The sequence below is a fragment of the Carassius auratus genome, chromosome 13 (genome assembly GCF_003368295.1).
Source record: "Carassius auratus strain Wakin chromosome 13, ASM336829v1, whole genome shotgun sequence".
NCBI classification, from domain to species: Eukaryota; Metazoa; Chordata; class Actinopteri; order Cypriniformes; family Cyprinidae; genus Carassius; species Carassius auratus.
The window spans coordinates 15,084,317-15,372,674 of NC_039255.1; the positions used below are offsets into that span (position 1 = coordinate 15,084,317).

A 288,358-nucleotide genomic window follows, 5' to 3' on the forward strand; every position below is an offset into this window, starting at 1 on the left:
AGTGTAAGTGTATCTAAAAGTGCTCTAACCCTAATCAAACACACTTCAAAAACTAAATCATTGTGTTCAAAATTAATGGCAAATTACAAATGACAAACCTGAGCTACCCAAAGAGATTCTGAACATGGAGGGCAGAAACATGCATCTGGAGTCAGATCCACAGAAAATAAAGGAGTGAACACAGATGATAGGGGGAAAAAAATGGAAGAGATGTGAGGTGTGCCCATCCAAGCGCGACAGCAAAACCAGCACCATTTGTGTGAATTGCAAGAAATGAAAATGCCAAAAGCACACATTTGCTGTGTGCTCATCATGTCAAAAGTAACTTCATGACTTTATGAAATGAGTTTACAAAACAGCCAACTGAAGAAAATAAATATTTTCAGTATACAGCTACATTTAATTGTTCAGTTATGATGTTCTAAGAAAAAAGCAGCAAAAAAAATGTATATGCAAAACAAGTCAGCATACTGTTTATTTTCACATTTTGTCAAAACAAAATATCTTTAAAAAATGGTTAAAAAACATTTTCATTAAATCATACCTTCAAATATATATATTTTTTTTGTTTTCAGTTTGTACCTGAATCTTTGTTGTTTTTCATAGTGTGATTTTTGAGGAATTGTATTGAATCCAATTAGGGTCAATTTGACCCACTCCATAAAGGGTGTACACAGAAATCGAACAGTGCACAAGGGTTAAAGGCCAGTGTATCAAATGTCACTGTCCCTAAACAGGCATTGATTTGTAAATGGCTGAACTGGCCTTGTATTAGGGCTGCATGATGTGTTGTTCAAGCATCGATTTCGCGATGTACGAATCCACGATAGTCACATCGCAGGATGTGCGATGTAGGCTGTCATAGTTGATCCGTTATTCATTAACTGTACGGGCCAGCTGCTCCCCGGCCCATGACGAATGTGATTCGAGGAATAATTGCACAGCTTAACCATCATAGAGTGAAAGTTTATCATTGACAGGACTGAAAACCACATGCAAGTTTAACAGGGCAGAGAGAGAGAGAGCATGAGAGAGACAGAGAGAGAGAGCGAACGCGAGAGAGACAGAGAGAGTGTGCGCGAGAGAGACCGAGAGAGAGAGCGCGCGACAGAGAGAGAGAGAGAGAGAGCGAGCCGTCTTCAAACAACACATGCGCTGTATTGCTCCCTCTCCCTCGCGCATATTAATCAATTGACACGATGGTGTCGATGTTTAAATCATTTAAAATGAGAATGTAAGTGTGCTCACCCCATTTTTGTTTGTAAGAAAAAATATTGCAATATATATCGCAGAAAAAGAAAATATCTCAATGTCATTTTTTCCCCAATATCGTGCAGCCCTACCTTGTATTGTCTTGTTTATGGAGTCCTAAGGACAAACAAACTTATAACATCAATACAAGAGCAGCTGCATCATTAGTGCTTGGTTCACAGCCGAGAAAAAGTGTATTCTGGATGTATTTTAAGGGTATAATCACACCTGTCTTGTTTGGTTCGATTGAAACCAACATAAAGGGTTCATTTCCCCCTTTGGTGCGGATTTTTTAGGCAGTTGTAAATACAGCAATAGCACTCTGGTGCACACCAATCAACCAAACCAAGACCCAGCTGAAGACCCAGTTTTCTCAATTCAGTTCCAAACGAACTCTGGTATAGTTTAAGGTTTGAATATGATCATACCTCGATCCGATCCAATCGCAGAAAGCACTGCAACTTTTGAGTTAACAGGCTCCCGTTGTTGGAGTTGCTTTACCGGAAAGTGTTGTGTTAGCTACATTTGCTAACTTAGCCATTGAAAAATCTGACATTTGGGAAGATTGCTATATAGATCATAGCTACTGGGGAAGACACGTTAAAAATCATGTTGAGAGGGGTGGTTTTTACAGGCGATCACGCAGTTAGCTGACAACAGCAATCGCTTTCCTATGCGCGCTGTTTTTCACTTTCTTTATACCTAATCTGTAAAAAAAAAAAAACTGTACCGAAACTGTGACTCTAAAACCATGAAACAAACCGAACCGTGAAAAGTTGAACCACCCCTAAAAAAAATAAAAATAAAAAATTACACACACACACAGACATATTGAATGTATACTCTCACACTTTATTTGCTTCTATTTTAGAAAACCTAATGATAAACTTATTAAAAAAAACACAGTATAGCAGTCACACAATGGGAAAAAGCACAGCAACATGACGCATCTGGGACAATTAACAGGTATTACACACACCTGATCGAGTTTAATTCAAGCAGCATTACAAAACAGATTTAAAATCAGTAAATGGGCAAAAGTTTACTTCAAGAATGAACAAAAAGGCATAGATAAGTTTGAAGTTCGCGGTAGGGCTGAAACGATTCCTCGAGTAACTCGATTACAAAAAATGATCGAGGCAAATTCCTCTGCCTCGAAGTCGCTCTTATTTTATTTTAAATCTCACGTCAGGACACAACGCGATTACATCACCCACAAAGTAGAAGGAGACAAGCGCTGTGGCCAAAATCTCATACTGCAAGGAGTCATTAGTGTTTTGATTTGATGGCGCGGGCAAACGTAAAAGAGAACGTCATGGCATGTGTCCATTGCAAGATAGAGCTGGCATACCACAACTAGGGCCCTATGATTTCAGCGATGCAGAAAACGCGGAGGGCACAGCAAATTCCAGTCATAAAAATTGAATTTACAATTTAACGTGGAATGGCAGGGAATTTGCCAAATTTTGAATTCATTAATCAAAAATAGGTCATTGCACTTAAATCAAATCACTAAATGGACTAATAGCTGTAAATATTAAGGCGGAACAGTCTATTTAAATATGAAACCTGCATGTTCTGCGTGTCTGTGTTAATGAATGGTGCAGAAGCGCATCTTCCTTTATCACACACACTGAAGTGCACGTGACGCTCGCGGTAATTTCAGCATCTGCTGTCTCACTAAATAAGGACATGAACACATGAACAACATCTCCAGCACTACTCTGACAGTATCTTCATGAACATTTGACTGTTTACTTTTAGTACAATTAGCGTCACATCACATACACAGAACTGTAAAGGTACGTCAACCCGTCGAAATAAAAGTCTGACTAAAGACTATTGTTCAGCAGAATGTACATAGCCTACTACTACTACAAAAAAAAAAAAAAAAAAACATTATTATTTTTTTTTTTAATCACACATTTCTTCCATGTTTAATAGTAAAAACCCCTTTGTTTACGAAAAAGTTAAGTTAATGTTTAATTATTAAAATATCTTTCTTTCTTTCTTTCTTTTCTTTTAAACGCCATACCAGCTTCTAAGGCTATATTCATGGCGAGAATAAGATACAACCAATCAAAGGAAGGCTATAAAAGATGTTTTACATTTATTTCCTCTAGAAATCTTAGGACCATATTCGGATTCACTTGATTAAAAATTTTTCCAAAAGTATCAACGGAATAAAAAAGGTTTCTCACAGGGGCAGATGTAATACAATCTAGAAGGATATGTTTAATGGACAATGAATTCTGACAAAATGAACATTTTGGAGGATTTTCTCCTAAGAGTAAAAATTTATGTGTAATTTTTGAATGTCCTATTCTACATCGTGTATAGATGACTTGATTCCAACGATTCTCAAAACAGAGGTTAAGTTTTCTCTTCACATCAGGATTTATTTCATGCAACTTATTATTTAGACATTGATCCCATTCTGATTGCCATTTATTTCTGATGTATTCATTTATCGTTTGTTTTAAGTCTGTAAAAGGTATAAAACTATTTACTAATTCTGCGGATAGTGCTTCTTTTGCTGCACTGTCTGCTTTCTCATTTCCAGCAATTCCTGAGTGTCCAGGTACCCAGCAAAAGTAGATGCTAAAAGCCTTTGATTTGAGCATTGATAATTTAACGAAGATCTTGACTACTGTTGGATGATCAGTTTTCAAACTTTCCAGTGAATCCAGGCATGATTTTGAGTCAGTCATTATTAAGAATTTCTTTTGTGAAGAAGTTTCAATAAATTTTAATGCCAGCAATAAAGCATTTGCTTCTGCAGTGAAGATTGAACTTTGATCTGGAATACGTATACCTTGATGTACTTCATTCGTTGCAAAAGCTGCCGCTACCTGGTTTCCAGATTTGGATCCATCTGTGTATATTAGAGTATACTGAGGATACATATCTCTTATTTCTAAAAATTGTAGCTGATAATCATTTGGATGTGTTTCCGATTTTTGATTCTTTGATAAATCCAACAAAATAAAGGGTTTTTTGATATCCCAAGGGGGAATTTTGCAAAAGTGGGTTTGTTCCAAGATGTTTAAATCTACTTTGAGATTTTCCAGATGAGGTTTTATACGTAGACCAAATGGACGAATATGATTTGGTTTTCTTTCATACATTATTGAATACTGGACTGTAAAAACTGCCGGATGTGCTGGATTTCCTTTATTTGTTTTTAATTTGATTGCATATTGTAAGGCCAACTTTAATCGTCTGTTTTCCAAGGAAGGTTCATTGGCTTCTACATATAAACTTTGAATTGGTGATGTTCTATATGCTCCCAAAGCTAATCGTATGCCTTGATGATGTATAGTATCCAATGCTTGTATATATGATTTCCTGGCAGATCCATAAACAATACTCCCATAGTCCAGCTTCGATCGGATCAAAGTTCTATATAAGTTCATAAGTGATGTCATATCTGCTCCCCATTTAGTTTTGGACAAAACCTTTAAGATGTTCAGGTCTTTAGAACACTTCTTTTTAAGCATTTTGATATGTGGAATAAATGACAGCTTATTGTCAAAGATTATGCCAAGGAATTTAGTCTCCTTTGCGACTTCAATGGGAATACCATCCAAAAATAATTCTGGTTCATTATGCAATGAACGAAGTTGACAAAAATGCATACAGACAGTTTTTGTTTGTGAAAATTTAAAGCCATTCTGTACTGACCATGAGAGCATTTTATTTATTTTTAGTTGGATTTTTCGTTCAATAGTGTTTATATGCTTGCTTCTATAACAAATGCAGATGTCATCTACATATAAACTGCAAAGAACATCTGAACCAATAACCTGAGCAATACTGTCTATTTTTATACTAAAAAGAGTAACTGATAAAATACTTCCTTGAGGTACTCCAAGTTCTTGTTTATGCGGGTCGGACACAGTATTGTCAACCTTGACTCTAAAGATTCTATTCGAAAGAAATCTTTCAATAAAAATTGGCAAACGACCTCTAAAATTTAGTCGATACAGATCCTTTAAGATTCCATACTTCCAAGTGGTATCATAAGCTTTTTCCAAGTCGAAAAAAACAGCCACAGCATGTTCTTTCTTAATAAACGCATCACGGATATAACTTTCAAGATTGACAAGGTGATCTGTTGTACTTCGACCTTTCCTAAAACCACATTGAGCCTTACTTATAAGATGTTTGGATTCCAGGCACCAGACTAGACGATCATTTACCATCCTCTCCATAGTTTTACATAGACAACTGGTTAAAGCTATAGGTCGATAATTTATAGGATCACTATGGTCTTTTCCTGGTTTTGGGATAGGAATAATTTCAGCTTCAAGCCAAGAAGATGGGATATTTCCTGATATCCAAATAGAGTTAAAAGTTCCCAGAAGCTTCTTCAGAAAGAGGTGAGGTAAGTTCTTTATAAACTGATAATGAATTTTATCTGGTCCAACCGCTGTATCATGGGATTTCCTAATGGCTCGTTGTAGCTCTTCCATGGAAAAATTCTGATTGTATGGCTCCAAATTATTTGAAATAAAATTTATTTTCTCTTTCTCTTGTTGAATTTGGAATGTTCTAAAAGCAGGAGAACAGTTCTCAAAAGATGAATTCTTTTCAAAAGTTCTTGCTAGAATATTTGCAATATCTTGTTTTGAAGTCAAGAGTAAACCATGTTGCTTGATGTGTTGTATTTGCGAACCAATGGTTTCACCCTTCATTTTCCGTATCAAGTTCCAGATTTTGGTTGAAGGAGTATTAGGTGATATACTGGCAACAAAATTTCTCCAGCTTTCCTTCTTAACTTCATTGATAGTTCTTCTTGCTTTTGCTCTAGCAATTTTGAGTTTAATAAGATTTTCAGTTGATGGACGTTTGTAGAAATATCTTTCAGCTTTTTTCCTTTCTTTAATAACTTCTTTACATTTATCATCAAACCATGGGAGTTGTTTAGATTTTTTGTTTAATGATGTTTTTGGGACTGTATCATTTGCAATAGACATTAGTGTATCTGTAAAATTTTCCAAGGCATCTGGCCTGTTCTCCACAAAATGTGTAAATCTCTCATAACATAGAGCTTGAAATTGATACCAGTTAGCTTTTTTGATTTTCCATCTTTGTGTTTTTGCTTCTTCTTCTTTTCCTTTAAAAGTAATGATTATTGGAAAATGGTCACTTCCACAAAGGTCATCCAATACTTTCCATGATAAATCTAAAAAAACTTCTGGTTGACATATTGTTAGATCAATTGCAGAATAAGTTCCATGCCCTGGATGTAAATAAGTATTTGACCCATTATTTAAAAGACATAAGGTGTTATTATTTATAAAGTCTTCAATCTTCTTTCCTTTTGTATTGCAATGATCACTGCCCCACAGCAAATTATGACTATTAAAATCTCCCATGAGTATAAAAGGAGATGGAAGTTGATTTACCAGATCATCCAAGTCTGTGCGCATCAAGTTTAAGTCTGGAGGAATATAAATGGAGCATATAGTAACGGTTTTATGCAAAGTTAATCGTACTGCTGTCACTTGTAGACTGCTATTAATACTGATAGGACTATGAATTACATTGTTTCTTACTAGTATTGCCGTACCACCAGAAGCTCGCTTGTCATTGGGACCAAAGGTGGCAAATACTGTAAAATTTTTAAAAGAAAAGTTATAATCAGTTGAGAGTTGTATCTCCTGAAGACATATTGCAAGGGGGTCAACAGTTGTAGTTAAACGCTGTAATTCTGTGAAGTTCGCTCTGATCCCACGACAATTCCATTGAATGATAGACTCTTTCATTACCTATTAGGAAGAATAGGAACATTTGTCCTAACTTTTCCTTTTGGAGATGGGCTTCTACTATGATGCTCACTCTCTTTCATTTCCACATCTTTTATTTGTCTTGTCTTTGATGTTTCTTCTTGAGATACTTTGGATTGAGAGTTTGATTTCCTGTTGCTTTTACTTGTCCTCTGATTTTCTGTTTCTGAAATTTGGCTGAGGTTCGTGTCATTTGAGGGGACTTCGTTTTGTTTTTCTGTAGTTTTTGCCCTTGAGGGAGTATTACTTAGGTTAACTGTTTGAGGTTTATCTTTGCACATCCAAGTGATGTCTGTCTGGCAATCTACTGATCTCACAGATTTTCTTGCAGCAGAAGCAAATGTTTTATTCAGAGTGAAAATAGGTGTTATAGTCACTTGTTTCTTTGCTTCAATGTAACTGATCCTTTTTGTACATCTGATTTTTTGTATTTCCTTTTCTTTGATCCACATGGGACATTGTTTTGATGCAGCTGAATGATCACCTGTGCAGTTACAACATTTAGTTGGTTTTTCACAACTATCCTTGTCATGGCCTTCTTCTCCACAGTTACAACAGATGTGCTTGTTTTTACAACTATTAAATCCGTGTCCATATTTTTGACAATTGAAACACCTCAAAGGATTGGGTATATATAGGTCTACCGGAACACTTAGATACCCAATCTGAATTCTTTCTGGTAGGAGTGGTTTATTAAAAATGATGATGTATGTATTGGTTTTAATCATTCTTTCTTCTCTTTTGATTATAATTCGTTTCACATTTGTTACTCCTTGAGTTTTAAGCTCATTTGTTATTTCTTCTTCATCTACATCATCCAGTTCTCTAGTACGAATTATTCCTTTACTATAGTTCAAAGTTGGGTGAGGGTATGTCTTTATCTGAACTCCTGCCAGCATATTAGCATGTAACAGGTTTTCAGCATTTGCCTTTTTACAACATTCAACAAGAATTTGTCCCGAACGTAATTTTTTCACTTCTTTAACAGTTCCTGCTATTCCTGCAATACCCTTTTGTATGGCAAAAGGGGAGAGCTTGATAATTGGGATATCTGAAGAAATAGATTCAATAGTAATAAACTTTGGCCAATCATCATTACTCGACAGAGAAAAGCCTCTGTTTGGTGCACTGTTATCCGTATCTGGTTCCAAGAAACGTTTTTTTGAGTTGTGTTTTGTAGCCATATTTAAATGTTTAAATTTCATCATCTTTACTCCCCACCCACCTCGGAGCCCCAAAAAAAGGGGATGCACAGCGCCGCGGATCTCCAGCAGATTATGCATCAGGGATATAAAAATGGTATACTCAAGCAAAGTAAGCTATCATTTGCTCAAATCACTTGATTGACCCTAAGCCAACGCCTTCTGGGGATATACATAACGAAAAGTCTTTCCCAGGGCATGCCTTGACCAGCCGATTGATTGGATCGAGCCATTCCAACCTCCCGTCTAGGTGAAGTAGGAGCCAAAGTACCGTGTTGAAATAATGGAAACCTCAGTAAACCACATTTCTCAGGGACCAGGATCTCTTCCTCCACCAACACGGGTCGCAACTCACGGCAAACGAGTTGTCCCATTTGGGATATTTAGGATCTGTTTACTTACAACTTCTTTCAGCGTGATAATAGAAAAGATCCACACAATAATATAATTATAATTAAAAATAACTGTAACCCTAGTAAGGGGGGCTAAAGGGTTGTTCTCTCTTGCCCAAGGAGAAGACCCTAGCACTACGGAGGGAAGGAGCGTGCCACTGTTCCTTTCACGGGCTACCAAAAAAAAATGGGTCCCGTGCCGTACCCGGAATTATTAAAATATCAATTAAATTAATGTTTTATGTGTTTTATGTTTAATGCGCATCTCAGAAAATGCTTTATTTACAACCCCAACTGAATGGCACTTAAATGCACTTAATTCATCGGTCAACTTTATTATCATCAGAGAAACAATGGGTACTAATTAAATGTTTATTTTTGATGTATACATTGCATTCTATGCATTTAAAAATTAAGAATATTTTTTTCTAAAAAAGGAAACTTAGTTGTTCATTTTAAGAGACCAAGGAGTCTTATTTTCACTTGCATAATTAATATTGCACTTTAAGCAAAAACACATTTTATCCGATTACTCGATAAATCAATGGAATTTTTGGTAGAATATAGGGATGGGCATTTTGGGAAATTTCTAATTTTGATCGTCGATAGGTTTCAAAAATGATTAATCGATTAATCGGGGGTGGGGCTTATGCGAGGGGGCGGGGCATGGCCATAATGTGTATATAATGAAAAAAAAAAAAAATCTGAAGCTTGTTATGAAAAAAAAAAAAATCTGACATGAAAATCTGTCTATGAAAACAAGAACACATGATTAGGACAGGTTAGATTATGATTATGATGAAGCAATGTTGTTAATAAAGGAGCAAGAAATATCTGCATGAGGTGAAGAGTATACCAATAAACGGAAGCTAATTCTATGACACATCCTATGATAAATCAGATAACTGAGATACAGACGTAACATTACAACTTGTATCAGCACAATAGAATAAGTTATGCTTTAGAGAGAGAGAGAGAGAGAGCGCGTGTGCGCGCAAGCTCCCTCTGATGCGTTTTCATGACAGCGCGCTGAAAGATGGGCAAGGACAGATTTTACTATAGATCCCTATAAAGTTCTCATTATAAATGTATGGCAGATTTGTGCTATATTTTCATCTACGTTATTAAGTGTAATAGTTGTAAATAAGTTTCATTTTTAAGTTAAGTTTTATTTTCCACAAACCACCTGCGCGTTTTCGAAGCCATATGAAATGCATTATGCCCACAAATATGACGGGAAAAAAAGCTTGGCTGCATTATTATAACATCAATAATAAAATAATAACAATAATAATAGAAAAATAAAACATTTAAGAACAATTTCATTATCGGGCATTGCTTATATGAGCATGAAACGAATCGCTGATATGCAGCGATTTCAGCATAATTGTTCATGTTACTTAATCAGACACTAGCTCTTGCAACTTTTATCTGAAAAAAATTTGCCGATGCAGATGTGAACTTGACCGAAAGTGTAACTCGGATTGCGCTTTACATTATTGTTTAACAGCATGGAAATCACTGATTATTGCTAAATAATTGAATACGATTTAAAATATAGATAAAAACTATGACAAACAAATAATTTTGATTTCGTCATATCTACGAATATGTTTAATGTAATTAGGCTACAAATATATCCAGTGCATTTTTATTTTATAAAGACCATTTCATTATTTGATTTAAAAATTAACACAGAAAGATACTTTTTCTTGTTTTAGCTACTTTACTCAACTGCATTTTTTCTTAACAAAACATTGTCTTCCAGTATAACTTTAGAAGCATATTTTGATCCAGCGGTGAAACATAGTTTTTAAAAATTAAAGAAAAAAGTTCAAGTTTAACCAGAAAACTATTATAAGGTACAAAACAGAGACCAAATACCCTAGATATTTTAACTATGGCTAAAACTCAAAACTAAAATAATAAATTATTTTTAAAAAAATGGATATTATATTTACCACGACCGGTGAAACATTCAAATGTCTATTCAAAAAGATAAGGCGGACCACGTGCTCAGATGAGAGCCGTGTGCGCAGCCTGTACACATTTAGAGGAATAAATTCGCTCCGCTGGAACAGATGTTGCAGGAACAGCCAGGTACCACTGGACAAGTAAACATTCTCTGTCCCTGAAACTAATGGGCAGCAAATCTTTCACCACCATTTCAGCGAATAGCTTTGTCGTCTTCTCGGTTCTGCCTGCGTTGCATTTAGGTCTTATGGCAAGTGATTCAATGCTCGTCTGAGTTGCCGCTCTGTTATCGTCAGATATTTTTATGTACACATTTTAGATGATAGCGCATTGTTTTTTTTTTTGTAGATTTGTGTGACAGCTTGGCGCTACACAGCCTACCCTGAACTGTATTTTCATAGTTCTTCTCAAAGGGAAGCCAGCCATCACTAAGTGACTTTGAGGCCATGATTATCTGTCTTCTTACGTCTTTTGAGGCATCAAGCGGGAAGCTAACCAATCAGGGCGCCGCCCAACGTGCTGCCATAACCAATAAAAAAAATAAAATAAATAATAATAATTTCGATCATCGTTTACGTGATCGATCATCGCTGTCGCAGAGTGCAGATTAATCTACAAAAGCATTCAATCAGTTGACACCTAGAACAGGCTAGGCCTGGGACGGTATTGAATTTTTGAAAAGCAATAAATTCCCGCGGTATTGCGGTAAACCACAACCCGCAACCCCTCGCCCCCCACCACACCACCGTGATCGATGGACTTTCACTTTCGCACACACACGGGAGGCAAACGAATATAAGGAACAGGTCTATTTCACTTTTTTTTTTTACATTTAGAACATGAACATTTAGAACAGAAATGTAATGATGGAAATGGAAATAAAAATTCTGCAAAACGAAATAATAGGCGAGGTTACCCTAGCCTTCATATTTTTGGGGGGGCGATATCAGATCTGATCGCAATTCACAACAGAGATCTGAAGATAGAGCATCATAAAGACAAACACATTTTTATTTATCGTATTGATCAGTAATAGATATTAATTTGCATGTTTATTTTCCACATTTACCTTCAGATTAGGCTACAGTCGTCGTCATCAAAAAATCACTTAAATTATAACGACTTTTGCTGATTTTGATATGTAAAAAAAAACAACAACAACAAAAAAAAGAGACAAATATTGACATTTATAGTGCAAAAAAAAACAAAAAAACAACCACACTAATTTCTAAGCTTACCTGACAGTAGCTGGCTGGCTGCAAACTAGATAATTTTCAAATCTTAAGTGATTTTTAGTTTCATAATTCTCTGAACGCACACACTAGACGATTCAACCAGACCACACACTTGATGATTGTAGGAACGATTTCACAGTGACACATGATCTCACAGACACTTGCGAGATCAAACGGGACTAGAAAAGAAAAACAATCATTCAAGGTAGCAAATCAGGCTTAAAATTGGCCTTAAAATTATCTAAAGTGCAGACTTGTTGTGATCCTACACTTAATAGAGTTTTAAGGTAAGGAATTAAAATTGATTAAGCAGCTCAGTTGCCTACTGCCTTGGTTTCATCAGATTATTCTACAGCAGTGGTTCTCAACCTTTTTTTCCAGCACGCATATATTTTACATATTACGTCACCACCAACCTGATTTATAGTATTATAGGCTAAATATTATGATATCTAATCTATTACATTCATTGAAATAAATAAATAATTCTACTCCCCATAAATAAAACACCTGATGCTGTCGGGAGCTAATCAAATATGTGAGATTCAGCTCAAAAGGAGTAACAGCACAACGAAGTTGCCATTGTAAAGCCTGTGTTACTTTACGCATGAGCAATCCGTGGACGCGGACTTCTTCAATTTATACTTCCGAAAGCGCACGCTGATGGTCCGCTCTGCAACAAACATGTTAAACAATTTTCCAGAATTATTGCGAAAATTTTATTAATTGTACAGCCCTACTGCTAGCTCACACTGCAGTTTTTCAATGCATCAACATAGAGACACGTTATATAATTTGGCCAATCAGCACATTAAAGGACACCCAGAAAAACGAATTGTAAGAAAACCTCATCGTGTTTTGTAGGGCTGAATGAGGTGTCGTTTAAGCATCAATATTGCAATGTACGAATCCACGATAGTCACATCGCAGGATGTGCGGTGTAGGCTGTCGTAGTTGATCCGTTATTCATTAACTGTACGGGCCAGCTGCTCCCCGGCCCTTGATGAATGTGATTCGCGGATTAATTGCACAGCTTAACCATCATAGAGTGAAAGTTTATCATTTGCATGTGTTTTTAGCTCCTGTCAGTTTAACAGGGCAGAGAGAGAGAGAGAGAGAGCGAGAGAGAGAGAGCACGCGAGAGAGAGCATATTAATCAATTGACACGATGGTGTCGATATTTAAATAATTTAAAATGAGAATGTAAGTGTGCTCACCCCATTTTTGTTTGTAATAAAAAATGATTATATTTCATATCGCAAAATATAATCGCAGAAACAAATATCGCAATGTCATTTTTTTCCCAATATTGTGCAGCCCTAGTGTGTTGAGTAAATCATCCCTACGGTTTTAACTTTATTTTTTACCAAATAAATGCAGCCTTGGTAATGTTTGACCGGTAATGTAGTGTACAATGCACTCCTGGGATAAGGCTTCAGTGTGGGGGAAAACATATCCAGGTTAACATCTTACGGTTAGTAATGTTCATACCAATTTCAATATACAAAACAGACCAAGGAAAGCCTAGCATCTACCAGCAAACCACTCATAAACCATCCCTATTATCAGTGGCCAAGCACTCTACAAACTTTCTGGGTTATTTTAGGTTCTAACATCATCTGTGCCCTTGCCAATGTCTGTGTAAGGTGTCATTAGGGAATGAAGCAGGAGAAGACATTTGCGTGATACATGGGTGTTAAGCTGCATTGCCTATAAACTAATGTGGAATACAAAGACCCTAAAAGCCTTTTTGATGAAATCAGTACACAGCAGGCAAAAGTCCAAGATCCCAGTGAAAAACAAACTTTAGAGCTTGGGCAAACATGAAAAGAATTTTACTTTGACAAACATGGAGCAGCACTCATCAGTGGAAGTTTTATTCTTCTGCAGTCACATGAAAAGATGACTGGCTAGAATCATACAAGCAATTGCAGATTCACCTGTATTTTTCACATTTTTTTCAAACGGATAAAATTAAGTGAGAATGAATTCACAATCAAACCAGAAATGGTGTCTGCAGGTTTCTGTTTTGAGGCTGTACATTCTTGATGACATCAGCTCTGGCTAGAAGCTTGACAGTATTGTGCAATTATTCAAATATTAACCAGGTGTTGCATATTTCTTTAATATGCTTGAAGCCAAATGAAACACTGGCAATATTTAAAAGTCATACTAATTTAATAGATCTAAAATAGACTATAGCAATCAATATTTATATTACATTATACATGCCTCTGCAACAAAGCTCCACTTTTCAGCAAATTTATCTTCATCTATGTAATTAATCGCATAAATCAAACTACAATGTTAGATTTGTTTACCAGATGCAGTCTGCGTAGTGACTTAACTGTCAGGGAAAAAATCACATAAAATTAATAATTAATTACATGCAACAACTTAAGCTATTTTTGGTGCTATAGCCTCTTGACCTATCCAGCTTTTCCTATTATTTTGGTTATAAAATAATATTCTGGTATATATATACACTCCTCTTTTTGCTGACGTATACTCCCAAACCACCAGATACATTTATATCAGTTTTCATTTGTTTTTGTTTTTTAATTCTACAGACTCTCATCCAGTAGTTCTCTGATCCTATGACTGACAGACAAAAAATATATATATATACTTTATCATCACGCTGTCACTGATGTTATTAGATCAGTCTCTGGAAGTCTATGTACAGCAGCTTCTGAATGAAATTCACATCTCCGCACTTGTATAAATAAAATAAATAAATAACCCTCCATCATAACAAGTGAAATTCAATGCTACAAGCACACGGCACAGAACAAGTGGTTGGCTGGTTACTGTGGAAGTCTTATTAAATTGTGTTTCTTAATTTATTTGTACAGTAAATCACAAGCTTCCTTCGTCATCATAGTGACATAAGAGTTTGATTTTATTATTATTTTTATTATTTAATTTGTGCTATAATGTTTTCATCAGCTAATTTCAATCACACTTACAACCGCTTGGGTGAGAAATGAACCAGGGTTTGAAGAACAAAATCCTACCAGCAATAAAAGTGCCATCAAAATCCAAAGTTTCAGAGGCAAATAATAATAATGAAATTCATGTAATATCTGATAATATCTCACATATATAATACATTAAAAGTGGATGTTCATTCAGTTAATAGTAACGTTGACTAAATATTTGACACAAAATGGTGTTTAATTTAAGATAAGGTCTTCAAGTAAAAAGTTTAGTTTACTCTGATAACCTGCTAACATGGCTTGTTTTATGCACTGATGGGGGGGGGGGGTGACATATGGGCCTGTATTTACATTTGATACAAATAAAAACAACCAATATTACACCAGAAGAATTAAATGCCAGGACTCTTGTTGTCTTTGGAAAGAGTGTCTACTGCAGGAATTAATGTGATTGTTGTCAAAATCAATTTAGCTACCAACGTAAACAGCATCAGAGACATTATAGACACACTAAACCGTTAAATTCCAAATAACGTTACCTAGGATACTCAAAATGGTACATGGACTGGAAACTCGTTAGGTCTGTTTGCTAGAGGAGGCAGCAATACAGGTTAATTGACTGGCTCTGAGAGCAGTAGTTACAAAACACGACCAGCCCGGCAGATAACGCTAGCCTGCTAGTTTGTCTGACAAATATGGTGTAACGTTAACTTACATTTCTTAAGTCGAATTTCCCCTTCCAGTAGACGCCACGGTCCAGGCGGCCGTCAAGTGTGACTTTCTGACGAGAACCCTATCTCTAAACATCTAAGTATTTGGACCGTTGGTGATATTAGCTCGTTTCGACTAGCGCAGCTAAAGGTAAACCCAGCTAGCTGACTAGCTAATGCGGTTCAATTCACACGGTCAGGTCTGCCCTCAACGGCTCTCGTCTGGGAATACGAGCTGGAACGAACATATTTAACATGCTGTTTCACATCGGCTCAACAACAAAATGAGTGCGACCAGACTTTTGGTTATCTGAGTTGAATTTCGAGCCGTGTTAGAGTTCCCAGCTGCATGTTAAAGACAGGTTACGTGCACTACTCAGTGCCATTGACGGCCGCGCGCTTGCCTTGGGTTCCGTGTGATGGGAGGAGCCATCTCCTCATGATTGATGATGACATCATTGGCCGAGCGGCTGAGAATAAAACTCATTTATTTTGGGTCATATTTACATACTTACTTACCTATGTATAAATCTATTTTTATCTTGGTTTATAATATTGAAATTAAGCCTCAAATAAAAGTCTCAAATCAAAGTCCCCCTTCCCTGTTGAAAAAGAAGTAACGTTAGGCCTACACTTTAGCATGCTCTTGAAAAGACTACTTATTATGAAAACAATATACTTTGGAAGAATATACTTAAGTGTGAACAGAATGTGATGTTTTCAGACACTTAACTGCATGTTACTGCAGTTAAATTATATATATATATATATATATATATATATATATATATATATATATATATATATATATATATATATATATATATATATATATATATATATAGTAGTTCAAATTTATATTAAATGCAGTCAGCTAAACAGTCCTTTATTGGCCCATTTAAATATGAGTTAAATACATAATGTAATTCTTAATATACTGACCACCGTTTATGGTAAACTAAAATACGCTTAAATGTTTTTTTTTTTCATTGTTTGTTTTTTTACTTGTATGAGTTATAATTTAGTAAAAAGGTTAAAAGGATAGTATTTTACATGTCAACAGATCAAAATACGTGTACTTATTTAAAGCATGACAACAGATTATTAAAGCATAATCATTTAAAATGTACTTAACCCTTTGACATTTATAGACTGATATTTATGCATGTTATTGGTTTAATGTTGTTACTTCATAAGATACTTATTCAAAGACATTAAAAACTATATATAAATTATTATTCCAGATAATATATATATTTTTTTTTTTTTAAACTCAAGAGTTTACTTATAGCTGCAAAGTTGATCTTTCCGATTTGACCTGTGGTTTGCTTCACATTTCTACATCCTGCAGATTTTCTCCAGCCCCTCCTGTGAATAATCACTGTATCTCTTGTGTGAGCTTGTCAATTACTTCAGAGGCATCTTCATCAATTATTGATTAGTATTTGTAACAGAATCTGGTTCCCATGGGGAATCTTACCCAACAGATAGCTGGATACCTCTGTGACAACTTTAGAATAGATTAATCTGCATTTACATTATTAATTCCTGGTGCGTTTTTTGTTTTTTAATGGATCACACTAATACTTTGTGGTTCAAACTTAGCCTAAATCAGTTCTTCACAAGGTTTAGTTTGTGGATTTTTATTACAGTAGCTAAACCTGTTTTTGGTACACTTCCTGTCAACTTGAAGTTAAGTGACATCTTTCTGTCATGATAAAGATTTATTGTGTGCTGGGTAATTCCTCATCAGTGCACATACTTTTTGCTCTTTGATGACATCACTGATTAGATCATAGCAGGACCAGACTGATTAGATTATAGGAGAGTCATGATGAACTCCACAGAGATCACATAAATGATCTCATCATGTGTTTATATATAGGAGGATAAGGATAGGCATGTTGTCAGGTGGGCCTAACCCATCAACTTAACTACTGTAAACAGTAGGCCAAGTACCAAACCTGCACCTAATAAGTGCTGATGAAGCATCACTATGGAGACTGCAGAGTGGTTTTTATCACCATGGAGACTAGGATTGTCTGAACATTACAATCTTGTTATTCATAAATATTATAGCCTGAGGAATAGGGTATGAACACATATTACTATAAGTTACTGTAACAGTTTTAGTTGGTTATTTTAAAATAATTAAAAATAAATATATTATACATAAACAAAAATTATTAATAATATATAATAATAACTTCTCACATTTGATAACTTTTGCTCATAAAGAATATTGCATTCATGCCACAGGATAACACATCAAGACATCATCTTAATTATTGTCATTATCATTGCTGTTGTTGTTTTATATTTCAACAATTTGTAAATTTTACATTTCGAAATGTGACTAATGTGTTGGAATGATTTGATAAAGGAATAGTTCACCCAAAAAGAAATATTTGTTGAGAGTTTACTCTCCCTCAGGCCATCCGAGATGGAGAAAATTAGCATTACAGCACTTTGCTCACCATTGGATCATCTGCAGTGAATGGGTGCCATCAAAATGAGAGTCCAAACAGCTGATAAAAACATCACAATAATCCATCAAGTTTTCCACATGACTCCAGTCCATCAGTTAAAGTTTTGTGTAGCTAAAATTTGTGAGTTTGTAATAAACAAGTTTATCATTAAGACGTTTTTAACTTTTTGTAAAATTAGCAATCTATCAATAATATCACTTTATCCGGCAAATAAGCCATTCTGTCTGAAACAGGAGAGAAATATGCACCATTTGCAAGCAACAACAGTACAAAGCACTTCTAAAAAAGTGTGTAGGTGGATTTTGATGTCTTGAGGGTGGATTTGTTGGTCACAAGCACAGATTTTTGATTTACAAGATGTTGTGAAACAAATTGATGGACTGGAGTTGTGTGGATTACTTGTGTATATCATTGTAACATTTCTATCAGCTGTCTGGACAGCACCCAATCACCTCAGAGGATCCATTGGTGAGCAAGTGATAAACTGCAAATTTTCTTCAAATATGTTCCAGTAATGAAACAAACTCATAGGGTGAGTATTTCAGCAAAATTTCATTATTTGGTGAACTATGACAGTTCACCCAAATAATAAAAAATTACCCCATGATTTACTCATCCTCAAGCCATTCTAGATGTATGTGACAACATCAACATCATTACATTTGAAAATGTTCTGGCTCTTCCAAGCTTTATATGGTAGTGAATGGGTGGTTTTATTCAATAGTCCAAAAGAAGCCCAATAAACTGCGTCCATCCATTATAAAAAGTGCCCCATGGCTCTGTGGGGTTAAAAAAAGGCCTCCTGAAGCGAATCAATGCGTTTTTGTAAAAAAAAAAAAAAATCTATATTTAAACTTTATAGACAGCAGTCTCTCAGCAGCTTTCGCTAACTATGAAATGTAGCATTCTATAAAAGGTGGTCGTTGCGTTGTGGCTTGTGAACTGTGGAAACATGTGTCAGTGGAAAAGATGGGAAACTTCTTAGAGGCATACAAAATCTGAAAAGTGTTTATCACACTCATGGCCTCTCGAGATGTATCCAGTTACAAAGGTTTTTATTTTACAAGTCTTGTAAACTATATCAAGTTCAATGGTATATGTGTGGGAAAAAAAGAATAAATACAATTTAATTAAAAAAAATTATGAAACAAACTTTAAAAAGTATGCCATCTCTTAGGTCAAACACAAGAATAAGGCCAATTCTGTCTGGACATCCATTTCTAATACATTAACAGACTACAAAACTAATTAAGCACACGTTTTTCTCTGTGCACCCATATGCAAATGCAGAACATGTCACTCAGTAATTCTTGGTGATACTCTCATTAAACACTGTCTGTCTGAGGCCTATTTTTCCCTAATTGTCATTTTATGTCAACTTTTGATCTGTTGAAACAGCACAGGATAAGAGTCAGCTGGTAGAAAGATAGTGAGAACCACCCCAGCCGCAGAGATACTCCCTGTCTGATCAAGACTAGCCCACATCCGGCCCTTCAAAACTCCATTAAAAAGAATGGCTTATTATCATTTTTAAAGACATCTACATTTTCATAATAATTTTCTGTATAAAAAAAAATATAATATTTATTTCATCATTATATTGATATCAACCAAAATTATAGGAAATCATCTATAACATCTTAAAACATTGTTTTTCATACAGTAGATGTTAACGTCCTGAATATTTAGCCACTTGACTAAAACTGTTCTGCTCACTCAAAGTGGCTAAACAGACTGGCTTATCTTACCCCACTCTCTCCTGCCAAAATGACTTAATGACTGAAGATGGGGACTAGGTGCAAGTGTTGCTGTTGTTTTATTTCAGATTAGAATCTTATAGCACCATCTAGTGGTTTTTAGTAATCCTACCGGTATGAGACTCAAGTACCTGCACTACACTTTGTCTCAAATACATTATTTTGGTTCTGAAAACTATTACACAACTGAGATACACTATTTTCTAACATAAAATTTGCCAAGATGAAAAATGACAAATTTTAAAAACATCAAATGTCTCACACCAAATTCCACAATTCAATTGATATAACAATGTTTTATTAGTATTTAACAAATTGTAATTTTATAACTAGTTTATTAACAAATAACCATATGATTACCATATGATGTAACCCGCTATAAAAACAGTAAAATCCCTTCTATTTTATCTTCTTTTAAAAAATAAAAAATAAAAATTTTTAAGCTTTTTAAGAATTTTTCCTTTCTATTCTATTACTTTATATATATATATATATATATATATATGTTTTTTTTTTCATCCAATAATATAGTTTTTCAACCTTTTCCCTATAACCTGTTTTAATTCACATGTACATTTTGTCTTTTCCATATATTTATTTATTTATTTAAACCGTTTTAGACATGTCCCAGTTATTGTTGACAAGGTAAATGGAAAACCTTTAATTTAAACATTAAGAAAATAAAACAGTACAATAAACAAAATGCAACCCTCAATATTTAACCGTATTTTGTATCTAAAGTGCCACTCAAATGTTCTTGTGGCATCTTTTTGTCTTCATAGAATTTCTAAGAGAAAGGTTAAACCAGCATTCTTCAGAAATAACATTCCATGTGCGCAGTGAGTTCCTGTTGTTGGCTGGGAACAAAAGTTTAGCAGTACAGTATTCACTACAGTGAATTATGGTATGCTGCTACTTTCAAATCTCAAAACAAATGTAAGTGTGCACCCTAAAATAACATCATGAACCCTTCATCGTTGTATCACATTCCTCAGAGTGTTTCTCGGAAGCAGTTCATCCAGAAGAAATCATTTAATGACTGAATGCTGGCTCTTTCAGGAGCATCCACCAGACTACGTCTGCCATTTAATGTTTATCGATTTCCAAAGGAGAACAAGCCAGATTTGTTTACTGAATGAACACAGTTTTATTTGGAACTGCAGTGGGAAGTGTTGAGACTGGAATTTTTATTTGTCAGAGCAGTGGACATGAAGTGTGGTTTGTGTTCAAGAAGATTTTTCCTAGCCTTATATTATAGTTATTATAGCTGGCAATTATTTAGAGCAGAAATAAATGTAAATGTTGATAGTTGATCATATTTTAGCTTTACTTGAGGAAACAATATCATGCTAATCCCCAGCTACTTTGCATAGAATAAAATGTATATAATAAGCATTTCGCTAATGAGGCAAACTAGGTTATCGAAGTTTGTCTGCAAATTAGTGATGCAAATCACAGACTGACCTGCAAAATATGTGTTTGAGCCTACAGTATATCAGCGTAACATGGAATATAGTTAAGATGTTCCCTCCTGTCCATGCAGAGTGGTCACTGATATTTATTATTGATTGATGTTGTCATTTAAATATGTAGCAAGACAAAAGAAGCTACCAGTATCATAAGAAGAGTGTCAATTTATTTTATTATTATTATTGTTTCATTATAAAATTCTAGCATTAAAGTAACTAGATAGTTTGTACAGTATAAAAACCATTACGCCTATGGAGAGTCCCCGTAAACCACCAATATCAACAAAGAGTGTTTGGGTTAGTGTGTGTGCACGCTGTCTCAGTCTGTGACCATGGATGTGTGATCTAACAGTAGCTGACAGGGAGGTCGGAGGGCACTCTCTAGGGTCCTCAGTCTGGGAGCACTCTTAAACCGCATATGCCAGAACTATTCCCTGTCCCACTGAGCTAACAATTAGCACACATGCCATAATGCAGGACCCGAGTGAGCAAGTGTTTTATACAACTTATATTTTTGCATCCATTTAAATGTGTATGATGTCTTTGTCCTTGATGCATTTTGATGAGTGTTTAAGAGAATTTGGTCAAATATATTGTGTATTTTAAACTGTGCCTCTAACAGTGTGTACACACACTTAAACGGCTCAACCAGAGGCAGACTGGTGAACTAGTGGCTCAATCTTTTAGTCCTTTTACATTTAACATGAGGCCAGTCTGCTTCTTCTTGACTTATTAATCTAGTTAGGAGCTCACTAACATGAGTGAACAGCTATGCGTCTGGTGAAGACCTCTCCATCTTCCCTCAGTCTCAGAGTAATCCACCCGAGAATTCACAGCTTCCAACCCAAATGCTTCACAACATGATCCTCAAGCCTTTGCAAGTGTAAGTATGCTTGTGAAGAACTGGCCATTTAAATAGCATATTACTGAGCACATTATAACGCAACACTTGATGGTGTCTGTGAAGATTGAGGGGGGCAGAGGGAAGGTACGCAGGAGGTAGAGTGTGTGTTTTTTAAGCCAAGGTCAAAGGGTGGTTGAGCTGGATCGATGCCATGATTGCTGGTGTGTGAGATGGATATTCACCAGTGACCCTCTGTCCCCAGAAGCCTCATACAAGGAAGATGTCCGTCCCCTGAGACACTCAGAATGTCTGTATTGTGAGCGGTACATGCAGTCACTGTCTCTCTCTCTGTGTATGTGTGTGTGTGTTTTTAAGTGTTGTTTTAGTCAAAGCAGGTGAAAGATACTTCTGCAAACTAATTTTTGCTTTGCAGCAATGCAGCAAAGCTGAATAAAGTTAAAAGTAAGTTGACCTTTTAAGCATTCATAATGTATACATTCTGAGTGTCATATAATTTAACAACAGTGAAATAATATTTGCACTGTTAAATATTTAAATTTTTTGAAGCTCACAAAAACAAACGTACATAGTTTGTGTGCTAATAAGGTTAATTATCTGAACCTGCTCCTGAACTTTGTTAATAAAACATTATTTAGAGTGATCTCTGTTGGTCAACCACCCATGGGGAGGATAACGGTGGTCTTAAATTTCCTTCATTTTTACACAATGTGTCTGACTATGGATTTGTAGTCCAAACTCTTTAGAGATGTTTTTTTTTTAATGTTCTTCTTGATGAGCAACAACAACTCTTTTTCTGAGGTCCTCAGAGATCTTCTTTGTTTGTGCTATGATACACTTCCACAATATTGTTCAAACTTTGATAGATCCCTGTTCTCTAAATAAAACAGAGCAGGCAATGACACCTGATAGTCATCTCAGTGATTGAAAACACCTCTGAACAGATAAACGCTCCAGTTACTAACATAATCTTGGTTCCTTGAGATAAGGTAATGAGACATTTATGGGGGAACTCCTGTTTACTCTGACACTGAAGCATGATTTGTTTACATTCTTATAACTGCACTAGCTAATAGTGCTCCAACCTGCCAAAAAGGGAGGAGCCGAACGCTATATAAGTCGACTCTGAGTGCCATTTCATCATAATCTTTCAACTGAAGTGACAGTCACGATTTGCATGCAGTCTGATAGCACAGCAGCCAACGCAGCACTCATTCCCTTATCTCAGGGAACTAATTTTATGTCAGTAAATGGAGCATTCCCTTTTAAATGGTCTCTACTATTGCATCGCCATCGCTTATGGGGAACAAATCCAATAGCACCATGCTATAAGCCAGTGCAGAACTAAGCCGCTATGTAAGCACAGCCCCGGAGCTCCTGTACTGAGGGCCCCAACAAACATGAGCTAATATGAGCCCCAAGTCGCTTAGGCTACATAACATAACCCTCTCCACTTACAAAGGGATTAGGTAGAATTAAGTGGTCAAGATTCATGCCTGCAAGGCAGGGAGGTCCAAGTTTTAAAATCTAGTGAATGTAGATGGCAAAGACCAGCCAGAGGCCACACAAATGTATCACCGATAGAAATCTTGCTGGACCACGCCCAGGAGGAGGTCATTCCTCTGGTGGAGTGGGCCCTCACACTTACAGGACACTGCAAGCCTGCTGATGCATAAGCCCGGGCTTTAGCGTAGACTATTCAGTGAGACTATCCAAAAGAGGGTGATCATAAGTGTCAGGGGCCGCAAGTCAGCTGACTGGAGAGGCTCAAAGGGAGGATCTTGCAGAGCCCTGAGGACTACAGATAAGTCTCAAGGTGGCACAGAATGAGGGTAAAGCAGATTCAATCTCCAAGCTCCCCTCAGAAACTCAACAACTAGGTAATTTCTGTTGACTGACTGGCCAGGCACGAGAGAATGATTTGCCATGATATCTGCCACATATAATTTGAGCATGAAAGGAGTGTGCCCCTTATCCAGCAGCTCTTGTAGAAAGTTTACCACACAGGACACGTCACACGATGAAGGCTCCACAGTTCTGCCTGGGGATGCCAAGTCATACCCTTCCGATCAAAGGTCCATTAGCAATTAAGGAAACCACATCTAATTCCTCCAGGGTGGTTCCATCAAGGAGACTGAGCATCTGACTTCCCTGATCCATTTGTTGACCTGAGGATGCAGGGGATGTACTGTAGTCTCCCGGAGCTATATTGTCCCTGGACAGCACAAGAACTGCTGTCAGTGAGAGGAAATTGCCTTGTGTCCATAAATGGAGGCCTCGAGCAAACCTGTGAAGGGAGTGTGACCTGATAGCACCTTGGTGATTGATAAAGACTACCACCGTCATGTTGTCTGAACGGACCAGGACGTGGTGCCCCCTTAAAGCCAGTAGAAAGGTATTTAGGGCTAGAAAAAACACCATCATCTTGAAGAAGTTGATGTATAAGCATTACTCCTTGTTTGACCAGGAGCAGAACACCGGTCTGCCCTTGTACAGAGCTCCCCAACCCGAGTTGGAGGCTGACTGAAACAGGCAAGACGTTTTCCAAGAAGCCACAGCTCTAATGCAGTTGTGGGTCACCCTGAAATGAAAACGTTTGGGTTTGAAACAATACTGAAGAGGCTGCATATGAAGCAGGCTCTGAGGAATCACACAGAAAGTGGCTGAGATGAGACCAAGCATCCTCTGGAAATCCTCTGAGGTCCCCAGTTTGAAAGAAGCCACAAGCCGCTGAATAGTCAAGGAGTGTTCCCTAGGGAGTGTGACTGTCCCCAGAAAGACCACTCGATGGCGGGAGACAAAGAGTTCTTGGCTAAATTGATTCTCAACCCAAGGTGGCTGATCTAGCGTTCTGATCCAGCTAAGACCTTCCAATCGTCGAGGTAATTCAGAATGCAGATTCCCATCTGTCTCAGAGGTAAAAGTGTGTGAGGCCAGAGACAGTTTGAAAGGCAGGACTGTATATTGGCAGGCCCCTGCTTTAAATGCAAATCAGCCTATGATGGGGGGCTGACCAAGCCAGGCCAAGATCCTCCACAGCCTTGGTAAGAATGCAGATCAGCTCGCTGGCCACACTGGGGTGTGTTTTCTGCATCAGAGGCCAGGTGTCAGGCTCTTAACTTGAACACACCCACTCTTCAGCATCTGAATCCATCAATGACAAAGAGACATCAGTGACAGCCTTCTCAGATCCGCCAAAGGAAATTAAGCTGCTCACAGCTGATGAAGGGTGCGGATCCTCACATGTGAAGGTGGATTGAGGCATTGGGGAGAGTGAAGCACACGAGAGGTGCTCTAGCATGAGTTCACTCGAGCCCCATGTTTGAGCCATGCTTCTCTGTTGTTTCTTCCTCCTAGGGGAGACAGGAAATGGGAGAGCAGAGCAGGGAGGACTGCCTTCAAGGTTATCCATGAGCGGAGAAGGGCGAGACTCATTCCATCCTAGCGAGCATAGAGAACTGCACAGACAGGTGATGCACTCACGGTGCCCATCTGCATCATGCAGGGTTTCCCTGTACAAGCCAAAATGGCAGCCCGACACTTCCTGCAGGGGAAGGCTTCTGGCTTCTGGTTTCTTCCTCTGCTGGGGTTCCTTCTCATAGCGAAAAGCAGCAAACTTAGCTTCTTTTTTGCAGAGCCATCAAGAAGATCATCTTTGTCAATGAAGGAGAAAAATTCAGAAGAAATGGAAGACCACTTACAGTATATATAAGTCGGCTGCTACCCTTTTGGAAGGTTAAAGCCACATTGGTTTGTGAACATGAACATATCGGGGTTCAGTATCAGAGTGAACAGGAGTTTCCCCATAAGAGTCAGCAACGCAATGGGAAAGAATGTTCAAAAGGGAACTCTAATTTCAACTTTCAATTAACAGCTAGTCCTATAGATTCACATATACTTTTGCTACTCACAGATTTGTACTATTGGATAATTTTCCTTATTTGTTTGATTAGGTTCTCTCGGTCTACTTTCAGGACTTTTGGGACATATTTATCCATAAATAAAGAACATTCTAAAGGGTTCACAAACTTTCAAGGAGCACTGTGTGTGTATATATATATATATATATATATATATATATATATATATATATATATATATATATATATATATATATATATATATAGCAAAATATGCATATACAAATAAATGTATATAAAGAAAATGTCCCTACATTGCTACACTACTGAAAATAGATGATGGTACAGAGCATCCCTGAGGCATTGGTCTCAAACTCAATTCCTGGAGGGCCACAGCTCTACACAGTTTAGCTCCAACCCTAATCAAACACATCTGATCCAGCTGATAAAGCTCTTCAGGATTACTAGAAACTTTCAAGCAGGAAGCTGGAGCTGGTTGGAGCTGTGGCCCTCCAGGAATTGAGTTTGAGACCACTGCCCTAAGGACAAAATATAATATTCCAGTGCTTTTACATTTTCTTGCAAAAGTATTGTGTTCTCTCGTTCTTATGTATTATTTATTTATCGTTTTATTTTGTGTAATAACAATTAAATCAGCAAATGTTTCTATTTATTTCCTATGAAAACACATTGGCTGATGCATCATCATCCTGCACATGCTAAACATATACCTAAATATTTCAAAGTAAATCCAAATTTTTGTTATGGCCGCATCTTCCCCTAGCTATGTCAAGGATATTATCTGTATGTTTTTGTTCCATGAAAGAACAATGGTCACAAGTCATCACTCAAACTAGAGAATGAAACGTTTTTTCATGTGGCCTCAGTCTGTAAAACCTTGATTTCAGCTGGAACATTGAAACGTGTCTATGAGTGGAATGAGAGTTAAATCTCCCAAGATCCCTGACAGAGCTGAAGATGCTCTTTAAACAGTATTTGTATATTTGGGAGCGTGTGACTGAAGGTTTTGCGTTGCTAGAGGACAGCGAGAAGGTGACACCCAGCATATGATCCTGAAAGCCTGTGACGGCTTCCGCATCACCCCCTCCATCCCCTGACTGACAACTGCCCCACTGCTGCAAGTAGCCAGGGGCTACACAAATAGAGAAGTCCTGCGATGGATGGATGGATGGATGAGTGAACGGATGAACTGGAGGCTAGTGCACAGACAGAAACAGAGACAGACAGAGCACCAAAGGGCAGGTGGCTTAGCAGACAGCTGTCCACTGTCGTGGCCAAGTCACACAACTCAGGGGTCAAGAGATCTTTGTGACAAATATAAGAGTACGGATGGAAGGAATGAAAAAGATGAGGGCTGATAAGGTTTGAGACCTCCCTTAGGAGAGGTTGATGGAGTGAGAAGAGGCCGTGACAGATGAGTGAGGCAGTATGGATCAACAAAGCTAGTCCAGGCCCTCTATCTAATGCAATTCTTGCCACAAGAGCGATATGAGGATGCGGAAATGAAGGGCTGAGAGAGAGATATAGTAGAGAGAGAGATGGGTACAAAATGGAAGAGATGAGAATCTGAAGATGAGTACATGACTTCTGAAATACAGGAGCAGACAGTCACAGGAGTCAAGATGCCTAAATGAAGGCAACAGGAGAAACAACCATGACCTTGTTCACATTACACACAATTTGTTTTTTAAAAACCATATTTTGGACTGATTCATTTTGCAAGTGATGAAATCAGATCCATTTGTTTTAACAGCATAATCAATATCTTCTATACCTACTGTACATTTATAGCTGAAATAATGAGTAAGATGTGCTTTATGGGATATCACTGAATTATGTTTTCTGAAATATCAAGCCTATCTTTATGACTAATTTCTGCAAGGTTTTTATGTTTAGCCAATCAGAAAACTTGCTACTTTCTGTCTGTCAATCGTATTGTGATCTCACAGTGGAATCTGTGTATGGAAGAGTTATCTAAAGTGTAAATTAAAATACAAAATATAAATAAAACTATTTAAATATTAATAAAATGACTTGTATCTCGATACTAAAATGCATGACATATCACATATATTCTATTTTATAAAAATCATTGTTTCTTCTTATTTATGTTAACAATAATATACATAAGGGTGTTCTGTTACATTTCTGTAATTAAGTCAATGTTTATTTAAATATTTTATTGTCGTGTGTGATACCTTAATAGTGTTTTGGAAGGCATCAAGGGACGTTCGAATCCAAATTCTGTTTTACTCCCCGTCTCTGGAAGTACCTTCTTCTGATCTATTTTTGAAGGCAGCATAGATGTATCCTTCACTGCCTTTGATATCCCACAATCCTGTGCCTTCCATTCCGTGATGGTTGAGCTAAAAAAAAGATGGCGTCTGAAAGTTGCATTTGGTGGTCAGTTTGTGTGTAAATGTATATTTCGGACAAAATGTTTGCACATTTGATGTTACTTCTAACGAGAAATCAGTATTGTAGTAATTCAATATTTGTTTAGTTATCACAAAAACTCATTCTATTTTGTTGTACATCATTAAACCGTTACACTGCCTCAGAATTCTGCCTGAAATCAGTTTAATGAGGTGCCTTCATGCAAAAACACTGCGTAGAGTCATTGCCTGATATGGCAGCGAGGTAGCAAGTCAGCTGCCTAAGTTTTCAGATGCAGCCGAGATGAACTATTCAATTCTCTTTCCAGCTCAAGACTGCATTGACTGAAATGGTTGAACTACTAGACTATTCCAGTACAGAACCTATAGAATTTTGCTCATGCGCGACTAAACTAATCACTCCCTGAGACGACTCATTCTTCCCTAGTCACATTAAAGGTTCGTTCAAAATGAATTAATCATTCAAAAATTGGCCCATCACTACTCCGGAGCAGATGTAGATAAGAATGTCTCCTAGCGATTGAGGTGTTTTGTTGTTGGATGTAATAATGAACATAACAGTTATCATTTACTCTCGACATCTGAGCCGTTGAAGACGCAGTCGATTACATTTGTTTCTAAAAGGAATGCACCCCAGATCTTAATATCTAGACATAATGCATCTATTTTCAAGCATGTGGTCCAGCTTCACCTACAGGAAAACTGAGTATAATGTTTTTGAATGAAACTTTGAAAATCGCCTTTCCTAAAAATGTGCTTAATAGCAAGTTTCATGAAAATATGGCTAGAGTAAACACTGAAAGCGGTTTGGAAGAGGGGGCGGGGTTAGCAGAGCTCATTAACATTTAAAGGAAAATGCTACAAAATGGCTTTCTCTGAAAAGAACTGTAGGGTAAAAATAGGTGTTTTACATTACCATGGAGGAATTTGAACCAGACTGCAACAGACTTTCATTAAGACCCTAAAGAATCATATCAGCTTGTTGAAAATGGATATCTGATGATCCCTTAAAAACAAGTGTATAGTTGTTGGCATATTTTTTATACAAACAATATATATATGTGTGTGTGTGTGTGTGTGTGTGTGTGTGTAGCATATACTAGCAAATGCTATGTAATTATCATTACAAAAAATTGTGATTAACAAACTTTAATACTTAATTTAAATATTAATTTCAAAATATGATCAGAAAATTCAGTCTGAATAACACTTTTAAAACTGATTTTTTTTATTTTTACTATAAAGTATCAGTTAGATACCATGACTCCATTAACCCCTGTTGTTAGATGCCATAACTACACCCTCTCAATATATTTCTCCATTCTCCAATACATGTACTATATTATGACATTTCCTTCACCATATCCTTCACTAATATTTCACTTTTGATGGCTTTTAAAAACATAGTTTATTATATTTCATGTTTAATTCCTGTCAGAGTTCATGATAGCTGAAGGACAAAAGACATCTTGTGATGCTGACATCAGCCAAGCAGTGTTGTCATGATATCATTGAAATGAATAACAAAAACTAAAGTTATAATAATTTTCCTGTTTAATAAAAAAGGTCTGTGGCACATGGACACATTTGAGGCAAACAATACACACAACCTCATTCTCTGATTTTCCATCTGACTATCACTCAAAGTTAAAATACCATTAAAAATACAAGTAAAGAAATATGATCCTCTCACACCCCAGTCAAAAGGCCCAGGGGCTCGTGTTGGTGATGTGAAGGAAGGTAGCAGCATCATGACAGTAATCTGTCGCCCTCGGGACACACAGACTCTAACTGATAAGTGCCAGGGAGCAGGGGGAACATATTCCGTTAGGGGTGTCTTCAGCATCCCCTCAGAGCTCAGCCCGGTAATCTGACTCGACACGGTTGACATTACACACTGACGCCAGTGATGGAGAGCATCTCAAACTAACTGCAAGATAGGATTAGTGCTTTTAGGTGCCCTGGCATCCTGTGACGAATTATTGTGTTGGGATAATTAAACTGAGATCAGAAATGTTTCAATAACTTAAGCAGACAGTAAGAAACATTAAACGTAGAATAGTAATCGCATTAACATTAACTCACAATGAGCAATTATTTTTTTCACAGTGTTGGACATGTCAGTGATTCACAACAACATTAATTCCAGTGCATGCATATATATCTTTGCAGTGTCAGATAAAAAAATTAAAAATTAAAAATTAAGTTTGCTCCTTAGGCCAAATGGTGGAAAATAGTCAAACAAATAAATAAATTATTGCTGTTTGCTTTACCATTGCGGTAACAATCAATAATAATAAAATAAATGTGAAAATAAAATAAAGGGTGCACAGGGGTTAAATAATAATATGAACATCTTTTGATTTTTATAATATAGTAAATAAATTATTATTACCAAAGATTAATAGATGCTTCAAATTTAGTTAGTTCATGTTAATTAATGTTAACAAATGGAGCCTTTTTATAATCAAAAAAGCAGCATCAAAGATATTTATTTATTTATAATGTGCACAAAAATCTATAATATCTCTTAATCTATCCCTTCAGTTTGTGTGAAATTAATTGCACTCCAGTAAAATGTAAATGACTGATCTGTGTAACCTGCATTTATCTCATGCCAGCCGTGGACAGCAGACGAGGAAGTAATGAAATTGGAAAGGTCATCATTTTAAATGATTGAGGACAGAAGACATGTTACTTCAGGCTGTAAAGTAGAGAGGAAAAGGTCAGGTCAGATTGAAGTCTCCGCACCTACTCCTTGTGTTATTACTGAGACGAAAGCAAGATGGATTTTCCAAGACCCCCTCTAAACACCATGCATTAAAAAAAGAGAGAGAGAGGAAATACAACTAGACATTTCCAAAATGTCATGTGGCTTAAGGCTTCTTGGGTCGAAGGGCAGAAGATTTGGACTAAACCTCTCAGAAACGGGCTTTGACAAGGTGGACAAGGAAAGAATCAAAGGTGATGAAGACCACGCAGCCAAAGGAAGAAGGTCAGCACGTCTGTCTCAGTTTTCAGCACCTGGTGTCTAATTCTTGGCACCCAATGTCATCAGTGTGTAAGTCCAGTAACACCACAGGGCACATGAGTGATTCAGGACCGCCTCTTTCAAAGCACGTCAACAAAAACAATTTATATTCAATATCTTGAAACGTAACTTCTTTGGCTTCAAAAGCTGATACCCCTCTTGAGGTTTTGCAGGTTGAGATGTCAATGTGACAATCGCATGTGACTCCATGAAGATACGCTAAAGGGCAGCCGTACGTTTTGGGCAAGCGTCTCCCTTCTCTCTGTTTCATGTCGCTCTCAGGGTTTGTCTGGCTGTTGACATGCTGTTGCATATGCTTGAGTAAGCACTTGCATCCTCCAATGCCTCGCTCATGCTTGTTTCTTAGTAATCAACTCCGTTACAGCATTATGTTAATGCAGGGTGTGAAATGTGAGGTGCTGTGAGGAGTACTGAGTGATGTGATGGAGCTGAATGTTTGATAAACTGCGTGGTGATCAGGGATTTGCCTCGCCATTGCATAAGATGATGGGGTAAGATTTGTCACATGGCAAGCTGTGTTTCTCCTTCGGTCAGGAAAATTGTGCATAATCGTTCTTACATTACATTTACAGCCAGATTCTATTCCCCGATTAAAGGTACTGTACTCACTTATTAAACAAATTTAAACAACCCTACACTAAATATCAAATCTTTGACAAACCTGGAAATGCAATAACCTGGAAATGATTTATGTTGTTGCTAGATGTGATTTGACTAAGAATAGATCTGATTTTAAAGATACCATCTCTCACGAACTTGTAACATGCCAACGAGTAGCAATTCAGCTTTTTTTTCATCTGTTTCTCACAGAAAATTTTTATTGTAGGACTTCAGAAAACCAGAAATATAGAACACATGCTCATATTGACTACATTAATGGTATATTTATGTTTATTTATATTTAACGTTTCCATGTGTATTTTTGTTTTTCTAAAGTTATTGTTAGTTTTCTTAATTTTGTTGTGTATTTTTTATTCTATTCATATTTATATGAATATATTATTTAAACCTATAGTTTTATTTCAATGTTAATTTTTGTTATTTTAGTACATCAAGTTAAAATAAATGAAAATTAGATGTTTCCAAATTAAATTTAAATGTTATTTAAAGTGTATTATTCAAGTTAATTGTTTTTTAAAGTTAAATAATATAATAATAAATTAAAGGTAAAAATAATATATTTATATTTTATTACTTGACGGGGGAAAAAAAATGTTGTGTACATAACAAAATTAATAGAATAGCCACACATAAGAATAGCTGTCTGACAGAGACACAAATAAAATAAAATAAAAAAAATATTTTTTCACAAATAAAATAGACAAAAACAACAGCAACAACAACAACAAAAACACTTATATGTAACACAGCAAGGTTCATTTATTATTTGACAATCTGCTTTTCTAAAGTCATGTGCTTCTCCATTAAAGTAACAACCTGGAGTAAGTAAGGTCTGCACACTTCAAGTCAACACATTGACTAGAGGTAAACACTAGGTGTATGCGCGTCTGTGTGTATTCGCTGTCTGGCCCCCTACAAAATCAGAGCCCAAACACAACAGCAAGTGCAGCAGAAACAGTGATCACAGAGGCATGTATAATTCACAGGTGATTATTCTTTGTCCCAAGGCATAATTAGAGTAGTGTATGACATCATTCCCCTCCTGGCTCAATCATAGTTCTCCAACACCAAAGTCACGGGATCCCGGCCTGTCATGAGATCAGCCAGCCAGCCTCATGTGAGAGTGTGCAAATATATGATTTCTTCTTTACTATCACGCTTGAACAGGTCGGTGGAGGGATGGAGCTGAAATGGAAACGGAATCGGACAGGACTGGAGTCATGAGGAGTGGAGAGGGAAGTGATGATGCATGAAAGGCCCTGGATGACAATAACAACGTGATGATACAAGTAATGCCACAATGCAGTCTTCTCAGACAGATTACTATCACTGTTTTGCACACAGACTTGCACACAGAAAATAAAGGAGGATGGCAAGGAGGTGGCAACAGGGGATTTTATATGTATGTATGTATGTATATATATATATTGCATTTCATTTATTTAACTGACACATTTTTAAAGAAATTGTATTCCTGAAGGAGGCATTAAAAAGCTTTAAGTTTAAAGTGGCATATTAAAGTAATTTCTGAAGAACCGTGTGACACTGAAGACTGTTTTTTACATGTTATAGGACTTCAGTAGCATTCTTTTTATTGGAACGGGAATGACTAAAAGCCACGGCTGAGATTTTGGGTCAGCACTTACAATGTGAGAAGATCTGTGAGGCTGTGTGCACATGTTCTGCTGCCTGTACGTCTCTCAGCCCCTCGAGATTCCCATGTGTTTGTGGTGTCGTTTCCTGCCCACGGTTCTGCCTTCTATATCCTCATGTGTGACATTCAAGTCACAGGGATCTCAGAGAAACAACACTCTTCACACCGGACAGCCCTGCAACTGCCATCACATTCACACTCTCTGATCCACACAGAAATGGACAATTCCTCAGGGACGGCCTGTTTTCTCTTTTTCCTCAACACTTCAGCTCTCTCTCTGTTCTCTGTAGCTCAGCACAGTAGCACAGTTGAGTCTCCGAGGCTTAGATTTGCTGATCATTTACATTATTTTCACTATATTTTTTCAAAATAATGTGTCCTGAGATAGCTAGTGTCCACAGTAGCTCTACAATCTACAATTTATGCTGTCATAAATAAAAACATAAGTCTAAAGACTGCAAACCATTCTGAATTAAGGATAGAGATATGAATTTTTAAGGCAAAACCCCATTAAAATGTGCCATTTTCATAAATCATAATCTCGGGCTGGATAATAGGAAAGTCAAGCAATGTGAAGTTATCTACAGTACATTCCCTTTGACTACGTGTCTTTCTGTCATATTAAGAAATAAGAAAAGGCATAGGCCTCTGGACATAACCTATCGTATAGGTGCTTGTGCCCTACATTGTTGGGCAACCTGACAGACATTATTAAGTCATAAACAATCCAAAATTCCATATTCCATGGTAGAAACTTTTCTAGATGGATCTAGAAGGATTTTGAATAAGAAAATTAGAACAATATGTGGGGCATTGTATTCAGTTATGAGTAGGAAGAAGAAAGATCAGCAAAAATCTTTTGTAAAAGAGGGGAAATAATCAGTTAATAATTGATAGTTTTGATGAATAATAAATCACTAACATAGATGCATTCAAGCCTGCAGAAAAACAGAAAAGACACTTCTTGAGTTCATTCAGCAAACAGAAAGGGGGGAAAGGAGCAGGCCTTTCCTCTCAGCTCACCTCAGCTCTCCTCGTCTATAATTCAGTGACCTTGAGATATTTCTTCCCCTGAGCTCACCACTTTTACCTCTCATACCAACGAAAAAACAAGAGCTCCCTTCTGAATAAGAAGTAAACTGACGGAAGGAGTCTAGGAGCGACACGTGCTTGCTGACATTGCAGATGAGGGTCTGACTCTGCAGTTTTTTTTTTTTTTAATAGCTCAGTGACACATACAAACTTTAAAATACATGCTCTGTGTGTTGCTATGTTGCTTACTAGCTCAATAAAAGAGTTAATATTTATTAACACAACACTGACAGTTATTTTGAGTGTGTTTGAGTCAAAATGGAAATGAATCCAAAAGCAGGATTGACTGAGTTGCGCATTTCAGAGTGACCCACAGTTTAGTTCCTGAAACGATCTGTGTTTTAGAAGAAAATCATTTGATTGAATGATTCAATGACTCACTCATAAGTCTGAGTGAATCAGTGGCTGTGTCTCAAAGCTTCGGCTGCTAACTTGTTGCCCTGCTGTCTTTGCCGTTTGTGCACGAAGGTACTTCGGCAAACTGATTTTGGGAGAGACTTTTTTGGCTGGATGATGGATTAATGGTCAATAACAAAATAGAGTGAGTTAATGACATAGCCAAATATTTAATTATCGCAACAGTCATCTCTAGAAAAACATCAAAAGTGGAAAACACATTTTAGAAACAGACCATCAATCACAACTTTCAGATGCCATATTTAGTTATTTTTATCTCAGCTGTCACAAAATGGAACGCACATGATTGTGGGATACCATAAAGGATACATCTATGCTGCCTTCAACAATCAGTCAGATGAAGGTATCTCAAGAGACACAAAGTAAAGCTAATGTTGGATTCAAACATGCGTTGATGCCTTCCTACCTTCTGAATATATTCCTGAAGACAGCATTTTTCAATTTTTGGAAGCAGCCACTGTTTTTGGATGAATAGCTTGCTTGAGCGAATAATTCAGTGACTTGCTCACTTGTTTTGTTACTGAATGAATCAGTTAAGTGAAAGATTTAATGGCTTACTCATAAATCACTTGGTTTGTTCCTAAATTAATCTATTGGATGAATGATTAAGTGGCCTCACTCATATCGTTCCTGAATGAATTAGTCTCCAAGAAAACTTCAGTTGAGTGAATGAATCATTGACTCCTGAATTGTTCCTGAATTAATCAGGGTTTTTTTCCCCCCAGAATGAATCAGTGACTCATTGACTCATACATTGATCGATGACAGCCACTTGCCACCAACTACTGGTATAAATGTGGAATCCATCCCCACCACTGCACAGACTGAACGTGCAATCACAGAAGAGTGGAGTGATAAAAAAGTCCCAGTGTTGTGGACTGCGTATTACCAGGCTCATATAATATATGATAAACACTATTCAGTTTTGAAATATTCTTATTTTAGTGGAAAAGTGTGTGTGTGTGTGTGTGTGTGTGTGTGTGTGTGTGTGTGTGTGTGTGTGTGTGTGTGTGTGTGTGTGTGTGTGTGTGTGTGTGCTGAAAACCACACTGAAAAGTATGGTGAGGTTCAGAGTTACAGATAAATTCCTGCTGTGTCTACGTTTTACATTTAAAGCATTTGCGTTAGCCGTTTATTTAATAAGCAAGCTCTGCTCTTGAGTTTGTAATAGACATTAATGCTATACCTGCTGCTCACTATGTCTTGCCAAAGCAGTTAAGCATCCTCCTTACTCCAACATCACCCCATTGTGGGGGACTCTGCAGACAGGGGTGGACTCTCAAACGGGTGAAACAACATGCCTGGCAGGCAATGCCTGTTTACTGTCACCTGTCAGCTGTGTAGTGTGTACTGCTGTGCGGGTGGCTTTACAGTGTGTGTCAGCCATGGAAATGAGTTTGGCATGCCACATGTCTGACAAATTTGGGCCCCCTGGCCCTGATGCCTGGCACGAGACAGAGTGGCCCAGTGGGCATTAGTCTGTGCTTGACAACACCCCACCTAGCTGACCTTTCCCAAAACTGACCTCAAGCTGCCACCAATCAGCTTCCAGCTCCAGTATGCTGGTAAACAATGTGTCTCTCATCAAGCTAAAAACACATGGCAAGATGAAAGGGTTAGTTCACCCAATAATCAAAATTATGTTATTAATAACTCACCCTCATGTTGGTCCTAACCAGTAAGACCTCGATTTATCTTTGGAACACAGTTTAAGATATTTTAGATTTAGTCCGAGAGCTCTCAGTCCCTCCATTGAAGCTGTGTGTACGGTACACTGTCCATGTCCAGAAAGGTAAGAAAAACATCAAAGTAGTCCATGTGACATCAGAGGGTCAGTTAGAATTTTTTGAAGCATCCAAAAAAAAAAAAATTGGGGTCCAAAAATAGCAAAAACTCATCTGCAGTGGCTTTGTTTATATTTTTGTATTTTTTATTTTTATTTTGCATTTTAAATGCATTCTAATAGGCTATGCCACTGAGAATGTATGGTCTTTCAATGTGTGCTTTTGTTTGACTTTTGCAAAGTGAGAGACACAATCGATAATGTTTATCATGCACATTATTAAAACAATTGTGATATTATCTTAGCTGATACTTAAACAATAACCCCTACCTGTACATGAAACATGGACACGATTTTATCTTTTTGTCAAGGAGGTTATAATTGGCTTTGTAGTGAGCCTCTTCATTTCTTGCAGTGCCATTGATGCGGACTGATTTGTATACACTTTTGTTTTGCAGTCTGTCCTCATACACATCGGCCCTGCCCTGTGTGAGCTGTCGTCAGTATGGTGTTGTCCCATAGCAGAGGGGGTTGGTGAAAGATGAGCCCAGTGTGGTGGTCCGCTCATCTCAATTCAGAAATCACTTCCAATAGGATGTCCAAGTGGAAATCAAGCCCTGTTGATGCTGAGAAGCTGTGGCTCTCTGCTTCCTGAGGTTCCCCTAGCTGAGCGCATAGAGCTGTCACAACGGATCTGGGATAAGATTCAAGAACTTGGTATGCATTGAGACCATTGAACAGTTATTTCTGGTACTTCTAAAACTGGTTTTAACTTATATATTGCTGTTGTTCACTTCAGGCGCCACCTATGATGTGAGCCATTACTATGCCCTGCTCAGGACATACTTGCAGAATGAGTTCAGATTCTCTCCAACTGACTTCCTTGCTAAAACGGAAGCTGCTAATGTTCAGCCAAACAGGGTGAGTATAATTAAATAATGTTTAATCCACATTTATTTTAGGTAACAAGAAATGTTGGTAGTAGAATATATTTCACATATACCCATTATCTGACACACATTGTATTTTCTGACAACTCTTTATCTTTTCTGACCCTCTTCGGTAGAGCTGTAATCGGGCCTTAAAAGTTAGGCCCGACAGGATCCGAGCCCGACAGGTTTCGGCCCGAGCCCGACTGGTACAGTTTGATTGACAGCTTTTTTAAAGCCCGAACCCGTTTACAGCCCGACATTATTCAAATGTGCGCACACACACAGCTCTTTTGCCTTTTATCAACAATGAGTAATTTATTCATGTTTTAACATAATTTACTCATAACTAACGTAGACTAGACCACTTGGAAGTTGGAATAAAGTAATAAAATAAGTCCTCTGTGACATCCTAACATCTCAGCATTCTAGACATAGGCTCATTTAACCTATAAATAGACCAACGCACCAATAAAAACAAGTCATTCAAAAAAAATTAAATTAAGATAAATTTTAAATTAAGATGGGTATTTGGCAATAACGAAATTAAGATAAAGCCTCCACCGGATTTGCTTTATGTAATAAAAGAATAATGCCAACATTAGCGTAAACACTCTGTCAACATTATGCATTTAAGACTCAATGAATATTTAGTTATCATTTGGAAAACCTTTACTCACAGAGATTAGGCTAGGTCTACATGTTTTTGTGGAGGAAAATGATTGAATCCACTGTAGATGTCTTCAGCGCGTTCCTGCGCTCACTGATGGTGAGTCATTATTCACTTATTATTCTCATTATAAACATGGTCAAAACTTTTCCACACCACAGAGTTTGCTTTAGTTGCTCGTTTACCTCGCAAACTGGAGCACAAGCCTGAGCCCGGCCCGAGCCCGCATAAGATGATAGAAATTAAGCCCGAACCCGACCGAACCCGTCGGGTCCCGACGGGTCCCATCGGGTTCGGGCAAAGATCTTCAGCTCTGCTCTTCGGCTCTTAAAATTTCTACTAATGAGCAAAATTAGTAGTACAAAAAAAATCTATTAACATGGCTTTAGACTGTGTGAGTGTGACCAAGATGCAAAAAACAATGGTGCTATATATAGATATATTGTCTTATCACTGATGATAGCTAGGAAATTTAATTGGATACAATGTTTATGCACATTTATAATATATGGTGACTGTCTAGGTGACCTATCAGAGACTCATTGCAGCCTTCTGTTGAAGTTGGGGACATTGAAGGTGCAAGGTGAGTTTTGATTCACATTTTCTTTAAATTAGTTTAGCCTTGTTAGTTTAAACTCCCTGGTGTGAATTATGTATTAAATTCTTGGCTGTCACAAGAAGAGAGGAACCATGCCTTAATCACAACTTCTTGCAGTACAATCCTGGGCTTTATGAAGAGCAAAGACCTGCCCATCACAGAAGCTGTGTTCAACTTCAACTCAATGCTTTTGATTTAGTGCTTCTTCTGTGTGATTGGTACCTGTGTGTTTAGTGACTTGTGTTTGTGCAGGGATATGAACAGTGCTGAAGGCATCCTGTCAGTCGTGAAAGGTGCAGGGGTTGAGCCGGGCCCAGACACATACCTGTCTCTCCTCTCCTCATAGCTGAGAAAGGCGATATTGCCAAAATTAAACGGGTCAGATTATGGGGGATGAAATGGACTGATTAAGTTAATGCTGTGTATAATGTACATTTTTCTATGGCTGCATTGATTTTTATTAAATGTAAAACTAAAACTGATTTTATTTAAATGAAAACGAAATGAAATGTTGTTAGCTCTTAAAATATGATGATTTGAAATCCTGTCATGTGATGGCAAAGCTGAATTTTCAGCAGCCATTGCTCCAGACTTCAGTGTCACATGCTCCTTCAGAAATCATTCTAATATACTGATTTGGTGCTGAAGATTTTTTCCTATCAACCACTTTAAAATAGTTGTTCTGCATAATAATTGTGTGTAAACTGAGATCAAATATTTTTTACTCTATGATGAATAGAAAGTAATAAAAACAGCATTTATTTGAAATGGAAATCTTTTGTAAAATTATAAATATCTTTACGGTCACTTTTAATTATTCTAATGCGTCCTTGCTTGAATAAAAGTATAAATTTCTTTAAAAAATAAAAATAAAAAAGTGAACAGTTGTGTGTGCATTTACATTTTTATGTTTAAGAACCAGAACATAAATAAGAGCTAAAATACAGAAATTGATTTCCTTGTTATTTGTTTTTAGCCAATAATATAGCTCTTTCATATCTTATATTTTGTCTCCTCTAGACTTTAGAAACGGTGGAGAATGCAGATATCCACCTGATGGACAGAGATCTGATGCAGGTTGTTTTTAGTCTGACCAAGGATGGCCATCAGCAGTATGTGCCAGAGATTGTGGAGCACATGCGTCATGAGAGGGGATATGTGCCAGGTGCGTCTGCTGACAGCAGTGTCATGTCATGGAAGAGGAAGGAATATGGAACCACTAGCTTTGAATTTTGCCCTAAGCACTTCCCATAGTGGTCCATAGTGAGCCATAATGGATCCGTATGTATTTATAACAGTATTCCATTTTAAGTGTTTTAAATATGAACCCAGGGCAATTAGAGAAATGTGATGCATATAGTATTGTTTCAGTGAGAAGTTATGAGATTTTGAGAATGTTATCAATAACTGATATAGTTTTGATTACTGACCCATCCTTTTGTTTTTATTTCCTCAGATGCTATGAACCTCTGCTTGAGTTTGATTACCCAAGGACATGAAGAGACTGCGTTTTCTGTACTGAAGAGCTTCACCAGCCTGCTGTTAGAGTCGCAGACCAGTGACTCCCCAGACTTGGGAAACTTCTTTCTTTGCCACTGCGTCAATATGGACAAGGTACACATTTTTATAAGTGCAATTTTTTTTTTTGTGAGAATTTTTGGCTTAATGTTATTAGTGCCCTGTTAAATTGGGTGTTTGTGTGCTTCTAGTCTGTGGAGAACATAGTTGGGTTTTGCAAAGATCTAAAAGATTCAGGTCTGCACTCATCGCCACTGCGGTTCACCCTTCAGTGCGCCCTCGAAGCCAAAAAGACTGGTGAGTACAATGATGATTAAAAGTTCAAAAGGAATACTTAATCCTCAATAATTGTCTTTTAAAGATTAGTCTATTCAGGCTTATCTGTCTATTTTTTTTCTTCTTTTTTTTGAATACATCAAAGATATTAACCTAATAAGAAAGATAACACAGGGTTTTAAAATTTGTAAACATTATAACTTATAATAATCATGTTAAAAATTTCTGGCTCTGTTTTAAGATATCTGTCTCTACATTTTAGTTAAGTTGATGATTGCTCAATTTGTGAAATATGCTTCTTCATTTTAAGGTATGGCTGTTGAGCTCATGAGAAGGATGAAGGAGGAGGGCTTGCCTCTCAGACCTCATTACTTCTGGCCCCTGTTTACTCATTATCAGAAAGAGAAGAACATTTCTGGTGAGTCCTGAGCTTCCAGCCTCGTTCTAAACACTCTTCTGCACTTTTAGACCCATAATCAGAGAACAAGGAGAAATTGTCAAGGATTTGGTATTATCCATCTGGAATGAATTGGAATGTGAAAAGTTAGAGTAGACTATATATTTATTTAGCTGTGGAATAGGAAAAAATGTCTCTTTGACACCTTAATAAAAAAAAAGTAAATTTAAATGTTAATAATTTTCTCCTTAGTTCTGTCAGTTTATCTGTTCCAGACTTACAAAGAAATGTTCTGACAAAATCTTTTTTTTTTTAAACCGATAACCTTCATGAAACATGCAGGATTGCTCTCACCTTTTTGTTCCTGTACAGCTTTTTTAGTTTGCTCAGTGTTGAAGTCTGCACTACGTGAAGGTTACATGACAGAATTTGTAGTGACTGGGTTTCATGTAAATGCGAGCGCTCTGAGGGAATTCACTTTCAATTACGTGCTCCGCTGTGCACGGCCATGAAATATTTAGCGCCATGTCACATTCTGTCCACAGGTGTCACCAGCGGGCAGAAGTCCATTCCCCTTTCCACCCACCGGTTTTCCGTCCACCCGTTCACCAGTGCGGAGAGGGGAAAAGTTTGCATTTAGATGAGCTGTGGATTTGGGCAGGCGAGTTTGAAAAAGCATATGCTAGCTTTGTCTCGGCAGTGGCGAGTAAGCGGTGCTTGTCAGATTGAAGAAGCAGTGCAGCTCATTGCTGGTGACATGGTGCGCGAAGAATGCCTTAGTCCTTCACATAGCACACAACAGGCTTTTACAACATCATCTTAAACGTTCTTTGCACTACTCACATTTTGAAAAAAAAAAATCTCCTTTTTTGTCATCCACTTGCATTGGATGCTGGGTTCTTTTAAATCTCAGTAACTGCAGAAAGCCACCTTTAGGGCTTGCATTAACTTTAATATCCTTCTGAGAGAAAGCATCTCAAAGGCTAGAGGTGGGAAGTGATCTTGCCATTTAGTTCCTCTCTATTACTTCATATCATCTTTTTTTTTGAGCTTACATTTTTCCTTATGGATTACATGAAAAGCCTATGTTCACCATGTTCTTGAACATTCTGTTTTCAGATAATGTATAGTAATAACACTATAGTTGTGTTTCAAAACCTAATTGTCTTCTGATCATGTATGCATCTGACTCTTGAGCATTCATTGAGCCAGATTTGTTCCATATTAAGCCCTCTCACACATTTTCTGAATTGAGATAAATCTTGAATCGCCGGGTTATGTAACTGGATGTCCATTTTCTATCCCTATTCACATACTGCCTATCGGACAGCGCTGTCTGAGCCAACTTTTATGGCTGACAAATGGATCAATGGATTATTTAACAGCAAAACAGGTGAATAGACAGATGGTTCTCAGGCTCCATTGAGAAGAGAGTGTCTGGACGACTTTTTACGTTTACTTGAAAGTAAACAGCTACTGAGTTGCAAGAAAGGATGAATGGAGAAAGATGCACAGATGAGAATGAACTGGAGAGATGGAATGGATGGAGCCTCCAGGTGCTTTACCTGGCTAATGCTCTCACACACTGGTTGCCAGCCGCTCCTGGTGCCAGATGCAGGTTTTAATGGCAGATAAAAGCAGCTCTTATCTTTTATTCAGGTACGTAGGTGTCCTCTGAGCTTTGCGATACAGAGTGCTCAGGACCAAGGTGAAGAGTGAACAGAACACAAATCGCTGGTTCATGTGTTCCCATACACACACACAAACATTTTCCCGAGAGACTATTCCATATACATGTGGTGCTTTAGGCAGGAGTGAAGGGCCCTGCTGGAGAGCCGGGTACAGGCCTCGATCCTCTGCCTGAAGGAGGTGTTCCTCCAGGCCATGCCACTGGACGACTGAAGTGATCATTTTCATTATCTGAGTATTTTATTTCATTTGTTTGTTAATGCTTTCAATTTAAGACCTGGTTTCATTGAATTGTAAACAGCCTTGGGCTTCAAATCATGTTGCTGGTAGTGTAGCATTATTCTTGGGTTCATGAAAAGATGTTTTTGCTTATTTCTTTTCCACATAAAAGGAAGGAATCTTTTTTTTTTTTTGAAACCAGAAATCATGGTTCAAATATTTAACGATGAGTCACTGCATGAATTGGATGGACTGAATGAACAAGGCTGAGGGAGGGATGTTTATTTATTTTTTTATTTTTGCGTCTGTATTGTCCAAGTTGAGAAGTATGACCCACATGAATTGCATAAATTCAAGGGAAAAAAATGCAGAATTTGCTGAAGCTCTAAGTTTTTCTTGCTTGTTTTAATTTTATATTGATTAAAAAAAAAACTAATTTTACGAGTACTACTAATTATTATTTTTATTATAAATATTTTATTCTAAATCTACTATTATAGATGTGCTATTTTTATTATATATTCATATTGGAGGTAGTTAAAAGCAGGCTTTCTCTTTTTGTACTTTGATTATCACATGTATGACAAGGCCATATTTGTCCATTAAGGTTTCATGAGAACTTTAGGGCCCTATTTGGCTCTATTTACATCCAGTCATCTTTGAACTTTGGTGTAGACGCAACTTTTGTACATCAAGAATTACATTTTAAGGTACACACATTTTAATAAATCACTTTTTTTTTCTTTCAGGTACTCTGCAAGCTCTGAGGGCCATGCAAGAACTGGGCGTTGCATCAGACATTGAAACTTTTAGTATGTATATCCTGCCATCCTTTCCCATCAGTGGACAGTGCCCGCACTTCTCTTAAGGTAATTGTACTGCATATGTGTGCTTTCTTGTTGTTTTATATGACTGTTCCTGAAACCCTTTCTGACTTGGGTTGATAATTGCAGGAGGCAGGTATTGATGTGGACGCTGATATTTTGATTGCGGCAGAATTACGAACGGAAGCGTCATGTGGAAACCTCGCTGGGCTGTTCTCTCTGAGTAAGCATTAGCTTTCATGAAAATTGACCTCATTTCCTTTCTCTCAATCACTCTCTGCCTGTCATTCTCATGTCTGTATATTATATATTTTCATGTTCTCTCATAGACACAACTCTGTGGAGAGATGTCTCTTTAGATGTACCCTGTATGATAGTGCTCATCACTTGGAGACTAATTGCCGTCCATCAGAACTTCACATACATAGCCAATCAAATGCACTCTACCAAGCAGCTACATGCCCACTAGGCCTTTTAACTGATTAGAGAGTGAAAAAAGTGAGATATATATATATATATATATATATATATATATATATATATATATATATATATATATATATGCAAAATGAAGCAAGGGACTAAAGCTCCTCATCTGACCAAAGTGAAGAGGGACAGATAATGTTGAATTATGGATGATTTACCCTTCACAGTTGTGTCCCCTGCTGATTAGATTCAATTATTGTTTAATTTGAATTCGAAAGGGATTTAAGTACTGGAAATACCCTTTTTAATGCAGAAAGTGTCTAAATCCATAGTAAGTCAACATACAGCTCACTAAGAAAGATCTTTAGTTAAGATGTTAAAAAAAATATGATAATAATAAAAGAGTTTAAATGTTTTAAATGTTTCTGTTGTCATGACGTTCATCACATTCACACTCTTGCAGTGTCTTCACCTGCTCTTCCAAACATCGACCTCAGCGCTTTCAGAGCCAGTCTGATCTCTGGATTCAGAGGGTGAGTAATGAAACAAACTCTGTGTGTGTGTGTGTGCACGCATGCTAGTGGAATTTTCTGCCTTTTGGCTAGACAGCCACTCATTCGGCATCTCATGCATAAGGACACAGTCATCTCTAGCATAATTACAGCATGGGGAGAATGCAAATAGTGTTTATCCTCTTTGTTGCTTTGCTTCTGATGCCCCTCTCTGTCCGATGCTGAAAGACTGTTAACTTTCCCGTCTGCCACTGATGGTGACATGCAAGGACCCACATGGGCATTTTAGCCAGATGCATGGCTGGCAGTATTTGTTTTTGGCCTAATTCCCCCGAGATGATCACCTCATTCCTCACACATATTCATAAACCTGTCATGGTATTTCATTTATCACATCATTTTCTTATGGTATCACTTAGTGCAGTCACTCAGCTTAGATCTAAAATCAATCCCATCATGCACAATAGTTTAGAACCAGCTCTGTTTTTAACTCTGATTTCAGCACAGAAGCCATAGGGCAGCAGATGCTGCTGTCCTCTGTATTTAGCAAAGCATTTAGATGTGAAAGCGGTGCAGGGAGGTTGCTGGCAGCGATGGATGTCAGGTTTGTAATTGGGGTTGTCAGAAGGTAGAAGGGGGTTGTCAGGTTCCTGTCTCCTTAGTGAACTGCTCTTGTAATAATCAAGGTCAGGAGATAATTTAATCATTAAACAATGGTGAATCTTTTTTTCCTTCCTCGCCTCCCTGCTGTCCGCCGTCAACACTCCCTACCAGCACCGCATCTTGATTTCTTAGTGTGCCGTTGGACTGTATGTGTATGTGCATTTGTGAATATGTGGGACCACTGAGGCTCCTTCTATACTGTTCAAAAGTTTGTGTATTTTTATTCAGCTAGGATCTATTAAATCGAAAGTGACAGTAAAGACATTTAAAATGTTGCAAAATATTCAATTTCAAATAAATGTTCTTTTAAACTTTCTATCAAAGAATATCAAAGAATCCTGTAGAAAATGTATTTTGGTAAAAAAAAAAAAAATGTTGCACAATTGTTTTTAACATTGATAATAATAATAAGAAATGTTGCTGAAAATACAGATCTACCATCACAGGAAAAAAAATTACAATCAGTTAGATTTACATTTATTCATATAGTGATCGATAGATACATATATTTTCAAAGCGGTTCTAAAATTCTAAATATTAAATTTAATTTTAAATAGTAGTAATTCAATATTGAATTACTACTATTTAAAATTAAATGTAATATTTAGAATTTTGACTATATATATACAAATTATATATATTTATATAATTTTATTTTTTTATTTTTACTTTGATCATATATATGCATCCTTGGTGAGAATAAGCGACTTGTTTTAAAATGATCACTCAACCCAGTCTTTTGGATTGTGCTGTATGCTGAATAAAATTATTGTATTATATATTTTTATATATTTCATATAATTATTTTCCAGTTATTCTCAGCCATAAGATATATTATTCGCTCTTTGAGTGCAGTCTGTATGTAATTATTTAAAATATATATATTATTATTATTATTTATTACATTATCAGTAATAATGGGTGACTGGAAAAAAATCATGGAAAGAAATCATTGAGATTCATTGGCCAAAAAGTGTGAGAAACCTGCCATGTTCCAACTGGTCAAATGAAGCCCTGTCACACCAGTTATGTACTTGATATTGAAATTACTCTTTGGCTGAAATATTTGGTTTGAAAGTTGCGCTAGAAATGTTTTTGTCCTAATCTGAATGCTTGTCATCTCTGATCCTCTACTGCCCCCTACAGGTTTCACAACGTGGAGCTAATGGCAAAGGTAAGAGCGAAACCAAGATATTTTAAGTGCTGACCCTGAAACTTCTGGTATGTTGCTTGTTTGCACTGTTTTTCCCGCCCTCTAACATTCTGTATTTGCCTGTGTCTGTATTTAACTTTTTTTTTTTTTATGAAAATATGTGGAAAGGGGAACCCCCCTTCATAAAATAATATTACTTAGAATTATTTTTAGAAATATATTGTTAAAAATAGGTCTTAATAACTTAACTAAAAATCTATGCTGCTTAAATTCACTTTTTTTATTTTGATGTATTTTCTTTTTTTAATTTACATAATATTCATGATAATCCTAGCTGATAGCCTGTATAATACCAGCTCACAGTATCATTGTGTGTGTGTGATGTCTGTAGGGCCACTGGCAGTGATGAAGTGTATCCTGACAGCTGTACTTTGCATTGAGTGTGTGTGTCTGATGCAGTCTGAATAGTAGCTGTGTGCATGTTTATGTGAGAGCTGTCTGCTTGCTGACTCTGCGCTGAGTTAACAGAGCTTCTGCAAGTGTTTGTCATCTCGCTGCACTGGAGCTGGCCTCTGCGCTGGTGTCCGAGCAAGTGGGAGCGATGAAGATGGTCTCTCTGTCTCATCCCATCACCATCCACAACACACATGTGTGTGTGAGGCTGCCAGCTGCCAGCCACTTGTTACAACATACTTCAGTCAAGTCTGCAGCAAAGCTGGCCGTGTCAGCAACACACACAAAATGGTTTAAGAGCTTATTCGCTGGATTGCAATATTTTTGTTGTTCTGTTCCAACAGAAGCTTACCTTGTGGTTTTATATTAGACTCTATTAGTGTATTTATAGAAAGCAGGAAGTTTCAAATTGGTTCTTCTGTCCTTTTTGGCAGAAAATTTTGCCTACTTCCTTTACAACCTGATTGATTCCATGAACGAGACGGAGGTGCACTCCAAAGAAGAGCAGCTTAGGGAGTACTTTAGCCTGCTCAAGAACATGGGATGTTTGCAAACACTCAAGTAAAGTGTCATCAACAGTTCAATCTGCCTGTTAAATCCAGTCTGTCTAGGACTCCAATAGGTGGCTGTTCGTAGTGCTTTAGGATCAAACAAAAACATCTGTACACTGGGGTTTGTTTGTTGTTGTTTTTTTTATTATTTTTTTTGAAGGAAATTTATACTTTTATTCAGCGAGTAAGCATTAAATTGATCATAAGTGACAGTAGTTCTAAAATATGTCTGTTTGACATGAATGCTATTCTTTTGAACATCAATAAATCCAGTGAAAAAATGTAGCAAAAAAATAAACAAGCATATTAGAAAGATTTCTGAGGATCATGTGACAAAGAAAACTGGAGTAATTATGCTGAAAATTCAGCTTTTTTCTATCACAGGAATAAATTACGTTTTAAAATAAATTCAAATAGATAACTCAACAGTAATATTTCAACAGCTACTGTTTTACTGTGTTTCTGATCAAATATACGTATGCTAAGCTAGTACGCAGAACATTTAGAAAAACTGAAGTAAAAACTACCTAAAAAGAACACACAGAACAAGAAATATTTAACTCTGCATCCACAGTTATTTGCTATCAAATGTAACATTCAAAATACATTAGTGATTAAAATATAAACATACATGCATGCATACAGAAGCTCTGAAGCAAAGCTAAAGATCATTTTGAAACTACTTCATGAACATGAAAATAGTCCAGGTAAATCTTTATTTTTCTTGTTGAGTAGTTACTTCGTGTTAATTTCTTTGGTTTCAGAATATTAGCATCTCTCTGAACATCTTCAGAGGAATCAGGAACATTCTGGAGTCCTACCAAGTTCCAGAGCTTGTCAAGGTATTTTGTAATTAGCGGTGTTTGCAGAGGCAATTATTATTTTACTATACTTGTGGAAATTATTTTGACACTATTCCCATTCTATTCAGCTTTTGGCCATGAATGATACCAAAATTTAACTTTAGAGGTGTGTTGTTACTTTTATACGTGAAAAGACTTTATTTGCAAGCAATAAAATGACCAAAGTAAAAAATATACAGCTTCCTAGAAACTACACCCTAGTAAATGCATAGCAACACCCTGGCATCAAATAGATTTCCACATGGGCAAACACCACTAATATTTACAAATCTATTTTCAGTCGTTTTATTCAGATCTGTAATAGTACAGTTAATAGAGAAGGTCATATTTTATCTTTCAGGATGTCCTTGCTCTCGTGGATAAAAAGGATAATGGGTTGGAGAGTGAAGCAAGAATGAAGAAGAGTAAGAGTTGTGTGTATATATATATATATATATATATATATATATAAAGGGATAATGTACATCCAGTCATTTGTTATAACAGAATGACCAGTGTGTGTGTGTGTATATATATATATATATATATATATATATATATATATATATATATATATATATGCGCGTATTCGTATTGAACCGTTCGGTACGAGGCTTTCGGTTCGGTACGCGGTACGCATGATGTACCGAACGGTTCGTTGGACTAATTTATTATATTTGAAAAAAAAAAAAAAACAAGTGAAATATAATGATATGAGTTCAACAAGGTAGCCCAATAACCCAAACGACGTAACAGGCAACGCCCCTGACACCCCCGAAGAAGAAAAAAACACCAACTTATATGTTTATGTTAGGCGCTCGCTCACTCAGCACGCGCTGAAGTCTCGTTGCAAAATATCCAATGCGTTTAACAGACCAGAAATAGAAGATCCTCCAATAACCAACAGGTCTGGTGTTTGGGTGCACTTTGGATTCCCTGTAAGCTATAATGGTGATGGCAAGAGAGTGGTGGATAAAAAAATAACAGTCGCAGATCTGCTACATGACAATAGGGTACACCAGCGGGTATACAAAAAAAAAAAAAAAAAAAACACCAGCGGGAATAGGCTACTTGAAACATGTTTACTCATTTACGCCGACAGTGTGTCAGTATCTGGGAAAAGACTAAAAAAAGGAGAAACATACACGCAACAAACTATCCCCGCAGCATTTAGGCAAACATTTCCAATGGATTCAAACAGGGCAAAAGACATCACCACTGCGATTGGCTTCAGTTACGTTATAGCCGCGGATATGAGACCTTACTATTTACCATTCATTCTTTCATCACCATTATAATTACAGGGAATCCAAAGTGCACCCAAACACCAGACCTGTTGTTTATCGGAGGATCTTCTATTTCTGGTCTGTAAAATGAATTAGAAATTTTGCATCGAGCCTTCAGCGCGTGCTGAGTGAGCGAGCCCGGTAGGGGCCGTTCACATATCGCGCCTAAAAACGCGTGGAAAACTAGGCGCGTCTTTCTTCTCCTTTCCAAAGCGCTCGGGCAGTTGCGCCCCTGAGGCGTCTGCCTTTGCTAAGCAACAATGACCTGCTCTCTCCATGAAGACGCGGAAATTTCAGCAAAGGATAAATGGATTTGCAGCTCTAAAAATCGCTTGCAGTAGCTCTTCTACTAAATTTATTTCAAAATTGCAATCCATATACAACTATGATCAGCTGTTCCTTCATCTTGGCTGAGCTTTCAACGTTGTTACGGGAAAGGATGAAGCTGATTGGTTAGTTCTTGTCACATGACCCGCGGTGCGCTTGCGACATTCTGAAAAGTTGAGATGTTTTTACATTTTGCTGTATCTAAAACGTACCGAACCGAACCGTGACATCAGTGTATCATATCGAACCGAACCGTGAATTTTGTGAACCGTTACACCCCTAATATATATATATATATATATATATATATATATATATATATATATATATATATATATATATATATATATATATTAGTAATAGCTATACAAAATGGTCTGTTTTGCAGTTAGTTTGTTACCTATAGTAGCTAATGTATATCAAGTCTCACACATTTGCAGGAAATAGCTTGCGACCAAAATAAGGTGGTTGGCGGTCTGTCACTAGTCACCATTTAAATCCAGTAGTCAGTATTTGTGTATGCATGCGTGTAGTTGACTTTTTCCATAACTTTGTCTGTCTCATCAGAAACTAGAACGAGCTCTGGAGCTTAAAACTCAGTATGAAGCAGATATGTCTCCTGCTGCATATGCCATGCTCATCAACCTGTGCTATCGGCATGACAATGCTGAAATAGCCCTCAAGCTAAAGACGTAATTGTAAGTTAGAAGTACACATCATCATCGTCATACAAACATCGATTGTGACAGTTAAAGGAACAGTTTAAGTCAATGGTTCCTAACTTTTTTCAACTTGATTAAATTGATAGTTTTAAAGCTGAGCACAAGCCTCTGTTACTAATTTAAAAAAGTGTCAATTTAGAACTAGTAAAGAAATAAAAGCTTGCTGTATTATGTGCTGTAGAGTTTTATGAGAGAGAGATGGACTCTGAGAGATGGAGATGGTGATTTACCTGTATCTGATACAGCACTCATTCTTCAGCTCTATCTCATATTCACAATATATAAATAGTTTAAATGTCCGCTGAGGAAAGAGCGATATCTTTGTCGGACTCTCCTTTAATCTGTTAAGGATGATTTCTGATGACAGCGCCGCTCAGTGCATTTGTTGGCTGCATCTTACAAGCTGTTGTTGAAAGTAAAAATTACTTCCTTGTATACAACTATGTTTCAGTCTTCCAATATAAAAGTCTTTACTGCTGACTGGAGTCTCTTGTCGACATCTAATGGTGGAATAGTGTAACTAATCACCATCATGAACACACTTTCTCAACACTAAATAATATTATATACTACTATTATTTATAAAAAAATATTTAAGAAACAATAACAACAGCTATCATAAAGTTACTAGTCAATTTTTTTAAGGCAGCGCTCAACGGCCACTGATGCCTTGATTCTCACATCTCCGAAACGTCTAATCAGATTTTTAAAGAAGACATTATCTTTATTAACAAACCACAAATTTGAAGTCTAAACAAGTACATTCTCACATAAAGACTCTTAAAACTAAATTGCCTGACACAAAAACAGTATTTATTTATTAAAATATAGTTCATTTGGGCATCCACCATGACATTTCCTCTTAGAAATACGTGTGAAATAAAAGTGGAGTGATTCAAATGGTGAAAGAGATGGAATTCTGATTTCACTTGAATATCGCACTCCTCTCAGCCAAATCAGATTCGAGAACCAGAAGGAACTGAACCAATCAGGCATAACATTATGACCCCTTCCTAATATTGTGTTGCACATTATCCTGCTGAAAGGGGTCACAGCCACCAGGGATTACCGTTGTCATAAAAGGGTATGCATGTTCTGAAACAATGTTTAGATAGATGGTACGTATCGAAGTACTTGCCTCTGCGGGCTTGCCTTCTTCCCGTAGTGCATCCTGGTGGATTGTGTTCCCCAGGTAAGCAACGCACATGCACCCCGGCCATCCACATGATGAAAAAGAAAATGGGATTTACACATCTTTATTTCTCTCACAAGTGCTCATTAACGTGCGAAAGTGAAGAAGAGTGAATATTAAAATGAATAATGACTTGTTTGTTTTTTGGTCAGAAAATCACTATCCTATATGAGTTATATGGTAATTTTGGCACTTGACAGTCCTTATGTTGGAGCTTAAAAGTCTTCGTTTTTAAAGTGGCTAGGATAGTTGTAAAAAAAAAACCCACCTTTTTTCTTCCATAAATTAAATAAATTCAGAAGGATTTGTAATAACATGAGGGGGTGAGCAGTTAATGACAGTTTAATTTTCAAGTGAACTATCCCTTTGAAATGTTAAACATTTGTAGCACGAAGAATGTGACTTAAAAATGAATTTGTCAGCCTGTGTTTACTCTTTCTTATTGCCGTTTCAGGGCTCACAAGGACTCTGAGGTAGCGCTGGATGCTCATAAGTATGTGGCCTTGGTCCGAGTGCTTTCCAAACATGGCAAGCTGGAAGGTTAGTGGTCCCATCTGTGCCCAAGTGAAAGCTTCAGGCCCAGCTGAAATAATGATAGATGCCCTCTTATTTTCACCATACCGGATTAATGAATTCAATAAGTTTAGTTTGTCACAAATAATGTCGGCCGTCACATTACCTGTGCCTTACTTTTTGAACCACTTAGGATGTCAATGAGCATTTGTATTACTTATCATGGCATTATGAAAAGGTGGTCACTCACTTAATTAGTTTCATGAAGGTTGCGTTCAGTTAGCGGCCGTGTGCGCATGTCTGTGTGCGAGAGTGAGGTCCGAGACACCTGTCTATCTGCATGGGGACATTAATCAGCCATTATCTGAATTCCACGGTGGATTTCTCCATGCTCATGTAAGACGCAATTACAATAAAAGTGTTTCCTCTTTGCTTTGTGCACACAGTCATGGTGAAAATACACGCTCCGTCTCTCTTTTCACAATGCGTGTCACTCTTTAGCTGCCCCCTCCCTCTTGCTCGGACTCATCCTGTCACCGAGCGAGGGAAAATTACAGGACCGGCTGCAATTTAACAGAATTACTGAAATCTGTCCTGATACTAATGGCATATCATGGTGGGGAAAGTGCTTGAGTATTTCACACGCACATTTGCATGTGAATTCAGGCGAAAGTGTGTGATGAGGGAAGTGTGTGTGTATGTATATGTGTGTCCATCAGAGCGCGTCTGTGGCCATTACCCCGCCGGTGTGCGCTTGGAGCTTGTCATTCACCATAACACACCTCAGTGCCCCAGCCTGCCCGCATCACCGCCACAACCCAATCCGCTTGAAGATCGTGACTCAAGGCACCTTAGTGCACCGGCTGGCCTGGCTTTTAATGGCCTTGTATTTGTTTGAAACCCTTTCCTCGTCTCTTGTTCCTTCCTCCGTCTGTTGTTTTTTTTATTGTTTTTTTTTTTCTTATGTCCTTTTGTTACAGAGTTCGCAAAATGCCATTGCCGGTTCACAGGCTGGCAGAAGGCCAGGGAATGAGCTTGAGGATTAATGGGCTGTGTGATATTTGTTTACCTCAGTGTGTGTGGTATCAGACAGTGGGCCGAGATGCTTCACCGCTAGCCGTCCGTCGGGGCCCATTTACCTCCAGCAGCTGATTGGGTGTGATTAGTGGTTCTGTCAGAAGGGAAGAATTTGAGCTGTCTGCCATCACAGAGCTTTCTTAAATGGCTGAAGTTCAGCTCGGTTGCTGTTTGTGGTCCAGCCATGTGTGAACCGTGCTCTGTATGACCAGAGAGTGTTCTCTGAGGGGCTTCATTTGGGACTCTGATGTCGGTCTTCGTTTGTTCATCCGCAACCTGCGAACAAGCTCATCAGGAAGTCCTAGTATTTTGCAAAAGTTGAGAGTCAGAGTCATGGCCTAGTGCATGTGCACCGACACCATTGAGCTGTGATATTTCAGACCTACTTTACTCATGATTTTTATACTATTTCTTAGGGTCTATTCTAATGCATACAGTACACATCTTTATGATTTCTAAAACATTAGGGCTGCATGATAAATCGTGCCGTTGTTCACTGAAAAGCTGCGCGAAGCCATGTTCATATTCTGTGCATGTTTTGCGCAGCTTGTCAGTGAACAAATTCTCTGTGTACTTAATGCTGCACCATGCGAAAGCGCGTAGGTGATGGAGATTTACCGCTGATTACAGAACCGGCTTTACTGACAAGATGCACATAAAATATTGCATGTGATTTATTGTGCAGCCCTATAAAACAGCATAAGTTACATTTCTCTACAAAGAAAGTGAATAGGAGATCTAAGCACTATAGTTTTTTTTTGTTTGTTTTTTTAGATGGCATTAATTACATGCATACATTAAAGCAATTGCTGCCCTTTCTGCTTTTGCTACAGATTTAGCACATAACCTCCTTTTATATGGCTGAAATGTACATCAATATGCTCTGTACAACAATGCTTGTAAAGCCCTGGGCCATAAGAAAAGTACATGGTTGAGTACTTAGACCGACAGCCTAAGAATCAAGAGGTTGTTAGTTCTAATCCCCTCGTGGGTATCGCTGTCACGACGCCCTCCGGCGATCCACTTAACCTCCATTGCTTCAATTCATATCCAGCTGTTAACACATAACATGTGGCACTTTTAAGACGAGTGCTTATTAAATGACAAGCCTCTATTTAAATGGGCTGACTGCTGGGATCTTGATAAAACAATCCTTAAAATTAAAAAAATCAGTAAAGGATGAGATCTGTGCCCGAATAACAGCATGACTGAGTAGATAAGTGAACAGAGCCTTATCATACAAAAGCAGCCTCTTAAAAACTCAGCATGACCCTGCTGAACCTCCTGTTCCCTGGTTCACTGTTCCTTTTGGCTCATCACTTTTCCTGACAGTACGGAGTGCTGCGCTGGATTTGCATAACAACAGGACAAAAATTGCAGGGTGATAAAGTGACGGATTGGAATTAGTGAGCTAAAACAAGCTGGTTGTCTCTGTTTGGTGTATGTGTGTGTGTGTGTGTGTGTGTGTCAGGAATCACTCGACAGAATCCAGTAGCGAGTAGAAATAAGGTTTATTTAAACAGTCAGTAGACCAAACAGAATTGCTTGCAGACAACGGGCACCAAGCAGGTCCTAGGGAACACAACAGCTGTAGAGTAGACTCCAAGCAGGGCAGACCAGAAATGTGATGTGCTGAGACGATCCTCAAACATAAGCAGACCACAGATCAAGCAGACATATAAGCTGGATCTCCGAGCAATCCAAGAGCGTGACCAGAACTGCACAGAACAGAGATCAGAACACAGACAGCAACCCAAACGATCTGACACTGAACCTGACTGACACAGCCCTACATATAGGACTAGTAAACGAGACACACCTGCGACTGATCTGATTGCTCGTCAGCGCAGCTGGCGCTGATAGGCAATCAGATCAGTGCAGTACACACAAAATGAGCAAGCAAACCTGTGAACCGTGACATTACCCCACCCCCTAGGAGCGTCACCTGACGCTCTCAGAGGGTCCTACCTGGCGATTGTAAGCATCAATAAGGGAATGATCCAATATGTCCCGGGCAGGTACCCAACTCCTCTCCTCCGGACCGTAACCCTCCCAGTCCACCAAGTACTGGAATCCACGTCCCCTCCGCCTTGAATCCAGGATACGATTAACCGAATAGGCTGGTTCCCCATCTACGATTCGCGGCGGTGGGGGAACCGGGACAGGCGGATTTATAGTTGAACGAAAAACGGGCTTGATTTTAGATACGTGGAAGGCGGGGTGAATCCTCCGGTATGCCGGAGGGAGTTTGAGGCGGACCGTCACCGGACTAAGAATTTTGGTGATGGTAAACGGGCCGATGAATTTAGGAGCTAATTTTCTACAAACGGAGCGGAGAGGAATATCAGCAGATGAAAGCCACACTTTTTGACCAGCGACGTAGACGGGAGGTTTCGACCGGTGGCGATCGGCCTGGACCTTAGTGCGCAAACCCACCTGGAGAAGGGTCTCCCTGGCCGTTCTCCAGATGTCTCTGCACCCCTGGACGAATTCGTGAGCAGAGGGGACCGCGACTTCAGATGCCAGACTAGGAAAAATTGGTGGCTGGTACCCTAAACTACACTCAAACGGAGAAAGGCCCGTGGACGACACTGGTAATGAGTTATGCGCATACTCAACCCATGAGATATGCTGACTCCAAGAGGACGGATTCTGTGACGCTAAACATCGTAACCCTCGTTCCAAATCTTGGTTAGCCCGCTCCGTCTGACCATTGCTCTGGGGATGAAACCCAGAAGAAAGACTGACATTCGCCCCCAGCAACCGACAAAACTCTCTCCAAAATTTGGATATAAACTGGGGACCCCTGTCAGAGACCACGTCTGTCGGGAGGCCATGGATACGAAACACGTGGTCTATGACAGCAACTGCTGTCTCTCTGGCTGATGGTAATTTGGGCAGAGGGATAAAATGCGCAGCCCTCGAGAACCTGTCCACCACAGTTAAAACCACTGTGTTACCCTGTGAGGCAGGGAGACCTGTAACGAAATCTAGCGCAATATGTGACCAGGGTCTCGAAGGAACTGACAACGGTTGAAGGAGCCCAGCAGGAGGGCGAGTGGAAGACTTACAACTAGCACAGACCGAGCAGGCCAATACAAAACGACGAGTGTCACGAGCCATAGTTTGCCACCAGAACCGTTGCTTAATGAGAAAAATGGTGCGATTTACTCCTGGATGACACGCCAGCTTGGAACAATGACCCCACCGAATGACGTTGGACCTCAATTTCTCTGGCACAAATAAACGACCCGGTGGACATCCGGGCGGAGGCACTACCCCATCTAAGGCCATGCGGACCTTCGACTCGATCTCCCAGGTCAACATTGAAACCACACAATTATGTGGAACGATGGACTCGGGAGAAACCGGGCGTTCAGATTGGTCAAAAATACGGGACAAAGCATCAGGTTTGATGTTCTTGGAACCTGGACGATAGGAAATGGAAAAATCGAACCGACCGAAAAAAAGTGCCCACCGAGCCTGCCTAGAGTTAAGTCGTTTGGCGGATCTGATGTATTCAAGGTTCTTGTGGTCGGTCCAAACAATGAAAGGTACCCCCGAACCCTCCAACCAATGACGCCATTCCTCCAAGGCTAACTTGACTGCCAACAACTCTCTATTACCAATGTCGTAATTACGTTCAGCGGAAGACAAACGATGAGAATAATAAGCGCACGGATGAACCTTGCCGTCCATAGAGGAGCGCTGGGAGAGAACCGCACCTACCCCCACCTCTGACGCATCGACCTCCACCACAAACTGACGAGAGGGATCAGGAGCAACGAGAATGGGGGCTGAAACAAAGCAGTTCTTGAGTTTAGAGAATGCAACATCAGCTGCACTAGACCACCTGAAAGTCGTCATGGTGGAGGTCAAGGCTGTTAGAGGCGCGGCTAGTTGGCTATAGTTGCGAATAAAACGCCGGTAAAAATTGGCAAAGCCCAGAAACCTCTGCAGGGCCTTGCGGGAATCTGGAGTTGGCCAATTAACCACTGCCTGAATCTTGTCGGGATCCATGCGCACCCCCTCAGACGACACGATATATCCTAAAAAAGGAACAGACTGTGCATGAAAAGCGCATTTCTCCGCCTTGACAAAAAGTCCATTCTCCAACAGCCTCTGAAGCACTCGTCTGACGTGCTGAACGTGTTCCTGGAGAGACGAAGAAAATATCAATATGTCATCCAGGTAAACATATATGAACTGATCAACCATGTCTCTCAGCACATCGTTAACGAGTGCCTGGAAAACCGCGGGGGAGTTGGAAAGACCGAAAGGCATAACCAAGTATTCAAAGTGCCCCCTGGGGGTATTAAATGCGGTTTTCCACTCATCCCCCTTCCTGATGCGGACCAAATGATAGGCGTTACGTAGATCTAACTTGGTGAACCAAGAAGCACCCTGCAGCCTCTCGAAAGCTGAAGACATCAGCGGCAAAGGATAAGTATTCTTTACCGTGATGCTGTTCAACCCTCGGTAATCAATACAAGGACGCAGGGAACCGTCCTTCTTGCCCACAAAGAAGAATCCCGCCCCTGCAGGAGAAGAGGAAGGACGGATGAGTTTGGCTGCCAGAGAATCAGAAATATATTTCTCCATGGCCTCCCTCTCCGGAGTGGAAAGAGAGTATAATCTGCCCTTAGGCGGAGACGTACCTGGCAATAAGTCTATAGCACAGTCATAAGGACGGTGCGGAGGAAGAGAAGCAGCTCGGGACTTACTGAACACCTCCTTCAGGTCGAGGTACTCCCCGGGCACGTTAGACAGATCCACCTGCTCATCCTGCAACACAGAACAAGACACAGAAGAACACGCAGACACCAAACAAGATGCATGACAGTTATCACTCCAAGACATGACAGAGTTCTGACGCCAATTTATGTGAGGGTTGTGCAGTGTGAGCCAAGGGTGTCCTAACACCACAGGAGCCAATGCGGAGTCAATAAGGAGAAAGTGAATCTCCTCAACGTGGTTACCCGACGTGATCAGACTCACCGGTCCGGTGGAGTGGGTGACCGATGACAGGAGTTGTCCACCCAGGGCATTAACTGAGATGGGGTGAGTGACGGGAATTATAGGTACTCCCAGACGAAGTGCCAGGTCACGGTCCATAAAACTCCCCTCAGCCCCGGAGTCCACCAGAGCCTCACATCGATGATAAGAGGAGCCCCACTGCAGTCTTACTGGAAGGAGTGTCGCTTCACGAGAGGATTCATCCCAGGATATGCCACCCGTCAGTAACCTCCGTTCTACTGACGGGTGTTGGCTTTTACCGGGCACTTAGACGCAAAGTGACCCCCGGCTCCACAGTATAGGCACAGTCCTTGCGCTCTTCTGCGCTCCTTCTCCTCCCTGGAGAGACGAGCTCTGCCCACCTGCATGGGTTCCGGATTGAACGAGTCACCAACCACATCACCTGAAGGAAAGACCGGATGGACCTCCATATCTGGAACTCGACCTCGCTGCACCAGAAGACTTCGACGTTGTAACCTTGTGTCTACTCGGATAGCTAGATCAATCAACCCATCCAAAGTTGCAGGTAGCTCCAGGGTGTATATCTCATTTTGGATGCGGTCGGCCAACCCATGCAAAAACATGTCCCACTGCGCCTCGCTGTTCCACTTACACTCTGCAGCTAGTGTCCGGAATTCAATGGAATAGTCAGTAACCGATCTGTGGTCCTGACGTAAATCCGCCAACACTCGGGCTGCTTCCCTGCCTGCAACTGCCCGATCAAAAACTTTCTTGAGCTCAGTGCTGAAAGTCTGGAAAGACTCTAAACAGTCATGTCCCTGTTCCCAAACAGTGGTTCCCCATAGCGCCGCTCTTCCAGATAGAAGGGTAATGACAAAAGCCACTTTAGATTCCTCAGTGGGAAATGATGAGCTCTGAAGAGAAAAAAACAAAGAGCATTTTGTCAAAAATGATCGACATAGATGTGGCTCACCAGCATAGGCAGCAGGAGGAGGCAGACGGGGCTCCGTATTGTAGGTGCGATGATCCGTGGGGGGAACAGCGGGTGGTGGAATGGGCGCAGTGGGCACGTGGGCAGGCTCGACTCTAAGATGCTGTAACTGCTTGGTTAACTCCGATACTTGTCCCACCAAGGCCTGTATTGCTCGACCAGAAGCCATGATCTGTTCGTCTTGTCGATCAAATCGTGCATTATTATTGTGGAGGGCTTCTCTCAGTTCGTTTACACTCGCTGGATCCATAACGTGGTCAGATCGTTATGTCAGGAATCACTCGACAGAATCCAGTAGCGAGTAGAAATAAGGTTTATTTAAACAGTCAGTAGACCAAACAGAATTGCTTGCAGACAACGGGCACCAAGCAGGTCCTAGGGAACACAACAGCTGTAGAGTAGACTCCAAGCAGGGCAGACCAGAAATGTGATGTGCTGAGACGATCCTCAAACATAAGCAGACCACAGATCAAGCAGACATATAAGCTGGATCTCCGAGCAATCCAAGAGCGTGACCAGAACTGCACAGAACAGAGATCAGAACACAGACAGCAACCCAAACGATCTGACACTGAACCTGACTGACACAGCCCTACATATAGGACTAGTAAACGAGACACACCTGCGACTGATCTGATTGCTCGTCAGCGCAGCTGGCGCTGATAGGCAATCAGATCAGTGCAGTACACACAAAATGAGCAAGCAAACCTGTGAACCGTGACAGTGTGTGTGTGTGTGGAGACTGAAGTGAACTGTGTTGCTGTAGGTCAGCCTACATTGTATATTTCCATACACATACCGTTACTCTCCATACTCAAGGTCTTTGTTATCGTCAAACACTGTAGGAATACTCTTTGAGTAAAGGTGAGGGATTTTTTCCCTACTGAAATTCACAGTTTAATATGCAACTATAAGTGCGTATTTGTAGGTTGATTTCCCTCTGTACAGTCTCTGTGGGTTTGTAGGATTTTTAATGTCTCCTATTCTCACCGAGGCTGCATTTAATAGATAAAAATACGGTATAAAAAAAATATTGTGAAATGTTACAATTTAAAATAAATGTTCAGGGCTCCAAACTGTGACTAAAACGGTCGTATTTGCGACCATAAATATTTAAAATACGAGTGAAGCTTTTGCTGAGGTTTTTGCGAGAGAAAGAAATTATGGAAACTTGAAGAAGAAGTGCAGAAAAACAGCATTTTATTTCATGCACTGCTTGAACAAACTACAACTGGTAAAGCTGTAAGCTGTGTGGATATTGGCAATTTTTTTTTTACATTTCTCATTTATAATCATCACTAATATGGCTTCTTCTTAACTTGGACTTCATTATTTAAATGCTCTTGCCACCAAGTAATCGCAAAAAGCTTTGTGCTCTGTTACTTTTTAATTAACAAATTATCAGCTTTAAAATTATTCTAAATTCGTAATGAAATTCAAACAATAAATACAGTTTTAGCGCTCTTTAATGCGGCAGGTGGGATCGCGAGTTAGTGCCTCCATTCAAGCAGCACGTGAACCTATCATACCTTTCTCTTTACTACTGAAGTACATAATGAACATGAAAATAACATCAAAAGGTAGACTCTTTTATAAGAGAGCCTACAGTACAACAGCTTCAAATGGTGGAAAACGTGTAAAGATTGTTATTAACTTTTCAGTGTCCATAAGCTCATCAGTCAGCTAGAAAAATAACTATAACTATATTTCTATACATTTATGCGCTATTAAATTTTAATATTTTTACTTAATCTGTTGTCTACATAATTCAACTCCTCATATAAAATTGCAGTCTGAAAGGGTTAAAGACCTATACGCTCTTAAAGGGCCCGTTTTTTGTGGTTTTTTGAAGCTTTGTGTTTACAGTGTGCAATATAACATGTGTTCATGTAAAAAAACACAGTATTTTTCACACAATTTACTGATCTGTATACCACTGTTTTAACTGTCATAAAAACGGGCTGATGACTTACTTGTTCTATGCAGTCCCTCCTTCAGAAATATGTAACGAGTTCTGATTGGGTCAGCGGTTCCTGTGTTGTGATTCGACAGCAGCTTAGCGCACACGGCCCTCCTGGAAACGCGATTGGGCTAGTTTTTGACAAATTTTGAGAAGCAAGTGGGCAGGATTTTTTTTGAAAACCTGGCAACCTTGATCTGAACGCATGTGCTGGAGATGTACTTCTAATCACAGAACGCCTTTACTGACGAGATGCGCATGAAAATTGCATTCGATTTTTTCCACAGCCCTACCATCTAGTTAACAAAGCTAAACAGTGTTGCCCTTTGTGTAATAAGTTACAGAAACTGTTAAATGCACCAACTTAAATAATAATATACACTTACCGGTTCTGGTCCATAAACAACACCTTCTCCAGACAAAGAGGGAACTGCTCCACCGTTCAGGATAATCTTTGTGCGAATCCAACATTAAACTGATTGAGACTGAGAAAGCTGTCCTCAGCCAAATGTGCTGCACATAGTTTTACATGTGGATTATCATTTTTGGAAACCGAGTTAAACATAAATTGTAACCTTTAATCTCCAAGTACAGTGTCCCTGGGAAGGCCAAATAAAGATGATTGGACTCAGAGATGAAAATACTGTAACAGCGTTTTGACGACATGGCGACAAACACAAACGCAACTAGTCCTCTTCTCCATCGGAGCGCAACAAGACCACGCCCCCTTTTTGTTTATTCCTGTGGGTGGAGGTTAGCCAAAGAAAAAAAAACTGTTTTAGTGACGTCATTACTGCAGGAACTAGAGGAATGTAGTCCAAACGGGTCGTTTTTTGTAGGCGAATTCTGCCATTCTGGCGAATTTGTAGGCGAAGTCATTTTCTCCTGATAACCCCGAAAAGAACTTAAATTACACTTTCAGTTTTAATCGTACAGATAAGAGCAATACTTCAGTCGAATCTGTAAAGGGTCTACTTTTTTTTTGGATGCAGACATAATAACAACAAAACTTTTGCACTTATAAAATAAAGATAGCAAACAAGGTGTGCTGTCTGCAGCCTTTGTCTGCGCTGATCTTCATTTACAAACACATCATTAAAATGAACTGTAACTCTGTGAATACTCAACGAAGAGACATGAGAGAAACAGAATCTATAGAAAGCTTGACATGTCTGCTTTTAAACTAAACAAGTGCATGGGATCACGAAGAACGGGACATTTAAACTATGATATAATTAATACTTTCCAGGGAAAGTGTAAATATTTTTGTATTATCGAAACATTGCTTTTGTAAGTATCCTGAAACAGCAATAATTACTCAACCAATAAAGTTTTGAGTGGGACTGTTTATCAACCAATGGAAGACAATAAGTGATCAAGAAATGGTAATTTTTCCAAGTGGCTAATTGATCTACTTTATCTAAGTACTATGAAGAAATGGAGATGAACCACAGTACTGCTGTGAGTTCTGGGAATTTGGGAGTTTGCCTGACTTCCTTTGGCCAGAGCTTACTCCCACATGCACACAGCTGCGATGATGGTATCCTCATTCTCTCTCTGTGTCACTCTCTCTCGGTTCTAGATGATTAGTATCGCCAGTGCAAACAGGCCCTATCGGTATCAGCCCATTAGCTAGCCTCTAAACAGCGCGTAAACACATCTTAATTATCTGGCTTGGTGACAGAGCAGCTGTGGAGGTGGACCCTCTCCCCTTTGCCAGATGGGAGCATCGCCCAGTAAAAAGCCTCCATTACGGTAGCGAAGCTGCGGTGTATCCACGACCAGAGCCCACTGAGTTCATGCCGGGCACTCGCCGCACACCTATAATTTCCTGGCATGCTTTCGCAGGGAATTGTGAAAAAAAAAGCCTACTATTGTGGGGGCCTCTGTAATTGTAGTCTCGTTTAGAAATGCAAGTAGTAATTAGCGGCGAATTGGCATTATACGGCAGCATTTGCATCCCCGCTGGGTGTAAAATGTTGTTTTAATAGCGGTTTGTTTTCCCCACATGAAATTATCTAAGGGGGTTTTTATCACCTCTTCCCCTCTCTCGCTCTTTCTCTCGCACTCTCTCATCTGGTGCATGCCCATCTGGGAACGGCTAAGCATACAGATATACAAATAAACTACTCTTGCGATTTATGAAACTGTGCCTTGAGTACCACTTCATACATTTGTTGCATACCACGTAACTCGTTGCATGTAGAGGGTTCAAGCATTAAATTTGTAAAATTTCGTCCTTTAAAACTGATTAGGATTGTCAACCCACTTCAAAAATCTTCATAATTGAGTTGACTTGAGACATACTCAAGTTGAAGTCATGAGTTGGTTGTTGAATGACTAGTCAAAATGTCAGACCACCTCTAAGCCATCACTGATATTTTGTCTAATCTATGTTTCTCTCTTTCTCTCGTTCTGATGTCATGCAGAGGCGATTGATATGCTGAAGGAAATGAAGGAGAAGGATGTGCAGTTAAGGGACAGCACAATCAGTTTGCTCACCCTCACGATGAATACCGCTGCGATGAAAGGAGATGCCAACACTATTTGGCGCCTCCAGGAGACAATCTTCACTTTGGGTCTGGCCAAACCATCCAGTAACCTCTGCTCACCCCTCATTACTTGCTATCTGGAGAGGTGAGTCGGTAAAACTTTAAATACTTGCTAAACTTTGCACTGTTCCTGTGTAGCACCTTCAACTCTGTACACCCTTCTGAAGGATGCCAGCTTTAGACAAGAATGCCTGACATTTATTTTTAACAGTGTTGCTGTTTAGGTAAAAGGTAGAAGATGAAGGGTGTATGCAGATTTTAAATCCATTGGGAAGGTTAAGCTTAACGTCTACAGTTTGTGCAGCACATTCCAGTGCAGATTGTTTTGTTAACCTGGCACATTGTAATGCAGACTTACCAAAGAGTCTGTTATTGAAAAAATGGTGCTACACTATTATGTGAAAAGTGCCAGAGGTTGCAAATTGATTGTGTACAGTATAACTTAATTACTACTGTTTTGGTGTAAGAAACCTTGAATAGCATTATACAGTAGGATGACCTCTTAAAAAAACTTAATAATAAAATATATATATATATATATATATATATATATATATATATATATATATATATATATATATATATATATATACACACACATGTAGTGTGTGACCCCCATTAAGTATTGAGTTTGGAAATGACATGAATATAACCTGAAAAAAACTAACATTAGTAACAATGTCAAGATTGTAAAGGGCAGAGTTCCACTCCCCCTTAAAGGGGGGGGGGGGTGAAATGCTCGTTTTCACTCAATATCCTGTTAATCTTGAGTACCTATAGAGTAGTACTGCATCCTTCATAACTCCAAAAAGTCTTTAGTTTTATTATATTCATAAGAGAAAGATTTTTCCCGGAAAAACACGAGCGTCTGTAGGCGTGACGTGTGGGCGGAGCTAAAGAAACACGAGCGCCAGTAGGCTTTTGCGTTGACAGCGTTTGGAAGCTGTGACATTACGTGAGGACAAAACCAACCAAAACAAACAGTCAGATTCAGCGTATATTTATGATCCAGAATCAGATCCAGAGGCTGAAATTTAACGAGAGCAGCAGCAACAACAGCGTCTCTATGTGGTATGTACTGAAACTGTATATATATTTGCTTAGCGGTTTTGGAAAATGACTAAGTTCCACTTTGTCGTCTTTTTTTTTTTAAGCTGTACATGTGGAAAGTGCAGTTTGATAACAACATCGCATGTTGTTTACTTGATGTGCTTACGCGCCGATAGCTAAGTTAACAACACAGAGATATTTGAAGCAGTTTTACTCGTGCAGTTTGATGACAACATCACATGTTGTTTACTTGATGTGCTTACGCGCCGATAGCTAAGTTAACAACACAGAGATATTTGAAGCAGTTTTACTCGTGCAGTTTGATGACAACATCACATGTTGTTTACTTGATGTGCTTACGCGCCGACAGCTAAGTTAACAACACAGAGATATTTGAAGCCGTTTTACTCACCGCCTGCGGTTCCAACACACGATCGTGACCCTTTTTCGTTGTGACTGCATTATCTTTAAGAAATAAACAATGTGCAAATCCGTCGTCAAACTGGGCCTTGTTTGTAAAACAAGCATCTTCGAAATGCAGGGTAACAAACACAAACACTTGCACAACTCCGTGGATGCTCTGTAAAAATAAACTCCATCCACTGGTCCCTTAATGCTGTTTCTCTTTAGATAATCTGTGCAGGGTTGTCTTGCCCTGGCAACCAAAAACACACTCCTTTTGTGACATTTCGCGATGCTCTCGCTCTGATCAGTGAAGTCTGTTGTGCTCTCAGTGCTCTGCTATACCGGAGCGTGCGCTCTTCCGGGAGAAGTGCCTTAGGACCCATATAAGGAAATTCCGCTCCATCTAACGTCACACAAAGCCATACTCGAAAAAAAGTTTCCGAAACTTGTGACAAACCGGAAGGAGTATTTTTGGAACAGAAATACTCCTTCAAATGTACAACTTAATTTTTGAAACTTTGTCCATGTTTAGCATGGGAATCCAACTCTTTAACAGTGTAAAAAACTCAGTATGCATGAAATAGCATTTCACCCCACCTTTAAGCTTGTTGTCTTACTGTTCACTTCATATAATTTGTCATTACCTTAGCAAAATGCAGCATGGTGGGAAAAGGAATTAACTTCCACAAGTTTGGCCCCTCTTCCCCCAATCCCTCCCCCATCCGTTCAGGTCTATTTGTAAGAGCGGCTTTTAAGCAGATCAACTAATTTGCATGTTAATTATGCACCCTGTGCTAATTACTGGATTTGCCTGGGCCATGTGGTGCACTGCGTAAGTGCCTATCCCCCTCCCCGCTGTGGGATATTGAGGTTGGCAATACACCTTCACTGATAGCGTTAGAGTCAACACACACATACACATTTGGGATTCCTGGGTGCCCCTCCCAGACTGTTTGTTTTTCTGTCACTCGTGTGCCACTACCACACTGGCACATGCAAGCGTTAATTGCTGCCTTGTGTGCGATAAGGTTTCCAATTTAGCTCAGCTTTATTAAGGAGCAGATACGGAGAGATCAGAGCGACTCTCAGCGGAGACTCTGATAAATCGTGAACGTTTACATCACGTCACACACACACGCACTGTGACTGGCAGCCACACATTCCATTGGAGGAGAGCCTCAAAGCTCACATCAGCCAGGCCTGCTTGAATACTTTTTTTTTTTTTCTGTGACTTTTTGGGAGAAAATTCCATTTATTCACGTTTGTGAAGTGGAAAGTGGTTGAGTTCTACAGATTGGATATAAACAAGGTAAAATGTTACTCTGTGTTCAGTGTATCTGAAAGCGAAGTTAGTGACAGACAGTGAAATTAGCAAAAATATACAGTTAACATGCAGTTTATTTTATTTTATTTTTTTATAAATTTTACCAATTTGATTTTATTATCGTCAGTTTACATTTTAGTTTAAGTAATTGTATATTCTTTTGTCAGTTATTTTTATTTATTTAAAAATATTTCTATTGAGGTTTAATCCGTTTTTATTTTAAGGCAACATTTCTACTGTTATTTTTAAAGTTGTTTTCGGATATTTATATTTTGTGATTTTCATTGCCGAAAAAACTTTTTTTAGTATGAACTTTTCGTTTACTTTTAACAGTAACTTCACTAGACTGTATTCATTATATTTTGAATAATTCTTGGCAGATAAACATCAGATATACATTCATACTAATTTAGCACTCTTGGAAGCAAAACTCTAATCAAAGTGATTATATTTTTTATTATTATTCTCTGTGTTGAAATATAAACTCCAGACTAGTTATAAGTTAGTTAGCAGTTTTTTTTTTTGTTTGTTTGTTTTTTTGTATAATTGTCAGTAATTTTGTACTTGGATGTAGTCAAAGGATATTAGTAAATTATATTACTATTACATTCCTTTGGTCAAAGCAGCAAAAAGTTGAAACAGGATTTGTGGTGCACATTTGTTATGTGTACACACACCATCAATACACCAACAAATCAACCCATGTGTGTTAATGATTTGTCCAATCCGGCCTTCCACCTAAAATGAGTTTGGCACCCCTGCTGTAGACAACTCTTATTTTCTCCAGCGTTCTCTCCATTCTGCCCTCTTCCATCTCTCTGCACCCGTCTCTGTCTCCTCTATGGTCTGTGCTGCGCTAAAGAGGACAAAGCGCTGTGTGTCAGTGTCTCGTCAGCATGTCAGTTGTAATGACTTAATGAACACTTCTCAATGGGATTAACTCTGACAGCCATCAGCGCGTCTCCACGACATCCCCATCCGTATCCTCTGGCTCTAATCATCCTAACAAATTGAATTGCCAGAACTTTTTTTTGGAAGGTTTTTTTTTTAGGCCTTAAAAGAGGGATGGGACGTCGCAGGCTGTCAGATGTTTGTTTTAAACTACATCACTTACATGTATATAACGAAGGACGGATTCCGGAAAGTTTAAATCAGGACCGTTCGCATTTAAAAATCATTGCCATTTGTAGTTTTGTGTTTGATAGATGTGTTCGATTCCAAGTCAAACCATTGAGCTTTAACCCTCCCTAACTACCGACACACACTCTCTCTGTAATGTAAAGGGGAAAATAAATATTAAAAAGCAGTCATTCTCTTTAAAAGTGGAAAGGGTGATAACGCGGGTGCCAGTCTCAGTAACAAAAGAGATGGGAGTCAGGGATGTAGGGAGAGTGTCACAAGAAGAGGAGGTTCAGAAGAGGGGTGGATGAAATTAGCTTTCTTGTCTAATCCTTCAGGTTCCTCGTGCAAAGCACTCGCATTCGCTTTTTTATTCTCCTTCAACTTAATTGGCTGGAAAGTGCTTGACATGCAAAGTTAGTGACATTAAGAGGAACATGTTGCAGTAAGCCGGAGCGCCACTGACAGCTAAATTGTATCCGGGGAAATTATGAAGCCTTCAGCATGGTTAATTCTTTTTTGGGGGGTTTAGTTAGGCGAGGGTGGAGAAGGGGGGTTGGGTTTTGAAGGAGGGGGTGGGGTAATTGCCGTTGTGGACGACTCATCTCATATTGATGGGAATTGTGAAGAAGTCTTCTGGTTTTATGCTGGTTATCCTTTGAGGGGCTGGGAAGCATAACATCTGTGTCGCATCATATTCAAATGATGTTCTGAATAAATGTAGTTCAAGGAATTTCTGCTTCCATCAAGCCTCGTCAGTAAATACATTGTACAGTAGTTCTGTTGAGGTTAGGGTTTGTTTTCGGTATGAGTTGTTCCGATTCCGATACTAGTATCGGAAATATCACCTATACCACAACAAATTCTGGCATCGGCGAGTACATGAACCCATATACTGATCCGATACCAGTTTCTTAAACAAGACCTAGTGATGGCCGCTAGCTTTGCCTAACCGCTGCACGGTTCTTCTTCGCTGCTCAGAATGTATTTCAAACACAGGAAGTTGTTCTAACTGTGATTAGCACAACTTCAGCGAAGCAGCGAAGAAGAAATGAAAACGTGTTAGCAGCACTGATCTATATATGACTGGATCGCTCATCGCGTTCTAAACTGCCAACAGACAGTGAAGCCGCTTCTGTATTATAGATGGTTAGCAGTATGTCCACTGTTTAGCAGTATTTCAGACTGGACCAACCAGACAGCAAAACGGCAATTAGGGATCCCACAAGTACTGGCACTTCACTACCAAGTCGGTGCTGAAAATTAAAAAATGTGATGATACCGGTGTCTCTGTAGTACAGGTAGTAAGTTACCGACTCCTGAGTATATTCGGTATCCTCAGCTGCGTTCAAGGACATGAACGCATATACCATCACTTCATGAGAATTTACCGTTTCATTTGAGAAAACTCATATCATAAACACAGACACTCAAAGATCTTCATGGCAACCCATCAAAATAAATGTTCGGTTTAACGTGAGTAAATTGACAATATATCAAGCTACTGTTGTAGCCTACAGTAGATTTAGCTATGTCTCTATGTAGTAATAATAATACGTCTCTATTAATAATAATAGTTATGCCTAGACGGTTTCTTGTTTTTTACTTGTTTTGTTGTAAAGCGATTATCTGATTAATATATAATTTTTTATATTGCTAGACTTATTTGTTGCAGTTTTTTATACAGTTACATTGTAAAACCAAAATTCCTTTTTTTAGTTTGCGGTGTTAGATTTTTGGCTGCATTTGAAGTTCTTTTTCGCTTAAGAAAATAAATATTACTGTCAGATTCATGTCAGATAATAAAAATACTGTAATAAACACAGTAGTTCACCATATATTTGTTCATGTTTTATTAAGGGATAAGTCTGAAGCACACCATAAAATAATTCTAGCAATTTACACAGTGCTAGTAGTATATACAGCTGTACATACAGATTCACACCCAGGTATCGGATCAGTACTCGGTATCGGCCGATACCCTGTATCGGGAAGAGAAAAAGGGTATCGGAACATCTCTAGTTTTCAGTTCTGGCTTCTGTGATTATAATCTGAGAACACTCCAGTGTCAGGTGAAAATAAGGTCAAACATTTCCTGCCTTCTGTTGCCTAGGTTTTACTAACCTTATTAAAGTTCAAAATTCATCAAGGTATTTTTTTGGAGTCAGCAAGGTATAAAAAAATAAATAAACATTAATTAGATGCAGTCTAATTTTGTTGCCATATTCTGCCAAATGGCCCGGTTGGGGGTGAGGGCACTGGGGGCTGTAGAGGAAGTAATTTTATCTCAAATGTATATTTTATGTATTTTTTTTATTTCATGTTTATTTCATAAACTGGATAAATACATGAAATAATGTACGGTTAGCTAGTCAATATGGAAAAATAAACTAGCTTTGCATCAGTGCTTATTTTGCCATAAAGACAAACATTATCCCTAAATATTCCCTGTTTGCAACATTTTATGAGTGTCTTTGGTATTTAACAAAATGTTGAAACTAAGGGACATTTGTTTTTAAAGCACAAGCAGACTTTAGAAGCAAAACTTTTCCCAGAAAAGTTGATCAGATAGTAAAGCCATACATTTATTGTCAGTCTTGATTAAGGCTCAGAAAAGTGAAGTTCATTCTGAGAAATTCTCTAGCATCATTTGTTCACAGACGTCACTTGGTTTTTTTTCTCATACAGTGAAATTCATTCATTCATTAAGTTACTTTTTGAGACCTGTCTTTATTATGTTTTGAATAAGAAATGCTGTTAAGTCCTGTGATTCACATTCAGTAATTTGTGACAAAAAATGGCAAAACAAATTTGAAATAATAAAGTTGACTGACGGATGTCTATGTTTCTCTGTCAGTGCCTCTCCTATTGTTTTTTTTTTTTTTTTTACATGGGCCTTAATCAAATGAAACACTGTCCAAATCCTCTCTTGCTCAAGTGCATTGCGCAATCATCCAGCGTGTGTTTGAATTGGCTCTTGACTCCCGCTTGATGAATAATATTGTCGCTCTTCATTCCAATTAAGTGCGATTGCCTAAGAGCTGGCGTCACGTTCCGGCTCAATCACTGTCCTGTTTTTCGTCCCTCCTCCCATTCAACCCATCTTCCAAGGTCACCTCTCTCTAAAGCCCATATCCATTCTCTGACTGTATAATCTCTCAGGTTGAAAACACTAGTGAAATTACACCTGTTAAAACCCTGGCGGTTCACTTTCCCTCCACACCCGCCCCTCCTGCCGGTGCCCTATCTGCTGTGACCTCTGTGTGATTGACATGGTAATTACCCAATCACTCGATGGCTGCCACTGCAGTCACAATAGAATGATTGGAGTGGTGTTTTTCTCGTCTATTCCTTTGCTTTATTCCTCTGTCAGGCCTCTGTCAGCCCCGGCACTGAGCTCTTTGTTAGAAAGGGGTAAAGAGAGGGAAGATGATGTGAGAGATGGGTGGAAGCAGATCTAATTTTGTTGCCATATTCTGCCAAACGGCCCGGTTGGGGGTGAGGGCACTGGGGGCTGTAGAGGAAGGCAGGAGCCACAGGAAGTTGCAAGAAGCTAAAGACCTTTGTCTCACATTGCCCTGAAGTGTTTATTTAGAAATGTATAGATATTATTTCATGCATTTCTTTATTTTGTATATTTATTTAAATGTTCTTTTAGTTACTTAACTATGCATGGTTGTTTTCAAAATTATCTGTGATCTTTTATTTTTTTTAAAGTAGTGTTATTGTTTTAAAAAACTACTTACAACTTGACATCAAGAACTTCTAAGTAGTTTGTGACAGTGCTTTTTTTATATTTTTGCTTAAGACATTGACCATTTAACTTTATTTTTAGTTAAAAAAAATTTCCATGTTTATATACAGTGGGGCTCGAAAGTTTGGGCACCCCTTGCAGAATCTGTGAAAATATGAGTAATTTTCAAAAAATAAGAGAGATCATACTAAATGCATGTTATTTTTTATTTAGTACTGTCCTGAGTAAGATATTGTACATAAAAGATATTAACATTTAGTCCACAAGACAAAAAAATTGGTTCAAACATTCACTGATGCTCCAGAAGGAAACAAGATGCATAAAGAGCAGAGGGGTGAAAACTTTTGGAATTTGAAGATCAAGGTAAATTGTACTTAATTTGTGTACCGGGAAACATACAAGTATCTTCTGTTGCTTACGAAGGGCAGAACTAAATGGAAAAAAAATTATATTTCAACAAAATAAGACCAATTTGGCCATCTTCATCGTGTTCAAAAGTTTTCACCCCTCTGCTCTTTATGCATCTTGTTTCCTTCTGGAGCATCAGTGAATGTTTGAACCTTTTTTAATAGTTGTGTTTGAGTCCCTCAATTGTCCTTAGTGTGAAAAGATGTATCTCAAAATCATAAAGTCACTGCTGGAAAGGGTTCAAATATGCAAAGATGCTGGAAAACTGAAGAATCTGCAGGACCTTAAAGATTTTTCTGAAGAACGCTGCTCAGTTTAACTGTTCAGAACAAACAAGGGACTCATGCACAACCATCACAAAACAGAAAGACAGTCGAGGATCATCAGGTAACAGAACACAGTATTAAGAACCAAGGGTTCCCAAACTTTTGAATGGGGTTATTTTAATAATTTCAGCATTTTTTTTGTCTTGTGGACTAAATGTTAATATCTTTTATGTACAATATCTTACTCAGGACAGTACTAAATAAAATATAACATGCATTTAATGTGATCTCTCTTATTTTTTGAAAATTACTCGTATTTTCACAGATTCTGGAAGGGGTGCCCAAACTTTCGAGCCCCACTGTATATATATGAAACACAGTACCATGATAAAAGCTTCAGCAGTAATCACAATATGAAGATACTGGCACATGTGTAGTGCTGTTTTGGTGTAATTTGTCATGTTTTTCTAGTGTGGACTTTGCGGGTGCATTCGATGCCACTGTGGAGGTCCATAAACAATATAACCAGATGCCCAAAATCCACGACCTCATCTGCGGCCTGGTGGAAAAAGGAGATGGCGAGATATTACAGAAAGGTGTGTAACGCTCACACACACGTACAGCACATTAATCACATCTCTGTGTGTCACCTGTTAGTCAAAAGTAGTTTTTCTGTGTGTGTTCTGATCTGCTGTCTGTTGAGATGGTCATATGTAGAAAGTGTTTGTTCGGTGTTTTCAAGAGTGCCACCCACTAAAGGGCAGGTTGGACAACCTATATGCTGGTGGTTTCAATAGTTTCTGTCTTTGTCAGGGTTAGTGAAGGGGTTAAGTGCGCTGTGTTTTGGGGGTGAGTGGATTTGAAGTGTCAAGGCAGTGAGACCTCTACGATGGAGGGCCACTTTATGCCCCCGATGACCCGGCACTCTGAGAAACATGCTGTATGTGCCACGGAAAACCCATTGATAGATGTAAATGTACATATACCTGCATGACTTCACCCTCTTTGTGTTGCTGTGGCTTCTCTGGATTGCTCTGAAGTGGCAAGCAAAGAGTCCAGATCTGTGTGCCATTGAGTGCCAATGGAGGCAATTTTCACAAGGCATCCGTTAAATCTGATCACATTTAAGCAATCAAGTCAAATGAAGAGATGTGGGTGTATCACTGGTAGCTGAATGATTGTTACTTATATAATATTTTACAAAGCTGTACTACCAGAGATTAAATTTAAACAATATGTTTCCAAAATATTGTCATTAATTCATGTATTGATTCATTCATTGTTTTTGCTATATATGTAGCAGAATAATATATAAAAAAAAAATGTTTGCATAATTTTTAATTGTACAAATGTCCAGGTATGTTTCCAAATCAAAGGAAAAAATCAAAATTTTTCATTGTGGTATCAGCAGACTTCTGGGACTATGTGGAGAACAAAAGAAATACAAAATGTACAATTTATGGGTGAAAAAAAAACAAAGAATTAAACTAAACTTTCCATGCACTTGTACAAAAGAACTAAAAAAGACTAGATACTTGTAACTCACCTGCACTGAATGTGGGAAGCTTCTATTTTTCATATACACTTACACTTGATTGAAGTTTGATTAATGAAATACCGGGCTGCTTAAAGACATTTTGAAGACATTTACTCTGCATGAGATTGATAGAGTAGCTTAAAATAAAGAGACCATGTACATCGAGTACACAAAAGTGACTGTTTCTTCACTTTCTTATCTCTCTTTCATTTAACAGTCATGGAGTTTTTGAGTCAGGAGCGAGGTGAGATGATGATGCTCTACGACCTTTACTTTGCGTTCCCGCAAACGGGCCGCTACAAGGAGGCACGCTAAATCATTGAGGTGGGACTGTTGTTATTGTGTTCAAACCACACAGCTATTTAGCAGCTTTAATTGCTGCCACACTAATATTTCCACTTTTAAATTAGATTGGCTCCAAAGCCACACTAATGCCATTCATGCAAGACAATAGGTACAATGATTTTTTCAAAGGATAAAAGAGTGTGTGCGAGTGTGAAAGAGAAAATGACGACTACAAAGACAGCTCATTAAGCTTACTTGGAAAATTTAAGTATTGTGATTTTGTTTGGCACTCATTCCGAATTCTTTTTTTAGTAATTGTCATTACAAGGCTTTGGCTTGATAAAACCATTTTCATTTGAAACTAAAAATGTAAGAAGAGTAGAACTGAATGCCTCTTCCATTATAATCATATATATATATATATATATATATATATATATATATATATATATATATATATATATATATATATATATATAATATATACATACATGTGTGTGTGTGTATATATATATATATATATATATATATATATATATATATATATGAATGAATTGGAATTAATTTATGTAGTTTATAATTTTACATTTCTATTTTTAAATGTGTAGTTTTATTTATTTGTAAATATGTAATTTGTATATTTTTTTCACACATGTTTTTAGGAAATTTACAGGTGCATCTCAAAGAATTAGAATATCATGGAAAATGTCTCTATTTTTTGTAATTTAATTAAAAAAGCAAACTTTCTCATATAAACTAACTTACAGCTTAGGAAATTTTTTAAATCATTATCTAAAAAAAAAGAACATTCCATTTTGAGCTTGATTAGTTTGATTAATTTTGAGTATAAATACTGAGTACCTCTTGAACTAGTTTAGAAACTTGTAACCACAATTATGGGAAAGTCTACTGACTTGACAGTTGTCCAGAAGACAGTAATCCACACCATCAACAAGGAAGACCGGAGAGGCTAGAATCCAAGGCCCAGTGTGAAGTTTCTGAAGTCAAAGATGACAAGGTCTGCTGGTTCATTGTATTTTATTAAGTCCAAAGTCAATGCAGCCTTCTACCAGGGGATTTTGGAGCACTTTATGCTTCCATCTGTTGACAAGCTTTATGAAGATGCTGATTTCATTTTGCAGCAGGACTTTAGCACCTGTCCACAGTGGCACCTCCATGCACCTCCTTGCCACTTACAAGTGGTTTGATGACCATGATATTACTGTGCATGATTGGCCAGCCAACTCACCTGACCTGATCCTCACAGAGAATCTATGGGCTATTGTGAAGAGGAAGATAAGTAACATCTGACAAACAATACAGAGGAGCTATAAGCTGCTATCAAAGCATCCTGGGCTTCAGTAACACCTCAGCAGTGCCACAGGGTGATCGCCTCCATGCCACGTCACATTGAAGCAGTCATTTCTGCAAAAGGAGCCCCAACCAAGTATTGAGTGCACAATTAAACTTGCTTTGGAGATCTTGAACATTTCTGTTTTGTAAATTCTTTTTTTTATTAACCTTTGAGAAAATATTCAATTTTTTTGAGATACAGAATTTTTCCTAAACTCTAAGTCATAACCACCAGAATTAAAGCAAAAACTCTTGTAATATTTCAGTTTGTGTGCAATGAATCTAGAATATAAGAAAGTTTGCATTTTTTAAATTAAATTATAAAAAATAAAGAACTTTTCCATGATATTCAGATTTTCTGAGATGCCCCTGTATTAACTGAGATAGGAATATCATATATAGCTATATGAATTATAGTTACTGGTATTTATAGAATATTTTACTAAGCTGGACTACCAAATATTAAATCTTAAAAATAATATTGCCTAAAATATTGTCAGCTGTTTGTAGGATTTGTTTATTTAAATAGATTTTTTAATAGATTTTGCTTTTGCATCATCATTTTTATTTTGGTCATAGTATTTGTTTTGAAGTTTGCATATGTTTCAAGAAATATTATATTTTATTTACAGATCAATTTTTGCAAGAATGGAAAATTTAAGATGGAAAATGATGGAATATGTGGCTAAGCATTACTAACTGGTTTATAAATTTCAACCAGTTCTTTTTGATGTTACCAAGACTATCACAAGATGTTCTTGCCATCAAAACTGAATCAGTGCTAGATAAGCAGCTAGATCATTTTATTACAGATGAAGAAATGAGAAATTGTGAAAGGCAAAAAGTTCTAGCGATCTCACACTATCCTCTTTATCGTATGAGATGAGCATCTGGTTGAAATAGAACTGACAGCAGAACTTCTCATCCCGTCTGAAAGTCAAAAAACTGTGACGTTTTCAGACATTTCAGATGGATTTTTGATGCATGTGTCTGGAGAGACTGAGTTTGTCTCTGTTCTCACATCAGGCCCTTCAGTGAGCGTTCTGTCCGCATGACATGTTTTGAGCGCTCCGTCCCGATTGGGTCTTTCGGGGGTATCCCTAGGGCTGTGTTCTGTCTTGTTCTTTCAGAAAGCAGTATCTCACGAGTCTACACTTCCTCTGCGAAACAGCTCTGACAAAGCCATTTAGATGTTCAATTAGCCAGCTGCTTTAATACAACACCACTCAACTCCCTCAGTGCTGCCATGTGGGAGTACGGCGAGATGTCAGCGCCAGTCAAGCCACTTCATCATGCATAGTCTTTGCCTGAGGTTGTTTTACCTCTGTGCAATTTTATTTTTCCAAGCTTCTGCAGCTTTCTCTCTTTTTTTTTTATTGTCTCTCTGTGTTTCTCCATCATAAAGCCTCATCTCTGCCAATACTGTTGTATCGTTGTCAGAATGGATGAAAAATAAGCCTAAGCTTGGATATTACAGATGCATCAGTCAGGGGCTTTTAACCAAGAAAATATCCAGTGTCCGCAGATCTAGAGCATGCAATTTGGCTCCATTTTTCATATATACACCAGATCATAGCAATTCCTCTGGGACAGTAGTTTAGCCGATAAGCTATGAGTGGTCACCTCAGGATACTGCGATCTCAAGCAGCTTTCACTTTCATTGTTTTGAGAGGTTAATTTGGGATGCAAGTTAAAATCCCTCTTAAAGCATTTGCTTGATTTTTCTAAAACTTTTCTCATCCTCTACTGCTCTTATACCATCTTAGGACATCCTCCAGTGTCATATGAGTTTAAAATCATTCATGCTGCATGACTAACACGCAGTATAGTTTATATATCTGTTCAACTCGTGAGTACATCATAGGTAACTATTGTCTCTTGTTTTGAACCAATACACACATTAAAAGAAAGGTCACTTTCCTTGTGGGCAATACTAATATTTATTCATGTTGTTAACTGTTAACTGATTTGTCGAATTGATAAACCAGTGTATTGTCCAGGTGACACATTAGCTGCTGTTTGAGAGTGTTATTTTGGTATTATTTATATATAGTATAGTTTTTTTTTTTTTTAATTAGCTGTGTTTTTATATTTTCAGTATTCATTTTGATTTTGTTATTTTTTATATAGTTTTTTTTGGGCATTTCAACAAACATTTCTTTTAGTTACTAAGGCAACATTTTTTTATTTTATACTTGTATGTTTTTTTGCAGCTTTATTTCAATTATCATAAACAATTATTCATCGTTTTAGTTTACAATTTGGTAATTTTGACATTGACATACCATTGTAGCTTGGCATTTCTTCCATGCATATATATTATAACTAGTGGTGGGCCGTTATCGCCGTTAACGTGCTGCATTAACGCGAGACTCTTATCGGACGATAAAAAAAATATCGCCGTTAAATCTATTCTCAAAGTTGGGTTGGGAGCTAGGTCTATACTAAGCAAGCTATGATGACTTTCACCTTGATATTTTATATAACTGACTCGCTGAGGCCAGCCTAAAAAGATGCTCAGGACAGTTGACGGGCCACTGCTGCGCATCGTCACGAAAGCGTATCTTTTTCACGTGTTGTTAAGCCTTACCGCTTGTCGATTTAAACATTAAAGCATCCAAAAACTAGATGCAGAAAAGCTGAACAGACTCAGTAGCGCGTGCCGTTAGGTGCGCACGAGAGAGAGAGCCGCGTATCACGGACAGCGACACTGAACCGAGCTCTCTTCTGTGTAGTTCACCTCGAAGTTCCTCCTGCACCCGAATGAACAAATGCAATCGCAGTTTGAACAAACAAAAAGATGTGAAAGAGCCCAATTCAACACCACGGTGTTCTGGTGTCCAGGGCTCGCGCAGAGAAAGGCGTCTCAACACTTGAACATCGAATTTGCTTATTTTTGCTCTTGTGCCGACAAATACATACAAAATATGTCAAAATATCCACCTTGGGAATTATGCTCGAAAAAAATGCCAGTTATTTCTTATGTGAAAGTAAACAGTTGAGGAAAAAAATGGGATGTGTATTATATTGGATGCGTTCATGGTCTCTTAAAGTGACCGCGCCTAATTTAGCTACTGCCTGCTGTTAATCCAAGTAAATGAAAATTAAAATCACTCACTGCTCTTGACTGAATTACTTTGTAGTTTTAACAGTCAAACCAAAAATTATTCAGAAACCAGATATAATTTTTGATATATATAGCAAAACTGTAATAATGTGAGAAATGTTGAAGGTGTCTGAATAAATGCAGGTTTGATTGTATATTTCATTTTAACATTGAAGACTATCCAGTGTTATTATTTGGTTTCTGTACCTTGACACCTACAAACTTGAAAAAAAAACTTAAACATTGGTGTGAAACAGGAGTAATGTTGTTTGCACCTTGTGCAATGTGGAATTAGTTTACAGCTTTTTCAAGCACTTTGTGATACATTTTGGAAACAAGAGATGAGCCCCTTTTCTAATGCACCATCTAGCTTGATAAACCCCTTCTCAAAGACTAACTGTTTGTCAATTTTATTTGGGTAACACATATTCTGAATGCCTTAGACAGAATTCGAATGAGCCATTTTAATCTAGATTAATCTAGATTAATTTCAAGATCACAGTGAGATTAATCTAGATTAAAAAAAATTAATCTATGCCCACCTCTAATTAAAAACTGTGTCAAGATGACTTGTACCTCATTGCTTGTCAGCAGCTTAGTTTCTATTACTGAATGCCAGCCTCATGCAACTATATGAAACAAAATATTTTCTCTGATTGGCTGCTATTGTGCCACGTTTTGCAGTATTGTTAGAAAATGATTAGACACTGCTTGAAATATATCAAATTATTGTTGATCTGTGCTTGTGCACACTATTAGCTCAATTGTGTCCATTTTAAAATCTATTCTGTATTTTTTTTTTTTTTTTAATTAAGTCTTGATTGGAAGGTGTATAGAGTTGAATAGGCCTGCTCTAGATAAATGCTATTAGTCTTTGAAAACAAAGCGTCATATCTTTCTACTTCTGGTAATTGCAGTAGTTTTATACTGTACCTCTGAATTCCCCCGACTATAAACTCTCTAAAAGTTGATTTTTAATGGTGGCTCGTCGAGCATCCTTGTGCTTGACCGGTCAAAAGCCCCACTCATTCCCTGGAGCATTTTCCACACATCCTCTCTTGCGTCCAGAGCTGGATAATTAAAAACACTGATATCTAAGTAGCATTAGCAGACACAGAGCTTTACTCCACTCTCTAATAGAAACTTTAAGTGCAGTGATGGAGTGCTGGTCAGGTGATTGTGCTGTCTATAATTGTCAGATTATTAATAATGGTGGTAATTAAGTGAAATGCTGGTTAAGGTTTTGATGTAATTAAAATGGTTGTCACACTGTGTGTGAGTGTTTCTGAGTGTGTGACCTGTGTTTGAGAGAATGATGGCATCTTCAGCGTAATGATGGATGTTTTTGCTCAAAGGTCTGAATCAATGGGGAGTTTTTGTTTACTGTAACTTTGTGAAGGCCATGGATATGGTACACTTTGGATTCCATTTTTTTAATTTTTATGAAGCATTAGACTCACAAACCCCAAGTTTTTATTTTTTCTGGTGAGAACGTGTTTTTTTTTTTTTTTGTATTTTTTTTTTTTACTGTTACCCAACATTAAAAATTAAGCTAGCATGAAAAATAGTTGTAAGTGTCTCAAATATTTGCCAGAGGTTTTTTTCTCTAAAGTTTACATAGATGTATATCCTAAATGTTAATACCAGTGATGCAAACCACACAGAAAAAAAAAACAATCTCTTTGATATTCTCTTTATTTTTGTAAGATTTTTTGAGACAAATTTTCTGTTCTCTTAGAAACTTCTGATTACAGGATGTAGAAAATGAACTTTGTGCTTAATAAAATGCTTAATAAGCAGGTCATTAGTTTCTATTTTTTAGTATTTTTATTGACTATGTAAGGCTAAAATCTTGATAAAGAATTTACAAATTTATTATTTAGTGTCCATGTGTCAAAAAAAAAAACAAGTCTGTCTCTGTCTTTGCAGACTCCAGGTTTTCGGGTTTTGGCTGTGTAGTGAGTGTGTGTGTTTGGGTCAAATGAATGTGAGTGTATGTTGATTTGCTTTCAAATATAGGAAGATTGGAGGAGTGGGGGTGCTTATCATCCTGGATTTACTTAAGGAAAGATTTTCCCCTCAGGACTTTGTGCATCAGGTCCAGGGCTGCTCTTACATTTATAGCGACACACAAAAAGACTGTGTAGCGGTTCAATTTTGGTCTTATTTGCTAAGCAGATTAGGCTTGAGGAAAGCTGGAGTGATTTTTACATTTGGCCTGGAGGCTGATTTGCAGCAAAGTAATTCTGTTTGGATACTGCGGGTGCAAGCGGAGAGACAATGTGAATTTAGATGTGTGTGTGTGTGTGTGTGTGTGTGTGCGTGTGTGTGTGTGTGTGTGTGTGCGTGTGCATGTCTGTGTGTGTGTGCGCGCGCCTGCCTGCGTGCGTGTGTGTGTTTGCACGTTTCTGTGTGTTCTCTGTTTGCAGAGAAATGTATTGCAGCAACAACAGTGTTTCTCTGTTATTCTGTCTGAAAATCTGATTTGCTATAGATCAATAGAGTGTGTATCAGTGTTTGAATCTCTCTTTCCCCAGATGGAGCCCCTTGAGAACATGGTGGACACGACTGTCAAGCTGTTCGAGTGTGTCAGAGATGACATGTACCACTATTTGTTACGCCTCTGCAGTATGTCTTGTGTGTTGGAGCTGGGATTGCAAACAGTGGATCAGTATAACTTAGTTTTTATTTCTTGTCAAAGGAGACCAACGACTGGCAAAAGGCTGAGGCAACTTGAATGAAAATGCAAGAGGACAATTTGGCTCCAAGATAGAAGACCCTGCGTTTGCTTGCTGATATCCTGAAAAACAATGACAAAGAGGTGCCTTTTGAGGTGCCTGAAGTAAAAGGACCCACTCAATGTCAATATAAAATCTGTTCATCACAAAGGCTGTCTAAAACCTCCACTTTTCAGTATTTGAACCATTTTCTTTGGTCAGATACATTTAGTCCTTATTGTTGTCGTCCTCCTAAGATAATCTCTGTTTACCATGATTCAATTAAGCTTAAATTATCCAGACTTTAAAAAAGCTTTACAGTATATTGATATGGCCATTTCATGTGTAGGTGTGGTTTGAGGAGGTCAAAGGTCAGCCTGAGACTTAAAGTCCTGTCTCTTTGCAAGAAGGGCAAAGCTCAAGGTTAGTTCTCTATGCAGCTTTTTATTTTGAAGTCAAATCATGAGCAAGTACACCATGAAACCATCTTCCCTTTAAATCACTATGGTATGCCATCAAGCTTCTCCAGATGTATTTCCCAAGATATTTTTATTGTCAGTTCTTCCACATGTACAGCACATACATTCAGATTATTGAAATGACTGTGGAAACTATGTTGTCAACTTAGATTAAGTCAAGTCAGGTTTATTTATATAGTTGAATTGGTATGAAATTGCTTCTCAGTAGCTTTATAGTAGGGCTGCATGATTAATCGCATGTGATTGTCATGCTTGTCTCGTCAGTAAAGCTGGTTCTGTGATTCGATATAACATTTAGTACTAATCACAGAACCAGCTTTACTGACGAGACATGCATGACAGTCGCATGCATTTAATTGTGCAGCCCTACTTTATAATAAAAGTTAGTATGACTGTCTCAAGATTAATTTTCAGGATGGTTAAATGATGGTCATATGCATTATTATCTGTAGTGGTCTGAGTAGATTATGTGTAGTCTTGGACCCTGTTGTTTCTTATTCTCAGAGGGCTATGACATGCTGAAGGAAGCAGGTAGCATGGGCATGGTCCTCGGCCCTGCTCCATATGACACGCTCATCAAAGCCCTCCAAGCCAAAGGCAACATTGAGGATGCCATGGCTGTCAAGAGCATGTGAGTCTGTCTGTGGGGGTCGCACTACATCATCTAATTTCTCTACATTTGCATGATCATCTTCAAATTGCAGGTTGCTAAATTACAGGTTTTAAGCTCATGGACCTTAGCCATTGTACCCGATTTTGCAATATCAGAAAATCTTCTTGAATTGAAACAGATGAATGCTGATAAGCTCCTTGTAGCTGAACACACGCACAAACACACTTCTTATGGTTTAAGCCCTTTCAGAGTTGCTAGATAATCTCTGAGTTCTCTGGAGAGCTTGACAAGATGCAAAAATGACAGTCCTTTTCCGATAAGTAATAGATCTTTGTGATGTTTTAGCGTTTTTGCTGATCTTTGATATGTCCATAAAGCTCTGATGTTTTACCAGGTCGTATTATATGTCTGATTATATATCCTGATCAAAGAAAGCCATCGCCACTTTAATCTTATGAATGCTTTCAGGAAGCATTCAGAAATGTCTGTTCACCAGGCTATCACGCAAAAACATTGTGGGGGGTGTTAAATGACCTTATTCATGGGCTTTCAGTGAATGTTGTTGCAAATGTACTTTAAACCTCAAGACTTTACAAGCTTTTGAGTGGTACATCAAATCTGTACATGTAAACTCCATTGTTTGCAAACATTGACGAGCGAACAATAAAAGTTTGAAAATACATAGAAAACTCAACTTCTGAAAAAAAAAAGTTAATCTCTCTCACTCTATAGTTAAGTATTTTCACACTCACATTCAATTCAAACTACTCATATGTTTCCTTAGTGCTGTGGCACTGAATGTCAGTAAGGAAAGCTACAGTGCTATACTTTACTGTTAATTATAATGGCCAGTATATTAAAAAAACATATCCAGTGTGTTTATTGCATAGAAGGTATATGTGTGTGTGTGTGTGTGTGGTGGACTTCAGGCAGATGTTTGGCCGGATGTTGGTCTTGGCTAGCAGGATGCTTTAAGGACAGATTAAGGGGATTGGGAATGGAAGAGAGAAGTGAGGGATGGGATTGTCCAGCGCTTAGAGGAATAGATGAGAGTAAGAAGGACACAAGGATTTTCTTAGGATTGATAAGAGTAACTCTGACTGAATCTGCCGTGTGAGCAGCTGTTGGCCAGTCGCCGCTGAGATAAGGAGCAGCGACTGATGCTCAATTGGGCGGCCGGATTAATCTGGTCAGTGAGGGTAATAAAAAAAAAGAAGACTTTGATTGAGGTTTAAGTGGTGAATAAGGGGAGAGAGGATCCAGATTTGCTGGATTTGTTCAGTCTCACACACATTCATGCGCACAATTTAAAGACGACCGCTGAAGAAATGACTCTCAGCATCTACACACATACACAACATCATGTACGTTATACATAAAAACACCTGATCCTACAACACACTTTGCTTTATCACAATCTACAGTTGTGTTCAATCAATACCCATCTTCCTGTTGTCTTTTCAGTGCCACTGATCATGTTCCTGAATTCAGTTTAAGTGACAATGCCAACAACCTCCTCATCATCTCTCAGGTGAACGCCTGAGGTTTTTTATTAAACCTGACCGCATGGTCTCTCCCTGCTCACAGATGCCTTGGGGACTCTTAAGGGCATGTTACAGGCTGACCAGGTGCCCAGTCAGTTAGCCAGCCATCACTCGACTGGTCCAAGGTCTCGCTAGTGAAGCAAACACACAGGACATCCAGGAAGTGGAGGCCTTGGTGAAGACTTTAGGCTCCATCAAGCTGTCCAGCATGTTATTTGTCAACAATACTGCTCTCTCTCATATTAAAAAGTAAGGTTTTTATTTTTATTTTTTAAGCAAGCTTTGTTATTATTGCTTATGAACTCTTTCTCTCAAGAGGTCATATAAGTGCAATGTTTGTTTTACTTTTTCTCTGATCTGATTCACAATGTATGCTTGAAAGTAAATAAAATGGAGAGACAAAGTTTGGGGTCGTTAACATTGGTTTAATGTTTTTTTTATTTTTAAGTCTCTACAAGACTCTCATTGGCTCATATACTACAGCGGCTCACAATACTTGAGATGAGCAGTCATTCAGATGTTTTTTAAGTTAGATTGGCAGCACGTCCCTGGCAGCTGGAGGGAAGCAGATGACACTGAGGTTAAGACTGTGATTGACTGTGACAAAGACTTGATTATAGATGTATTGTTATCTCAGAAACTCTGAACCACACGCCCAGGGTTTCTAACAATGGCAGCATTAGCAGACTCTCTGTTCAGCGAGATTAGATTCAACCCACGCAAACTTTTCCTGGTTATTTTTGTGAAAAAAAAAAAAAAAAAAAAAAAAAAATGAAGCACCCTTGATTCTGTAAATAAAATTAAATGTGGCCTTTCTGTGGTTTGACCTTGATTTACAATTTGGTGTCATCAGAGGTTTATTGTGCTAAAAAGGACCATCTGCTAATGTGGCCTTTTCTCACACCTCAATTTCATCTTCTGTTCTTTCATCTTACCTTTCCTCCATCCCCTTCACCGCTCTCCACCCATTATTATTAAAGGCTCAAATATGCTGTGATGGCTATGACTATGTAGTCTGAATAATTCACAATGGGTCGCACTAATGTGGTGGCCGGGTTCCGGAGCCCCATCTCTCCTCTTAACCAGTCAGTTTGGCTCAGGCGTACACAGCACATGTGTCACTGTTGTTTAGGTCCGCCCTGGGGTCAGAGTTCACTCCTACAGGATGAAGCTGTGCTAACAGGAAGCCGCCCAATCAGCCGTGAGATCAGAACGCTTTGCTCTTCCGCTGTCCTGCACTGTCTCAAGACTTTGGAAATGGTGGGGAATGACAATCTTTGGCTGGGCTAGGAATATTAATGTGGCCGATTAAAGTTTTATGCACTTACTGTTCTGTAAATGAAGGTCGGGGATGGTAGGGACACAGAAATGTAATGGAAATTTTCAAGTGGTTTGGTTTTTTTTTCCTCCTTGCCTTTCTTTAGTTATGCTCTTTGGACTAAAGTTATCGTTTTTGGATGCAAAAAAGGGCTTCTTTTGAATCTATATATATATATAAAAAATTTTTTTTATTTTTTTAACCTTTTTTTTATTTTGTAAACCAGGTGAAAATCATTAGAGTGGTCACTTGGAAAATTGTCACACCAGCCACTGGAATGATTAATCATTCATGTGTGTAGCACAGATGTGTGGTTGGAGTTCAGTACTTGAGATTAAGGCATGGGTTTTCATCCAGGCCTCATTTTGAAAGTACTGTAGAGAACACATGGAGAAAATCATAGCAAATAATTTTTTGAAAAAAAAAAGCCCTTTGCAACAGTGGCTTTTGCGATTTTTAAAGGTGCTGCAAAATATGATTAAAATATTTAAGAAATTACCTAAAATACGTAGTTTGCAAGCAACTCCCAACCCCCTTTGTCTGACATATTAGAGTTAAATGGCTATACAATGAGGAAAAATAAATATAACGACCTGATTTTGTCCCTTAATTATATTGGAACATAGAACATTAATGGTGCAGACTAAATGGACGATTATTTCATGTAAGTCAAGTGGGTGGGTGTTTGATTACAAGGGGTTCTATTTAAAAATAAATAGGACATTGAAATAGTGCTTAAGTGGCAGAGGAGTCTTCAAACAGGCTTCTTGAAGTCAAAAAGGTTGAGAGCCACTGCTACACAGTTGTGTTCTCTGTGTACTTCTGAATGGACTTCTAGTCCTTGTTTTTGAGTTTGTGGAAAGGATAAATATTACAGCACCCACTGATGTGTTGTAACGTAGTAATCACTGTCAAAGCATGTGATTGATTGACATCTCTCTCTACGTTCAGTGAGTGCCATGGTGGAAAGGCTCTGCAATCACTTTGCCTCCAACAGAGCCGCTACAGACCTCTTCCTGATTTACTTGGACACGGGCAGGACAGAAGAGGCCAAGTTCCTCCTGGAGGTTCTGTCTCTCACAAACCAAGATATGCATGAGGGCTCAGTGACCTTGCTAAATTGCTGAATCTAATTCGAGGAACTAGTTGAGCCTGTCACTAACTACAATTCCATCTCAAGTCATCGCTGCTCTTTGTGACCTCTCCCTGTCTCATATTTTAACCATTCAGTCGTTTTTGCACGCTTAGATACTCTTAAGTAAGATCTTTCCTCTCCCTCTTTCAAAAAGCACTTTAGCGAGTTGAGGAACAAAATGGCTGCATTAAGGTACCACTAAACCCAAGAATGAGTAAAATCCGTTGAGATTGTCGAAATAACAAGCTTTGCGTCACAGCATCCCTGAGATGGAATGCTTAATATCAAAAGACGATTTTACATAAAGTCTTAGGTCAGCATATTCGTTTAGGCCGTGTTGTAGGGGTCGTGAATCGCATCAGAGAGGAACTCTCATGAGTGAAGCTGCTGCGCTGTAGTTTTAATTGCTCTGATTGTAGTGAAGGCACTCTGCCCACCTCAGTCTCCGTTCATGTAATATACTGTAGCACCTTGTTAAAAGCCTCCCTGACCCCTCCGCTTTTAATTCAGCAGACGCAAGAGAAACACACTGCTTTCACAACTGGCTTGTAATGTGACCTCATTGCCGCTGAACCCAGAGAAAACACAGGAAAGTCCTGATGTTTTAAAAGACCAACATATTACTAACACACACGAGACAGAATGATGCTTTCCTTCCAAATACATTTGGACTTTTTCACAACAACTTGGGCATTTTTTGGGGGGGGGGGGGGGGGGGGGGGGGGGGTTGATGGGGTGTTCCATTACAAATTAAGCTGTTCTGTATCAGCAGTAGTTGTGGCATAGTGGCAAGCACAACATGAAAAATGTTTTTTTTTAGAGCAAGGCACCTGCAATGGGAATATTCGAGATTGTTTAAAGGTTAAACCATGAAACTACACACTAACTACAAGACTGATTCAACTTTGAGGCACGATGAAACCAGAGAGAAAGTGAAAAACCTGGAAAGTAAAATGAATATACTTTAATATGACAAGAATATTCATGGACTGCCTGATTTCTTCATACCTGCTAATATCTTCTTTCTGACGAAGCTGCTCAAGGTTGTTGAAACTTCCAATGGTCTACAGTTTCTATACGGCACATGCCGTAATTTAACATGTGTTATATAGTCCTGATTAAAGAGTGCGTAAATTGCACACTGGCGCTTGAAAGCTCAGGAGCACGTTGATGCAATTCAAAGCCTTTATACGGCTAAGTGTAGATAATTGTACTTTAAATTGGGCGGACACTGTACATTTTAATTTTCATAAAGAAATAAGTGGTTATTTGCCTGACTCCCTTATTACCGGTATAATTAACCCTTAACTATAGAGCGCTGCACTGAGTGCTAAAGGATGTAATGGAAGATGGATACGTTCAAAAACACACGCTTCTATCATGCTGTTACACACACCTCCATACGCTCCCCTTTTCTTTGAACTGCCTGCTGTGTGGATCCAGGAAATACAAGTAATTGTTTTTATAGCAAGGGGTTATGTTTAGCTCAAGGGCAGACACACACACACACACACACACACACACTCATTTTATATGCAGTAAATGTTTGTGTTGAGAGTTTTAAGGTCACTTGTGCTTCTTTGATTGCTTTAGCGCTGTGCGGCTGTCAGCGAGCAGAAGGATGTAATGTTCACATACATGTTACGAGCGGCTCAGCATCCAGGGCAGGTAAACAAACCCAGTTTGTTCTAGTCTTCATGCTCTGAACTTTCATCAGATGAATTCACATACTTCAGTATTCACAAGATCAAGTGCAGTACACTCCTGCAGTATTTGACAAAAGGCGCTGTACTTTCCTTCCTGTGCAGGCTGCTAAAATCAAGGTTCTGTCTGAGCAGATTCCTGACTTCACAGAGAAGGAGAATATCTGTTTGGTGAAATGCTATGGTAAGACCACTCTTTGCATCAACCCTAATTAGGGTTAGATGTTTAAAAGTTTGGGCTCAGTAAGATTATTATTATTATTATTATTATTATTATTATTATTATTATTTGTATAAAATGTTTTATATTCAGCATGGATGTATTAAATTGATCAAAAGTGACATTTGTAATATTTCAGAAGATTTCCATTTCAAATAAATGCTGTTCTTTTGAACTTTCAATTCATCAAGGAATCCTTTAAAAAATAGTTTTCACGATAATATTAAGCAGCTCGGCTGTTTTCATAAATAATTATACTAAGAGATATTTCGGTAACACTTTAGAATAAGGTTCCATTAGTTAATGTTAGTTAACTACTTTCGTTAACATGACCTAAGCAAGAACAATACTTCTACAGCATTTATAAGTCTTAGTTGATGTTAATTTCAACATGTACTAATGCATTATTTAAATCAAAAGTTGTGCTTGTTAACATTAGTTAATGCACTGTGAATTACCATGAACTAATAATGAATAACTGTATTTTCATTAATTAACATTAACGAAGATGAATAAATACAGTAATAAATGTATTATTCATTGTTTGTTAATGTTAATTAATACATTAACTAACATTAACCGAATTGAATTGAATTGAACCGTTATTTCTTGAGCGGCATATTAGCATATTAAATGATTTCTGAAGAATCATGTGACACTAAAGACTGCTGGAAATTCAGCTTTGCCATCACAGGAATACATTACTTTTTAAAATATCTAAAAATAGAAAAAAAAGTATAATATATATAATAATTAGCTATATTGTTGATTGACTGTATTATTGATCATGAGTCTTTTTAAAAACATCCTAAGAAAGATTCATCTCACTGGCCTGTTCGAGTCACCCACTGTTTATTCACATAGCAAAACTAGTCAGTTAATAGTCTGCCAATTAAAAATGCAACAAGCAGAACGCATTGACTGACTCACAGGAGGCACGTTTGCTAATACAAACACGTGTTCTAATGAGGGGTGACTTTAGCCAGCGTACCGTGAGAACTTCAACACGTTTCAGTACTTAGAGACCTCTACAGCATCATTATTTCATGAGGCCTGATACGTGCAGAATGAAATGCTGCATGTTTTTCTCCTTCGCTCCCAACAGGTTTAGACAAGGACTTCTGGTACGAATGCATGCAGGCTGAGGGGGTGAAGGCTGATGAGTTGACCCTCAAGAGACTGGCGCTTATATACAAGGAACCCGGAGAACTTGTTCCCTTTGAAGAGCCTCCGGTAATCATCAATGATCTTTACCATTTAATGCATACTGAATATTTGTGAGGAATCATTTGTTTATTCTGGAAACTCGATGGCCAAATTGTAAGCGCATTCGGATTTTTTGTGATATTCATGATTTCATCTCCAGCAGAATCATCACAAATGTTGTGAATAATTTATATATTGTTATATTGTGAATATATTATATATCATACTGACCTCATACTTTTGAACGGTAATGTAAATGTGTTTACTTGACGTATTATGCATCAAATTGCCCACTTCCAAACACTTTATGAATCACAAGTGCTGTGTACACATTGTGTGGGCATTGTGATTTTTCGGGGCTTCTTTATTTAATAACCATTTTTGAAGTTTGTCAAGCACTAACTGATTAGTCCAGTTTTGTCTCATATTGCTCACCTGAAATTCTCCTAATTTTACACTACCCTAAGAGTCCACCTCACGCTCTTGTGTATTATTGACAGTCTGTCAGATCCCCGCTTCGGTGTTGTTCACCAGCCATCTACAAACCCTTCCCTCTCATGCAAGCTCTCGGCGCACCATTGAAGTTCTCCCAAAGCAATCTCAGGTAGCGCTTCATTCGACTCCGCCTCTTCCTCCTGGTCCCACGGCCGCTGCTGATACCACAGCACAAAGAGTCTCCGGAGAGAGGCGATAAGGAGAGATTTGGGGTGCCGCTCACATCTGGCCTCATTTCTTGTACACAGCAGCTGTTATTTATCAACTTTAATTACACCATTAATAAGGGAATTTACATTGTTGGAGAAATGGTAATCTTCTAAAAGCACTCGCCTTCCAAAAATAGAGGTGCCTGTGCTTAATTACGGGAGGGGGAACGAGTAAATATGTTATTTGTGAATTAATATGGTTTGTAAGATGAAAGGTGAGCGTAGGATTTGTTTGGACCGTTTGGTTATTAGTTTGCCCCAGAGGGCAGGAATCACACAACTACACACAGCACCCACTGATTCTGACAGAAACAACACAACACAACCTCGAGGTGCAGTTATATTGGAGAAGTTTGTCTAGTTTAGCCTTTTACTGACTAAAAATGCATTCTTTGTTGTCCCGCAGGAGTCATTTCGTTTCTGCGCAGACAAACTGAAGAAGCAGCGCTCTGAGTCCATGGAGCTGTCCGACAGCTAATGACAACATACGTCATTCATTCTTTGTTTTTTTTTGTTTTTTACATTCAACGGATGTGCACAGCTTGTGTGTTATATTGTGATTGTTCTTTTTGTTTTTGTTTTTTTGCCCTTCATAATATCATGATATGGTTAATTTGTACATAGATATTTATGCAAATAAATGTAAACCCAAAACTTTAGAGGCTCTTTTATAATTTCTGTCTCACTTTTTTTTTGTTTTGTTCCTAAAGTGAGGTGTTTCCTCCTAATGCAAGTTTCTAAAAATGGAAATATGTTCATATGAGATGCATTATATTACAAATGGATGATTTGTGATATGCCCAAAATTATGAGTTATGTAGTAATATATACTGTATAATAAACATCTCGTTGGGACAATCATGGAAGCGGTCATGCATCCTTGTTTTTCTTCTAAACATACATCATGTTTAGCACAAGTGAATTACAGTATCTAGGTTTTAAAACACAAATGCTTTTTTTTTGACTTGTAAAACCTTTCAAAAGATTTTGGCACATACTTTTAGCAGTACAGTCCTCTGCATATTTAAATAAATAAACATTTAGACTACTACAGAGAGAAGCTGTTTAAAGCTATTTACTAAAGAAGAGCTGTAATCTCTTGCCAAATTGAACTAAAGTGTGTAAGGAAATGAACAGAACATTGCTGCCATCCAGTGCCAGTCAGATGAACTCTGGAGCACCAGCTTTTCTTTTCTGGTTTTCTTTTTCAAAGACATTTTTTTTTCTTTGCAGAAATGTATTTTAGTCTTATACAAGCATGTCCTTCATTTGAAAGAGCATTGTTATTTATACTTTTCCCTGTCAGATATTCTAAGACCACTCGACTGCCATATGTTTGACCATCAGAGAGGCAAAGCAATGCTGATGAAAACAAAACAAAGGAACATAAGAAAAAAAAGAAAAAACGCTGATCTCTAGATCTGATCCATATCAAGTCACACATAATATTTCTATAGATCTCAAGTTAGCGCAAATCTAACATTCTCATACATTTGTAAAGACTTCATGAAATGAAGCTTTTTCATGTGAATGTGTGAGACCTCTGAATAATTAGCCATTATAGGTAAATAACTAGAAGAAGAAGAGTGTGGTAATCTAAAATTATTTGATTGTGGATCAGTCATAATAAAATAAAAAATAAAAGTGTCTAAATTTGCAAACAAGTATGAGATAACTCTGAGATAAACTGTTAATTATGAGATCTAAATCTTGACAAAAGCCTATTATTTTAACTACTTTTTATCTCATAATTTTTACATTTTATCTCATGATTTCGATTTATGATCATTCTCATAATTTTTATATTAAATATCACAGTTATGTCATAATGTCATTATTATGACTTTTGTCATTCTTGTTTTTTAGACTTCATCTTATTTCATAATTATGACTTAGATTCATTCTTTCAACTTATGTCATAATTATTATTTGTATTTCTTAATTAGGATTTACCAGAGCATTTTTTTCTTACATAGCAGGCATGGACTGAAATAAGAAAATTAAAAAGTATCTCACTCTCATTTTTCCAGAAACAGTTGACACCAAATGTGAGACTGGGAATATTTCCAGTATAAATGTATTCCTGTGACACTGACACTGGGTTATTTATTTAATTGCTCAATACAAGTAATGTTAATATATATATATATATATATATATATATATATATATATATATATATATATATATATATAAAACAAGCATTTGAGTTTCTAAATCTTTAATAAAGCTTTCAAAGCTTCTGTAGTAGTACAAGGTTCAATAATAATACTATGCATACAAAACGATTCTGATTTACAAAAAGAAAATAAATGTTAATACATGAATGAAATCGACACTGTGACATGCTACAGTAAATTTGGTAAAACATGAGCCCCAAAACAAGTAATTAAGTCAACTTAAAAGAGTGCAGAAACATAGTCCATTACTGCCATCCAGCGGCAGTTAATAATAGTACAGTCTTATCAGGATGATATATTTTCGTAAAGAGCCATATTTGGACTTGACAACTACAGCTTATAAACCAAGTTCTGTACTGTGGATGAATTTTTAAAATGTTGGTTTCTTTGCAAGAACAAGCTTTAGTGTGGACCAGACTTTACACTGATTTGTCCTTCTCACCAATCCTGACTGGACTTCTGTTTGATGAATTTGAGTGACAGATAATAGAGCAGGATGAAAACAAAAACAACAGCAAGAAGCACCAGGTAGCAGGAATACAGTGGATACTGGTTCATCTTCATCATCTCCACAACCTGAAAATAAAGTTGAACATTGCATTGAATGGTGTCCATGAACAGAAACCATATATGTGAAAAATATAAAAATTTTACATGTCAGCGTTCCTCACCTTAATCCCATCGAATTCTACAGTGAGGTTTCCAATAGTGATTGGGATTCTGGTCCCACGAAACTGAACCTGCAGCATTCCCTCAAAACCCCAGCGCATGAAAGATATGTAGGAAAACCAAGACGCCACTGTAGGTAATGAAAATCTGTGTTAATTTAAGGAATACTTGCAGATTTGAATCTAGTATTCATTTGCAATAAAATGCTCAATGATGTTTTTACCCAGCCACATGTTTTCCAGACTTATGACAAAGCCAGCAGTCAGGTAGAAGACTGTGAAGAGTGCGTTGCCCATGAAAGATGAAGTCTGCAATGTTGGCAAGGCTGCGGCCACAAATAGGGCCATGCAGCGACTACAATACACCGTCAGCCACACCAAGAGGAAGTTGAGCAGGAAGCGTTCGGGAGCAATGTTGAGCCCAGCCAACCAGTAGATGGGCACACCGTATACCAGCGTAAAGGCACAGTGCTCTGGCAGCTCACCAAGGACCTGAAAGAGACACTGGAGCTTGAAGTATCTCAATGTCAGGAGCTGATAAAGTCCAAACAGGAGCTAATATTCAACTCATGGCCTTTCCCTGTCATGTCACTCACCCCTGACTGAACTCTTGTGAAAATCAAATCTGACTGCTGTTCAAAAGTTTATATTTCTAAGACTTACTATAAACATTAATTTACTAATAAATAGAATAGTTCAAGTATCTTTGAATAAATTAATTAAAGAAATTATTCAATTAATCATAAAGACAGCCATTTGTCTTCTTTTAGTTCCATTATTATGTTTTTTATTAATTATTATTTATTAATATATTTGTATTTTCTATTCATGTTTTAATATTATATTTATTAATATCTGGGATTAACAATTTTTTATTTTATTTCTAGTTGTTATTTTAACTTTAGTTTTAGTGATCTAGTTATTTTTTATTTATTTATCTTTATTTCATTTCAATTTTAGCAATTTTTCATTTCAGCTTATTTCAGTTAGTTGTCCAGGAAACATTTCTAATTTCCATTAGAAAGCACTTTTTAAGTTTAAACTAATCTTAAAATTGTTTCATCTGATATTTATATTTTACTTCAACTTTATCTCACTTACCAAAAACAGTTTCTAATAGTTTTATATTTAGTTAACAATAACAACCCTGTTGTTTAGTCCCTGAATTAATCAGTGTGTTTGAACAGAATGGTTGAGTGAATGATTCAAATGACTCACTCATAAGGACTTTCACTTATCGCCACCTACTGGCATTATGATGTAACTCGAAGAAAGAGTCACTGAAAAATCCACACTAGTCTAGTGACAGTCTAATGATACAAACAATGAGCACCAATGAGAATCAAATCCGAGGACCAGACTAGCTGTTATATATTGCTAATAACATTGCACATTGGTCAGTCATGCATCTAATGTAATGCATTTTACAAAACCCAAGTTATTAAAAACTGATCAACACTCTTGTCTCTGTAACTACACGTTCATGAAAAAAGCAATTCGTTGTGAAGCTATGTTCCAAAGGTCTACATATCGACAACACAGTCAATCCTGAAGCTCTTACATAATGCAGTTCATTACCTTGGCAAAAAAGTATGAGGTGACTGAGTACATGCCATCTTCCAGTTCATGATAAAGCATGGCTCTCTCTGAATGACCTGTGAAAAACAACATCAGACTCCAAAAGAAGACACCAAAAACATACATCTTCTGTAATTCACTCACACTTTGCAATGACGTCCAGCACCACAGCAAAGGGTGTCAGAGCTCCTATCATGTAGAGCAAAGCCACCGTATCTTGGATGGAAAGACCCTCATCCCCAGCTCCAAAATAAAGGAAACCGACGAGAAGTGACATTAGCAAGGCTTCCAAACCATGAACCACCAACATCACCAGGTCCCGGTAGTCATTAAATACCTGCCGTCTAAAAAAATGACAGGAATGTCATGGAAACAGCTTTCAGGAGACACTCTTTGAGCTACAACATTTTATAATAAATATGTGTTTTCCAGTTTATTTACTTGATTAGGATCGTGAACTGCTGCAGTTTCCCTGGCAGGTGATCCTTCTGTTTGGAAACCGTGATCACTGATTCCTTCTTCGAGATGGGAGGAACACTGCTGGTGTAGAAACTTTATCATCAGCTCTTGTGCTACTAATTTTCATTTATACAGTATATAAGGTTATAAATGATGTAAGAGAAAGCTTCAGTGTAAAAGAATAAATACCATGATTATTAAAATGTACCTTTGAGGGGCATCCAGTTCCAGAGAACCGCGATCTTCTGATTTCCACATGAAATCCTCTGTGTTCTTCACCTTCTCTACAAACTGGGATGCTAACATCTTGGCTTTCTCCAAACATTGTGCTTCTTTTTCAGGACTACGCCGATCAATGCTTATCAAGTCCACTGCATGAGAAATTCACAGTTCAGACACAACAGCTGGACAACATGCTCAACTATAGCCATCAGATGTCTGTCCTACTCACCGTAGTAGTCGGAGGGGTTACAGTATCGTGGACATGGGTACCCAAGAGAAGTAAAGTAAGATACCATGTCTTTGGCCTGACCGCAGTACACGGCTGAACCAGAAGACAAGAGCACTACCAGGTCAAAGAGCTGAAAGATATCTGAACGAGGCTGATGGACTGACAATAACACCAGGCGGTTCCCTCGAGCCAAACGGTACAATGTAATGACCAAATTATGGGCTGTGAAGCTGTCCAGACCTGAAGTAGGCTCATCTAGGATGAGAATACCTGAAAACACGAATAAAAGATAAGAAAAATTATGCTTTTGACCAGACTATTTTAGTATGATTGAGATGTTATTACAGCTTTGTTAATATTTTTTGTTTTTATTATTAATTTTAGTTAAAAAAAAATTGTAATTTCACCATTTTTGTTGTGTTTACTTTATTTTGGTTATTTTATTTTAGCTCACTTAATGAATTTTTTTTTTTAAGGTTTAAGAAATCTGCACACAGTGAGGTTTGCCAACTCATAACCATAATGTTGCCCTCATAATCAATTTCATTGTGAAATAGAGTAGTCTATTCGGAGGTTTGTAGTATAAAACAGTAAATAAGTGGATTGTAAAAAAAAGTGAGGTCAGCTTAAAAGAAAGTCAGTATATTTACATTATAATTGTGTTATTTTAATAGGATTTTAATTTTATTTTCCATATGTTTTATTTAGCTCCTTAGTCTTTTATTATGATCTTTGATCCTATAGACTTTATTATTATTTGACTTTAGAGTCAAATTAATTCTTACCGATTCGTTCGAAAGAGAGTCAGTTGAATCATTTAATGAATCGATTCGTTCAAACACACTGATTCACTTAGGAACGCCATTGCAGTCGTGAGTTGCTTGGAGATGCCACAGACTGTATTGCGGTCGAATATAGACAAAACAACAGGTATATTACGTCTAAAATGTAAGTTAGGACTACTTTAATTTTACTTTTTGTTAATTTGAAATGTTCTGAAAAATAATAAAATCACACATGCTCATAATTGCTGCCTATGTCCAAACAGACCTGAGAATATGCAGAACAGGAGCACTTGTGATACTGCCTAATTACGAAGACAAATGGTTTTTATTTACAATAATTTACATGACTCAGGATGTTTTTTAGTAAGTAATAGCATCCTTTATCACATCGACTTTAAGCATTAGTCATCATTTCATACCTGTGTTGATGTGTTACAGTATAGGGCTGCACAATTAATCGAATTTCTAATCGCGATTACATTTATGGATGCCACAATTACATAATCGTTCAAAGACCACTTATGTTATGTTGTGCTTAAGATGCATTTCTTTCTTTCTACATGTGATCTTAAGGGTTTTTCTCATTCTTTGTAATTTTAGTTTTAGTATAACATTATAATACCATTCATATTTTTACTTTTTATAGGCCTAATTTAAAGAAGAAACCAATCCGATGTAGCATAGGCTTAATACTATAGAAAAGCACTAAAAGTTTTTCAGTTAGAGTGTTTTCAGCGTGTTTATTTTCATATCAAAATACCGCATGCAGTTGCATCAAACAATGGTATAAACATTATTCAATGTAAATTGTGATAATCATAATTAATAATCACGATTACAATTTCAAATGAATAATCGACAATTATGATTTTTGTCATATTCGTGGAGGCCTATCCTCACCTGGGTTCCAGAGCAGCTGAACAGCGATGCTGACCCTCCTCCTCTCACCACCGGACACCCCCCTGACGTAGTCGTTCCCGACGCGTGTGTGTGCGCATTGCCTCAGACGCAGCTCCGCGATGACATCGTCCACCTGAGAAGGTCAAACAAACACAATAGTCAAACTCGCATTACCTTTCACTAGTTCATTTTGTAAGCATACATGATCTGAGTTGCTCACCCTCTGATCTCTCTGTTGCTGGCTGAAGTGCGCAGGCAGCCGTAGTTTGGCCACAAAAGCCAGCGTCTCTCGTACCGTGAGGTGCGGTAACAGACGGTCATCCTGCCGCACGTGAGCGATACATTTCTTCACCAGGGAACGTGTGGATGGTTTCCCGTTGATCAGAATCTCTCCTGAATTTATGGTGCCACCCTCATCCCGACATGTTATGATGTCCAGTAAGGAGGTCTTCCCACAGCCTGGAACCAAAACTTATTTTCTCTCTGGATTTCTTGATGCCTTTATTCACTTGCAGTACTCTGTTCAGATTTCTAAAGTGTGACGTACCTGAGCTGCCGATGACAGCAAGCATCTGGCCACTGTGCACACATAGGTTCAGGTCCTTAATGACCGTTTGCTTGTTGCCGTGCATCTCCCAGGGCATCTTAAGCTCGGACAGCCTCTCGTACCAGGGTATCTGTGCTGCCATATCCACCTGTGAGCAAATATCAGTGGATTTCAAATTCAACGAGTTCGGGCACTTGAAAATGTTTGAATCTCATTGCATGAGATGTGAGGCATTCAGACTTTTTCAGATCACTTGATTGACAGGGACACCTGTTATTTACTGTATAAAACTTGAAACCTGGCATATAATTAATAAACTCAACAGATTTGTGAGGGACAGTTTTGTTGGACGTTATATGCTTATTATTAGCTTTGGTTGTATTTGGTGGAAGAAAGAACTTAATATTGTATATTTGATTAGCACATATGTGACATTTTACACTAAAATAAATTTTAGATCAAACAATAATTGCAAGACCACCTGTTACCACAAAATATCAAAGTTGCAAATTAGTTTGGAGCTTTTCTTAGAAATATTCACTTGCTTAGCCATCCTTCACCTATTCATAAAACAACTTCTAACTATTTTTTTTTATTTTTTTTGTATGACATCTAGAAAATACTAACTCGGAACACTATGCAATAATATTGCTTTACACGGACTTTAAATAAAGTTTGATATTTATGAAATTACATGTATTTAACTCTCTTATCCACATTTAAGGCCTGATGCATATGTTTTTTGTTTTGCTTCCTTGTAAAATTTCTAAATGAATGAATCTAAAAAGTACTTCAGCGGAAGAAAATTGTATTTTGTGGAGTAATTTATTGAAAACGGAAAAGGAATACAGTCTGAAAAGACTGACCTCATAGTTGAGATTGCGGACTTCCACTTCATTGCGACCTCCACTGTAAGTAAAATACAGACTGCTGTCCTCCTCTGGAGATGAGAAAAGAATGTCTTGACCCTGTGTTTGTCGAGACATAACGTGCAAATGTCACAGATTAATACCCATATGTTTGACAACATTATTATTTACATGTAAATACAATCTATGCAGTTACTATTAGCATTTTAGTCAGTACTTTTTGTTAAAGGTTTATCAGCCTTAATTAAGATTATGCTGCTCATAAACTGATTACAGTTACATTTTATTTATCGAATCTAATCAAATGTTAACAGATAAGAGAACTGGAGTCTTCTTTGTGGTTCAGGGTCCATTTATGCAACAGAGCATTTTGTAGAGCGTCACCCTGAATGAACTCAACTATAATCAATAAGAAATAAATAATCCTATACTCTTGTTATAAATGTGAAAATGAAGACAATAGTAATACAATGGAAACAAAATAAACATGCTTTGAATGTAGTTCACATGTTTGTGTCAGTTGCTTGTGTAGTCTGAGATCTTGGTGAACTCACCCTGTTCTGTTTGTCACTTGTAGAGCCAAAGCTGTCTTCTGAATGGAAACCACTCTGGTCTGACATGGTGGATGTTGTAGAAAGGGGTCCTGTGCCCCTCTGTTCAGGTGTCCCGTTTAGAGAAGTACCTGCTCCTCTTGTTGTCCTGGAAAACACTGAGGAGATGTGGCAGAGAGAAGCCACTCTTTATAGCAAATGGAGCAAAGTTCCACTGATAAGAGTCAGGGTTTATGGTTCCAGCCTCATCGGTGCAATATGAGCCGTAGTGTTTAAACAGCTGAAGACGAGGATCTATCACACTCAGAATATTACAGTTTGTTTGACCATCGATGAGAGACAATGAGTCAGTCACATTCATATTCATTACAGGAAGTTTTCCAGAATAATGGGTTAAATGGAACTTTCAAGCAGGTGTCAGAGACGGGAACGTCCCAACCAAAGCCGGATTACGTCGGTTCGTCGTGCAGCCTGAGCGTCAAAAATGTGTCCTATACTGTGAGGTGAGAATACAACATTGACATGACATGAAAGCAGTGAAATGGATGATTGTCTTAATTCACAGTCTGTGACAGTTATGAAAAATTTAGCACATGGTTATTGGTAAACCATTAAGGTTTTAATTAACTGACACTCTCTTCAAACACATATATTTATTTATTTATTTTTATTTCCAGCACACTCTAAATGTGCTCATGGGCTTCTTGGGTTTATTCTGCTAACAGACAACTGCACCTGATACATGTATATGACCAGACAGCTGTTGTACTTCAGCACAAATGTCAATATTTTGTTTAGTTTTCTAATGCACATACTTTTAATATACAACTTGACATGCAGTTAAATTTAGTTTTAAAACAGCCTTTTTGGACCCCTCCAGTACAACTTGAAACTTTGAAAAGATCACAATTTAGAAAATTAAAATGTATTAATCTGAACAGAATGTATAAAAATGCTTTTATTGGCTGAATTGCTATATATATATATATATATATATATATATATATATATATATATATATATATATATATATATATATATATATAAAAAAAATCTAGCAAATCAAAGGCCAGATTTATCAAAGTTATCAGCATATTATAATCCTTAAATATGCAATTGACATGAAACAATCAGCGAATACATTTTCAAATTCCATAAGCAATCTGACATTTTCTCATCAGCTGACTTTATCTTTGGCAATAATTGTTGGGTTATAATTTTTTTTTTTATTAATCTTTGTTATTTCATTGAAGTTTCAAACAAACTACTGGCAAACTGAAAACCTCTTCTTGTGGCCATTTCATATACATTTCTTGTTTGCTTGTGTGTGTTACAGTGAACATGTAGGACCCTGGTGGGACCTTTCATCTTTCAGAAAAAAATGGACAAGACAAATATTGAATCAAGTGTCATTTCATGTGGACAGTGGGCAGATAATGGGAATTCTGGGGAATTCAGGTAAGTGACTCAAAAGGCAGAATAACTATTATTATATGAGTTATAACACATTTAATATCGGACCCCACAGCATGCCATAGTGATGCAGTCTAAATATTTAGCTACAGTATGAGTTCATTTGTGTATTTCACAATGATATATTGGAATAGTGAATGGGGAGATTTTTTTCTGTTTATTTTTGAGAGCTTGACCACCTACAAAAGAAGCAGTAAAAATAGGCTATTTAAAAAAGCATATTCTCACAGATCTTTCCATTGTTGTTCACTGTACATTCATTATTAAGACTGTAAAAAATTTCTTTAAATGTCAATGTTGTATATCAAAAGGGTAACCTAATGATCAATAAATCTTTCTCAAGGTTCAGGAGGGACCACTTCATTCTTTTCGGACAGAGAGTAAATTTTACTTGAGTAAAAGTAGAAAAGTATTGAAAAATTAAGCACATTAAATCTGATCTGATTTAGCAATAATTCCAGCCAGCACTAATCAATAAGAGTGCCGACATTTAATATTCATCTTCTAATACATTTTGTTATATTACCAAAACTTATTATACTATAATTAAAACATTAAACTTCAGGATACTAAAATAACAGTCTAAGTTACTGATAATTTAAGCATGCAAACAAGTGAACTAAAATTAAATGATTAATAAAATGAAATAATGAATAAAAATGATTATAAAGTATTTTCTCACAGATCTTTCCACTATTGTATTGTTATGACACTGAAATTAATAAGCAGTGAGCAATAAAATGAGCCATGGTTATTATAGTTAACTCAGACTAAAATTAAAACAATTTTAAAGAAGTAAAAAAATAAACAATTTTACTTTTACCACTGACATAGAATATATATATATATATATATATATAAACATTTTATTTTAACTATTTGCCAATGCAACATTTCTCATTTTAATTTAATTTAACTCAATTTACTAAAATAAATAAAACTAAAACTGAAATAAAAATGAATAAAAACTATATATACATAACAGAAACTACAAACAATGACAAAAACACTGTGAAATTAGCAAAACTTTAACTGATTCAACATATAAATTAAAAACTACATTGTCTCAGTGACTATAACACTGTAATGAATAAGGGAATTTATTATGTAAAGCGGATTACATTACGTAAGGCTGAAAATATCATTTCTTTAAATGTCAGTGTCATATTATATGATATCATATCAAAAGGTTAATAAGCTTGCTGATGTCTTTCTCAAGGTTCAGAAAAGACCACTCTGTTTTTGGATGACGTTCTCTTCAGTTTTATTGGAGTAAAAGTACAAAAGTACTTACTGTTGTTCACTACACATGCATTATTAAGACACTGAAATTAATAAGCAGTAAGCATCAGAATGAACAAGGCAATGTATTATATAAAGCAACTTACATTACGTAAGAAATGAAAATATAATTTCTTTAAATGTCAATGTCATACGATATATCTAAAGGTTAATAAGATTACTAACTACAGATGATGGGAGTTCTGGGGAAGTGTGATAAGAACTTGTGAGGCAGAAAAACTATGTGACTATGAGTTATAACACATTTAATATCGGACCCCACTGTCACGGTTTTCGCTGCCTGAAGGAACACGGAGCCGAGGATAAACGAAATAAGGCTTTTATCATATCCAACACAGGAGATATCCAACATGGAGCACAGAGGTAGGCACACGTTAGTAGCAAATGAAGTGAGGAGACCCGACAAAACAGAACTGAAAGGACAAGGCTTATGTACAGCGGATAATGGGGAAACACAGGTGGATGGAATCACTAAATTAACACACATGAGGAAGAGAATAGACACACCTGGGAACTAATCAAACCAAAACACGGAAAGACAGAAACTGGGTCACGGGCAAAAACACATTAAATGAGTCCAGGTGTGACAGTACTCCCCCTCCCGGTAGGTGCGTCCTCGCACCGTAGAAACAACCGAGGGAGGCGTGGGTGGGAACTTGGGAGGAGGTTCCGGTGGAGGACGGACTCCCAGGAGGGGGCCAGCAAACAGGGACCACGGAGGAAGGAGCCAGGGAGGAGACGACGGAGGGAGGAGCCAGGGAGGAGACAGGAGCAGGAGGAGCCAGATGGTCCACCAGAGACCAGCCAGGACGGAGATCCAAGGTGGAGTCGACGGCGGGAGGAGCCATGGTGAAGGAAGGGTCGACGACACCAGGGGGCCGACAGGCGGAGACTGCACCGGTGGGTGAGAAGCCCAAGATGGAGCAGCACAGCCGCAGAGCCAGGGTGACGACGAGGATCCGGAGGGCCTAGGTGGAGCTGAAGGCTCAGGCTACCAAGGTGGAGGCGGGGTCCTGGCAGACCGCTGTGGAGCCGGAGTGACCGGGGATGGAGGTGGAACCGGAGGGAAGGAGGAGCCTGACAGAGCCGGAGGGATGGAGTGACGAGGTGGAACCAGAGGAGTGGAGTCCCGAGGCGGCGGATGGTCAAAGACTGACCAAGGTGGAGCCGGAGGGACGAGGGAGCCCGGTGGAGCAGGTGGGATGACAGGCCACGGTGGAGACGAGGGAGCTAAGAGCCAAGGCGGAGCCGCTGGGTCGAAGGACCGAGGAGGAGTCCAGGGCTCGGAGGCTGGAGGCGGAGACAGGGCCTTAACGTGCCAAGGCGGAGCTGGAGACTGGCAGTCCAGCGGCGAACCATCGCACCCCGATGGCGCGGACTGAGGGTGAGCTGCGGGACTGACTGGCACCAGCAGGGATGGCGAGGAACTGGCTGGTCTAGGAGGAGGAGAGAGGAGAAGGATGGGAGGAAGGACAGGAGGATCAGGACTGGACGGAACCAGCGAAAGTGGAGCAGAGGGACCAGCAGGTCCTGGAGGAGGTGGGAGAGGGAGGCCGGGAGGGAACACAGGAGATACAGAAGATTCAGAGCTGGGCGGAACCAGCGGACACACAGAAGATTCAGGGCTGGGCGGAACCAGCGGAGAGACAGAAGATTCAGGGCTGGGCGGAACCAGCGGAGACACAGAAGATTCAGGGCTGGGCGGAACCAGCGGAGACACAGAAGATTCAGAGCTGGGCGGAACCAGCGGAGACACAGAAGATTCAGGGCTGGGCGGAACCAGCGGAGATACAGGAAACTCAGGGCTGGGCGGAACCAGCGGAGATACAGGACACTCAGGGCTGGGCGGAACCAGCGGAGAAACAGAAAACTCAGGGCTGGGCGGAACCAGCGGAGAAACAGAAAACTCAGGGCTGGGCGGAACCAGCGGAGAAACAGAAAACTCAGGGCTGGGCGGAACCAGCGGAAATGGAGCAGAGGAAATGACTGGAGGAGGTAGGAGTGGGAGACTGAGAGGGTATACAGGGGAATCAGGGCTGGACGGAACCAGCGGGGAAACAGGAAAATTAGGGTTTACCTCCATAGACCAGTCCATCAGATCCAGAACTTGCTCCATATGATCTTCAGAGACTGCATACAGCTCACCCTCAGTCGCAGGAGTGTGGGCAGGGCTTTCCTCCACGCCCTCGATCTCCACGAGGACTCCCACGATGCACGGTGTTGCCGGCTCACACACCTGGTCAGTCGCGCTCTCGAGATCCTGTTCCCTGTCAGTGGGTGGCTCGGGCTCTGCGGCTGCGGTGGGCTCTGGGTCCTTGCGGCGTGATGGTGGCTGGCTGGTCTCTGGGTCGGGAGTGGGGCTGGCGAGGTCCTCTATGGGGCAGACGGTGAGAGGTGAACCATTTCTCGCCAGAGTCCACTCCACGTATGCGGCGAAATCCTCCCGAGGACCATCTTCGGGCGACAACGCTCTGCACTTGGAGTTCAGGCTGGTGTTGTAGAAGGTGCAGAGCGCGTCGTCCGGGTAGCTGGTGGCATTAGCTAATAGCAGAAACCGTCTGGTGTGGTCCTCGAGAGAGCGTCCTTCCTGCTCCAGCATGAGGAGGAGGAATCCGGGGCTAGAGAGGGGATCCATCAAACACTACAAAACAAAAAGACTGAGAAAAAACGAAAGCAAAACGGAGGGAAAGACGCAGTTTTAAACTTTCTTTTTTATGGTCGGGTCTTCTGTCACGGTTTTCGCTGCCTGAAGGAACACGGAGCCGAGGATAAACGAAATAAGGCTTTTATCATATCCAACACAGGAGATATCCAACATGGAGCACAGAGGTAGGCACACGTTAGTAGCAAATGAAGTGAGGAGACCCAACAAAACAGAACTGAAAGGACAAGGCTTATGTACAGCGGATAATGGGGAAACACAGGTGGATGGAATCACTAAATTAACACACATGAGGAAGAGAATAGACACACCTGGGAACTAATCAAACCAAAACACGGAAAGACAGAAACTGGGTCACGGGCAAAAACACATTAAATGAGTCCAGGTGTGACACCCACAGCATGCCATAGTGATGCAGTCTAAATATTTAGCTACAGTATGAGTTCATTTGTGTATTTCACAATGATATATTGGAATAGTGAATGGGGAGATTTTTTTCTGTTTATTTTTGAGAGCTTGACCACCTACAAAAGAAGCAGTAAAAATAGGCTATTTAAAAAATCATATTCTCACAGATCTTTCCATTGTTGTTCACTGTACATTCATTATTAAGTCTGTAAAAAATGTATACGCAGCATAAGAATGAACAAAGCAATGTAATATGTAAAGCAATTTACATTATGTAATCCTGAAAATATAATTTCTTTAAATGTCAATGTTGTATATCAAAAGGGTAACCTAATGATCAATAAATCTTTCTCAAGGTTCAGGAGGGACCACTTCATTCTTTTCAGACAGAGAGTTAATTTTACTTGAGTAAAAGTAGAAAAGTATTGAAGAATTAAGCACATTAAATCTGATCTGATTTAGCAATAATTCCAGCCAGCACTAATCAATAAGAGTGCCGACATTTAATATTCATCTTCTAATACATTTTGTTATATTACCAAAACTTATTATACTATAATTAAAACATTAAACTTCAGGCTACTAAAATAACAGTCTAAGTTACTGATAATTTAAGCATGCAAACAAGTGAACTAAAATTAAATGATTAATAAAATGAAATAATGAATAAAAATGATTATAATGTATTTTCTCACAGATCTTTCCACTATTGTATTATGACACTGAAATGAATAAGGAGTGAGCAATAAAATGAGCCATGGTTATTATAGTTAACTCAGTCTAAAATTAAAACAATTTTAAAGAAGTAAAAAAAAAAAATATTTTTACTTTTACCACTGACATAGAATATATATATATATATATATATATATATATATATATATATATATATATATATATATATATATATATATATATATATATATATATACATATATATATATATATATATATATATATACATATATATATATATGAACATTTTATTTTAACTATTTGCCAATGCAACTTTTCTCCTTTTAATTTAATTTAACTCGATTTACTAAAATAACTAAAACTAAAACTGAAATAAAAATAAACAAAAACTATATAGACATAACAGAAACTACAAACAATGACAAAAACACAGTGAAACTAGTAAAACTTTAACTATGGTAAAATTAAAATATAAAGATGAAAACTGATTCAACATATAAATAAAAACTACATTATTGTCTCAGTGACTATAAAACTGTAGTGAATAAGGGAATTTATTATGTAAAGCGGATTACATGTAATTTCTTTAAATGTCAGTGTCATATTATATGATATCATATCAAAAGGTTAATAAGCTTGATGATGTCTTTCTCAAGGTTCAGAAAAGACCACTCTGTTTTTGGATGACGTTCTCTTCAGTTTTATTGGAGTAAAAGTACAAAAGTACTTACTGTTGTTCACTACACATGCATTATTAAGACACTGAAATTAATAAGCAGTAAGCATCAGAATGAACAAGGCAATGTATTATATAAAGCAACTTACATTACGTAAGAAATGAAAATATAATTTCTTTAAATGTCAATGTCATACGATATATCTAAAGGTTAATAAGATTACTAACTACAGATGATGGGAGTTCTGGGGAAGTGTGATAAGAACTTGTGAGGCAGAAAAACTATGTGACTATGAGTTATAACACATTTAATATCGGACCCCACAGCATGCCATAGTGATGCAGTCTAAATATTTAGCTACAGTATGAGTTCATTTGTGTATTTCACAATGATATATTGGAATAGTGAATGGGGAGATTTTTTTCTGTTTATTTTTGAGAGCTTGACCACCTACAAAAGAAGCAGTAAAAATAGGCTATTTAAAAAATCATATTCTCACAGATCTTTCCATTGTTGTTCACTGTACATTCATTATTAAGACTGTAAAAAATTTCTTTAAATGTCAATGTTGTATATCAAAAGGGTAACCTAATGATCAATAAATCTTTCTCAAGGTTCAGGAGGGACCACTTCATTCTTTTCGGACAGAGAGTAAATTTTACTTGAGTAAAAGTAGAAAAGTATTGAAGAATTAAGCACATTAAATCTGATCTGATTTAGCAATAATTCCAGCCAGCACTAATCAATAAGAGTGCCGACATTTAATATTCATCTTCTAATACATTTTGTTATATTACCAAAACTTATTATACTATAATTAAAACATTAAACTTCAGGATACTAAAATAACAGTCTAAGTTACTGATAATTTAAGTGTGCAAACAAGTGAAATAAAATTAAATGATTAATAAAATGAAATAATGAATAAAAATGATTATAAAGTATTTTCTCACAGATCTTTCCACTATTGTATTGTTATGACACTGAAATTAATAAGCAGTGAGCAATAAAATGAGCCATGGTTATTATAGTTAACTCAGACTAAAATTAAAACAATTTTAAAGAAGTAAAAAAATAAAAAATGTTACTTTTACCACTGACATAGAATATATATATATATATATATATATATATATATATATATATGTATATATATATATATATATATATATATATATATATATATATATAAACATTTTATTTTAACTATTTGCCAATGCAACATTTCTCATTTTAATTTAATTTAACTCAATTTACTAAAATAACTAAAACTAAAACTGAAATAAAAATGAATAAAAACTATATATACATAACAGAAACTACAAACAATGACAAAAACACTGTGAAATTAGCAAAACTTTAACTGATTCAACATATAAATTAAAAACTACATTGTCTCAGTGACTATAACACTGTAATGAATAAGGGAATTTATTATGTAAAGCGGATTACATTACGTAAGGCTGAAAATATAATTTCTTTAAATGTCAGTGTCATATTATATGATATCATATCAAAAGGTTAATAAGCTTGCTGATGTCTTTCTCAAGGTTCAGAAAAGACCACTCTGTTTTTGGATGACGTTCTCTTCAGTTTTATTGGAGTAAAAGTACAAAAGTACTTACTGTTGTTCACTACACATGCATTATTAAGACACTGAAATTAATAAGCAGTAAGCATCAGAATGAACAAGGCAATGTATTATATAAAGCAGCTTACATTACATAAGAAATGAAAATATAATTTCTTTAAATGTCAATGTCATACGATATATCTAAAGGTTAATAAGATTACTAACTACAGATGATGGGAGTTCTGGGGAAGTGTGATAAGAACTTGTGAGGCAGAAAAACTATGTGACTATGAGTTATAACACATTTAATATCGGACCCCACAGCATGCCATAGTGATGCAGTCTAAATATTTAGCTACAGTATGAGTTAATTTGTGTATTTCACAATGATATATTGGAATAGTGAATGGGGAGATTTTTTTCTGTTTATTTTTGAGAGCTTGACCACCTACAAAAGAAGCAGTAAAAATAGGCTATTTAAAAAATCATATTCTCACAGATCTTTCCATTGTTGTTCACTGTACATTCATTATTAAGTCTGTAAAAAATGTATACGCAGCATAAGAATGAACAAAGCAATGTAATATGTAAAGCAACTTACATTATGTAATCCTGAAAATATAATTTCTTTAAATGTCAATGTTGTATATCAAAAGGGTAACCTAATGATCAACAAATCTTTGTCAAGGTTCAGGAGGGACCACTTCATTCTTTTCAGACAGAGAGTTAATTTTACTTGAGTAAAAGTAGAAAAGTATTGAAGAATTAAGCACATTAAATCTGATCTGATTTAGCAATAATTCCAGCCAGCACTAATCAATAAGAGTGCCGACATTTAATATTCATCTTCTAATACATTTTGTTATATTACCAAAACTTATTATACTATAATTAAAACATTAAACTTCAGGATACTAAAATAACAGTCTAAGTTACTGATAATTTAAGCATGCAAACAAGTGAACTAATATTAAATGATTAATAAAATGAAATAATGAATAAAAATGATTATAATGTATTTTCTCACAGATCTTTCCACTATTGTATTATGACACTGAAATGAATAAGGAGTGAGCAATAAAATGAGCCATGGTTATTATAGTTAACTCAGTCTAAAATTAAAACAATTTTAAAGAAGTAAAAAAAAAATAATATTTTTACTTTTACCACTGACATAGAATATATATATATATATATATATATATATATATATATATATATATATATATATATATATATATATATATATATATATATATATATGAACATTTTATTTTAACTATTTGCCAATGCAACTTTTCTCCTTTTAATTTAATTTAACTCGATTTACTAAAATAACTAAAACTAAAACTGAAATGAAAATAAACAAAAACTATATAGACATAACAGAAACTACAAACAATGACAAAAACGCAGTGAAACTAGTAAAACTTTAACTATGGTAAAATTAAAATATAAAGATGAAAACTGATTCAACATATAAATAAAAACTACATTATTGTCTCAGTGACTATAAAACTGTAATGAATAAGGGAATTTATTATGTAAAGCGGATTACATGTTATTTCTTTAAATGTCAGTGTCATATTATATGATATCATATCAAAAGGTTAATAAGCTTGCTGATGTCTTTCTCAAGGTTCAGAAAAGACCACTCTGTTTTTGGATGACGTTCTCTTCAGTTTTATTGGAGTAAAAGTACAAAAGTACTTACTGTTGTTCACTACACATGCATTATTAAGACACTGAAATGTACTATATAAAGCTACTTATATTACGTAAGAAATGAAAATATAATTTCTTTAAATGTCAATGTCATACAATATATCTAAAGGTTAATAAGATTACTAACTACAGATAATGGGAGTTCTGGGGAAGTGTGATAAGAACTTGTGAGGCAGAAAAACTATGTGTCTATGAGTTATAACACATTTAATATCGGACCCCACAGCATGCCATAGTGATGCAGTCTAAATATTTAGCTACAGTATGATTTCATTTTTGTATTTCACAACAATATTGTAATAGTGCATGGCGAAATTGTAAGGAATGTTTTTTTTTCTATTTACTTAGAGTTTGAGAGCATGACTACTAACAAAACAAGCAGATTTTTTTTTTCATAAATCATGTTCTCACAGATGACTATTATTCTTTGTCACATGCATTATTAAGGAACTGAATAAGCAGTATTCAAATGAACAAGCAATGTACTATATAAACCAACTTATATTGCAGTTAAAAAAATAAAGTTGAAAATATAATTTCTTTAAATGTAAGTGGCATATGATAATATATCAAAAGTTTAATAAGCTTACTGATGTCTTTCTCGAGGTTCTGGCAAAACCACTCTGTTAGATGCTATAGCAGGACGAATCGGGAATTCTGGAAAACTCCTTGGAGAGGTTTTTGTGAATGGAAGAAAGCTGAAAACAGAGCAGTTTCAAGACTGTTTCTCTTATGTGCTCCAGGTGAGTTGTTTTTTTGTTTATTTGTTTTTTCACTATGAACATAACAAGAATATAAATATCAAAATATAAAATTATGTGACAACTTAAGATTAGTGCAGCTTTTTAATTTGTACTGATCTACAAATAAGCAAACATTTTATTATATTACAAAAACCTATTATACCTACTAGCAAAAGTTTGGTCACAAAAAGTATTAAAATACAATGTTTTCAAACTTAAACTCTGTCCCCTTTAGAAATTAATTTCCTAGAATCAGTCATCCATCCCAGCCTTGATTTTAAGTGATTTTAACAGAAAATATCACAATGGACAAAATTATACAGTAGAATGTATAATACATTTACATCCACAGTGCACTGTAAATGTGCATGTCAATCTAAATCTCACAGGCAACATGTGACTGTAAAAATTGTAGAAAGTATATATTGATGAAAAGCAATGGTTTAGTTCACTAAAGGTCAAGTCTGCCACAACCAAACTTAAACAAATACAGTAAAGTTTGCAAAAGAAAAGTTCATTTGTAGAGTTAACTCTGAAATTAGCCGTTACACATGAGCTCATTACATTATTCTTCTGAGCTATTCATGTGCATCTTCTGGAAAATTAAATAAGTATGGAGAGACGGCCATTATTGCATTTTTACAGATTTAATTTAGATGCAAAGAAGCTATATATCTAGTCCAGTAATTAAAAATGGTCTTTAACTCTGTGAACTTTTTTTTTTTTTTTTTTTTTGCACAATAGTAGGGTTATTGTATCATTGCTTCTAGTCCAATTTCAGCAGCGTGAACTTCACAACAATTACAGATACAAACAGACACGCCGCACAAACCCCACAACCTTCTGACTCATCTTAAAAGGCATAGATAAACATAATACCTAAACTGAAGATACAGATAAGAATTTAAACTTAGGAGCAAAGTTTACAAATTGTGAAGTGTTGTAAGTGTCGATAATGTGCACCATCATGCATTTACGGCTAAATTAAAGCACATGTCCTCTATCCATTGATACATGCACACTTCACATAACAACAGTTTGAATGCTTATATCGATTTTTTATTCTCTCAGAGTGACAGTCTCTTGAGCTATCTGACTGTGGAGGAGACTCTGACATACACTGCTCAGCTTGCTTTGAGAAAACACTCTTCTAAGGCCATACGCAAGAAGGTGAGCTCGTTCCCTTCACAGATAGTTGTCACATCACCACAGATATGGAAATATGGACAACAAAAATCGATTAATCGACAGATATCTCAAATACCTACAGATACCTTAACTTTCCTGAAGTTATGATGGAGACATGATTCATATTTTAATAAGCTGATCCCTGTTTGATCCATGTTAGGTAGCTGCAGTCATGGTAGAGCTGAGTTTGGGACACGTGGCTCACAGCGTGATTGGAGGCCGCATTTTCCCTGGCATTTCTGGTGGAGAGAGAAGGAGGGTCTCCATTGCCAGCCAGCTGCTTCAGGACCCAAGTGAGCTGCCCTCTGACCTGCCCGAGACTCGTTAATAATAACCCATAACAGTATAATAGTTTGTTTATGTTTATGGTACAAACACAGTGTAGTGTGTGTTCATGTCCTTGCTTGAACGTAATAGAGACTCAATTTTATTTAAATCCAGTGACCAGCACAGCGACCCAAAGCCCTTCAAAGGATTATTTAGGAATGAACAAATGAGTGAAAGGGACTGAAGTAGAATATTAAAAGTGGCTGACATGGTTATCACATTATTAATATTAAGCCGAGGTCTATGAGGGTCCCTTTGGATCCTTTATCTGGGTCTCGTGGGACCGTGGACTATGGATTAGTCGAGCCCACTCCAAACTGAACACAAACCAGCAATTATAAGTGGCTTTCATCTGCCTTCTCCAATCAACCAGTAAATGAATTCATCAGCCAATTAATTTGGCTCTAACTTTAGACAAAGGAGAATTCAATTAATCGCTTTAATTACTTGAATTAAGAAGACACTCAAAGTTTTCTCTCATAGGACACAAAGTGGGCTTTGTTAAAAGTTTCTCATTTGGTTTCTTTCTTCTACTGTTTTTCCTGTTTCCGGTATGTCCTGGCAGAGGTGATTCTCCTGGATGAGCCGACCACAGGACTGGACAGCATGACGGCTAATCAGATCGTGGTGCTGCTGGCTGAACTGGCCAGAAGAGATCGAATCGTCATAGTGACCATCCACCAGCCCCGTTCAGAACTTTTCAGGGTGAGCAGACACAGTGGAAGCCTGTAAAACTCATTCTGCTGAAGCACTTAACTGTAAAGATGGCCATTGCAGTAGCTGATGCTCAGGGCTGGTAACCTGAAGGCCTATTATGCTAGAATTATCTTAAATCACTGGGGTATATTTTTTAACAATAGATAAAAAAACATTGTAGGGGTAAAAATTATCAATTTAACTTTTATGCCAAAAATCATTAGGATATTGAGGAAAGATCATGTTCCATTAAAATATTTTGTACATTTCCTACTGTAAATATATAAAAACATAATTTTTGATTAGTAATATGCATTGCTAAGAACTTCATTTGGACAACTTTAAAGGCGATTTTCTCAATATTTTGATTTTTTTGCACCCTCAGAATCCAGATTTTCAAATAGTTTTATCTCGGCCACATATTGTCCTATCCTAAAAAAGTCAGCTTTCAGATGATGTATAAATCTCAATATCGAAACAAATTGATGCCTAAGACTGGTTTTGTGGTCCAGGGTTACATATTTTACTTATTCTTGAGTCTCTTCTGGAGAAATGGACCAAAAATGTTGATGATGATAAAAATGTTGGTTCATATAAAATTACATGTGTGTATGTATATATATATATATATATATATATATATATATATATATATATATATATATATATATATAAAATAATAATAATGAAAAAAAATTACTTGTCAAAATTGATGAAAAAAAAGGACAAAAACACAAAAGCAACAATAACAACATAACAGCAAAAAATTAAGAAAAATAATAATAATTCAATACGAACTGAATAATGTGGGTTCACATCTTTTTCACATGCTTTTTAAAATAAATAGTCTAGAAAAATAACAATAAATAAAAATAAATAAAAAATTAAAGCAAAAAAATAAATTAAGAAAATCAGCAACAATAGTAATTAGTAATTTAATACAATTATTTAAGAGGCTTTAAAAATACTTTACTCAAAAGCTATATATATATATATATATATATATATATATATATATATATATATGATGAGGATTTTAAACAAGAAGCTAAATAATTAATAATAATAATAATAATAATAATAAAGCATGCATGTCTATCTGGTTTTTGCCTGTATTTAAAAAATAAATAAAGAAAACTATAAAACGGTAACAAGAACAATTATTTTTATTCACTACTTCAAACAGATCAATAAATACTACACATACAACAAACATATTGCTTATGGTCAGTTAATGTTAGTTAACACAATAACTAGCATTAACTATTGGGTCCTTTTTGTAATGTATTACCCTAACAATAATTCAATAATACAATGATGTAAAAGACTTTAAAAAATATTTTAGTCAAAAACTAACTTGTAAAACACTTTCACTATTGTGCATATGAAAACAGTGATATCAAATTAGCATATTTTACATTAGGTGCAGTGAATTGTGCATGAAATATAACATGAGTTGTGATAGCCCACTTGATACAAAGTCAGATGACTGAAAGCTATATAAATATCTGCAGATCTTTAACAGAATAGCAATCATGAGCCGAGGGGAACTGGTGTTCTGTGGGGAGCCTGAAGAGATGGTGGATTTCTTCAGCAGTTCTGGATATGAGTGTCCTGATTACTGCAACCCCTTTGATTTTTATGGTACGACTTTTGAAGTTGCCTCAACACCCATCTTAATGCTTGTATATAAATATATATATATATATATATATATATATATATATATATATCATAAATTGTCCTTTTTTATTTGATAGTTGATCTGACCTCTGTGGACACACGCTGCAGCGAGAGAGAAGCCGCCACCTACAGCCGCATGCATGACATCACGTCAGCCTACCAGAACTCAGAGATCTATAAAAACATGCTTGGAAGGATCGAGCAAAGCTGCCAGAGAGCAGACAAACCCATCATCCCATTCAAAAGCAAGGAGTCTCCCAACTGCATGTCCAAACTGAATGTCCTCCTCAGGTAAAACTGTAGCTATGACCCTGACTGTCACAATCACCAGCTCTCCACTCCATTGCCACTCCATCCTGGACTCCATTTCCCACAATTCTTTGCCTGTTCTCATCTGCTGTTTGTCCCTCTGCCTTGTTTGTTGTCATGACACTGACTTTGAATCCTTAAACCTTATTTCCAGAAGTTTTAATGAAATGACACTGTAAAGAGTGAAAATATGCCTTAAAAGAGCTTTTTCTACCGGACCTGACCTTTAAAATGTGTTTGGTCTGTGGTTCATTTAGTCATTTAAATAAAATGTATTTATTTAGAGGTTACCGCATGAAGCACCTTTGATGCATTTCCTTTTCTCTTACACACACACAGACGGACAGTGCGAAATATGTCTCGTGACAGGATGGGCATTCTCATGCGCCTCTCTCAGAATCTCATTTATGGCCTCTTCATTGCATTTTTTGTCATGAAACTGGATAAGGATGTGACTAAAGGTGCCGTGCAGGACCGAATTGGGATCATCTACCAATGTATGGGTGCTTCACCTTATACTGGGATGCTGAATGCAGTGGCTTTATGTGAGTATCTCATCCACAGTTAACATAACTCAAAAATATCTCTGGAGCCAGAGGACATATTCATTGTTGAGTACTTTCCTTCTTTTAAATGAAATATGACTAATTGCAGGCATGTGCTTTTGGACACAGGTATTGGAACAGACAAAGGAGAAAAAATACTACTAAAAAATGCAAACATATTTGTAAAATAATACAATGAAATGAAATGATAAATTATATGAATAAAAAGCTAATTCAGAATATTAGTAAATTCTATAATAATATATTTGCGATATAAGTCAGATACGTATTTAAGTCAGTTGTTTAGAGGAATAATTCCAGTCAGTTATATATCAGTTCCTGGCTGATAAGAGATCACATCTCACAAATGGCTCCAGCATGCCCATGATTATTGCTTAACCTTGAACTTAGAGGACTTGTGATAACACATAATTGTTAACACAAGACATGTCTGCTACTGTATTTTCACTTTCATGCAGTTTCAATTATATATATTATACAGTATATATACATTTTTTTAAACAGTTCCTGCTTTAAGAGCCATCGCTGACCAGGAGAGTAAGGATGGCTTGTACCAAAAGTGGCAGATGTTTCTGGCTTACATCATCCATATCCTGCCCTTCAGTATTATCAGTGTGTTCATCTTCACCTCTTTCTTGTACTGGTGAGTGTGGGTGTGTTCGTGTGAGCTACTTGAGGTCATCAGAGCTCGGGTCAGGGTAACTACAGTTCAGATCTAAAGGGGAATGTCCTCAAAATCTTGTCCTCATGCTGTTTCTCTGTGTGTGGTTTGGTGTTTCAGGACTGTTGGCATGAACCCAGATCCTATGCGCTTCGTGTGTTTTTCTGCCGTGGTCATGGTTCCTCACATCATAGGTGAACTTTTAACACTGGTCTTGTTGGGGGTTGTTCAGGACCCCAATATGGTCAACAGCGGGGTCGCTCTTCTCAATATAGCTGGAATCATGGTGGGATCTGGATTTCTAAGGTGAAGAAATGACTTTGATTTATTCAACATTGCCATAGTGTGCACTGAAGGCATTATGTTCTGCATTATAGATTGGATAATATTTCCATCAGTTACATACAGTAACATAGTATTTCTATTTTTAAATCAATGCACAATGTCAGTATATTAAAGGGATGGTTCACCCTAAAATGAAAAATAGCTGAAAATGTACTCACTCTCAGGTCACCCAAGATGTAGATGAGTTTGTCTCATCATCAGAATAGATTTGGAGAAGTGTAACATTACATCACTTACTCACCATTTGATCCCCTGCAGTAAATGGGTGCCGTCATAATGTTCAAACAGCTGACAAAAACTTCACAATAATCTACAATTTTGCTTTAATCCATCGGTTAATGTCTTGGGAAGCAAAAAGCTGCGGGTTTACAATAAACAAAACCATAAAGAAGTTTTTAACGTAAAACTGTTGCTTCTGGCCAAAATAATTCTCCAGTTGAAGTCTCATATGAATCAGGAGAGAAATATGCACATATCAAGTCAAGCACAAACAGTCCAAAACAGTTCTAACAAATATGTTTTGACAACGGATGATGGATTTTTTCTTTTCACAAATGTCTTAGAATTTGAACTTTTGTGGTGTTTTGGCCAGAAGTGACGGTTTGAAGTTAAAAATGTCTTGATGGATTTGTTTATTACAAACATGACGCTTTTCACTTCACAAGACCTTAATTGATGGACTGGAGTCGTGTGGATTTTGATTTGTATGTTTTTATCAACTCTTATTCTGAAGGCACCCATTCAATGCAGAGGATCCATTTGTGAGCAAGTCATGTACTGCTAAAAGTCACCAAATACTTTCTGATGAAGAAACAAATTTAGATTTTTTTATTAGTTTTTTTTTTTTTTACGATAAACTTCATATGTTTTCTCCTTTTAGGAGTTTTAAACAAATGCCTGTGGTGTTCCAGTGGTTGAGTTATCTAACCTTCCAGAAGTACGGCTGTGAGCTCCTGATCGTCACGGAGTTCTATGGCTTGAACTTCACCTGCAGTAAGAACAATCATCTTCTTCCTCAATCTATTGCATACTTCTAATGGAACCCATGACATGACTCGACAAGCACAGTTTCTGTATTAATGTCTTTCTTGTTAAATTAAGAACTTGACGAGAGACATATTGATGTTGCCAGTAGTTTCTAGTTTACATCTTTACCCACAGCATGTCTGATATCATCAATATTATTGGACTGTTTTACCAAATGAAATGTGCACATTTCAAAGGCATTTATCGGCTATTAGTCAAAACTAATAGACAAGGAATTTACTTTTGATTTTATGTTATATAATGCATAAGCTGTCCTCACAGATGTCCTCTGACTAACCATTCCTCTCACTCAGCACCTATAGCGGGCTTGCCAGGATCCTGTCTGGTGGACAGTGGGGATATGATCATAGATCAGGGTTATCCTGGAGCCCTCTCGCGTTACACACAAGACTTCCTCCTGCTCTACGCCTTTCTGCCTGCACTTGTGATACTAGGCATCATCAGCTTCAAGATACGTGACCACCTCATCAGACGCTAAGCTTCTGAGTGTGTGCATGTGTTGGTGTGCCTGAGAATGTTATGTTAGGTTCTTTATTTTGTATATAGAATATCTCTAAATCATAGTAGACGATATCCAGAAAACCTCAACATGAAAGCTGAATCCATCAACCTTTTCCATAGTTGTTGATCAAATTTCTCCAAAATGCAATGTACCATTACTGTTTGTGGTATACATCATAATTTCTAATGTGACTGTAAATACTATATTATATGCAATAAATGTTTAATAAAACATGTACCTGTTGTTTTTAGAATGAAATGCCATTTACAGCATTTAAAGAAAAAGGCCACTTCATACCAATGATTGTTCTGCGTATTTTCATCCACATGTGAATGTTTCATATGAATGCTTGTATTAATGTTTAGATCATATTTTCATTTAACAAATGTGCATGTTCTGTCACTGCAGCATGACAGACTACATTTTCATGTGAGGAAAGCTAAAGTTATTATTTTTGGTTATTTGTATAACAAGATAATTATGAAGATATACCCTGGTTTTACTAAAAATAAACCCATAACCATAGTTTGAGACTGTGGTTATACAAATGGTAATTAATCTGTCAAAAAAAAAAAAAAACATTACTATACTTTTACTATTTTTCAAAAGGGCTCTTTACCGAATACTATTGAAACATTTTCAATCCAAATCTATGTAGATAAAAATAAATACTGTTTCAAAATATCTATATTTGTCCTTGTAAACTTCGCGTGGAAAGAGAGAACACTTCGGGGAAAAAATGGGAATAGAAAAGAAAGTTGAAGAAATGAGGAAAAACTCAATTCCCCATAATGCACTAGATGTCTTACATCATCAAACAGTGACGTTACCCTTCGCAACGGTAATCAAGCGTCTCCTTCATTCGACAAGCGTCAGTACAGGACTAAAACAAAACAAAACTCGTATCTCCGATGAAACCAGACGTAAATTATTTGGGCTTTTTTTAAACAAAGAGTTATAATGCCTAAAATAAGGTAAGCGACTGTTTAAGCTACACAACATTGTTTTATTCCCATTTCGATGATAGTTAGCTTACAAGCTAATGTACCCAGAGATATAGAGATAGAGATTCGAGCTATTGCTTTAGTAAACATGCAGATGTTGCTATTAAGATCATGTTGTCTTGTAGCTCGGATACTTTATGGGACATTGCTGCAGCGGAAGTGCGCAGCAGGGAGAGCAGGACTGATGAAGAGGAGGAGGATGAAGATGACGCGCACTTTCCCACACAGAGAACAGTCTTCTTCATGGGCAGTAAAGCAGGGGTCAGTTATGCGTATCCCTGCAACATATCACTCCAAACACACAGGCCTAACGTTACCCGAAATCTTTAGAATTTGACAGTGGTTTAAAATGTATGTGCTAATCCCAATGTAACATTTTACATTGCATCTCTGTTTTAGGGCAAGACAACAATATTACTGCGGTTTCTTGATCGGTGGGTTTAAGAGCCTGTCATACTGTACATCTGAAGTTCTTAAGGGTTTTGCTGTCACCTCACATCATGTTTCTGTTTTACCCTTTAAACCAGAGATGAGACAGCTAAACCTACTCTTGCACTGGAGTACACTTTTGGTAGACGTGCAAGAGGGCATAACACGGTATGAATATTGTCCTCCTCAGTTTGTTATATGAATAAAAAATGAATTTCCTTTTTAATTTATATATAAGAGTATATTTTCCTCCTCTCTACAGCCTAAAGACATCGCTCACCTGTGGGAACTGGGAGGAGGAATGTCCTTATCAGACCTAGTGCAGATTCCCATCACGGCTGACAATGTCAGGTTAGATCCGCAAACACTGCACTCACTTAAATTGTATTCAAATTGAACTGAGGTCGTATACATGAAGTTTATAAAAAAGAATTAAATAAATATTGTAAATTTATATCTCACTATTCACACTTTTCTTTTCAGAATTGCAAAGTTTTTTTTTTCTTCTCACAATTCTGGTTACATTTAAAAACATATATGTAATTTTCACAACCTAAAAAATACTTAAAAACTAAATTAAAAAACTAAGAATTGTGAAATGTAAACTCAGAATTCTGAGAAGAAAAGCCTAAAATGTTAGATATAAACTTGCAATTGTGTGACAAAAAAACCTGAATAAAAGTCACAATTACGTTTTTCTCACAATTCACAGTTATTTTAATTTAATATTTTTATTCTGTGGTGGAAACTTTCATAAATGTTGCAAATGCACCAAATACAAATAATTTGTGCTTGTTTTCACAGCTCTTTGTCTGTAGTTCTTGTTTTGGATCTGTCTAAACCTAATGTTCTTTGGGAGACCATGGAGAAGCTGCTTGATTCAGCTCGAAGTCATGTGGAGAAAGTGTGTGCCTCACATCAGAAGACAGGAGAATCCAGATCCGGCAAACAACGAGTCCCACGGGTCCTCCACAAGGACTATCCGGTGTGAGAGAGTAACAGAATTGCTAAAAAATGAAGCTTGAAATTGAATGCGTCAGTCTATTACATGAAACAGTCTCTTTCCAACAGGACAGAGAGCTCATAAGCCCTTTCCCCGTTCCTCTTCTCATAGTTGGAAGCAAGTTTGACATCTTTCAGGTAAAATCTAACTATTTCCAAAGCATTACTTTTTTTTTTTCTGCAGTAGTCAACTCTTGGCTGTCCGAATCAAACATCGAATGATGTCATTCAAGTCCTTCAAAATTGCATAATATTATATTCATCAATAACAGTCTATCTACATTCTATAGGACTTTGATTCAGAGAAGAGAAAGGTGATTTGTAAGACTCTACGCTTCATAGCCCACTTCTACGGAGCCTCATTAATCGTAAGATCGACTTCATACTACAGAATTTCAGAATGCAGTTTGAAAATGATCATGGATTATAACCTACAGAAATTTGTAGTTTCAAAAAAACCATAACTGAGGAACATTAAACTGACATCAGCCTTCTGTGGCATAACCAAGCTTTATAAAATCACTCATTTAGCATTTCTGTTTCTCTCTAGTTAGTGTTATAATTGTATGCTGTCCTTCTCTCCATAGTTCACCAGCAGCAAGTCTGAAGCTACAATGTCTAAAAGCAGAAGTTTTGTAAATCAGCTGGCATTTGGGACTGAAAGACCGTATGAACCCTTCATTATCTTCTTGTACTTCTGATGTGGGATATTCTTCATTACTAAATAATAAAGTCTTGTTGTTTTATTCTTCCATTCTGTTAGAAAGTCGATCTCTACTGACCCCAGCAAACCTCTGGCAGTACCAGCTGGCTTTGACTCCCTCAGTCAGATTGGTAAGATATGCATTGTGGTTTTTTAATTGTTAATAATGTAAAAATTAGTTTGTTGCATATAGTTATTATTATTGATATATTGCTATACATTCAGTTTTTATTTCCTCTAAAATGCACAATTATAAACACAATTATAAGCCTAAGTATAATGAACTATATATACAATTTGTATGTACTCCTATATGTAGGTGTTCAAAATATTTTGAATGCATTCATCTTCTAGGCCCGCCTGTAACCTCCGATGTTGATATCGGGACTCTTCATGCCAGAAACCCCATAGACCTTTGGAAAAAGGTTTTTGAGAGGGTTTTCCCACCTGAGGTACAGTTTCCTGCTGTGTAAACAATGATAATGGTTAAATAATGTCTGCCTGACCCCTGACCTTTTTGTCTTCAGAACATCAAGGAACGTAAGGAGCTGAAAGATCCTGCCAAAGACCCCCAGTACAGTGAGCCCCTTATAGACTCTATCAGAGCTCAGAAAGACCAGGTAAAAGAATTATTGTCACTGTAAAATCACCCTTCAGCAAATGTTTGTCTTCTAGTAACCTCTAGTCATGCGTGTGTATATAACCCTGCAGTAAAACTCACTCATTACTGTAGCCATTAACTGATCCTCCAGAGTACAGTATGTGACTGAAAGTTACCCTGTACCTCGCTCTCACTGCCCTTCAGTAGTTTCTCAGTTACTCTGATTCAGGCTGTTGTTGCTGAGGGCTTAGTGATTGCAGTTATCAGGAAATATGTGGCAAAGGGTCACTATTGCAGTTTAATCGCTCTGATTGCAGTATAGCATGTTCAACTATGCTATTATTGAAGATTAAAAAAATATATAATCTTATTTATATGATAAATTATTCATATAAATATAATTTTAAATAAGAATATGATAAATTATATATATCTACACAGTGAACAACTTTTAACAAGTTTACAGCATGTTTATAGTTTTTAGAAAATGTAGAAATCTGATTGACTGCGCTTTAGTTAAACTATGAGGTGCACAAATGCATTTAATGTATTAGAGAAGAAACATTGCATTTTTTTGTTTTGTTTTTCTCAGGAGCTGGAGCAGTACAAGAGAGAACAAGCAAAGTCATGGAAAAGTTTGGCTCTGGATCCATAGACTTCATTCAAAACCCTTTAGAAGACCTACATCTATATTAATGCATTGTACTGGACTTCATCCACTTTCAATTGTGTACCATTAAGAATGAAATGTCTTCATGTATGAATATTGCTATTATGTATAATGGTAATATGGCTGTCCTGTAGTGTGGCTAACCTTTGTAGCTCATATTGCTTTTTTGTAGTTGAATACAATTTGGAGAATGCATTTTATGAATGAATTATTAAATGCATTATTTTGAATATTGCCCTATCAAAGCATCCCTTGAGAAATATCAAATTATTTCAGCTGGATACAATACACAGCTCAACTCTGAAATTAAACAAAAACTTGTTTTAATATGCTGTTCCCCCCTTTATTGAGAATATGCAAAATTATGTAAAAAAGAAAAAAGTGCCGTAACAATTAAATGAATTGAAACAAAAATAAATAAAACATACATTAAAAACAACAAAGAAAAAAAAAACACTGATATGATACACAATGTGTAAACCACAGGGGAAATCAATGTACCAAGCACTTCATCAGGTTGTTTTGTCAGAGGGGAGTCCCACTGGAAAGGCATCTTGTAGTGAGTACAGCGGGATTTAGTGGTGTCCCAATCTTTTAAGTGCCCTGAATTGACTACTTCATTTCACATTATTCCTCTGATGTGCAAAATGAAACCATATTACAATGAATCAAGTCTTTGTCATCCTCAAAGACCGAAAGACTAAGCTGAGAATACTGGGCACTTAGTGACATCATACATGTAGAAAACAAAGAAAAGCCCACTGAATGTATTCTGTCAGGTACCAGTCTGCACTATAGTCTAAGTTTACAGTTACACAATTTTCTTTCAGAAATATTCTTCCTACAGGGCTCCTAAAGAAAGGCCAGTTAAGTGGTTCAGGTTTACACCAACAGACAAGAAACAGAAGGAACAGGTAACAGTAATGAGAAGGTGGCTAGAATGGTCTCAGAGTATCATGAAGACAGACGTCTGTCTATGCAGAAATGTTAGTACACACACGCTTGTAGTCATAAGCCTGATTCAGCTGTGCTGATCGAAGTAGCATAATGGCAAAAATCGATTTAGCCAGGGTGCAGTTTACCAGTCCATTAGTGCATGCCATGTATTTGTCTGCAAGTTCCCTCTCTTAATATTGTAGTAATTGAAAACTACAAAATTGCAGTATGCAAAGAATCGCAGTGGACATTTCAGTTTCCAATGATACAAATTCAATACATGAAAAAAAAAAACCTTATTAAGCTAATTCAAAACAGCTTGAATGCACAAAATGTAACATTTTCCAAAAATTACAGTTATCTAAATAGACACATTTCAAAATACAATTGCTGAGTTTGCGCATAGCTGTGTTCAGTTTGGTAAACTGCAGAACGTTTTGGTGAGCTCAGAGGAGAGCAGACAGGCACTAGAGTTGTTTTCTTAAGTTCATGAGGGATACGTCTGCCAGTTCATTGGGCTTGGATGGCCACTTGCTTCCGGTCACATGCAGCTGTCTGTGTTTTGGTGCGGTTTTGCTTAGTTGAGCTAAGCAGTCAGTCCAGATACACCGTTGTAATGCTAAAGGTTACAAAACGGGATAAAACAACAAACAGACCTCATACAGAATCCTGTAGAAGGGCACAGTACATTATATCTACACATTAAAAGATCCATTCGGGAACAAGCTACAGTATTTAGTTTTATTAATCCAGTTTACTAACAGAAAGTCTTTTATTTGCTAGCGATGGCACTCTCCTCTCTTGTGGGGTGTGAGCGGCTGAAGTTGGGTCCTACACTGGGTCTCTCTGGGCTGGTTCTGATCGTTGTTGGCGGCTGAGGGGCTCCGTTACTGGGCAGAGGTCCCCATGTGCTCTGAGACCCAGGACTGCTTCTGGGTTTGGTGGTGGTTGGACTTGTCAGGCCGAGGCTGGTCAGAGCGTCAAGGGTTCCATCAGGGTCCACCATCACATTTATAACTGCAGGGATAGAGATACGCATCAGAAAATGTGAATGTGTATGTATTTTGTTTTGCTAATCCTGCATACTTATTTAAATTAGACCAAAAACATCACAAGTTGACAATGATGTTACAGTCAGAAAATAATGAATTATATTATCAAATAAAAAAATAAAATAAAAAAAAGTATAGTACAGTATATCGAAAATAGAAATGTGCTGCATCAAATGCTTGTGGACAGTTTAGAAGATGATCAAGGCAAGCTAAATTTAGCTGCATCGTGCTGCGGTTTCATTTAGTGCAGACGTGGTGTAAGTCTTACCCTGAAGCTGTTTTTCTACCCTCTTCAGCTCTGTCAGTATAGATGAAATTTCCTGAATGGCATAAAGAATAATTAGCAGAAGTACAGATCAATATCTGTTACTGTAAGACATTCAGCATTTAAAGGGATAGTTCACCCAAAAATGAAAATGACCCTATGATTTACTCATGCTCAAGCCATCCGAAGTGTATATGACTTTCTTTTTTCGGACAATTCCAATTGGAGTTTTATAAAAAAAAATATCCTGGCTCTTCCAAGCTTTATAATGGCAGTGAATGGGTGTTATTTTTCAATAGTTTAAAAGAAGTCCAATTAGGTTCATCCATCCATTATAAAATGTGCCCCACAGCTCCGGGGGGTGAATAAGGGCCTCCTGAAGTGAATCCATGTGTTTTTGTAATACATGCATACATGAGAGAGTGGCGTTCCAGCGGATGACGCAGGATGTAGGCATAGCCTAAATCTGATGAGAGTATACTAGTCTCGCGAGAGGATGTTGTATACAAGAGCAATGGAAGCACAGTTTCCTTTGTTTAGCAAAATTACTATATTAAAAATTATTTGTTTAATATAACTCTGATTGGATTTGTCTGAAAGAAGAAAGTCATACATTTAGGGTGGCTTGAGGGTGAACTTTTCCTTTAGAGAACTTACCTTGTTTGTAGTTTTGGGAAGTGGAACTTCATTGTCCTCACAGAGTTTCCTCTCAATATCATCCCAGTTCCTGTCTTTGTCTTTGAACAATATCCTTTAAATAGTGAATAAGAATCAATATTAAAAATTTGTCTTTTAAATGTTACAAATAGTTAAACACACACACACACACACACACACACAGATTACATTTATCCAAGATATTTGATCTATTAGCAGTTACAGTTTACATCAAAAATAAAACAAATGTAAAACTGTAATATAATCTGTGAGTTCCTATAGAAAACCATGTAAAGTGCATTTCAAAATTCACTGAAATGGAGGAACCACTAAATAAAATTCACTGAAATTAATGGTTCCACAACTTTCAAGAACAGTATGTTCTTAAAAAGATTTTAAAGGTCAAAAATAATTTTGATTTCAGTCCTTATATTGATTTTGTATTTTATTTAAAGCATTTGGATTTGTGTATAAAAGTAATGGATATATTAATTAATGAATTATAAAATGACCGTTTATGTCATTTGGTTTAATGCTCAACACAGAACACATCTATGACTGACCTGATTTTGCCAGCTGTTTTATCTACAGACTGTCGGATTTTAGAAGACAGTTGTGAAACCGATGTCAGCAATAAACTGTCCAGCACCGCCTGCAAAAGAACAACCAGCAGTCTATAACAACCGTGTCATTCAATAATTAACCAAACAAACAACAGTGGGGCAATTAAACTGAATTACATCACATCAATACTCACACACCAGGCTACACTGAACAAGACATTCTCATCTGGAGCCACTGAAGTCCGCTGAATCATTCACTTAACATACATTCATAAAGACCTGAAAGATCAGGTACATTTCATGAAGTTAAGTGGTTGTTCATACCGGTCTCACCTCATCCCGGTTCCAGGTACGTCTGCGCAGGGCCGCCTGAGGGTCCACGCTGTCCGGGGCCCGGGGACGAAGCTCCACTGGTCTGCCATTGATCTCTGAGGCTTTGGTATGAACCACAGGGGGAATCTTCTTGAAGTTTAGACTTTCATCAAAAACTCTCTCAACCAGCTGCAGAAAAGGAAAATTAACAACAAAGTTATTGAGAACAATCACCTTGTAAACTAATAAACATCTTGAAAGTAAGGCAGCGAGGTGTACCTCCTCTTTGGTGTCGATGGCGGAGCCCGGTGTGGTCGCGGCTGTGCTGACCGTGGTGCTGGGCGCCGTGCCGGAGGAACTGACCGAGTCGATCTCACCTGCCACGTCATGAATCTCTCGTGCCAGGATGGCCAGGTCCTTGGCCAGGTCCTGACTGATTCTGCGCACACAGGGAAATAACCTGTAAACATTGAGATGGGTGTCTAGACTAGGGGTGCACAATAACACAAACATCATGCAAATGACATCACAGACTCACATTAGGTAGTCCCTACTCTAAGCATGCACATGCTTATATATGCAATCCCATAGCAAATTGTATGGATGACATGCATCACGTGCATTATTTATAAAAAAAAAAAAAAACTAATTGATTTTTTTTTTTCTTAAGAAATCAATACTTTTATGAAGCAATGACACATTAAATTGATGAAAAGTAACAGAGACGTTTACATTGTTACAAATATTCCTTGATTAAAAAAAAATACTTTCCCTTTGAATTTTTTATTTAGTCCTGAAGAAAATGCATCAATATTTCCTCAAAAATATTAAGCAGCTGTTTTCAACACTGATAATAATAAGAAATATTTCTTGAGCACCAAATCAGTATATTAGAATGATTTCTGAAAGATCATGTGACACTGAAGACGGGAGTAATGATGCTGAAATCTCAGCTTTAACGTCACGGAAATAAATTACAATTTAAAATATATTTTACCCTGTAATAGTAAATATATTGTAAATATATTTATTTTACACTGTAAAAGTATTTCACAAGTATTCTGTTGAATGAATGCAGCCTTTGTGACAATAATAGAATCCCTTTCAAAAACAATAAAACAAATCTCACTGAACCTAAACTTATCATTAGTGTATATAATATTAGAACATGGCAAATACATAAAAATGGCTCATTACATATGAATCACACATTTGTTATAGGTTTTGATTAATGGTTAATTATTACGGTGTTGTAATATTGAGAGAGTTTTTAGAATAACCACAAGGTGGCAGCATTGCTACACAAATTTAACAACAAATACTGTATATGTGGCATTTATGTTGCTATTGCTAAAGATGCAAAGTCACTTTTGTGTGGAAAAATGCGGAAAATTCACTGTATATTATTCTTCATTAATAACTTATATTACACATACAACATAAAAGTATGATATGATTAATGTTTCTGAAATGTATATTTAGCATAATTAAGATAAAGACCCCAGTTATAAAAGTAGACAAATAAAATCAGATTTTACATTGAGTGGGCTGCCATATGAGAGCTGCCATGCTGAGATCTCGTGAGTAACTGAATTAAACTTCAATGGTAACCCCACAATTACTGGACAGTCATTTACAGAGTAAAGTATACACAGCTAACTGCAAACAATGCATTTATAAGGGCACTGGTAACTAAAAACATTAGCTTTTTGCAGTTTGAAAATTAAGTAGATAAACGAGAACATGAAAGCAGGAGTTCATGAGTGATAAAGACAATAAAATGTCAAAAAAACGTATATTAGTGTTTGCCCATCAGCAGCGGATTGTTGCTCTCTGTTCAGCTGTGACTAATGCTACATGAGAACATCTCCAGATATAATAGACTATATTTCTGCATGTAACACCAACACTGAGTGCCCACTTTTACAGCGGCCTTGCAGTTCTCAATAGTTTTTATCCATTCATTTTCTCCAAAAGGATTTCAAAAGATTTTTCATTAAAGAGATCTAAACCTTGAACCACACCAAACATTACCGAGATGAACCAAAGACTATGTTTTTTTCCGATCTTCACCAAATGTTTACTTTAAATCTAAGGAATATCTCATGAGATAAGACTGGAAGAACAGTAAAGCATAATGTAAAGATAACTATATCATATGCTTTGTGTGTCCGGTAACTGTGGGGCATTTTAATGATACAGTATAATGTGTCTGTGCGTATAGAGTTGATGAGTACCTGGCGATCTCTTCACTGTGAGCTGTCCAATCCCGTATGTACTCCTCCTGTTCTCTCATCCTGTTTTTGAGGAGGAGACCCCCGGGGCTGGTCGTGACCGGAGCGGGACCACTCAGCCTGCTGGTGCGAAGAGTGGTGCCCGGCCGCAGGCGAATGTGTTTGGGAGGGTTCCGGTTAGAGCCAAACTCATCCTCAGAGGTAGAGGCATATTCAGGAGGCAGCCGTCTCCACCGGTTAGTGGCTGAAGAGAAAGACAGGTTTGATTGAAATGCAATAAATAATCAAACTATTGGAACTGACAGGGGGGTTACAGGCATGTATATTTCAAAAAAGGATTTGAATAACTTTTAATGTAATGAGTAGTTTTGTCAGTATTACACACAGTCTCCAAACTCCTTGCATCTCTGTTACAAGATGCAAAAATCTTCTTCCCCATTGGCTCAAGGTATTATTGTACAAAAATGTTGCTATTTTTTAAAAAATTTGCATTTGTACTTTATATTACTGTACACACTATAACAGTTCCCATAAAGCCTTGTTTCAAATGGGGATGGAGCGATTGTAGTTTTCAAAATTATGTATTAAGGGTTTATAACAAACCAAAGAAGTTAAACATTTCAGTTACCTCTGCAGAAATCAAACCGCAAAGCTCTTCTGACCAACTATCTCTAAAATAAGACACTAGCAAGTGATGAAAAGGACATTTGAGATGGGGGATTTGATAGTGATTTGGTGGTTATGATCTAGGATGGCAATGTAAAGGCTGTGGGTTTTAGTCAGAATAAGTATCCTTCATAAATTCCAGGATGTTTGAATCTGAAAAGAATGTTTTCTTCGCGCCTGCAAAGCTGTTTCACTGTCATGTTGTTTTAACTTTGTGCAACCAGAGGAAATGTGTTTAACATCCACTGACCCTCATTTCTTATATTTCTCAGCGCTTGCATCAGCATATGAGACACAACTTTGCTTTGATTCCGACTGTGTGGTATTAAAGAAGTCATCATTTCAATATTAACATAATTCATTAATTACTCTGTGATCCCTAGAGCACTGAATCTGCAAATATATCTTTACTCTTTTAAGCACTTAAATATTAAAAGGCCAATGTGATGTTTAAAGACCAAATATCACTCTTTAAATATTTATTTACAGGGAAAGCAAATAAACTGAGATCCTTTTCATCACTGAGTTTGATTATAAAAGCATGAATTAAAAAATGAAATCACACATAGACAGTAATAACATTTAAAAGCATGCTGAGTTTGAGTTTCTACACACACACACACACAGCCCAGAGATGTTACAGTACCCATGGGCTCCTCCTCTGCGACAACACTTTCAGGCTCAAGTTGAGTTTCTGTGTAAAACGGGATCTTTATAAATATCACACAAGCATGCAGACAGAAAATTACAGACAAACATAACTAATGACAGTGATCCAGTCCTTAAAAAACATCACAAAAATGCACTGCAAAATTTTGCTGAATGCCAAATGTCTCAATATAAACTCATTTAAAACAACAACCAACTGTGCTGTTTTTATTAACTGCAGAACTCTCATACGGCTGTTATTTTGATGACTTGGAATGGAAATGCATTATATTTATTTTCTAAATGGATCTTAATTTTTAGTTTTAATTGTTTATTTGTGCATGTTTTTGTTTCTGTTTTGTTTTTTAAACAGAATATCATAACTCAATCTTCCAAACAGCTGATGGTAGTTCAGGTGTGTTTGATTAGGGTTGAGATTAGGGTTGGAGCTGAACTGTGCAGGAAAGTGGACCTCGAGGGCCAGAGTTGGGAACCCCTGGACTAGTCAGTTAGATTACATAAACACAATACTTTGACCTGTTTCTTTATCTCAAATTAGCATTAAAACAAATCACCTCACGTCTGCTCTTGGCATCTGCTAAGTAACATTTCCAGTCATGCAGCAGCCAAAAGGGTATACTAATATCACTATTATACTCCTCCTCACCTGATGGGGTGCTGTTGGCAGGTGTTGTCTTCGGCTTGGGGTCCGCTAGCTTGGAGACACTATTAGCCCTCATCCGTGCAGTTAGCTTGCTGTCTGGTGCTTGCTGATTTGTGCTTCTCAGTCCCAGACGTAGCGCTGTCTCTGCAGAAACACGTGTCGCCGTGGTCCTACTGACCGTGGCCTCCGAATCGCTCCTTGCTGAAATCGAGCCGAGTCTGGTGCGGCGAGGTTGTGCGAGCATGTCGATGCGTGACTGCGTCTTCCTCCCCTGCGGAGGTTTGGAAGTGGAACTGGTGGTGGACACCTCAGACGCCACTGAGACCCTGTCCGCGTCCGCCAGATCTGTGTCCGACGTGTCTCCAAGCCGAGCCCGGCGCAACAGGGATGCCCTCGTGGGTCGGGGCTGGGGAAGACCAGCCACCTTGGCGCTAGTTTCCAAAGTCTTGCTGGGCTTTGAGGACCTTGCAGATTTGCTGGTGTCAAGTTTGGACTGCAAAAGGTCATCAGTGGAGGTGAAGTGACCTTTGGTGTGTGAGCGACTGGAATACATCTCCTGGTCCGAGGACAGGATGTCTGAGATGGGTAACGAGGATGTCTGATCGTCGTCAGTGAGATCTTGGGATGGTTGGCGGCCACGGGAAGCTGTCTGTACTGAACGGCGAGTATCCGAGCGGCTTTCTGTGGTCTTGGTCTTTGTCTTCCTCTCAAGACGCTCCCTTGCGCTGGTTGTGGTTTTCGATGCTGTGCTCACATTGCTCTTCTCTCTGTAAAGGCTGCTGAGGGATCGACGCTTCTGAAGCGCCTTGCGATCCCCCTCAGCTGCCGCCTGGCTGACTGTGCTGGCCGTGTCGATATCAGATTCGGGGGATAAAGGACAGGCTGGGGGTGTTATAGGGTCCAACTTCTTTTCATCGCGGAGTTTCGCCTCAAGGAAAGCCATGACAGCTTCAGTGTCCTTGAGAAGAGTTGCCGTGTCCATGCTTCCCACCGAGTCGCTTCGCTCCCTTCCTCCATTCTGCCGGTTGATGCGAGGGATCAGTTCTATTGGGACATTACCACTGGGCTTCTCAATTGTAAAACTCCCCTGCCTCACCAGTGGCTTCCCAGACCTCTCCCCGTCACTTTCTTTACTCTTGTCCTCTGAACGCCTCCTGCGACTCTCTTCTGATGCTTTCCTCTCTCCACTTCCCAGGGGGCGCACAGACGAATGTTTTCCTGTCTTTCCGTCCTGCTGGATGCTCTTGGATTGGCTAGACACAACATCCTTGTTGTTTGGAGTGCCGATGCACTCGCCATCACCTTTATGGTCCTCGTGGCTTTCTTTTTCCTGGGGTTCTGTGTCCTGTTTCTCACCGATCTCCGAGCGCTTGATCTTTTCCTCTGTGGGACGCTGCGGAAGAGTCCTTCTTTTGTGCTCAGCTTGGCTGGAAGTGGTGGAGCCGGTGCTCTTGATAGAGATGCCAGCTTCAAATGCATCACCATCTGAAGTGAGAAAAGAAAATACATATTATAGAAATCTACAGTATACAGTATATACACTTAGGTAGTAACTTAATCATTTGGTACAATGCAGTTATTGTGTACCTACATGTTTTTACATTGTACTTGCATGGTAGCACTTTATTTTACAGTCCTGTTCCTCATGTACATACTATATACTTATTATAGTAATTATAATAACTATGTAATAACTAGGTACTAACCCTGAACCTACCCCGAAACCTAACCCTACCCCATGTAGTTACCTTGTATTACCAGAACTTTCTTAGATAAATACACTGTAAGTACACTATAAGTACCTGTTAGTACACGTACTGTAAAATAAAGTGCAACCAAAATACCTGCATGTAAATAGATCTGTAATTAATTTCTGTAAATACATTTATAAATGTACTTATTTTTTGATGTGAATACATAGTAGTTGAGGCCACTTAATACCTTTATTCAGCAAGGATGTCTTAAATTGAACAAAATAAAAAAACATTTATAATGTCATATAAAAACATTCTATGACACTGAAGACTGGAGTAATATCAGGGGAAAACTCTGCTTTACCATCACAGGAATAAATTATAATTTTAAATACATTCAAATAGAAAACAGTTTTTTATATTTTTTTCTTGTAGTAATATAAGACAATATTACCATTTTAAAGAGACTTCTTTCAAAAACAGTACAAAAAATCTTACGGACCCCAAACATTTGAATGGTAGTGTACATAAACATTAAGAATACATAATAAAGAAAGCAGGTTGGTTCACAAAATTGTGATATAATGTCAATGCTGAATTGAATTTAAATAAAATGCAAAGATAGAATCAATTAAATTAGGAATGGTACCATCACAAGTTAACTGGGCAATATTATTTAGCGGCACCAATTATGTGTTCATACAATTCAGTAAATTACCTCGCTCTTTATGGACAAAAGCTGGTGGTTCTGCCCCAGAGCCCTCTGGGTCTGTCCGCGTTTGATTAGCAGCTAAACTGGCCCACTGTGAAACCCAGAGAGGGCTGCCGACTGCAACAGAATCCTCCACAAGTCTCTATAAATAAAGCAAACATGTTTCTCTAGTCAGTACTAATCACTTGAATCGTTGCCTGTGGTCCAGTCCTGCACATTGACTTTTTGCTATGACGCGGAGTCTTTATTATATTCAGAATGTCTTTTCCAAACAAACTACACTTATTTGATTATGTTAGCCTTAGCAAGCACCACTTAAACAGCCAAACAACAATAATCAGAAAACTCTGAGTCTATGCTTATGCAAGAGTGAAGACTGGGTGTAAACATAGCACGGATCCACAATGAGGATTTAATACAAGGACTCTTTTATAGTCTTATTCTTGTGTGTGTGTGTGTGCGTGTGGATATTGCCTCAAGGAACTAGACTACTACTTCTCATCCCCAAACTGGGTCAGTGAGCAAATGGCCAGTTTTCAGCCTAACAAGGAAGTGGTCAGTGGGGGAGTGACTGACAAAGCACTGTGTCAGTATTCCCGAAAGTCCTTTCTATGTAACATTAAACTCCACCATTCAAACTAATGTGAAATGCAGTTTCAACTGGTGTAGTTACAGTCCAAAACACATTAGAAACACATTAGAAACAACCTGTTTTCTGTTGCATGTGAAATTGCTGATGATATCAAAAAACATTGTCACAAATAATGAAAACCTGTCATTGTTACTTTAACAAAAGACAGATGTAAATGACATAAACTACCATTTATTTGATCATTTATTATCTTATCATTATGTGTTTATCACGCAGAATAGCTCATGCAAGACCATTAATCTAAAAGACACTCAAAATGACAACATGATGCAGACATGTGTTATAGCAGCACTAAAGTCTTCACCTCAGACAAAGTGGAGCTGAGCTTCTTGCCATCCTTTGCTTTTCCACCTGCTTCTTGTTGCTCAGGGCAAACAGGATCCTGAGAGTCCTCCACCCCAAACACCTACGTATGACAAACACAACAACACATGCAGGAGAATCAAGAGCTGCTGTTCTTAACGGTGAGCTCTGACACAATGACGGCACCTATGTGGCAAAAAGAGTTCAAATAAACACAGCTGCACAGACTCCATAGCAACAGAGCCAGAACAACATCTCAGGAAGGAACAAACAGAAACTATTAATGTCAGTTCAATAAAGACACCTGCACAATGGTGTTAAAAAGTAAACTTACGTCTGCTTTATTGACAGTCTATATAAAACTAATATTTCTGTCTATCCACCCGACTATTTACTGATCCATCCATCGGGTACATTTTTAATTATTTTGAGATTAATTTAACCTGCTTTTAATTTGGTTGTTCATTCCTCTTTTATGTTTCTTAAAAACTTACACTACCTGTTCAAAAGTTTGGGGTCTGTAAGATTTTATTTAGCAAGTACCCATTAAATTCATCAAAAGTGTCAGTAAAGGGATTTAAAATGATAAAGAATCAAAGAATCCTGAACAAATCATGTTTTCCATAAAAAATATTAAGCAGCACAACATTGTAAAAATGTAGAAATGTTGGTAACCCTTTATTTTACGGTTACGTCTATTAGTTGCTTATTAGCATGTTTATTGCTAGAATATTAGCCAGGCATTAGTGCTAATTAAGCACATATTAATGCCTTATTTTACATGACCTTTTCCTACCCAATACCTAAACTTAAACTACCTTACTCACTATTAATTAGCAGAAAATTAAGAATTTATTGAGAAAAAGTCATAGTTATTAGTATTAAGCAACTAATAGATGTAACCATTAAATAAAGTGTTACCGAAATGTTTCTTGAACAACAAATTATCATATTAGATTGATTTCTAAAGAACCATGCGACACTGAATCCTGGAGTAATGAATGCATGAGTTAATTCAGCTTCAATCACAGGAATAAATTACATTTAAAAAAATATTCAAAGAGCAAACAGTTATCTTCAATTGTTATAATACTTCAAAATATAACTGTTTACTGTATTTTGAACATATAAATGTAATCTTGATGAGCACAAACATCTTTGAAAAAAAGAACATTTAAAAAAATCTTACTAACCCTAAACTTTTGAACAGTAGTGTGAATATCGAGATATATACTCAAAATCACCAGCAGGCTGAAATTTTAAGCAATTTTAATTCACCTATCATGTGCAATATGTGCAATATTCTTAAGTTTTGAATTGTATTTTAGAAACAAATGCATGAACATTCATAAACACCTCATAAGTAATGGCACACAGACGTGCATTAAACAGCAAAGCTTAAGAACTCCCTGAAGATGAAAAGAATAAAGGATTTGCTGATTGGTTGGCCACATGAGAGCCGTTATAAAGCCATTAGACAGAGAGCTTCACAGCAAGATGCATTGAAACTGCTTGATGTTCAGAGACACATTTCCAGGACAAATACAACTCAAGAGAACATGTTGAGGATCATTACAGCGCTTGTAAGCCTGCATTGACATTCCTTAAACATTCTGACATCTAATTTATAACCCAGAGTATTAAACGTATGCATTTAATAAAGCCAGACTCGATTCAAACATTGTTTGCACACAATTTCAGCCATAGTGTGATCTTTTTTTCTTTTTCTTCTACTGCTCACAAAGGGAAGTGACTCCCACGTTAATCTGAGTCTTGTGTGAGTGATGAGTTTTGATGACAGTGAAACACCATCCTCCACAAACCAAGCCAGCTGGGTAAGAAACATGTCCCTATACATATCAGTCAAACAATATTTAAACACAACTGCAAAACAGCCCATTAAACTGATAGTTCACCCAAAATGTTACTTCTGTCATCATTTACTAACCCTCAAGTTGTTCCAAACCTGTATGAATTTCTTTCTTCTGCTGAACACAACAGAAGATACTTTGAAGAATGCTGGTAACCAAACAGTTGTCGGCCCGCATTGACTTCCACAGTATGGAAAAACAATACGATGTAATCAGTGGGGACTCAAAAGGAGAGAATTTTCATTTTTGGGTGAACTATCCCTTTGAGACACAAATCATTTCCATCTCCTGCCTAATAATATCACCAGAACATTAATTCATAAATAAAGCATCTTTTTTAATTCAGTATTGCTAATAATAATGTAAGTGGTTCAGACGCAATGGTGGCAGATCATAGTTTGGCTTTACCCATTATACAAAACCATAATGACAATATTTCACATTCATCATGATTATCAACCAGGGCTATGGGTAGTTTTCATACCTTATCGATCATTCGGCGTGCCTCCTCTTCCTCAGCGTTGCTTTTTTCCAGTTCAATGGTGTATGTTCCCTTGTCGCTCTGGTCGTCGTCTTGTTTCTGAGCCTCATCTGTGGGACTGGGTTGACCGGTAGCGGCAGGGCTCTGCGCCCCTTTTGGCTCCTCCGATCTCTGCTTGAGCAGGAGTCGAGCAGCGGTTGGGGCGACCGCCGCTAGGGACGATGACATGCCCTTGCTGCCGTCCGCTGCCGTGGAGACGACCTTAGGATGCGAGGGTGGTGCAGGGCAAAGTCCCTCCCCTGCCAAGCCCCCGAGCAGTGGTGCGGTCTGTGAAAATGAGTAGGAGCGCCGTTTGCGAGGGTTATCCTCGTCATAGAACTCGATCATGAAGGATGTGCGACTCACAGAAGACGACCCCTCTGTTTTGACCCGGCCCACTCCTGCGGCTCTCAGGCGCTCCTCCAGTGCTGCATGCCGTTTGCTGCCAAATCGTAATCCAAAGCCATTTTCGGAATCGCTTTGCGTGCCATCCTCGTGTTTACTGCCTGTAACGGAAGATTGTTTTGATGGGTCATGGCAAAATTGAACACAGAACAGGGCAGTGCTTTCAACCAAGCGTGCAACTTCAGATGCAAACCTAACCAGGGCTAACACAAATCCCCCATACGATTCACCCTGATGCATTACAGTGGACTACAAAACCGGTTAAGTCTCTAGACGCTAACTAAGAGCACAGGAAAGAAAAGGCAAGGAAATAAGCCGTGGAGGAGGGGGTCGTCTATTCTTCAGCTTGGTCGGCTGAGGAAGTAGCATGCAGTCAGAAGTGACAGTCTCTGCTCTGTGAGACTGGGAGAAGCAACTACATCACTCCAACAGTGCAAACTGTGAAACAAAGCAGCTCTTCTGCATCGCACAGCATGTTCTTTGAATGAGGAGAGCTGGCCCCACCAGACCTCTATGAGTCAGACTGCATTTAGTCGAACTAGTCCGATAACACCAAGTAAACAGGCATATTCAATTATACAAATACTGGAATCAACTTTTAGTATTGTTTCACTGCCTCTAGTTCAAGCTCTGTAAAAAGGTTTGGAGTCACTTTTATCCAGCATGGACACATTAACTAGGTGAAAGTAAATACTTTTATAATGTTACAAAAATAATTCTAATTGGAACAAATGCTATTCTTCCAAACTTTGCATTCATCAAAGAAACCTAAAAATGCAGCAAAACAGTTTTCAGCATTGATAACAATAATAAGAAATGGTTCCTGAGCGCCAAATTAGCATGTTAGAATGATTTCTGAAGGATCATGTGACACTGAAGACGGGAGTAGTGATGCTGAAAATCAAAGGGATAAATTACATTTTAAATTGAAATAGAAGTAGACAAAACCTAAAGAGACTAAAGATTTAAAGATTAAACCTAAAGATTTTCATATTCTCATAGTTTTAATATCAATTTAATATCAATACTGGATGGTCTGATTTAATTAACCTCCCAATCCTGACTTCAGTCTGTGTATTTAATTAGACAGGAAGGGTCATCTGATCTATAAACAGCATAACAATAGGTTAAGTGACGTTTAAGGGCAGGTAAATCTAAAATCAATTAATTACACCACAATAATTTACTAGAATGCAGGGATTAGTTCTGCAGATGGCCTCAAACTAAATTGATTTTTAAATATAAATAACTTTCAATCTTAAAATGTATACCTTTGATCAAATGCAAAACGCTGAGAATGGTGCAATGGAAATGTTACTTTAAAAAAAAAATTAATGTCAAAAACTGAATGAAAACAATTTCAACAACACCATTAAAAATAACTCAACTGAAATAAAAATAAATCAATAAATGAAAAACTATAATAACTCTGCTGAGAGAACATTTTTATGTCGCAGTGTCTCTTTCTAGTTCCCCAAATTCCAATACGCTATTTTCCCACCTTACACAAGAAACAAGCCCTCAAATCAACATAACAAAAATCCAACTCACCAGTGGACAATCGAAACAACAATCAAACTCACCATTACTCAGATCTCGCCCAACAAAACAAACAGCACTAACATTGTTTCCAAAAGACAACTGCAAACACAAGAACTAAAAAAAAAGAACAATGCCTGAGACTGGACAGACCTACCAGGCAGTCTACCAGCCTTCACAAAATAATCAATCCTGCTTAGAGCTCACATGTGGATATGCTGTCAGTGCCCTTTGCCTGCAAACCACACGCTCCTCATAAATGAACACACATTTCATTACAGAACCACACGATGGCGAGCAGAGTGGGCTTTCCTCTTCCAAAATACTCCTACGAGAGGAAAGCAACCCAGGTGATCCATAGAAGGAGATCATTTTGTTTATGGAATCAGATCTTGTGCAAACGTAGATCTCAAAGCCTGGCTAAACCACCAGGCAGACTAATCAATAAAACAGATGAATAGAATCGAAGCAGTTCTGCTACAGTTAGAGAAATGGCACCTTAAGGAAAGCGTAAGGAAAAAATGAAGCGTTAACGGCATTCTTTGTAAAGCTCTGTCAGTGGGTGCAAGGAAAAAGGGTTTTAAAAGTGCTTGGTGGCAGCTAATCCTCTGGAATGGGAAATTCAGCTGATGCTATACAACCCATTTAAACTGGATGGTTGCAGACTTCAGTACAATCTGATGTCATCGCTATAGAATCCCTTTAACAGCTGTGAGAAATTCAGAGAAATCTTTTTTTTTTTCTTGCTCCTTATTTTGGACATTGACATTCCTCGGTCATTATGAACTACTGCTTTTTTTTTCAAAAAGAAAAAAAAGAAATTCATAATTTTGTGTTCCATGGAAAAATATGGGTTTGAAATGACACAAGGGCGAAAAAAAAAAAAAAAAAAATCATCTTTTAAGTGCACTGCTCCATTAAACCAGGAACAAACGATCTTTTTTGCACTTACACTTCAGCTCTAGATGAATTTACTATAAAATTTGCTAATTTGCTACGGTAGTACTACATTTACATCTGCATTCTCCCTTGGGTTTATTGCTTCGCTTTGTATTATTCGTCTTTAATAAGTTGATTTCATAAAAGCACCTACTTAATGAATAAATGTATGTGTAATGGCCTACCTTTAAGTCTCTTGAGGTGAATAGGCACATCACTCTTGATGCTCTTACTGTCCTCTTCTGTGGACTCACGCCTCACAAGAGGAGGGTCATTCTGGGCAAGCCAGTCAGCCACCTTGCTCTCAGAGGCCATGATGGCCGCCTGCAGGGTGCTGAGGTCTTTACCGCCAATGTGAGGTGACTTTTTAGGTCGTGAACGTGACACATGATCTTTAATGGTGACTTTGCCTGGGGAAGTATCGTCAAACTCAATGGTAAATGAGGTGTTGGCCTGTGCTCCAGCACTGTCCGTAGCTGATTTTGCAGCCCCAGTGCCCTCAGTGTCCTTTGTTGGGATCTCATGGATGCTGTTCTGTGCCATTTGTCCCTCCTTGCTGGGGATCTCAAAGTATCTAGGCTCAGCGCCTACAGGACCCAGACCATTTTCTTTTGATTTATCACCTCGCTTGGTCTCTTTGCTCTCTGTGGGGCCACAAAAAAATAAGAAGAATCAAGGCACAAAATCAGATCAGCTTCATATAAATCAAGACTGTGAACTTGAATCATTGTCAAGACAAAGCCAATCTTTAATACCTGTCACATGACAAGAATTAATGGGATGGCTAATGGCATCTTAACAAATTAATGGTCTGAGGACAGATGCAAACTGTCTGACTAATGCCATCCTGAATTACCAGCTTTCATTCCATTAGTCTGAATAAGAAGAAATGACATGACTGAAATGACTGTATACTAGAAATGTCTAGTATATAGATCAGAGGCTCTCAACCTTGGGGGAGACAGAGATAGAAATGTCTATGAATTGTATCTTATTTCATTTAAAAATATAGTTTGAGTTGTAGTTTAGAGATATTAGATAGAGCCTTTGATTAAAATATCAACATGCAAAAATATTAAAATATTAGATGCAAACTACTGCTCAAAAGTCAGATTTGATCAATCTGATGCATTCTTGCAGAATAAAAGCATTTATTTTGAAAAATTGTAGAATGGAAGTGTAGGTTATAAAAGTAAACACAGAAAATCCTTTTAACTGAAAACCTTTAAACTGCATTTAATGTCTGCTTGCACTTATTTGTTCAGCTCAGGATTTAGTACTTTTGTCTACATTAAGACCAAACAAATATCTCATAAACAGACAATAACGTTAATGCATACACACACACACAAAAAAAAAAAAGAATTAATAATGAAATGTACTAAACAGTATTTTAATCCCATAATGAGGGTATAGAGGGTGTTTCAAAGAATTATCGAACCTAAAAAACGAGTCACGGAGCAAAAAGTTCGAGAACCACTGATTTTGATTCTCCACTTACACTAATTAACTATATTTATAGCACAACATTTCATTCATTTCACTGAGGCGTGATTTCAAACCTTAATTTAAAAAAATATTAGTAATTTAGTACATTCTCTATTGTTAGCAACCTGTGCAAGTGCCATTTAGGGGCACAGCAACAATTTCTAAATATGATGTCATCGTGACATCATCAGTAATGCATCTGAATCAGACTAAGTTCTACTGAAATTTCCACAATTAATTTTTAAATTTAATGCACCAAAAGTCATGTCAAGTTAATCCCCTGCACAACACAACCTATCAGAGCGCAACTGAAACTTCCTATTTTTAAAAATACTTTTGCACTTCCTCTTCTAAGCCGTTATATAAAGAGATACTTATAAGACCTTAAAAATCTTACAATATTATTAACAGTCAGCAACAAAATACAACAGAAAAGCACTAACTACTATTAGAATTCCACTTAACTCCTGTTGTTTTTTTGTTTTTTTACTATTAAACAGATATCACATCTGCTTAGCAGAACTTTTGACAACACATCTCAAGTAAGTTCATGTAAGGCACAGTATGTAAATCTGCACCTCTACTAAAAAGTTAACATAAGACTAATTGTTTAATGAAGTACAAGAACCTAAATACTGAAAATACTTACAAATCTAGCATGTGTGGCTGCCTCTGTGATGAGCGGCGCTGGTGTCACAGAAGAGAAAGCAAACACGTCTCTGTGACTCTGACAATGGAGATGGAGGGGGCTGGGCCTGTCTACAAATCAACCTACTCTATTCACTTCTTAAGGGAGACGGCTCTCTTTACATTCTCTTCTTCCTTCTGTCCTATGCTGGCTTGTGAGTCCCTGCCATTGAAAAACTAGCCTTGCCTGGCGCCTAAAATAGCCCTGGGAGGTGTTGGCACTTTGATGTGGTGGACTTTGTATGACTGATTGTCTCTCACTCTGTGGCAGCGCTGAGGTTTATCAAGCCTGAAACAATAATGCTGATTCATTTTGAGCTTCTGCCAACTCTGCCGTCTTTTGAACCAGAGTCTGTACTCTTTTTTATAGTGAGTAACACTATAAAGTTTTGTTAGACAGTGCCACTAAGTGTGCCAGCACTATCCCTCAGAGATATATTTACCCAACATTCCCTCAGAAAGAAACAAGGCAGCAGATTTTGCTTCTCTGAACAGAGACAGTGCTGTTTTGAGTGAATTAAATCAAGAGGGCTCAAGGGCACGAGTAAGATCTCTGGGATTTGATGCTCTGTTCTGGAGTCAACTGTAAAAGCGACACATATTATAAAGAAAGAAACCTAAAAGCCTCATGTTTATAGTTGTTTTTGTCTAACAGCTGTTGTTATGTACATATACATGTTCATAATCCAGAAAATGTAGAATTGATTCAGTCCATTTACATGTGCAGTTTTAATCATACTACAGTGGGTTACAGTGCGTAAACCCCAATATACATGACTCAATAATAGAATATTTGAAAGATAAAACACACCACACATTATGAGGTGAATTTCATGATCTACGCCTGATCATCACAAAAAGCAAACTGGTATTTATCATAAAATCCTGCTGTGGCAAAACTTCGGTAATCTACAATCCCATTACTCCAATACGGAGCAAGTTAATGAGATTCCAGACTGCTAGATCAAAGTACACTGAACATGTCAGCTTCAATCAGAGGCACATTTCAAACCATTTTTTTCTGGATTATACAGCAAACAATTCAAATTTTTCATTCTCTTCACAACTGTCCTCTATTTGGTTCAGATCTGCTCAAAATGAATCTCCATGTGACTATATAATCAAGCAGTTTGTGTTGGTTCAGATCTGCTCAAAATGAATCTCCATGTGACTATATAATCAAGCAGTTTGTGTTGGTTCAGATCTGCTCAAAATGAATCTCCATGTGACTATATAATCAAGCAGTTTGTGTTGGTTCAGATCTGCTCAAAATGAATCTCCATGTGACTATATAATCAAGCAGTTTGTGTTGGTTCAGATCTGCTCAAAATGAATCTCCATGGGTCTATATAATCAAGCAGTTTGTGTTGGTTCAGATCTGCTCAAAATGAATCTCCATGTGACTATATAATCAAGCAGTTTGTGTTGGTTCAGATCTGCTCAAAATGAATCTCCATGTGACTATATAATCAAGCAGTTTGTGTTGGTTCAGATCTGCTCAAAATGAATCTCCATGTGACTATATAATCAAGCAGTTTGTGTTGGTTCAGATCTGCTCAAAATGAATCTCCATGTGACTATATAATCAAGCAGTTTGTGTTGGTTCAGATCTGCTCAAAATGAATCTCCATGTGACTATATAATCAAGCAGTTTGTGTTGGTTCAGATCTGCTCAAAATGAATCTCCATGTGACTATATAATCAAGCAGTTTGTGTTGGTTCAGATCTGCTCAAAATGAATCTCCATGTGACTATATAATCAAGCAGTTTGTGTTGGTTCAGATCTGCTCAAAATGAATCTCCATGGGTCTATATAATCAAGCAGTTTGTGTTGGTTCAGATCTGCTCAAAATGAATCTCCATGTGACTATATAATCAAGCAGTTTGTGTTGGTTCAGATCTGCTCAAAATGAATCTCCATGTGACTATATAATCAAGCAGTTTGTGTTGGTTCAGATCTGCTCAAAATGAATCTCCATGTGACTATATAATCAAGCAGTTTGTGTTGGTTCAGATCTGCTCAAAATGAATCTCCATGTGACTATATAATCAAGCAGTTTGTGTTGGTTCAGATCTGCTCAAAATGAATCTCCATGTGACTATATAATCAAGCAGTTTGTGTTGGTTCAGATCTGCTCAAAATGAATCTCCATGTGACTATATAATCAAGCAGTTTGTGTTGGTTCAGATCTGCTCAAAATGAATCTCCATGTGACTATATAATCAAGCAGTTTGTGTAAAAAAAAAAAACATACTTTTGTGTACACATAATGTTAAAAAGAATCTTACCTGTCCCGCTGTTCTCCTGCTTCTTTCCAGATGTTTTATTCTCTTGTTTAAAGGAATTCTCATCATCTGCATCCCCATCACCCCACCAAGAGGGCTGTCCATACAGCGGGGTTCCCCTGTGCAAGGCAGCTATGTCACCTGTTTTAGAAAAACATAAAGAAATCATTTTGCTATTGAGAACATGAGACTTTATGTACATGAGGTATAAACACTATACAGTATGTAGCTATCTATGTATTTTACTGTCTTATCCTCTGATATTATGTGATGTTTCCTCTCCGAATTTAAAGGAACAACATACAGCTTTTATTTTGGGGTGAACTATACCTTTAACAGATTATCAGACTTATCTGTGTACATGATGCAATTGCCAAAGGGTTAATTTCACAGAGTAGAAACTAACAGGTCTCACTGTATGCATGATAAGCCAGTTTCTTTCTGAAATACTTGCCATTTGTTCTGTCCTAATTTAAGTAAATTGTGGGGTACTGCTTACGATGTTCATAATACTGATTGAGGTTGGTGTGATTCTCTACAGAAATCAGTAGTTTGTTCATGGGCTGCACACAGATGCATCATGTAACTTTACCAGCCGGGGTCAGGGGAATTATGAACAAGCCTGACAATTAGCAGGATGAAATAACCAGGTGGCAGTGAGATAAGAGTGAATGTTAAAAGTTACCCACCCTTGACACGCTGATGGCTGGAAAACAGAGGCATGGGCATCGGGCTGTTCCCTTCCCTATTATTAAATACCCAGCACTTCACTACCAGGCTGAACCATAGTTCTAATCATGTAGCGTAACACAAAAATACATGTGTTAAGATGCATTAAAGTCTCAAATAAAGCAATAAGCCCCATGAATCTGTGGTTTATAGTGATTTTAGAACAGCTAACAAGGGGCGTGGAGGGCATGGCATTACATATTACAACATATACCTGGCAAGGTTTGATAAAAAAAACTAAAAACACACAGCAACAAAAATGTAATAATTTATTGATAACAAACACTAATTATTTCACCAAGCAATAGAGATCTTCATTAAGTTTTAGCAGAGAGAGTGCTCCCTCCTGATGTAACGAGGTCACGTGTGTTTATAGAGTATTTTACAACAGCATGAACGCAACTCAGCCAATCCATTTTATAATACATCTTTTCATACTCTTTAAGAAAAATGAGTGTTGCCTAACTGAGATGTCACCATCATAATTGTGGGAGGTTACTAGGGTGTTGCAGTGGGGTTGCTAAGGTGTTTTCAGTGGTTTTTAGGATGTTGCTAGGAGTGTAAACAGAGGGTCGTTTTTCTCACAGTGTGAGGAGAGTTAATGGTTTCTGAATCCTGCCCATGTGTTTGACATCAGATGTAGATGACACAAGGCCACTTACACATGTTACTAGTCAGTGCTTTGATAAAAATAAACCATGATTATTTATGTCACCTTCCTCTGCTGAAAAGGGAAAATGAATTAGTCAGGTGAGGCACAGCAATGGTATTACTTACCAGTATTACTCACATTATTTAAAGATGACACATTGGTTTGCATCATCTACAAAGTTGTTCGAAATCTTCAGACACAAATACAATTATGCAGTACTTCTACCCTGACATCATCAAGGGGCTTTTTTTTTACCTGGGATCTTGTCATCTCCTTTGTTAGGCTCTGCTGGTTTGACTGCTGGTACGGCAATAGGCTCTGTGGGTTTGCTCACTTTGGCTTTATTTGGAGAAGACTTGGGGGTTTTTAAGGGCTCTGCGCAGGTGGGCTTCTTGCCCAGTTGAAGTTGGCTGGTGAACTTCTCATGCTGACAGAAAGGAGGGAGAAGGACACAGTAAGTGCCAGAAACCTGTCATCAAGCATTACTTCAGGCAGATAAAAAAATTAATAAATACATAATTAAGATCAGCAAGAGCAACCCTGATAATATAAGCACATCTTGATAAATCAGTATATTATAGCAGTTGTTTTACCTTTAGAGCCTCCTCTGGCACATGTAGCTGTCCTCGCACCACAGTGAACAGGTTGGTATGTGAGTCAGGTCAAGGAAGAAAGTCTCAGAAACAGCTAAAACATATTGAATGCTTATACATATTCACACAAAGGGCACAAAATATGAAACCATATGACTAGTTCTACTTCTACTTTTCTTTGTCATGCACATACACACAAATCTTCCAATATTATGAGTGTTAACAAATTCAGTTCCAACAAATTACATACAGATACACATAAGGTCTTTGAAATACTAAATTAACACTAAATCTTAAAGGCTCTCAGAAGAATATCTGAAGACAAGTGCATTCAAGGATATCATATCCAAACCGCAGTTTGTCATCAATCTTTAAAGTGATGTACATCTGTTCCTGGATCCTGACATCATTCACAAATGTCTGAAAAAAGAAAATAAACTCACATGTTTTTCAACTTTCACTGGTCCAAATACTGTAGGTCCATAAAATGTTAAAATATAAATTTAAAATCACAGACAAAGTAGTTAATTTCTAATTCACCATATTGTTTTTTGTGGAATGGATGGATATGAAGGTACTGTTTTATATACAAAATTTAGACCCTGTAAATTAGCTTAACAAATTAAAGTTCATCAAATATCATTCCCCTTTTTTTCCAAACTAACCAGCTAATTATTTACAGTTTTGATCAATGATTTGCTATTTGCCAGGCAGAGGTAGACTGAATTAAATGGAGGAATATTTTCGAGAATATTTGATTAGACAAGATTGTACATTTTAAATCTAGCATAGCTAGCATAAGAGATGCATTAACTAAAAGCCACAAAACTACTAAATTTGATTTAATGAGATATTTAATACAGGAACAACAAAGTTTGGAATGTTTTCAGAGAATAAAAAAAATCTACAAGCAGTGATTTTCGGGGTTCAAGTTCAAGGCATTTTGATTGACAGCAGTAGTTCTTCAATATGGACCCCAATGGGTGATTTCTTTCAAATTTCTTACAGACCTTTAGGGCCATGGGTCAAAAAGGCCCACTTAGTTTCCTCCATTAACCTGCTCAAAATTCATTAGCCAATGGCGGCCATGTTTTTTTAGATATGCAAATGTCCTTATAGACACCTGTGGCACTCTGGACAAAGACAACGCTTACCCATTTTTAATGTTGATCGTACAAATGGTTGTGTTGTTATAGCCATTCTTTAGTCATTCGTTTTTTTCTCTTAAACATCACCAAGTGGCTAAGCTCTGTGATTTTTTCATGCGACCTCGGATTGAGCTCCTACATGTGAGTGTTCTGAGTCTGGCGAAGATATCTTATTCTTTTCAAAAGTTACAGCCGTTTTAGTAAAAGCGGACCTGGCCCTTTCAAACATTTTGTATTCCTTTGCGATTAAGGAAAGTTAAACTTCCAAGTTTTAAAAAAAAAATTTGATATTCACTCTGCAGAGAATTTTTCTGCACTGGTTTGGTTCAGATCGGGCAAAAACCTAGGACTGGTTTGCAAAAGTAGGCTTTTCAAAAAATAAAAAAAATAAAAAAATTTCAGGTGACAAATCAAATCCATTTTGTCGTTTTGATCAGCATGCTTTTTGTCCATCATGAGCCAAAAAACTATAGTGTTTCAGTGCTATGGGCTTAAACCCCTAATAATTATAATACATGAAAAAACAGACACACAAAACAAAAGGCTTTTCTCTACAGAAGTATCAAAAGATTACACAGCTCATCCATCAAGTCAATATCCCTTAAATCTGGGATTTTTTAAAAATCCACTTAATGGTCTTAGAAATTGAGAGTTATAACAAGATGCTTATGGTTTATTCTCCAAATCTCCTTGATCTGATAATCTCCATCAGACTGTACCTATACCTGAGGAGCACCATACACACACAGACTCCATTAGGCTGCCATTCATTAAGGTAGCAAAATATTTCCATGTTTATTGAGTTCATCTTCAAAAGTTCAGTGCATAAATGGTTTACAGATCCCTCTAAACAAATCACTACAGGGAGAGCCACATCACACAGTCTGAAAACATTGAGGGTAATAATAATGTGCAGTTAATTCTGCTCGGTCTCAAATATCAGCCACTTCCTTGCAATGCTCAACAAAGAAAGGGAGCAAATCGTACTGACAATGCACTTTCTAGGACATTCAAGTTTAAAATTTCCTTTGAAAAGCTGACTCAATCTCCTCCCTCTGTCCTTACTACAGTTTCCAAAGACCTTAATATATTGTGCTGCTATGTGGGGTCACCGCTGGGGAATTTGTGCAGGCCTTCAGTGGCTTACTGCAAGTTATTTCCTTTTATTCAACATGTGCCAACTTTAACTGCAGGAATATTGTAGTTTCATACAATGTCTGAACTTGTTGTGTGGAGTTTTGCTGCACATGCTATAATAGTAATTTGCAGCCAAAGCACGACAGGAAGAGGAATTCTCAAGAATAACTCAACAGGAAGAGGTTGTAATTTGTGAGTGGCCCCATGAGTTCTCATTTAGTCATAGAGTTTCTACTGACCACAAACAGATGGACATAATCTAACACATGATACAGAGTACAGCTGCACCTCAATATATTACAACTGTAAGGTTTAGAATTACCACATTGTAAATTAACCAAGTATGAAAATGGATATTTGCATTTAAAATAAACAAGTGCAATAAGAGGCTGGATATACATAAAAAAGAAATGAAAAATAAAATGTTAAAGAACATAGTATTTGTTTTTTACAGGAATAACTGACTGACCATACATTATCTTGCATATTACACACTAACAGACTATATAAGTAAATTGACATGATTGAATTGAATGGGAAAAATTGTAATATGTAAGAAAGACTGTAAAGTGATTACACTTTACTTTATTAAGTTAAAGACTATTATGTAGAAAAATGGTGGCCTGGTCACTGGTAAAACTTCATCTACTATGTAGAATTGATTATTGCTATAAATAAGCAGTATAAATGCACTGCTCGCAAAAATATAGATATTGTGTCTTATGAACAATTTTCTTTAGAATTTGTTGTTTTAAAAATGAGAGCCATTCATTTATCAGAAATGCACCAGTATATTATTTTCCCTCTTACTCACCCCATTCAGGCTTCCCAGATCCTTCACTTTGTGCTCGTCACTGCTGGACTCATAGTTGATGACAGCGTGCTGCTTGTCTACACTGCGAGACTGCAATCACACACAGATGAAAGCCAAAGTTACCAACCAGAGACAGTTTTTGCTGGGCATTATCACTTCATGGATTGGTTCTTTTTGGAAGCTGTCGTAGCAGTGACAGAATTCGAAGGTGACATATCTTACATGCAACATACCTAAACTGACAAACATCTGATGACAAACAATCTCACATTCAAGTATCGAAGATGTGATCTCAAGCTGAAGTCACATTAGTGAAAATTTGTGAACAAAAAAGGTCCATCGTCTACTGTCTACTGTCAAAAGCCTAGCCATGTATGAAGCACAGCTCACACAGAATTAACTTTAAAACCAAACAGCTTTGCGCTGGACAACGCAGTGAAATATGAATTAACCAACTGAAGACATTGTGAAATCTGTGTGGGGAAATCTTCCTCCAATCGAGTGGATCCCTATTGAAATTATTTGATTTTGCTAAAGAAAATACAACAAACAATTGAAAATGTTTAATGCTAAATGTTAAAATTAACTTTTTAATCAATTTTCGGTACTGTATCTTCATTTAAATAATGCGTTGATGGCAGAGGAAAGGCCAACTTCCAACATCAATTGCAGACATTTTAATGACAAGTTGCTCAGGAAATAAACATTCAAATTAACAAATGAATGCAAATGCAGAAGTTTAAGGTGTAAAACTTGCATGTGCTTATGATTAAATCACCTACAATGAGCGCGAGCATGTGTGTGAGCATGGTGGCTCTACTTTAAAAGTCACCTCATCCTCAGTTCAGTGATAAGGAATCTAATACATTACCAATCTATTTTGAGACAACCATGTGACCACTGAACGTATTGTGACACAATCACATGACCAGACTGAGTTTGATATATGCCCGACCCAAACATGCAGGGGTCAAAGAGGGAAATGGGGGTTTCCTAACTAAACAAAGCCTATGTTTATGTCTACCAGAGACTAGTATTTGAAGACTTGAAACAGATCCATATATTCACCATTTTAAATGCTGGTCTATGAGCATAGTACTGCTATCCTGTACGTGTTATCTACTGGTAACTGGATTTAAGAAAAGGCTTTTTTGTTAATGCTTTGAGGTGAGAAGATTTCATTTCCATTTAAGACTTCTGAACTAAATGTTTCCATTTAGAAGGCCATTTCAACTTAAACTTGCTAAAGTATGTAGGTACTTAGGTGTTGTGAGAGGCTTAAGCATGTTGTTATGTAGTTGCTAGGGTTTTTTGTGCATTTGCTAATGATTCTATGAGATATACTATATACAGCCTTCCTTCAAGTGGCTGATATTACATCTGCGTTTGTGTTGTGATATGTCAAGTTTGTTTTGGGGTTGGATTCAATTCTCTAATGACATGACTTGCACTCTTTCCATCAGTGTTTGGCATTAGTCTATGCTCCAATAGTTCATCTATAAGTACCCCATGAGCTGTTTGTCCCACTTTCTATTAATAAAGTTGCATGACTAACACGTGTATACTGATGCTGTGGTCGAAAGTAACAGTCATGCCACTTAGCTGGAACACAACTTTCCTCCTGGGCATGGATTTTTCTTTCTCCATCCTTCCTAAGATCATAACAGAAAACTTGTGAAATAAACTACAGTTTGGGGTTGCTAGATTTTTTTTTGTAAGTCTTTTATGCTTACTAAGGCTGCATAATTTTTTTTATTCAAAACAAAAATATGTTAAATATGTTTAAAATGAATGTATTTTATTGTTTACAAAAACAATATTTATTAAGAAACATTTCTTATTATTATTATCAGTGTTGAAAACAGTATACATTTTGTGGAAATCATAATAAATATTTTAAGTTATAGACAGGACTACATGTTTGAAAAAAGTCATTATTCTGGGTCATAATTATGTTACAAAAATTATTAATTTCACTTAAACAGAGACTTTAGATTTAACAGCGTTTTCATAAAAGTAACAGAGTAGTATTGCAGTATAAATATTCATATTATTCAGAATTAGTTTTTTATTGTTTCCGTTTTTGTTTCTGTTATTGTTTTCCAATTTAATAATTGCTTGTGGCGATCATTTTATAGTTTTTTTATATATATTTCTATTTATCTTTCATATATTTTTAATTCAGTTTTAGTTTTAGTAATTTTAGTACTTGTGTTATTTCAGCAAGCTGACATGGCAACACTTCCAATTTAGTTTTTGATCTAATATTTATACTTATATTTGATTTATTTCAGCTTTATATCAAATGATAAATACTATTTTTAATATGTTAAGATTTCAAACAAAATTGAGAAACACCCTTTCTGACCTGTAGCATCAGCTCGCAGTCGTCACGGCCCACAAAGATCATCTCACGGGGCAGTCGGTGTCGTGTACCCCCGCTGCTCACGAGGAACCAGGACGTGAGGCTCATCTCTGCACTCTCCTCCAGCCTCAGTCCCTACGTCATCCTGATGGACAGATAAAGACAAGAAACAATTCCTATCAGTGACATCCCATTTCTCACTCAAAATTAACTTTTATTCAACTTTTACAAAACGTACATGTTTAATTAAAGAAAAAGGAAAAGTGGACCTTTATAAAGAAATCAAGTCCATCCCACTGAGATGTTTACATTTGAAGCGACAGTGGAATGTGGGTGGAGAGAGGCAGAGAGGGAGATCCGTTAGACCGGGCTGAGATCTGCTGCATGCTGACTACAGAGGCCTGGGACACTTCCCTCCTCCCTCTCAGCCTGTGATCATTGCCAGATGCGGCAGGAAGTGATGTAGGCAATTTGGCTGCACACCCAACTGGGCTGTGGGATTTTTTTCCCCCTTTTTATGAAAAGGAGGTCACATTCAGCTGCTCTGAGCTACAGCTGCAAATGCTCTGGGAAGAGGAATTGAATGTATCCTCCTGAAATACACACCATGCCTCTTCTAGTTGACCCTGTGCAACTCCTCAACCTCTTATTTTTTTTTATTTGATATTTTTTACAAAACATGGTTGTGGGTTGTGTAGTTTGTAAATTATTCACAGCAATGTACAACCTCAACCCCGGATACAGATTGATAAATGAACAAACAAAAAACCCAACCTACAATAATACGTCTCTATATAACTGTAATTATTGTAGAGCACTTGACTGTTTCTTCTGGAAGACCCTCAAGCTAGGGCTACTTCACTTTGGATATTGTGAAAGCCCTTTTTATTTCCACATCGCTATCTTGACCGATAATGGGTGCTGTTTTGATATATGGGCCCCATATTTGCTGAGAGTGCACTTTGATTATGCTGCTCGAGGAACTGGAACATAATATCCACTCAATAAAATAAAATATAGCTGACCTCCACTTACAAATTCTTAAGGTCCACTTATGGTTTCAAAGTAGACTGAGAAATCAAGATGCATGAAATGCATTATAGTAATATGACACTATTAATTTACATAATTTAAGACACTTATAAGACATTTATATATAAAATCTAAATAATAATAATAATAAATAACAGCATAGGTTTTTTGTATGTTTGTAATCTTGTATAATAATAATAATAATAATAATAATAATAAAGGGGAAACAATTTATTTAAATATATATGTAATGTAATAATTTATATATACAGTATATATATATAAATACATATATTAATTATTTATATGTAACTCAATTTAACTACAGAACTACATTAACTACGAACTGTTCTCATGTATACTGCATATTATTTAAGAAAAAATAAAGTAAAATAAAAAACAAAATAAACTATAGAGCCAGTATTTCTATTATTTATAGAAAGTTTTACAATGTTTTCCTGTGAGAACTTTTATTTAGCAACATAGTTGTGATATTGCCTGTAGGTTTGGGACAACAATGTGTCTGACAGGAAAAAGTTCTGAGAAGTCCTTTACAACCCAGATAGATTACATCTTGGGAGCAGCTTGCAAGAAATGGGTTTTCTGAAATACAGGCATTAGTTGATCAAACACAACAAAACCTTTATACCCAACAACTACCCAAGGAGTTGAGGAATAAGCACGGTGTGGCAGAGGCTGTTATGTGGTGTGATATAAACCTCTCTCTTAATAAGACATGAAAGAATGTTGGTCGTCAGTACCTATTAATAAACACATGCATTTCTGACAGACACAGACGTCCATCTTCAAACCCATCACGATCCCTGTACGGCTGCCAAGACAATCTTGAGAAAAGAAATACTTTAAGACTCCATTTAAAAGCTTAAAGCGAGACGTCAAAATCTGCCGACTTTACTCTTGGATTGAGCTTTACATTCTTGTTGGCACAAGCATGCATAAGATATCAAGAATAGACACATCTATTTCTACAGAAGCAGTTTTGTGGCCCTAAAAGCCCCCCCCCCCCTTCTTCTTCCAAACTAAGTGACATATGGTGTTTTTAGTGGGTGAAAGGGTGATTTAACCAAGCTGGCTGTGAGTGCATCCTCCTGCTTCAGTGTCTGAAGAGATAGATTGTTTTGGGTTGACAGAGTTTTTGCAAGGAACAGGAAGTGTGGCTAACGCTTTTTCCTGCTTCCTCCGGATAATTTCTGAATCTCTGTCATCTGTCTTATTCATCTCTGAGTGAAATAAGGCACTGATTCACTCTGAAATAGATAAACAGATAAGCAGAAAAGCAGGAAAACCTCATTTTTGATAAGCTTTAATCTTTATGCTATGTTGCAATAGGAACATCTGGAACAACTAACATTTCTGTACTACACATAATAGTAAAACTTGTTCATTTCAGACTGGTGTTGCTCATATATGAAACTCTGGCTTGACTTTCTGGATGAAGTCTACACCCATCTAATGAGATCTCCAGCCAGATAATGACACAACCGTATAAGTGTCCTCCCTAATCCACATGACCTCATATCATGACCCATGAGTACTAGCCTGACCCATCTCCACTGTCTGAAACCCAGTCTAGTGAAGAGACACTCTTAAAGGAACAGTCAATCTCAAAATTACAATTCTGCTATTTATTGACCTTCGTGTCATTCCAAACATGTATGTCTTCTGAAATTAAAGACTTAAAAACCTTTGCTCATCTTTGGAACACAAATTAAGATATTTTTGATGAAATCCGGGAGCTTTCTGCCCCTGTATAGACAGCAACACGCTCCACGTTCAAGGCCCAGAAGGGTAGAAGTCCCAGTTGAACCACTGATGTCACATGGACTATTTTAACGTTGTTCATACTACCTTTCTGGACCTTGGAATATAGTGCACAAGTTGACCAGTTATATGCCATTTCTGGAGCTTGAAAGCACACATCATCCCCATTCACTTTTTTTACCATATTTTCCAGAATGCAAATCACATTTTTTGTTACCTGAAACACAACGTATATTACAAAATGACTTCTACACGTTCAGAAAAAAATAAACCGTCACTCATGAGGTGCCCTCTCAAAAAGTACTAACATGTACCACTTAGGTATGTATACGATAGGTACTAATATGTATATTTAAGGTACTAATGTACACCTTTTAGGGGTAAATATGGTACAAAGGAATATATTTTGAAAATATACCATGCCAGTGACAGTAGATGGACATTTCTTTTTTATCTGAGAGTGATAACACAATTAACATTAAAAACATGCAAAATACACATTTATTTTCATCCTGAATCAGAGAGGGAGCCAACATTGGTCAAAGTTTATTTGCTTAGGTTGCACCAATAGTTTCAGTTTCATTTTAAATACATTTGTTTATGCTTGGCATTTGATCTGGTGTGACAAGCATTACTTATTTTTCCAGAAAATATGGTACATAGATAAAGTGCATATGAATATTTTGCACCTTTAGTGTTCCACAATATGAAGAAAGTGACACTGATTTGGAACTACACGAGGGTGAGTAAATGATTACACCAGTTTTCATTTTGGGGTGAACTATCCCTTTCAGATGAACACTTTATGACAGACAGGGTTTAGGTACAGCAGATGCAGTGTAACATATATGTTGCTCTTTGAAAAAATACAGTTTTCCACAATACAGTGAAGTCCTCAGGTACCAAGTGAAGGTCCTTGAAGGTAGCATGATGTTGTGAGGCAAATAAACACTGTTAAACAGTGAGTGATAAAGTCAGTGTCCTCACTGCTATCGGCAGTATCTCTTGAGAAAGGTAAAATCACTGAGGCATCACAAACTCTTAAAGGGGGGGTGAAATGCTATTTCATGCATACTGAGTTTTTTACACTGTTAAAGAGTTGGATTCCCATGCTAAACATGGACAAAGTTTCAAAAATTAAGTTGTACGTTTGAAGGAGTATTTTTGTTCCCAAAATACTCCTTCCGGTTTGTCACAAGTTTCGGAAAGTTTTTTTAGAGTATGGCTCTGTGTGACGTTAGATGGAGTGGAATTTCCTTATATGGGTCCTGAGGGCACGTCTGCCGGTTTGACGACGGATTTGCGTATCGTTTATTTCTTAAGGATGATGCAATCCCAACGAAAAAGGGTCACGATCGTGTGTTGGAACTGCATGCGGTGAGTAAAACTGCTTCAAATATCTCTGCCTCCTTGTTAGTGCGTCCCCTCCCATGCCGGAGACCCGGGTTCGAGCCCCGCTCGGAGCGAGTCGTTGCTGCTGCTGCTCTCGTTCAGTTTCAGCCTCGGGATCTGATTCTGGATCATAAATAAATAGCTGAAACTGACTGTTAGCCATGGTTTGTTTTGGATGATGTATATATATGCTTATGCTGGGAAAGAAATCGATCCACGGACAATCTCAATGCTTAAGAAGAATAGAGTAAGTGGGCTTGATATGAATGAACAGTGGCTGGACTGTCATTCACATAATTCAAGTTGATGTTTGCACTGAAATGAAAAAGAGTGGGGGAACTATGATGTCAGTTTGAGGCAGATCGGCTTTTAGCATCGCACTGGTTCCCTCAACAAAATAGGATTAGGTTTCTTGTCTGCAAAATAGGAAAACAGCCAACAGGATTTTTCCATAGGCTTTTGGATTATAGCAAAAAATAAGCTGTGTTCAGTCATAGTTCATGAAATGTACACGTGTTGTCCATCAAGATAACCTTTACACAATAATTTAACTTTTATGAATTTTGATGCCTAAATAAAAGCACCACAATTTAAAAGCTAACTTTAACAAGCTATAAACGAAATACTGTACAGCACACAGTTGCTCGCCACCACCACACCACCACGCTTCACATAACTTTTTAAAACTTATTTTTAACACATTCAGTGAAAAGGATTTAATCTGTATATGAATTTTAATCTACGGTATATGAACATTTTCATATAAACTGGAATAAATAAAAAACTAGAGCTAACCTAAAACTGAAATGAGACATTAGTAATAAATAGTATTGAGAATAAATGATATAATCATAACTAAAGGACATATGAAAGCACACATTTCTGTACATTTCAAAATAAGGTGTATTAAAAGTAATAGTCAATAAATCTTTGATTTATATGAATATTTTAATTAAAAACATTTCAGTAAAATTCTAGTAAATTTATTCTATTAAATAACAGCAGAGTTAGTGGGATTTTTTTTATATGATAAGATCATATGAAACTTATTCTAGTGAATAAAGTACCACATTTCAGCTATCAGGTTTTTTTTTTTCAGCTATAAAATGTTATTTTATCCTTGTTTCTAGAAAATATGCTTCAATAACAGCTTTATGTGGCTTTAAACATTTAATTTTAATGTGGCATTAAGCACTATGTATCGTCAAAGTTGTTTACATGGAATAATCATATGAGTTTACATTATAGTATGAACCCGGAGTCTCCCTATCAGTAGGAAGACGATAAAACGAGCATCTTACAGCCGAAGCAAAAAAACACTGTCAAACAATATAAATTATTAATTAACTATTAATTAGTTATTCTACAATTAACTGGACTATAAATTATACTCTACAATTGGAAAATAATGTAAATTGATCAACTGTTTGCATGATCAATGTCTACGATGGCGCCATGTAGTCCCATTTAGCAACTTGTTAGCAACCGCCTTTTTTAAGAAATGTAACAGTTAACAAAAATCACGAGTGGGGTGCAACTGGTGTGCTTTATGTTGTAGAATAAGACGTGACAGTATCTTGAGCTTGTGTGAACCTTATTTTAGAGGATTTAACCAAACTACCATACAAAAACCCCATTGACTCTGGGACGATGGAACCGGAAGTGCTAAAATGCAAACTCGCTTCCAGGTTTTTGTAGTTCCACCACCACTCTATAGATATAGTGTCTTGTCTAAACTAAAGCAGTCAGCGCTGTAATTGAAGTAACATTGCTAAAAATACTGACAATAAAAAAACATATACATAAACAAGTTGTCAGCTTGACTAATCAGGTGTTGGACTATCGTGATACTCCACAATGGCTTTATTTACATGTTATTATATTTTACTCATGACTCTCTAAACTATTACATCTTAAACAAAAATAAATAGAGCTCAATCTTTTTTAAAATAAATCATGAAATATAAATGAATTACCTTATCTCATAAAATTTGGCTTATGCAGTAAAAGAAGCTGAGAGAGCAAATTTGGGGATGGTGTAAAAGTACCATATGGCCATGAGAGGCAGACATCTCATTTACATCATCAGCATGTGGCAGCATGAAGAAAGATCCATCATTAATCCAAATCTAATACACTTGTGACCTTATCAGACACAACAAAATGTGCCCGTTGGGTGGTACTTGACACAACAGACCCACTTATGCAAATCAACTACCAGTAAATGTTTCTGACCAAAGGGAATTTCTGCTAAATGCAGACACTCATAATTTTCAAAGACAGACCAATACAGAATAAAACTGAGCTATTTATAACTATGACTGAAACAACCTTTGGGGTTGGTAAGATTTTGTGTTGTTTTGTTAATATATCGTGACGAACGTCCCGACTCTACATCAGCGTTGCCCTGGAAACTCACGAGGAGCACCTGCTCAAGACAAGAGCACTAATGGCTGAACGGCCACACCTGAGGCTTGTCAACCCACCGGCAGATAAGTAGCGTTCTCACAGATGAAGGGAAAGAAGCCTCTCCATGAGAAAGCAAACGAACACGCTCTCTATTCTGTTCCAGAAAGCACTGAGTGACCGATCAGCCCCGCCACAAGCACGGCACGGATTCACCCACACCTGGACACGACCGAGAGGACCACAGCGAGCAAGAGCACCATCACCGTTCACGTGCTCACCTGTCACTTAATAAATCCATCCTCTGGGGTCTTAAAATAAGCTCTCTTCGTAACGTGATCCTTCCATCCCACCACAATATACAGCTGCATCTCAATAAATTAGAATGTTGTGGAAATGTTCATTTTTTTCAGTAATTCAACTCAAATTGTGAAACTTGTGTATTAAATAAATGCAATGCACACAGACTGAATTAGCTTTTGGGTCTTTTAATTGTGATGATTTTGGCTCACATTTAACAAAAAAACACCAATTCACTATCTCAACAAATTAGAATACTTCATAAGACCAATGGAAAAAAAAAACATTTTTAGTGAACTGCTGGCCTTCTGGAAAGTATGTTCATTTACTGTACATGTACTCAATACTTGGTAGGGGCTCCATTTGCTTTAATTACTGCATCAATTTGGCATGGTATGGAGGTGATCAGTTTGTGGCACTGCTGAGGTGGTATGGAAGCCCAGGTTTCTTTAACAGTAGCCTTCAGCTCATCTGCATTGTTGGGTCTCTTGTCTCTCATTTTCTTCTTGACAATAACCCATAGATTCTCTATGGGCTTCAGGTCTGGTGAGTTTGCTGGACAGTCAAGCACAACAACACAATGGTCTTTAACCAACTTTTGGTTTTGGTTAACTTTTGGCAGTGTGGGCAGGTGCCAAATATTGCTGGAAAATGAAATCAGTATCTTCAAAAAGCTGTTCAACAGAAAGAAGAATGAAGTGCTCCAAGTGTTCTTAGTAAATGGGTGCAGTGATTTTGGTTTTCAAAAAAGACATTGGACCAACACCAGCAGATGACGTTGCACCCCAAATCATCACAGACTGTGGAAACTTAACACTGGACTTCAAGCAACTTGGGCTATGAGTTTCTCCACCCTTCCTCTAGACTCTAAGACCTTGGTTTCCAAATGAAATACAAAACTTGCTCTATTATTATCAACATTAAAAACTGTTTTGCTGCTTAATATTTTTGTGGAAACTGTGATGTGATGTTTTTTCTTTTCCTTAAAGGAATCTTTAGTGAAAAAAAAACCCATTGTCTTTACTGTCACTTTTTATCAATTTAACGCATCCTTGCTGAATAACAATATTAATAACTTTCAATAAATTAATAAAATAAATCATACTGACCTCAAACTTTTAAACATATAAGTTCACATCTGACATATCTTGATTTTTAATCTGTTTTTTTTTCCCCAGTGTAATATGGGAGTGGCTAAGGGGTCATTAATCAGACAAATGAAGAAAACTGTGTGCATTTACTATAACTTCCACTATAGACCGCATCTATTGCATGCACTTTAATTACCAGTTACAATCAGTAGACCAGATATAAGCGGGAGGAAACAAATAATGGATCACAAATATAGGTCAGAACTAAAGAGCAGGATTAAACTATCCAGTGGGCATACAGAATCCAGACTGGCGTGAAATAACCCGATAGTCTGATCATCACACACACAGACAACCATTTATATGCATTTGCAATGCAGTGCTGACAGGAGGAGAGCAAAGAAAGCACTTAAGCTTTTATGAAACTTAAAAATGCATACATATTTTTGTAGGGTGGCTTGAGCTAGCAAATTATATACAAATTTTCAGATGATACTATTTATAACAAATTAACTGCTAGCTTGTGATTCTCTGTGGCTTTTTTGTTAATCCACATTCACTTGGTACTTCAGTTTAACAACAGGAAGTTCACTGGATTGGTCAGTCAACATGATCCAACAAAGGAAGTGATGCTAACTTATAAATAATTAATGATTTATGGTTCACAAAGCTAAGATTTTCTTGTGGAAGCCCAAGACTATATGTTTTGGTCTGGGTCTAGGATAGTTGTTGCATTTTGTCTTTTAAAGGGGTCATATGATGTCGCTAAGTTTAAGATTAAAAAAACCCATTATTTACCACATAATGTACATTATTGTTGCTCCTCTATTCCCTGCCTTTCTGAAAAAGAGTTGATTTTTACAAAGCTCATCGTTCTGAAAAGCAAGGTGCGCTCTGATTGGCCAGCTATCCAGTGCATTGTGATTGGCCGAATTCCTCAAGCGTGCTTGAGTGAGGAACGGCTGGCGGTCTTGAGAACGGCGCAGTCGGCGGATTCAACAAGTGACATGTGTGACGACTCCGGGCTTCTTCCATGGTGAAAGCTGATTCAGCAATCCACAGCACGAAGTTAATGTATTTCTTCAGCGACCTTCACAGATCAGCTCCAGGCATGACAAAGCGGATATCCTCTTTTGGAAAGCCAAACAAAGTATTTTTGCCTTCACAACAAAACATACTGCACCTCCACAACAAGGCAGCCGTGGCAACAACAATACTACAACGAGAATAAAAGTACCGACTTCTTTCTTTGAGTAAACATTTGGGCGGTGTTATGCAAAGCTTCCCACATCATTACATAGACATGTGGGAGCTTGTTTAAACTAAGCGTTTTAGGAGGCGGTGGGTGAGTCTTAACTTTTATAAAGAATATCTCTTTGGATTTGAGACTTTAGTCTTTGCAACTTTACAGATCTTCTTCATGCACTAAGAGCTTGTAACATTCCAAAGAGAAATCGTGAAATATGGCCCCTTTAACCGATTTTAACTCGGGACCAAAGAGATAAAAGATACCAGAATGGTATTAAATTTATTCCATTCATTCTTTGCCAAGAGAAGAAACAATGAAAAGTATAAAAAAATTAAATGAAAAAAAGGCCAGCCACATTTACTACTTTTACTGTCTACTACTGGTTCTGTCATAATACAGTGACAATTTTGCATTTTGGAAACTAACAATATGCATTAAAAAAGGTCTGGACACAAAATGTATAAAGAAACAACTGGTCCATAATCTAGACTGAAATACTGAGAGAAAAGTACAGATAAGTCAATCAAACTACAGTAGAGGAAATGTGCAATGCAAGAACAGCTACACCCAAAAGAGACGAAAAGGGTACAAACAAACACACCCTGCCCATTACTAATTTTTTTGTGTAATTTAGGCTGTCACTGTTTGACACTAAATTATTTGATACTGAAATTAAGTATGGGTAGCTAAATAAAAAATAAAATAAAAATAAAAACTAAAATTTACAGCCAAAAAAAGAACATATGTAAAATTAACTAATATTACGATAAAAAAGCAGGGTCAAAATGAAGCCATACATCTTCAGCCCTGCAGAAAAATGTGGAGACCGCAAAGATAACCTGCTCTCCAGTGGAGTTCAAATAAAAACAGACACACCATTTATAGAAACTGAATATATATGTCAAAATGATACCCAAAAATGCTTGCTAGGTAGGTAGCTGAACACCCTAGGTTTTGAGACACAGTGTGCAGTTTTAGGCTTATTTTCTAAACAACATGTTTAAAACAAACTCTGGAGAAGTAATAAATAATCCAGAAACCCCTTTTCAAATAACAGGCCTAATTCGTTTAGTAGCAAACCCTATTACACAGGACAATCCACTGTCAAGAAGATTTTGAAACTATACTGTTTTTCCTCTAAAACTAGAGATAGCGAACATATAGTAACAAGACATACATTTTAGCGTTATTAATTGTCTTTAATTCTGCAATCAAAATAATTGTAGGCCAGATGTAGCAGAACAAAACAAGAGCCTTTGTCAAAACAAAGGCTTCTGCACAGTGCCCTTCAGCGCGCACCAGTGGCCGGCAAATCATGCACATCTCTTACACATCCGACTTAGTGTACTGCAATATTGTTGTTCTTAATGGTTCCCTGCGATCAAGAGCAAATTTTGCAATACTAAGCAAGATGCCATGTGTTCGGGCAAACCGGTGACCAGTGCTTGTGTCCTCTTCGTGAATACAGTCAAACTCACTATTACATTCAACACATAAATTAAGATATCCGTGTAACGCACGCGTTGGGACGCACAGCGTTAATGCAAAAAACACATTGCTATGGTATTCATTCATAGTATTCATTCCATGTGATCGAACTGGCTTGCTGTGTCCTGCTGTAACATTTACGGCATCCTGACCACACGATCAGATCAGATCATAGGAAAAGCGTGAATTCTTTACACCACAGCCTTGTGGGAAAATACGTTTAACACGAGCAAATGCATTAATACGTAAGTGTTATTATAAATGCCTTATTGTTATATGCAATTAATATAATAAATAGTCTTTATAATAATGTTCACTCACCCTTGGTCTTCTTTTCGCTGTCAGTTAGATCTCAGGTTTCAATGCAGCAGCTAAACAGTTTTCGTAGCCCAGCCCAGTGTTTTTCCCCACGTCTCCTATTTGCTTTAGTTGCTCAGCAGCAATATCGTTATTCCTAACAAATAGCGGCGACACACGGCAGCCTGGAATCAGGCAAGTAGGACAGCATTTCCAGTTCCAACCATCCAACACAGTCCGGTGGGCGTGTCCTCATGCATGACTGGTACTACTCAAAATAACAAGCATAACATATGTTATAGATAATTTCTATTATTGACTTGTTTAGAATAAAATTTGGACGCAGATGTTATGTTTACAATAATAAGCGTTTTTAAACATTTAATGTTCAGCGCAACACTCGTTGTGAATACAGGAAATTCCCGTCTTGTAGTTTTTTACTCACCCTGACCTAGCCAATTTGATACTGTTAAGACTACAAGTCCCTGTTGTATTTGCGCGGTTTACGGAAGTGCACTTCTACCATCCAACCGTTTACGTGTTTTTGGACGTCGTTCATTGATAAGATACTGCAACACTCTCAGTAACACTGAGCCTGAGAAATTGTGCGGTATATTTACAAACCTTTTTAGTTTTATTACGTGCTTAAACAATAATGAAACCGAAGAAGACATTGAGAGGTTATGTTAACCTCTGACAGGCATTTGTGAACACTTACAACAAACTAATTTGTTCTTTTGTGAAATGATGTAGTAAACCAAACAACATGTTTAGTAATATTTAAACGTGTCACTACATATGTGAGCCTGGACCACAAAACCAGTCATTAGGGTCAATTTCTCGAAATAGAGATTTATACATAATCTGAAAATGAATAAATAAGCTTTCCATTGATGTATGGTTTGTTAGGACAATATTTGGCCAAGATACTACTATTCTGGAATCTGAGGGTGCAAAAAAATAAATAAATAGTGAATAGACATTCAGCCAAGTATGGTGACCCATACTCAGAATTTGTGCTCTGCATTTAACCCATCCGAAAATGCACACACACAGAGCAGTGAACACACACACACACACACACACTGTGAGCAGCCATTTATGCTGCAGCGCCCGGGGAGAAGTTGGGGGTTCAATGCCTTGCTCAAGGGCACCTAAGTCGTGGTATTGAAGGTGGAGAGAGAGCTGTTCATGTACTCCCCCCACCCACAATTCCATCCGGCCCGAGACTAGAACTCACAACCCTTCGATTGGGAATCCAACCCTCTGACCATTAGGCCATGACTTCCCCAAAAAGAAAAGAAAAATCACCTTAAAGTTGTCCAAATGAAGTTCTTAGTAATGTGTTTTATTAATCAAAAATGAGGTTTTGATTTATTAACAGTAGGAAATTTACAACATATCTTTATGGAACCTGATTTTTACTTTATTTACGAAAAATCAATCATTTTGACCTATGCAATGTTTTTTTGGCTTTTGGTAAAAATATACCCCAGCGACCAAGACTGGTTTTGTGTTTCAGGTTCACGTGATGCACTTTAAGATATTCAAGTCAGGGTATCCTGATGTTCTTATTTTGCATACTAAATTCAGGGTATTTGTATAATTTCGATGTTTCAGAGCGAGACAACTGTAGTATCCAGAACCTCTCCAGCATGCTGTCCATCCACAGCTCTGACTCTGAGTGTTCAGAACCAAAGCAGCAGCAGGAGAAGCTCAGCCCTCTGCTGCAAAACCCTCCTATAGCAGTTCAGCAGAGTGATGCAGGTACAGATCATGCAGGAGGCATGTTATTCTGACAAATTATCAGAATGCAGGATTGAGTTTCATCCTGATAATTGTAGTAGAGTATTAAAATTCAGTGCATGCAGATATGTATGAGTAGTCTTATTTGTGAAGTATTTTTTTCCCAGTCAGTCAGCTGCGTTCCTTGCTTCAAAAGCAGTCCAAAGATGAGCTTATTTTATTTTTTTATTAAAAAATGTCATTTTAAAATGAATAAGTGTAAAATAAACAAAAACAAATTAAAATTGACATATATACTTAATTTATTTTATGTATGAATATGGCGTTAACATTTATTTTCTGTATTCTTATTAAGTTTAAATATTAACTTAAAAGCAAAATATTTTATGTCAAAGTGATTTGACTGGAAAAAAACTGGCTTAAAATTAACCACTTATGTGCAAGTTGTCATTACACAATTTGTTTTAGTTAACATGTTAATGAACGATACTTTATATATTAATATTTTAATTAATGGTAATATGTATATTAATTATGATGTGTGAACAGTTTTATTGGTCTTATTGAAAGTTTTCAAAATATTAAATGAAAGAATATTAATTGTATGGTCTAGCAGAGAATCACAGACGAGGGCAGTAGCAGTTTGCCTGGTGTTCACAACTTGGTTCCCATCATCCACAGTCAGTCTGAGTACATTGAGCACCTGGACGCTGAGGTCAAGTTCCGCAAGGTCAGTCCTGTTAATTAACCAAAGATATTATCAGTTGTCTGAGGCATTCTATGAGTTTGATAATGGATGTTTCCCCAGATAAAGCGAGTAGTATTCAACTGAGAATTTTGTTGCAATTCCACTGTAGTTGTAATTGTTTCCTCTCTAATGGATGAACTCCTTGGAATAAAACAGAGAGTGAGAGTGGTGATTGTTGAGAATGAGAAACTATACGAGGAGCTGAAGGCAAAGGCAGTAGAAGAAACTATACACATATTAAAGAATATACATTTGTAGACAGCACGGTACGTATCTCTGAGGTCTTTAGTTATGATGCTGATATAAACAACAAATGTGGGACTATAATGAAACATTTTATGAAGATATAAGTCATTTTATTGATAATTTTCAGTTAAACGAGTACAGACCAGAAAAGACTTCAAAGCAAAGACTCCAATAATCAAGCTGAGGACCAAAAATGGAAGAAAGAAAGGGTACTTTTGTTTAAACATTCATGTAGTTGTAAATTTGACATGAATAAATGGACTCAATATGCACTTAAATTGTAATTTCCATCTCTTTGTCTAACGAGCAGCTGGAGTGTCTCTATCAAGCACAAACTGAGACTCTGGGGGCCCAAGTGGTCTCCCTGAAGTAAGTTGGCTTTAATCAGTGGCCAAGCCCAAAACATTGGGTGGTCTGTGTCTGAAGTGTGTTAAGCATGAAGCGATCCTGGCAGAGACACACTCCAATGTCAATGTACAAAGCATTGAAAAACTCACTAAGTAAGTGTGTGTTTTTAGTGTTTTAATTTTCACTATAAGTACGAATCCAAGACCTAAAATAATTATGTAATTCTATTAGATAATTTACATTCATTTCAAATAGAAAACTTGAGAGCATTTTTGTTCTTTTTTATTTTATTTTATTTTGTTCTTTTTTTAATTTTTCAGTTCAAATGTTTGTGGTCGGTAAGATTTGAATGTTTTTGAAAGACTTCTCAGTGCATTATAAACAAAAACATAGTAAAAAAAAAGTCATAAACTGAAAAGAATATTAGAATGTAAATTGTCTGCTTTTATATTTTAATGTTTTAATATATTCCTGTGATTTTTCAGCATCATAACTTATTATTATTATTACATATCTTTTGTAACATTATAAATATCTTCATTGCCATATGATGCATCCTTGCCGAATAAAATTATAAATAAAAATTTAAATCAAAAATATAAGACTGATTTATGATTTTGTTTTTTTAAACGAAATAACTTCACATGAGAGATACTGATGTTGTAACTAACTACCTTGGAGCCAAACCTCTGGGTTAATTAACATTGATTGGCACCTTTGACCACCTTAATTGATCTCTGTGTGTATTCAGTCAATTATTGCTCCTCACAGCAAGGTTGAAAGGGTTCTTGACTGGTCATGAAGCTAATCAGCTGCTGTCCTGATTATGTGTAAGATCAATACTTGCTTTCATTAACCTGATGAGATGCTTGTGTGTGTGTCTTTGTTAAAGAGCTAGATGAGCTGATGACAGTGGTCTGCTCTCTGAGGGCCAGTCAGACTGAAGCCCAGCAGAGAGAGCGGGCCGCCTATCAACAGGTCAAACAGGCACTGATGGCAGCAGAAGAGGCAAACCTGGAGTGTGTGACAACATCGCTGATTTGAATATGAATTTTACTGTTTTGCATGATCCTAAATGCTTATGGTGTACTGTTTAGACAAGAGGTATACTCATTGATCTTGACCTCCGGTCTGTCCCTATGCACTTGCAGGCATTGGTGCAGTGTGAGCACTTACACAATGAGCTGACTAGACAGAGGGAAAGACTGGAGAGAGAGCTGGCATCTGAACAGTAGAAGAGCTCCCAGGCCAGGGAGGCAGCATGTTTGGAGAGCAAGAAAGAGAATTAAGAACTTGCCCAGACTGTTAGTTCTTTACCATAACTCTTTCTATCTTTTTTTTGTTTTTTCAAAAGGATTTGATGATTTGAAAATGCTAGCTTATGCTGCCCTCTAGTGTAATTTTAATTATGGCACACAACTACAGTTTTGTGTGAAAAAGACCTCAGATTCAGTGCGAAAAAGACCTCAGATTCAGTGCAAAAAATAAATAAATTGCCACATCATATTCTGCACTACTGTTTACTAAATATCAGAAATTGATAAAATATTCAAGTTTAAACCAAAGTGTTCAAAAATATGTTTTTTTTCCATGTCTGTTGGGGTCTAAAATTCTGAGACCACTAGAGCTCCTGTTATACATTCTTATGTTTTCACATTTACCTTTTATTTTAAATATGCTTTCATACAAATTGACTTACAAATAATGACTACAATAAGCCTACTTTCTTTTATCTAATTGAATGCATTATTATATTACAAATTATATTAACTGCAAATTGAAAAGTAAATTTCAAAATCAGTGCACTTTTTGCTTTATTTAATTTACTAATTTGATTAGTGACCTAGAAATAATGTAGAATCTGAAATATTTCTTATTCATGCTACTATGCAACTCAGATTTCCCTTTTGAACGGTCTCTACCATTGTGTTTAACATGCTTATAGGGAAACTCCTGTTTACTCTGATACTGAAGTCTGATTTGTTCATGTTCCTGTTACTGCACAAACAAATGACACTTCGACCCGCCAAAAGGGGAGGTGCAAGACTGCTAAATAAGTCCAGTCAGAGCGCCATTCATCAGAATTTTTCTCCTTCAGCAATTAAGATTATATCCTCACTGGACTCCGTAGAAGAGCCCTGGCAGAGGAAGATCCTCTAGCAAGCCTTGCTTTGCGGCCATCCGGCGACTGTAAGAGCACATTTCTGAGCAATTTTCCTGCAACGATTGTTGCAAATGTCACACCGCAAGTGTAGTCCGAGCGGGGCACCCTTCAATGAAGGTGGCCCTGGCTCTGCCCCTGCCACTCTCCTGTTTCTCCCCTCCTAGCTGCCTCGGAGGTTGACACAGTGGAGTTACGGTGCTGAGCAACCGGGTTCAAGTGTTCTCATGCTGACACAGGTCCCATGTGCTTCACTCTCCCTGCATCACTTTTTTTAAAAAAATTTTACATGGAGCAGCGCCTGCATGCATCTGCAATGAGTGGTTTGATTTTTTTTTTGGCGGATCAGAGTATAATGTGCTCACTGATGAGTGCATATCACTGACAGCTGCAGATTGGAGGATTGGGCATACTTCGGAGAGGATCCTGACACCCTTCTTCCCAATGAGTTATCACGGACCGGTGCAGAGAGCAAACTGATTCACATCCTCACCAGGCTGTGGAAAATTTTGGCCTAGAATGGTAGACTCTGAAAGAGCCTGGCCACAGTTGTTAAGATGAAAGTTTCCCGCTGGGCTTTCATCATCAATCCTCCCGCCTGAAACCTGGAAGTTCACGATGAACTTACAAAGGAGTGGGGTGCCCTTACATGCCACACATCCTCTCTTCTAGTCTGCTGCCATCACTTTTGTTGACGACGCTGAAAAAAAACCCCGCTGGGGTTGGACAAAATAACAATATAGCAATATATATAGTAAAATAATAGATGTCCCAGCCACCTTTAAGTTCAAATCTGGATCAACCTCTGCATTTGTACCATTGATGGGACAAACAAAATAGACAAAGAACTGCATCATTTGTATGTGCTTCAAAGGCTTGCCAGTTAAGTTAAATATTTCATTTGTGTGCTGATCTGACATGCGCTTTTACTGAGTGTGTACAAATGAAGCAAAAGAAGAGGGAGAACATGCACTTAATCTTTTTCACAGGCATTTTGTTTTCATAGTTAGATATTGTGATGTATCATTATAGGATTGTCTTGCAATATATCGATTATTGCAGAATTTCTGTATCAGGATATTATCGGGATCGTAGGGTATTGTGAGGTACCATTTGATTCCCACCCCTAATGGCATGCTCTCCACTCAGGAAGAGGCGGTCGCTGCACACCTCTGGCGCCATCTGCCTGGCTGATTTCAAGCACTTCGTTGCAGCTTACAAGTCGTAGCAGGCATGCACCACTTCCTGCTTAAGCGCTCCAGCTTCATAGAATGAAGTTTCTTGCTCCAATTCACTGATAGACTGCCTCACTTCAGAGGTATTATTCAAAGTTCAGTACAGAGCTATTATTCAAAGTACAGGACCAATGCTCATGTTCTCCGGCCTGAAGTACAAACTCTGCATGCAAAAGGAGCCATGCATTATGAATTACCTCAAGGATTGTCCTGTGTTAGCCAGATCGGAAAGGAACTAAATGCTAAGCCATTCAGACTGTCTCTGGCTCCACACTTCTATGAAGTGTGTGGATGTGGCTCTTATTTTTTTTATCAATCAGATGCGGGCATGGATTAGGTTGGAATGCTCCCTGACAATTCAGTGGCTAGTGGTGCCATTCAAATGCAGAACTTCATGGTCCCTTAGAATTTTTTCAGATGATGCTTTGCCTTGTGTCGACCGCTCCCTCTGTTATTCCTCTGGGCCAATATCAAAGCCCATGTACTATCTCACATGTGGCGCCTGAGTCATTTTAGGGTAACCCACCGTTGCATCAGAGCTGTGGCCCCTTGGAAAAATTCTCACCTGTTTGAGTCAGGCGTACCATTGGGACTGACCTCTAGAAGGAAGGTGATCATGACAGATCCCTCAAACTTGGTTTGGGGAGCATTGTATGAGGGCAGACTGGTGTTCGGCTCCTGGTCAAACCTGGAGCAAATCTTGCATATCAAGATGATGGCAGTTTTTCTAGCCCTGAAAGCCTTGCTACCGGACTTAAGGGGGTACCATGTCCTGGTCCGCTCGGACAACATGACAGTGATAGCTTTTTTAAATCACCAAGGCAGTCTCAGGTCACGCTCCCTTCAAAGGATGGTGAAACGCCTCCTTTTATTAGCACAGTGCAATGTACTCTTGCTGAGAGCAGTTCATGTGCCGGGCAGACTGATCCGAGGAGTAGACATGCTGTCCAGGGGAAATGTAGTGCCAAGAGAATGGAGACTACATCCCCAAACGATTCAAACAATCTAGTCTGTCTTCGAGTAGGCAATTAGATGTCAGAAGACAATTTTCACTGCCCAATTTACTTTTAGAAACAGCGAGATGCCCTGGCTCGCAAATGGCCCAGTGATCACTTGGACTGTATTGCCCCCAAATGATTTGCCATCCAAAACCTGACCTGTGGAGCCTTCATGTTTGGCCTCTTGACGGGAACCTTTACAGCTCCATATGAATGTGACTAATACCATTTTGGAGGCTAGAGCCCCATTAACGAGATACCTCAATGCTTTTAAATGGTCAGTCTTTTCTGACTGGTGTGCAACATGGAATGAAGACCTCCTATGACGTATCATCCGTGCTGACCTTTCTGCAAGAGCTGTTACATAAGGGGTGCAACCCTTCCACGCTCAAAGTATATGTAAGAGCCTTCACTCTCGTGGCTGGCCGGTCAGTCAGAAAAAATAACCTTGTCGTTAAGTTTCTGTGCCGACCTGGGACTTATCTTTAAACCTCAGGGCCCTATGGGGCCCTCTCTTTGAGCCTTTCCAGTCACCTGAATTGTGGCACCTTTCGCTCAAAACCATGCTCCTTTTGACAATTAACTTCTGTCAAGTGAGTAGGTGACCTGTAAGCACTGTCAATCAGTGCAATCAGATGCCCTGAGTTTGGGCCTAGCGAATGTAAAGTCATTCTCAAACCAAGACATGGTTGTATGCCTAAGGTGCTCTCAACCCCATTCAGAGCACTGGTCATTACCCTTCTCACCCTTCCTGATTCAGAGGATGAGCAGGGTCCCAATCCACTCTGCCAGGTTCAGGCTCTAAGAGTGTATGTAGAGCACTCTGGCCACTTTTGGCACTCATAGCAGCTCTTTGTATGCTTCTGAGGTCGCCCTAAATGGGTGACTGGTTGTTGCTGTCAACCTTTACTTGGTTTTACAACTTAGACATCCCTGCCCTCCAGTCATGGATTTTGTCTACTTAATTCACCTAATTCCCTCTGTGAGTGGAAGGAGTTCTGCTATGTAGTCCCTAGCTGAGTGGCTTGGGTCTCATAATTAGCTCATGCTTTTTAGGAGCCCTCATTATGGGCGCTCTGGGGCTGGGCTTGCAGAGCTTAGCATGTTAAACGCAACAGGAGAAACTGTTCAATAGTTTCTAATTTTCTTTAACAATTTTCACATAAATTGCATATAACATAAATGTTACACCTCTTACCATACTTGGTACCGGCACAACAAGACAAAAAAAGTAAAACCCATTATAAACTAGGCATTTGTTACAACCAGTGGGTATATAATGACTGATTATAATGACCTGTCTTTTTGCACTGCATAAACATAAACCATGTCTACATTTATGTTTGGAGAAACAACAAATAATAAGAGCTATTTTATAATGCTCAAATCTTGCATTTGAATCATCACTGGCAAATTCTTTAAATATGAAAATGTACTTACAAGCTGTGAGTCAGAAGCGCCAGACTGTCCTTGCAAAGTCGGAATTGCCCCACTTCATAGAAACAGACACCGGCATTGTAGGCTACTCTCCAAGGAAACAGTCCTCGTCCTCTGTAAAATGCGCTGCACACATCTGAATATTTGGGTTGAACTGTTCTGAAAAGGTGTTGTAAATACAACTTAACCACTGATTTCTAGTCGTGTCCTCTTTGGAAGGCCAAAGAAAGTAGTTTCACTTTCACAACGAAACACAGCGTCTCCACGACATGGCAGCAGCAGCAACAGAGAGAATAAAAGTTACGTCTTCTTTCTTTGCGTGAACATTTCGATGACGTTATACAAATCTTCCCACATCGTGACGTAGAAATTTGGGGGTGTGTTAGGATGAGCCGTTTTAGGAGGGCGTGGTTGACTTTAAATTTTATAAAGAATATCTCTCTGAGACTTTAGTCTTTGCAACTTTACAGATCTTCTTGATGCACCAAGAGCTTGTAACACTCCAAAGAGAAAGGAAAAACTGAAATCGCATCATATGACCCCTTTAAGAAATCAATCAAAACTAGTGTACTGGTAGTAACTTAAAGTTAAAAATGACTGCTAAAAGCTGAGTGAGTAATTCACCATTCAAAGTGAATTAGCGTTTGCAATTTCACTTAATTTGTTTTGACTCAAACCAGAGATTTTCAGCAAGGGAAAAAAAACAGGCCTTTTTTTTATATCATGCATTGTTCATAATATTATTCACAATGTGAATTAATAAAGCAAACTGGGCAATTTTACTTTCAGGTTCAATATTATTTGGATGCCAAAATGTATCTGTCTTTATAAATAGGTTAACTGGTTCAGTTATCTCTGTATGGAGAATGTTTAGGCACTAGAGGGCAGTAGAACTGTATTATTAGCAAGGCTGATGGAGTTGATGCAGTAACAGCTCTAGTAGAAGTTTATGGAGCCAATGGAAAGGCACAGCCAACATCACCCCAATGAATCAGTTTAGAGTATGTGAATTAACAGTTTTCTCCTGAACAGCGGACAGAAGTATTGAAACCTACCTTGGACTCTGCTTTAAGCTGCATTTGTGCTAGCATCAGGTATATGCAGAGCTGCGTTTTCTGTTGAGTCAGGCCCAGCTGAAGAAAAGGAGTCAGACAGAGAGGTGCTCCAAACTGGGGCATCAGCTACAACTGGCTAAGCAGGTAAGAGAAACTTGACCGGTAATTTTTTTTCAATCAAAATTTAGCATAAACATATTTTACTGGTGCAAATTGGTATTTAGCTTGTATGTGAAAAAAAAAAGTTTCAGCGAACAGAAAGGATATGTTTTATTACAAAAATGAATAATTGCTTAGTCTCTCTTTCTCTCCTCTCATGGGGTTCAGGAAGTACAGAAGTTGGGTGTGGAGCTGAATGGTTGCCGGCAGCTTTTGGAGGATGCCCAGAGGGCAGAGGGCCGAGACCGGGTGGAGGCAGCCGGCCTGGCTGAGGGGCTGAGCCGCGCCCAGCGCCAACTGCACCTCACCAGGTAACCCCCTTAATCCTATTACATGCCACAACACTGCCCCCGTCCCCTGGTCCCAGTGCAGTGCCAGCACACCGACAGGAGGGCAACCAGCACTTTATTAAATCACCACTAGCCACCGGCTGCCACCGCCACAGTCCACCACGCACCAGGAGAAGAGGGCCGGAGAGAGGGACACATACTGTCTCACTCAATAACAGCACTCAGTTTAGCAGGAGTTAAGTTGAAATGAGTTAATACTTCTGACAGGTTTTCGCCTAAGAACTTTATTATTAATCTGATTCACATTGTTTCACGTTATGTAAATCAATATGGAGTAGTGCATATATAGATTTTCATACATTAATACCTTTTCCACATATGTGCACATTTTACTCACATTCGTATGCATTATAATGAGCAGGCGTTAAACATAAATATAAATATATTTTGGTTGTTAAATTAAATTCACACCATTTAATTAAATCAAAAGCAGACCCTCTACATTGAGCTATCACTGTTTTTTTATTTTATCAGAAGATATCACAGTAAAGATGTTCTCTTATGAATCAGTGGCACCTTTTGTGTTGAATGCTTGCCTTTATGTGATCAAGCTTTGGATTTCTGATTGTAAATTTTATATGCGTCTTGGAAAAATCTCTTCGAACTCTGATGAAAATGAAACCAGAATAAGTGATAAACGAAAAAAAAAAAAACGGTAAGATTTCAGACATAGAAGAATATATCAGATTTAACACAGATTTGACACAGTAAGACACTTACATGGGCGTTGAGTGCGATTTAACAGTTTACAGTTCATTACTAAATTCTAGTTACTGCCAGCAAAACCCAAAGGGAACAATCTTTAGTTTTTAGTTTTTTTTAGTACAACTAAATGCATAGTGGCCCCAAAATAGTATTTGGACACTTTTAAGTTGCTTAAATATTTGTGAATGTCTTTGCATTAAATCCAAAATATCAAACCAGGTATAGTCTGCGAATGACGTTAGATGCTTTTCTCAGAACTTTTTTTTTCTTTCTTTCTTCTGTTTTGCAGCTACTTTTAATTAACTGGTGTTGATAAGATGTTTTCTGGTGGATTTATGAAATCTGTTCCCCTCAAGTTCACATACAGTAGGTGTCTAATCAACTATGGATAGTGATAATTTAAAACTTCAAAGGATGAAAATGCTTTTTTCTGAACAGTATATCTAAAACATTCTTATGGTGAAGTGTTTGGCATAAAAAGTGTGTTTGTGCTCTCTATATGTCATAAAGTTTGAAATATAATTGTCACATAAGTGTCCAAATACTTTGTGGGGCCACTGCATTCAGTTATTTTATGCTGTCATTTACTTGTTTGTAGTATCTGAATTTAGTTAAACCATAAGAGGAATTGGTAAAACATTTTAAGGATGCATTAAATTAATCAAAAGTGAAACGAAAGACATTTATGTCACAATGAATTTCTGTTTCAAATAAATGCTGTTCTTTTGAACTTTCTGTTCATCAAATATCTGCAAAAATATTAAGCAACAACCTGCTTTCAACATTTATAGTAATATGTGACCCTGGACCACAAAACCAGTCTTAAGTCGCTGGGGTTTATTTTCAGCAATAGCCAAAAAATACTGAATTGGTCAAAATTATCGATTTTTTTTTAATGCCAAAAACCATTAGGATATTAAATCAAGATCATATTCAATTAAGATATTTTCTAAATTACTCCCATAAATATATCAAAACTTAATTTTTTATTAATAATTTACATTATTAAGAATTCATTTAGACAACTTTTTGCACCCTCAGATTCCATATCCAAATATATACAACTGTAGTGTATATTTTCATCCACTTAAAATGCTGACACATGCACATTAGTTTAATTTATGGGTTTATAATAATGAATAAAGTACAAAAAAAGTTTTAATTGAATTCTTGCTATATAAACCCTGGAAAGTGGTTTGCATGTGGCCCTTGTTAGGAATCACGCCTCTAGATTTCATGTGTTTTGGCTTTATGGCATTTCTGTGCTCACTGAATGATTGCTCACAATGAAGCCATCCATTTCCGTGTCTCTGAGGATGTGTCCTACCCCAGTGTTACTGTAGGTACTAGGCAGTGCTGAAGCCTCAGGGGGTTTAAATGGCACTGGGGTCTCCATTCCTCTGGAGGAAGTGGAGATTTTACAGCATCTGCCACAGCGCTGCACAGCTGCAGAGCAGAGACAGCATCTGTTCGCAAGGGAATTCAGTACTTTAGTATTAAGTCTTGTTCACGTATTGTTTATAAATTACCATAAAGAAGCATGCTGTTGCAGAAATATTAGTGAATCATTTGAGTCACTTGTTTACTTTTGGAAAAGTACCACTGTGCGTGAAAACTGTCCAGATGTTTTTTGTGGAGTATAGATTATTTGCAGCAGCAGGTCTAGACAAACTCTTGTATTTGACGTTATTACGCAGCATAAGAATGCAGTACAGCTTTGTTAGTTCAGTACACCTGCTTTTTTAAATGTACATTTACTATCCTGTATACATTGCATTAGTATGGTCTACACCTCTATTGAAGTTAGCAACGTGATGTAATTTGGAGTCTGGATCTATTAGTTCATTCAGAAAAACAGAACCGAAGATAGGCAGTTCATCCAGATTAAGACCTAAATATACCTCAACTACCACTAAAGTGTTTAAAACTCTGAATGAAATTTATTTTTGATATTGTGGGACAAAGCATCAGAAACATCAAGGTAAAACAGTCCTGTGATCATAATGATGACAGTAGACCGAAATACTGACAAAGTAGATTGGCATAATAATTTAATTATTGTTGTTTCCTTAAAATAATAATTATTTGCAGTTATTCATTTATAAATATTAAATTAATAGCATATGAATTTATATTTCATATAAATATTAAATTGATAGCATTATTTTGCAATATAAATGCAGTATTTGGAAAAACTTTCACCAAATTCTGTTCACTAAATCAGTAAATATCAAATATCAAAATATCACATATAACCTTGTTATGACATGGCTTCAAGAAAACTTGAATATATTTCTAGAAAGCATGATGCAATAAATACATTTGAACTTACTTGTTAACTTTAATGTTAACTACAGTGTTTGAAAATAATAACATGAAATAAATTTGTGCTTACCACTTGTATTGTGATTTATTTTTATTTGTAATTTTTTTTTTAACATTTAATCATTTTGTACTTGTTATCAACTGTATCCTGTAGGCTGTCAGAGATGAGCAGATGAGTTTACATTTTCTTGTAATGGTCGTGTGATAATTATCTATTTATAGAGTGTATTTCTGGTGTGATCAGAGGTTTAATTGTCTTTTGACAATGTTTTGCTATTAAATGATTGAATGCAAATTTGTGTGAGATCACGTTCAACCAGCTGTAATTCAGTTTTTTGATCATTGCATTATTGAAATAAAGAGATTTTGAGGTGATTACTTGAGGTTGAATTAGCATTAAAAAGCTCAAACAGGATGCTGGCCTTTAAATGCTCTCTGCTTCTTCTAGATGAGGCAACAAAATGGCCTGCTGATGATCAGAGTGGTTAAGCTGCTGACAGGCCCTGCTTTTGGCAGCGGAGAACCTTTCAGCCACTGTATGCATGGTGTGGACGTGGGCTGCCAGGGCAGGTTCTTTGGGCCAGCTGTAGTGCACAGATGCAGCAGACATCTGTGCATTCTCTCTCTCTTCCTTGAGGCTAATCCTTCTCTTTCCCATCTCTCTGTTGTCTTTTCTCTCTTACACTGCCTTTACATGTTTATAAACGCATGCATACCGACCTGAGGGGGACCCTGTGACTGAGCAGCCCAGGGGATGGTCATGTGGGGACCCTCTCTGTGTCACGTCCCCTTTGCTGGTCATTCAATCAGGCCCTCTGAAACCAGACTTTGACTCTTTCCGTTCTCATCTCACAGCTTGGATGATCACAGCTCTCACCAAACGGATTGGCAAAGCAGTTGTCTTTAGCTTTTTTCCGTTTTTTTCTTCTCTCGCTCTGGCCCCCAGGCCCCCCGTGCACATGCTGGGGAGGGCCGGCGGCTCCAGTATTGGATCATCAGCCAGCTGTGTGCTGGGCAGCAGAGGATCTATCATAATCCTGCCGCTCTGTTCTCTGCCTTCTGACGGCTTTGAGCCCAGGCTTTATTCGGTTTGTTTGTTTGCTTTTGTGCGCTCGTGCCTTTTTGTCATCCCTCCCCCACTCCTTCATTCTCTTGCACCCACCCTCCCACCTCTCCAAACATTAGGGTGTTAAAGTAAAGAGAGAAGAATGTGCGAAGATATATATATATATATATATATATATATATATCAAAAGAAAAAAAAGTTGTGTTGTTCTGACGTGCCGCAGCAGATTTTCCCCTTTGCCTTTCTGTGTTTGCTGGAGTTCACTGTGATTTGGAACGGGACACAGAGGCTCGCTTGGTTCCAAATTCCCTCTCTTCTTCAGCAACACAAAATTTTGCAAACAAGCAATGACGCTGGCAGCAGGGCTTGAAGTTTTATTCCAACAAGAACCATGTTTCGGTTTGTAAAGGAGAACCTTCAGGCATAAGTATGGATCTGAAAGTAGGAAATATTCACAACTTCTCTGTCGGGAGCTTAGCAGAGAACCTGGCCCTCTGAGCGCAGTAAACCCTCATACTCTGTGCTTCTTCTACCATATTGAATACCGATTGGTTAATCGTGCTGATGTGGGGATGGAGAATTACAAGAAAAAAGCCTGCTGGAAGTTTTTGGGCATATGATATGATCAGCCCCATCTCTCTCTGGCTTAATTTTGTATGTGAAGTGGAATTATTGGAGAAAAAGTCTCAATCATGAGTGGCTTGATGGTGCTCGATTGTCCACATAAGTTAGGCTTCATTGTGAGCTGTGAGAGAATCTGGCTTATTTTGACATCTTTGCTTTTGCTGAACATGTTAGCACAAATGAAGGCTGGACATCATTTTTTTTTTTATTTATTTTTTTTTTTTAAATCAGATTTTATTCTCAAATTCCCAAAGTTTGATGTTATAGAATTTTGTAAAAGGAATTTTGTAAAAGGTTGGGTGATGCTTAATTTTTTTATTTCTATTAATTCATTCAAAAACTTTAAAATGCAATTCATAAAAACAATGACTAGGATATATATATTCTATCATAAGTATGTTTTAATGTAATTTAAATTAATTTAGAAAAGCTAAAAATGTGGTGATACAACTACAAATGATAATGAAATGAAAAAAATAATAAAAAATGAAATTCAATTCAATATATATATATATATATATATATATATATATATATAATTAAGATTGCTACACACACATGTAATGAAGATGTAAGGCATATTTGAAGCCATTAAAGTGGAACTTTTCTTGAAAATGGTACAAATGTTGTTGTTTTTTTGCAACCAACATAAATACATAGAGCACATTACTAAACACTTGGACCATGTGTTTTAAACTAAATTTTTTGAACCATTGGTAGTTTTGTATGTCATTGACCCAAGTATTCCACACAACTTGTCTGGTTGTTGAGGTGTGTCATTGACTCGTCCTTTCACTAAGTTCTTGTGATTGGCCGACAAGAACTGTGAGACCAACTGCAGCGTATGCATTAAAATGTTGTTCATCCCACCCCAGAATTCCATTAAACTTTGCACGCTTCTCTGCTTTCCCTCGGCCTCGCGTGAACGCATAGAGGATGACAATCCCCTGAAAGGTGGAGAATCGGAAAATGAATAAAAGAGTGAGCAGATGCAGCTCCATGCCAGAGGGAGGCTGCCGCGGTGAGCAAAGTCTGCCGTGCCACCAAACTGCTGCAAACCAAGTCGGCGGGAAGCAAATGTACCATTCGACAGCAAATAAGAGAGCGTAGCCCTCCGCCCCTTGTCAGAAGTAGTAATGAACGAAATAGGGCCTACCGCCAGCCACAAGAAGCCGTGTTAGTGCTTTGGGGTGAGTGCGGGCACTGGCAGGTAGCGGGGCGGTGTGTGCGGTGCTGGGCGGCAGCCATCTTGTTGGGGGAGCAGATGGCGATGGGGCATGGAGGGGAGGGGCTGCTTAGCAGAACTAATCAGACAGTAACGGATGGGGCAGCTGGGACCGCTGCCGGCCAGGCGGGAGAGTGCCGGCGAGCCGCCCAGTGAGTGTCATGATGTTGACAGTGGTGTGCCCGTTGGCCTGGGATGAGACCTTGCCACGTCTTCACGCCTCGCCGGCAGGGCTGCTGGCCTCCGGCTCCTCCTCCACTTCACACGGCAGAGGGCAAGAAGAGGGCTTTTGTCATTCTCAGTGTCTTAGAGACAACATTTTTGCATTATGTTGCAGACATTTTTGAAGTGTTCTCATGAACTTGGGTCATGTGTTTTAGCAATGTAAAAAAACTTAACTGGTCCAGAAGTTGGTTCATCAAAACAAAAAATACATTTTCTTTGCAGTGGGAAATCAAAATTACTTTCCAATTATCTAAACATTAACATTTTATAAACAAATTAATTAATCTCTCAGTGACAATCATATCAAATTTAACTGCACCACCCATTATTATATATATATTTTTAATTGACTCTAGAATAGATTAATAAAGTACTAAAGAACCTGTTATTGAACAGCATGTAGAATATATCGAACTCGGTCTATTTGTGTAATGTTTGCATCGATCAGTAGTGATATACCCCCCTCCCCATGCATGTTTCTCCACTGGTCTATAAGACCAGATGCAATGCCAGAGGCTATGCCCCTCAACCAAGCAAGCCCTCAACTCATTGCCAGCAGTTTGCTCCATTATTTAACAGTGTAACCAAGTTCAAGGCAATTACATATGTGTCATTTATTTACAGGCCCCTAAGAGGACAATGTAGTGTACACAAGAGAACACACATTCTCGCGCTGCTACAGCTAGCAGCATTTGCCAACAGAATGCATATGTTTGAAACATTGTGCAATTTGCACAGAGGGGAAAATATCTCCAAAAATGGCACATACTTTGCTTTCATACATGAACATTAACAGGTAAAAAGACTTTAATACTGATGTTCCTAAATTAATGAATTCTTCATATTTAATGGAAATGTTAGGCAGCTATGGCATGTCACAACTTCTGCTACTTTGTGTGTAATAGTTCTTCTGATGAAAATTCAGTGTGACTCCAGAGTTTAATTATCAGTTATCATTACTATAATACCCAATACAGTATAATCTATGTATAATATATAGTTTATAGTATAATATATATTTTCAAGAAAATTAATGCATAACTTTAACTATATATATATGTGTGTGTGTGTGTGTGTGTGTGTGTGTTTGTGTATAGTCATAATAACATTCAACAAAAATAGCGTTATTTGTCCCAGTAAGATTTCATGTCTTAAGCACATTTTTTAAAATATGAATTGTGTTCCATAATTTCTTTATCGATTTAAAATGATTCTATTTAGATATATTTTTAAGCAACCATTTTATTGTGCAGATCTTTGCTGATTGCTCAAAAGTGACAAAAAATAAATTTATAATGTTACAAAATATTGTTACTATTTTAAACAAATGTTGTTTTTTACTTTATATTCCAAGAATCCTGAAAAACAATATTCCCATAAAAATATTAAGCAAAGCAACTATTTTTAGATATGTCTCTTGACCACTAAATCAACTTATTAGAATGATTTCTGAAGGATCATATGGCTGCTGAAAATCTTTGTCATCACAGGAATAAATTACATTTTAAAATATATTAAAGTAATTTATAATAAATTGTAGTAATGTGTCACAATATTGCTTTTTTTATTATATTTTTTGTTCAAATAGTTGGTGGTGAGCATAAGAATCTTCTTTAAAGAATATAAACAAATCTTACAGACCTTTCAGTGAAAAATCATAATTTACCATTCAAACTCATCAAAGCAAATATTTATGCCAAAGAAGTTTCAGTCTCAATCCTTAATCAGTTCGAGATCTCAGGATAAGATTTTGTTGTTTAACGTTAAGCACCCAGTCCTACTAAAACTATATGTCTGTGTGTGTTGAGAACTGCTCCAGTGCCGTGGCCCAGCTCAGGACAGAATGTTGCCAGTCCCCAGGCAAAGTGGGAGCAAATCTGTCGGGTGCAACTGTTCTCACTTGGGCCAACTCTGCCCAGAGAAAGTGCCCTACTTACTGTTTCTGGAAGCTGGGTTGTTCTTGTTCTCCTCCTCCTCTTTTTCGAAGTCTCTATGACACTTTTTTTTCTTGGTCAACATAAGTGCAATTTCAGTAATAGACTTTAGTCTATTATTATTCCACATTATGGGGCCAAAGTGCTGATTTCTGATTAATGGTGCCATCATCTTTCTAGAGGTGTATTTTAGTATGCTTGGCTCATTTGCGCAGCTGTATCTGAATTTTTTTTAATCTGTTTTGGAGTAGTTTTAATCAAGCATCTTTGATTTGTTTCGCCAGATTTTTTTTTTTTTTTTTTTAAGTTGTCCATTTGTTATGTCCGAAAGCATTATTAATAAATTTATATTAACATGCTTAAAACATACAGTTTAAAGGCTCATATCTTCATGGCTTTCTCTATACTTCTCCCCTCTTTTCTCTCTCCCCATCTAATCCACTCTCCAGATGGCATAAGGAGCCCATCACAAAGTGGGCATCCTCCCTCAAAAACCAGCCATGAAACAGGAGTGGAAGAGACGGGCACAACCCTAAGACCTGGCAGCCCGAGACCCTGTGGGTTAAAAGCACTATATGTTATGTTCTGTGCCAGCCATGTGCTTTTTGTGGCAGGTTTGATTTTCTAAGCATAGGCACGTTGGGCTTTTGGAGAGCACGTTTGGTGTGTGTTGGGGGGATGATGAAGGCAGCACAGTTTAGTTGGGCCTCCTGTGTGAGGTGACACGAGTGGGGGGTTTGGCACAAGCCCCTCCAGGTCAACCCGAGCTGTGGAAATGCGTCACCTGCTCAGAGCACGAGCCTCAAGAGCGCTGTCACAGGCTGTTTCACCCAGGGATAGCGCTCTGTCTTGTTCTCTTCCTCTTTTCCTCCTTTTAATCTTTGCGCTTTCATTTCATTCCCGTTTGTGCATTGTGTTCCAGAATGTACATCACAGAACCCGCTTAAATATTTTTCAACTGAGATTTAGTAAATACTATGATGGTTTAAAGGGACAGTTCCCTCAAAAATGAAACTGTCATCATTTACTCATCAGTAATTATTGTTATTCACTAAAAATCTTTCTTGACAGCTTTGGTCATCATTCACTTTTATTGTATGAAAAAGAAGTGCTTGGAAGTTCTGCTAAACATCTCTTTTAGAGTTCCATGTGAGAAAGAATTAGATAAGAAGAGGTTAGGAAGGACATGATTGTATATATATATATATATATATATATATATATATATATATATATATATATATATATATATATATATATATATATTTTTTTTTTTTTTTTTTTTTTTTTTTTTTTTGCTTGTTTGTTTTTTTACAAAAGCTATTCAGAAATTCTGAAATATCTTGTTCTGTGTTTCTGTCGAAACGGAAGTCCTGGTCTTTATCATAAACATAAATCAAAAATAGGACATTTCTTGACCAGATCTGAAAATGTGGATATTTATTCAGCATATGTGAACACATATTTTCACAGATTTTCTGCGGATACGTAAGAAAAAAATGATTATCGTGATGAGCTGGTATGGGTGATTAGTTGATATGGGTTTCGTATAGAAAGGGAGGGGGTTGTTTGTAAATTGGTGGCGTCTGGATTTCGTTTTGCCTCTGACCTTGAGGGGGTTTTGCGCTTCTTGAAGAAGAAAGCAGAAGCTGGCGGTAAACAAAGTTCACTTCTGACAGATGGATTGAATGACAGAGAGGTTGCGAGTGCCAGAATAGCCCTGGCATCCGAGGAAATGTTCAATGCGGTCCAACAGGAGAGGAGGTGTGAACAGGTGCGGGGCTGCTGAAGGAAAGGGGACCAGATGGAGGGAGCCAGAGCCAGTTTAGTTAAAGGAAAAAGGGTGGGAGGGAGCAGCGAAAGAGGGGGGGGGGGGGTGGCAATACGGGGCGAGCGATGCATGGAGAGGCTGACGTGCACGCTAATAGATGTGGTTTGGATGTCGAGTAAATATAGGGTGTGTAAGTTTCGCAGACGAGACTCGACAGTGGCTCAGGTTGGGCTGTTTCAGTCGCTCCTGAAGGGATGGGGGCGAGCGTGCCAGTCGGAGACAGGAAATAGCAGCACGATTGACACTGACCAAGTGAGCAGCTGAATAAATGACATAAAACATCTGAAGTTTGAGAGTGTGAACACTTTGCTGTACTTCCTGTCTTACCATTCCAGACAATTTTTTTCTGATATCTTGATCGCAAAAAATTCTACGCTCATGTGCTTTTTTACACTAAATGTTTGTGCATAACCTCACATGCTTGTAAATGGATTTGTGCTCTTTCTAGTGCTTGCAAGATGCGTATGTCATCCTGAAATTGTACCACAAAACCGGGATAATTGTTAGAACGCCATATTAGCAACTTCTGTCCATTTCCCTTCTTACCCCGCAGTGCAGCCTGTACTTTCTTAACTTTTGAAAGTTTCTCTCGCACATATATTAACATACAAATGATGTGAAGTGTCCTTGTGTACTGTTGCGTGCTCATGAAGCCAAACGGCTGACTCCAATTTGCGCACATTTTAGGAACGGTAGCATTTGGTCATTTTTGGCTTAGGATCACGGAGCACCACAGGGTGCTGCAAACTCTGCGCTCGAGCGGTCTGTGGTAGTCCAAATCAAATGGGCAACAGCTTGAATAGTACCCACTTAGGCAGCCCTCGGCCCTCGCACTTCACCAGTACCCAGCTACAGAAACTGCTTTCCGCGGGTCGATGCTGCTCCCTACCAGGCAGACTGACCAACCCGGCTACGGCTCTTGACCGGAGGACATTAGGCCTCGCTCACATCATTACCAGCAGTGAGCAAACACACACTGACCTGCCATTGTGGAGTGGCTGGAGCGGGTGCGAGGTGAGTCAGAGCTGTCTGACCTGGCTTCACAACCGTTCATGCCAGTGCAAACACTTGAAATGGATGACATTTCTGATTTTAATTAACACAAATGAAATGACTTCAAAATGGGTCAAGTGTTTCCTACCCATATATTTACACATAAACATAAAATATGTCAAATAAATGTATATCTGCCATTCAAAAGTTTGGAGTCAGTGAGATTTTTTTAGATATCAGTACTTATTGAAATGTATTTAGCAAAGATGCTTATTTTTCAAGTTGATCTGTTTTAAATATATAAAAAGAATAATCTATGAATAAGAAATATTTCTTGAGCACCAAATCAGTATATTAAATTTGGTAATGGCTGCTGAAGATTTAGCTTTTCCATCACATAACTAAATAAAATTTCTAAATATATCTAGAGTGTATTTAAAATAGATGAGAGTTATTTGAAATTGTAATAATATTACTGTTCTTACTGTATTTTTGATCAAATAAATGCAACCTTGGTGAACACAAGAGACTTCTTTCAAAACATTAAAAATCTTGCCATCCATTTTTATTTTAATTTCTTCTTTTAAATTTCATAATTTTCACAAACCTTAAAGAGATAGTTCATCCAAAAATGAAAATTCTGTGATCGGACTCTGTCATAGTTTACTATGTAGTTACAAGCCTGCATAGTTTTCTATCATCAGTGAAACAGAAAAAATAAAAAAAAAGTCTCTGTTTTTTTTTTTTTACCAGTGGAAATCAGTGCTAACCAATATTTTTCCAAATATCTTGAGAGGTACAAAAGTTATACATGTTTGGAGCAAATGAGAGTTTTAAAATATCCCTTCAAGTGCTCAAAACTGTTCTTGCTTTATTTCGAGTTGTACATGACTGACAGGAATGACTTGTGGTTCACATGAGCCCCTTTCACACTGCCATTCCAGCAAATACACGGGTAAAGTGTTCCGGCAATTGTCCCCGGGTCGCCAGATTTTGCACTTTCACACTGCCAGTGATGACCCAGGATATGTGCGTGCTTTCACACACAACCCATAAAGGTCCCGTAATGACACGTGACATCAGGGCGTGACGTGTAATGTACGAGTCGAAAATGCTAGCCACGTTATACTTTCACTGAAGCAAGCAAACGATCTCGGCGTCAGCGCAGAAAGTGAGGAACTAACTGATCTCTGCTTCATTACAGTTTGCAAATATTTTTTTGTCGCAAACGTTGATCTTTCTTCAAAACAGCCGGTAAAAGAGTCATGCGATAATGCGCGTCATCACGTCCCGGGTCAAACCCCCCAATGTTACTAGGTCCCCGACCCGGGTTCAGTGCCGGAATCAATCCCGGGACGTGGTTGCTTTCACACAGAAGGCGACCCGGCAATGTTGCGGCAATATGCCGGGTCCGACGTGCAGTGTGAAAGGGGCTTAAGCAATCCAGGCTTGACTGATTCAGTTAGTTTCTTCAGTGAATGCTTCAAAGAACTGATTCATAATGATAACTCATACATGATTCACGAGTCAATCTTGAGTGATTTATTGAAGAAACCAGCTCACAAGAGTCATTCTTCATGAATTTTAATGCACATTTTGCAGTGTTTGTTATTTTGTGGTGCACAGTATATTTATCTCATTACAGATTAAATTCATTCAGCAAACTTTTAGTAAAATATAATTTCTTCACTGCCACTGGATCCTAAGTGAATACATTTATCGATAGCACTGTTTGATACTTTGATAGACACACATGATTTCTTGTAAATCTACATCACATACGACATGTTAGTGATATTCAATATTAGGCATTAATTTAATTGATAAAACTTGAGTATATAAGAATCATTCTATGAAATTGTCAATCAGTGCATGCTAACACATTTGTTCTTCTGCTAGCAACACACTACTTTAAATATTTTTTTCCATTATCTTCCTTTAGATACACAAACTTTCTGTCTTGTCAGTGTCCACAGTGTCTTGCTCGAAGGCCTCTCGCTCATCCAACTTTTTCCCTAAAGTGCTCTCGGTAACTTTCTGGCGGTCTCTCTCATGCTAATTGGTCGACAAACACCCGACCCCCCCGACTTTATCCACACCCCCGCACCCCAGTGAGTGGCTGGGCCCCCTGGAAAGCCACAGTAACAAATGGCTGGCTGTGAGGCCTTTGTGAGCCCCTGCTGAGCGCTGGTGTGGATGGTGTTTTAGGCCGCTGTTCAAGCACAGCGGGGGCCGAGCGCTCTCCCCCTGCTCGCTCTCTCTCACACAGCTCTCGCAGGCGGAGCGCCTTCACACTCCAGACGACAGCAGGCCTGCAGAGACGGTCACTTCTCCAGCTACATTCCAAACCCAGTGTGCGAGAAAAGTTTTCAGGCTTCACTGTTAATTAACACACTTTGACTTGAGTTTTGTGGGCGTTTTTTTTTTTCCTTGTCTTACTTTCTTTGGCCTGCATTATGTCTGTTCTTTTGTAGTGTAGACTAGTTATTTTATTTGTGCTGCTCATAACGCGATGCTCTTTAACCTGGCGGCTGAGTAAAGAATGTGTGCTTTCACGTAAGATCTACTCATCGATGTCATATCTCTCTCTCTTTTCTCATTATGTCTGAGAGTCAACAAAGCTTTATTTGCATATCTGTAGAATGGATTACATTACTGCCAGAGCATTCCAGGAATTGTGTATAACAGGTGAGTGAAATCAGCGGTAAAATAAATGAGGGTGCCATAAATGAAGTGATGCATGGGGTGTGAATATGGTAGAGTGAGAAGAGATGTGTTGATGTATAATGTATAGACTATACGTTAAGATTCAAAATAACCTTGTTGTCACACCTGCATATACCGGGCATTTTAAGTGAATTTATCAGCCTTAAATGTTTATTACCAACTATACAACTGTACTGTGCATAATTTATAATTTACTTATATATTTATATATATATATATATATATATATATATATATATATATATATATATATATATATATATATATATATATATGTACACACACATTTTGGACCTTAGTAAGATAGTTCTGGTCATGGTTTTTGATTTAACAGTGTAGCTATGTCAAAAAAGCCATAGTTCACCCCTAAAATTAATATAATTTACTCAATATCATGTCATTCCAAACTTGTATGCATTCATTCCTTCTGCAAAACAGAAAAGAAGAAAACTGTTGTGGTGACCATTCACTTTCATTGTATGGACAAAAACATAGAGACATTCTTCAAAATATCTTCTTTTTATATTCCAAAGAAGAAACAGACCTATAGGTTTAAAACAACATTAAGGTATTTTTTGGGTGAACTGTCTTATTAGTTTAATTAAATTCTGTGCCCTTAATAGTGTTGTAATATGTTTATTGTGCTGTTTTTGCACATTGTTCTATATACTGTAGCACAACTTTTTGTACCTTGAATTGCCTAAATGTGGTTTGTGTTTGTTACAGTACTTTTATTGCAGCTTAAAATGCAACCTCTTTCAAAGCATTGTTATGTTTGTATGAGCAACCTGATGTATGAGCTGGCTCAACCAGTGCTGTTAATTTGGGTGTGGGGTCTCTGATTGTCTGACCAATTACAGAGGGGAGTGATCAGGAAACCTGTTTGGAAACATTCATTTTGCAATTCCGAATGGTGACGCTAGTGACACAAAAATCACACACTTTACTGTTGAATCTCGCCAGATCTTCATGTATATCATTGATCTAGGTGTGTATCCTTCTCATTTTTTGCTCTCTCTCACTCTGCATGCAGGAGAAGGAGGCGGTAGAGCACTGCTGTGGAGAAGACATGGCCGCTCTGACCTTCCAGGCACAGCGGCACGAATGTGAGCTGACACAGACACTCCAGCAAATGGAGGCGCAGCACGAGAAGAGGGGTGGGTGTTCGCTGGTGCGCTGCCCCTTGCCAGAACAACCGCCTTACCCGCCCTTCCGCCTGCCTCATCCCCACACGCTCTGGGCGTGAGCCACACTGTGCGGGACAGCATCAGGAACACCTGTAACCTTTGGCTGGCCGAAGGGAGCAGATGCTCTGCGCTCCAGAGCTTCGGAGCTACATATTAGTTAGCGTTTAAAAATAGGGGGAGATGAGCAGCACTGCCCACTGTCTGCTGATTTCAGAGTGCTGCTCTCACATCTGTTGCACCATCTGGATGGGCGAGTTTAGATTATTTACCTGTGTTTCCAGAAACTTGAGTCATGCTGATCGCCAGAACAAAGCGTAGAGAAAACAAAGAGCTTCTTTCTGGCGCGACTGCACGGCACACATGTTGTCTAAAGAGAAATGGCATCAGAGGCTCAGCAGGAAGCTCTCTGGGCTTATGGAATTAGTCCTTTAATATCACAGACCACTTCCCTCTCTAAGCATATAATGGCCACTCTCGATAGCTAATTATTTTTGTCCCCCCATCCCTGTCTCTTTAACTCCAAATGGATTGATTTTAGTAGTAAAGACAGAATCGCCTCTAGATGAGACCACATTTTAAACTCTGCTCTGTTTGTTTAGAGTCCAGTTTGTTTCTTTATCCTGTTTGTGTGTGGTGTTTTCTCTGTGGCCTGCACATGCCCAGCTAGTTTCAAAGAGCAGAAACGCAGTAGGAATCTTTTGGTAAATTTTCAACAGCTTCTGAACTTTTTGAACTTAATGAAAACTAAATTTAATTAGCATTACAATCCACCTAGCTACTGCATTCTTGCAGTCTGTCTGCTTCTCCTTCGCTCTTTCTTTTTACAGAATAGCCCAATATGTATCTTAAAAATACTGAATGTGTGTTTGCTGTGTTAATGAGTTAATACTTTACCTGTTCACAGTCAGAGAAACAGATGCTCTTCTGAGTGCTCAGATCAGCCTGATCGGAAAACTGAAGTGTCAGGTGCTCGGGGCAACGCTGGAGGAACTGGCCCGGAGCAGCAGGTACGAAGCACTTTCAGATCTTGTATACCTTTTTCATATTTTCATTACAAATTCAACCCCCTTGATCCCCGACCCCCCAGCCAAACCCCCCCCCCCCCCCCCCCCTTAACCCAGTTAAGTTCATGCCAGGTACTAGACCTACATGTACACTTGTGTTCACGGTTACTATGGCTAAGGGACAAATTTACTTTTTTTTTTTTTTTCTCCGCTGTTAAATGTTTAACCAAATATAAATTTATATTTGTGAAACATGACTGACAAAGTTCACTGACAAATGAAGTAGTCATCACAAATTAGTAAATAAGTAGAAATTCATTGGTTAAAAGATGTTGGAACCCTGGCTGTTTCGAGACGAATATGTGCTGTTTCAAAAATCAGCGCTTCTTTGGCCATGGCTCTGACGTCTAGCATAACTAGAGCTGAACTAAACATAGTGTTCACTGTAACTGTGCTATTCCTTGCAGTGAGATCAGTGAAAATGAGTTTCCATATTTGAAATGCAGATTGCTTGACATCATCTCCTCAACTGTTTGATCTTGTTGATGCTTTGTGAATTGTGTATCTTCGCGGAGTCCGACATTCAGCGCAGATCCACTCGTGGTGTGTTATCCAGAGCGTGGCATCCTTTCCGTGCCATACTGCTCTAGTCTGTGCCCCAGTAAGGGAGCTGTCACTGTACCCTGGCACACGCCGCCTGTCCTCCGTGCAGACTTTGCTCTCTGCCCATCACATGTGCCTCTCACCTCAGGCCTCTGGGGTAGTCAGCTGTTAAAACAGTGTAAAGCGCATTACTCACATCGCAGCTTGCAATCTGCCATGGTCAGTCGGTCCAGCTTGGGAAGGTACAGGCCACTGCTGCTCGCCCTCCCCCTTCCACCAGCACGCTGAACTCAAGAAGACCTCTGAGGAAGATAGATGCGGTGAATCATCTCAACGTATTACTGACTATACTCTATTTACTGCATTTTTAGTGTCGATAGATAAGAAGATGAACATGGGGTTGGGATGAATGCCAGGAAGTTTGTCTCACTGTGACATGTTTTACTACAACAATTCTCATACTTCACTAACATGCAGTTTTTATTACTTTAGATTAACTGGGACAGAATATTTGTATCTTTAAAAATTCATGTCATGGCACAGTACTATTCAAGTCAACCGCAAAGAAGCACAAAAGGTGAGGAAAGCTATACAGTATTTGCATAAGGTGAATGAAATCAACATAAAAGATTAAAATAAACAGGGATATTTGATAAAATACATAAGGGATAATGTCCACGTTGTCTACTGTAAGGGTTGATTTTGCAAGAATATTTTGTAACAGAACATTATTGCATATACAGCTGCATCTCAATAAATTTGAATGTCATGGAAAAGTTCATTTATTTCAGTATTTCAACTCAAATTGTGAAACACGTGTATTATATAAATTCAGTGCACACAGACTGAAGTAGTTTAAGTCTTTGGTTATTTTAATTGTCATGATTTTGGCCCACGTTTAACAAAAACCCACATCTCAAGTTCTCAACAAATTAGAATAATTAATAAGACCAATAAAATAAAATAATAAACATTTTTAGTGAATTGTTGGTCTTCTGGAAAGAATTTACTGTACATGTACTCAATACTGGTCACACCACCTACAATATGCACTTTCTTTTATAAATTTATAGTAAATATAATTTAAAATGTTTATGATAAAAATAATAAGTTCAGGTACATGATAATAATTTACTAAATTAAAACTAGCTTTATTGCTATCTAGTAGAATTTACATGATTAATGCGGGCAGGTTTGTAAAAGCCTTTTTTAAATACAACATGTTAAAAAATTATTTTAGTTTAGTGATTCAAATGTAATTAAATTACAGTTTTGAATTTTTTACATTCACATTTAACAATTATTTTAATTGTTGATTTTTTTTTTTTTTTTTTTTTAGTAAAAAGCAATGATTAACTTGAGACAGAAATGTAGGGTCATGCAAACATTCATGAGCTCACAGGAATGGTGTTTAGACTCACACACTTGATTTATTCTCATCTGCTGATCTCCTTGCCTTGTTGTTTTATATCCGGTGACAGTGTGGCCTTCTGTTCAGTGCAGTGTTTTAAACCTATAGGCAGATGAGCACGCAGCACGCTGGCGACAAGGTTCATTAGCGAAAATCTGAATCCTATTCATTCTGCATAAGACTTGTATGAAGGTTTCTCACGTGTCTGATGCAGCATATTAAAGCAAGTTGTTGTGGTGGATTTAAATACTTGTACCAATTTAATCAAACATAACCCATTACAATGTCAGCACATTAAGCATGTTTACACATTAAATCAAAGATTTTTCCGTGTTGGCTCTTTAACTTTGGAGAGCAGGGTGTTTACTCTACTGATGAAGTTGACTTGGCAGGGCTGTACCTGATGGCAGAGTGCTCCGGTGTTTCTGGTGCAATGAGAGTGTAGTCTTGTTAAGGAAAGATCCACACATTCTTCTCTGCCTAAATAACTAGTGTTGGGGCCATGGCATAGTGGTTAATGCAAGTTCAAATCTGCCTGTGACCCATCATTTAAACTGCATGGTATATTTGTGGTCTGAATGACCTAATATCAGACCAAGCATTATTAGAGGTAAAGCATCTTTATTTAACAGTATGGAAATGTGGATTATAAAACACAAGTATGTGTTCGTAGAGTGGAGATTGAGCAGTTGTCTCTGGAGGAAGAGCACCTGCAGGAGAGCGCTGAGAAACTGTGAGGTCGTTGTGAAGAGATTGAAGAGCAGTGTGTGCAACATGAGAGGATGCACCAGCGCACGAGGCAGAGGTACACACACCTGCATCACATGAACAGTCCTTATAGGAGCTTGTTTAGTGTATCACACCATGACATCACTACATTTGCATGAGGGACTACAGCTAAAGCCGGCCACAATTAGGGGTGCAAATCTCTTGGGTGACAGTGAGTCAATTTCTCCCATGATTCACAGGTTTTCAGTTAAGATTGAAAATTAAAGTGTTTTAAAATACATCTGTAGAATTCAGGATTTGATCACATTGAACAAATCCAATTTGGACTGATCATTTTGCATGTGGTGAAATCCGATCTGTGTGTTAAGGTCTGTAAAAATCAAATTTCATGGGGGAAAAAAACAAACAAAAAAACATATTTTAGTTGGACACACCCAACAAATCCGGTTCTTGCAGACTGACATCCTTAAAGAATCTTGAAAAGATTCAGGCTTGGAAAGAATGTCAAACTATAAGGTAAATTAATAAATATACAAATAATTAATGGAACCAGTTGAAATACACTACTGTTAAAAACTTTGGGGTTTGTAAGATTTTTAAATTTTTTTGAAAAAATTCCCTTATCCTCACAAAGGCTACATTTATTTGATAAAAAAAATACAGTAAAAACTGTAATATTGTGAGATATTATTACAATTTCAAAATGAGTTTTATGTTGTATATATATATCCATATGTCATTTATTCCTGTGATGGCAAAGCTTAATTTTCAGCATCAATCCAGTCTTTAATGTCACATGACATGATCCACCAGAAATCATTCTAATATGATGATTTGCTGCTCAAGAAACATTTCCCATTATCATCATCAATTATTGTCAGGATTATTTGCTGAATAGAAGAAAAAAAACATTTGAAATAAAATGTTGTTTTTACTGTCACTTTTGATTCATGTATTATATCTTCTTTGAAAAAAAGGTATTACTTTTTTTCAACCCAAAAAAACAACAACACCTTACAGACCTTTTGAACAGTAGTGTACTCTGTTCTTATGGAATTACATTTAGTCAGAATGGTTATCAATTCAAGAAGCCACTGATTGGATTTACATCCTGCAGCTTTGTAACCTCTCAGTATGTCTAAAATAATACTTGGAATCAGATACTGTTTTTTTATATATCTGATAGATGTGAGCATTGCGCTCATACCACTTCAGACCATGTGTGTGTGTGTGTGTGTGTGTGTGTGTGTGTGTGTGTGTGTGTTTCAGGCAGGGGCACATGTGGCCACTGACTGTAGGGTTGAGGGGCGTCTGGCACACCGCCCGAGCCAGCATGTGGGCGAGTGAGTGAGTGTGGGTGTATCCACAGTACCTCCAGCCTGAACTGAGCTTCTGCTGGGCGCACAACATCCTTCTGTTTCCTCCACAACCTAACATATTAGTGAATATCCACCTCCTTGAACCAAAGAGAAGCAGATACAAAGAAAAGTTACGTTTCCCCATAATGAAAAGGATGTTTTTTTAGATAGTTGTGCAGTGTGGGCATGTAAGTGAGCTTTCCTCACATAACTGGAGCTGTTAAAATGGTTCGTCACCTTTACAATTACGCAACATTTCTCACAAGAGCTTGCAGACCGAGCTCAGAGGTGAGATGGAGCGATTAGAGAGAATCTATACTGTATGTGTGAAATATTTATAGTTCCGTTTACCATAGAGAAAACATAATCACAGCTTTTTTATTTGACTTATGTATACGCTGGAGATGATTTTTGCGATGAAATCATTTTCGTTGTGCTTTTTATGAACTATTCAGAAATCATTTAATATGTTCTAGCTATTCTTCAACACAAAGCAAAAGCTTCAGTGTGCATGAAGGCAAATTTCATGTGCTGGCCAAAATAGAGAAAAATCAATTTGTGAGAGTTAACTGCATTGCACCGTTCCTCTCTCTCGCTGTCTACATGCTTTGTTTATTGTGATGCTGACACACACATTTCTCTTCTACTGTTGGTATGTAAGACAGAAGGTGTGAGAGCCAAACTTCAGCTCTACCCTCTGAGTAAGAGACTGAGAGGTCTGGTTGCTCCCGGGTCTTCAGTGCCCCGGGTGTCTCTGCTCTGTAGGGCACTTCACCCCATCGCCCATGGGTTAAGGTGTACGTGTTAATAAGATGGTGCAAATGGCTCCGGCGTACATGCAAATAAGCGGGGCCCCACCTCAGATATTCTTGAACGGGCGCGCAATCTGTGCTGCGAAGAGCTGCAACAGCGTGGCACGCATGAAACATTTGGAAAATCAGCTTGATTTATTTTTACCATTCGAGCCAACGCCAAGCAACACAGGGGTTTTCAGCACACAATGTTTCACTCCTGCAAGTTATTTATTTATTTTCCACGTGGTATTCGCATATTTTCTGCCTAGAGATTAGGGCCAGTGATATATGAAAGGCTCGGAGTGTTGGCCAACGATTGTGCGTAATAGCTTCGGCTTTATAGAGAACATCAATAATACATATGTGTGTCAATCCTATTTTTATTTTGTAAATGCATTCTGGGCATCGCTTTAGTGCTGTGTAAGAGGGTTGATGTTAGCGTGGTAAAAGCCACTTTGGGATGGAGTAATCAGTGTTTTTTTATTATTTCATATTTTTTTTTAATATTTCTGCCTGATTTCATATTGTCTCATTAATGTAGTGGCAGAGACTCTTTAAGGTCAATGAACAAAAATATGTATATTTTTAGTTTTGACTGTATGATATGAAATCATAAATATGACGTTCTTGTCATTTCAAATGTAAAAATTAATTACTTGAAATAAGGATAGATTTTTTTTTTACTATTAGTACCAGACACATTCAATTATGTCAAAACTATAGACTAACTTTAATTTAATGAATGCGCTTAAGATCTCTGGTACGTCTCCAGTATTAAATATAGAATTAATGTTATTATTATTCATATAGACTGCAACATGTATTATCATTTCTTAGTAACATAATTTCTCATTAATGCATAACTGTCATTGCTTTGTAAGCTGATGTATTTGGGGGTGTACATGGGAAAACTTAGAAATAGCAGGATTTTTCTGATAAATATCATTATTTATCAGAAAAATCCTGCTATTTCTAAGTTTATTATGTTCTATAATAGATACACATTTTTCTAGTTTTGCAGAGATAAAAAACATCAGCCAGAATCTGCTTTTATATAGAGTAAAACAGCCATAATGTCCAGTATGGGATCAAATCATTTTGAATCTTTTCAATGAATCAGTCAGACTGGTTCACAGATCAGTCTGGATGATTCATTACCTAATTAGTCTGAATCAAAATAGTTTTTTTTTCAGTATTCATCCACTGTTCACAAATTACTTGACAGCTTTTGTACAAGTCATAGAGTTTCATTGTTAATTTCGTTTTGGGAGGACTGAATAGAAAAAGCATAAAATAATGCACAACCCGTCAAAATGAATTTCAGAAAGCATTAATGGGTGTTTAACAAGAAAAACCTTTTAGGAAAATTACAAGAGGAATGGCATACTATACTCCATCTAAATGATAACTTTGCTCATTCTCATTAATGCTGTTTTTATGCCCTTAAGAGACATGCTTTTGTGCTTTATAAAATTAATGTCACACTACAGAACCATGTAGAACTAGTAAAGATAATTATTTTTATTTGAAGGTGATTAATGAAGTACCTAAAATATCCACTTGTACAGTCAAATCAAAGTCTTGATGTCGAATAAAAAATGGTGTTTGTCAGCTACAGTACCCTGATAAAGACTCATTTTGGGCTGCCTAGAAACAGAACCCTGCTTGATATCTGATTATTTGTCCAAAATTTCACCTGCTCTGAGTCCCCGCTCACACAAGCTCCTCAAACGTTCTCTCCTCTCCGCTCAGCCCCACAAACACACATCTGCCAATGAGCATCTTTACCAATTATCACTCCCTCTCACCAACACACACAGAAGCAAACACGCTCCTGTTCCTTAAAGCAGTGTCGTAGCGTATACGCAGATGTGTGCCTAAATCTACAGGCTTCTGTCAGCCATATGGCAGCATAAAGAAAGATGATAGTGGCGTGTGGAGGGGAGCGTGGATGGAGAGCCATGTGTAGCGGTAGCTGGAGCGCTGCTGAAAGGGCTGGAGGAGATGCATTGGAACAAATGTCCGCCTGCGCCGGGCCGAGAACAGCCGCGCTGCTGCCGGGGAGACGGCTGGGCCTCGGGCGAGGGCTGCTTCATCTGGTTCCCTGCCACCCACCCCCTCTACACACCCCATCCTTCACTTACACACACATTCATGCATTTAATACTCTCTGTGTGTGTGTGTGAGAAAAAAGGCATGCCACTTTTCCCAAAAGCAAGCAAGCTTAGTAAACTTTTCACTTGCAAATGAAGTTGGCATGGAGTGAAGATGGGCATGCGTGATGTGGATGATGCTTGTCACTGTTTCTTTAGCATCCTTATGCTGATCATTGTCTTTTCTGGGTCAGATGTACAGTACAGTATTTTAAACTCCGTCTCCTTAGAATAAAAGCTTTTGAAAATAGGTCAGTTATTTGGACTTCTCTTCTTCAAATCAAATATAATAATTGTCCTTCAAGTGTCATTATTTGATAGTGGGTAGGTAACCATGACATATTACAACTATTAAATCTGAACTTCAGAAGAAAAGTCAGAAGAGAGAAAGATGTCAATGCAGCTGAAGAGAAATCCTGTCTCAGAAGTGTTTAAAAGAAAATATAAAAGTCTAGTTAACATTTTGTTTGGTTTTGATTAGTGTCAGAGTTTGGTGATTTGGATCAAATGCATGAAGTATATCAGGATATTATTTAATCTCTCTTTTACTTTGCTGATCATAATCATCATACACTAGCATTAAAATAAGTCTCTATGCTCATTTATTTGATATATGTGAAATATTATATATGTATAATAACTGTTTTCTGTTTTAATATATTTTAAAAAGTAATTTGTTCCTTTGATGGCAAAGCTGAATTGTATTCCAGGCTTCAATCTGACATGGTCCTTCAGAAATCATTTTAATATGCTGATTTGATGCTCAAGAAACATTTCTTATCAATAACAATATTGAAAACAGTTATGCTACTTAATATTTTTGGAAAATGTGATAATTTTTGTTCAGGATTCTTGTTAATTTATTGAAACATTATAAATGTCTTAACTGATCAATTGAATGCCTCCTTGCTGAATAAAAGTATTATTTTCTTTAAAAATAAATAAATAAATACAAATCGTACTGACCCCAAACTTATGATTAATAGTGTACAAAGAACTTCAAACTAATCCTAGACTGATACTCTGTAAGAATATATAAAAAATATATATAATGCCCTGGCAGTTGACATTAAGTTTTATAGACTTTTCCTTCAACCCTACAACACATTACTATGCACTAAGCGAATGATTCTTTACGGTTAATTTTTAATTATTTTCCTTTTTCAAAAACCAGGTGGCTCTTAACAAGAAACATTTTTCTTCTCTTAACAAGAACCAAGTTGTGGCGTTGCATCACACACACTCCTACTCTTCATTATGCAGCTAGGGGGCAGCAGGGAGCCTCTCCACCCTAATTTCCCTCTTTGCTCTACCCTTGGTGGACCAGCTGGCCCACACTGCCGGGGGCAACAGCTCCGTAGCCTGCTGACAGAGCCTTGTGGAGCGGTGGCTCTACTGCTCCTGCTTACGTGGGTGCTGGGCACATCCCGAGGCATGAAAACTGTAAAACGCTATGTGGTGCATCCTAGCGCTCTCCATCCAGTGCTAAGACCTCATTTATTACATCAAATAGTGCTCACTTAGCTCCTTTCACAGGCTCTGTGTGGAGTTTCCGCTGTAAAAGCTGATGCTGGTAACAAACTTTATAGGGATCCAACATCACATATGTTGTGTAGCCTAATGTAAATGTTTGTATCATTTAAGAGCAGATTCTTGTCGTAGCATGTAGTCAAGTAGATCAAAGGTTTACTCTGGCTTTTTGGTTACATTGTGTAATGTTTCTAAGGACAAACAAAGTTGCAGTATTGTATTTTAGTATTTCTTTATAATTATTGCATTCATTTATTTTAAATTGATTTATTATAATGTAATTCAGTTTTTTTATTTGTTATTCAGTGTCATACTGAAGATCATTTTTATCTTTTTTTTTTAATCTATTTTGCTATTTTATCCTTTTTTTCTATTGTTATATAAATGATTAATAGTAGTATTATTAATAAAACAAAATAAATGAACAAAATACAAATACGGCTTACTAAACTCAAACCGTCTCCTAGGCTAATATTCATAACTGTTATATCTTTAAGATTAAAGGGCTCCTTTGCAGGGTTTCCAGTATTGGTGGTCATTAGATTATGCCACTGTTTAATAGATTAAGCATTGTATTGTAAGCATGCAGACATTTTGGGTCGCCTATTTGGATATGGATAAGGAGGCTCATAAATAGGTAATTATTGCTTTTAATAGGGAGGGTCAAAAGATCTGTCCATTTTTTGACTGGCCACATGCACCGCTGTCTCTGTAACCCAGTCTTAAACTGCACAAGCCCAATAAGTCCGATGAAAAGGGGATTTTCATAGCCAACTAACATTTCTTTTTAAATGGGATTGCCATTTTTGTATAGCTCAAAAACCAAATTCAGGTTGGAATTCAGGCTCTTAAATCTGATTAATCATATGTGTGGGTAACATTTATATTTTAAATGAGCACCCTGTCTACATGTGGTCCAAACGCAGTCCTGTAAATAACAAAACTACAGATAGATGAAGCAGAGATCCTGTTCAACAACAGAGATTGTCTAGTGTAACAGGTAAAGGCTGTGAGATCCGCGGCCTGCGGTCAGTCGAGCTGTGTCTGGTCCTGACAGAGCAGGAGGGTTTAGGGAGGAGTGAGGGACTGTGTCCTTGCTGCCGCTGGCAGGCCTGTTTTAACTAGGCAAGCCAAGACAGATTGGGTATATTCTTTACCGCTTATCCTTCCTCCAAGCCTCACATACCCATTCCCGCCACTATCTGCAGCATGCTGCTGACGGGAGCCTCGTAAATTCACCGGATTTAGTGATTTGTCTTCCCATTTGTTGAGATCTTCTTCTGTTGGTTTGTTTGTGCATTGAAGGAACTAAACCTGCCTCATTTGTTCTGATATGCTGTGTGCTAAGTAACTGCTAATGTTGCCGTTTTTCTGAGCCGTGTTCTCATTGGAAGATCCTAAAGGAGATTAATGGTTTTATTTGTGTATAGCTGTACTGTTTAACACATAAAATTCAAATAATTTAGTTTTGGGTTTCCGCGGGGTCTTAAATTTAGTTGTATCAAGTTTAAGTCCTTAAAAAGCCTTCAACTGTACAAGAAAGTCTTAATTATGATATCAAGAGGTCTTAAATTTGGGGACAGAAAGCCCAGGATTGCGATATGGCTGACTGTGTCGATTAAACTTCATAAAGGCTCTGATGTCATTGAATAAACACGAGAGCTGCACGTTCAGAGTCCAGCGCTGCTGCTTTGTGTTCTGCTGTTACCGGGGAAACAGGTATATTTCTACCAAACGCTCCACCTGCTGGCAGAGAATAAATTTGCATTTTCAATAAAACTTGTTTTGTTCAGAGCTCAGACCAATGCAAAAACTTGTTAACTAAAAAGGTTAACTGGTGGATTGATAAGAAGAGAACGCATTATAAAAATCTAAAAATAAGGGTGTGTGATAATATCGTAAATGGTTGTTTTGGCAATGTTTGATTTGATATTATATTGCGAAAAGCAAACACAAAACACACTGAGTGCGCGCATACATTACGTGATGAAGTCAAGTAGGTTAGACTAGTGCGCGTTCACACATTTAAAGTGCGTACTTTCACTGCTTTAATCAGTCTATTAAAATGCATTTAGAGTCATTGCATAATTCAAGATATAGGGAAGACAATTTATATATTTATATCATTTCATATAGTTAAAATTGCACGAGGAGTGCCGTTTTATCTCCAAATGATTACAAATGTGATATCAAATTTATACGACAGTTTAATAAACTATTTAATATTAAAAGACTTATGTTGTAGACACCATATTTACTGTTTTTGCTCTATTTCTCCAATACTGATTCTGACTTCTAGAAAAAAATGTCCTTAAGGTAAAAATGCCCATAAAACTTGTTGGAAGTGGTTAATTGATATTTTTGCTGTGAACTGAACACACAGAATATGAAGAATATCAAAAAATTCAGGAGTCAGCTGTCCACGGAAGTCCTCAGCAAAATATTGTCTAATTATCGTCATCGATAAAATCACAGAAAATTATCTAGATATTTTTTTGTCTTTATCGCACACCCCTAATTTATGTTATTTGATTAATGTAATAATTCATTGATAATAATTGTTTCAATTAATTAATACTTTTGACTTTAAAGGCTGAAATGTAAAGTTTATTATTTTATAACACTTTTTGCTTTTGTGAAAATTTGTATCTGAACTGTAAATTATGCTTTTTACAGTTATTTTACAGTTCGTACAAATATGGTACTATAGACATTGCCCTACCCCACTCATATAACATTAATTTTATTTGTGCCGGTCTTAAAAAGTCTTAAATTAGAGTTTATAATCCTGCAGAAACACTGTAAAGTGATTTGCAGAACAAATAATTGCCAGGGCTTTTCCTAAATGTTATATTCATGTAATGTAAATTAATGAAATTTTTTTCACTCTGTAAATTTCACTTTGTATGTTTTTTTTCTGTCTTTTCGCAAGAGATTAGAGTGTATTCACTGCTTCTTGCCAGTTCATTTTGCCAACGCTAAACAGATGCTAAGCACTGAACCTCGCTCAGAAAAATCACATACCCTGAGGCCACAGCAGCCACATGAGCAGAGGAACTTCAGTCCAGTCCATCAGCATCAAGACTCACTGTACAGCAGGCAGCACTGCAGGCCACTCACGCTCTTACCGCTCATTACACCAACTCACAAAAACTGGTTTTACACACACACACACACATATATATATATATATATATATATATATATATATATATATATATATATATATATATATATATATATATATATATATATATATATATAATGTTTTTTTTTACAAAAAGTGTAAGCAAAGCTTTTTTTTTTTTTTTTTTTCGGGCATCAGAGGCATATTTTTGATGACCACAGAAATGAATTAAAATTTCACCTGTAGAGCAAAAGTTTAAGTAGAGTAAAGATAAAATATATTCACCAGAATACTTCTTAAAGCAGTGTTTGAGGAAATCTTTTTTTTTATTATTATTGATCTGCCAATCCATAATTCAACTGTTGTTTTGGTTTCCATATCATAATAATACAATAAATGTTAACACATGCAGGTAACATAAATGTGCCCTCATTCAATATATTTTGTAAATGTTTTTGAAGAAAATTAATAGTTTTATTCAGCATGGATGCATTGAAGACATTTATAATGTTACAAAAGATTTATATTTTTCAAATAAATGCTGATCTTTTTTAACTTTCTGTTAATCTAAGAACCCTTCAATTACATTGATGAAAATAGCAAATGAGCAAAAAAAAAAAAAAAAAAATCTGTTCTTAAGCAATACATCAGCACATGAGAGTGATTTCTGAAGGATCATGTGACACTGAAGCTGAAAATTCAGCTTTGACGTCACAGAAATAAATTAATTCTTAAACTCTATTTAAATACAAGCTTTAAAAAAATACTTTTAATATTATTTCACAATATTATTGTTTTAACGTTTTATTTTTCAAAAAAAATAAAAACACCAACATCTTTTTTTTTTCAATAATAGTGTCGTTTTTCATCTCGCAGACCAATTGAGCACATCCTTTATGGACCACCAGTGTTCCTCAGATTGATCAGTTTGAGAACCACATGAAATTTGGGAAATTTTAGAACTATTTAAAAGCACATTCTTGCTGTTTAATTTGCAGCACTGTTTATAAGGTTTCAATGTACTGTATATGATTTGTAACTTTTCCCCCAGTAAATCTGTTTAATGTGTGATAATTGCTAAAACTAAAGCAGAGTATTCTCTAATTGCCATTTTTTTGTGTTTTCTAAATATGTAAATGGTCAATACAGTTACCGGAGTGCTCATTTCTGCCGTGTCTGTGTTGCGCTGGCTTCAGTTAGCCTGGGAGCCAGCAGATGGTGTCCTTTCTCCAGGGTCAGCGGGGTAGTTCCACTCTCCAGCTCTCTCGTATAGCGGGCAGAGGCAGCAGTGTCCAGGCCGGGCCAGCTCAGCCCAGCTCCATGCACTAAGCTGTATTAAAAACCTAATTAAGTTGCGTGCCAGTAAATGGAGGGAGGTTATTGGATTTGCAGCCTTAGCTGCTGGACAGCCTTCTAATTTAATCAGACTCCCATTGTGAGTCCAGCTTCAGAGTTTTCTCTCTCTCTCTCTCTCTATCTCTCTTTTTTTTCGTTGGGATGGTTTATGGGAGTCAAACGCAAACAAACACAGTCCTGAACAAGGGCACGGGTCGTGCACATTGGATGGATTTGAGTCCCTGAGTGGCTGTAGAGCAGATAAATTTGGGGGCTGTTTGACATTTGCTGATTAAGGGCGGTGTGATTGTGTAATAGGTTAATGCAGCATTTCTGTCTCCAGAGGTGCAAAGGTGCTGCAGATGGCTTGTGTGTGAGGTGAGGGAATTACACAACCTGCTTTAAGTGCTCAGGATGCCTGACATTATACTGTCTGCCACAGAGCTGATTCTACTGGACGGGACGGGCTCATTCAACATAAGCACACTCTCAGCAGAAACAGAAAACATTGCAATGAATTGGAATAGATGACATTATGTCAGTCTTATCATTAGATTTAGCTGAATAATGAAAAGTCATCCATTAGTTCATAATCATTCCATTAGCTCTTGATTAATCCCGACAATATGTTGAAAAATACTCATACAATACAATATTGTTAGTATACGTTTAATAACCAGTTTGGAGTTGGATTTCTATTTTTATTTTTTATTTTTATTTTTTTTAAGTCTCTTATGCTCTACACAGCTGCATTCATTCGATCAAAATATGTAAAACAAATACTGTTATCTTTTTAAATATATTTTAAAGTCTAATTTATTTCAGCAGCCATAACTTCAGGCTTCAGTGTCTCGTAGTCCTTCAGAAATCACTCTAATAAATCATTCTGATTCTAATCCTTCATCTTATGATCTGTGTTGAAAACAGTTGTTGCTTAATATTTTTTAGTAAACTGCGATACAGTTTAAAACTCATATGTCTTATACAATAACTCATAAGTCATACCGTATAGTATGGCTCCACACAGTTTACACTTTGAGTGATTAGAGTCTGTATTTCTGCATATTAATGATCGTTTTTTACTAATACTGAAGCAGCCTTAAGCAATAAAGTAAAAAAAATCTAAATAAATGTATGTGAGAAGAAAAATAAACTTTGTTTCAAAAAAAAAGTAGATGAAACATTAACAGATCTTAAGCGGGTTTACAAATAATGGATATGTTCTTGCAGCTCTCACTTCTCAAGTTTCTCTTATTCTACTTTTTATTTTTTATTTCACATTTTGGAAAACAACAGCAGATGAATGGTACTTTCTGAAAGACCTGAAGAGCGGCAGAAATGGTAGACAAAGGTTTGGATGGTTGCACTAATACAGAAGAACATTTGGAGCTAAGTAGTGTGTAGAGGAGGTGAGGGCCAGTGTCAAAGCGCTGCCAGACTCTGGAGGTGGGCGGCAGCAGAGGAGCCAGCTCCCTACACAGCAGGGCCCGAGCATGGGACAGGATGCCCACCACAGCCCTGTGATCAGCTCTGTCCAGCTCACACCAGGAAGTCCAGCAGAGAAATGAAAGGAAAGAAAGAGGATGAGGGCGAGGGCGAGGGAGACAAAAGACAACAGCGCTTGACTGAGGCCTGAGGACAGGGACAATCTGTCAAGCGCAGGCAGATGAACTATTCTGCACACACTCCCAAATAAGACAGGATTTGAGGAATCAGAGGTGAATGACAAAAGCAGAGTCACATCTGCTGTCACACCAGACACAGAGAGAAAAGAAAGGCTTAAAAAAAAAGGCTCTCTAGTGAACAGGAGAAGCTGGAGGACCATTTTCAACTATTAGCTTTAACTCTCCTGTTGAAGTCTTGTACAGAAGCACAGGATTATCATTGTTCATTATTGCTAAACCTATTTTCAACTTATTTAGAAAGATTCAAAATTGTATGTAATTTTATAAAGACATAAGTGAGGGTAGCACCATATTAAATTTTTGACGAATGAAAAGGTGGATTTTACTGTTGTTTAACAAAATACAGATTCTTTAGCTGATGAAAAATCCTTCCAAAACACTTTCAGTAGACAAAAACTTACTTAAAATAATTTTGAAAGTTATTAGATATGATCTAAGACCTCTGTAGTGCATGCCATTTGTAAAGACTGCTGTCAAAAAAATCTCTTTGTATGCTTTTCAGAAAGGCACGTTGATTGGACCAATGGTGTGAGTGTGGGGCGGGACTATCTGATTGGCCTGCCAATGGCAGATGGGGCAGAGTCTGCTTTAATGGTCCTTTATGAAGAATAATAGCTCCAGTTCCTATTTACTTTCTATATATGGAATAAAAGCTTAGACATTCTGATAGATAATTGATAATTTTGAGATTGGGGTTATCTGTTATATGTTCACTTTGTGAAAATGATGTCTTAACAGACAAAAGATGTTGACAGATTTTCTGCGAAGTCTCTGAGCAATTCTGTCATCACCACAAACAGCCCAAAATTCACATAGTGATAAAAAACACCAAGGACAAGAGAACATTTATGAAACTATGTCAAACCTTTCTGGTACAGTGATAACTCAGTTCCTTCTCTCTCTGTGTGTGTGTGTGTTTTGTCAGACTGCACTGTCAGGCCAGTTCCCAGCAGCTCACGCACGACCTGTAAGTCCAGGTCAGTCTCTGTTATATACTGTACTCATACCTCTGCTCGCTCTTGAACTTAAAATGCCATTTCATGCATCCTGACTTGTTTACACAGTTAAAGAGTTGGATTCTCATACTAAATATGGCCAAAGTCTTAAAAAACTTCCTCCATCAGGGTTTGTATTAGTTTGGTGCTGAGCAGTTGCAGGTTCAAATCTATTCCGTTTCTTATCTTGAGCACTTACTTTTGCTTTATTCCTTGTCATCTATCCACACTCTGTCCTAAAGCCAGTGGAGAAAATCTGCCCAAAACACAAGAACTGTCTAATGGTAATCAGCATTCAGAATAATGAAAAAGTGAAATATCTGGATGCACTGTGGTGATGAGAATGTTTGGGGAATATGTGAATAAACTGTCATTTAAACAAATGCCTAAAAGATATAGTGGTGATGAAAAATGCTTTATTTTATTTATGCTTAATATAATTACTTCTGAATCTTAGAATTTTGGAGAGAACTGTGACCTGCATCCACAGAGAGAGAGAGAGATTGAGCACACAAGCAGCACAGCAGCTGGTAGCCATGGCTGCACATCACGCTAGACCAGCCACCCACAGATGCTCATCCAGATTGCTGCTAGAGGCTCGTCAGCAACAGACAGACAGTGAATCGCCGAATGCTGACATTCGTTGGAGATTATTGCAAATGGAGCGATGCTCCGCAAAGCGCCGCCGCTTTCTGCTCTGTTAATACAACCATGCTGTTGTTTTGTTATTAGACTCTCCCTCTGAGCGTTTGTCTAAGAACACCCACATGCTGACCGCTTCCTGCTCATGCTCACAGCTCATTATACAAGGCCAATTAGGAATTATGCTAGGCCGTTTGAAATAAGTGAAAGCATTGAATGAGACAGAAGAGACAGCCTGGTGCATTCCTCTTCTTCTGTCGAGATGATTAGTGATTAGTTTTTGCAGTACTTGTCAACATAGTGGTGCTGGGTTTCTTACGGAGTCTGCATTAGGGTTGTCCCGTCTGTGTCACTTTCTCCTCAGGTGCATGTTGAGAAGAGAACGGACATGAGGTCCATGAGGTCATGTGATCAAGTGAGAACCAATCATTATGTGACACATTCCATATAACTACACAATGAAAAAGTCATAGATCACTAATTTTAAATAAATAGTAAATAAAAAGCATATGAAGAAATGAGGACATGATTGCAAGACTGTGATGCAAATTCCAAAATATTCCAAAATCCTTGAGTTATTTATCTTTTTGTATGAATTTTATCAAAGATAAGAGGGTGGCTGAAAAAAAACCCCTCTCTCTCTCCTTTTTTTTTTTTGTGAGCCATTTGTAGATTTCATGTGCGAGGCTTCCGGGCTCATCTGTTTCTAGCTATTTTTGGCTGTACATTCACAGAAAATGGCTTACTTCTACATTGAAAAATAAGTGGATATTTATATCCATCATAAAAAAAAAAAGTTGAAATGAGAAAATCCTATAAAATATAAATGTACAATTATAATTTTATTATACAGTACTATATAGATTCTGAGGTGCTATATGTATGGTGAATCATAAATGTTTTGTCTGGACTCTGGAGCAAATCAAAGAAACACGACTCGAGCCACAGCAGATTGACGTAGTGCTTTATTTAAGCAGTCTGTAAGAAGGAAAATAATGTGCATCCCTATCATATACATTTACGTGTAAAAATACTAGGATGTACTGTGTACAAAAACAGTTTCTTGCAGATAAGCTTTCCGCATCTGCGTGGGCCCCTAGACTGTATTCAAGGAAATAAACTTTGTTTTATGACGGATGGTAATACAGTTCTTTTATATATTTTTCTGTGTTAATCCCTTTCATGTAAAGTTCTTAACCACATGACTAGTTCTTAAAATGGATCTAATGACGGAGCTAGCAAGGTCAAGAAATGTCACAAACTCGAAAGCTACATGGACATAAAATGTTTCTTTTCTTGTCTTTTTTTTTTAGAATTGTCTTTTTGTTTTGTTTTTAAATAAATACTTTACAGTTCATGCTCATACATAATACACTACCAGGAGCGCAATATAGAGAGAGTCTGTTGTAGACAGTACAAACAGTAGCAGCAGTGTGCACACGGATGTGCGCTTAGAAGGGATGAAGCCCTGTCGTCTCCATGGGTCCCTTCCTCACACTAGTTCAGTATTCAGGGAATAATGACTTTAGGTCCTCTGAAATTCTTAAAGTGTGACAACAGTACAGCTCGACTTTTCTACAACACTAGAGCATTTGGGAATCTTGGGAAATATTAGTCTGTCTGTGTCTCCTGGCAGCATTTCAGGTCTATCTGCATCCACACCGTTACATATTACAGAGCACAATCACTCAGGAAAGTAAAGTAGCATGAGGTCATGAGGGGGCCAATCTGTGCTTTCAAGTATTTTCTTCTTTTTTTCCTCTCATTTTATTTTCCTTTATTCTTTTTTTTCCCAATAAGCAGGGACCTTTTTTTCTGATGCTGAGCTATATAAAAAGAGCAATGGGTATGAAAGTGCTACTACAGGCAGATACAAAGCCAAGTGTTCAAATATGGAGTTACAAAAGTGTATGATTGATTAGGCCAAAGCCAAAGGCCCTTCTGCTGTTTAAATAAAGTATTACTAACAAAAATCTTTCACATGCAAGATACGGCTCGACTGAACATCACCGTTCTCTGCCACTCCGTGACTTGAGGAAAACCCTTTGGTCCCTCACAAGTGCATATTAAAGTTAATGGAATGGATGAACAGCATCACAGTATGAATGATTAATCCTAATGAGTACAATCTGTACAATCACAAATCTGAAGTGACAAAAAAAACAAAACAAAACACAAATACAAAAGGAGTGCTTCCATCTCCCTATTCCATATAAATTGAAACTGTAAATGTTACCTAACCAGAAAATGTAAAACAAGACACAAACAATTGAAAAATATTCAAGTTATTCACCTGATAAAAAAAAAAGAAAGAAAGAAAAAAAAAAAACAGTCAGCAGTCTAAAAAGCCCATTAAATTAAAATAGGTAGTTCTTTAACTTTTTTTCAAAAACAATAAATAAATAAGACAAGAAAAAGGAATGGGAGAAAAGACAAGGAATGATCTAAAGCAAAACGTCTAAGTTGGAAGACAGGGAATGACACAAACAGTGAATTTTCCCACAGTACCACCGCTGTGCTGTCAGAAAACATTATTGGGTTGGACATCACAGTTTGAAAGCTAAAACCAGTCAAATCTGGCAATAGAGCAACAGTACCATGCTACGGCATCTCACATTACACCAGTGGACAATTCACAATGCACACAATCAACGCAGGCATTTTGGCGGAAAGCTTGAGGGATTTGGACAGAAACTTTCTGAATCATCCTTAAACAGCCGCCATCAAACCCATGCCAGTCCTTAACAAACATGCAAGAAACCCCAACTCTAACAGACCTTGTTCTACGTCACATTTCATATAAACACCGTCCAAACTCACTCCATCCTCGTGTATCACTTCCCTCTTCACTAATGTCCCACCTCAACATGAATATTCTCCCCCCAACCTCTTACCTAGGCTGCACTTAGCCAAATTTCCTCAAAAAGAATCAAGGCAATTATAAAAGAAAGATTTTACCATTCCTACCCAAATTAAACTGACACCCTAAACACAACAGCAACATGCACACGAGCATGTGTTTTATTGCCAAACACTATCAGGAAATATACTGCATAAATCAAATTATTACTCAATAATCCAGATATTTCCCCATTTGACGCCATTTAAAGAACACTGTCCATCTCAACTCATTCATCACTCAACTTTCTTATCAAGCTTCATCCAAGTAAATCCCCAGTCTGCAACCATAACTCTTCTTATGCTAATGTCTGATTGGCGTATGAGTCTGTGGTGGATGGATTTGATTTGTGGACTACTGTATTTTAAGAAGGAAAGTGAACATGACACTAGATGCAGCAAACCACATTAGCACTAAATAGTATTTGACTTACTGTATCGATATCTGCATTCAAGTAAAATGATTCCTTGTTCACAGTCCTGCCTCGAAACAATGAGAATGTGCAGTGTCGTGCTTAAAAGCTCATTAAAAGCATGTCCTGCTCTGTTACAGACTTTAACATACAGTAACCCATCTGAATAAATCAGTATGGTCTTTTAAAGCCCTTTCATTGGTGGAAAGACAAGCAACACATTTCGACATCACTCAGACTGCTCACGATGGAGAGTCAAACTCCTGTGGGGGAATAAAACACAGAACAACACTACACTGGTGTGAAAAGGGAAAACTACATAAAAAGCAATGAAGGCCTTTGCAGTGACCCATTTACATTCGTAAGCCTTTTTAGGTGCATTTAATTCACTCAAAAACAGGAGACTCAGAAAGCTTCACTCTTAATAAACGCAAGGACAAACAAACAAAAAGACAAAAATAAATTAAATTCGCTTAAATATGTTTTCTTTTTTTAATGACTTATTTTCTTATAAAACCAAAAAAAGTGTTCCCTGTCGTTCTTTCCATTAATGCTGGCTTTTGTTTTTTTTGTTGTTCCACTGCTTACACTATTGAGCATTGAGTTGAAGGCTTTCACACTTGTTCTTAAAACAGTTTGGGCTTTGGGGGAATTCAGTCTGATCATCAGCTATACGTCACAGCTGTGTATCGGTGGATAAAACATTCCACATTAGTCAAACATGGAACGTTTTTCCATGGAACACTGGGACAATCTTTTAGGGAATGATATGTAAGAAATAAAGCCTTGGATGAATACATCTGAGTGAGTTTTTCTTGCGGCTAGTCTAAGTGAGGGTTTAGCGCTGCATAGCTCAGGTTCACAGGGCTTTGTACGGAGGAATACTGAGTTACTGAACAGTGAGGGGTAAAGCTAGTCCTGAACACAGATGTCCTCTGTGAAGCCTGAGTAAACCGTTTATGGCAGTTTTGACTTTATATAACAGAAGGTGAACTTTAAAAACAGTAACAACAGAAGCAGCCGAGACCGGAGCGGTTTTGAGTAGTTATATTACATGTACCTGGAATCGTAAAAACCCATGTGAATCTCTAGCCATGCAGTTGGATGTATTTATCTGAACTAAATGGATGTCAAACACCTAGTTACTAGTTCCCACTGAATAAGGAATGTGGAGCAACGTCTCAAAAATGGAGAAACACAAGAAGTAAAGAAAAAAGTCCTAACAAAAACAGTAAAAGTTCTCTCATCCTGACACAACCTTTGGGCTGGAGCTGTGAGGACGTTTGAGTGGGCTGAACCTCGGTTCGAATCGAAGTGCAAATTCCCATCACCCTAAATCAGAAGTTTCCCTTGGTCTACATAAACAAATGAAAGAACCAAGATGGACGATGGAGGGTCGAAAGGGCCAGGGCTGTTAGAAGCTGAAGACCAAAATTGTTCCAGTGGTAACCTTGATGAGGATGAGGCAGTGTCGGCTGCGTGGCGCTCACTCTCTCCCGCTGGCGGAGTAGGAGAACTGGGGGAAGTGTGGCCGTCGCTCGTTGTCCATGCAGTCCATCCCATCTTCATCGACTGCAGAGAGGGGCACAGCGGTAATCGGTCAGGTGCAGCCAAGCTAACAATACAAGTCTTTTTTTTTTAACAGGCTCATGAGTATAAAATGTTTTCTGCAGTTAGCCGTGAAGAAAACTTTATCTGAGCCACTTTTACACTTCCCATCAGGTCGCAAAAAGCCTGCAATATGCCAAATAACTGGCACCCACACATTTACAGGAAACAAGCTGTTGAATATTGAGTCTGTGGAAGACTTAACCGTTTGCAGGGTGAAAACAAGGTTGTTACTTTTCTTCAAACTTAAATGGTCCTGCACATCTTAAATATCGACAGACATTTTACATTATCATATCATTTAATAAATGTGTTTTACAGTCAGTGTTGCTGATGGAAAAAGTAGTTTACCTCTATGATACATGTTACCTCTTATAACTTAAAGGATTGCGGGTTTTTGAGTCTCGGTACTGACGGGTGGTGGGAGTGAATGTACTTCCACCCTCAATACCACAACTGAGGTGAGACCCTTGAGCTAGGCACCAAACCCGCAGCAAAAATGGCTGTGTTCACAGTGTGTGTGTGTGTGTGTGTTCACTACGCACTTGGATGGGTTAAATGCAGAGCACAAATCCCGAGTAAGGGACACAATACTTGACTACACATCACTTTCACTTTCAAAAGTAACACCCATAGTTTTCAGGTGATCGAGATTTGTGCCAAAAAAATGAGAAGATAATTAAGTCAGCACAATATCAGACATGTTTTCTTCAATACGCTTTGGTGTCATTACCGAATTGTCAATGTATGCAGAGATAAACAACAAACATCTGACAAACTCACATTTTTCAGGAGGGGTTATTGTAATCGTCTGAGCTGTGAACTCTTCATCGAAATATCTGGTATCTGTATCTGACGACACCTGAGGCTTGAAGGGAGGTATCAGCTGAGGAAGGAAGAAAAAACAGAGCACCTGTTTGTGCAGATCTGACACTGAATATAGTCTGGCGAGCTGGAGGGCTCAATCTAACGCCTCTGAACCACACCTCCTCTGCCAACCATTGTGCTATTTGAGAAGGCTGTTCAAGTGATAGTGACCTATTAGTGCACTGTCATGTACTATTACAAATATTTTGGTTGTGTGCACTTTTAATAAAATTTTACTCCGTTTTTTTTCAGTCATCATTTAATAAAATACTGAGAGCACCTTTATGTGTAGTGATGCATAAGGACAGCATCAATTCTGAATTACCTTTTTATCATAGACATCCTGCCAGTCAATTCCAGCAAAGAAACTATGGCGCATTATTTCCTTAGCATCATCCGGACCTCCACCAAGTCTGACAGGAAAACAAAAGCAAGCCACACGTTTTTAGTCAGAAGACGACTTATGAACTTGCACTAGTTAGTTCCTATCTAAATAAGTGCTGTAACTGAAGCAAAATACAGAAAGACCAGTTGAAATGCATAAAGAATAAAGTTAATTCAGATCAATATTGTTATGACTTGCGGCTGTGCAGACTGTACCTCTTATTGGGATCTTTGATGAGCAGGCCTGACAGTAGGGACTTGGCATCAGCAGAGAGGGTCCTGGGGAACTTGATGTCCTCCATCAGGATGAGCTCAAAGAGCTTCTCATGGTCCTGATTGTAGAAAGGCAGTCGGCCACACATCATCTCATACATGACCACACCGAGACCCCACCAGTCCACCGCACGGCCGTAATCATTGTCCTCCAGCACCTGAAAACAAAAACACACCTGAAAACATTTCTGCATGAAAGCATTCATGACAAAGCGCAGGTACACAGGTGGATCCAAAAGTGTATCTGGACAATTGGTACAGAAATAAAACATCTCATAATTAAAAAAAGTGTTAACCTGTTAATCATTCTTGGACAAACACTCCAAAAACTCAAAAACATGGATGTCTCAGCACCAGTGTTGTGCAGAATTGACTCAATTTCAGTTGATGAGTGGGAATTTGAATTGAATCGGACACATCCCACAGGAAGCTGAATTGGAATTTTGGTGACAGAAAGAGGCATTTAATGACTTGCAATTTTACTACATTTAATCCACTCATTTATCCATCCAAGCCATCTATCTATTCATCCATACATCCATCCTGCCAGCAATCTACCCATCCGACTGTCTTTATACCCCTTCATAAGGCCTATAAACCTTTCAAAAGCTTTCTCTCCAAAACTCCAAACAAAGTTTGCCTTGACAAATGCCTCTTTTCTAGTTAAAAATAGTCCCTTTAATAAAAATAAAAAAAGAATACTGTTTGCTACCTCACATCAAATTCAGGAATTGAATTGTACCGGTAGTTTAAAAGGCATTCTCAATTCAATTCTGAATGATGCAGAAGAACAGCTAGGTAAACATATTTCAAAAGAAGTTGCTCATGTGTAACTTAACACTGAATCAATCTCATCTCCATAAGAGTCATTACAGCTATGAGTTCCTAAATGAATGGCAGTTATGAACATCAGTGCTTATATATGAATATCAGTAGCTGGTAATGGCAGCCCTTCACACACTCTTACTGTAGAGCTTCTCATCACCAAACCCATGACAGCGTGAGCCAGCTCCATCTCTCCGACCCATCAGTGCTAGACTGATAAAAGCGTCTAAACATTCATTCTTCTCCGGTCTATCAGGTCAAAGATCCAGCTCAGGATATATTTGGATCCTGGAAGCACAATCCTAAAAGCCTGATATCGTTGGATCAAAGCTATACTTTTGGGCAAGCGTCCCGGGCCCCAATTACTGAGGATGCTTCACACCTTACCGGTGGCTCTTAAAGTCTAGGTGGCGGAAATAAGGCGGCTGCAGTTCGCGTGCAATGTAGAGGAGCTCTTCAGAGAGGAGAGTAGTGATTAATACGTCTGACTAATGACAAGGCTGGCTGGCACAGAGCCAGGGAAGCATATGCTGGTGGTGTTATAATGATGTCTCCTCTCTGATCTTTAAAAACGGGCAGACCTGTATAAGTCAACAGCAGCATTCATTACTCTGTCTGATTAGGGAGCACAATGTGAACGTCTATGTGTGAACACAGTGCTAACGACCTCCATAAAGTGAGATGGGTGTATATGACTATCCACTTATAAATGTCAGAGAAAATCTTCTGAATGGTTCATTGTGTGCTTTGAACTACACTAACGTTCACAAGATTGGGATCTGTATTTTATATTGTCACTTCTCAAGGACACATTCAATTAATATTATGTAGCAACATTGATAATAATAAAAAAAAGTACCAATTCAGCATAACAGAATGATTTCCGAATGATCATGTGACACTGAAGACTAAAGTAACAGTAGCAAAAAAATGTTGCTTTGCTATCACTAGAATAAATTACATTTTAAAATATATTCAAATAGAAAACCGTTATTTTAAATTGTAATATTATTCTACAATATTTTTTTTACTGTATTTTCATCAAAAAATGCAGCTTTGATGAGCAAAAATAAATGGCTAAACAAACCAAATGTATTTTTTGCAGATGTTCATGTGCATTACAGTGATTTTACCACAGCTAAGGGTGCTTTAATAAGTGTGAGCAAATGTGTATTCAAATTACATGGACAGAATGTGTGTTTTTATGCATGTCTAAATCCAGGACTGGACAGAACTGTATGTTCTGGAAGCAAACAGGAGCGTAAGCGAGGACGAGGACACCGTTCATGTGTGTGCGCGGCACGTATGGGTGGATTGTGCTGTTTGTCCTGGGTGTGCAAAGTGCAGTCAAATATATGCACACATAGTATAAACACACACCTACTGCCGTATCCAGGCTTACCTGCTGCTAAGCACCTGTCTGCATCCTTCAAGAAGACGAACACTAGCCACACCTGCATGCTGACAAACGAACATCCTGGAGGCTCATTCAGAAAAAGCTAATGTGCTCTAAATCACACCAGGAAACTAGTGATAATGTGCTTTATTGGTTGCAAACATGCTGTAGAAATGCTGTAGTTCCTAAATGCTAAAGATGTGACAGATGAGACCTCAATGACAGATAATATACAGCTTGTGAAAGCGAACTGTTATTAGAGAAGTATTTCTGTAAATGTATCTTAATTCATTCTCATTAACACTTAAAACATTTGCCGGGGGGCTAAATTTATGCGAAACAATTCCAGTTTCACTTCTGTAACCCTAAAAGCAAATCTTTTTTTCCTCGAAATATTTTTCACACTCGCTCTCTTTCTTCTTCTTTTTTTTTTCTCTCTCTCTCTCTCTCTCTCTAATCCCCCTCTACTTTGCATCTCCAGAACTTGGCTCAGGCAGTGCTCTGTTATTTTTACACCAGTACGGCAGTATAGATATCCAGGTTTCCCAGCCACCTTCTTCCAACCTTCCCCATCTGCCACCATCTGCCTCTGTTTAGCATGTACTTTTTTGTGCAATCACATACTCTTGTGAAAAATAACCAACACTCAAATCATCTCCTGGCACAGCGGCCAGGCTGAGCAAAACAAAATGTTGCGCCAAATTGTATTCCGTACTTTTTCGAGTGGAATCTATACCCCCTCCCACTCACGCCCGCTACCCCCTCCTGTCTATAAATATGGATTTAGCCACTGCAATCTGGTCACCATGTACACCTCTGGTTGGACAGCAAACTACTGTTCAAAGAAAATAAAAGTATAATATTTATTTTTGCTATTTAAAAGACATGATCTGTGCTCTGATTTAACAGGCTGCATTTATATTACTGATATAAATATCTAACACAGAGCTTGATTATTATTGCTATGATAGCAGTGTTTTTTATTTTTTGCTCTAAATCACAATATTATTATTATATGCAAAATATTACTATAAACTTGCATGCACAACACTCTCATGACAGCTAAAACTAAATATTTGAATGGGACCATTTAATCATTCAAGCCATAACTAGGACTTATCATCATAAATTAGTTTATGGTCTCCTGCATATGCTCCATTGTTTATCCAGGTTTTGGAATAGTCGTGGATTTTGTCGATCATGAGGGGTTTCTTTACCTCTGGAGCCAGATACTCTGGCGTCCCACAGAAGGTCTTCATGGTAGCAGCATCAGTGATTCCTTCCTTGCAAAGGCCAAAGTCTGTGATTTTGATGTGTCCGTCTTTATCAAGCATTAAGTTCTCCAACTAGGCAGAAAAGAAAAAGAGTGTGGATTTGCTGACTTTTTGAAAACGACAAACACAGAACTTACTAGTTTACACAAAAATGAGCTCTTTTCAAATCTGCATCAAATTAGCACTTTGAATTGATTGGATTTATTTCATTTATAGTAAATTTGAATTAATATATGACTGACACAATGTGTATTTTCCTTCCTTTTTCATTAAATCATCTTAATAATACAACGAACACACGCTGTTTTGGCTTTTACTTGTGTTGACCTCATGATTAATAACATAAATCCCCCCAAAAAACAAAAAAAAAAACACTTGTAATAGTACCTACTTGGTTAAGTACTTGTACATTAAGTGTACTAGTATCCTTAATTCATGATGTTAATAATATCTTTTTAAAAAATTATAAAAAAGTGGACAACTACATGGGTGATATATTTATTCCCTGGAAGTGAAAAGAAACTTCAAGCCACATTAATTTAACATTTTAATTTTAATGGCTAAGCTGTTTGTCCAAGTTTCTTGGCACTTCCACAACCGGCTTGGTCCAAGGCTGCGAGCAAAACACTGTGTCATCATCCACAGCCGCCAGAGTTCGATGTTTCCAAAGTCCAAAGAAAAAAAGCCCCAAACTCTAGAGCTTTTAATTACATTTTCCGCGTCCCATGACATACAACTCAGATAAAGGCATCGCGACAGAACAAAACCTTCCCTCTACATATATGAATTCTGTCCCCTTGTTCTGTTTACCTTGAGATCCCGGTACACAATCTTGGCAGAGTGCAGGTAGTTGAGGGCAGAAACGATCTCGGCACCGTAGAAGCGCGTGCGGTCCTCGGAGAACACCCGTTCTCTCGACAAATGGAAAAACAGCTGCAGGATAAACAGCAGGGACAGGATTGCAATAATTACTGATTTATTGGAGGAAATTAACACAACACAAACTGCCTCACATCGCCATATTGAGATGATAGATGGCGAGGCCCTCGGAGGACGCCCAGCGAACCCAGACAGCAGCTGGCACATCATCCCCGGCTTTCCAGAGACAGGCCAGCGCGGCCTGTTAAATCAGCATTTTAATCAATACACCAATCTTGTTAAAGGCAGCGCTGCGTGCTCATGGGCTAACGCTCCATTAAAGAGGCAGGAGCTTCCTGTCCCCTGCAATCATCTTCGCTGTACCTTTTATGGAGTGCCCCGCACTTCCTCTTCCCTCCTGAGTCAGATGTCAAGGGTTTCTGTCAAATGTCTGGCACTCAGCTCCACTTGAACCCGGCTTACCGAAATTACCCAGAAGCCCAATGAGGAGAGTCTGTCTATTAATTGCTGTGGGATGTTTGAATATGGCTGTCCGGGGAGAGCTAACGGAGGAGGGGGTAAGCGGGTGGCGTGTTGGGGACCGGGGTGGCCGAGGACAGGTGTGCCTTCATCAGAGCACTGGCAGCTGTGAATGTGGCCAGGCTGAAAGGGGAGAGACGGATGGGCTCTGAGCAGCGTGTGGAGGTTAGAGGCTCTGGCTGGACCAGGCAGGGGGAGCAGGTGACATTGCAGGCTGAGGGAATGAGAGCGAGATTGCCGCCTCTCTGATTAAACAGCACCGTTGGTGGTGGAATTTCATTTATCAAAACTTGATAAGCCCCTCAAGATGGAATCCTGCGCTCTGCCATATCAACAGAGTGATGCTGTCAAACTTCTACCAAGCACATCCTGAGCAAATACAAGTATTTAACTAAACGTACAACACCACTACAATACATTTTGACTATTTATATCACCTTGACTGACATTTTTCAAACAATATTCATAAGCAATTGGTTTATTCAATATCGAGATTGGTTTATTTAATATCGAGTCAGCCGATTAAATGGCACCATTTGGTAAGCACTACTACAATCAACAACAAACTGTTCACAGGTAAAAACGTTATACCTTGTTTGCATAATTCCTCAACTTTTTATGTAACAGCCATTCATTTTCAAGTGAAATTTAAGTTACACATAGTTCAAATATTTGTTGCTATTGTCTTAATAGACATTTAATTTTTTTAATCCATTTAGATAGCAAAATAATAATATAATGCATAAAAATAAAGGAATAAATAAAAATATGTTGATATTGATTTGATATTAATTTAGTTTTTATCCATTTACAGTAGGTTGCAAAACAAACGTGCATAACATGATACATTTCTACACATTTAGATTGCAAGATCATTTAGCATAAAATGGTGTAATAGTAATAATGTATCATTTATAAAGACCATTTTAAAAAATTGGTTATTAGACACTAAAATATAATTATTATCGGCTGTTAATAATATCGGATGATAATTTTGTTACTAATAACATTTTTCCTTAAGGATAAGAGAAAGTCTCTTTAAACTCTGGATGCATCACAAGATATGATCTTGCACCTAACTTTCCCTGATAACAGATTAACATTTTTAGCTCCGCACAGCCTCACAGAGAGTAAACAGATATTAGTGATGGCATTACTACAGAAATAGACTGTCTGCCAACACAGACGAAAAGACAGACATAAAATACAAATGCAGACGCACACGTACCTCTCCTCCATTGACATACTCCATCACGAAGCAAAGGCGGTCTTTTGTTTGGAACGAGTACTTCAAAGACTGAAACAGCAGGTGGATACACCATTAGAGGAAAAACAAAAGCAAAAACCCCACACAACTAAAGCAAACGCAACGTGAGAGACTCTCATCAAAATGTATGTGATAAGAGAAGTGGTTGTCTCAAGGGAAAATGAAAAGATTAACTTTTTCTCACAGGCCTTGATGCTTACTTTAAGGGGAAGGTGAAGTTTACGAGGGAACACCAGCTTGACTGACAGTGGTAAATTGTTTTGCTAAACCTGCTGTGTATGTTGCGTGGCATACAACAGCATCTGGAGTGTCAGAAAATTACCTCTCACTGGCGACTTCTCAACAGATGCACAGCTACATTTAGGCCGCTAATTTATTACAGTTTATTCTCTACATTATAATGAGGCTCCAGGGAAAAGCCAATCCTATATTCAAAAGCACTAGGAGCTTTAAGGTCTCTGGAAATCCACTCTGAATGATAGTTCATTATAAAATGTGCACTCACAGTTAAAAAAGGATGTCTCGTGTTTTTTAGCACTCTGCTTTCTGTAAGCGTGTGGGCCACTTCGTCCTACGGGAAGAAAGAGAAGGTGGATCATGAATTGTGTTTTCTCAAGATAAACCGTGTTTGCTTACAGTGCATGTGCACAGTGAAGACATGGATTTTATTACAAAGCTTCTCAAAAAAGCATGGGATTAAAATGACACTTTTATAACTGTTGAATTGTCATTAACCATGACTGTTATCCGAACCTTGCTAAATAACGTACAGCACAAAATGCCTTATCCTTAATGAAAAGATCAGAAATATTCCTCATGATTCTTACCTTTGCTATAATAACCTCTTTCTTTAAAATTTTCATTGCATAATATTTCCCGCTGGCCTTCTCCCTTACAAGAATGACTTTTCCAAAAGTGCCTTTTCCCAATAATTTTAAGTAGTCAAAGTCATTCATTGTCTGCAAAAAAGAAAGAAAGAAAGAAAGAAAAAAGCAATAAATTGTCAGACTTACTGAAATGCAATGCATATAATTATATAATAGAGGTCTACATTTCTATTTTGTTAATGTAACTCAATCAGAATACGTCCACATCTCACATCTCTTCTGCAGGGATGTAATCCTGCTGCTTACAGACTTCACTGCCACCAACACACTGATAAGTTTGTACATTAGCTTGTTGTTTAAAAATGATGAAACTCCAAGAAATACACTGCTTTACAAGACATTATCGAGAGAGTTTCCTAATTTTGAGCAACTGAGTCATAAAGTCTGTTTCATATATCCTGAATCTACAGGGCTGCAGCTGTAGGCGTATTCTGAGCTTTCAATGCTCGAGGAAAAAAATTAAGTGATTTATTAGTTGCTACATTTAGTATTTTTTTTATTTAATTTACTGACAGTTCACTGGTGGAAGCATCATTACAGATTATGGAGTCATATTTTGGCCAGAAGCAACAGTTCATCATTGATGGACTGGAGACGTGTGGATTATTGAGATTTTTATCAACTGTTTGCACTCTCATTCTGACGGCACCCATTCACTGCAGAGGATCCATCAAAGTGCCGTAATGCTAAATTTCTCCAAATCTGATCCAATAAGCAATCTAGAATGGCCTGAGGGTTATTAAATTTTTAGACAGTTTGCATTTCTAGGTGAACTATTCCTTAAACGTTTTGCTGGTTTCTGCCATTCAGCTTCCCAGTCTACAGCAAACATCAAAATCTGTATTTGAAGGCACCTTGCGTTTGTGATGGCTGATAGATGTGTCCATCTCCTCCTCTCCCATGTTGTCTATCTGTGAGGTGGGACTACACTGTATACGTTCCTCTTCCTGTCTTTGGAGTTTATCTGCCACCATTTGGATCGCCTCTGCCCACTCATCCCTTTGGAAACAGACACAAAGCCCATGTTTCTAAAAAAAAGCAGTTTGTTAAAACAAAAAAACACTTGAGACACACAAACTAACAAATGATTCACTAATAAATGTAAACTAGATGACAGCATAATCTAATATGAGTGGGGAAGCTGCCCCTCTCTGCGAATAGTGTCTCCCTTCATTGAGTTTTCATTTGTCGTGCAGCACAACATCTGTTGTGTGGAATCAGTGGTGCATTCATGTTTTTGAGCATGTGTTAGTTTAATAATGATGGATTCATCTGAGCGAAGCTAACAATTTCTCACTATTTCACAGAAGCGGACTGAGAACTTGAGAGTACGACTGTGTGGTATAGCACAGTACTACAGTGGTATACTGTATAATAATCACATTTTGGTAACCAGCTTAAACAACATGCCACTATTCAGCACTGAAGTTCGGCCATGCTGATGGTTTTAGAAGAGTTTTAGAGGAATTTGCAAGAATTCAAAAAAAAAATTATCTTTGAAAACTGATATGTACATAAATTTTGTACACACATACATCACTGTTTTTAAGTAATGTATACTTTTTATTCAGTAAAAGACAAATTTCCACTTGTAGACAATAAAGTGACTAAACTAAAAATATTGGAGTAATGGCTGCTGTATTTACTGTATTTGTGATCATTTAAATGCAGCCTTGATGAGCATAACCAAAGTCCTTTTAAGACAAATGTCACCCGGCAGGCATATTTGAAATGCCACTCAGGCATGCAAGTGCAACTCCTATCTCTTTGAATGGGGAAACCTAAAATTCTCCAAAACTGTCCACTAAGGTTAAGATTAATTCCATATTTGAAATCACCAAAGAAATTCCTGCGATTCAGCTGCCATAATGAGCATTGCATTTTTCCCAATTCAAAACTATACAAGAGTGACATGTCTTGGGTAGTCTATAGTCTTTGGCATAATTACTTTAAAAACATGAAGAAATCTTGTTCTTCAATGCAATGTTTGCTACTAGTTCCAAAAATCAGTCCAAAAATATGCCATGATGAGGAAAAAACATAAGTCGCACTGGACTATAAGTCACATTTATTTAGAACCAAGAGAAAACATCTACAGCCACGAGAGGGCGCTCTATGCTGCTCAGTGTAGGCTACAGGAGCAAAGATCAGCATAGAGCGCCCTCTCATAGTGGTAATGTTTTCTCTTGGTTCATGTCTTAGTTAATTTCTCTTGGTTCATGTCAAATTAATTTTGATAAATAAGTCGCACCTGACTATAAGTCGCAAGACCAGCCAAACTATGAAAAAAAGTGTGACTTATAGTCCGGAAAATACAGTAATAATAAATCATATTGCTGTTGCAATTGCTTCTTACAGTTACATTCGCATGCATTAAGTGTCATCCAAAATGAACTGAATCGTTAACAAAAAGGTCATAGTACAAACCCAATTCCAAAAAAGTTGGGACACTGTACAAATTGTGAGTAAAAAAGGAATGGAAAAATTTAAAATTTTAATAAAATTATATTTTATTCACAGTAGAATATAGATAACATATCAAATGTTGAAAGTGAGACATTTTGAAATTTCATGCCAAATATTGGCTCACATTCCAAAAAACAGGGACAGGTAGCATTAAGAGGCTGGAAAAGTTAAGTGTACATATAAGGAACAGCTGGAGGACCAATTTTCAACTTATTAGGTAAACTGGCAACCTGATTGGGTAAAAAAAGAGCCTCTCAGAGTGGTAGTGTCTCTCAGAAGTCAAGATGGGCAGAGGATCACCAATTCCCCCTATGCTGCGTCGAAAAATAGTGGCGCAATAACAGAAAGGAGTTTTTCAGAAAAAAATTTCAAAGAGTTTGAAGTTATCATCATCTACAGTGCATAATAGCATCCAAAGAGTCAGTGAATCTGGAACAATCTCTGTGCGTTAGGGTCAGGGCCAGAAAACCATACTGGATGCCCTTGATCTTCTGTCCCTTAGACAGCACTGCATCACATACATCACCATGTTTATTCACAATTAGTACAGTGTCCCAACTTTTTTGGAATCAGGTTTGTATTTTAGATAATACATAAATAATATATATTGTATATGTATTTTTCTTTACACAGAATCATTGCATTAATGGACAGTAACAGTTTCATTTCCCTCTGTTGGCCAAGGTTGTGCAATTGTTGCATAAGGTACAGATTTAATATTGATACAGAGGTACCACAGTGGCTGGTATTCCACCAAAGCAAATCTTTTGGTATTGATCCAACCCTACCAGGCAGAGTCTGAAAACTTGCCCTCTTGTGCATTGCCATTTGTTAGTGGGGAACCCTCAAATAGAATAAGAGATGGACATATTTATTATTTCCAACATAATGTATGGATTTCCATTCTGGCTCTTTTTTCAGTGCAAGCTACAGAACAAAACCTGTGGTGGAAGTAACATTCCAAATGTGGTGCATTTGGAATCCCAAAGTAAATTCAAGATCCATTGGGTTAATGCAGTAACATCTACAAAGTGTCCTGCACAACCTCTCAAGGTCGTGTGGATGAATGGGTGTGGAGTGGTTTGGTGTATAATGAGCGGTTTTTGCTAATGAGAGATAAAGGCTTTGAATACAGTCTGGCATTAAGCCAGCTGTCGCCACATCTCTCCTCCTCACATGTAGGCCCGCAGATTCTGGGCCTCTGCCAGTACACCGTGTCCCACTCCTGTTCAGAGCTGTGTGGTGGGATGGGGGGGGGGGGGGTGTGCATTGGACTACAATGCACTGTGATAGATAAAAAACCAAGTTAGGAGTAAGAGGATGAACAAGTCAGTGTCTGTTTGTATATTTTGTGTGAATAGATGTTCTCTCAGTCAAATGCTGTTATAAGGTCTGCTAGTTATGCTAGTTATCAAGTCTCAATTTATTTATATAGCACAACTGCAAACAACTACAGCTGAACAATGTACTGTACAATATTGTAAAATACTTATAAAGCATACAAACCAAGCAAAACATCAGACAACAAACACCATCACAAGTCATAAGCTTTAGTGAAGAAATACGTTTTTAACTTTGCTTTAAAAATATGTCATGTTGATGCAGTTCTAATATGGATTGGTAACGTGTTCCAGAGATTAGGTGCAGCTACGGCAAATGCTTGATCACCCCTAGATTTTAATTTTGACTTTGGAACAGTTAACAAACTCTGGTTGGCACACCTAAGAGTTCTTTCAGGGATGATATTCACACAACAGGTCAGAGAGGTAAGGGGGAGCAAGGCCATTTAAACATTTATAAACAAGCAAAAGCACTTTAAAATCAATTCTAAATTGTACTGGAAGCCAATGTAAAGATATTAACACAGGTGTACTATGTTTCTATTTATGAACACCGGTTAAAAGATGAAGCCGCTGCATTTTGGACCATTTGTAATCTAGATATTGAAGAACTGTTTATTCCCAGATACAGGGAATTACTATAATCAATTCTAGAAGAAATAAAAACATGAATTGCAGTTTCAAAGTGCTTAAAAGAAAGGAAAGTCTTCACTTTAGCCAACTTTCTTAACTGGTAAAAACTTGATTTGACAACTTAATTTATTTGCCTATCAAGTTTAAGTGCACTATCGAAAAAGACAAGTTTTTTTTTACACCTGATTTAACTGAAGAAGATAAAACACCAGAATTTACATGATACATGTTTGGGACTTCAGAGGAGCCAAACACAATAATATCAATTTTAATCTAATTTAGATTAAAAAAATTCTAAGACATCCAGGTTTTGACTTCGGAAAGATAGGCACAGAGGGAGTCTACACCATTTTTATACTTTAGGTGCAAATAAAGTTGAGTATCATCTGCATAGCAGTGATAGTACAAGCCATGCTTTTTTTTAAATAGAGGCTAAAGGAAGCATATATAAAAAGGACAAAAAAGGGGCCAAAATAGAGCCTTGAGGGACACCACAAGTCAGGGTGACCTCCACTGAAAAATATTGTTTAATACTGATTTAGTCATCATAGTCAAATGGTACAGTATCAAAATTAAAACAAAATAGGTTTACTTTTAAGAGAAAATCCTAAACCACCTAAAATTTATGGTGTTTCTTGCACTTCAAATCAAGAAAAAATACCATATTTGGTAAATATAAAATATATTGTATGGGTCAAAATTATAGATTTTTCTTTTATGACAAAAATCATTAGAGTAGAAATCATGTTGCATGAAGATATTTTGTATATTTTTTCTACTGTTTCTTAGTAATATGCCCTGCTAAGAACTTCATTTGGACAACTTTAAAGGTGATTATCTCAATATTTAGATTTTTTTTTGCACCCTCAGATTCCAGACTTTCAAATCTCGGCCAAATATTGTCCCATCATAACAAATCAAACATCAATGGGAAATTTATTTATTCAGCTTTCAGATTATTCATACATCTCAATTTCGAACAGTTGACCCTTATGACTGTTTTTTGGTCCAGGGTAACATTTGCCATCTGAATAACTGAAAACTAATGCAGATTACAAATAATATACAGTTCAACTTAAGTGGGAAAATTAATATTTGTGTTTGCTAAAGGCAAGCATCCCTATTACTATTGCTCATATGTAGGGTAAATTCACAAAATCAAATCATACAACTTGTTGAGGAATTGTGCTTTTCCTTTTTACATACAGATACGGTCCAAAGAAAATCACAGAGACATCAAATTGAAGAAAGGATTTAAGGCTCCAGAACCGGAATGGGTTCAGTAAACCATCATCCATTCACCCATTTATTTAAGCTTCACTACCTCTTCCGTAAGCACTTAACCACTCCACAACTTTAAACCAAACTGTGTACACACACAGACATGTTTACTACGCTAACCTAACCATAACACACACAGCATTACATAAAAAATAACTTAACTATTTTCATACTTTTTTTCTTTTTTAACATATGAGGAGTTCGCAAAAGGACATTTTGTCAGGTTCAGCTCACTTCTTAGTACAAATTTGTCATCAAAATTTGGGTAAGTACAGTAGGTACACAAAACACAAACACACACAGATTCCCCTTCTTCTTTTCTGCATTTCACCTCTGCTTATATCATAATCTAGTTTTTAATAAACCTGGTATTGTACACTGTGATATATCTGTGATAGAACTGCTTAAAGCATCTGCTAAATATATAAATGTAATCACTACATTATTAGCAAAGCAATTACTAATGGATATATTGTTTTCTTCAATGTTCATTATTAATTCTTTAATTTAAAATGAGTGAGTAGTAGAGTTTTTTGTAAGAGGTGGTGGCCAAATCATCAGTTTTGATTACTTGTTGCAACTATATAACATTAAAAAAGGTTGCCAACTGTACATTATTGTTGGAATGGGCATATAATGATGCTCTGAATAGCTGTGTTTTCTACATTAGAGACTCACCTTTCTTCTAGTGTGTCCACGTGGAAGGTCCTCTCTATGACTGTAGTCCACTGTAGACATCTAATAATAAAAGTGTTCGGCTTTGGTCGTTCAGTTTTCATCAGCTGGCATTCTGGAATGGCAGACCAAAGGAAATTGTAGACACAGACACAATATAAATATGCAGGCAGGGAGAAATCTGACCTTAATACTAAAGTAAACCCAACCCACTTTTTAACTCTCAGGCTGCAAGTGTTTCATTTGATAAACAGAGTGTTTCATTTGATAAACAGAGTGGATCAGCAAGTCCAATGTAACACAAATGGCCATTAGCAGAGAGGAGGCAGCGGGTGGGAGAGTCCCACGGTGAGATGACCGAGGTACATTTGCTGTAATGTGATGCAACATATACAGCGCTTCGCTCTGCCACATCAGCCACTGGCCAGTCAGAGGGAAGTAATGTATTTCTCAGATACTTTATGAAAGTAGCAGGGGGCAAAGGTGATGTTCAGACTGGGCTCATCGCCGCTACAGATTTTGGGGACAATGCCCAGAGGACAGGTGAAACGCTACAGCGGTCCCATAACGAGGTCCCTCAGTCGGCCAATTTCAGCCACCTCTGAATGACAGCAGGGCCTAAATTTAGACAGGAAGGTTAATGATGACACCTCTAAGGTCACGAAGCCATGCACTTTACCGAACATCTACCTGGGCAGTAGGGGAAAAATCGAGTCCCATGCTGAGTGCAGAAAAACAAGGTCACAGCAGCCAGAATGTGACACCTCAGGAGGAGAGCAGGCAGAGCTGACAGTATTGTTTGCTTTGCCACATTAGATCACAGATGAGGAACATTGCTTCAAGCAAAAGTCGCTACGGAAAGCTAGCATGCCAATTAAACAGCCCAGAAGCTGTGACTTCCGCTGCTTGCAGCATGCAACATCACTTAAAGGTTTTCTCAAGTCCAAAATAAGGTTGAGAGGGTGCCAATGCACAAAAACATCAGGAGTCACAACATGGCATTCAGCTCTGTAAATGTTAGTGAGAACTGGCTTCGAAGGAAAAAGGTAAGTGTTAAAAAACATTAACCATACAATCATACACATCTTAAAGGTGTCAAGAACTTAGAAATGAACTTTTTGTATTCAAGTTGGTTTTCAAAAACTTTCATATACCATTTTTAACAAAAGTTTCACATTTTTCTTATACTTGAACTACCGTTCAAAAGTCACATGAGCCATCAGAAATCATTTTAAGATGCTGATTCGCTGCTTAAGAAATTATTCAGGATTCTTAGATGAATGGAAAGTAAAAAACTGAATTTATTTGAAATAGAAATCTGTACAGTATAAACATTTATATAAACGTAACAATCTGTCAACATTTCCTGTTCTTCCTTTATAATTTTTTTTTTAATCCAGCTGTATTTATATTGCAGCGTTTCCATCTTTGGTGTTGCAAGATCTTAACGAAACAAATTGGTGGATCTCACTGTGCAAAGCGATTTGTCATATGCTGCAATCATTGTTAAAGACAAATTTGTCAATATGGACTGCGGTATACTAGGGAGCAGATGCAGGGCTGGTCAGGTTGTGTACAGGACTCTGAGAGAGCGGTCCGGAGGAAGGCAGTCTGGTGGCAGCTCGTTGCACAGGGGGTAAGAGCGATGCCATTTCAGAGAGTGCATTAGGCTATCAGCCTCCCAGCACCACCTGGCCTCTCCAGCTTTCTGCAACAGATGTGGCAATCCTCTCCCACTGCCAAGCGGCCCAGGCCGGATGTATGGCCACCCCTCGCTCCTCCAGCCTTTAGATTAAAACCTGGCTGGGCCTTTTGACGGATGGAGGGTTGGGGAGCTGCTCACAGCACGTGTCCAGAAACCAGCGCTAAAAGCCACGCGTTTGAGGTTGAGTTGTGTTCCAGAGGAATTAAGTCACTGCTTTTGATTATTTTATTCCACTAAAATCATTTTAAAAACTAAGATGATGAGGTGGTGAAACAGAGCTATGAAAGACTGTTTTTTTTACAGTGGTCCTTGATCACTTCAGATTCGCCTTAAAAGTTTGAGTGGTATATTTCAGAACTTGTTTTGAGAGCGTTTAAAAATTAACCACAAACTTTGCATCATAACAAAGGTTACTTTACATGTTTGTAATTTAAAGGCACATTAGCAAACAAGCCTGGTTTATTCTAATGGGCAGAGAGAAATTAAAATTATGACTACTTTCTAAAATTTGAGTTCATGAAAAATAGAAAGTGTGCTAATTTGCGCTAGGAATTTTAGCTGTCAAATTAGCATACAACATTATTTGGGATTCAGTACAGATCATCGCATCCACTCGAGTTAATTCATTGAGACTGAGCTCTCTGTTGCCTCACAAAAGAAAAAAAGGATGTACAAAACTTTACTTGTCTTGCTTTGAAGGCATCACTTACTTGCAACAGAGAAGTTATTGAGAGGGTAGGGAAGATCGGCATCCTGCGGCTTCTCTTTGTATCCGATAAAGGACCCATCGGTTTTTAGCAAGAAGTAGCGAGGTCTCCAATTCTTAATATATTCACCTGGGGAAAAGAAGAAATGTATATTTAAATAGCAAAATAATAAAACACATGACCTTAAAATGCTTGTGCAAACACATGCACACTATCCATTCACACTTTTTTCTTTTACATGGCACTAGGGTAAAACAAACGACCGGTTTTATTAAAACCCCTCATTGTTTCATGGGTGCATGCATTGGATTCACAAGATTAATATCCTAAACACAGAATGAACACGATTAGATGGTGTTTATCTGTTGAATTGACTTAATTTTGACTTTGCAAATGACTTAACACAGGATTAAAATGTTAACATGTTTACCACTGCTAGTCCAGCTGTCAGCTACTGCATCATCTGCCTAAACCCGAGGGCAGGTGTTAGAACAACCCAAACCAGGGCTGGTGGCACCAGGTCGGCTTACAGTAAAACGCATGCGGAAATGCACCACAGAGGGGGTCAGAGAATCCTCACAGGGCAGCAGAGACACCTTTAACCTTTCTATGCTAAAGCCGCAAAAAACAACATCTGCTGAGCAGCTGGTCATGCTATATTATCATGCAAAACTTCTGGTGCAACAGCCTGTGCTATATAATAATAAACAGCAGGATTACAAGGGTGTCAGCGTCACCACACAGGGGGGCAAAGTCGCATGCACACAGAGTCTAATAACAGGCTTCAAGAGTGATAATGCACACAACATCTGCCTGCTGAGTGCTGCATGCTGGATCCTGAAACCAAACACACTTGAAACCAAACGTTTCATTTGCAATTTCGTATATTGAACAATGAAAAGTTAGATTTTAAGATTTCTGAATACGAATACATTGCATTTTGTCTGTTGCTTGTCAATCACAACTTGTGGTGAACACGAGAAACAAGGACATTTCATAACGTAGTGAATTTATAACTCAAGATGACCATTTTGTTCAATAAAGTTCAACATGTATGCTATATTTATAAGCATTCTGAAGCCATACAATAACTTGGTGCGAGGTGCAATGTTTAAGTTGTTCCTTTAAAAGGAGTGTAATTGAGGAAAAAAAGGCAAAAAGCTAATTAAAAAATCTTTTAAAAGTTTGTAAAAAATAGAGGGATTTCAAAACAAAACACTAAGGCATCCTATTTTTGTCATCGTTTAAGCCATAACGCTAGACAATCTTTCAATAAAATATGCTGAATCTAACCTCGGGATTCATCTGTTTAAATATGTTCCTGCTGATCATATTTATTAAGACAGACAATCTGGTATTCGTTCAAGCGTAGACGCAGGAGAATCCTCAGTCATGTACTTTCTGATTCTGAACTCCTGGTAATTAGCCACGATCTTCTCTAAGTGACACATGAGCCTCGTGACAGCTCTGAGCACTTTTTTTTTCCAGCAGAAGAGAAAATAAACAACATGTTCTATTTGTAACATCCACTTAAAGCATAATGACACCAGCTTCTCCTAATTAACACATCAGAGAAAAACACCTGCTCATGTTAATTTGAGGAGACCGAGGTCTTCGCCGGTATGCCTGAATGAGGAAGAGGAATCGCTGGATAGGAGGGAACAGCTGAACAGAGGCATCCGCCTTCCAATCAAAAGGTTCAAAAAAGAAAGGAAAAGGGTAGAAGGATAAAAGTGGGCTATGAGTTGACATATAAATAAATAAACTAATGCATGATTGCTATGACGACCATCTATAATATAATACAGGGGTTCTCTTTTTACACACGCATTACTCTTGTTATTGGTGGATCAGTTATGGACAAACACAAAGCAAACAGTTTAATCTGACCCTGGATCAGTCATGATGTCTTCTTAACCAGTGTACAGTACATTCACTGTGCGGCTGACAAAGGCAGGGGTTGAACAGAAGCGGCTGCGTGACTAAAAGCAAATGTCATCAAACCATTTTTACTGGCTTCTCAATCGTGAAATTTGTTTCTTTAGATCCAAAACAGTAGGCGGACAGTTGGTCTGGCAGGCGCCAGCAATGCTTCTACCATCAAGCTTCCAGAGCGTTTGGTCAGAGTGAACAGTCGTATTGGTTAGCGTTATTACAAAGCACCAGGGTGGTGAACACCTTTAGATGTGGAGTTCAGATTAGCGATTGATCAATACGGTTGATTCTTAAATGATTACGCCTAAGAAATTGCACAGCGATACAAATTCTCTGACTAACAAGCTTGCAGGTGACACCGAAGCGATCGTTGGCAAATATGCAACAGGACATCCAAAGCCCCTGCAGCCCCATTCCAATTAAGTTCTGAGATCCAAACAGCTCCAATTGAACAATTAAAATATCATACCGGGTGCCATTCAATTACCAGCCCAGATTAATTGTTCATTTGTCTGTGGTCTGTGACAGCCTGATGGCTGTGGGACGGAGAATTGGACGGCCGCTTTCGAGACAGACGCGATCCTGAGCAAACTTCCCCCCCAAAACATCCAAGCCACTCCTGAGACTTCCCGAAGGCTCGCTGCCTCTGCCACGCTCGCTCCGACGTGATGGAGCTTCAGCAGGACAGGAGGAAAAAACAAGCCTGCAGAACACAAAAAAACAAGGCCATTTGTTAATCGGCCCAAACAAGGATTTAATTTAATGCTTTGGCGGGAACTGCTCTACTTTGCAGATGGCTTAAAGATGGGCATGTGATGGGTGCCCTGGGACCAGCGGGCTGTCGCGTTCCAGCACACGCCGGGCACTCCAAGCGGCACCAGCTCGCCTGGGCACGAGCGCTCACAGCCGCTACAGCGCAGCCTGGGCACGGCACGTGGTCTGAGACGTGGGCAGCATTAGGTGGTGTGGTACGGATGGAGAATGCGCAGGAGGGAGAGCTGGCCGCTTGTGGAGATTGGTGTGTTTTGTTCACCATGTACTGCAGCAGCTTGCCGAAGGAGAGCGGCTGGAGTCACTTTGTCAGTTTGGCAGAGATGGACGCAGCATGGACACACTCACACTCTGACTCATTCACACTCATGCACTCACAGCAAACAGTTACTCTGAGAAACTATTGTCAGAAAGTAGTGCTTTTTGTTTGACCCATGGTTTAGTGGTTATTCATGCACCACTTTTATGCTACAGATTCAGTAACCGCTATGATGACTTCAGTGAGTAAATTGGTAGACTGATGACTCAACTATGGCTACTTTCAGCCCTGTGGACTTTTGGGGGATTTTTTAGAAAAAAAAACACACTTTCTGCACTCAGTAGTTTCATTTGTCCACTAACAATTTCCAACAGTAGACACCTCACAGGAGAATTCAGTCATTTCTCTAAAAAGTCATAAACATTTCCATCAATTCACAAATGATGTATTGTGTTGGACAATAAAAATATAAAACTTAATTGATTTTTGTGTCTTTTTTTTTTTTTTTTAACACATCTCACATATTAGGCATGGTCTTCTTTGTTGCCTTGGTAACCAAGTACATTGAATATTTAATGGCAAATTTGTTGGTTGTGGCAGAATTGATGTCACAATTGCATAAAAAATGGATAAGGTTCACAGAATAAATATTAAAATTGATTAGAAATATATCACATTTCATTTAGATTTACATAGTTTTAAAAATATAAAATAATAATATTAGATAATAAAATTATAAAATAGTTTTATAGCCATTAATACACATAATAAATATTGAACATACACCTACTAGTAATAGCAAGTATTTGTTTAGATTTACATAAACAAATAAATAAATTAATAAATAGTAAACAGAATTATATAATATTTTATAATGGAATTAATTAGATAAATATAATAAATAGAGCTCATGTAGTTACTTTAACAATAACAGAAATACTGTACAAGCAACAAACCCTAAACCAAACCATAGTCATTTAGTGAGTGCATGTTTTATTTGTGTAATTACACTGTACAAAAGCCAAAAAACCTAACTTTATACACAAAAAGCATTTAAGAAGCATCAAAAACAATAGATACAGCTTTACAGCTGTAATGTGACCTTCATGTAACAAAGAAAAACGTTTTTTCTTTGTAATAAAAGCATATTCTGGGACATATTCCCACAGCTGAATAGCTATTTTCTGTGTGGAACCAAAAGTAAACTGTACTGTACTTAGACTGGTCTCAGCATTAGTCTGTGGGTGAGAAAGAACAGTTATGAGCAGAGTAAAGTGAGAGACTTTTACAGAGACCAATCTGGACAGTGTCAGTGACTTTCAAATGACTCAGCCGTTCCTTTATGTAACTGTACGTGGTCGAACGTGACCAACACCAGGACAGACTCAGACAGGCTAATCAGCTCCACTGGAAGGCGATGCAGCTGTGAAGTTGTCAAAGGCTATTTCAGGGCTTAGCCAAGGTGGGGAGAAGTGGAAAAAAACGGCCATACTCGCTGTATTTTCACCAGAATTGCCGGCAAAGACTTTAAACACTGATCCCCTTACAGAGACGAAGGTCATATCACCTGTTAAGACAGCCAGACACAACAAGACAGATTGGTGCCTGATTCACCACCATCACACGACCAACAGAAAGCGTTAAACAAGGGGACATTACCCTGCGGTGACACCATAGAGACCCCTTAAAGACAAGATGGCCACATCCACCAACCGGGAATATTTCTAAGGAAAATATTATTGACTTGAGTTGACATGCAAATTCACTTCTTGCTTAGAGTTAGACAGTGATATCAATGTAAAACTATTTAAATGCAGATAAAGAGAGTGGACTGTGCTGTGGATTAGCAGACATACAGCATCTATAAACCTTACATACACTGTCTGAAAATAAAGTGCAAAACTGTCTCCGGGGCAGTACCCTTTCAAAAGCTACTAATATGTACTTTTGAGGTACTAACATGTACCATTTAGGGGTAAAAAACTTTTAGCTAAGGATGCCACCCCAGTGACAGTTTTATACTTTTTTTTTCTGAGACCGTAAAATGCTGAAAAACAGCAAACTGTGAATGAAAAAAAAACTACTTGTGTAAATAAAATATATTATAAGGTCTTTGACATCTTATTTAAATGCTTTTCAGCAAGTAATGATTATTTATAAAGCATTGATACTGTTAAGCAGAGTTGAAGTATGTCTTCCACAGCTGGCATTAGTGTGTGTGTGTGTGTGTGTGTCCTCTATGTGTCCTCAGGAGGGCAATAGGGTGAGCCATTGGCGCTGCAGTCGTGGACTCGACACGAGGCTCTCAGAAAACTTACATGCAGTCCAGGGCTGACTCAAGCCAATCCACTTAACCTGAATTAGTGTCATTAGACCGCAGCAGGCAGGAGTGTATATGTGGATGTGCACAAGGAGTAACCCTGACAAACCCTGCATGATACCTCTAAGAGTAAGTGTGTAACAGAGTATGGCTATGAACACCTGGGGTTTATGGTCTTATGAACTAATGATAGCTCGAAAGTAGTACATGAGCAGCTGGGTAATATACATCACAACTGTCCAACATCTGCTGCTTAACTACATACAACATACAGTACATTTTGAGCGTGGAAAACAATTACCATTCAGTTTCCATTGACCAAACAAATTTTATAAACAGAATACACAAACGTAACCTCTTTTGATATCAAAGTACAAATGATAAACAAGGCACTTTAATTAATTAATTGAAAAAGCTGATAAATATACATCTGTGAGCGCACATTTATATTAACTGTCAGCAGAAAACAGTTCATCTAATGAACAATACCAAGTTGATTCTTATTATTAAGTTTCAAACATGTAATTGGACATTTAATAATCTGTATTATTATTATTATTATTATTATTATTATTAATATATAAATGTAACTATTCATTAAACATTGACGTCTTGAAATGTTGCTATTGCTACTGCTTAACAAAAGCTTTGCACCCTAAAAACACAAAATTTTACCATTTTAAATTAACTTTTGGCCTTTCATTAGTCGAGTAAACAAACTTTTCTGTTTGTTTGAGCATGTTAACTTGCGGCTCAAGTGGCAGAAGGAGGGCAGAACTGATATGTTTGTTTGGAAATCATTTTAAGGTAAAAATGTATTCTTGCAATTTCATTTGCTTCTCAAATGACACCATGCACCACCTATTTAGTTACCATGCATTATGCAAAATAGAGACTGGGGATGAAACGCCATGTTCCGCAGCCAAACTTCCTCAGGGCCGTTTTGTCTGTTTAAGTGAGTACAGATGCATGCTACAGATTCACGCTTGATAGAGGCATCAGATAATGGGCGGCGACAGAGAAGAGATGTCAGGCCGGCTGGGGGGTGGGGGAGGGGGGAGGAAGGGAGACGAGGATGCCCAGGGAGACCAAGCTCCCATGAGGCCTGCACAAATTTCAGTCCGCCAGCTGCACACAGCTTGCCCTCCTGGTGCTCCTCCAGCCCCCCAGCTGGTGCAGAGAGCTGCTGCGCTGGGCCCGTACAGAGAGCCCATGGAAATCACACACACACTAAAATGTGTAACAGGATAGTTTGAACATCAGCAATCTATATGTGACAGCACTGCAAACACATGGTGCTGTGTCAAAGGTTTAACTCGCCATCTATTAAACACACTGACTGTGCACAGACGCTGTTTCCATTCACAGGACACTGAATCTGCTTCACTGAAATATGATTGCTTGCTGTTCTTTACAACATCGTAAAATAGAAGGAAACAATAGGATTCTACATATATTAGATTACTATGTATAATTCATTAGATTACTATGTATATATAATTTTTTTTACTAATAATAAAATTTAATAAAAATTTTAACAATAATAAATTAAATCAGCTTCTGAAAAGTAAACCGGTATTTAGCATTCATTAGAAGGAAACAAACCAAAGTTCATATCTGGATGCTGAAATCATGTAAACTCAACACTGTTAGCACCTTCAGCCACTAGATGGCACTGAACTACAGATACAGAAAGTCTGATGGTTGAGCACGAGTATGAGAGAAACTAAGCTTTACTCCCAGTGTGTCAGTGAGTGAGTCAGAGAGAGAGAGAGAGATGGGGGGTAAAGCGAGTGACAGCAAAAGAAATGTTAAAGTAGTCATCCAGCTAACAAACACACACGGAGACCATTCATGCTGCATTCTCAGTACTGCCACAAGGGCTGCTGTATCTTCTGATCTGTTTTCATCTGAAGAGAATCTGCTGAACAACAGCGGCTGCAAATGAACTTGAGCTAAAAAACAATAAAGAATAAGTTTCAAACACTTCTATTGCTTGGACAGACAGACTCCGAGATGAAGCTGGACCTCTCAGACTGCAATTGAAATTAGTGTCACTAGTGGAACAAAAACTACCCCCTTCAACTTTAATGATAAACTTGAATTTAACAGACACACACATGGTCAGAATTGTTGGTACCCCTGATAAATATGATCAAAGGAGGATGTGAAATAAACTTGCATTAGGAATCCTTTTGATCTTTAATTTAAAAAAAAAAAAAAAAAAACACAAAATCTTACCTTTAATTGAAATAAAACAATTGAAAAAGGGGGAAAGTCTCATTATGAAATAAATGTTTTTCTCAAATACCCGTTGGACACAATAATTGGTACACCTAGAAATTCTTATGAGTAAAATATCTATGAAGTATATTCACATTCATATTTACAATTTTAAACAAACTAGGGTGATTATGAACATGAAATAATTTAGCCATGGCTTCCTGTTTTACAGAAATATAAGTAGGAGAGAAAACAAAGGCCTAATTCCCTTAATCATCCATCCCAATGCGAAAAACCAAAGAATATATTGCTGATGTGCAGCAAAAGATAACTGAGCTTCACAAATTAGAAAGTGACTTTAAGAAAAGAACTAGAGCAGTGAAAATCCCCGTTTCCACCATAAGGACAATAATTAAGAATTAAGAATTTCCTGCCTGTTCGCCAAAATCATCAGGCATCATAGGAGAAAACTCAGAGCTGTTATTTTGGCAAATGGAGGTTTCAAAAAGTATTGAAAAAAAAGGATACCATTAATTGTGTCCAATGTGTGTTAGAGAAAAACATTTCATAATGAGATTTCCCCCCATTAATCAAAGAATCCTGAATAAAGATGTATAAAAATCCACAAAAATACAAAGTACAATTTTCTTCAACACTGATAATATTAGAAATGCTCATATTTTATAGAATGTTTCCTGAGCATCAAATCGGTATATTAGAATGGTTTCTGAAGGATCATGTGACGCTGAAGACGTAGCTTTACCATCACAGGAATAAATGACATTTTTAAATATAATATTACAAAATGCAATAATATTTCAATGTATTACTATTTTTAAGGCATTTTTGATCAAATAAATGCCATCTTGTTAAGTTTAAAATACTTCTTTCAAAAACATTTTTAAAATCTTTATTATGATAATGGTATTGTGTCAAGGTCACTACTGAAATGTACCTGCCATTCACCTCTGATTGTGTTGCCTGCATAAAACACGGCTAATTAACGAGATTATTGGAAGAACTGGCACCTCCTTTGATTGGTTAATCAAATATCAGCAACTGAGCCCAACCAGGCCATCCGTTTTCAATTCAATTTGCCTGTTGTTCAGGTTAAATGGGCTGCAGCATTTGCTGCATAAAGTGCAGTCCTGCAGTCAAGCTCAGCGGCTGCAGTCTTGTTGCACACGAAAGGTCAACTGAATATTAAATAAAGAGAGACAGGCATACCTTTGTATGTCATGAAAGCAAATGTACAAATGAAAAGTTCATCACAGCACATTAAGAGTTTTAATTCAATTTAATGCACATTTTACGCCAATTAGACACAGTAAAATGTGAGAGTGAAGGTAACCGTAGCAGTTCACACCAAACAGAGGTTTGCTGTGAAAAGCCTGACCCATGAATCATTTAGACGAGCACAACAATGAAGAACTTCCCAACTGTTGCCGTAGCAGCCAGAGGTCAGGGAACAATCTTTAGTGAAAGGCGTGACACCCAGGAGCAGGCTGGATTATTTTACACTGTGCCATTGTGAGGGGCCGCACTGACAATACATCTGTTTGTGTGTGTGTGTGTGTGTGTGTGCGCGCTATGGATTACAGGACTCTCCAGTGAGAGTAACGCTGCTCTCCATCAACCCTTTGAAGCCGAGACCAGATCAAAGGCATGAGGAGCTTTCTTGTCTATTTTACTGGTCCCATTTTAATGGCTATTTCCATTCATAAAACAACCCATACCAAATATCAAAAAGTTTCCTAAAAACTCACGCACATCATGATGGGACTGTCATCATAGGCATAATTAATTAATGGAGTCAGGACAGTTTCGCAGGGTGACTTACACGTTACCGTAGCCTCTGACGCATGCATAATACATACAGACTCCAAACATCTAAAACTCAGGGAGCATTTGAAATGTAGTTCGTATTCAAAACACACCGTCAACATTGCAAGCATCGTAAATCAAAACTGTCAGCTAGTTTTGTCCTTTGGACTGAACTACATCAAGGCTGATAATGAAGTACGGGTTAAATACAAGTTAATCTCTCTATTGACTGTGGCATGCTGTCAGGTACTACAAAAAATAATAATAATAGTGGCATTCAGGTTTGCTTGATAATAAAATAACCTCAAATATATTCAATTCCAATCTCATGAGGGATTTAAAGATTGTGTATACTGAGAGCAAGTGATCTTCAGGGTCATATTCGTCTTTAGACATTTGGAAAGACGTCTCTTAATTTCATCAAGGCTGAATTTAGAAAGTGTATATATTATTACAATTTAAAATACCTGTTTACATTTTTTTTATCATTTAAAATGGGATTTATTCAAATAATAATAATACAAAAAAAAAAAAACATTTCAGAGGCATTGCTATTCTATATTTTACACACAAGTGCTATTTTTGTCCCAAATTGCAAATGTGACAATGATTTTATACAACAGTTAGGAAGTTAATATTGATGTATTTTAAACACAGCACTCTCTGTTTTTTGCTCAGTTTTGCCAAAGCAAATATTACCTATTAAAGCCACAGCAGAACTATCGTGTGTTTCCAAGAAACACATTTTAAATGATTCTGTGAACCAATGATTCAATGGACCATTCATAAAGAGAGCCACTTATGTCATTCCTCAATGAATCAGCCATTAGAACGAATCTAATTCAAATAAATGAATGAATGACTCAATTATTTATTCATTAGGACATTTACTGCCACTTACTGCCAGTTTTACTTTCTTAGTTTGGAGTATAATTTCATTAAAATATAATTTAATATTTACGTAATAATAAAAAATCTTTAAATAAAATATATATAAAAATCCATATTAATAAACAATAAAGGGATCCAAAATTAAATTAAACATTTGAATCGACTGACAGCCCTAATTTTATTTATATATATATATATATATATATATATATATATATATATATATATATATATATATATATATATATATATATTTTATATTTTGTAATTTTATAAATTAATTTACAGATCAAATAAAATGTAATAAAAGTATTCATTTCTTACAATCAAATGATCTCCAGTAGTGTATATTCAAGGGAAATGGGGGCGACTTCATTAAAGGGGTCTCAGTCAGAGGGGAACAAAGGGCCCTAACACGGGGGCCACACACAAGCAGACAGGAACAACAGCTCAGGTCTCAGAGGCTGCAGCGAGTCGCACCATCAGGCCAGTGGTGAACAGGTGCAAAGGCCTCTGAGTGTGCACTCCCCGACCCCAGCCTCTGAATGGCCATTACAGCTGAGTGGCAGGGGTTTCTGCTATTATTTATTCAGCAGCGCATCCACCAGAACAGGCCGCTGCGCTGGGAGACAGCTGGCAATGAGGGACAATACAAGAACCCCTCGGCCCTATTGTCTGACCAGCCCCGGTCCCAGCCTCTGCTCCCACACACACACAAACACACTCACATCTTTGTGAAGCATCTCTATTCTTCCAGTAACCAACAACGCCTCCCATCTCCCCCAGAGACACGCACCACAGCTGAAATAAACAACTATAGCCATGTAATTCTGCCTGTACTTGACCATCCCACCCTCACATCCCCCCCCCCCCACTCAACCCACCAGACATTGCCACACACACACACCACGCCAAACACATCCCAACACTTCAGTCTAGGACACACACAACCAGCAGCTTTCATTCAGAACAGACCCATTAAGATGCTCAATGGAGGCTGGACAGATAGGACACTTGAGTTCACAAACTGCTGTTTTACTCTGAGTTGCTGTTCTTCACGTGTTTGACTTTCCATCAGTTGCAAGTGCTGAATGAAGCCCTGTTAATACAGTACATCATAGTACCAGTCACTACAGAAAGAAGATTATAAGTAAAAACTAAGCATTTGGCCCATAAAGAAACGTTAAAATATATACATAAATGATAAATAAAATTATTCAAAATTAATATAAAATGTAACATTATTAATTAATATCAAATGCATTCAATATAAAAATGTAAATGTAATATAACATTTAATATTATTAAGTAATATTAATACAAAATTAATCTTTAAAATTCATATGTACATTAATTACATCTTAACAAATATTACAACATATTATTTTTGTATAAGTTATAATTATTATTAACAATTTATTAAGAATAATTTTAATAATAATATTAAGAATAATTCATAATCATAATCTTACTTTGTCATAAAACTTTAAAATATAAAAATAAAATCAATTTTGTCAAATTATTTAACACTTTTGGACACCTTGACACACAGCCATAAGGGTCTTATGTTTATTTATTTATTTTTGCATATTTTTGCTTGTTGGTTGCAACATATAACTTTGTTTGTCACGACATTATCCTTGTGAAAAGGATTTCATTTACATATATTGAACAGGGTGAAAACATGAACCTTAATATTGCTTTTTTTTGGTCTCCAAAATGTCACTGAAATGGTAATGATCTGTACTATTGTAGCTGCATAAAATCCTTTTGGCGTAGACTCCTACGTCAATGAATTTCACTTAATTGCAGCTGGCAAGCTGGTCGACTAAAGCCTGGAAAAACAGCAGTCCTGAATAATGTGCTCGACGCCGTCAAAACAATCCTGTTTTAGAACACAAACAATTATAAATAATGCTACAAAAAATACATGTTCAGCCATTCAGCTGGCTGGCACGCAATGAAACTGCAAAGTTACAGATGCCTCTTTTATGTTCCTTCTGTCTGCTGTAGGGTATTCGGAGGAAATTGAATGTGCAGACAAACTCAAAGAAAAGAAACCTGAGTCATCAATTACGAAACCTGTGATCAATCTTACAGCTTCTGCTAAATAAGTTAGGCTGTTGGTGTATCTTCTAATGACCTTTATAAGCACAGTTTGGGAAGAACGCACAAGCGTGAGACCGCTCGTCTGAGCCTGAGCCCACGATCAGAAGAAAAGAGAGTGTGTGTGTGTGTACATCTGTGTTCATCTGAAAGGTCCGCTGTAGGTGGTGTCAGGGGGGATCAATGCTGTGCAGAAATGGGACAGTAATCAAACTATTATTCATAATTATATTTAAGGATGTCTGCTATCAGCTGAAATTAGATACATCTATAACACACAGCAACACAAATATGACTTCTTAAAATCAGTCTAGTGGCTTGCCCCACAATAGAGCTAAGCTGTGCAGAAGAATGATTCAAGAATGTGAATGATCCACATTTCAAATACAATTGAACACAAATGAGAAAAATATAATACAATTTTACTAATGCACAATACTACTGCAAAATATTCTGTTGCACATTATTTGCATTTTATGAACCAGAATATTTAAAAACTGTAATAAATTCTAATAACAACATTAATATGAAATTAATAATAATTACAGTAACCTGCAATAGTATTTACTTGCAATTGGAAATCACCATTAGTAGAGCCACTGGCACAGCTTACTACAAAACATCTGACACACTTGAACCAACAGCTACTATTTTCGGAATAATTTTTAATTTACTAATTCATATGAAATACATTTAATTAGGGCAAGCAATTAATATATTTATTTAAATATTTCACTTGGCATATAAAATTTACTTGGACAGTTTTAGCATTAAAGTTTTAACATTTCCTTATGTGTATCTCTCAACCACAGATAGCTGCATATGATGGGCTGTTCTAAATCATATCAATCATATGATTCAATAAAATTATTTATCATTTGCTAAATTAAAAGGACAGCACAGCTTATCCCACTCTCCCCTACTACAATGCCAAAAACAACAAAATCCAGTTTTCCAAAAGGAAATTCTGACGCAAATGTCTCAGTCAAAACAAACAGAACATCTATACAATAACAAGCATCCATGTAATTCTTAAATACAGTGAGGTGATGTGTACCATGCAAACACAACTCTGGTATCATACACACCAAATCTCCCAGTCTCCTCCCACACTAGTCATGCAAAAAGCGGCCCGAGATGAAGTCTGGAGTTCCAGTCATTATGCCATGCGACATCTGCATGTTTCTGCGTCTCTCTCTTTCTCATTCACTTCTTCCCTCCCACCTCATCTCTCCGCGACACAGACTACTCAATACCCGGCTACAGGGAGTGCATGCATACACACACACACTTCTCTTGATGGCAGATGGCAAGTCGACAATCAGTTCCAACAGCAGCGGTTGCTCATCACCCAATCAGAAGCATCCCCACCAAACATACACATGCACACACACACAAAGCCCCCGTCTCACCCCTCATAACACCATCTCACCACAGACACAATAATAACTCTTTGTTTGTCTCCCACAATACAGCTGTGCAAGAGCCCCTCTGCTCAAACACATGTGCCCTAAACGTCCACACACACACACGCACACCTTCTGTCAGTTCTGGTGTGTTTTACAAAGGATGGGATCATTGCACAGCTGGGCAGAGATTCTCAGAGAGGTTCTGAGTGTGAGAGATAGGCTATTAATGAGTGTGAATGAAAGAGACGTAGCCACAATGCTTAAAAGCGCTCAAGGGAGATAGTGTTAACGTAACTGAAACAACCCGAACTGGAGGGGATGAGGTGAGTCTGTAACATCTTCCGAGGCTAATTCAAATGTGAATCCCTAGTCTTTTACAATGTCACATTTCCTGCTTCTCTTCTCGTCGGGGCTCAGGAGTGGCATGTTCCCAGCATGCCGTGCAGGGGGCGTGTTGAGACGTTGATGGATGTGGCAAGAGAGTGTAGAGTGGAGGTGTTTGACCCAAGGCTGAGTTCACTGAAACACAGCTGCATTGCACAGAAGCCTGCGTCCACCCCGATGCAGTATGGGCCTGCTGTTCCCTGCTGGACAGACCACAGCCTGCATCACGATGATGATGATGATGATGATGATGATGATGATAAAGCATGCGTCTCCTCAGAAACAGATTCAGAGGGAAGTCACGCAAGACACTCGCTGATTCAAAAGCTGTTTTCACTCATAATCCAATTATCAGATTGTGATATTTACTGACTCATAGTATGATCTTCTTTACTATGTATCATTAATGCTTTTTTCTTTTTTTATCCTCTTTCTGCAAATAATCTGATGTAATCTGGATGTTTTGCAGTCTGGAGGGGTCCCAGGAAGGCTGTGGGTTTTGTTCACAAACTGTATGTGGTACAGAGCACAAGCCAGGCTAATTGAATTTTAAAATAAATAAAACGATATAAATCATTTTTGTTTTTACTATTTAATCTCTCTGACTATACCGTTCAATCAGTGCTTCATTTTCCAATGTACAGTCGTAAATATAGCACAAATTACTATTTACTGTTCAGTTCAAGTTCGAGTTCAAGTCTGCTTTATTGTCAATTTCCACATGTACAGTACATACATACAGAGAATCGAAATTGGGTTACTCTCAGACCCCGGTGCATACAGATAACATTAACATTAAAGCCTAAAAAAATAACTAGATCAAATATAAAATGTAGATACAATTATACAATAAGGGAATTATAAAAAAAGACATATAATAAAAATAAAAGTTACAAATAAAGTTAAACAAAGCAGCGCAAGGTAAATGACAGATATAGTGCAAATCAATGAAGTGAACAACAGTGCAGTTAAAAGATTTTTTAAAGCAAAAAAAATCACTTATTAAAAATATCTTAAGTCTGATTAAAGTGACAAGTGACAAGTGACCAAGAGCAGTTATTTAACTGACTGATGAGGTAGTTCCATGCCGAATGAGGTAGTGAGCGGTGAGTGAGCAGACCAATGCTGCACAAGTGACTCGTACATGTCATCATATAATTAGTGGGGGGGGGGGGGTTCATAGTTCAGTGGTGCCTGGGGAAGAAGAGGGGAGGGGGGGCAGGTTCGGGAGGGAGTTCAGCTTCCTGACAGCCTGGTGGATGAAGCTGTCCTTCAGTCTGCTGGTCCTGGCCTGGAGACACCGCAGTCTCCTCCCTGATGGCAGCAGGCTGAAGAAGCTGTGTGATGGGTGGGTGGGATCACCTGTGATGCAGAGGGCTTTGCGGGTGAGACGTGAGCAATAATATACCAATCAGACGCATCTGCATTTATCTTAAAGTGCCCCATTATGCACTTTTTAATGTCATTAATATTTTTTGGGGAGTGTCCTACAATATGCATTCAATATCACCTAATTTTCCAACGAATCTTTTGAAGAAGTTATGATATTTAGTCTCTCTAAAGCTCTCCTTTCCGTGCACCTACTCTGCTCTGATTGGTCAGATGGCCCAGTCTGTTGTGATTGGTCTACCACGTACAGTGCGTGTCAGAAACAATACGTCCATTGTCATCGTTCCGTACTTTTGGTTGATAGAAACATCTATTATTTCTCATACTTACAGTTTGTGATTCAGTGGAGCCAGCTTGCCCAAATAAACTGGAGAATGGGCCGACTGATTCAAGCTGGTGGAAGAGCAACTTTGACTAAAATAACCACTCATTACAACTGAGGTATGCAGCAAAGCATTTGTGAAGCCACAACACGCAAAACATTGAGGCGGATGGGCTACAACAGCAGAAGACCCCACCGGGTACCACTCATCTCCAATACAAATAGCAAAAAGAGGCTACAATTTGCACGAGCTAACCAAAATTGGACGGTTGAAGACTGGAAAAATGTTGCCTGGTCTGATGAGTCTCGATTTCTGTTGAGACATTCAGATGGTAGAGTCAGAAACAGAATGAGAACATGGATCCATCATGCCTTGTTAACACTGTGCAAGCTGCTGCTGGTGGTGTAATGGTGTGGGGGATGTGTTCTTGGCACACTTTAGGCTCCTTAGTGACAATTGGGCATCGTTTAAATACCACGACCTACCTGAGCATTGTTTCTGACCATGTCCATCCCTTTATGACCACCATGTACCCATTCTCTGATGGCTACTTCCATCAGGATAATGCAACATGTCACAAAGCTCGAATCATTTCAAATTGGTTTCTTGAACATGACAATGAGTTCACTGTACTAAAATGGCCCCCAGTCACCAGATCTCAACCCAATAGAGCATCTTTGGGATGTGGTGGAACGGGATCTTCGTGCCCTGGATGTGCATCCCACAAATCTCCATCAACTGCAAGATGCTATCCTATCAATATGGGCCAGCATCTCTAAAGAATGCTTTCAGGACCTTGTTGCATCAATGCCACGTAGAATTAAGGCAGTTCTGAAGGCGAAAGGTGGTCAAACACAGTGTTAATATCGTGTTCCTAATAATCCTTTAGGTGAGTGTATATGGCACCAATATTAAAAAAAATGCCAACAAAACAGATTTAATTTTCACCTAACCTTAAGTAATAGCCCAGTGAAGCCAGAAGCGGCAAGCCAGACTCTCAGGAGCTTTCAGTGTGAGTTAGTGCCAGCACAGCTTATCTGCTAATTTATGGTTGCGTGTTTATAGTTCACACTCCAAGGGAAAAGACTAGTCATTGGAAAAGGGAACGTCAGCTTCCACCTCACCCGTGCAGCAGATGACCCCCTCCTCAGTTAGGAACAGCAGTAATGAGGGGGATGAGAGCCACTAATTTGAAAACTTGGACACGGCCAGCAGACCATATGGCAAGCATTTATCCCTCCTGAAAGCCATGCTAACCGTCATTTACATGGTTAGGGCGGATTCAACTATCCCTCTTTCCCATCTCTACTTATAACTAGAAGCCAAACTAACAACTACTTAATTGGCAAGTGATTCAAGGAGAGAATTGTTCAGGGATTTCTGTATTCCACTCCTCTTTATAACACTAGTTCTAACTTGAATGGGTGCATTAGAACATAAAACTGAGCTTTATAGACTGCTACACTGTGCCCATAAAGTGGTACACTGACGTTTAAGAATAGTGTATATTTTTCTCAGGTATAGTGCATGTCAATTTGCCAACAAATGCTAAAAAAATAGAGAGAACTTTATAAGTTGTAAGTTGCTCATAAGTCAGGTTATGTCAACTTTTAAATGATTATAACTGTCTCTTCTCCAATTCAGCGTTAAAATATAAACATTTCAGCGGTTGCTACAATATAAGGCACACTACACTCAATTTGACCAGCCTACTAGCACCTCTAAATGCAAACATACAAACCAAGCCAGAAAGTGAGAATCTAAGGGTTTTCATTCTCTGCTCGTCTGCTTGTAAAACCGAACTGTGCCATTTGAGTCGCAATCATTTCTAGCTAAGCATCGGTAAGGAGTGAGTGAATTCCTCTCATACAAGAGTAATTTGCTGCCTCACTAAGCCACATAAGCAAGTGAATGAGCAAAGCAGAGCACTTTTAACATACGACAATCAATTTGGTCATAGTATTATCTTGTAATATACTAAAAATGCAATAAAAGACTAGGAACAAGATTATAGATATGGATACACCCATCTGAAAAGCTTCTGGCAGAGCAATTCTGTCACTGAAAATAGCACAGTCACCGAGACCCACCGAAGAGACACTTCAATGAAGAAATGAAATGCTGACTAACATCTACAGTAGAAAAGGAAGAGAAATGAAAAGGCAGAGAGTGAGGGCAGGGTCAGGTAATGAATGCTACTATATGAGAGTGTCATAGTGACCACCGCTACTGTACTGGTCTAATCAGATTGTCCTGACAAGAAAAGAAAGGTATTCGGTGAGTGACAGGTAGTGAAAGATGGGAAGCACAGGAAGACAGATAGCTGGGACAAAGCGAGAGATCTGAAAAATATGGATGGTATACTTTCGGTTGGTTCGGCTGGTTGGAATTCTAATTTATACTGCATATTTAATTTATTCAGGCTTATTTCTTGTATTTTTACATTTAGATGGTATTGGAGTCATCTCATGCTCACTTTAAGTTCTTTAAAAACCATAATAAAAAAATAAAACTTTTCAAAGTTATCTTTAGCAAATCTCAAAATGAATACTCATCTTTCATATGATAAAGATGTGGTCACATTTATCGTTCATCCGTAAATTATCATGTGTGAAATCCACGCGTCTAGGAATTTCATACGAGATTCAAATATTTCCCCACCCAGATCTGACCAATAGAAAGCTGCTGGGCTTGAAAGTGACTTATATGAGAGCTGTAATACATCATTACACTGTTGGCTAATGTGACCACTTAATGCATGTAGTGTGTATATATAAATACACAAAGCTTGTATAAATATATGGAGGGGTCTAGTGTTGTCACAGTACCAAAATTTCAGTATTCGGTACGATACCAGTGAAAATCCACGGTTCACAGTACCAATTTTGGTACCAAAACAAAACACAAAAATATGCTAAATGTTATGTTAAAATTGTGTTTAAAGTTTTTCTACAAGTAATATAATTATGAAAAACAGTAAACAAGTTTTACACAAATTTAATTTGTCTTTTTAATTAATGAAATTTAAACACATTTAATTGTTTTGGTAAATAAAGGTGATTCGCTATTAAAATAAAAAAATAAAAAGTTTTATAAATTTTTTCAACAGTAGTAGCAGTATCACATACATTCTACTAAATAATAGTCATATTTCTAGCACAATGCCTTTATGTAAAAATTAACTCATTTTGACGGGTTGCCATGAATACCTTTAAAATGCCACTGGTTTTACTCAAATGAAATGGTAAAATGCTTGTGAAGTGACTCAGAACAGTTCTAGTGATGTTGTTTATGTATTTATGTCCTCATTGAGACGGCAGATGCTGAAATTACTGCAAAGCGTCACGCGCTTCAGTCTATGTAGTAAACAAACCCACACGTCTCTGCCATTCATTCATTCACACAGACTCGCAGAACATGCAGGATTCATATTTCAACCAACTTTTGCGGCTTAACATTTACAGATCTTGTTCCATATTTGATTAGATTTCTTTATGCTAACTTTGACAAATTCCGTGACTGTCCATATTGACATATAAAATGTAAGTTTCATTTTCATGACTGGATTTTGAGATTCCGTCCGCGCTTTCTGCTTCGCGGAAATCATAGCACTGTATGTGTCAAAAACTGGGTTGACCAGGTACTCGGTACTCGGTACTCGGTACCACTGGTGCTTAAAGAAACCTGGTACCGTGACTTTCATTTTTTTAGTACCGACTTGGTACCGAAGTACCAGGTCTTTTGACAACACTAGAAGGGTTAAAAAATACACATACTTTTAAATTAGTTCACCCAACAAATAAATTTCTGTCATTATTTACTCACCTTCATGTCATCCAAACCTGTGTGATTTGCTTTCTTCTGCAAAACAAAAAAGAATACTGGGAACCACACAGTTTTAGTGACCTCTGACTTTCACTGTGCAGAGAGAAAAAAAAAAGTTTCTCAAAATATATTTAGAATGACATGAGAGTGTGTAAATGATGACAGAATCTGTTTTTGGGTGAACTACAGTATACCTAGACTGCGTGACTACGTAATTGAAAAATTGAAGCATGCCCCATGCTTAACCCTCTTTTATCTGGTTGCCAGCTACTAAATCCTGTTCCCTTTGCCCTAATTACTTGCACCTTAGGCTGGACCTACAGACCACCACACCTCAGATCAAATTATCATCAACACCCATGAGTGACAGGGTCAAATTTTGCTATGACAGAATTAAGGTCAGGACTGGGCTGTGCTAATCTATCACTAATGCTCTGCTGTGTTGCATTGAGGGGGCGCATGTTAAATGTAATTATATTTACACCCACAGCAGCCCAACTGAAAACTGTCTCTTGTACGATGGAGAAATTTCCATCATACTACATCCCTAAACAAGTTCTGCTTCCAACATGGAGCAGCCGGGCAGCATTTAACCTAAGGTCGATGTGCAAACAGTACAGCACATATTAAAGCTTCTCCGAAGCCCCTGCTTGATACTAATCCCAGCGCCCACCCCACAGACGGCAGAACTGGCCGCTGCACTTTATTCTGCTGCAGAAATTAGCCTGCTCAAACATCCTGGATTACCAGCCTCTCTGTGCTCTTTGCAGTGACCACTTTTTAGAAGGTTAAAAACAGATCCCACTCTCTTAATCTAGCCCACACAAACTGTAGCCTTTTAATCCCAGGATTAGTTGAGCTTTTCCTCTTCAGACGTGCTCTACAGCGCTGCTCACTGAAGACATCAACCTAGTGAGGAAGAAGGACATAAAAGCATGCAAACAAAGCAAAAGTCGTGTAAAGCAGGGTTTGAGAGCTGCAATATATTCATGGAATTATTCCAGCTGCCGACTCAGCTGCACTGTCAGGACAAACAATATGAAAAATGTCCTTTAAATGTGAATGTGGTTATTCAGTTGTTTACAATAATACAAATAGGAAATTAATGCATAAATCCAAAAATGCATACTTCAATATGAATATTTGACAGCATGTCAATAGGAGATGTCATTCATAATCTATTTAACTCATATTTCCAAATCAAATATAATATTCAATGTGTTAAAAAAAAAATGAATGGAGAAAATCAGAATTTGTGCTCTGCATTTCACCCATCCAAGTGCACACATACAGTGATGTGACATTCAGCCAAGTATGGTGACCCATACTCAGAATTTGTGCTCTGCATTTAACCCATCCAAAGTGCACACACACAGCAGTGAACACACACACACACACACACACACACACATACACACACACAAACTGTGAACACACACCCGGGGCAGTGGGCAGCCATTTATGCTGCGGCGCCCGGGGAGCAGTTGGGGGTTCGATGCCTTGCTCAAGGGCACCTAAGTCGTGTTATTGCCAGCCCGAGATTCAAACCCACAAATCTAGGGTTAGGAGGCAAACTCTCACACTAGGCCACACACACACACAAACCGTGGGCAGCCATTTTTGCTGCAGCACCCGGGGAGCAGTTGGAGGTCCAGTGCCTTGCTCAAGGGCTTCACCTCAGTCTTGGTAAGAAAGAGATTTGTGAAGGTGGAAAAGAGTGCTACACATTCACTCCCCCCACCTACAATCCCTGCCAGTACCTAGACTCGAACCCGCAACCTTTTGGGTTACAAGTTCCACTTTTTAACCATTAGGCCACACCTGCCCATGTACCAGAAAATACTTACCAGAAAATACTTTTTTTCTTTAACACTAGCACTACCGGAATTCTATAACTACTAGAACTGCCAATAGCGGTCATTTTGACTGTTCATACCAGACAGCAGTGAATGTCATTTTTGTCATGTTATATTTACTTCAAAGCTTCTATGGTCATGTTTTATGAAAAATGTGGGGTAATTTAAGCATACATAATATAATATGTTCGTGATATTATTGTGTAAGAGCTACTAGACCTCCCACAAAAGTGCATGCCACAATTTGCTTTCCGCAATTTGCATCCGGCAAGCTGGAGATCTAAGTTTTTCACCGCAGTTAAATTGTTTTTTTTGAAAGTCAAAATGTCAACAAATATAAAATGAAGCAGAATATTTCGTTAGATAAAAACATATTGTTAATTTTGGAAATGTATTGAATTCTGTCTTTATTCAATACATTTTGACTTTTGGAGTTTACAATGCTTTAGCATTATCGGAAATGTTTGGACCACACGAATCGGAAACAATTTTATGCAGCCTCTAATGAAATCTAGAATGAATAAATAGTTCTGTTATATTAGGTCAGATAATAAACTCTGAATCATTCTCAGAATCAGTGTCAGACGAACTGTCAAGAGACCAAGAGACATCGCTCTCTGCTCCTCCATCAGACTCTGCATCATCAATGTTCTCAAGCAAGGATAAAACCTCAGTGACAGTCATTTTCTTTCTTGTTGCCATTTTGACGGTAAAGCTAAGTTTTAGCTTAGCAAAAGCATACAAAACAGCCAGAAAAAGGTTGCTAGGCAACAGCTACGCACATCTTTAACGGTGGGAAAAAGCGCTGAGGAGATACAACGCCTGTAATATGCGCGGTCAAATTTACCGCTATGGCCATTCAAGGTAGAAATACTCAGAACTCTTTTGTGTTTTGTAATTTTAATAAAATAACAATGTTAAAATAAAATTTACATTAATTTAAGAAAAGTCATGGAACTGTAGTTATATGGGTTTTATTTCAACAAAGTTATTACATTGCATATCTTTAAAACGGTCAAAATGACTGCCTTGGTAGTTCTAGTGTTAAAGGGGGGGTGAAATGCTCGTTTTCACTCAATATCCTGTTAATCTTGAGTACCTATAGAGTAGTACTGCATCCTTCATAACTCCAAAAAGTCTTTAGTTTTATTATATTCATAAGAGAAAGATAGTCTGTACCAATTTTTCCCAGAAAAACACGACCGACTGGAGGCGTGACGTGTGGGCGGAGCTAAAGAATCACGAGCGCGAATAGGCTTTTGCATTGAGAGCATGTGGAAGTTGTGACATTACCTTGAGGTAAAAACCATCATCCAAAACAAACCATGGCTAACAGTCAGATTCAGCCGTTTATTTATGATCCAGAATCAGATCCCGAGGCTGAAACTGAACGAGAGCAGCAGCAGCAACGACTCGCTCCGAGCGGGGCTCGAACCCGGGTCTCCGGCATGGGAGGGACGCACTAACAAGGAGGCAGAGATATTTGAAGCAGTTTTACTCACCGCCTGCGGTTCCAACACACGATCGTGACCCTTTCTCGTTGGGATTGCATCATCCTTAAGAAATAAACGATACGCAAATCTGTCGTCAAACTGGGCCTTGTTTGTAAAACAAGCATCTTCGAAATGCAGGGAACAAACAAAAACACTTGCACAACTCCGTTGATGCTCTGTAAAAATAAACTCCATCCACTGGTCCCTTAATGCTGTTTTTTCTTTGGTAATCTGTGCAGGGTTGTCTTGCCCTGGCAACCAAAAACACACCTCTTTTGTGACATTTCACGACGCTCTCGCTCTGATCAGTGAATGTCTGTTGTGTTCTCAGTGCTCTGCTATACGGGAGCGCGCGCTCTTCCGGCAGACGTGCCCTCAGGACCCATATAAGTCACACAGAGCCATACTCGAAAAAAACTTTCCGAAACTTGTGACAAACCGGAAGAGGTATTTTTGGAACAGAAATACTCCTTCAAATGTACAACTTAATTTTTGAAACTTTGTCCATGTTTAGCATGGGAATCCAACTCTTTAACAGTGTAAAAAACTCAGTATGCATGAAATAGCATTTCACCCCCCCTTTAAAATAACATGCATAACCATCTTCAGGGGTCAACAAGGCTCCCTAACAAAAGAGCAGTCACAGAACCAGTTTTTCCTATTCCATTTTTTCTGACCTAATTATAAGGTCATAATGGCACAAGAAGAGTTGATAATTAATATTCAGTGGAAAGGCACAAACCAACGTTTTATTCAGTCAAAAATTAAAAGTAAAAAAAAATAAAAATAAAAAAACTGTGAAGTGTCTTTTTTTTTCAGAGCAGAATAAAAATAAAAACCCAAGAATAGGGGTGCTCCGATCATGATCGGCCGATCGTTAATGCGCATCTCGTCAGTAAAGCCGGTTTTCTAATCAGCGGTTAATTCCATCAGGTGCGTGATTTCACATAGAGCAGCTGTTACTACACAGAGCCGTTGTTAACTGAGAAGATGGGCCAATAAACGCTGAAAATTAACGTGATTTGCGCATATTCTCTATTAACAACGGCTCTGTGTAGTTACAGCTGCTCTATGTGAAATCACGCACCTGATGGAATTAACCGCTGATTAGATAACCGGCTTTACTGACGAGATGCGCATAACGATCGGCCGATCGTGATCGGAGCACCCCTACCCAAGAACATGCAATAACGGCTGGCAAAAGTAAAAGAAGAGTAAAAGAGCACTCGCCACAAAAGTTCTTGTGATATTAATGTGGCATTAAAACTACAAGCGGTAGAATATTTCACTGGCGGATAAAAAATAGAACATGGCAGAAAATTTACAACCCAGTCTGTCAAAGTGACGGACAATGATTATTAGTAGCACAACCTCTGGTACAGACAGAGCTTCGCTAGTTTACTAGTTTGCTGATGACAATCCAGACGCCCAGTGAACAGTGACTTTCATATGGGTAACTTCTAACATCATTTCCTGTTTTAACCTGCTTTCCCCTAACATTTCCCATCAAAAAGTGGCAAAATTGTTAAAGGCATAAGAAAAAGGTGATAGCATAATCTCACGGGTATAATCATTGTCTTTTGGATTTACAGAATGGGAGGCAGCCAAAGAAAGTGAGGGAGGAGGGAATAGTCGACAAAAGCCGAGTCTGCTGCGGTATTTTTGGGGTGAGCCAGCTGACCGTCTCATTCTTTTCTCCGAGCGGTCGCGAGACGGATCAGCAGGGAACCCTGTGCTAGAATAGCGAATGGGTGGGAGCCGAGTCCCCTTCGCTTTCCCCCATCTGTGGGCTTTGACAACAACAGTCATCTGGAGACCCCACAACAAACAGGTGTTCCATTTCACACACTCTCTCTCTCTCACACACACACACACACACACACACACACACTCATAACCCATAGAGAAAGCTGTTAGGGAGGCCACTCTGTAAGCAGCTGCTGCTATAATTACCAAGAGAGCGGCGGCTGCTGGACTCTTTGTGCAAAAGTTGGTTTAAAAGATTTCAAGAAAAAGGGGAAGTGAATTATTGATAGCCAACCATGCAGGAGGAAAACTACATCCACAAATATCTGTATGACTCGCTTGTGAAAAGAAGAATAGCAGTCTGGGAAAGAGAATGAAGCAGCTCTCATACAAAAAACAGCTGTATGATCACCGGGAAGGAGAAAGAAAAGTTAATTATAATACCTGTACTGACTTTTTTTCTATTAAAACAAAAACAACGGTGAATAATATGTTGTACCTTGCATGTAATTCATAAACAATGGCAAATATTAAGTTTAAATGAGTCTGAATGTTTTGGGATTCATGTCCTTAAGCCCTTTCCACAAAAGTAATTACACTTAGCAGTAAACTGTAAAACATGTCTCATCAGTTTTGTGAAAAGTGGAATCTCTTGTTTGTTAATGTTAATGTACTTGTCAGCACTTGTCAACCTCTATGCAACTATGTTGATCAAAAGCAGACTTTTTTTACTTTCCTATTGCTTCAAAGCAAGTTAGCATATTAATGTGATAAATGTATATTAAGTGAAAGATAAAAGCTATTTAGATTCCTTTCAGGGCTGGTAAGCAATAAAGCAGTTTTATTTGAATATTATAAATAATGTTAAAAATATGTATTTTTGTCACCCAAATTACAAGTCATGTGACCAAACAAAACTTAGATATTTACAAATTAATAATTCAATTAAAATTAAATAATATTCAAGTTGCAGTTACATTATGGAAAATTCTTTCATTTAAATATTACCACATTTTTAAACTGCTGTCACTGACCCAGCTACAGATGTGCAAGGCACAAAGATAAAACCACTTACTCCAACAGTCCTGTTGCAGTACATCCATAAATGTGATCGAGGGTCATTGAGGTGGATAGTAACTATGGTGAAGAAAACCCCTGTAGTCTGAATTCTTTCTCATAATGTCAAACCTGTCATGGCCACCTTGTTCGGCACTAGCTTTGCAGGAACAGCACCTTCTGTTCCAGTTCTTGTGCCCCATCATCTTAACGCTGCTAAACAGGACAGCCAGCTCTATACAGCATGAAATGAATCAGCTGTCCTATATACACTGTAGCAGTGAATGAGGTATGACACTTAAAGGGCCATTAGATACAGCATCACCCATCAAAATATAGATCTCAGCGTCCAACACTCTGTCCTGTACGACCTACAGGATATTTGAGATTTCTCAGAACAGGAACAGAGGAACCTGCGCATAAAACTGCTAGACATTTTGGTTGACTAGAATAATTTTATATATTACATCAAAGGGGATAAAATATTATTTTGTCACACCTGTAAATATTTCTAACCAATTATGAAATTAAAATTTCATTATGCAATAAGAATTAAGAATTACAAAATAATTATATAATATAGTCATTTTTAAACCCTCAGAAAGAACAAATAAATAAGACATTAACGAGACCATTTCACATCATTTAAAGTGTATACCTTGCAAGTAGGTGATAACCGTGACACTTTATAAACTGTATACCAGGGCTATTCAAATCTTGACCTGGAGGGCCAGTGTGGGAAGTCGTGGCCTAATGGTTAGAGAGTCGGACTCGCAATTGAAGGGTTGTGAGTTCGATTCTCGGGCCGGCAGGAATTGTGGGTTAGGGGAGTGCATGTACAGTACTCTCTCCACCCTCAATAACACGACTTGGGTGCCCTTGAGCAAGGCCCCGAACCCCCAACTGCTCCCCGGGCGCCGCAGTGTGTGTTCACAGTGTGTGTGTGTGTGTGTTCACTGCTCTGTGTGTGTGCACTTTGGATGGGTTAAATGCAGATTTTGAGTATGGGACACCATACTTGGCTGAATGTCATGTCACTTTCACTGCAGAGATTGCTAATCAATGTCTTTGGGATCATTAGAAAATCACAGGTAGGTGTGTTTGATCAGGGTTGGACCTAAACTCTGCAGTGCACTGGCCCTCCAGAGCAAGATTTGAATAACCCTGCTGTATACTATATAAACAACTGGCAAGAAATTTCTCCAAGCATCTGACAAGCTTGCACACTTGACTCTCACTGGTAAAGCGAAACAAAGCATGTCCCCCTCCCAGTCCTTTTAACAGCTTGGACAAAGCAGGGGTGATAAAACAGGGCTGTTGTTTCACCCCCCTCTACAAAAGCCTGCTTGTCTGTGCACACTTAACTTCCATTAAAATCACATTGACCCTTGTGTGTGGATGGAGGCATGCGTGCAGCATCAATGGCTGGCCAAGCAGGCGTGGGCCAGGGTTGAAGCAGGACGGGTGTGTTTACCCACATCACCACATCCTCTCTCTTACACACTCAATGAAAAGGCCTCTCATTCCTCCACATGCTGTCAAACAGACCGTGGTTGTTAAAGATCAAACTGAAAACATTCTCCCAGTGCTATCAATATTTGCCATCAATCCTTTGGAAATGCTCATCTATGCAACTAGCACTTTGGCATATGTTGGCCATTCCTGTACCCAGTAATGAATATAATCTACTTCTTATTTCTGTTTTATCTGCGGAAAAGTCACAGTGCTAGGGTGTTGTGGATGGTCACCAATGTGCTATGTGGTTGTTCATTCATCTTCACCATATTGTTGGGTGGTTTCTAGGGTGTTTTGGGTGGCCCAGGTCAAATAAAGGCCACAAACAAGCCTATAGTCTCTAGATGTAGCTCTAGTTCCCCATTCAATTTAAGTCTAGTGCATCATTTACTCATGTCGTTGCAAACCTTTCAATATTCTGAAGGTCAAACACAAAATAAGTCCAGTTTAGTAAATTAAATACAATTTGATCAATTTTGACACTTAATAAAGCACCCAAGTGCTTCTATTGGGTTTGGTGAAAAACAGCTCAATATTTAAGAAATTTTACTATAAAACTGTGGCTTCTATCATTTCTCTCCTGCATTATTAAAAACCATTAATGTACGACCCACATTGCTGGAGTTATTCTTTCAAACTCAAAGTGGTCAGCTGCTCCCATTCCTGGACTGATGGTGGCGCCGTGCACTACTCTCATTGTGTTGGCTCTTATGAGTCAACCTCCTTTTAGTTGTGGCTGTAAAGTCATGCAGAGGTCATGCAGCTGGCCTGTGGACTTTGCATACAGGAAAATACAGCTAAGCTATCAAATACCTGAATAATAACGGGTTGCACTTATAACAATGTTAGAGTAGTGTGTCATTTCTTCAGTAAATTACTTGCACTATATCCTCTTGTGCAGGCTAGTATGGATTTCTATCAGCCAGACTGTTAAACCTTAAAGGGATAGGATCATGCAAAATAAATATGTGTAATACAATTCCGGAAGAATGTTTGTGAGTAAATGTCCTTGTTGTTGCTTTGATGCTCAAAGTCGGCTGATCTCGTAACTGTCCCTAGAAACAAACTGCACTGTCCTCAAGGGCTTTGAGTTTGAGACTGGGGTTTGAAGTTGCTGCTCACTGAAGGTCACAAGCAAACAAAAACCTTCTGTTTGAGCAACTTACACGCGTCAATCCTCACTCTTGTAACATGAGATGCTGATAAGAGGGACCTCTTCACTAGCCAAAGAGCTTGTTTAGCCTGCTTTTGGGGGCCATATTGAACTGAGACATATAAAAGTGCGGAGTGCCCTGTGACCACAACAATGAAACACTGGTTTATTTGTCCATTATGTTTTTTTTTGTTGTTGTTTTTTTTTGTCCCCTTCATCATAGTAAGTCATCTAATAGTAGAGTCCCATTGAAAACAGGAAATTGTGATAGAGGCGTATAAAAGAAACGTTTGTTTGTTGAGTTAGACTGGCACCACAGACTTCCTCATTTGCATCGCAATGGAAAAAAAAAAACCTGTGAACACAAAGACAGTTGTGCTTTTTTTTTTTTTTAAGGGGGTGGAGTTATATTGGAAAAGGGAGGTGGGGGGTGTAATACAAGAAATATCTCTGCTTTTGAACTACAAAACTCATTCTTTGTCTACTCTGCCCGAACCATTGCTCCAGTGTAGACGGAGCCCAGACATAGTTTTAAATGACCAATACATCCTTTTTTCAAATTGAAACTTTCAACTGAACAAGGCCAAAATAACCACTTCTCATTGAGTTGTTTCAGCAGCGAAATGTCTGTTTCCTCTTTGATGTTCACTACATGTCATTCAGAATAATCAACATAACCACAAAGTTTACTCAGCTTTGTACATCATAAAACAAGTCCTGTCTACAGAAATTATAAAGACATATTTTTGCTAGTTTTTTTTGCTATAACACCTCATCTTAGCCAATAGATTGTTGTTATATGGCATTACACCCCCAGGCATAGCTTATGCAACTTTCCATATAGGACAGTTTAGTATAGGTAGAGTCTTTAGAGAATCTCTTCAGTGCAGGTGCAATCTATATTTAGATGCCATTATTATTATATACAATATATCAAAGGATTTTTCTTTTTTTTTACCAGAGATAAATTTCATGAAATATATCTGAATGCATGTACAGATGCATAATAATAAAAAAAGACATACAATTAATACTTTAATTCATCAAGAAAGCATTAAATTGATCAAAAGTAGCAGTAAAGAATCCTGAAAAAAACAAAATCACCTTTTCCACCAAAACACTGAGCAGCGCAACTGTTTCCAAAATTAATAATAATACAATATTGCCTTGTCACCAAATCAGCATATTGGACTGATTTCTGAATTATTAGGCACATCATGCTGAAGAGAGGTGGTTTTATTGTTGTTACTTGTTATTGTTGTTGGACAGACTTCCTTCATTGAAACCCTGAAAGCTTCTAACGGCAGCAACACTTCCTGTCATTGAGACAGTGAGGTCTTGTGGTTTCTGAGTGTTGGACAACAGTAGTCCAAAACAGAGCAGCCCGACTAACAGGAAGTGAGTAACAAAGAGGTAAAGAGAGTGTTTATGAAGCAACATTGACATATTCTAGTTTGTTGACTAACCTGAAGTTGTCAAGAGCCAAACAACAACCCTGTAGTCCCAACATCAATCTACTCAAGCAGCAATTGTCATGACAGTAGGACACGTGTGACTTACAAATTATTAAGTGGTAGCTACTGTATCTCAAACAACATTATGTTTCCTTGGTGATACCTGGAAACAATAAGTGAGGTGACTGCAAGTGTGTCGTAGCTGCTAATCTTTAACAACCTGGATTGTAGTGAGAATTGCGTCTTGGAGGAAAAATATTCTTCTTCTAAGAGAAACCATAAACATCCTTATTCTTTACTTTGCAAACACAACACTTCTAATGATCCATGCAAGTAAAAATGATTATGAATAAAAACAAGTTAAAATAATGAAGTTCATGAAAGAACCACAAACTACTGGACCATCTTAACTTCTCCAGAGATCCTCAGCATTCTTTCCTCAAAACTGCTTTTGTGCTTTCCTCTCTAGTGTGCTTGCGAAAGAGGCGTCTGGGACCCCAACAAGGGACACTAGGAAACGACAAAGACTGCTCATTTCAATGCATCTGTTTTTCTGCGGCAACACTCACTTTAGCTAATAGCTCCAGTGATTTAAAGCCTGCAGGACTTTAAGAGGGCTTGATCGAGTCTGAGACAACAGCAAAAGTCCATAAAAATGAACCCAAAGAATTTGTTGTATTTTCAACTATTTAGACATCAATGTCAAACCCCGTAAGACTCCCGGGATCGAAACGTGGGACGTCAAGCAACCCCAAACAATGCACAAGTGAAACTGTTTGTGTTGTGCATTCAGACACTTGAAGGGAACAATAGAGCCGAACTCTGGAAAGACTAAGCATCTCCTTGGCAACGTCATGCGGTGCATAATGCAGCAGAATTCCGGGCACTTAATGCACACTTTTGGCACAAGAGTTGGCTGAGAGCAGATGCGCCGCGGTGCCCTTCGAAAGGGGTTAACCCCATCCCAGACACACTGTACAGGAGTGAAGGAGGCCCAAGTGGGCTTAATCCGTACAGAGGCCCAGCTTTTTGTCTGCTGTCTATTATTATTGATATGGCCCCTTCGCTTAGTGCCATCTGTGGGCTTTATACATCCGGCTGCCCGCTTTGTTCCTCGAGGAGCTATTATACAAAAGGGGTCCACATGTAAGAAGCAGGTCGGCCCCTTCGGGCACTAAGGGGAGCTGTCCCATCTCGTCTCTCTGGGGGCCTACACACCCTCTCCAGACCTCGTCCGTCTCAAGGCCACAACAGCCCGGCAGCTGCCACGCTGCTCCAAAACCAGGCCCGGGACAAGGTGACGTGACAGGGGGTCCCACTCCCAACCTGTCTAAATGATGCAGCTGGGTCAGCCATTAGAAGCAGAGTGCTCCTCATGGGCAAGTGGATGATAGAACCTGTGCCTCAGTTGAATAAACAACTGTGTAAATGAAGTCGGCATTACTGAATAGAACAGCAGGGTTAAACTGAACATCCTGTGCAGTTAATGCAGATTCCTGATCCCCGGGGAGCAGCCCGAGTCTGATTTGCATTGCAAGAAATGAATATAGTATTGTAGCAGAGCGACCTAGGAAGCATTTTAAAAGGAACAAAACGACTCCAAAGTAGTCAGTGGAAGAAGTTCAGCCTATTCCGGACCGTGCTCTTCCTGATTCAGGACTCCATACGTGAACACGTCAATCTTCTAGTGCAGAGTGAGCACTGCAGCACAGTATACAGCAATAATAATCCTGGCTAAAAATAGCCCCAACAGACAGCGGCTCATATCAAAAGAGCTAGCTTAGTGTGCTTGATTAAAACTCCATGTCAAAATCCTTCACTACTCTACTCTCTCCATTGTTCAGTAGTTTAATTCTATCAGTTTGTGACGCTAGGGTCAATGCATTTGAAAAATAAGAGCAAGACTGATTTCACACAGTATGTAATCTGGTTTCTTCGAAAGCAGCATCAAGTTGGGATACTGACCTAGCGCAAACTGAACACTGGTGTACAACAATGGAGAAAAGCCCCACAAATGAATGCTAACTTCAGTTTTCACTTTCAGGGTGAGCTCCTGTAGTTTAACTCATAAAACAACGTACAAAGGCCGCTGATAAAAACGTACATCTTGAACACACTGAATGAAAAATCATATATGAATATTATAGAAAATCTTTACAATTTAGGCCAATACCAATAAGACCGTAATTATTTTCATATTTTTATGTATTGTACATCCAAATATTTATGTGTGCTAGTATTCTTCTCATTTCATTTCATGCAAGTTTCACTTTATGATGTCTGACAATTTCACCAAGAACAATTTCAACAAGAACAAACTAAAACTTATAAATGTGCATTCGAATGGACTTGGAAACATTCTTTTTTTTCTGACCTTGTAATGTTTCATATTTAATCAAAATGCCATAACTCAATCCTCTCGGAAAGGCCAGTCTTCTCTATGCAGGAAATCTCAATCATTTAGTCCACATAAGCTCCGCCCTTTTCTTATGATTTCTAGCAGATTCTCACAGAACTGCCTCCATCCAATCAACAAACGATAATATGAAGCAAGTCACCAGCATATTTCTTTTCAATAATCCATTTCACTCATATACGTCACATTTAATACAAGAGACTTTTCTTTTTTTCATCATTAACCGAAAGTACAAAAGCGTAAATGTGAATTCTTAAATCCTGGAATTTTTTTGCCATTCAATCCCTTAGAGGAGAACATTAGTGGTATATATTGGTTAATATTTCATGAGTGCTCCTCAAAATACTACCGGATGTCTAAGAACGCTGAGCTCGATGTTTTCCGATGTCCTGTGATGTGTTTCAAATATACACACACCCTTAAGGGATCCGGCAGGCTTTCTCAGAGCACTCTAGACTTTTAGGTCTACAGCAGAGCCTTAAGTATTCAGAAAGCCTCCAGGCCATTGGAAACAACAGGGATCAGGCCTCACGATGCTGGGAGAACAAAATAATGGAGATGATGAAGTCTGCTTGAGAAAGAATGTCAAACAGTGTGACAATGTGTGACATGACCTATCACTGGAACTATTCAATTTGTTTTACATATATATATATATATATATATATAAATATATATATAAAACAATATTAACCTTGATGACAGTGTGATGCTAGCAGGGAAGTTATGACCATAAATCAGAATTAAGGCACATCTGGTGAATAACCTTCAGCGGCACAAGACGCGTGACTGAAAGTGACAGTGGATCATACCACGCTGTGACTGTGAGAGGAGGGACACATCACCATGCATGGCCTCTGCAGCCTGCTGGGATGGACACATGTTGGAGGGTCACGTGACCTGAAAGTCCCTGTGGCTAACACTTCAACCATCAGCAGAAAATCCTATGGAAAGATACTGAGATGCACAGTTTTTCCTAATCAGTAAATAAGGGAAGTATAATTTTACAATCTACTCATAAATTAAAATGATGTCTTAATTATTAGATCTTAATATATTGTTTATTTTCATTTATTACACTCTTGCAGCAGTAATACAGAGCAAAATATTACACACATTATCCATTACATAATCAAAACTGCCATGAGAAATGCAAAAAAAATAATAAATAATAATAAAACTTTAAAATACCTCAAACAAAAAAATATATCTTGAGCTTTCAGTTCAAAGCTTACATCCAAAAATCAATATCATGTGTAAACATTTCAATCTTAAATGTGTTTAATATAAATTATTATGGAATTTAATGTTCATATTTTTATTAAGTAAATGTGTTAATTTGATTTGTTTAATTTTAAACTTTAAAAATAGGTTAAGTAGGGTAACCACACACTTTAAAAAAAAATAAAAGTTATTTATAATATTGATGTTTCCATGGAGAGCCTTGAATATCCATGGAGTCTTCTTGTTGCATAAAAGGTTGTTTATAGTGAAAAAGTTTTTTCACATTATGTTCTTCACACCAAGTAAAATGATTAATGTAAAGGGGTCATATGATGCAATTTAAAAAAAATGTCTTACTTTTTTACAGTGTTACAAGCTCTTAGTGCATAAAGAAGATCTGTAAAGTTGCAACGACTAAAGTCTCAAACCCAAAGAGATATTCTTTATCAAAGTTAAGACTCTGCCACGCCCCTCTAAAACGGCTCGTTCACACATGACCCCACATGTCTACATCACTATGTGGAAATATTTGTGTAATGCTGCCCAAATGTTCACGCAAAGAAAGAAGGCATGGTTTCAGTAACCGCAGTTGGTGTTGAAGCAGCTGTGTCAGGGAGATGCTGTGTGTATCTAGGAGAAAGCAGAAGCACTTTATCTTGCCTTCAGAAAGTAGAAGCATTTAGGAATCTTTAAGATTACTTACAACCGAACAGCAATGCATTTTATGGAAGACCGTTCCGTAAACCTAGGAGAGGAGTTAACTCTGACTTTGCTACGACAATCTGGTGTTTCTGAATCAGCTGCAGTAAGTATGTTTTGTTAATAGTTTAAATATTTGTTATTATAAATTTAAATTTGGAGATTTATGATCATGTGACTCCCTTAAGAACTGTTCACAGAAAGGTTCTTTAGGGAACCCAAAATGGTTCTACTATGAAACCCTGATTTTTGATAAACACACCCTTAAAAATAAAAGTTCCTTATTGGTTCATCCACTGAACATTTCCATTTCACAAAAGGTTCTTTATAGAAGTAAGGTGTTCTTTAGATTATTAGTAAGTTATTTTTAAGAACTTTTACATTAAAGTTTTTTTTTTCCTTTTTACTCCACCCAAAATGGCATCATTGCAAGGTTAGTACTCTGTGTCAGATTGAAAAGACAAGTGATATCACACATCCCTCATATGTTTTTTCTACTGTACATTCAACCACCGCCACTAACCATATTAAAAAAAGAAAGAAAAAAAAAGAAAAGAAAAATACAATAAAATAGTGAAAAATCAGTTTGATAGCATTTCTGTTTCATCTCCGGCACAGGAGGAAAACCGCTTCCTGATGGCTTTCATGATGAGTTCATTTCTTCTGCCCTTTCTCCCTCTTCATCATCTCACTCTCTCTTGCGCTTTTTCCTTCCTGCCAAGCGAATTAGATCAGTTAAGGAGGAGGCGTGGCTCCCTCAGGCATTGCCCTATGGGATTCAGAGGTTTTACAGCTTAATGGACTCTCTTTCTTCTGCCTAACCTCAAATGACTGCACATTTCTAGAAAAAGGGATTTCCCAAGAAAGCTTTCCAAGAGAGACTATGTCTGCTGGAGCAGTGAGAAGGTGAAGACAGGATGAAAGGACTTGAGTTGTCCTGCACCTGTCAGCAGCTTTAATCTTGCTAAATGCAAATAATCAGTGTGAACAATGACCTGGGATGTTCCTTACATTGAAAATAAAATGTTTAAATAATAACATTCAGGAACCTCACTTAAGGATGAATGCAATGCATGTGGCTCATTATTTCAGATGTTTTAAAAGCATGATGAGGCTGCATTCAAAAAGCTGTATCAAATGTGAACGCAGCCAATGAGGAAGCTATATATGATAGATCATCATGGTACTGAAGACTTGGAGATGCACAAATGAAGCCTGGAGTTCAGGAACTCAAGAGCTCAAGCAGGTAAGGTGAGCAGAGCAAGTAAACAGATCCTGATCTGCAGGTTGACCAAGGTCAAAAATTCTCCATCACATGCCTCATGCTCACATGAGGGGTGTGTCCACATAAAGGACTCCAATGTGAACTGTGCTCAGAGCTTCCCATCTGCCATACATGCCATTAATGTTGTCTTGTGTATGTGAGGTTTTCTGTTGATCATTATGATACAAAAAAACGGCACAAGCAGTCCCCCTATTAATTGAGCTAATTTATTAAACCTATTGTTGAGCAAACAGTAATGTAAGCCTCATTTGTTTTTTAAAAGGCAATGAATTATACACTACTAAGTTGACAAACAAAAGTTTTAAGTTTTAAATGCTTAAAATTAGTAAATGCAAAAATGTTTTTTACAAAAATATTAACGTGCCCCTATGATGTCATTTTTTGGGAGTCTACTACAATAGGTTTACTTGCATGCAAGGTCAAAAAAAACGCTTTAGTTTTCTCAAAATATGCATTTAATATCAGCTTATTTTCCAATGATTCTGAGAAGATTAATTCAAAGCAGTTCTGAAATTCAGCATCTCTAAACCCCCCTTTTCCGTGAGCCTACTCTGCTCTGATTGGTCAGATGGCCCAGTCTGTTGTGATTGGTCTACCATGTACAGTGCATGTCAGAAACAATACGTCTATTGTCATCATTCCATACTTTAAACGCTTGATTGAAAATAGAAACATCTATTATTTCTCATACTTACAGGTTGTGATTCAGTGGAGCCAGCTTGTCCAAATAAACTGCATGTGTTCTGAGCCATATTTCAAACGCAAGAGTTGAACTCCTCAAGATATGCAAAGCTTTCATCACTAAAATTACGTGAACACAAAAAAAGAGTGGGTTTGTACCAATGCATGTGGGGAAAAAAAGTTTTATCCATTGATTCTTTGCTGCCTCAGCTTTCAGAAGTAAAGAAAAAACGAATTGACTTTCACAGTGTTATTCACAGCATCTTTTCAACATAAACAAGCTATAGTGTTTGACAGTGGGTTAAGTTGTTCGTGTCCGGCCAACATAGAACATAGGCGGACTGGAAATTATTCAAATGTGTTAGTGGGATTCAAATTACTGACAACTCTCTTAGGCTGTTTAGAGTCCATTCTTTCTTTTGGGAGACAATAACTATTTATTGTGCACTTTCTGCTTTACAACTTTGCAGATTGTTTACATTCACATACAGCTAAATTACGCTCTTCATGAAAGTCAATATTCAAAATGTTATAATATGGACACTTTAAGCAGCAAAACGGTTTCCAACATATGAACCCAAAGTGGTCAGCCAGTGAGCCACTATTATTTTTTGCTTTTTGGCAGTAAGGCATTAGAGTGACTAAATTAAAAATTTGTGTGTGTGTGTGTGTGTGGAAGTATTAGCTTAGTAAGAGTAGCTGTTCTGAGTCCTGGTGCTCTATATTGAGCGTGTGGTGCCAGGGTTGCCAGGGGTCAATAAGGAACAGGCTGAAAATTCGCTGCCCTCTAAATTAGAGCAGGACAGCTGCTGACGTAAATGGAGGGCCACAGAGAATTCAGCATTAGCCTAAGTCCATGGCACCTTTCAGTGACTGCAGCATGAAGACAATGGCATGTAGTTGATTATTTGTGTGAGACCAGACACTACAGAAATGCAGCACTCATTAACCTGAGACATCACAGCTGGAGCCTCCCCCCGAATCAATGTGAAGCTGAATAATATGGCACACTTCGGTTTTTCAAAGCCCTCCAGGCATATTTATGTATGTATATGTGAGGTGGGGATAGAAGAGACTTTATTTATGTATATGAGAAACAGAGCCTGCTGACCCACCAAAGCTCTACTGAGCAATCTCAGCTAGAGATGTGATAATAAACCCACAGAAGGCTTCCCACACACACGCTCACTTTTACTTATTGAAAGTAAAAAAAGCTGTTTTGCATATTCAACTGACACGGAGTATGTTTACATGGATATCAGTAATCTAATAATTGACCTTATTATGAATAAGACGATATTATGATTAAGGTGTTGACATTAGTTCCTTTTTAGAATGTTCTTTTCATGTTCCCGTTTTACATGTTATAGTATATAGATCGATTAATGGAACATGTCATTACAGTGGCATACGAAAGTTTGGGAGCCCCTTGCAGAATCTGTGAAAATGTGAATCATTTTCAAAAAATAAGAGAGATCATAATAAATGCATGTTCTTTTTTTATTTAGTACTGTCCTGAGTAAGATATTTTACACAAAAGATGTTTGCATATAGTCCACAAGACAAAAAAAAATGGCTGAAATTATTAAAATAAACCCATTCAAAAGTTTTTTTCGTTCTTAATACTGCCTGCTGTTACCTGATGATCCTTGACTGTCTTTCTGTTTTGTGATGGTTGTGCACGAGTCCCTTGTTTGTTCTGAACAGTTAAACTGAGAACTGTTCTTCAGAGAAATCTTTAAGGTCCTGCAGATTCTTCAGTTATCCAGCATCTTTGCATATTTGAACCCTTTCCAGCAGTGACCGTATGATTTTGAGATCCATTTTATTTTTAAACTGAGGACAATTGAGGAACACAACTATTAAAAAAAGGTTCAAACATTCACTGATGCTCCAGAAGGAAACAGCACACAGTATTAAGAGCCAAGGGTTCCCAAACTTTTGAGTGGGGTTATTTTAATAATTTCAGCATTTTTTTTTTGTGTTGTGGACTAAATGTTAAACATCTTTTATGTACATTATCTTGCTCAGGACAGTACTAAATAAAAAATAACATGCATGTAGCATGATCTCTCTTATTTTGTTAAAATTATTCACATTTTCACAGATTCTGCGAGGGGTTCCCAAACTTTCGCATGCCACTGTGGGTCACCATGCCTCACCATCCGACGTTCCCTTCAGAATTTCACGTATCAACATACAGTTTGTCTTCGTCCTATGCAGTTTTGGGTGTTTCATTTTTAATTTTACGAAAGCGTCAAGTGCAGTTAATTATATGTCATGATATACGTGCAAACAGATGACAATGGATAAAAATGTGCCTTCTTGCTTGAAGCCATGCTCTGTTTTCTCATTTTGTTTGGCGTCAAACTCTTGACCACTTTTCTTTTCTTTTTTCTTTGATTTGTTTCCTAAAAAGAAAATATTAAAGTCTGAAATCTTTATTTAACCTAAATCTGTAAAGTTATTTAATTTTAGTTTTATCATTCATACAGTATACATATAATTTATAGAATTTCATATCATTTAGTTATATAATAATAATCATACACATAGGGCTCACGCATCCCGTGGTACTGTGCATTTTGTGGATATGCTCTGCCCTAGAAGTTTTTAGAGCCTGTCTATAGCTGGACATACTGTTTTTCCATGCATTCTAAAAACTTCCAAGTTAGTTTTTCTCCATTTGCGTTCAAGAGTACTTCAAACTGCATCAACTTTCAAAGCCCAATCAAACTAACTGCAATGCACAAACACCAACCTGCCAGAAACAGAAATAAACCTGGCCAAACACGTCCCTCTAGATAGGTGTTAAGTAGGGCTGGGCGATATGGAGCAAAAATATATATTGATATATTGATCTTTAGAGGAAAAATAACCCCCCCAAAAACTACTACTACAAAATTTTGTAAAAATAAATATGCCAAATATTACGTTTAGGGCCCTATGAAATGTTTTACTTTTTTCTTCACCATATGTTTTATTGTTACCTAATTCTGTGTTTTAGCATGTGTAATTATTTAAATGCATAAAAACAACTTAATTTGTAAAAAAAATTAAAAATCTTATCCTTATGAAATGTTTTTCCCCCCTCTGAAATTCTGTGTATTTACATTTTTATGGTTATCTAATGAAGGCATAAAACATTCATTTAATTTATCTTTAAATTATTGAAAATTAAGTCAACTTTATTTTTGGGTAAACAAAGGGGATTTATTATTAAAAATAAAACACGGAAGAAATGTTGTGTGATTATTCCTTAAAAAATTATGTTCGTTTCATTTTAAAAGTAGTAGTAGTCCATGTACATTCTTCGATACTACATATATGATGTGATATATGATGCTAGTTTTACTCAAATCAAACGGTCAGATGCTCATGAACTCTCTGTGCAGTTCTGGAGAGGTTCCTCATGTGTTCACATCTTTATTTAGTGAGAGGACGCTGAAATCACCGGAGCGTCACGCACGCTTCCGTGTGTTTAATGAATGAAGCCGCGCTTCTGCGCCATTCATTAACAGAGACACGCAGGACATGCAGGATTCATATTTAAATAGGCTTTTCCGGCTTAATATTTACAGATATTAGTCCATATTGTGATTTGATGTGAGTGCAATGAAGTACTTTTGATTAATTAATTCAAAATTTGACAAATTCCGTGACATTCCGCGTTAAACTGTAAATCCTGTAAAGATTACGCTATTCCCTCCGCGTTTTCTGCATCGTGGAAATCATAGGGCCCTTCAGTAGACATCTGCCTGCTGTTCACCCGACGCCTTAAAACCGAAGTATCTCCATATAATGGAGCCAGTTGTCTTTTTTGATAGGCTACTAGTTCTGTATTTCTGTATTTTAAATATCGAGATATCGTCCACCCCTAGTGTTAAGGTTGTCAACTTATAACATGTATCTGCGAAACAGCAAGTGTCATAATTTTGACAGGTCCCTCAATCTCTAATGACCCTGTGTGAGTGCTTCTGAACAGCAGCCACCAGGCCAGTGCTGTGATGGATGTGTGTGCTGCCTGAGCTCTTGTTTTGAGTCGGGCTGCCTGCAGAGGCAAAAGCCTGCTAGCAGGGCCTGTCCTTGTACCTCTAGTCATCACTTCAGCTGGTGTGTAAACAAGCTGACAGGCATGGCCAGTGGGCCGTGCTGGACACCCATGCCCTGCTGAAACACACACACACACACACACACCAACAGCTGATTACGTGCTTCCGGATGGCAGCGGCAGCCCTATCGATCGATGAGGCCCTTGCCGTCTGCATGCTGATATGAGTCGGTCCCCGCATCGCTCTTTACAGAGGAAATCTGCCCACCACAGTAATGGGCCAGTAAACTTTTAGTGCTCTGGCGACTGAAATTTAAAGCGTAGTGTGCTGTAAGGGTGAGAGCTAGAGAAGTGAGCAGTGATAGTGAGCAAATTTTATACAAGATGCTTCCAGCTCTTCTTCTGCTATCTAAATTCTGTTTGCTGACTTGGACTGGAATAGAAATTGCACTGTAGGTGAGAAGTGAAGAAGGTGGTTTAATGTGAGGGTAATGATGATGGTCACAGCAGCCACTCAGGCGACTGAAGACTGCGGCTGAGATAATGTGCATTTTATGCGCGGTCATATATTCAATCTCAATCACAAATGTGTGCTGGATGACTAATAATAAAAATTAGTGTGCAACTGTAGCCCAAAGCAAAAAGATACAGTGGCCATCTTGGCACACATGAACCCCCATGAACATATGAAGACTGAAGTATTCAGCAGGAAAAACAGTGGTCAAGGGCTCTGAGAATCTGTCATCTGCTTACTAGTCGTGAGCTCCTAACACTATTATCCTTTTGCTCTCTGAGACCTCTGGAGTCTTTAAAGGTAATGAGGGATTCCACCTCTTTCAGGATACATTAGAGATATTACCACAAACCGAGCATGAACCCTTGACTGAGTGCTGACCCAGAGAGGTGTGTAAAAAACAAAAGGATCAGGCTAAGAGGCTCACCTGCTGCTGAAAAGTCAGTGCAGCCAGGGAATGCTTCATGATGAAAAGCACATGCTGGGGAATTCGGACCTGTTTAAACTACATCTAACTGCAATTCTTGTTTTTCGATCTGAATCTTAGGACTGACAGTCCACCCTGTCATTGTTCAAGAAATTGGATCTGTTCAGACATCGATTGCCATTGTAATGAGCTTCATCAGAATGCAAAAAGACAAGTGTCAGATGCACTACTGTACCATTTACACATTTATGCATGTCCAAAACTACTTCCCTGTTATTGATTGCATAGTGAATGCCACCAGATACAAAGGCACCACAGAAAATCTGAAGAAGTAAATACAATATCGTTCAAAATCTTGGGATCAGTCAGATATTTTACTGACGAGATGCGCATTAACGATCGGCCGATCGTGATCGGAGCACCTCTAATATTTTATTTTATTTTTTAAAGAAATTAATACATTTATTCATATTATAATATTGTTCTTCAGAACTTTCTACTCCTCAAAGAATCAAAACATATCACAATGATCAAAATATATATCAAATGTATTACTGTTTTTACTGTATTATCTATTATTATCTAATAGTCTTAATCTATACAGGTATTATTATTGGATTTTATATAAATATTTACAATTCATTTTTGAAAATGTGACGTGAAATTAAACTGAAATAAAAAAATAAAATACAAATTATTATAAAATCTTAAAAATTATACATGCTGTACTGACTATACATACAATTTGCTTAAAATGTGGGAGCTGATGGATCGAAGCTATCAAAGCTAAATCAAGCTATTTTAAATGTAAAGGTGACCAGCTGTGATCTTTATGCAGTGCTTTTGACTGAATGGCCTCTGATCATTCACAAAAGAAAGAATAGAAACGTATTGAAGAAGTGGTGACTGTCTCCACAGTTGAAGATAAGTCACCCTTTCAACAATGGCCGTAGTTAGTAAAACACTGCAATGAATCCTTTCCTCCGGATGTGAGTGTGTATAGCGATGCTATGTGTGTGTGTGTGCTATTGACAACAAAACCTCCAGTGTCTGCAGCCTTGGCACAGACCGTGTGTGTGCAGTGTGCTCACATGTCTCAGCCTATGTACAAGCAGGACTTCATGTATCTACAGTATGTGATTGCAAGCTAGCAGTCATAGATGATGAAGAGAAGAAATTAGATTGCGTTGCTGTGAGGAGAGGAGAGACAGTGGAGAGGTGATTGATATCGCAGTGATTGGCGCCGGCTCCGGCAGCAGCAGAACTGAACCCACTGAACTCTCTGCGGCCCAGACTTGAGTCAATGGTTGCCTGCACTCACTCCCCTTCATTCTGAAACACACACACAGCAGCATTCTCAAGCAACCAATGATATGTGTAATTATGAGCAATGATGTCCCAGCCTCTAGCTCTAGGGGTTTTGTCTGTTTATACTGAGGCAATCTTAGAAATGCTTGCCAAATATCCTTTGCATGTTTTTATAAATCCTGTTGAGACACGACGGCCGACTGATGTCAAACACTTTTATTAGACAGCTAGATGACAACTTGAATGCTTAATGTCAAAATACCTGTCAAGAACCTGCCCAGATCACACTTCACCCCCAAAACAAGAAATCATTATGCATCAGTGAAGATTTTTTGTGACAATTAAGCAGAATTTCTGCCTCTACATTTTCAGTTACAGAACGTGTCCAGAAGGACATATGCCAAATGTTGGTTTTAAAATGTGATATTTACACTGTGTCTTAACCAGATGTCGCAATGCCTTGATGCACAATATATAGCATCTCTGATTTTTTTCTCTGAGTTTTTTCCTAACCAGTTGCAGCAACGCAATGTACACTTTCACTTTCAAGCAGTAGGGGAGTCTATTTTACATAATTTTTTAAAATATCACCAAGCATTAGTGACTCAGAACAAATCATTCGAAATCGCATGGATTACGTTCACATTGTCTTATTGAATTTTTTGGAAGTGTGAAATTTCTGATGTACTTTCAATTAAGGAAATCTCTCTTTAAAAATGTCTTTGTTTCGTGCTTTTTAAGAAGAACAAAAGGCTTATTCGCTTGGAGTGACACGAGGGTCACATATGCCAAAACAGTCTGAAAGGTAATAAAATGATATGGGTTCTAAAACAAAGTAAACTGACAACAGCATCTATATCTATCTATCTATCTATCTATCTATCTATCTATCTATCTATATATATATATATATATATATATATCTATATATATATATATATATATATATATATATATATATATATATATATATATATATATATATATATATATAAAAGTATTAATCCTAAATATGATCAGGGGCCAGTTGCATAAACATAGACACTATGTTAAGACTGTGTCTTACAAACTAGTTTGACCAACTAGCAGTTATAGCCAAGTCTTACATTTTGGATTCACATTAGACCTTCTATCTTAGATCTACATTTTTGTAACTGATTTTAAAAAGTTATGACCAGTCTTGAAGAAAATAAATTAGATGCCTAACTTTTTAAGACTAGTCTAAGCTGTTTATGCAACCTGCCATGGTCAACCCTCAACAAGCCTCCTCAGTCTGTGTACAATTTCACATAAAAGATTGATCAAACTCGAAATAAAGAGAAGGGAAGATAGGAAGATGCTCCAGAGCTCGGTACAGCCATGTGTCAATACTGAGGTGACTGGCCGACTGGCTGGGGATCCGTTGCAGGGGGTAAGATGATCGCTTGCAGCCAAAGGACATGTGTGTGAGAGTATGCAACTGGCATCACCAGTGAGCAGCTCTGTCATGCTTTCCCAATTTTCCTAATGGGCTTGGGCTCATTACAGAGTTATGAGAAACACTACCCTCCAATTAGCAGCAAAGGAGAAAGCCCCACACAAGTGGACAGAAGAAATTTAAGACAAACACCCATAGGCCCCTATGAAATTAGATTTATTTATTTTTTTTATTTTCAGTTTTAATTTTTAGGCTCTATTTAAATACACAATTTAACTGCAATTTTTCATCTCAGTCTCATCTCAGACTTTTACATTTATACATACAAGAAAAACCAACTATATGCTAATGTTTATTCTAATGCAAAATATCTAAAAATCTATCTAATTTCTTTATCAGTTAGCCATCTCATGTAAATCAGTTTTATTATACTGTGAACTGCAGTATGAATACAAATAATTGTAATATTTTCCAAAGGTGGGGATGGATTATCACTCCCATATTTGGCACATAATGGAAAAATCTCAATCCAGCTGATCTCCATTATGATACAACAATGCTTGGATCCAAGGTTTGCCTCGTAATGAGCTTCATCTCCATCCATCACACATTCTTGGAATGCAGATGTGCTGCTGTAATTCTGAAGGGCTGGTCAGGATTGCCCCTGCCTAAACATACACATACTCCGCAGGCAATCCTAAATTCTCAGAGGCACGCACACGTTCACACACCCTGTGCATCACTGCCTCATCACTAAAACATGCGAGATGGGAGACAGTCAAATACATCACCGCAGGGCTTGGAAAAACGTTACCAAACGCAGTTCACAATTTTCTCTCTCCTCTCCTACTCTCTCTTCTTTAGAACAACAATCTCAGGACCACAAATATAATAATTTAGTACCCTCAGTTCATGCTTTAAAGGCAGAGTTAACCTAAAAAAAACTAAAAAACCTTCTGTCTTCATGTTGTTCAACACCTGAATGACTTCCATTCTTCAATGAAGTACAAAGGGTGAACTGAATAACTGAAGGCTGGATATTTGTGCTGCTCTTTCCCATAGATTGAAAGTGAAAGAATGAGAGGCTGTCTGTCAGTCTCCAAAAATGATAAAACACCATAAAAGTATCCATATGTTTGGTGATAAATACCATGTCTCCTGAAGTCAGACAATATGAGAAAAAAAAAAACAAAGTCATTAATCAGTAAAAATCTTACTCTCCGCCAAAAACTCTAAAAACTCATTAAATCTCATTAGCACAATTTAAAAATCCACATTTTCACATTACACATATCCACATTATATCAAATTTTGTCATGAGACATATAAGAACCAATGAGGTTGACTATTGATGTCAAATCTAACCAGGACACATCTTTAAATGCCATATCTGTAATATTTTATAAGTGAACGAGATTTAAGAGCTTTTGCAAAGAATATTATCATTGATTAAATGTATGCACTACCATTGAAAGTTTGGGGTCAGCAAGTTTTTTTTTTTTTTAAATTAGCAAGGATGCAAAAAAAATTATTTAACGAGGAAGCATTAAATTGATTTAAAAGTGACAGTAAAGACATATTGCTACAAAATATGATTATTTGAAATAAATATTAAGCAGCACAACGGTTTTTAAAACATTGATATTAACAAGAAATCTTAAACAGCAAATAAGCATATTACAATGCTTTCATTTTAATATATTAAAATTGAAAACAATTATTTTAAATTATAATAATATTTCATTGTACGCTAGACAAAATAGAATTCTTTAAAAAATATTTTACAAATCAGAACAACCCCAAACTTGTAAAAGGTAGCCTACTGTATAATAAATATGCACATTTAAATACATTTCTTAAAATTTGTCTTTTTCTCATACGAAGTTACCTGCTTCATAAGAAATATGAAGTACCTTAATTATGTTTTTGGTCTCCTTTACACACCTTCTGATGGTCACCATTTACTGTGCCTTCACTGTATAGAAATGAGCTGTATTTCCTTTTAACTAAATCTTTCCTTTTTTAATCCACAACGGTAAATAAACAAATTGTTTGTGTTTTTGAGAGAACCCTTTATTTAAACCTCTGTCTAACTTTCTCCAAAGAACTTAAAGTCTAAACCACTTCATCATTTTCAGTTTTTGTTCTCTATCTGCCTTTCCTTACCTCAAGGTCTCTTTTTTTTTCTCTCTGGGCTGGGTCTCTGCACGATTCAGAAAGATGACTAACTCTGCAGTCAGTCAGTCAGTCAGTCAGCTGGAGGCATGCAGTGAGTCAGCCAGTGACCCCTAGCCTGCTGCTACAACACCGCCTGACCCCCAGAGCCATCATCCCCTCTCTGAGCACGTCATCCTGTCCTTGTTCTCAAACACACACACACTTATACAATAACCAGAAAAACAACCACACACAAATGCCACTGAGTCGTGACTGAGGGGGCTGCAGTATTTTCTTCATACATGCTGATGCGAGTCTGAAAGGCACACTGGCAGGAGAGTGGAAAAGGCAGCCGTTAGCGCGTGAGTGTGCATGCTAGAGACTGTGCAGGTGCGCCTCCTTTAAAGGAGACAACAGATCTGTTTGGGTATGTGGTGCTGAGAGGGAAATGGGACGACTTCAGACAGATGACTGTGAAAAGCTGATGTGAAATTAAAAATCATCAGGATGATACAGGAGTGGCTCATGATCCTCCACAGCTTTCAGACTCTATTTGGCACTCGTTTGATTACAAAGCTTGAAGCGAGGACTTTTTCATCAAAATTACCCTCAACTGTATAACACAAGTAAATAGCCATTTTAAATCTGAATTATCTACAGAGTAAATCCCTTTCAAACTAGCAACAGCTGAAAAGTGGGCCCTGCGCACTGAATGAATGATCACTTCATGTAAGTAACAGGCAGCTGGAGGAATCGAAACTCATCTGACCATTGGACGACTTTATTGCCCAGCCCTTGAACCAGCGCACATGTCAGAGAAGATAGCTTCATGATAGCTTTCATGTTGGCTTTAACCTTCGCTAAAAGCTGCAACAGTTTTGATTTGAATTAAATATCTCCCTTCAAGTGGTTCTGAATTTGTTTGTACATGCATTTTTTTCTTACTGAAGATACTGATCTAAAACATTTTTCCCCAATGTCCAACCACAGCATTTGTCATATCATAAGAAATAATTTATCTTTATGTGGCAATTTTCCAGACTGTGAATGGAACAGGATTTTCTTTATATTGTACTCTGTGTGTAGTCTACAATATGTAAAATTACCTTAAGTATAATTGGCTAATCTCGACACTCCATTCAATAGGGATTTTTTAATTACTTAAAAAAAAAAAAAAAAAAAAAAAAATTTGGCTGATCAAAAGTTGTCCATAGTTGAAATTTTATTTGTGATATGGATTATAAAATGGGTTTTTTTCATTTTATTGCATTTTTCCCAACATTAAATACTGGAAGATGTTTAATTGTCTTTAATTAAAGCCAAGTTGTGACCTCAAAGCCACAGTTGGGGATTAGTTTGGGATGGGTTTGTTAACAAGATTTATTGTGCTGTATTCTAAAATACGTATGAGAATCAATTAAAATACTGTCAATCTGTAAAAACTGGGTGATACTCATGGTTGAGGCCCATGTCCAATCCAGGTCTGAAGAGTTTAGAATCCAGAAACAAATGTTCTGTCAATGCTGAAAGAGAAAATGCTGTGTAATGATGAGCTATATCTACAGTACATTTACCAACACCAGCTACATCCCACAAGCACCAGAAAGACTTTGTTTGTTTGTATTGACCTGCACGAGGATGTTCCTGTATCAGTACTTCCACTGCAGTCACAGCTGATCTGATGTGTACTCAGATGCACTTTACATACTGGGGAGAGAGAGAGAGAGCTAGAGGGACAGGAAGAAGATAATGAGGAGACGGCTGCAGTGGTCATCTGAGAGAAGGAGATTGCTGGGCATGAGAAAAGGAACAGGAAGTGAAGGACATGACAGTCAGCAAGGTCAGAGTTTGATGTGGAGTAATCCATATACTAGTACTGTATAAGCGAGTGAATGAACAAGCACAGTGCTGGTCACGTGATCATGAGGGAGAGAGAGTGAGCGAGCTTCATTCATGTGCCTGTATCCTTTCCTCAGAACAGAGTGTTCCAGCGGTCCTGCGGGAGAGAGCAGTGTACCATGTGACTCTTCTGCACTGCTCTTCGCTATGCAGCCTGACAGCTGACCTCCACACACACACACACACACACACACACACACACACTAAACACAGACATCAAAAGCATTTCCATCAACAGGTCTGCTTGCAATCAGTACTAATCTACCATGGACCGATCTGGAAATCCAAACTGCATCAAATTAAAGATTTGAAAACAAAACTTCATGCTATGTAGTTCCATGACATTCCAGAATGTTGCGTTTTGGATGATTTTGCAGATGCAATGTCTGAACAATCAAACTTTGGCTGATGCATTAAACATGCTGCGGTCAGTGATGAGGGGATTGTTTAGACAATGAGACTCGGTCGGGGTGGGGGGGGGGGGTCAGAAACAGTGGGTTTCAGTGTCTTAAGCTGGTCCTTTTCTTTGTGAGCCATTCATTAGTGGAGTAAACAGGAAATGATATCACCCTTTTGGTTATCCTCTCCTCACACACAGCTTTTTTCCTTAAAAAGTCACAGATCGGAAGATGAGGAGGAGGGGCAAAACTTGAACACAGGTGCTCTAGAGGGAGGGAGAGAGAGATGATGAGACAGAGAGAGACAGCAGCAAAATGGAAAAGTAATAGTACAACAGGACACAGACAGAAAGAGGGGGGATAGACAGTAAAAGCTATAATGGAAACAGAAAGTGGCTGTGACAAAGTGGAAAAAGGAGAGGAAAAGAAGAGGGTGATTGGGGTCGTCCTGGTCGGCAGCCAAGGAAAACAGAGTGAAGCCAGTTTCCCAGCCCAGGGCTACACCAAACTCTCCCACTACACACACACACACACACACACACACACACACACACACACACATACAGTATTGTTCAAAATAATAGCAGTACAATGTGACTAACCAGAATAATCAAGGTTTTTCGTATATTTTTTTATTGCTACGTGGCAAACAAGTTACCAGTAGGTTCAGTAGATTCTCAGAAAACAAATGAGACCCAGCATTCATGATATGCACGCTCTTAAGGCTGTGCAATTGGGCAATTAGTTGAATTAGTTGAAAGGGGTGTGTTCAAAAAAATAGCAGTGTGGCATTCAATCACTGAGGTCATCAATTTTGTGAAGAAACAGGTGTGAATCAGGTGGCCCCTATTTAAGGATGAAGCCAACACTTGTTGAACATGCATTTGAAAGCTGAGGAAAATGGGTCGTTCAAGACATTGTTCAGAAGAACAGCGTACTTTGATTAAAAAGTTGATTAGAGAGGGGAAAACCTATAAAGAGGTGCAAAAAATGATAGGCTGTTCAGCTAAAATGATCTCCAATGCCTTAAAATGGAGAGCAAAACCAGAGAGACGTGGAAGAAAACGGAAGACAACCATCAAAATGGATAGAAGAATAACCAGAATGGCAAAGGCTCAGCCAATGATCACCTCCAGGATGATCAAAGACAGTCTGGAGTTACCTGTAAGTACTGTGACAGTTAGAAGACGTCTGTGTGAAGCTAATCTATTTTCAAGAATCCCCCGCAAAGTCCCTCTGTTAAAAAAAAGGCATGTGCAGAAGAGGTTACAATTTGCCAAAGAACACATCAACTGGCCTAAAGAGAAATGGAGGAACATTTTGTGGACTGATGAGAGTAAAATTGTTCTTTCTGGGTCCAAGGGCCACAGGCAGTTTGTGAGACGACCCCCAAACTCTGAATTCAAGCCACAGTACACAGTGAAGACAGTGAAGCATGGAGGTGCAAGCATCATGATATGGGCATGTTTCTAATACTATGGTGTTGGGCCTATTTATCGCATACCAGGGATCATGGATCAGTTTGCATATGTTAAAATACTTGAAGAGGTCATGTTGCCCTATGCTGAAGAGGACATGCCCTTGAAATGGTTGTTTCAACAAGACAATGACCCAAAACACACTAGTAAACGGGCAAAGTCTTGGTTCCAAACCAACAAAATTAATGTTATGGAGTGGCCAGCCCAATCTCCAGACCTTAATCCAATTGAGAACTTGTGGGGTGATATCAAAAATGCTGTTTCTGAAGCAAAACCAAGAAATGTGAATGAATTGTGGAATGTTGTTAAAGAATCATGGAGTGGAATAACAGCTGAGAGGTGCCACAAGTTGGTTGACTCCATGCCACACAGATGTCAAGCAGTTTTAAAAAACTGTGGTCGTACAACTAAATATTAGTTTAGTGATTCACAGGATTGCTAAATCCCAGAAAAAAAAAATGTTTGTACAAAATAGTTTTGAGTTTGTACAGTCAAAGGTAGACACTGCTATTTTTTTGAACACACCCCTTTCAACTAATTGCCCAATTGCACAGCCTTAAGAGCGTGCATATCATGAATGCTGGGTCTTGTTTGTTTTCTGACAATCTACTGAACCTACTGGTAACTTGTTTCCCACGTAGCAATAAAAAATATACTAAAAACCTTGATTATTCTGGTTAGTCACATTGTACTGCTATTATTTTGAACAATACTGTACACACACAATCCCAAACACTAACCTCTCCATCCTCAAGCCCAGCCCAGACTGCACACACTGGAGGGAATTTCAAATCTGACTCAACGTGAATGCTGCACACATGAGTTCACAAGCACAACACTCACTATCAGTTAAAAAGGATTCCAACAGTTTTGACTGATTCATTTTTGACCTTTCAAGTTGTTCATGGTTTCTGGATAAAGATGGGGGGGAAAACCGGCTTTACAACGGAATGCAAGATAGCAACCTTTAGAATTACTCAATGTTGTCCTTGTTAATTACAACAGACTATTAAAAACAGTTTTCATTATTGTAATAAAGCTGAAATAAAATGCATTTCTATAAATTAAGAAATCAACTTTAACAAAAATGTTAATCATGTTGCCCTATGCAAATAACTGAAATAAAAAAAGTGTTTAAATTACTGAAGCTAAAACAAAGGAATGCTAAATAGAAATAAAAACGAAATAAAAAAATACAACAAATAACTAAAACATGAAAAAATTACTAAAACCTAAAATGCTAAAATAAAGCAAAAAATATAAATATTACAAAATACGTCAAATACATGATTTACTTTAGAATTTAATAGAACTTTGTAAATATTATGTATTAAATGAACCATGGCTGACTGCAAATAGGGTTTTCTACGAAGACACTGTTTTTTGCGATCCTGTATCTACGCCATAAACACAAAATTAATGAGTGAGCTTTAAACAGTTTAGGCTGGAATACAAATACACTACATGACTTTTTAAAATCTGACCAGAATTAAAAACACTGGCCATCATACATTTACCAACTTTGTAAACAGTAATAAAGGAAAAACTGACCATAATACACTAAATGACTGAAGATCACACACTAGACTTTAAGTTGTTCTGATCACAACAAACTCATTTACAGTAGTGTTTTCATTATATCATGTGAGGAGAAAATTGTTAGCCTGAATGCAATGGAAGTCGCTTTGGACAAAAGCATCTGCTAAATGCATAAATGTAATTGAATTTTAATTTTATAAAATAAATAACTTTTGTGACGGTTTCTTTTACACTACTCCAGCATTTTCGACCTTTCGAAACGTTTTCGAGACATCCGACAGTCGGTGTAAATGGACCAAATAGGAGACTTTTAAAAACGATGGCATGGATTCCCAACTTCGTTCTGCATATCCTTGATGACAGTGTAAACAAAGACATCATGCTCATTGTTGTACCTGCATGAATGATCATGTGACCTCCGTTTTTGGTTGTGTAGTGTAGACAGAGAGCAATTCTGCAGTGCAGTGGAAGGAGACACATAACAAACTAAAACAAAATGTTCTCAAAAAAATCTAACCTGTCTTGATATCTTCAGACTTGATGGAATCAAAGTCTGCAACTAAAAAAATCTGTCTGTGACCATCACTATGTGATTTTGGCTCTACTACTTCTAGTAGTACTAACCTCAACTTCTCCAGACTGTAAATCAGAGGAAGATCGGGGCAAACATTGAGTCGTGTATTCCAGCCTTATTAGCGTACAAATGTCTCAAATAAGACCCTAAACAAACAGATCAATGTTATGACCTTGGTTTTTTGGGCAAGTTTTACTCTATATCCAGCTAATGCAATACTTTAGGGCAGAACAAAACTTTCTTAATTCACTATAGAAATTGCTTTTCCATGGCTTTCAAAGAGTACCAGATTTCAGATCCCATGAACTTCACATTTACTTGCAGTTTTATTTGAGAGGCACTTGTGCATAGTCTAGTCATAGAACTCATTTGTTTGTCTAAGTTTACAAGACGTCATCAATGAGTAATCAAATATATGGAGGCTAAAACACGCATTCAGTACCAAATCTTTATTTCAGCTTAAGTGCATCACCCAGGTCAACTGTATACATTCAATTAATGTGTATCCATGATGGATGAAGACATGCTCCAATCACATTATCTGACAGTACCACTTCGTAAAAAAAAACAGGCGGATTCAACTTCAGTCAGACTAGAACATTTAAATTACACTGTAAGGTGACAAATTACTACTTTAGTCCAACTGAAGTAAAACTTTTAATAAAGTACTTACTTATTACAAATTAATGTCTGCCCTGGCATTGCTAATAATCGCAAAATGTTCCTGCTCATAAAGTAAAACTTTACTGAACAATCATTTCACCAACATCTACTTTTGCTTGCATCAACAAACACAATCTTTCTCTAATAAACAACTGACTTTAGGTCAGTGCATATCTCTGTCAGCTGTCATATGTGGATGGATACACATATAGGGAAGCTACAAGGCACTACATCCCATAAGGACACCTAGAGCAGCCTCCCACATGGATTTCACATTCACTTTGACTTACAAGAGAGTGAGTGTGTTTATTTGTACACAACAGCCCTTGCAGTCATCACATTTTATACCAAAAAAGGCATTATTAAACATAACTTGTTTTTCAGACGTGCTGATCAAATAAATTAACATCACCATATAATCAACTCAAACTGAGCATTATACATCAGAATGAGTGCAAGCATGAACAGAAAACCCCATCAAACATAGCAGCCCGGCACGTCAGAGCAGTGCGGTGAGAAATGACGGATACCGGTCTGGATGCACACGAACACACACGCACGTTGTCTGAAACGCCACACCAGCACTAAACACAGCTCACGAACACACGCGTTAAGAGGCACACCCACATGCCGGCTTCCACAGACAGACTGAAGCCATGCCGTGGCCCGCCCATGACAGAGAGAGCCGTCTCTGGAGACACACGCTTACACGAGTGCTTCCCCAACCCCACTAGCTGACCAACACGCAGGCAGAGACAAGCTACTTACCTCTCTTCTGGACCCAGCCTTCCTTAACGATGGTGACATCGCTCATGTTGCCTCAGTCACACTGTACTCGTTGCTCCTACACACCAGCTCCTGAAGGAGTGAGGAGGGGGGGGAAGGAAGAGAGGAGAGGAGAGGGGAGGGGGGTCAGCTCTCCCAGCCTCAGCGTCTCTCTCCCTCCCTCAATGTTGTGCTCCGTCTCTCTCTTTACGTCGTTCTCGCTGGCTGCCTCTCTCTCTTGCTTCGCTCTCAAAGGCGTTGTGTAGTGGTTTTCCCCTCCTTCCGTTGCTTTTCTCTCTCGCTCCGTCTCCGTGATGCTGTCTCCCCCTCTCTCACGAGATCTTCCCACTCCTAGACAGTGACTCAGCCTGAAAAGAAACAAAAAAAGGAGCGTGTGGATTTTTCACTCTTCTCTTCCTTTTTACTCCCCACTTCGTTCTTACACAATCTGACAGACAGTCATTATAAAAGCAGACATACAAGCCCCCTGTCGTCGCTCTGATTTCCCTGTCTGTCTGTCTGTTTTTCTCTCTCATTCTCACTCTCAACATGCACAACTGTTTAACACTTACCAGCAACACAGACACTTGCAACAAAGTCAGATGAGGACGACTGTGAGAATAAATAAGCAAACGTGAAGTCCCATGATAAATGCAGTGGTATTTGATAGAGAACATTAGGCACTATGAAAATGCATGGTTAGGTTTCATCAATCAAATCAGAAAGCTCATCAAAATATATTATGAATACACTGTATACTAATGCTGTCAGTCAATTAAAATATGTTTGATCGTGATTAATTCTCAGCTTCTTTGTATTACTGCATTTTTAATGAGAACAAAACAATATATGTAATTATAGTTTTATTATTGTGCGTACTGGGTTATTTACGTGCATTCGTATTAGAAAATGTATGTGTACGGTATATATAGACAGTAGAAAGAGAGAGATTTCTGCTAAAGTGCCTTTTACCTTTATCTTCCTTGGACAAAGAAACATATTTAATGCTAATACCAAACTCAATGAAAATCTTCATTATTTAAAAGAAAAACAACTTTAGCCACTTAACTTAAGGCGGAGGGCAAGATCATCAGTCAATAATGGCTTCAGATGATATAATATTGTGAAAATTTATCACAATATAACATTACTATTTTAACACATTTTAAAATGTAATTTATTTCCTGTGATGGCAAAGCTGAATTTTCAGCAGTCATTACTCCAGTCTTCAAATGATCCTTCAAAAATCATACTAATATGCTGATTTTCTGCTCAAGAAACTCAAAGCTGCATCTCAATAAATCAGAATGTCATGGAAAACTTCATTTATTTCAGTATTTTAACTAAAGTTGTGAAACTCATGTATTGAATAAATTCAGTGCACACATACTGAAGTAGTTTAAGTCTTTGGTTCTTTTAATTGTGATTATTTTGGCTCACATTTAACAAAAACGTGGTGACACGAAATGAGCTAATCAACTCATAACACCTGAAAAGGTTTCCTGAGCCTTCCAAATGGTCTCTCAGTTTGGTTCACTAGGCTACACAATCATGGGGAAGACTGCTGATCTGACAGTTGTCCAGAAGACAATCATTGACACCCTTCACAAGGAGGGTAAACCACAGACATTCATTGCCAAAGCAGCTGGCTGTTCACAGAGTGCTGTATCCAAGCATGTTAACAGAAAGTTGAGTGGAAGGAAAACGTGTGGAAGAAAAAGATTCACAACCAACTGAGAGAACCGCAGCCTTATGAGGATTGTCAAGCAAAATCGATTCAAGAATTTGAGTGAACTTCACAAAAAATGGATTGAGGCTGGGGTCAAGGGCCACCACACACAGACATGTCATGGAATTTGGCTACAATTGTCGTATTCCTCTTGTTAAGCCACTCCTGAACCACAGACAACGTCAGAGGTTTCTTACCTTGGCTAAGACGACGACAAACTGGACTGTTGCCCAGTGGTCCAAAGTCCTCTTTTCAGATGAGAGCAAGTTTTGTATTTCATTCGGAAATCAAGGTCCTAGATTCTGGAGGAAGGGTGGGGAAGCTCATAGCCCAAGTAGCTTGAAATCCAGTGTTAAGTTTCCACAGTCTGTAATGATTTGGGATGCAATGTCATCTAGTGGTGCTGGTCCATTGTGTTTTTTGAAAACCAAAGTTACTTCACCCTTTTACCAAGAAATTTTGGAGCACTTCATTCTTCCTTCTGCTGACCAGCTTTTTGTAGATGCTGATTTCATTTTCCAGCAGGATTTGGCACCTGCCCGCACTGCCAAAAGCACCAAAAGTTGGTTAAATGATCATTGTGTTGGTGTGCTTGACTGGCCAGCAAACTCAGCAGACCTGAACCCCATATCTATGGGCTATTGTCAAGAGGAAAATGAGAAACAAGAGACCAAAAAATGCAGATGAGCTGAAGGCAACTGTCAAAGAACCTGGGCTTCCATACCACCTCAGCAGTGCCATAAACTGATCACCTCCATGCCACGCTCGTCTAACTTCTGAATAGCAGTGTACGATACATTTATGGTGCTTATTACCCTTTTTAGAGCTTGACATTTTAAATCACCTTTCACTTTCACATACAGAGCAGCTCAAACATTCTGCCTAACATCTCATTTTGCTTTTCATAGAAAAAAAATATCAATGCAAGGTTAGAACATGGAATGAGCAAATAATGACAAAAGTTTCAATTTTTGGGTGAACTATCATTTAAGAAGTTGTTAATGAGTAATAAATGAAATCTTGAGATATCAGATTGAAAAAAAACTGTGAAAGCTTAATCATTTTTAGAATGAGGAAAAGGACTTCAAATTACAACACTGATAAATGTGACAGAATGCCAACACATACTATCATCCAAAAGAGAAGGAATAAATATCTGCAATTACAATGTGAATACCACTAATGACTCCAATAGAGTCTCAAAACAGTCTCAGATATAGCAAATAGCACAGTAAATTTGTAAATCTGAAGTTACATCAAAGCAGTTTCATGCACACTGCACAGTGACAGTTTTACAAAAACACAATAAAGCAAAATATGTCCCTCTGACACAGAGAAGTCAAGCAGTAAAATACATTTACTATGTGAAAGATTTTTGAGGAGATATTTGTCTGCATTTCCTTACCTTTAAAATGCTTATGTTAATCAAAATGTATTTTTTTGCAGAAGCATGTCGTACGAGTCAAATCTAAGCATTCAAATGTGAGTGAGCAGAGAAAAGGGAAGTCAACATGTTAGGATCACAAACAGGGTAAACCTCCAATGGCTGAACAGATCCGCTCAGAATGAAAGAGTGAGTCAAAGAGCGAAAGAGTGAAACCATGAGTCTTAACCTGAACTTAATCAGAATGTGCCAACATCTGACAAAGAGTATGGAAAGTACTGCAAGAAATCACTCAATACATTTGTCTGAATGCACAATTGTAATGCATTGTCCTCTATAACAGAAAGACAAATGACTGAAAGGCTCCTATTTTCCCTTCGGAGATAATTAACAAATGATGCTTGTTGCAGTCTTTTGGACATGATGACAGAAGACATCACAGCTACTGGATAGACTGCATCCCCTAAAGATATGGAGACCAAGGCAGCTTCCTCAATGTCATATAGGCCATCAAAAGACAATCACCTGCAGGGCTCCCTCACAACATAAATTATCTTTCTTTTCTTTTTTTCTTTTTACAGCAAATCACATGTGGGTCAGACTAGGAATATTTAGCATCCTTCAGTCTGTAAAGGACCTCTGGAGGCCACAGTATTCCCAGTTCCAACTTCCACATGAAAATTCCTGGTTGTGTGCATTTGGCTGCAGCCTTAATCTGCTGTTAATATGGTAAACAGAGTACATGGGTGATTCAAGGTCCAAAGAGATATCAGTGAAGCCTTTAATCATTTAACACAAGCAAGAAACCCTGTACGTGACTCACAACCCTGGAAGACCCCACTTGCCACGAAAGTAAGAACAAATCCCATTCATTTGATCCATAGAGAAATTGATTTTTAATGTTAATGAATAGACTAAACATTTCAAGACAGACACACCTTAATCTCTGAGGAGGTTAAGCGTTGATATGCTACTGTAGAAACCCTAAGTCATAATCATTACAACTATAAACAGCATCCAGCAGTTTGCGTCTTTTTCTATAATAATAAAAAAAAAAAATTAATTAATTTTTAATTTTTGAATCGGTCTGATTAGTTTTCTGACAAGACACTCAAAAGTGAGTACCACACCATAAAAAATCAGCAACAGACTTCAGATAATACTGTGCTTTAAACTCACTTTAACACCTTACCAATAAACCTATTTGTAAATATATGTTTTGATGCTTGTAGTGGTGATGCTTAGTAGGGTTTTTAACACTCTGATTGATAACATGTTAAAGTACAGCCCGCATCTCTCAATTACTTGACAATTGTTTAACATTTTAAATTTACCACCACTAAACTTTAATTTTCGTAATCTAAAATATTTTGGTTAATATAATATAATTTACACATATTCAACAAATCAAATTAGAAAATGAAAGGGAAAAACTTCAATACAAAAATACTTTAAGACAGATCAAGGCTGCTGAAAAAGTAGGCCAACATTGTTGCCCTCCATTGGATTTTTACATTGCCAGAGTACCTTTAAACTTTTAACTGTATTTTTGGTATCATTTTGATTGGGCAAGATGAAATGTATATTGTTCTTGGGGTGACAAATATTTCACGCAAACAAATCAAATATAACACTGGCTAATTAAAATGAAGCAAAAGACGCAACACACTAAACAAACGGAGTGTTGTGTTTCAGTCCCAATTTGAATAGGGCTGCTGGGCTATTCTACTTTACCAACCAAACCCCATCATCTCTACATTCTGGCAGCAGCACAGACTCTCTGTTCCTTTTGCTCCCTTTGAGTGACAGGAGACACAATTCCACTGCGTCACTGTCGCAGTCAAGCATCTGTGAGCCTATCGCCGCAGCACTATCTGGGGATGTCCCGAAGCTGCCACACCAAATACAATTCTTCCATACAAATGTGGGGAGCACCCTTGAGATGATCATTTAATTTCTGAGCAGGTCTGGGAAGGAGGGGCTCTCCTGGTGAGCCCAGACAAACATAGACAAGCAGCATCAATCATTTCAGCGTGTCACGGAGCAATATCTAAACATCCGACATAAGCCTGTAATGCAGAATGTACTGTACATTTAATTTTCTTGAACTATTCTCAGTTGTCGCAATAGCCATCAGTTTAATAAACAATATGGAAAAGTCAAATAAGTCCACATTTCCTTGGTAGTATCATTCGAATTGGTAGAAAAAGAACAAAGTGACTGCTTATGGTAACAGAAGAAGAAGAAAAAAACTTGTAATACTTGATACTTTAATTCACCAAGAATGCATTAAATTGATTAGTGACAGTAAAGGCATTTCTATAAAGATATTTAAATTATTATTCAAAATAAATTAGAACTTTATATTCATCAAGGAATTATGAAAAATGAATGATAATAATGAGAAATGTTTCTTGAGCACCAAATTAGCATAACAAAATGATTTCTGAAGGATCATGTGACACTGAACACTCATATAACTCAATATTTCACAATATTACTGTTTTTACTGATCCTGTAAATGCAGCCTTGGTGAGCATAAGATAAAAGTATCTTACAAACCTCAAACTGCAACTTATGATATTACAAAAAGGTGCAAGAGAACTCCAGGAACTGCATCTTTAAATTATTAATTCAATTTCGGTGATAAGATAGATATCTACGGCGAACACAAAATGGCATCATCCAAAGTTTTTAACATCCCTTGAAAGAGTTTACAACTGATGGATATTTTCTCTTCAAGAAATCAGAGAAGAATCCCTGAAGGTGAAATCCAGCCCCTTCCAAGCAACACTTTCAATTAGAGATGTTCCGATACCCTTTTTCTCTTCCCGATACCGATTCCGATACCTGGGCTCAGGGTATCGGCCGATACCGAGTACTGATCCGATACCTGGGTGTATATCTGTATATACAGCTGTATATACTACTAGCCCTGTGTAAATTGCTAGAATTTTTTTATGGTGTGCTTCAGACAGATCCCTCAATAAAACATGAACAAATACATGGTGAACTACTGTATTTATTACAGTATTTTTATTATCTAACATGAATTTGACAGTATTATTTATTTTCTTATGCAAAAAAGAACTTCAAATGCAGCCAAAAATCTAACACCGCAAACTAAAAAAGGTATTTAAGTTTTACAATATAACTGTATAAAAAAACTGCAACAAATAAGTCTAGGAATATAAAAAAAGATCTATTAATCAGATAATCTCTAACAATTAAAAAACAAGTAAAAAACAAGCAACCATCTAGGCATAATTATTATTATTATAGAGATGTATTATTATTACTGTAGGCTACAACAGTAGCTTTATATATTGTCAATTTACTCATGTAAACCAAACATTTATTTTAATGGGCTGCCATGAAGATCTTTGAGTGTCTGTGTTTATGATATGACAGTATTCTCAAATGAAACGGTAAATTCTCATGAAGTGACGGTTTATGCGTTCGTGTCCTCATGACACACAGCAGAGACTACAAAACAGCGAGCTCTCGCGCATCTGTGCCAGTCACCCACAGAGATGTAGATTTTGCGGGAGTAATATTTAAATAGTATTTTGCAGTTTAATATTCACAGACACTAGTATATATTCGGCTACTGTCTGGAGCCCTGCGTTTTGACTTACACGGAAGCGACTGAACGCAGTTGCCGGTACTGAATATACTCGAGAGTCTGTAACTACCGGTACTACAGAGACATACTGCTAACCACTGATCTATAATATAGTAGCGGCTTCACTGTCTTTTGGCAGTTTAGAATGTGATGAGTGATCCAGTCATATATAGATAAGGGCTGCTAACGCGTTTTCATTTCTTCTTCGCTGCTCTAAACAGGGGTTGCTTGTGGCAACACAGCACAACTTCCTGTGTTTTCAATGCATTTTGAGCAGCGAAGAAGAACCGTGCAGCGGTTAGGCAAAGCTTGCGGTCATAACTAGGTCTTTTTTAAGAAAATGGTATCGGATCGGTATATGGGTTCATGTACTCGCCGATGCCGATGCCAGAATTTGTTGTGGTATCGGAGATATTTCCGATACTAGTATCGGAATCGGAACAACTCTACTTTCAATATCACTAATCGCTGCTAATGTTACCCCTAAAGCAAAGGAAATCGATGAGCTCCCATCACAAGTCCCCTACAACAAGACAAAACAAGTCCTTCTAATAGTGTTTTTCATGAATCTTCTTTTGGCTTTGGTTTGCTCTATCAGCACTTGACCATGCAAAGACTGTGATGCACCAGCACCACAAAAATAACTGAGCACATGTTCACATGTAAAGCAATGTGCTGCACGAATAGATTCAAAACAAGACATAGTTATGAATATCTTAATCTGAAAATGTATTTAAAACTAGTAACTTCAAACAATAAGGAATATGCCAACACCCCAGTATAAGAGAATCACTGCTCTTAAGGATTCAAAAGACAAACCACATTTCTTTTAAGTAACTGAGAGCTCCAGCATCTTCATAAGGTTCGGTTTAAGAGTTGTATGTTGCAGAAAGAGACGTGAATAATAAACGATTTCTCTGCAGTCAGCCACCAATGCTGCAGCCGCAAACACTGTAACAGAAACTGAGAAGACACTGTGGTCTAACTAAAACCTTAGAAGAGGAAATGAGAAATTTGTGAATGAATACTGGCGGATGAGGATGTCTGAGGACTCTGAGGACCTTTGCAAAGCTGCTGCAGTCATTATTCAGGAGTGCTCTTACTCTTTCTCTCCACAGAGCTGGAG

The 288,358-nt window shown here is 37.9% G+C and overlaps 8 protein-coding genes across 21 annotated transcripts in view; 4 read left to right on the forward strand and 4 right to left on the reverse strand.

Moving 5' to 3' along the window:
* The window catches only part of ppm1ba (protein phosphatase, Mg2+/Mn2+ dependent, 1Ba), a 32,741-nt gene extending 16,823 nt beyond the window's left edge, over positions 1-15,918 (reverse strand). Inside the window, exon 1 of one of the 2 annotated variants that reach the window (XM_026278654.1) lies at positions 15,501-15,917. The gene's annotated coding sequence lies outside the window, so the exon portion shown is untranslated. Of the gene's footprint in view, positions 1-15,500 lie in introns of both variants that reach the window. The other variant, XM_026278656.1, reaches the window with a different exon arrangement.
* Positions 15,919-35,467: 19,549 nt separating this feature from the next.
* Positions 35,468-91,009, forward strand: LOC113113260 (leucine-rich PPR motif-containing protein, mitochondrial). The gene is given in 40 exon segments (XM_074559944.1): positions 35,468-35,547; positions 37,427-37,539; positions 37,542-37,685; positions 37,768-37,889; positions 39,091-39,123; positions 39,125-39,150; positions 39,283-39,500; positions 39,503-39,543; positions 40,186-40,330; positions 40,622-40,779; positions 40,875-40,980; positions 41,270-41,377; positions 44,014-44,096; positions 44,098-44,133; positions 44,218-44,311; positions 44,978-45,047; positions 46,836-46,863; positions 47,364-47,381; positions 47,687-47,856; positions 48,619-48,688; positions 50,854-50,999; positions 52,670-52,755; positions 64,163-64,370; positions 73,083-73,207; positions 74,366-74,472; positions 80,822-80,836; positions 81,076-81,095; positions 81,314-81,344; positions 81,430-81,524; positions 81,575-81,895; positions 81,959-82,032; positions 82,593-82,719; positions 84,166-84,243; positions 84,278-84,344; positions 84,346-84,494; positions 86,504-86,630; positions 88,292-88,366; positions 88,507-88,585; positions 89,727-89,854; positions 90,938-91,009. Coding segments are annotated over 40 exon segments (3,993 nt in total).
* A 1,731-nt stretch (positions 91,010-92,740) lies between these two features.
* abcg8 (ATP-binding cassette, sub-family G (WHITE), member 8) lies at positions 92,741-99,697 on the reverse strand. 2 transcript variants are annotated; one of them, XM_026278668.1, is made up of 13 exons: positions 99,523-99,697; positions 98,966-99,067; positions 98,100-98,247; positions 97,773-98,011; positions 97,553-97,685; positions 95,868-96,137; positions 95,625-95,787; positions 95,399-95,497; positions 95,102-95,301; positions 94,958-95,034; positions 93,604-93,871; positions 93,383-93,510; positions 92,741-93,287 (listed from the first exon to the last, which is right to left on the reverse strand). In XM_026278668.1, the coding sequence occupies exons 1-13, from the start codon at positions 99,586-99,588 to the stop codon at positions 93,150-93,152; spliced, it is 2,031 nt and encodes a 676-aa protein (XP_026134453.1). In that variant the 5' UTR covers positions 99,589-99,697; the 3' UTR covers positions 92,741-93,149. The 2 variants fall into 2 exon arrangements, with proteins under 2 accessions (XP_026134453.1, XP_026134454.1); XM_026278669.1 differs by having other exon boundaries at positions 93,150-93,287; positions 95,399-95,494.
* A 58-nt stretch (positions 99,698-99,755) lies between these two features.
* Positions 99,756-118,720, forward strand: abcg5 (ATP-binding cassette, sub-family G (WHITE), member 5). The gene is made up of 13 exons (XM_026278670.1): positions 99,756-100,022; positions 100,856-100,977; positions 110,642-110,778; positions 111,850-111,948; positions 112,127-112,259; positions 112,859-112,998; positions 114,504-114,633; positions 114,750-114,963; positions 115,321-115,526; positions 116,052-116,190; positions 116,329-116,514; positions 117,434-117,546; positions 117,894-118,720. The coding sequence occupies exons 1-13, from the start codon at positions 99,862-99,864 to the stop codon at positions 118,076-118,078; spliced, it is 1,965 nt and encodes a 654-aa protein (XP_026134455.1). The 5' UTR covers positions 99,756-99,861; the 3' UTR covers positions 118,079-118,720.
* Positions 118,721-118,908: 188 nt separating this feature from the next.
* Positions 118,909-122,838, forward strand: dync2li1 (dynein, cytoplasmic 2, light intermediate chain 1). The gene is made up of 13 exons (XM_026278671.1): positions 118,909-119,076; positions 119,232-119,367; positions 119,506-119,540; positions 119,634-119,703; positions 119,798-119,886; positions 120,340-120,520; positions 120,607-120,675; positions 120,828-120,905; positions 121,125-121,204; positions 121,301-121,371; positions 121,595-121,692; positions 121,768-121,860; positions 122,434-122,838. The coding sequence occupies exons 1-13, from the start codon at positions 119,063-119,065 to the stop codon at positions 122,494-122,496; spliced, it is 1,077 nt and encodes a 358-aa protein (XP_026134456.1). The 5' UTR covers positions 118,909-119,062; the 3' UTR covers positions 122,497-122,838.
* Positions 122,839-122,840: 2 nt separating this feature from the next.
* LOC113112800 (centrosomal protein of 170 kDa-like) lies at positions 122,841-162,297 on the reverse strand. Of its 8 annotated transcripts, XM_026278666.1 has the most exons (21): positions 162,104-162,297; positions 151,046-151,187; positions 148,678-148,767; positions 145,920-145,998; positions 145,579-145,637; positions 145,241-145,412; positions 143,608-143,745; positions 139,329-139,787; positions 136,627-136,766; positions 136,225-136,548; positions 133,871-133,972; positions 132,921-133,056; positions 130,512-131,993; positions 129,843-129,890; positions 128,534-128,774; positions 126,576-126,756; positions 126,309-126,485; positions 125,985-126,073; positions 125,422-125,515; positions 124,768-124,819; positions 122,841-124,464 (listed from the first exon to the last, which is right to left on the reverse strand). In XM_026278666.1, the coding sequence occupies exons 2-21, from the start codon at positions 151,148-151,150 to the stop codon at positions 124,220-124,222; spliced, it is 4,413 nt and encodes a 1,470-aa protein (XP_026134451.1). In that variant the 5' UTR covers positions 151,151-151,187; positions 162,104-162,297; the 3' UTR covers positions 122,841-124,219. The 8 variants fall into 8 exon arrangements, with proteins under 8 accessions (XP_026134451.1, XP_026134447.1, XP_026134446.1 ...); XM_026278662.1 differs by having other exon boundaries at positions 126,576-126,735; positions 136,225-136,766; XM_026278661.1 differs by having other exon boundaries at positions 126,318-126,485; positions 136,225-136,766.
* A 9,701-nt stretch (positions 162,298-171,998) lies between these two features.
* On the forward strand, positions 171,999-205,490 carry LOC113112805 (serologically defined colon cancer antigen 8 homolog). Of its 3 annotated transcripts, none has more exons than XR_003293496.1 (5): positions 171,999-172,197; positions 172,381-172,523; positions 187,251-188,411; positions 204,059-204,110; positions 204,586-205,490. XR_003293496.1 is itself a non-coding variant. In XM_026278672.1 (4 exons), the coding sequence occupies exons 1-4, from the start codon at positions 183,281-183,283 to the stop codon at positions 191,157-191,159; spliced, it is 522 nt and encodes a 173-aa protein (XP_026134457.1). In that variant the 5' UTR covers positions 182,655-183,280; the 3' UTR covers positions 191,160-191,228. The 3 variants fall into 3 exon arrangements, 1 of the variants encoding a protein (XP_026134457.1); XR_003293495.1 differs by lacking the exons at positions 171,999-172,197; positions 172,381-172,523 and adding exons at positions 185,414-186,046; positions 186,132-186,178; XM_026278672.1 differs by lacking the exons at positions 171,999-172,197; positions 172,381-172,523; positions 204,059-204,110; positions 204,586-205,490 and adding exons at positions 182,655-183,511; positions 191,096-191,228 and having other exon boundaries at positions 187,251-187,374; positions 188,309-188,411.
* Positions 205,491-205,717: 227 nt separating this feature from the next.
* The window catches only part of LOC113112806 (RAC-gamma serine/threonine-protein kinase-like), an 85,310-nt gene continuing 2,669 nt past the window's right edge, over positions 205,718-288,358 (reverse strand). For 2 of the 3 annotated variants that reach the window (XM_026278674.1, XM_026278675.1), the window contains 13 exons: positions 280,498-280,862; positions 227,071-227,196; positions 224,659-224,770; positions 219,115-219,259; positions 218,201-218,332; positions 217,879-217,944; positions 217,335-217,403; positions 215,519-215,641; positions 214,652-214,780; positions 211,157-211,371; positions 210,882-210,969; positions 210,473-210,575; positions 205,718-209,653 (listed from right to left, as the gene is read on the reverse strand). In XM_026278674.1, the coding sequence (XP_026134459.1) occupies positions 209,568-209,653; positions 210,473-210,575; positions 210,882-210,969; positions 211,157-211,371; positions 214,652-214,780; positions 215,519-215,641; positions 217,335-217,403; positions 217,879-217,944; positions 218,201-218,332; positions 219,115-219,259; positions 224,659-224,770; positions 227,071-227,196; positions 280,498-280,543 (1,440 nt within the window). In that variant the 5' untranslated portion in view covers positions 280,544-280,862 and the 3' untranslated portion in view covers positions 205,718-209,567. Of the gene's footprint in view, positions 209,654-210,472; positions 210,576-210,881; positions 210,970-211,156; positions 211,372-214,651; positions 214,781-215,518; positions 215,642-217,334; positions 217,404-217,878; positions 217,945-218,200; positions 218,333-219,114; positions 219,260-224,658; positions 224,771-227,070; positions 227,197-280,497; positions 280,863-283,628; positions 283,705-288,358 lie in introns of those variants that run through there. The other variant, XM_026278676.1, reaches the window with a different exon arrangement.

What these genes read in the sequence shown, in the direction of transcription:
- abcg8 (XM_026278668.1), bottom strand. Translation starts at nt 99,588, where the DNA reads ATGTCAGACCAGAGTGGTTTCCATTCAGAAGACAGCTTTGGCTCTACA. An exon ending in TGCTGTCATCGGCAGCTCAG is followed by an intron (nt 98,012 to 98,099) that starts GTACGTCACACT and finishes TTTTGGTTCCAG; the next exon opens with GCTGTGGGAAGACCTCCTTA. An exon ending in TAGAATTCGATGGGATTAAG is followed by an intron (nt 93,288 to 93,382) that starts GTGAGGAACGCT and finishes CTTTATTTTCAG; the next exon opens with GTTGTGGAGATGATGAAGAT.
- abcg5 (XM_026278670.1), top strand. Translation starts at nt 99,862, where the DNA reads ATGAGTCAGTCACATTCATATTCATTACAGGAAGTTTTCCAGAATAAT. An exon ending in CAACCCCTTTGATTTTTATG is followed by an intron (nt 114,634 to 114,749) that starts GTACGACTTTTG and finishes TTTATTTGATAG; the next exon opens with TTGATCTGACCTCTGTGGAC. An exon ending in GCTGAATGCAGTGGCTTTAT is followed by an intron (nt 115,527 to 116,051) that starts GTGAGTATCTCA and finishes TTTTTTAAACAG; the next exon opens with TTCCTGCTTTAAGAGCCATC.
- dync2li1 (XM_026278671.1), top strand. An exon ending in TTACTGCGGTTTCTTGATCG is followed by an intron (nt 119,541 to 119,633) that starts GTGGGTTTAAGA and finishes CCTTTAAACCAG; the next exon opens with AGATGAGACAGCTAAACCTA. An exon ending in GTGCAAGAGGGCATAACACG is followed by an intron (nt 119,704 to 119,797) that starts GTATGAATATTG and finishes TCCTCTCTACAG; the next exon opens with CCTAAAGACATCGCTCACCT.
- LOC113112800 (XM_026278659.1), bottom strand. Translation starts at nt 151,150, where the DNA reads ATGAGCCTCACGTCCTGGTTCCTCGTGAGCAGCGGGGGTACACGACAC. An exon ending in TTTTGTCCATAAAGAGCGAG is followed by an intron (nt 131,994 to 132,920) that starts GTAATTTACTGA and finishes TTCTCACTTCAG; the next exon opens with ATGGTGATGCATTTGAAGCT. An exon ending in CGCAGAGGAGGAGCCCATGG is followed by an intron (nt 128,775 to 129,842) that starts GTACTGTAACAT and finishes CTTTCTCTTCAG; the next exon opens with CCACTAACCGGTGGAGACGG.
- LOC113112805 (XM_026278672.1), top strand. Translation starts at nt 183,281, where the DNA reads ATGGGCAACAGCTTGAATAGTACCCACTTAGGCAGCCCTCGGCCCTCG. An exon ending in GTGGCTGGAGCGGGTGCGAG is followed by an intron (nt 183,512 to 187,250) that starts GTGAGTCAGAGC and finishes CTCTGCATGCAG; the next exon opens with GAGAAGGAGGCGGTAGAGCA. An exon ending in GAACTGGCCCGGAGCAGCAG is followed by an intron (nt 188,412 to 191,095) that starts GTACGAAGCACT and finishes ATGTGTTCGTAG; the next exon opens with AGTGGAGATTGAGCAGTTGT.